Raw genomic sequence first — 288,358 nt, forward strand, 5'->3', positions numbered from 1 at the left:
ATTTATTTTTTTTTAAAGTGGTGGTGGTGGTGGTGGGACGCAGGGAGGAGACAGGAAGTAGAATGGTGGTTGCCAGGGGCGGAGGGGAGGAGGAGATGGGGAGTTACTATTTAGTGGGTACAGAGTTTCAGTTTGAGGAGATAATGAAGTTCTAGATGGATGATGGTAAGAGTTGCACAACAATGCGAATGTACTTAATGTCACTGAGCTATATACTTACAAACGGCTAAATAGTAAATTTATGTTGTGTATATTTTACCACAATTGAAAAAAAAAGTAAGAGACGTATTAAAGGGGAAGAAAGTACATAAATAAAGGCATCCCTTTCATGGGATGAACTTCAGTAGAATGGAGAGCACTATAGGAATGGGGAATTCTGGCATTGTTGGAGTACGGGCAGTAGGGATGTAAAGAAATTGATAGATGTGTGCAAGTGTGACATATATAAAATGAAGCGGGGGGGGGGGCAGAAAAACTGTGAATGCTGTCCTTGGTCCTGAACCAATAGTGCCTGTTGGCAAATGGTTATCTGACCTACTCTGAGGCACTGGTAACTCCTCTTTTCGGGCTTACAGTTCAATATTTAATTTTTTATAGAAGAACGAAGATTTTACTGTCTCAGAACAAATAAAATCCCGAATTATTATCATTTTACCTAGCTTATTCCTTGTATTTTGACCGTCGTATCAGGTTACCACTTGTAAGAATTTTCTCCTTTTTCCCATTAGAAAGAAAAAGCAGTACATGCCCCCTTTCCCTCTCCATCCTAATCATAAGCTTATGCATTGGAAGGTCAGTTGAGGTGAAGTATCACTAGGACTTGTCAAGTGACTGTGTAAGAGGGCTGAAGGGAAAGATGGAATTAAAGATGGCTGGCAGGTTTTTGCTCAAATGACACCCCTCAAAGAGGCGTCAGAGACTGCTCTATTTAGTGTGGCTCCTCTTTCCAGTCATTACCTATCCAATTACCATGTTGTATTTTCTCCATAGCCCTTGCTGATCCCTCTGCCTTTGCTTCTCTAAAATCTTTGCATGACCCCCTTCTTTTACTTCACTTAGGTCTCACAAGCTTTTTAAAAATTCATGCCCCCCTCATTCCTTATCACATTTAACTTTTATTTTTCTTCAAACATGTATGCCTCACAACTAAAAAATAGGCAAATGATTTGAAAAGACATTTCAATGGCCAGAAAGCACATTAAAAGATTCCCAACATCATTAGTTATTAGAGAAATGCAAATCAAAACCACAATGAGATACTACTTCACAGCCACTAGGATAGCTATAATCAAAAAGATGAATAATCCTAGGTTGCAAGGATGTTTCAACATATGCAAATCAATAAATATAATACACTACATTAAAAGAATGAAAGACAAAAATCATATGATCATCTTAATAGATACAGAAAAAGTACTTGACAAAATTCTACATAATTTTATGATAAATACTCTTAATAAATTGAGTATAGAAGAAATATACTTCAACATTATAAAGGCCACATATGACAAATTCACAGGTATTCATACTCAGTGGTGAAAAGTTGAAAGCTTTTTCTCCAAGATCAAGAACAAGACAAAGGTGCCCACTCTCACCACTCCAATTCAACATAGTACTGGAAATCCTAGACAGAGCAGTTAGGCAAGAAAAAGAAACAAAAGGCATCCAAGTTGGAAAGGAAGAAGTTAAATTGTGTGTTTGATGATGACATAATCTTGTATATAGAACATCCTAAAGACTCTACCAAAAACACTGTTAGACCTAATAAACAAATTCAGTAAAGTTACAAGATATAAAACCAACACACAAAAATCAGCTGCATTTCTACACACGAACAATGAACTATCTGAAAAATAAAGAGAACATCCTGTTTACTATAGCATCGAAAACAAAATACTTAGGAATAAATTTCACCAAGGAAGTTGATGAGCTATACATGAAACACTATAAGACATTGATGAAAGAAATTGAAGAAAAATAAGTGGAAAAATGTCCTGTGTTCATTATTCAGAAGAATATTATTAATATTAATTTGTCCATACTACCCAAAGCCGTTTATAGATTCAATGCAATGCAATTCAATGCAATGGCATTTTTCACAGAAATAGAAAAAACAATACCAAAATTTGCATGGAACCACAAAAGACCTCAACTAGTCAAAGCAATCCTGAGAAGAACAAAGCTTGAGGCATAACCATTCTTTATTTAACACTATAATAAAAAGTTATAGTAATAAAAACAGTATGGTAGTGGTATAAAAACAGACACACAGTCCAAGGAAACAGAATCGAAAGCCCATAAAAACTCTCACATATACGGTCGACTAGTATTTGACAAGGGAGCCCAAGAATACTCAGTGGGAAAAGGTCCCTTCAATAAACTGTTTTGAGAAAACTAGATAACCACATGCAGAAGGATAAAACTGGACCCTTATCTTACACCACTCACAAAAATTAGCTTGAAATGGATTAAAGACCTAAACATAAGACCTGAAGCCATACAACTGCTAGAAGAAAACATAAGAGGAAAGCTCCTAGACACTGGTTGTAGCAATGATTTTTTGGTATGACATCAAAAGCATAAGCAATAAACACAAAAATTAATAAGTGAGACTACATCAAACTAAAAGGCTTCTGCACAGCAAAAGAAACAATCAACAAACTAAAAGGGCAACCTATGGAATGGGAGAAAATATTTGCAAATCATATCTTTGATAAGGCGTTAATACCCAAAGTATATAAAGAACTCATACAACTCAATAGCAAAAACCAATCTGAATAAAAAATAGAGGAACTAATATATATTTTTCCAAAAAAGACACATAAATGGCCAATAGGTACATGAAAAAGTGCTCAGAATCACTAATCATCAGGGAAATGCAAATCAAAACCATAATGAGAGAATCACCTGTTAGAATGGCTATCATCAAGAGAATGAGAGATACCAAGTGTTGGTAAGGATATAGAGAAAAGGGAACCTTTGTGCACTGTTGGTGGGAATGTAAATTGGTGCAACCACTATGAAAACAGTATGGAAGTCCCTCAAAAAATTAAAAATAGAACTACCATTTGATCCAGCAATCCCACTTCTGGGTATATATCCAAAGGAAATGAAAACAGGATCTCAAAGAGAAATTTGCATTCATATTTATTGCAGCATTATTCACAATAGCCAAGAAATGGGGAAAAAAAATATATATATGCCATTAAAAAACAGAAGGGGGGGCCTCCCTGGTGGCGCAGTGGTTGAGAGTCCGCCTGCCGATGCAGGGGATACGGGTTCGTGCCCCGGTCTGGGAGGATCCCACGTGCCGCGGAGCGGCTGGGCCCGTGAGCCATGGCCGCTGGGCCTGCGCGTCCGGAGCCTGTGCTCCGCAACGGGGGAGGCCACAACAGTGAGAGGCCCGCATACCGCAAAAAAAAAAAAAAAGAAAAGAAAAGAAAACCCAGAAGGGAATCCTGCCATTTGTGACAGCATGGATGGACTTTGAGGGCATTATGCTAAGTAAAATAATTCACACAAAGACAAATACAGTATGATCTCATATGTGGAATCTAAAAACATCAAACTCATAGAAATAAAGTAGAATGGTGGCTGCCGGGGCTGAGGAGTAGGGTAAAAAGGGAGATGTTGGTCAAAGGGTACAAACTTTCAATTATAAGATGAATAAGTTTTGGGGATCCAATGTACAGCATGGTGACTATAGTTAACAACACTGTGTTGTAAATTTAAAAGTTGATATGAGAGTAAAGCTTTGACGTTCTCACCCTAACAACGACAGCAACAACAAAATGGTAATTATTTGAGGTAAAGTATGTATGGACTAACCTTGTCATGGTAAACATGTTGCAATATAGCTGTTCATCAAATCGTCACATTGTACATCTTAAACTTACACAAAGTTATATGTCAATTATATCTCAATAAAGCAGGGGAGAAAAATGGAAAATAACAAGTGTTGGTGAGGATGTGGAGAAATTGAAACACTCCTAAGTGAGTGGTGGCAATGTAAAATGATGTGGCCACTTTATACCTAGGAGTAGAATTGTTGGGTGATATGGTAACTTGATGTTTAACTTTGTGAAGAATTTCCAAACTGTTCCTCAAAAAAGGTAAACATAGAGTTACCATATCACCAACCAATTCCACCCCTAGGTATGTACCAATGATAAGTGAACATATATATCCACACAAAAACTTGGACACAAATGTTCATAGCACTATTACTCATAATAGCCAAAGGAAGAAACAACCTAAATGTCCATCAACTGATTAGTGGGCAAACAAAATGTGGTACATCCATACAATGGAATATTATCCAGCAATAAAAAGGAATGATTTATGCTACAACATGGATGAAACATGAAAACATTACGCTAAGTGAAAGAAGCCAGTAAACAATATTTGATCCTGTTCACAAGACATGCTCAGAACAGACAAATCCATAGAGACAGAAAGTGGATTCATGGTTGCCAGGGACTGCAGGGAGGAAAGAATGAGGAGTGACTACTAATGAGAAAGGGGCTCCTTTTTGGGGGAGATGAAACTATTCTGGAATTAGATAATGGTGACAGTTTCACAACTTAAGTATGAAAACCTTGCTCTTTATACTTAAAAATATTAAATAAAAATTTTTCTTTAAATGAATAAACACAGGTAACCACTTATCTTTTTTAAAAAAATCTTTATTGGAGTATAATTGCTTAACATTGTTGTGTTAGTTGTTGCTGTATAACAAAGTGAATCAGTTATATGTATACATATATCCCCATATCCCCTCCCTCTTGCGTCTCTCTCCCACCCTCCCTATCCCACCCCTCTAGGTGGACAAAGAGCATGAGCTGATCTCCCTGTGCTATGTGGCTGCTTCCCACTAGCTATCTATTTTACATTCGGTAGTGTATATACGTCCATGCCACTCTCTCACTTCATCTCAACTTACACTTCCCCCTCCCCATGTCCTCAAGTCCATTCTCTATGGCTGCATCTTTATTCCAGTCCTGCCCCTAGGTTCTTCAGAACCTTTTTTTTTTTTTTTTAGATTCCATATATATGTGTTAGCATACGGTTTTTGTTTTTCTCTCTTTTTTCTTTTTTTAACATCTTATTGGAGTATAATTGCTTTACACTGGTGTGTTAGTTTCCGCTTTATGACAAAGTGAATCAGCTACACATATATCCACCCCTCTAGGTGGTCACAAAGCACCGAGCTGATCTCCCAGTGCAATGTGGTTGCTTCCCACTAGCGATCTGTTTTACATTTGGTAGTATATATATGTCCATGCCACTCTCTCACTTTGTCCCATCTTACCCTTCCCCCTCCCCGTGTCCTCAAGTCCATTCTCTTCATCTGTGTCTTTATTCCTGTCCTGCCCCTAGGTTCATCAGAACCATTTTTTTTCCATATATATGTGTTAGCATACGGAATTTGTTTTTCTCTTTCTGGCATACTTCACTCTGTATGACAGACCCTAGGTCCATCCACCTCACTACAAATAACTCAATTTTGTTTCTTTCTATGGCTGGGGAATATTCCATTGTATATATGTGCCACATCTTCATTATCCATTCATCTGTTGATGGACACTTAGGTTGCTTCCATGTCCTGGCTATTGTAAATAGAGCTGCACTGACCATTGTGGTACATGACTCTTTTTGAATTATGGTTTTCTCAGGGTATATGCCCAATAGTGGGATTGCTGGGTCGTATGGTAGTTCTATTTTTAGCTTTTTAAGGAACCTCCATACTGTTCTCCATAGTGGCTGTATCAATTTACATTCCCACCAACAGTGCAAGAGAGTTCCCTTTTCTCCACACCCTCTCCAGCATTTATTGTTTGTAGATTTCTTGTTGATGGCCATTCTGACTGGTGTGAGGTGATAACTCATTGTAGTTTTGATTTGCATTTCTCTAATGAGTAGTGATGTTGAGCATTCTTTCATGTGTTTTCTGGCGATCTGTACATCTTCTTTGGAGAAATGTCTATTTAGGTCTTCTGCCCATTTTTGGATTGGGTTGTTTGTTTTATTGATATTGAGCTGCATGAGCTGCTTGTAAATTTTGGAGATTAATCCTTTGTCAGTTGCTTTATTGGCAAATATTTTCTCCCATTCTGAGGGTTCTCTTTTTGTCTTGTTTATGGTTTCCTTTGCTGTGCAAGAGCTTTTAAGTTTCATTCGGTCCCATTTGTTTATTTTTGTTTTCATTTCCATTTCTCTAGGAGGTGGGTCAAAAAGGATCTTGCTGTGATTTATGTCATAGAGTGTTATGCCTATGTTTTCCTCTAAGAGTTTTATAGCGTCTGGCCTTACATTTAGGTCTTTAATCCATTTTGAGTTTATCTTTGTGTATGGTGTTAGGGAGTGTTCTAATTTCATTCTTTTACATGTATTTGTCCAGTTTTCCCAGAACCACTTATTGAAGAGGCTGTCTTTTCTCCATTGTATATTCTTGCCTCCTTTATCAAAGATAAGGTGACCATATGTGTGTGGGTTTATCTCTGGACTTTCTATCCTGTTCCATTGATCTATATTTCTGTTTTTGTGCCAGTACAATACTGTCTTGATTACCATAGCTTTGTAGTATAGTCTGAAGTCAGGGAGCCTGATTTCTCCAGCTCTGTTTTTCTTTCTCAAGATTGCTTTGGCTATTTGGGGTCTTTTGTGTTTCCATACAAATTGTGAAATTTTTTGTTCTAGTTCTGTGAAAAATGCCACTGGTAGTTTGATAGGGATTGCATTGAATCTGTAGATTGCTTTGGGTAGTAGAGTCATTTTCACAATGTTGATTCTTCCAATCCAAGAACATGGTATATCACTCCATCTGTTTGTATCATCTTTAATTTCTTTCATCGGTGTCTTATAGTTTTCTGCATACAGGTCTTTTATCTCCTTAGGTAGGTTTATTCCTAGGTATTTTATTCTTTTTGTCCCAATGGGAAATGGGAGTGTTCCTCAATTTCTCTTTCAGATTTTTATCATTAATGTATAGTTATGCAAGAGATTTCTGTGCAGTAATTTTGTATCCTGCTGCTTTACCAAATTCGTTGAGAACTGCTGTCAGCTTTCTGCTTCAGCACTAGCCTTTGTCCCCGTGGTTTCAGCTGCTTGCCTTGCAAGCGACCCAGTTAACCCAGCTAGCTCGTATGGGATAACCACTTACCTTTTACCAGAATGTAAACTTTATATCAGTCATCCTCACAGAACAGAATGAAAACATTACAAACAAGATAAAATTTATTAGTAAAGGACTCAACTATGTTTACGCTAGTGAAAAGTTAAATACCAGTGTGTTTTCAAGTCAAATGAGTAAGTAATTGGGAGGAAAAAAGCTCAGAGAGTAGCCTGGAAATTTCCATTTATTTCCATAAAATAAATGAGAGTCATCCATTTTAGAATTTAACACAACAGAGGTAATATGGGTATTACTACCGCCGGCTGCGTGGCAGATAGTAAGTGTTTAATAGCCGCTGGAGACTTATCCTTCTGTTTTCTGACCTCCCTTCTTTTATCACAGAAGGGAGATGGGAGGCAGGTCAGAGGAGAGCATTGTCGTGTCTTAACTTCCCCAGGCCCAGGGACTCAGTCTGAGTCTCATGGAGAGAAAGGGCAGAGGGAGAAGCAGGAGGAGCTGCTTTGTGGCTGAGTCCTGGTGAGACACTTAACACAGGCTGCACTGCTTGGGCACCCTGGAGGCTACGTGGAAAATGAGGCACCAGAAGAGAAGGCTCCCTCCCAGGTCTGCATGGACCACAGCATGGCCTCAGCACCATGAAGACTGCAGGGACCTTACCCTGATGCGTTTCTGTGAAGTATTCAATTCAACTGGATCATTTAAATCAGTGGTTCGTAACTAGGGACAATCTCTCCCCCACCTTCCTTGGGGGGACATTTGGCAATGTCTAGAGAGAGACGTTTATGGTTGTCACAACTGGGGGAGTGGGTGCTACTGGCATCTGCTGGGTAGACAGCAAGGATGTTGCTAAACATCCTGCAATGCATAGGACAGCCCCTTGCAATAACTATCCAGTCCCAAATGTCAATAGTGCCAAAGTTGAGAACTCTTGGTTTAAATGAAAGCCCTTAGCACAGTGCCTGGCACTTGTTAAAAGCTCAATAAATGTTGATTCACTGTTATGGGCTGGTCTTCTCCTGGTGTTCAGAATGTTTCAAATAATTGGCAATTCCCTAAACTCACCATATATATACTACAGTTTTTTCACTGTAAGACACACTTTAAAAAAAATCACTGTTTTAGTTTTTTGACTTGGCATGAGATGTGATCATTTATATATTTTCTCCCTAAGTAGCTGTTATCAAATCTTGGTGGATGTCAGTTAATTGCCTCTTGAACTTCTGAAAAAGCAGTCTACTGTGTACTCTTCTAGGTTTCTATTTCCTGTGTTAGATCACGAGTTCCTGAAATAGTGCCTGGAGACATGAAAAAGTAACCTATTCATATGTGAGCTGATTTATTATCACCAAGATAGAGTCACTAATTGACTTTTCTCCTACTGCTGCTGACAAATACTGCTGTCAAATTCTGCACATGCTAATCTTTTTCTGATGAATACTCAGAACAGCAAAAAGCTGCAAAACATTAGCTTTGGTAGGGGCCCTGGGAAGTCTTTCGATTCCTTTCTATTAGAGATGAGAAACTAGAGATCTCTGAAGGCTTGTTGACTTTCCCAACTCCATTCAGCTAGACCGTCACGGAGCCAACCCTACAAGTCAGTGCTCCAGAATTCCAGTTCAGGGCTAGCCCTTGAACACAAATACATTTTCTTTATTCAAGATGAGCTCAGCAAGAGGTTACGACTTTTTATCCATCTTGTGAGACTTAGTGACCTTCTCTATGGAATATAATTTTTTTCCTCAGACGATATTGCTATATTCATGTTATAAACATTATTAAGCACACAGTACTATGAACCATGTAATATTTTAGATAAAAATATAAATATAAGTAAAAACGAGTACAAGGGTAGAAAACTCACCTACCTTCTAGGCCCAAGCAGATGACAAAAATTAGTGAAACAGGTTAGACTGTAGGGTTACCAGATACAATACAGGGTACCCTAACTGAATTGCACGAATTACATGGGACATACACTGAAAACAATAAAATATAATAAAATCGCTGTTTATCTGAACTGTAAGTGGGACATCGTACATTTTAATTTTCTAGCCCAACAGGAATTGCAGAGAACTGGAAAGTGCCTGCCCCCCTCACCTAAAGGGGACAGCTGCCACTCAGTCTCAAATTGTTGCCGTGAGGAAGGCAGCCCTGGTGTCACCGAATCATTGAAATTATCATGATAAGCTGGAAATCCAGACGTTTAGTTAAACTCTTCCACATTTTAAAAGTTGTAAACTGATTTGGAAATATTCACAGACTATTTGGAAAATAAAATCATGTGTATGGATTGTGATGGTGTTTAAGGGAGCCCCCAAATAAGACCTCTCTTTCTCACCCAAATGGAGAAGCAGTTGAGCCCTACAGGTTTCAGACAGATGGAGGTCGAAATGCCAGCCTTGATTCCACTGATGCTGTAACAATAAAGGATTTGGCTTAAGTACTAAGTATATAACCAAACAGGCTTGCTAGCAGGCTTCTAAATTGAACTAACCCTGTTCTCACCTAATCCAGCCTTTCACTCCAGCAAAGCAGAGTTTACCCTACAACTAAGAGAGCAAACTAGAATACTCCCTCTTTGCAGATGGACAGATTTGAAGAGAGAGGAGCCGGGGCAGAGGTGGACATGAGTGTGCCCTGCCTTTCTTCCCGACTCTCCTACAACTCTGTGATACCCCCGCCTCCACCCCGCGACAAGGAAAGTAAAAGGGGAGAGAAGAGGGATGTTTTAATTACTAAAAAAACGCTATTTTGAGTTAGAGGTGACTGGGAGACATTTTATTGTCATTGAAAGAACAGATAAGGCATGGGGCTTCCCACTCCTCCTTGCATCCCACCCAGATTTCATACAGAGACAGAGGAAGAAGTAGTCCTCTGGGTGAGTTTGAATGGGCAGGAGAAGAAAAGAATTAACTTGTCTTCTAATTGCACCCTATGAATCTTGCTTTTTTGTTAACATAAATGCTGCCGATATTTTTAGCTTGTATAACTGAAAACACATCTCAAACTGGCTTGTATAACAGATGTGGGCACCACGTGATCAAGGCCACAGCTCTGTTTCCCAGGGGCTCTCTCGGCTGTGCCTTCCTTCATGCTATAGCTTCTCCCTCTGACTGGCACCCTTCTTGTTACAAGATGGCAGCCGGCAGTAGATGTAACTCCATGTGCCTTGTTCACTTCTGAAGGCGAGAGCATCACTTCCTGCAACCAAGGATCAAAGATCCTCAGTTTCCTGCTGAGTAGAACACCTGTGAAGAAATCCCTATGACCAGGGAAATGTCATGTTCTGGCAGGATTAAGCTTGTATTAACTAATCCAGTCAATGGAACATAATTAAACTGCCCAGGATCCTCCACAGACACTAGAGAAAAGGTAACCAAAATGCCCAGTAAGATGGAAATGGCATGGATGCCGGTGAGGTGGGGGAAAAAAATGTACACCCAGGAGATCAGGAAGGACTGAAGAGAAGACATGGCTGTTGAGCCATCACCTCTAAACAGGAAAGGGGATTGGGACTGGGTAAAGGCCAGGGAGGAGAGTGGGTTGTAAAGGGTTTGGACGTGGAGTGTGTAAGGGCACTGCAGATGGATGAAGTCATCTGACAATCCTGGAGTGCTAAGCAGCATATTATGTAGCATGGAAACTGTAAGTAGTTGGTTTGTTGGAGCGCAGGGTACCTGGGAGGTGAGGGAGGGATGAGAGTTTCAACCTGAGGAATTTGGACATAGTATGAGTAGACTCTGTCAGGAGCCAGATGCCACTCTCAGGGGAATTGAGGAGAGTTTAATAAAGGGACTGTTTACAATGTGGCAGGATTAGGGGAAACAACTGAGATATGCTGTGCTATGGGGGTAATAACAGCACAAAGCCATTTCCATCCCTAGGTCTGAAGCAAGAACATGGAGAGCCAACACCGAGGGACCAGATATCTCAGAGTCTGCATGACAGGAGCTGTGGGCTTCGCTATAAGGGTACTGTCTTCTCTTAGCAACCTGGCTGGGAGGGGCCAGGGGAAATAATACCCCAGACCTCAATGCTGGTGACTTCCATTGGTTAAAATAAACTGGAAGTTAGTGGGCAAGGGAAGCAATGGAGGCAGTCTTTACATGTCAGCCTCCAGGGGCCCAGAGCAGAGCGGAAAGTGGTGGAGAGTAGACCCAAAGGGACAAACAGAAAACATTCAGCACAGAAGAAGTGACAAACAGCTGGAGGAATCAACAAAATCCCAGAAAGCATCCCGTTGGTCTCAGGACATCACTGAAGATTTCAAAGTTGGAGCACCACTGGCCTCTAGAGGGCGCTCAAGGATTTCTCTCCTTAACACTCAATCGCGCCAGAGAAGAAACATTAATAGAGGCTAAGGACAAAAAAAGATTCCACAAAATGAGCCCTTCGCTAGGGGATGGAACTCAGAAGTGGAAAGGGATTGTTCCCAGAAATGGAAATTTCCCCTCTGCACTTAGATTTTCTACATTTGGATTGATTTGTAATAATACCAATTAAATAAATCAAAGCTAACACTAAGTATTCTTCACTGTGTGCCAAGTTTTAGCACAACATTTAGTACAACTCTTCGAGGTAAACACCATTTAAAATCCCATTTTACAGATTAGGAGGCTGAGAGCACCCGGATTTAGACCCACATTACACTGGATTATTCTGCTCTTTTTTTCTCCCAGGTTGCTGGTTTAGTCCACTAGGTCAAAGCTTGCCCTTCCTTAGAAGCTTAATAAAATCAGGGTAGGGTCCAGTGAAAAGGAGGCTTGAAAAGAGAGGAAACTTTCTATGTTAGGATTTATTTTCATTTAACAATTTTAAGCACATATTTAATGATTGAACACTGACTACCTGCCAGGCTTTGGGCGGGGTGCCAGGGATACCCAGGTGAACAAGGTGAGAGCCACCACAGTGTAACACCTAAGAGATTTCAGAGCCTGATGAACAGACGTGAATCCTGAGTCTACCACATGCTACCCATGTGACCAGGGTCAGTCACGTAAATCACTTAACACTCTGTTTCCTCACTCTCTAAAATATAATAGATAAATACACTTAGAACAACGCCAGGCATGTTGTTAATACTACAAAGGTATGAACTGCTATCCTTACAACATACTGTCAGGCTCTGAAGCTTTTTCAATAGATGGAGAGACACAGAGAGAGACAAGGTCAGGTTCTGGGCCGGGTGCAAAAGAGCCATAAAGGCCATGTCATCTGCCACTTTGTCAGGACTGGGGTTATAAGGGCAAAAGGGGTTCTGAAGGCTCTACTTGGTCCAGTTCAGCTATTGGGTTTGGGGTCAAAGCTCTAGTTCCGCCGTGGCAGACAAGTTCCTGTCTGACATTCCGAGTCTGACCAGTTGATATTGGCTGCCTGGACCACTAGGAAGAGGGATTCTCAGACTGCATGTAGAATTAATGAGAAAGAATGCCATGAGCTGTAAAGGCTTTCTGCCATTGACAGAGTATTGCGAGGAGATGGCTCTTGGTTCTAGAATAGTTCTTTGCCTGGAATGTCCCTTTAGCAGGGAGATCTGGGGAGGCCTCAGAGGTCCTGACTAAAGTCACAGATGAAGGTAACCAGTCACCCCAGTTTGTCTAGGACTGTCCCAGTTTCAGCTCTGAAGGAATCATCCTGCATCTGAGGAAGCCCCTCGATCTTAGACACAACCCAATTAACGTCACAGGCTTTTTCTACCTGACAACACTTAAAAAAAACAACAACTATAAACTCTGACCAGTAGGAATTTCTGTTTTTCAGCCTGTGAAAAGGCATGTCTTCTGGCCTGCTGTAATATGCTGGCCTGTATATCCCTAAATTTCCCTTCACCTCACAACAGCCAATGGTATAGCTCTCTCATTTCTCGGCTATTTTCCCTGCTCTATCCATTGAAGTCTTAGCAGGAAACAGATGGCACCCTCAAAGGGGTTTAACTGAAAAGCATTTCACGCAGGGATTATTTACAGAGGCGTGGGCAGGGTTCACGGAACCAGCAAGATCTGGGGAGACAGCCAGGGATTAGCCCTCAGCCCCAGAGAGGGGTGCTGCTCCCGGCCTGCGGAGAGCTGAGCTGTGCAGAGCGGCCCCGGAGCCTCAGCCGGGAGGAGCGGGCGGGCAGGAGGAGGAACCCCCGACCTGGCCCCCCGCCTGCCCTCCAGCCTCTTGCCGGTGCCTCCCGATCAGAGGGCAAGGGAAGCACAGCAGGCGGCAGCAGGTGTGGTGGAGCCTCCCAAGCCCCAGCGTCTGGCCAGAAAAGAGCTAAGAATAACCAGGCCAGGCCATCCTGTTGTCACTCAGCTTCCGTTCTAGTCCTTTCCTCGGCTGAAGAAACTCAGGCCCCCAACGACGAGGACACTCAACATCTCATCGCCGAGGGGTGACAGAGCTCAGTCCTGCTCCTTCCTGGAAACTAAAGGCAGCAGGGTGCAAGGCAACCAGGAAAGCGAGACAAAGAAACAATGACCGCAACATGGAGTGGCTCCAGCCCTGCGTCTGAGTGGAGCTAATGTGACAATCCTGACTTCCTTCTTCCACCGTTCAGTCCATGACGCCCTTACTCTCGACAGCACCTTGGCAGTGAAGGTGTTCTCACCTGAAGGGATGAACCAAACCTTCAGCCTCACAGGACCCAGGTGCTTAATGGCTCCGTCTTTATCAAGTTGCTGTGGTCTCCCACTGACCATGACTATTGAACAGGGAGTGCAATACATCCCATGGGCTCCAGACATAGCGTTGTCCCCATTTTGTAGCAACAATCCAATTTCTCCCTGAGAAGCAGAATCAATCACACTGGCCCATTACAGGCACCCAATTCTCTGCCCTTAATTAGTGGCAGGCACAGCCTGAGATGGCCAGGGGGCAGTTTCAGTGTTGTCCAGTGGAAATATTCCTCCCTGTTTGGCACAAGGACCTCAAACTCACTAGATACAATGTTTCAGGGACAGGAAGATAATCTTCTTGAAGTGGGTTATTAAGGGTAACATTGAGAGAAGCCACTGCCACCTCCACCCCTGGGTTCTCAGGGCCATATACTCAATACCTTGTATTGACTACTGACCTGACCACTCGACAAACAACACCCCAGCCTCACAAGATGTTGTCTCCCCCGGCTCCATGAACTGAGCCTTCAATAAGTCAGACAAAGACAAATGTCATATGACATCACTTATACGGGGAATCTAAAAAACGGATACAAATGAATCTAAAAAAATGATACAACTGAACTTATTTACAAAATAGAAACAGACTCACAGACTTAGAAAACAAACTTTATGGCTACCAAAAGGGAAAGGTAGGGGGAGGGATAAATCAGAAGTTTGGGATTAACATACACACACTACTATACGTAAAATAGATAATCAACAAGGACCTACTGTATAGCACAGGGAACTCTACTCAATATTCTTTAATAATCTATGTGGGAAAAGAATCTGAAAATGAATGGATATATGTATGTGGATAACTGAACTGTACACCTGAAACTAACACAACACTGTAAATCCACTATATTCTAATATAAAATAAAAACTGAATTGAAAAAAACCCTGAGCCTTCAACATGACATTCCATCACGCCAGGTGCTTCTAGGTGATGTAAGATCAATGGTTTCTTGATGTCAGCTCTCAATACCACAGTTATTTCACTGTAAATGAGTTCCGCGGTCAGAGGCAATGATGTGTGTGATACCATGGGGGTGAATAGGCAGCCTATCAACCACATACGGTGGTGCTGGCAGAGGCATCACCGGTAGCAAAGGGGAGTCACTCTCCAGAATGTGCAATTATTTCCATACAGTCACATCACTGCCCCTTCCAAGATGGAGTGGTCCAAAGTAATTGACCTGAGTGGCAGGTGCTCCCAGGAAACGGTGCCAAGTAAGGGCTCAGTATTAGATGCCGGTTTAGAAAGTTGGACACTCAGCAGCAGCAGAGGCCAGCTCAGCTGTGGTGAGAGGACGTGCCTGTCTTCATTCCCATACATTGTGTCTATTTCTTCCCACAACCACTTGGTACTTGGGCCATTTAGGCAAGCACAGAGATGGCTGGGGAAGGGGCTCACTGACAAACAAGGCATAGGTCGTCTTGACCTCCTCCTTACTTAGCCTTCCATGAAATGGATGTCCTCTGGGGGGCATTTACATGGGGCTCAAATGGCTTTGAACACTGTAGCCATTCTTAGGGATCCATGACGTAATTTCGCTACAGGTGATCTTGGCCCCAGTCTTCCAATATGTTTAAAAATTGCTAAGTCCCTGATAAGTTGACCAACATGGTTGGTCATTGCCCATGAATCAGTGTACTTCAGGGAAACTCAGGTTATCTCTTTTTTCATGTCAAGTGACCAACTAGATGTAGTGCCCAAAGTTCTATCTACTGGGAGATTTCCCTCTGAGTTGCAGAGCCACCCTAGACAGATACCTCCTTGAATCAGGCCAGCATCCCCTTGTCTTCTGATTGTTTGGTCAGAGGGAATTCCCTGGGGCCAGAGGTAGGGTTTGAGGGAGAGGCAGGAAACAGTAGGAAATCTGAGTCGTCTGGTTCTGCAGGGAAGAGAAGGGCTGAGAATAGAATTGGGGATGTGAAGGGATACAGGATAACAGCTCACCCACATATGTGCAAGTTCTTTACCCTTAAATTTAAATGGAGCTTCAGTAAGTTTCTTCTTACTTTATATGAGAAAATTCTTACAGACGAAACAGCATCAACATTCAAGCCAAGAAGGCAATAAAGGAATAATAACTTAGCACTTGACATATATTTCTGACGAATAATGTATTTCATGGTCCATCCTAAATGTACCTGAGGTAAAAGGAGATGCACCCAACATCTAAGCTTAATTGATTTTTGCCAGAAAGTCTATTTTGAAATGTGAGCTTCTGATACATTCCTTATATTTGTGCTTTTTAAAACAAGTTTCATTTTTATATTTTCTTTGTCAGCAGGGGAAAACTCAGATCAATACAAGCATTATTGAAACTGTTGATGGAGTCTTTAAAATAAATGTGCTTAAACTAACCTATGATGTCAGAAGTCAGGAAAGGTAACACAAGGGGGCATCTAGCGGCTGATAATGTTGTGTTTCCTCCTCGGGGCACTGGTTACACGGGAAACTTCATTTCGTGAACTTACGACAAGCAGTGCGCTTACGATAGACGTGCTATTGTATATGTCTGTTACACCTCAACTTGAAGGGAAAAATGGCATGTGTTTCATAGAATCATGACACTCTTGCAAACGTTTTCATGAACTAGAAACTAGATTAGACAATTTCACAAAATGCTGCGCAACTCATGCATTCTTCCAGCTAACCAGCCCATCAAAATCATTTATTGAAGGTGTAGCATGCAGGGCATTGCATTAAATATTGTCTGTACACTTGCGGGGAAGGCAACATATCTACATTAAAGACAATTAATCACAAGACAAGTATTTATTGAGTACCTGCTAAGTAGCGGGCACTAGTCTAGACCCCTGAGCTTACATGAGTGAGCAAAACAGGCAGAATTCTTATCCTTGTGGAACTGATGCCTAGTGAGAGAAGACAGCCAATGAACAACAAACAATAAGTAAATTGCATGATCTGTCAGATGGTGATAAGGGATGTTCAAGAAAATTGAGCAGGGTAAGAGAGATGGGGAGTGTTGTAGGGGAAGTTTGCAATTTCAAATAAGATGTTCAGGTGGGCATCACTAAGGAGGTGATACTTAAGCAAAGATGTAAAAAAGATGTTACCCATGTGTAGAGCTGGAGAAAGAGAATCCAGGCAGAGGACACAATGAGTCAGAAAAGGACGTGATGAGTTCAAGCCAAAGAAACCAGTGTGATTAGGATAAGATGAGCTAAGGGGAAAGGAGTAGGTGTGAGGTCAGGGAATTAATGAGAGGAAAGATAATTGTAAACTGTTGTATGATTCTGGTTTTTACTTTCAATGAAATGGGACACCATTGCAAGAACTTGAGTTAAGGGAGTGGCATGAGCTGACTTACATTTTGAAAGTATCTAGTTGCTATTTTGTGAATAGACTACAAAGGAGGAAGAGTAGTAGAAAGAGGAAACCTCCTACACTGTTGGCGGGAATGTAAATTGGTGCAGCCGCTATGGAGAACAGTATGGAGGTTCCTTTAAAAACCAAAAATAGAGCTACCATATGATCCAGAAATCCAACTCCTGGGCATATATCCAGAAAAGACAAAAACTCTAATTCAAAAAGATGCATGCACCCCAATGTTCATAGCAGCACTATTTACAATAGCCAAGACATGGAAGCAATGTAAATGTCCATCAACAGATAAACAGATAAAGAAGATGTGATAGATACACACACACACACACACCACACACACAATGGAATATTACTCAGCCATAAAAAGAGTGAAATAATGCCATTTGCAACATCAATGGACCTAGAGATTGTCATACTAAGTGGAGTAAGTCAGATAGAAAAAGACAAATAATATACGATATCACTTACATGTAGAATCTAAAAAAAATGATACAGATGAACTCATTTACAAAACAGAAATCGACTCACAGACATAGAAAACAAACTTATGGCTACCAAAGGGGAAAAGGGTGGAGGGATAAATTAGGAATTTGGGATTAACAGGTACACAATACTAATATAAAATAGATAAACAACAAGGACCTACGGTACAGCACAGGGAACTATATTCAATATCTTTTAATAACCTAATGGAAAGGAATCTGAAAAAGATTTTATATATAATATCTTAAAATATATATTACATATAACTAAATCACTTTGCTGTACACCTGAAACATTGTAAATCAACTATACTTCAATTTTAAAATATTGACAAAAAAGAAAAGACTAGTAACAGGGAGACCAGTCAGGAGGCTGTTGCAATAATCCAGGTGAAAAAGGATGGTGACCTGGACCAGGCTGGTAGCAGCAGACACATAAATAATTGTCAGAGTTTGGATATATTTTGAAGATTGAACCAACAGGATTTGTTGAAGGATTGGATATGAGATTTGAGAAAAGAGAGGAGTCAAGCATGGTTTTGAGATTTCAGGGCTGAACAAAGGTGAAGTTGTCATCAACTCAGATGAGGAAGACAGTGGGTAGAGCGGGGCTGAGGAGGAACATGGCAAGTTCCGCGGTGGGCACAGTAAGTTGGGGATGTCTCTCAGACATCCTAACAGAAAAGTCAAGTAGGTAGTAAAGTATGTATGAGTTTAGAGTCCAAAATAAATGTGTGAATGTGAATGTAAATTTCAGGTTAATAGGCATAGAGATTATATTTATAAGATTAGATGAGATAACCAGGAAGAGAACATAAAATAGAGGAGAGAACCAAAGACTAAGCCCTGGAGCAGTCCGAGAGAAGCACCCAGCAACAGAGAAAGAACAGCCAGTTCTGTCCTAGGGTATTCCAAGCCTGTGACAGGACTGGTTGACTTACCACTTACCACTGTAATAATTACCTCCCAGGAAAAGAAGTCCAAGGACATTTTACCAGTTTCTATGCCAAGCTATGATCATGAGTAATCACACAGTACCTGGCATATAGTAGCAAGAGCTTCTGAATTATTGCAAATTGTTGAATGAATTATTTCAAGACTCTGCAGACAGGCCAAAATCTCTTGAGGCTTTAGCTCTTGTTATTAGAGAGACCTGGTATTCTAAATACATTTAGACTCCCTCCCCTTCGTACCCTCTGGGCACACTGGGGACCAGATGGGTCAATGTGGTTCCTACTTGGGACTGAGCTGAAAGCCTATAGGCTGCTTCACTCAAAACCTCTGTTCTGGGGCTTCCCTGGTGGCGCAGTTGTTGAGAATCTGCCTGCTCATGCAGGGGACATGGGTTCAAGCCCTGGTCTGGGAGGATCCCACATGCCGCGGAGCAACTAGGCCCGTGAGCCACAACTACTGAGCCTCCGCAACAAAAGAGGCCACCATAGTGAGAGGCCCGTGCACCGCGATGAAGAGTGGCCCCTGCTTGCCACAACTAGAGAAAGCCCTCGCACAGAAACGAAGACACAACACAGCAAAAATAAATTAATTAATGAATAAACTCCTACCCCCAACATCTTAAAAGAACAAAAAAACCACATCTGTTCTTTCCCCTGATCAACACTCTCTGATCAATTCTTTTTGGCCCTGAAATATCCACCTGCTGTAACCAAGCATTCTTCTACCCCAGAGCCTCTGTCTCGCTGGTCCCTCAGTCTGGCCCATCTCCCCTTTGAACAGCTTACTGCCTCTCTTCACTGAAGCCTCTGCTTAATGTCATCTCTTCAGAGAAGCCTATTAGCATCATTTGATCTCAAACTGCGCTAGTCTTTTCCACTTTCTTTTTATACCACTCACTACTACCTGCCATTACATTTATTTGTTTGGTGATTGGTGATATGGTCTGAGTTGTATCCTCTGAAAATTTGTATGCTGAAGCCCTTCCCTTCGGCATGCTAAATGTAGATTGAGAAGTAATTGAGTCTAAATGAGGTCTTAAGAGTGGAGCCCTGATCCAATAGGATTAGTGTCCTTATAAGAAGGGACACCAGAGATTCAGCTCTCTCTGCCGTGTAAGGACACAGTGAGAAAGTGGCCATGTGCAAGCCAGAAAGTGCCCTCACTAGGAACCGAATTAGCCAGCTCTGTGATCTTGGACTTCTAGCCTCCAGAACCACGAGAAATAAATTTCCGTTGTTTAAGCCACCCAATCTATGGTATTTTGTTATGGCAGCCCGAGCTGACTGAGACCATTGGTTACCTTCTTTCTGCCTCCTCCACTAAGAGTCTCTTTAAAGCAGGATTTATTTGGGTTTTTTCCTATTCCAGTGTATGGAACTAGAACAAAGTTTCACCCATAGCAAGCTACTCATTAAATGTTGATGAATGAATCAATTCTCAGATCTGGTCAAGATGTCACTTAGTTAAATAGTTTCATGGATGACCCCCATGTGGAAGGTTCTGGCTGAGCAAGAGAAAAAGTAAAGAACACGTGGTCCCTGGCCCACGAAAAGCCTGAAATCTGGTCGTTCTGGGTTAGGTTGCTCTGTTAGGCTGATAGCAATTCAATTCCCCAAACTCCAAATTCTGTTTCCTGCCAGGCTCCAGAGAGGAGGGACAGTGCTTTGGGTAATAACAACCCTCATTTTAGCAGAGGCTCCAGGGTGTTTTCCACGAGAGTCATCTCGGGCAAACAGAGCAGGTTTTCAAAGTAAATTTAGCATCTCATTTGGGATGAATAGTCTGTGTTTTTGTCTTATAAATCATACCCAGCAATCCTTTTCTCAACCTTGGCCCTTGAAGAGTAGAGGATATGGCATTTCTGACCAAACCAGTTACAGGACGGGAGTACATTATAGAGATACTTGTAGGAAAGGGTTTGGAGAAAACCCATGTCTCTCTTGTCAGGAGACCCCCAATTCAGGATCTTATATCCTTGACTGAACTCTGACTTTGAAAATTTCCCAAAGTATATACACACGCGCACGCATGCGCGCACACACACACCCCATAATTAATATATTCAGGCTGAAACCAGCTAACACAGTGGCGCATTGTGTAGAGGCTGATATTTATAGTGACCTGACTACATGGACTATGTGGACATGAGAGCCAAAACTAGCTAATTGTGTGGGAAAAAGTAATACTATTATGGATCCACAAGGCTGTGAAAGATAAAAAAGAAGATAAGCAATAAGAAAAGCTTTCAGAGTCTCACAGCTCAGTCCTCTATTTGGAGGTAGAAGGGTTTTATTTCTGTCTCAAGCGTAGGCTTAGGCAAACCCAAGCCTTGCTCTTTGTGGTGGGCTTATAAGCAGGGTAAATGGAAAAAGGGAAATTCCTGGCAAGCCCTGGCTTGGAGATGGTACAAAAAATCCTCAGTAAGTATAGTGTATTTCCTTCTTTTCTGAATCCATACTAACTTGCCCAGTAAAACTTTCTTTAGTCCTTTACTGATTCCAAAACTTATTTTAATTCTTGCCTTTCGCTTCTTATTTCCTTTCCCACAGATGGTGGGTAAAATATAAGCCTGTAAAAGTAAAGCTTAAAAGACTTACGTTTCTTTTTTTGGCTTTCAAGTGTTTCACACGACTACGTGATAGTCCCACCTCATCCACCCACACTTACATTTTTCCTCTTCCTAGCATTAAGAGGCTTAAATGTTTGGTTAGGCAGGAAATTTAGAATAGGGAACTTCATCCACCATTCTCTTGCCTCTTGAAGGAGTTTTTAAAAATACTGAAGAGATTCGATTCTAGGTACAATAGAGTGAGCACATTCATTCATTCCACCCTGTTCCTCCTATGAAACCTGCACACAACACATGGAGCATCTGAGGGTCCTGAAGGTAAATAGTAGCAGGCAGATTGGAGAAGATGACCAAAATGGTGATTTTATCACTTTTTCCCCTCTGGTATCTCTTGAAATTCAAGTCTGTCCAACAATATGTAAAAACAATAATATACAATGCCAAGTGGAATTTACCCTACAAATGCAAGACTGGTTCCACATTGAATATCAGTCAATGCAATTCACCATATCAACAGTCTAAAGAGTAAAAAACAAAAACAAACAAGAAACAAAAAACAAACAAAAACACCAAAAGCATGAAACATAAAAGAAGAAATTGATAAATTGACTTCATCAAATTTTTGCTCTACAAAAGACATTAAGAGCATGAAAAGACAAGCTACAAACTGGGAGAAAATATTTGCAAGTAATATTTCTAAAAAAGAACTTTTATCCGGAATACGTAAAGAACCCTCTAATATCAACAATAAGAAAAAAATTCAACTCTGACATAAATCGTATCAATGTTTACTTAGGTCAGTCTCCCAAGGCAATAGAAAGAAAAGCAAAAGTAAACAAATGAGTCTTAAGCAAACTTATAAGCTTTTGTACAGCAAAGGAAACCATAAATGAAATGAAAAGACAACCTATGTATTAGGAGAAAATATTTGCAAACAATGTGGCTGACAAGGGCTTAATTTCCAAAACATACAAACAGCACTATTTACAATAGTCAAGACATGGAAGCAACCTAAGTGTCCGTCGACAGATGAATGGATAAAGAAGATGTGGTACACATATGCAATGGAATACTACTCAGCCATAAAGTGAATGAAATAATGCCATTTCCAGCAACATGGATGGACCTAGAGATGATCATACTGAGTGAAGTAAGTCAGAAAGAGAAAGACAAATACCGTATGATATCACCTATATGTGAAATCTAAAATATGACACAAATGAACTTATTTATGAAACAGAAAGAGACTCACAGATGTAGAAAACAAACTGATTGTTACCAAAGGGGAAAGGGGGTGGGGAGGGATAAATTAGGAGTTCGGGATTGGCAAATACAAACTACTATATATAAAATAGATAAACAACAAGGTCCTACTGTATAGCACAGGGAACTGTGTTCAATATCCTGTAATAAACCATAATGCAGAAGAATATGAAAAAGAATATACATACATGTGTATAACTGAATCACTTTGCTGTATACCAGAAACTAACACAAGGTTGTAAATCAACTATACTTCAATAAAAAAAAATTTTAAAAAAACAACCCAATATTAAAATGGACAAAAGACCTGAATAGATACTTTACCAAGGAGAATGTAAAGATGGCAAATAAGCCCATGAAAAGATGTTCGATATCATTAGCCATTAAGGAAATACAAATTATAGCTACAATGACACATCTATTACCATGGCTAAAATAAAAATTACCAACATACCAAGTGGTAGCAAGGATGCAGAGCAACTATAATTCTCATACTTTGTTGGTGGGGATATAAAAGGGTACAAGCCCTCTGGAAAAAGTTTGGAAGTTTGTTTGTTTAAATTTTTATTAGCATATAGTTCATTTACAATGTTGTGTCAGTTTCTGCTGTACAGCAAAGTGTATAAGATATACATATACATATATCCACTCTTTTTTTTTTTTTGCGGTACACGGGCCTCTCACCGTTGTGGCCTCTCCCGTTGCAGAGCACAGGCTCCGGACACTCAGGCTCAGCGACCATGGCTCACGGGCCCAGCCGCTCCATGGCCTGTGGGATCTTCCCGGACCAGGGCATAAACCCGTGTCCCCTGCATCGGCAGGCGGACTCTCAACCACTGCGCCACCAGGGAAGCCCCTATATCCACTCTTTTTTAGATTATTTTCCCATATAAGTCATTACAGAGTCTAGAGAAGAGTTTCCTGTGCTATACAGTAGGTCCTTATGACTTATCTATTATATATATAGAAGTGTGAACTTGTCAATCCCAGTCTCCAAATTTATCCCCCTCACCTTTTCCTCCTGGTAACCATAAGTTTGTTTTCTACATTTGTGACTGTATTTCTGTTTTGTAAATAAGTTCATTTGTACAATTTTTTTAGATTCCATATATAAGCGATTATCATACGATATTTGTCTTTCTCTGTCTGACTTATTTCATTCACACTCACCATATCCAGCAATCCTATTCCTGGTTATTTATCATAGAGAAATAAATACATTTACAAAAACAAACAAGCAAGCTTTGTACATAATTGTTTATATAGTGGCTCTAGTCATAATCACCAAAAATTGGAAACAACCCAAATGTCCTTCAATTAGTGCATAGATAAACAAACCGTGGTAAATCTGAATAATGGAATACTACTCAGCAATATAATGAAACCAACTTCGAATCAGTCTATAACTTGGATGAATCTCAAAGGCATTAAGCTGAGTGAAAGTAACCAGTCTCAGAAGGTTACCTACTCAATGATTCCATTTATATGAAAGTCTTTAAAGGACAAAGTCATAGTGATGGAGAACAGATTAGGGGCTGGGGAGAGAGTATGATGGCAAAGGGATAACATGAGGGCATTTCAGGCAGAGTAGAACTGTTCTGTATCTTGATCCTGGTGATGGTTACATGAATTTATATACTTGTTAAAACTTATAGGACAGTACATACAAAAAGGTCAATTTTACTGTATGTTAATTTAAAAAATGAGACTGGAAAAAACACAGAAGATTGCACAGATATATAAAACAGGCGGAAAATCGTCATTTTTCTCAGTTTTCCTTTTCCATTTATCTAGGATAGAAAACTATTTAGGCAAAGTACTTTCAGATTTAATATTCTACATGTGTGTTCATTCCCAATTTCCATCAAAGCATCCATGCAACTTGAGTCACCGAGTGCAGATCTGGAACAGATAGCTGGGGGGAAAGGACAGGCTATCAGAAAGTTAATGACTTGGCCTGATGCCATGTTTAAAGGAACAAGGAGGACATTCAAACCTTAATGGAAGTATTCAGTCCATGAGACAAGGAGACAAGCTTTAGCTTTAATCAGCTTTTCCTGCAATATGTTCCATGAGTTTGCTGGGTCACCAAATGACCAGCTTCAAGTTCTTAAGCTCACAAGAAGGCGAAACAATTGCTTTTCTGTGATCCTCAAAACAAAGCTCTATACACAACAGAACTGTGCCACCAGGCCCAAAATAAGACTACAAATTTGTTGATTTATTATTTTTTTTTAGACTGAAGCTCCCTGAGAACTTACCTGCCTTATGCACAGTTGCTCCCAATACCCAGCATGTAACAGATATTCACTTAGTGTTTACTGGATTGCGCTGAATATTAGAAAGTGGCTTTAACTTACTAGGATTATTTTAGGATCTCTAGTTTGGACTAGGTTAGCACTCGTAGTAAAAATAAGAGGAAAGTGCCTGATAGAAAGGAGGGTGAAATATTTTTCATGGTTTGAACATCAATCAGAACAGGGAGGCATCATCTAGAACCCCATTGATGGAAGTCAGGAGATTTGACCTTGACACCAGGCTGGGTTCTCTCTTTCCAGCACTCACAGAGCAGACAGCCACAAGGATAGCGTAGCCAGGGGAGGTGGTGACCTCCCTGTGCCATGTGGAGTAGAAGGCAGTATCTTTTGAAAATATCAAGAGCGACCTGGACTTCCCTGGTGGTGCAGTGGTTACGAATCTGCCTGCCAATGCAGGGGACACAGGTTCGATCCCTGGTCCGGGAAGATCCCACATGCCTGCTGCAGAGCAACTAAGCCCGTGCGCCACAACTACTGAGCCTGTGTTCTAGAGCCCCCAAGCCACAACTACTGAGCCTGCTTGCTGCAACTACTGAAGCCTGTGCACCTTGAGCTCATGCTCTGCAACAGGAGAAGCCACCGCAATGAGAAGCCCGCGCACTGCAACAAAGAGTAGCCTCCGCTCGTCGCAACTAGAGAAAGCCCGCGCACAGCAATGTAGACCCAACGCAGCCAGAAAAAAAAGAGTGAACTTGCTTCAACTTGGCTTGGTTAGTTCTCAGGTTACCTCAGGAAAAGTGAGGGCTGCTTGCAGGAATCCACATGCATTACTTCTGTAAACAGCTCAGGAACTCAGGCAGCATCAGCCTAGACCAGCACTGTCTCAGCCTATCTGCTACGTTCAGCTGTTTGCTCCATTTTCCTCTCTCTACCTACTGAGTCCTCTGCTTATGCATTGACTCCTGTTCCCACTACTAACAGGGAGATCTCTTAGAATTTCCAGAATTTTACTGGGCCACAGTAATGTCACAGCCTAGCCAATGGATGGGCTGCCCTTGGGTCATAAATGCCTATATAAATGAGGCCACAGAAAGTTGGGGTCAGGGCTGGAGCAGTTCCCTTCACAAGGGCTGTGAAAGGACAGAAGCTGAAATTCAAGGACAGAGCTTCCTCTGGAGTTGGGGGCTGAGGTTGATGGCATTTGGCTGACACTCTTCTGACCCACTGATATTACACAACAGGTGGAGGGGTGAGTGAGGGTGGCGGCTCTTTGTAGGCTGGAAGGACAAACTCACAAAGACAGACTGTGGCACACAGCTCCTGTTGCTGGCGGGCCACCCTCAGGCCCCACACAGAGCTGGAATGCTGCTCTCGGGGCACTGGAGGTGCCCTGTGCTGCATGGGTCTTTTGGGGAGACTGTGTGTGTGTTGCCTAAGAACATGAGTGTAGAGTGTCTTGGGTTCCAATCCCAGCATGGTCACTTGCTTTGTGATTTTGAATAAATAACCTTGCCCTCTGAACTTCAGTTTTCTTAGTTATAAAGTGGGGCTAACTCCCCCTTAAATTGTTTAAAACAAAATCCAGATCAGGTTATTCTACTACCTAAAATCCTACATGACTCCCCCTTGCTCCGTATCACATCCCAAATCCTTACAATGGCTGGCGATGCCCAGGACATCTGTAGCCTCCTCATCCCCAGGCCCTCTCCCCTGTCTTACTCTGCTGCAGGCACACCAGCCTCCTGGCTATTCCTTGTACACTCCAGACCTGTTCCTACCTTAGGCCCCTTGCACTAGCCGTACCTTCTGCCTAGAAAAATCTTCACCCAGGCGGCTTCAAGAGTCTCTGTGATCAACTTCCAGTCTGTCCCACCCTCTGGCCTGTATTCTACATTCCCCTTGTCCTGCTCTACTTTTGCATAGTACAGATCCCTTTCTAACACAGTACATAATTAATTATTGATCATGCTTATTTTGACTCTCCCGCAGTAGAACATAAACCCCAGAGAACGGGAACTTTGTCTGTTTTCCTCACTAATTGGTCTTCAGCACCAAGAACAGAGTAGGCACAGAACAGGCACAAGAAATAGCTTTGAGTGAATGAGCAAGTGGGTATCAGTTGCCTTCTAGCTTCATTTCCTTCCATTGCAACCTCAGCTCCTGATGATTACCTGAGTCACACCCCCACCCTCCATTCATTCATTTATTCATTTGTTTGCTCAACAATTATTTATGTGTCTGTTCTGTACCAGACATTGGAGATAGAGCAGTGAACAAAACCAAGTCACTGCCTCCTTACTTGCCAGGAAGACAGGCAATAAATACATAAACAAACTAAAATGTACTCTAATGTTAGGTGCTGTAGGATACCAGAATATGTCACCCCAAAATATGCCTCTTTTGCATAAGGATTATTTTAAGCTGATTATTTTGAAAAATAGCAGACACAGGTGAAGCTCTGAAATCAGAGTAGAAGTTACTCTTTTGTAAGGAAAATTCGCATTTATAAAAGAAATCTCCATTTGTAAGGATGTCTCCCACTCTGTAACAGGGAGAAGACAACTCTAAATCACAGAAACCTCTTAGCCATAGAGAAGGCACGGACCTAACTCTGCATAACAAAACTTACTCTTGTTTTCCTGGTCACTTTCCCAGAACTTGCCTCCCCACACCTTTCTTCTTTTGTTGTAGCTGAAGATGGTGTTTAGGCCCAAATTCTAAGTCACCTCTGAGTTACTGTTCCCCGAGTTTATCCCATGTATATGAGATATACCTGTTAATAAACTTCCGTTTGCTTTTTTCTTTTTAATCTGTCTTTTGTTACAGGGGCCCCAGCTGAGAACCTTGAAGGGTAGAGGTAGGATTTTTTCCCCCCTACAGTGCCGCTGCGAGCTAATGAAGACATCAAGCAGGGCGAGGTAGAGTGTTACTCTCAGGAGGGTGGCCAGGGAGGCATCCCAGTAGAAGTGACACTGGAGGAAAAGTCGGAGTGAAGTGAGGGCAGGAGCCACGTGGCCACGGGCAAAAGGTGTAGCCGGCAAGAGAACAGTAAAAGCAAAGGCCCAGCAGCAGTGGCTACAGGGTTGGCGTGTTGATGCCCTCACCCAGCCATCACCACCCTATACGTGATCAGTTGGACGTACTCACGGCACTGAGCAGACAGTGGCGCTGTAGATTTATTGCTTCAACTCTCAGATGGGTTCTCAGCACTGCTCCTCTTGTTCTTAGTTCTCTCTCCTGAGACAGGAGGGAAGTGGGCAGGGGACAACCATTAAAAGAAGGACATAGCCGTTGAGGATACGACATAAACTGGTTAGAACCCACTAGGTCCAAGATGGCGGAAGATTCGACTTCCAGTGGACCTTGAGCCTCATTATAGGCTCATTGTAATATATTAGCATATGCTAAATGACACACCCACAGGCGCCATGGCAGTTCAAAGGCTGACCATAAAAGGCCAAAAAGTGGGCGGTGGCCCAATTTCTGGAAATCCCTGCCCCTTCCCCCAAATAGTTGGAATACTCCTCCCACTCACTAGCCTATGAAATTACCCAGACCCGAAAACCTAACCATCCCCACCCCTGAGGGCTGCTCTCAGAGCCTTTTGAGATGGACCTGCATTCTGCCTATGGAGTGTGTATCTCTGCTTTCACCTTACTCCGGCTCACTCTTGAATGCTTTCCTGCGAGAAGCCGAGGACCCTCACTTGGCGGCCCGTCCCAGGAACTCCCCCACGACCTGGGACGTGACCATCTTCTTGAGCCCCATGCTCCTGCAACCTCTTTACAAAGGGTATGAATAAATCTCCTTCTTACCTATCACTTTGCCTCTCGCTGAATTCCTTCTGGGCCGAGACATAAAGAACCTGAGCTTCATTAAGTCCGAGACGAGTTGTTTGGTTTCAGTTGTAAGACTGTGGAATCGCGTTCCATCTGAGAAGTGTGGTTTCATGCCCACTCGCCATGGCAGCTCTTCCAAACATGCACACTTCCCTGAACCAAAAATAAAGTTAAGAACAACAGCAACTAACCTTTCCTCACAGTTTCGATGGCTCAGGCAACATGTTAGGTTTTTTTTCTCATAAATTTATCTCATTTAGTCTTCAGACATATAGGTTAGGTACTGTTATTTTATAGATGAGAAAACGGAAGCTTAGGGATGTTAAACTTGACCAAGGACTTCACTAGTAACTGGTGGAACTAAGAGTAAATTCAGAGCCGGGGCTGGACTGACCTCATCCAAATTCCAACCCCATCCCTATTGGCAAATGACCTCACCTCATCTCTTACTTCACCTGCTCAGAAAATGAAGAGCATGGAGGTGGTCAAACAACTACTGATACAATTAGCTGCCAAATTTCATCAAATCTAAGAGACTATTGATTATGAGAAGCACCATTATGTCATATAACACTAAATACTGCTGCAGTAAATTATGAAACAATGTTAAGACAATTCCTATACAAGCGATGTTTTAAGAAAAAAAATTTGTCTTTAAAAAATGGATGATTTTTAAGTATGGTACATCCACACCCATCAAAACCTCTTTCTTTCCTGTGTTGAAAGATGAGACATCCCTCCTCAAAACTAAAACCCTCTTCCTATGTGCTTTACTCTTTCTCCTCCTTGACCCTTTTCCATTGATTTTTTTTTCTTCCTTTCTCTCCAGTGTTTTCAACTTCACCTTCCTCAGACTAAAAACATCTTCAGGTTTCTTTCATGCTGAAAGTCATCAGCTTGATACACACAGTGACATCCTCTAGTTATTACTATTCCATATTTCTCTTTTCCTTCTTATTTCTTCTTCCTTCCTGTCTTCTATTTATGTTGAGACTCACAAAGACTATCTCAGAGACATCAGATATTTGGGTCCTAATTATAAAGCCTAATATTTGTTTGCAGCATCTTCATTTTGGGCATGTTATTGCGGTTGTTCTTTCCCCAGAAAACCTTCCATTGGGGAACCAATCTTCCCTCACACCGACCCTTAGAAACATTGTTCAGGAGAACTGACTCCCCCAGTTCCTTCCGCCAGGAATGCTCACAGGATCTAGGCCCAGACAGAATACTACATCCAGGTGGGCACCGGCCTTAGGTTAAAACAAGGATGGGTACAATCATCTAAGCCAGGCCAATCAGAATTCTGCATTGAATTTTTCTCTTGGAGCGTTCCTGAAAGATGTACTCTTTCTGTCAAGATTCTTCTTACGCTGCTGGTGGCCGTTTGGTCCATGATGTGGAAATAGCCTGTCTAAGAGGTGCAGAAAGATATGGATCCCTTATGTCATTCCTTGATTTCATAGATACAAAGATGCCTAACACCAGGATATTCCTAGACTTTTCAGGTACATGAGTTAATAAATTTCCTTTTTGTTCATGATGTGTGATTTGTGTTTTTGTTACTTACAATCAAAAGTGTTCTTCTGTGTTCTTTTATGCGATGGTCAGTCAAGTGCAGCCACAAGAAGAGATGCAGGAGAGGCACAAGAAAACAAATTTTATTATAGTCACAGGTCTAGAGAGGGGAGTGACAGCTTGCCATACAGGGTTACAGGGAAAGCACCAGAATTTGGGTTTTATCTTCAAGCAGAAAACAAGAAAAAGGGGAAAGCTGAAGCTAGAACCTTTTTGCAGTTTCTGTGGGAAAGACAAGGCAGCTCAGGGTAAACAGTCTAGGATTGGCTGGTTTGAATAATTTCCATGGGCTCTAAACTAGAAGGGTGTCTCTAGTCACCTGACACCTGGCCTAGGATGATTAAGGCAGAGGGATATTGTCTGCTGGGGTGTAGGGCTGATAGAGGAGCTATAGCTTTGGATTTGTTAGTTTGTATATCAAAGCCATGCTCCCAGATGAGTCCTTGGCTATCTCTTAAGTTTGCTAGTCTCAGGAACTATCTTTCTCCAGCCAGCAAGGCTTTTTTTAAAAAAGGTGTCAAACATCAAATAAACAGAAAATAAAAATATATACAATACCTAAAGTTATACAGTTTTCAAAGAGCTTTGACATACATTGTTTTACTTGATCCTATGGTTTTTGGGGGGCAGGATATGTTTGTCCTGCTCATGAGTAAATTTCTGGGACTCAGCGCATGCCAGGCATATAACAGGTGCTCCAAAGTATTTGCTGAATTAAGTGAGAAGTATATGTGTTATTACTTACCCCATTTTATAAAACGGGGTACTGAGATCAGAGAGTTAGTTAGGTCCTAGAGTTGGGTTAGAATGGTCTTGGTTAGACTAAGGTAGGAGGCTATGGTGAAAACCCAAACTGGGAGTGGGTAGTGTAGGATGGACTTGGATTACAATACAGGTGACAGATCAATCTTAGTCTTTTTTTCTGGAGTTCTACAGCAGCTCTTCACCATCTCCCATCAATTTTTGCTCATCTACAGTCACTACGTCCACTCAACAGCCAGAGTGATCTCGTTAAGGTATCAGATCAGATCCTACTACTCTTCTGCTTTAAGCCCTTCAATAGTTTACCTTTACTTGCAGGGATAAGAGCTCCAATCTCCAACAAATCATACAAGGTCCTTAGGATCTTGCTGGCCCTGCCCATCCCTTAGCTTCATTTCCTCCTATCTTTGTCTGTATTCTTGCTGCTCCAAACAGAACAACCTTTTTTCCATTCTAGAAAAATACAGCTCTCTCCCAACTCAAGGCCTTTGCCCAGAACACTCTCTCTCCTTCACTCTTTATCTAGTTAATTCCTCCTCGACGTTAAGGTTTCAGTTCTAACATCATTTCCTCCAGAGCCTTCCGAGCTCTCCTTCTCCACTCTCATTCCAGATCGCATCTTTTGCTATCCATTCTTGTTCCTGGGTTTTGATTTCATAGCCCCTATCAGTTTAATGATTATTGAGTATAGACTCCCCAAAAGACCACCGGTATAACCTGTCAATCAACTAAAACTTAAAAATGTCTCAGAGGGGGAAGTCAGGAGCTGATATTTATAGGTTTTTGAGGTCTAGACTCAAGTGGTTTTAAGGGGATCCGACTGAGATCAGGCAAAGTTCTTTACTGAATCATTTCAGATTGGTAAATTTAGAGTGAGCTGGGGGTCTTGCAGCAAATCTTGATAAGTAAACAGTTGTTGGTTGAGCAAGGAGTTTGCCAGTTAAGTGTTCTGTTATCCTGAGAAACTGACTGAGCAGCTAAAGTTCAGATAAATTGATTTTTAGAAAGTCCTTATAGCAAACGATAAAGATATTTACTGGGATATAGCCTCAGCTCCCTGGGCAAGAATTACTGGAACAAATCAAGCAGTCATGTTGGTGTAGGTGACCTTAGTTCTGAGGCCCCAGTTACAGTATATATGGAGGCAAGCAGTCTCAGCTATCATGACATGCCTGTGTTTATGTCACCCCTTCCCAATAGCACTCGTGGCAATTGTACCTTTACATCTCACATCCATCTCTACCATAGACTGTATGCTCGGTGAGGGGAGGTTCCATATCTGTTGTGCTCACGACTTTATTCCCCGTACTGGTCATAGCACCTGGAACATAAAAGGTGTTCACCTAATATTTGCCGAATGACTGAGACCTTTGACAAGAGCCTGCATGGGAGGATGGGGTAAGAAATCAGAGCTCACTTTGTCTTCAGTCCTGGGTTTGAGTGGTTCTAGAAGCGCCAAGATGGGTGCTGGGAGAACACATTAGAAGGGGAAGATGAGAGTTCCACTTTGGGAAACTGAGTTTCATTTCTGACAGGAAATACACATCTCAAATTCAGGAAAGATAAAAGCCAGGACAATATATGCAAATTTTATCTATTCAGAATGTCTGAAAAACAAAGTAATGTGAAGCTGTCAGATGACTATCGTTGCTATAAATCTGACTTTATCAGAAAAACCCCTCCTTAAAAGTCCATTTAGATTGAAAGTCCTCCTCAGTCTGGCAAGGGCAAGACTAATTAAAATGTACTAGCTTGTAATACATACATAGCACCTTCTGTGTGCCCTTTCTAAGTGCTTAACCTCCATTAACTCATTAAACCCCATAATAACTCTATGAGGTAAGTGCTAGAATCATCTCCATTTACAGATAAGAGACATAAAGAACTGAGAAAAACTGCAACTGTATGAAATAGGACTGGCTACATGAACTTAACTTTCTATTCTGGGAAGTTCTTGCCCAAGAAGATAAAGCTTGCAAAATATTTGTCTCAAGGACATCCTGAAAATTCACTTATCTGGAGACTAGACAGTTCACCTGGGAAAACCAGACTGATTATCAAAGGGTTACTTACTCATCAAGAGTCACTTCAAAACCTACACCTTGCTGAGTTCACGGATCTTAAACCATTGTGTCACACACTTGGCCTAGCCACAAGCATGTCCCCACGCTGAAAATCTCACCTAAACCTAATAAATACCCATCCTTGTTGTCTCCCTCTGAGACACACTAAGACGATGTCAAGACAGTGCTGTCCTTCCTTGCAATAAGCTATAAACTTGGATTTGCTTGACCAATAGGTTAATTTGGTGGTCTCTTCAGGAAGTCAGCAGTTAATAGAACAATAAGATTAATGCCTTGTGCCCAGTGCTTTGCTAACGTGTTCACTAATTTTGTGTGGAGAAGGAAGTAAGGCCAGAATTTATTATCCAAATGAATGTCCACCTCACTTGGGTAAAGAAAGTTAAGTTTTGAGAAAATTAAGGGCAAAATTCTTTGTATCTGTTATAGAGCTCAGCATAGCTTTAAACTGAATTAAATATAATCATAGACTAACAGACAGAAGCAAGATACTTAAATGAATATAGCCGAAAACATCATCAAAACCAGAGAAGGACCGTTAGAATGGGGAAGGTCCCAGGTACAGTCAGGCACAGAGATTAAAAGCACCGACTTTGGGTTCGGAAATGAGTTTAAGTTCTGGCTTCACCATTTACCAGCAGTTTGACTTTGGGCAATTAACTTCCCTGAAACCTCAGTAGCTCGCCTGTAAATTAGAAATAATGTTCGTACCTGCATCATAGAGTTAATATGAGAACTGAATGGACAGCGTATGCCAAGAGTTGGCCACGGTATAATTGGTGGTATTTATTGTTATTATTACAATTCACTGCAGGATTTTAGGGCTTGGGAAAGAGGAAAGATAAAATCAGTGTCATACTTGAAGGAAACTGGAGGATTCAAAGAGAGGAAACAAACAAACTGTCTTACAAGTTTGGGAATTCAGGATTGGATTTTTCTGTAGTAGTCTGGTATTTTTCCAGGAAGACTGGTTACCAAGGCCAGAGGGGTAGCTCCCCAGCTGAACCTTCTCTCCATTTGACATGAAAGCACTGTTTACCTCCCAAAAGGCAAAGTTTAGGACGGTAGCAGAAGCTTGATCTTAAACGTTTAAGAACTTAGAACCCTGAGGGAGTGATGAAATCTGTCAAAGAAAAATACCTAAGCGCTTCTGTGGGGCTATGCAGGAGGTGAGCACTGGTGTTTTCTAGATGTTACCACTGCTAATGCAGAGGAACAGGAGCTCACTGAGCCCAAACTTGTTCTTTTCCAAACTGGCTTATTTACCAACCAAGCAAGTCTTGCCCAGAAGTACAGATAGGAGGTGTTGGGTGGCCCCAGTGCTTATTGCATCCACACCAGCTTTTTGTCTGGCCTCCAAAGATGAATAATCTTGGAAAGGGAAGCCATTTTCTCATTATTTGGAGAACTGTAGAGCCAATGTTTATTTTGTATTTATCATGAGCCTCTAGGGGCTGCTGTTTTGCATGCATTACTTTATTTAATCTTTCTCACAAATCTTTCTAGGTATTATCACCAGCATCATTGAACTCCTACTTGATTTACTTGTGTTTTCTTATTCAGTACTCACGGCTTTGTGAAAGAGCCCCTGGGGTCAGGAAAATTCAATGGTCTGTAAGCAGACAGGAGAGATGTGGTGTGGTGTTCCACTGAATGTGGGAACAGAAAAGAGCCTAGAGGATCAACAATAACGAGTTCAAAGTAGAAGTAACAGGATGGAAAGACGGCAGGTTGAAAAAGAAGATAGGCTGATGACCCCTATTTTAACAGCATGGCCTTGAATAGTAACTATACATGCTGGGAAGTGTCTCTAAATATAAAGACAGAAGTTTTGAGGGTTGATCTTAAGATTATCAGACTGGAAAGGGTGAACTACTTTCTGATTCTAATGTCCCACTTGGAAAATTGGGTGGTTTTCCAGATGCCAAATGAATTCTTGGAATAAGGTTAAAAGGTGTGAAACAGAATATTGTATGTAATTTTTGAACTCACCTTCAATTTTATCCTGTATGAATTGATTTTAAGTTAATACCATGTCAAGATATAGTCCACATGGGTTTTAATAATTTTAACTCCATCTCTTATTGCTTTATAAGAGATAGGAGAGTGATTCACTCCTGTGTGAGTTAATACCAACCTTTTCTCAGAAACAGTCAAAACAAATCAAAGTTCTTCAAAAGTAACCCAAGGGCCATGGAGCCGTGCCAGTGCTGTGAGGTAGACATAAGTCCTTTCGCAAATGTTCTACCTTGTTGAACTGTGTATTTCCAAATTTCAAGCTTCAAGAATCCATTAAGCAAGCTTAAAAGAAGAAATGCCGTCCCAGAAAAAATGAGATTTGCCAAACTCTTCAAAGCTCCTTCGATAACAACTTAGCGAACATTCCTGAGCATCTTCTGTGGGCGATGGTCTGTGCACGTTTCTATAGGGATGCAGAGATGAGTGAGCATGATGCTGGACAAAAGCTACAGCACAGAGTAGGAAATGGGACAGCACCAAGTCTCACAGAGTTTAAAGAAATCGGGGACAGGGGAGATTGTTCAATGGAAGACCTTAGGAAGTAGGTGGGGTTTGAATTTTTTCTTGGGTGGGTAAGTGGGGTGAGGTGGGGTGGCAAGGAATGGGAGTTTGGAGTAAGTAGAATGGCTAATAGCCTATTTTGATTGAAGTGGGAATTATGGAAATTAGGGTCCGGATGATAGGTCTGATGCGATAAACTTGCTGGTTTGTTTTTAAAGGGAGCTATTAAATACTAGGTAGAAGAGTGCTTTCCTTAAGTCGTGTGAAAAGTATCAGTGCCGATATCCCTCTGCCCCCGAGACACACGCTCTACCTTTCTCCTTCCATCCTCTTCCCCGGCAGGCAGGCCTACAGACGCCATAGCACAAGGGTCTCCCTTACGTCCTGGTTCAGCCATGGAGTGACTTGCAAGTGATCCAAGGGAGGGAAGGAAGTGATGCGAGGGAATCTATTTTCCAGGCTCCCTCCTTTCAGGGTCATCTTGGGCTGCTGCAGCCCACAGAGGAATTGCACAGTTCTTCTGGGCCCTGGGGTTCTGATAACCACTCTTTATCCTTCTCTGGGTGGGTCCAGGGGTGGGAACAGCCCGGCTTGAGTAATACCTTCTTCCTGTTCCCTACAACCTGCTCACCTTTGTAAGTAGTCCTTTTCTTACAATTTCCTCAAGTTATCCTAAGATGAGTATACTCTCTTTTCCCCACTGAGACCTCCATCAGACCTGAGGTGGAGATGCACAGAGCATCTGCTCACCCTGATCCCAGGAGGGCCACCAAGGGTCTGTGTTCCTGCTATGGGGTCCCCCACTCCAGGCCAAAGTTTATTCGAAAAATGTTTGGACACATCACCCAAATTAGGCCAATCAGATATCCTTCCGGGGAGTCTGCATTAAGGAATTCTCCATATGGGCTGAAGAGGAGGAGAACTCAGGGGTTGTGCTGTTACATTTTCACCCACCGGGTGGACTGGCAAGTAAAGGAAGTTGGTCCGTAGAGAAACTCACTCACTGAAGTTGCCTGAGTTCTGACCGGTTTTGCAGTTCCAGGTTCTAGTCCCTCCTGAGGATCAGGTAGATTCTAGTCCTCAGGTCCCATGAGATAACTCTATTTTCTTATAATAAACATCACACTCACCACCCAGACACAGACACACACACACAAGCACACAATTCTTTGTCGGTTTAAGTATATTGGAGTTACTTTCTGTTACCTGCAGACAGAGACTTAATAGAAGACCCAATACATGCAACCCATTTACCACTTATGGAGCACTTAGTGTGTGCCAGACTTTACATGACTTAGCTTGTTTAATCCTCTCAACTCCCTGAGAAGTAGTTTTCTTGTGACTCAGCTCTTTCTTGGGTTAAAAGTTTCCTCCAATATTCCACAATTTTTTTCTGGGTGTCCCTCAAAGGGTGCCTCATTAAAGGGGCTCTGGTCACCAGTTTCCAATGGGGGAGGGGCTTCCTCCTACCACCAACAAGCAGTTCTTGAACAGCCGCTGGATGTCCTGCCATTCAGCTCAATTTGGACACTATCCACCCTGAGACGGCATCAGATTCCACAGGTAAAGGGCTCAGTCCCACAAGACCACCCTCCACTTCAGATGTCAATCTCAAACCCAGGTTACCTGTTACCTGTACTTCTGACTGACTGGGTATAAATCAGAGGTTCCCAGGACTCCCTCCCTCAGTTTGACTAATTTGGTAGAGTGGCTCACAGAACTCAGAAAACCCATTTACTCACCAGATAACCAATTTATTACAAAGGATACAACTCAGGAACAGCCAGATGGAAGAGATGGCTAAAGGCAAGGCACGAGAAAAGTGCACCAAGCTTCTGTGCCCTCTGCGAGGGCACTACTCTGCCCACATCTGCACGTGTTCACCAACGCAGACGCTCTCTGAACCCCATCATTTTGGGTGTTATGGAGGCTTCGTTACATAGGCATGATTGACTACATCATTAGCTGTTGGTGACTGAATGCAATCAGCAGCCCCCGCGCTCCCTGGAGGCTGGACGGTAGAACTGAAAGTTCCAATGCCTTAATCACGCTCGGTTCCCTTGGCAGCCAGCCTCCATTCTCGGTGCTTACCAAAGTCACACATTAACATAAACTCAGCTGTAGTGGAAAGGGTCTTGTTATGAATGAATAAAAAGGCATCCGTTCCACCTTTACGATTCTGAAGTGATTTCAGGGACTGAGGACAAAGATCAGATATTAAGACAAGAGATGCTCCCATTGCTTATTGCCCAGGAAGTCCCAAGGGTTGTGAAAGCTGTGAGCCAGGAACCTGGGACAAAGACCAAATATATATGAAAACTATATTTTAGTCATCTGAATGACCAAATATGTATTTCTTATAAATCACAATATCTCCCTTATGGTTTCTTATAAACCAGTCTGTCAGCCTCAAGTCACCACACAGTCTGTTCTGTTCTTTTTCTTCACGCACAGATGTCCCTGTGAAATGACAGTATCTACATCCAAGATCTCAGCTGCAGATGCTACCGAATGTTCTGGTACTTGGGGTGCTCAAACATCTCTGAGTTGAATGAAGAGATAGGGAGAATGTCTCATCTCCCTCTGTGTCACCTCATGCCTTTAGCAGCTTTTCACGTGGCCAGAAGCTCGTCAAATCTCCTGATGAGATCTATGAGCTAATGGCAGAGCTTCCCAACAGTACACTGGCGCAGCAATGAACCACAGAGGTTACAGGGGACACTGGTCCCCTTGGCCCCTGGGGCAGCCTGGTGGGGACTGAGTGACCCGAGCCCTAACACACTCATCTAACCTTGAGCAGTCTCTTTCATCAACCCCAGTGTGGCCTATACATACTATCATTTCTGTAAATATTAATACTATGACATGAACCTAGCCATCCACATAAACCCGACCACACAAACCTGTGCCAACCACAAAAGGGGTACGAATCCAGTCTGGACTAGCTCAACAACAGACACTGTGCCATTGCTGGCCTGCTTGCCTTTCCTGTTTTCTAGTTTCTCTTCTTTATCAGGAAACAAAACTTGCATGCAAAGGAAGAGGCAGATTGTGGTGTATGTATGAGTGTGTGGGTGTGTGTATGTACATATTATTAGATATAGTATTGTCCATACAGATCTTTCTCGACTTACATTGGGGTTATATCCCAATAAACCCATCGCAAGTTCAAAATACCATAAGCAAAAACGTGTTTATAATACACCTAACATACCAAGCATCAGAGCTTAGCCTAACCTACCTTAAAAGTTCTCAGAGCACTTACATCAGACAACAGTTGGGCAAAATCATCTAACACAAAGCCTAATTTATAATAAAGTATTGCATATCTCCTGTAATTTATTGAATACTGTACTGGAAGGAAAAGAATAGTTGCGAGTGTATTGATCACTTCCACTTGTGATCTTGGGGCTGACTGGGAGCTGAGCTCACAGGCTCTGCCCTGCGTCATGAGACCGTATCGTACTACATATGGACAGCCTGGGGAAAGATCAAAATTCAAAATTTGAAGTACAGTTTCTACAGGATGTGTATCGCTTGCATACCATCATAAAAGTTGAAAAATCATGAGTTAAACCGTGATCAGTCAGGGACCGTGTGAGCTCTCATTAGCCAGCCCCAAATGTCCTTTTAAATCCATCCCGCTCTGACCACTGAGGAGAGTCTTGGAGAGTCAGGCCACCTACCTGAGGTCACACACTAAGTGACAGCTGAGATTCTAATCCAGGTCTGTCTGGCTCCAGGGACATGTGCCTGATTCCTCACGAGTGCCGCACCCTTTCTTCCTGATGTTCCACTGATACGGATGAGACCTTTAAATCTCCATTTAGAGCCGAAGCTCGGGGGCAGCCATGGAGGCACACCTCTCAGAACTCTCTTCAAGAGGGAACTTCAGGACTTCCCTGGTGGCGCAGTGGTTGAGAGTCCGCCTGCCGATGCAGGGGACGCAGGCTTGTGCCCCGGTCCGGGAAGATCCCACATGCCGCAGAGCGGCTGGGTCCGTGAGCCATGGCCGCTGAGCCTGCGCGTCCGGAGCCTGTGCTCTGCAACGGGAGAGGCCACAGCAGTGAGAGGCCCGCGTACCGCAAAAAAAAAAAAAAAAAGAGAGAGAGAACTTCATAAGGAGCTGAGTCAGGCGACAGCTTCTAGCAGCAACAACTTTGGGGTCTCACCTTGTTGCGTCCTGCTCCCTCATCCCTTTACTTTCCATAGGCATCACCCCCAGTAGATCTCCTGCCCTCCTAACTCTGTCTTGGTGTTTGTTCCTTGACACAAGCTCCTGGAGAGACGGGCCCTCCCACATAATTCTATTTATCCTCCACCAGCACTTAGTACAATGCTTTGCACATTGTCCCTAGTACTTCTTTTCATGAAATACATTATATTTAAGTTGCTTACTTTATGTATCCTTTTCACTCACTCACCTGAACATGCTTTGGGAGTGAAGTCCATTTCTTTTTATCTCCTCATTCCAATGCCTACTCCAGGATAGAATACGGTAGGAGATCAATTAATGGGATGGATGGAAAGAAGGAAGGATCGGAGGATGGTAGCAGGGGTGAACTCAAGGTGACCAGACACCACCTTGGGACAGCTTCATTTCACTTTACTTCCCACATTCATATCCAATACCACATTAGCTTAAAAATAAATGGTTATGTCAGAGAAATATATATGTATATATTTATCTTCTTTGTGCTTTCAATGTATTTAAATCTACTTTAAATGAATTAAAATATTTATAAGAACATTTTAAAAAGTAAAATAAAAGAAATTTTTCTAATCAAGATGAAAATTTATATTATAGGAGGCAGTGTGATATAGCAGGCTTTGGAATCAATTACTCTGAGGTTAAATCCCACTTTGTGACTTACTGGTTATGTAGCTTCAGTATCATCATACGTAAAATGGGATCCATAATATTTATGTCATAACAGTTATATAAACCCAAGCCAAGTCCCTGACACATAGTAAGGACTCAACAAACAGTAATTACCTTCTTCCTCTTTGGCCAAAACTTAATAGAATCCTTGTACTTGGAGATCAGACCCATGCTGTCACTTTTTAAAAATTGCTAAATGCATTTACGTAGATCAGATGTTCAGTAAGTACATGTTAGATGGATGAGAAAATTGTTTCATTGCTCCTAGCTTATTCCAAATTCTAATTTTAGTTCACTTCAGTGTTAAGAAATGAATTTAAAAACATATTGACATGGCTCAAAAGATCAAGATTTTCTCTCCAGAAATCTAGATTTAAATCTTCAGCAGTTGACTTCTGAGCAGAGTGCAAATGTTGGTATTATCTTCTTTATTAGCAATTTGTAAAGAGCTGAGATCTCACACAGCTGTGTGCAGCTCAAAGATGTACAAAGCAAAGAATAAATTTCCTGCCCACGCAAACTCAAGGCAAAAAACCACAAGCTGTCTTATATTATTCTGACAGCCCCCGCAAGGTTTCTTCTTTTTCTCATAAAGAAACTTGACACAATTACAAGAATCTTCCACTATGTAGATTTTTTACCTTATGGGATTGTTAAAGCTGATGATATATTTGTTTTAGCAGAGACCAAAGACTCAGAGTTACAGAAATTTACAGATCCACTCTAGCAATTCAGTGAACAAAAATTCCTCTTTGAAGCCTCAAAGTGACTAGTGCTATGATCTGAACTGGGTCCACTCACACTCCTTGCCAAGTTGCATTCCAAAAGGTACTAGTACTTTGTCTTCACCGTAGTAGTGTACCCAAACTTATAGCCCAGGTCAAAGTGGGTCAGGCCTCCTTGAAACTGCTGGAGCCCAATTCTTATTTAAAATGGACAGCAAAGGGAAAAGGGGACTCAACAGAGGTGCTGCTCACAGGTCCATTTATTGGACTCCAGTAGAAAGCACAGACAGGGCTGTAGACATCTAATAGTCTCAGTAAAGCTCAGGACTAGGCAAAGACCAAGGAAACTCATCTACTGGGCATTCATTCTGTAAGAGGCACTTAACATTATTAAGTATTTGTATATTTATTTTACTTATACCCTCTTTCCAGAAGGAAAATAAAGCTGCATGTAAGACAACACATAGGATGAGTGGAACACTATACAATAGGAAATGAAGATGAAGCCAGAAGCCAGGGGTATATATTGTGCACTAGTCCTAGTCCACCTGCCAGCAGTGGCCTGCTAACTCAGCTTGGAAATTCCTACCAGCCAATGAAAGATCACTCTGTGTGGTTTCAGTGACCAAAAGGCAAAAGCAAAAGATCTGTTGCTCTGAAACACAGAACAATTCTTAGTACTAAGACTCCAGGGAGGGCGGGGGAGGGGGGCTTCAAGATGGCAGAGGAGTAAGACGTGCAGATCACCTTCATCCACACAAATACGTCAAAAATGCATCTACATGTGGAACAACCCCTACAGAACACCTACTGAACGCTGGAAAAAGACCTCAGACCCCCCAAAAGGCAAGAAACTCCCCACGTACCTGGGTAGGGCACAAGAAAAGAGAAAAAACAGAGACAAAAGAATAGGGACGGGACCTGCACCAGTGGGAGGGAGCCGTGAAGGAGGAAAGGTTTCCACATACTAGGAAGCCCCTTCAAGGGCAGAAACAGGGGATGGATGGTGGGGAAGCTTCGGAGCCATGGAGGAGAGTGCAGCAACAGGGGTGCGGAGGGCAAAGCGGAGAGATACCTGCACAGAGGATCGCTGCCGACCAGCACTCACCAGCCCGAGGGGCTTGTCTGCTCACCTGCCGGGATGCGTTGGGGCTGGGAGCTGAGGCTCCAGCTTCAGGTCGGATCCCAGGGAGAGGACTGGGGTTGGCTGTGTGAACACAGCGTGAAGGGGCTAGTGCGCCATGGCTAGCCGGGAGGGAGTCCGGGAAAAAGTCTGGACCTGCCTAAGAGGCAAGAGACCATTGTTTCTGGGTGCACGATGAGAGGGAATTCAGAGCACCACCTAATCGAGCTCCAGAGACGGGCGCGAGCTGCGGCTAACAGCTTGGACCCCAGAGACGAGCATGAAACACTAAGGCTGCTGCCGCTGCCACCAAGAATCCTGTGTGCAAGCACAGGTCACTGTCCACACCTCCCCTCCCGGGAGGCTGTGCAGCCCGCCACTGACAGGGTCCCGTGATCCAGGGACAACTTCCCTGGGAGAACTCATGGTGTGCTTCAGGCAGTTCCGGCCTCGGCCACCACAGGCTCGCCCCGCATTCCAATTATGACTACATTACCCTCCCTCTCCCCGGCCTGAGAGAGCAAGAGAGCCCTAATCAGCTGCTGCTTTAACCTGTCTGGGTGGGGAACAGACACCTGAGGGCAACCTACATGCAGAGGTGGGGCCAAAACCAAAGCTGAACCCCAGAAGCTGTGCGAACAAAGAAGAGAAAGGGAAATTTCTGAGTGTAGCCTCAGGAGCAGGGGATTAAATCCCTGCAGTCAACTTGATGAACTCTGCATCTGTGGAATATCTGAATAGACAACAAATGTTCCCAAAATTGAGGTAGTGGATTTTGGGAGTAAATGTAGACTTGGAGTTTGGTGTCTGTGACTGATTTTATGTTTATCTTAGTCTAGTTTTTAGTGCTTGTTATCACTGGTGGATTTGTTTATTGGTTTGGTTGCTCTCTTCTTTTTTTTTTTTTTAATTTAATTTTATTATTATTTTATTTTATTTTTTCTTCCTTTTTTCCCTCCCTTTTCTTCTGAGCCATGTAGCTGACAGGGTCTCGGTGCTCTGATGAGGTGTCAGGCCTGAGCCTCCAAGACGGGAGAGTCAAGTCCAGGATATTGAACCACCAGAACCCTCCCAACCTCATGTAATATCAATCGGTGAGAGCTCTCCCAGAGATCTCCGTCTTAACTCTAAGACCCAGCTCCACCAAATGGCCAGCAAGCTCCAGTGCTGGATGCCCCATGATAAAAAAATTGTAAGACAGGAACACAACCTCACCCATTAGCAGAGAGGATGCCTAAAATCATAATAAGTTCACAGACACCCCAAAACACACCACTGGATGTGGCCCTGCCCACCAGAAAGACAAGATCCAGTCGCACCCATCAGAACATAGGCACCAATAGCCTCCACCAGGAAGCCTGCACAAGACAGTGAACCAACCTCACTGACTGGGGGCAGTCACCAAAAACAACGGGAACTACGTACCTGCAGCCTGCAAAAATGAGACCCCAAAAACAGTGAGTTAAGCAAAATGAGAAGACACAGAAATATGCAGCAGATGAAGGAGCAAGGTAAAAACCCACCAGACCAAAAAAATTAAGAGGAAATAGGCAGTCTACCTGAAAAATAATTCAGAATAATGACAGTAAAGATGATCCAAAATCTTGGAAATAAATACAGAAAATACAAGAAACATTTAACAAGTACCTAGAAGAACTAAAGAGCAAACAAACAATGATGAACAACACAATAAATGAAATTAAAAATTCTCTAGAAGGAAGCAATAGCAGAATAACTGAGGCAGAAGAACAGATAAGTGATCTGGAAGGTAAAATAGTGGAAATAACTACTGCAGAGCAGAATAAAGAAAAAAGAATGAAAAGAACTGAGGACAGTCTCAGAGACCTCTGGGACAACATTAAACACACCAACATTCAAATTATAGGGGTCTCAGAAGAAGAAGAGAAAAAGAAAGGGAATGAGAAAATATTTGGAGAGATTACAGTTGAAAACTTCCCTAATATGGTAAAGGAAATAGTCAACCAAGTCCAGGAAGTGCAGAGAGTCCCATACAGGATAAATCCAAGGAGAAGCATGCCAAGACATATATTAATCAAACTATCAAAAATTAAATACAAAGAAAAAATATTAAAAGCAGCAAGGGGAAAACAAAAAATAACATACAAGGGAATCCCCATAAGGTTAACAGCTGATCTTTCAGCAGAAACTCTGCAAGCCAGAAGGGAGTGGCAGGACATATTTAAAGGGATGAATGGGAAAAACCTACAACCAAGATTACTTTACCCAGCAAGGATCTCATTCACATTCGATGAAGAAATTAAAACCTTTACAGACAAGCAAAAGCTAAGAGAATTCAGCACCACTAAAGCAGCTTTACAACAAATGCTAAAGGAACTTCTTTAGGCAGGAAGCACAAGAGAAGGAAAAGACCTACAAAAAGAAACCCAAAACAATTAAGAAAATGGTAGTAGGAACATACATATCGATAACTACCTTAAATGTAAATGGATTAAATGCTCCTACCAAAAGACATAGACTGGCTGAATGGATACAAAAACAAGACCCATCTATATGCTGTCTACAAGAGACACATTTCAGACCTAGGGACACATATAGACTGAAAGTGAGGGAATGGAAAAAGGTATTCCATGCAAATGGAAATCAAAAGAAAGCTGGAGTAGCAATTCTCATATCAGACAAAATAGACTTTAAAATAAAGACTATTACAAGAGACAAAGAAGGACAGTACATAATGATCAAGGGATCAATCCAAGAGAAAGATATAACAATTGTATCTATTTATGCACCCAACATAGGAGCAGCTCAATACATAAGGCAAATGCTAACACCCATAAAACGGGAAATTGACAATAACACAATAGTAGTAGGGGACTTTAACACCCCACTTTCACCAATGGATAGATCATCCAAAATGAAAATAAAGAAAGAAACACAAGCTTTAAATGATACATTACACAAGATGGACTTAATTGATATTTATAGGACAATCCAACCAAAAACAAGAGAATACACTTTCTTCTCCAGTGTTCATGGAACATTCTCCAGGATAGATCATATATATCTTAGGTCACAAATCAAGCCTTGGTAAATTTAAGAAAATTGAAATTTTATCAAGCATCTTTTCTGACCACAGCACTATGAGACTAGATATCAATTACAGGAAAAAATCTGTAAAAAATACAAACACATGGAGGCTAAACAATACACTGCTAAATAACCAAGAGATCACAGAAGAAATAAAAGAGGAAATCAAAAAATAGCTTGAGGGCTTCCCTGGTGGTGCAGTGGTTGAGAGTCCGCCTGCCGATGCAGGGGACACGGGTTCGTGCCCCGGTCCGGGAGGATCCCATATGCCGTGGAGCGGCTGGGCCCGTGGGCCATGGCCGCTGGGCCTGCGCGTCTGGAGCCTGTGCTCTGCGGCGGGAGAGGCCACAGCGGTGAGAGGCCCGCGTACCGCAAAAAAAAAAAAGCTTGAAACAACTGACAATGAAAACACGACGACCAAAAACCTATGGGATGCAGCAAAAGCAGTTCAAAGAGGGAAGTTTATAGCAATACAATCCTACCTTAAGAAACAAGAAACATCTCAAATAAACAACCTAACCTTATACCTAAAGCAATTAGAGAAAGAAGAATAAAAAACCCCCAAAGTTAGCAGAAGGAAAGAAATCATAAAGAGCAGATCAGAAATAAATGAAAAAGAAATGAAGGAAACAATAGCAAAGATCAATAAAACTAAAGCCTGGTTCTTTGACAAGATAAACTAAATTGATAAATCATTAGCCAGACTCATGAAGAAAAAAAGGGAGAAGTCTCAACTCAATAGCATTAGAACTGAAAAAGGAGAAGTAACAACTGACACTGCAGAAATACAAAGGATCATGGGAGATTACTACAGCAACTATATGCCAATAAAATGGACAACCTGGAAGAAATGGACAAATTCTTAGAAAAGTACAACCTTTCGAGACTGAACCAGGAAGAAATAGAAAATATAAACAGACCAATCACAAGCACTGAAATTGAAACTGTGATTAAAAATCTTCCAACAAACAAAAGCCCAGGACCAGATGGCTTCACAGGTGAATTCTATCAAGCATTTAGAGAAGAGCTAACACCTATCCTTCTCAAACTCTTCCAAAATATAGCAGAGGGAGGAACACTCCCAAACTCATTCTACGAGGCCACCATCACCCTGATACCAAAACCAGACAAAGATGTCACAAAGAAAGAAAACTACAGGCCAATATCACTGATGAACATAGATGCAAAAATCCTCAACGAAATACTAGCCAACAGAATCCAACAGCACATTAAAAGAATCATACATCATGATTAAGTGGCGTTTATCCTATGAATGCAAGGATTCTTCAGTATATGCGAATCAGTCAATGTGATACACCATATTAACAAATCGAAGGAGAAAAACCATATGATCATCTCAATAGATGCAGAGAAAGCTTTCGACAAAATTAAACACCAATTTATGATAAAAACCCCTCCAGAAAGTGGGCATAGAGGGAACCTACCTCAACATAATAAAGACCATATATGACAAACCCACAGCCAACATCATTCTCAATAGTGAAAAACTGAAACCATTGGGCTTCCCTGGTGGTGCAGTGGTTGAGAGTGCGCCTGCCGATGCAGGGGACATGGGTTCATGCCCCGGTCTGGGAAGGTCCCACATGCCGTGGAGTGGCTGGGCCCATGAGCCATGGACGCTGAGTCTGCGCGTCCGGAGCCTGTGCTCTGCAACGGGAGAGGCCACAACAGTGAGAAGCCCACGTACCACAAAACAAACAAACAAACAAACAAACAAACAAAAAACCCTGAAACCATTTCCTCTAAGATCAGGAACAAAACAAGGTTGCCCACTCTCACCACTATTTTTCAACATAGTTTTGGAAGTTTTAGCCACGGCTATCAGAGAAGAAAAAGAAATAAAAGGAATCCAAATCAGAAAAGAAGAAGTAAAACTGTCACTATTTGCAGATGACATGACACTGTACATAGAGAATCCTAAAGATGTTACCAGAAAACTACTAGAGCTAATCAATGAATTTGGTAAAGTAGCAGGACACAAAATTAATGCACAGAAATCCCTTGCATTCCTATACACTAACAACAAAAGATCAGAAAGAGAAGTTAAGGAAACAATCCCATTCACTATTGCAACAAAAAGAATAAAATACCTAGGAATAAACCTACCTAAGGAGACAAAAGACCTGTATGCAGAAAACCACAAGACACTCAGGAAAGAAATTAAAAACGATACAAACAGATGGAGAGATACACCATGTTCTTGGATTGGAAGAATCAACATTGTGAAAATGACTATACTACCCAAAGCAATCTACAGATTCAGTGCAATCACTATCAAACTACCAATGGCATTTTTCACAGAACTAGAAGAAAAAATTTCACAATTTGTATGGAAACACAAAAGACCCCGAATAGCCACAGCAATCTTGAGAAAGAAAAATGGAGCTGGAAGAATCAGGCTCCCTGACTTCAGACTATACTACAAAGCTACAGTAATCAAGACAGTATGGTACTGGCACAAAAACAGAAATATAGATCAATGGAACAGGGTAGAAAGCCCAGAGATAAACCCACACACATATTTCACCTTATGTTAGATAATGGAGGCAAGAATATACAATGGAGAAAAGACAGCTTCTTCAATAAGTGGTGCTGGGAAAACTGGACAGCTACTTGTAAAAGAATGAAATGTTCTTATTTCATTCTTTTACTCCCTAATTCCATACACAAAAATAAGCTCAAAATTGATTAAAGACCTAAATGTAAGGCCAGACACTATAAGACTCTTAGAGGAAAACATAGGCAAAATACTCTATGACATAAATCACTGCAAGATCCTTTTTGACCCACTTGCTAGAGAAATGGAAATAAAAACAAAAATAAACAAATGGGACCTAATGAAACTTAAAAACTTTTGCACAGCAAAGGAAACCATAAATAAGATGAAAAGACAACCCTCAGAAAGAGAGAAAATATTTTCAAACGAAGGAACTGACAAGGATTAATCTCAAAAATTGACATGTAGCTCATGCAGTTCAATATCAAAAAAACAGTCCAATCCAAAAATGGGGAGAAGATGTAAATAGACATTTCTCCAAAGAATATATACAGATTGCCAACAAACACATGAAAGGATGCTCAACATCCCTAATCATTAGAGAAGTGCAAATCAAAACCACAATGAGGTATCATCTCACACAGGTCAAAATGGCCATCATCAAAAAATCTACAAACAGTAAATGCTGGAGAGTGTGTGGAGAAAAGGGAACCCTCTTGCACTGTTGGTGGGAATGTAAATTGATACAGCCACTATGGAGAACAGTATGGAGGTTCCTTAAAAACCTAAAAATAGAACTACCATACGACCCAGCAATCCCACTACTGGGCATATACCCTGAGAAAACTATAATTCAAAAAGAGTCATGTACCACAATGTTCATTGCAGCTCTATTTACAATAGCCAGGACATGGAAGCAACCTAAGTGTTCATCAATAGATGAATGGATAAAGAAGATGTGGCACATATATACAATGGAATATTCCCCAGCCATAGAAAGAAACAAAACTGAGTTATTTGTAGTGAGGTGGATGGACCTAGAGTCTGTCATACAGAGTGAAGTAAGCCAGAAAGAGACAAACAAATTCCGTATGCTAACACATATATATGGAATCTAAAAAACATGGTTCTGAAGGATCTAGGGGCCAGACAGGAATAAAGACACAGACGAAGAGAATGGACTTGAGGACACGGGGAGGGGGAAGGGGAAGCTGGGACGAAGTGAGGGAGTGGCATGGACATATATACACTACCAGATGTAAAATAGATAGCTAGTGGGAAGTGGCTGCATAGCACAGGAAGATCAACTCGGTGCTTTGTAACCACCTAAAGAGGTGGGATAGGGAGGGTGGGAGGGAGATGTAAGAGGGAGGGGATATGGGGATATGTATACATATAGCTGATTCACTTTGTTATACAGCAGAAACTAGCACAACATTGTAAGGCAATTATACTCCAATAAAGATGTTAAGGAAAAAAAAAAAAGACACCAGGGAGATATATTCCTCTACATTGTAAAGGGTGAGGATTTTTCATTTTTTATACAACCACTCAGATATGCTGGGATCCTACCTTCTCAATACGTACTGTCTTGGAGCTCATTCTTCAGGACCCTGTATACACAGAGAATAATAGCAGAATGGGAATCATATTTCTGCTTGATTAATAGATGCTCAACCACTCACTATTTTCCCAAGCCAAGGTTGCCTGGTAATAATCACCTTTGGCATGAGGTTAAGGCTTGAAGCAGAAGTCAGATCTCCTGTCTCCTTCTGGAAATGCACATGTAGGTGTGCCTGTAAAGGGGGATCGGGTCCCTCCCCAATTTTCTGAGTCTGCTTGCCTCTTCTGCTACATGGAGAAGGAGAAAGAACAGGGCATAACTAACCCAGGAAGGAGGATGATGTCATCTGTGTAACAAAGCACCCCAACCTTAGTGGCATAAACAGTCACAGTCTCTTATGACCATTGTCTCCCATGGTTCTGAGGGAGACGCAGCTCACCTAGGCATTCTCATTCACAGCATCTCACACAGGTGCAGTCAGGTGGTGGCTGGCGCTGAGATCCTGTCAGAGGCGTCCTCACACTTCTGTCTGGTGCTCAATGTTGGCCAGCATTTGAAACTGTCCCTAGGACTGTCGGCTGGAACGTCTGCACCAGGTGCTTCCATGTACACTAGATGTTCTCAAGGCTTGGCACCTGGAATGAAGAGCAAGGGGGGTGAGGGTAGGGAGACAGAGAGAGAGAAAAGGAAAAAGAGGCCTAGATGAGGCTATATTGCCTCTTTACTTTTATTTTTTAAATATTTATTTATTTATTTATTTATTTATTTATTTATTTATTGCCTGTGTTGGGTCTTCGTTGCTGCACGTGGGCTTTCTCTAGGTGCGGTGAGCGGGGGCTACTCTTCAATGCAGTGCATGGGCTTCTCATTGCGGTGGCTTCCCTTGTTGTGGAGCACGGGCTCCAGGTGGGCGGGCTTCAGTAGTTGCAGCACATGGCTTCAGTAGTTGCGGCACGCAGGCTCCAGAGTGCAGGGTCAGTAGTTGTGGTGCACAGGCTTAGTTGCTCCGAGCATGTGGGATCTTCCAGGAGTGGGGATCAAACCCTTGTCCCCTGCATTGGCAGGCGGATTCTTAACCACTGCACCACCAGGGAAGTCCTGCCTCTTTATTTTTAAATAAAATTTATTTCAGAATAATTTAAGACTTACACAAAAGTTGCACACAGAGTACAGAGTTTCTGTACATCCCTAACCCAGGTTCAGTTTCTGCTGTTAACCATCTTCCCTCATGGTACATTTGTCAAAATTAAGACATTAACATTCACTCATAACTATTCATTAAACTCTCTTTATTAGGATTTCATTAGTTTTTTAATGTCCTCTTGGTTTTCTGTTCCAGGATCTAATCCATGATCCCACTTTGCATTTATTTTCATGTCTCCTTAGTTTACTCGGGTCTATGACAGTTTTGAGGGGTACTAGTCAGTTACTTTGTAGAATGCCCCTCAAGTTGGATTCATCTGATGTTTTTCTCATAACTAGACTGAGGGGATGGATTTTTGGAAAGAATACCACAAAGGGAAGTGCCTTTCCCACGTGGAGGTACAAGATATCCATGTGATATCACTAGTGATATTAATTTTGATCACCTGGTTAAGGTCATTTTTGCCATGTTTTTCCACAGTAAAGTTGCTATTTTTCCCCCATATTCGATTCTTAGGAAGCAAGTCACTAAGTCTAACCCACGCTCAAAAGGGAGAGTGAGGCTAAACTCCATCTCCTGGAGGATAGTATCTACATGGATCATTTGGAATTCTTCTGTTTGGAATATCTGTCTCTCTTCCCTCACTTATTTATTTATAACAGTGTGAATTCACATATATTTATTTTATACTTTGGGTTATAACACTACAATACTACATTATTTTATTGCCCAAATTGTTCCAGCTTTGGGCCTTGGGGGGTCCTTTAGTTTGGCTCTTGTGTCCCTTTGACATGCTCCCATTCTTTAATTTTTTTTTTAGCACTTCTTTACATTCTAGTGCTATAAGATGTTTCCAGGGTCACTTGTATTTTCCCTACCATATACTCTAATTTCTATAAGAAACCTTGGTCCTTTCACTGGGGAATGGTATTGCATTGCCTTTTATGACTGAGCCTCAAGTCACATAAAATCTCTCTGCTGGCTGAGAGAGTCACAAAGTTTCATCCAGTTTCAAAGGGGAAGGAACATAGATGTCATATCTTGGGAGAGTGGAAAGGTGACATTGTAAAAAGAGTCTCAGCATGAGATATTGTTATGGCCGTATTTGGAAAATTCAAGCTGTTGCAGGTGGTCAGGGTATCACAGACTCAGAGGAGGTGAGGAAGTCAGCCCTGTGGCTATCTGTGGGAGGAGTGTTCCAGACAGAGGCAACAATTAATGCAAAGGCTTACAATGAGACCACACCCGGTATTTTGAAGGAACAGCAAAGGCCCATGGTAGCTTATGGAGGAGGGGTGATGAGGAGGGTCAGAGAGGCTGAGGCTGGAGAGGTAAAGGGAGGATGGAGAGGACAGATTATACAGGGCCTGGAGGATACTGTGGGGATGTGAGTAAGCAGCCATTGCAGGGTTCAGAGTGACAACATCATGTGACTCATATTTCAAACACTCACGACGGTTACTCCATCAAGAACTGACTTCAGGGGAAAAGGGCAGAGCAGTCAGGATGCTACTGCAGTGATCTATACAGAGGCGATGGTGTCAGGCTAGGGCAATAGCAGTGGAGGTGGTGTAAGGGCTCGGGTTCTGAACATCTTTCCAAGGTAAAGCTAACAGAACTTCCTGCTGGATTGGAGATGGGGCATAAGAGAAAGAGGAAAATCAAAAATGATTTCAAAGTTTGGCCTGAGAAACTGTAAAGATGAAGCTGCCATCAGTTGAGATGACTATGGATGGGGGACAGGTCAGGAGCTTTTTTGGGGAAATGTTGATTTCCGGATGTCTATTAGACATCCAAGTAGAGATGTCAAGTAAGCCTTGGGTACACAAACCTGGAGTTCAGGGAAGGAGTCTGGGCTGGAAATACACATTTGGATATGACTGCATATAGATTTGTATTTCAGGTCATAATGAGATCACCAAGGAAGTGAGTAAAGGTAGAGAATCAAGGACCGATCCCTGGGGCGGTCCAGCATTAAGATGAAGAAACCATTAAAAGAGACCGAGAGGGAGTAACCAGTAAAATACAATCAAAACCAAGAGTGTGTGGTGTCTGGGAAGCAAGTGAAGAAAGTGTGTCATGGAGGAAAAGAGTCATCAACTGTCAAATGATGTCACTTGGTTTAGTAAGATGAGGATCCAGGATCTGAACATGGGATTAAACAACATGGAGGACATTGAATTTTCACGGCAAGAGCAGCATGGACTCACGGGGCTGAAAGGCTGATACCTCTTGGAGAAATTTTGCTGTAAAAAGGAGTAAAAGAATAGTGTGGTGACTAGTATGGGGAAATGAGTTCAGGAGTCAGCTTACATGCCTGGGAATAGGCAGCAAAAAGTAAAAGGCTGATGAGACATGGCAAATTGCTGAGGCCATGTCCTTGTGCAGGTGAGGGATCTGGGGCCCATGGGGCTTAGGAGCACATAGAATTCCTCTGATGCCAGGCAGACGGTCGGAGTGTGTGGGTGCAGCATTTGGTAAGTCCATGTGGTATTGGGGCTCAATGGGATTCTCTTCTGGTTGGTTCAGTTTCCCAGTGAAGCGGGATGCAAGGTCATCAGCTGAGAGTGAGAATGTGGGAGGGTGAGTTAGAGGTTTAGGGAAAGAGGAAGCAGTGGAGAAGGGCCGAGGGCATGCAGCATGGATTCCTGGCAGCATTACGGGGCCACCTGAGGGCTGCTGTCTTAAATTCGCAGTGAGGTCCGTCACCATGGCTCTGTTTTCTCTAACCACCTTCAAGGGCAGGTGCTGAGTCGGCAGAGAGGTGGATTTAACCAGGGTATGATGAAAGGAGAGATGGTGATGGAGATGGGGGTGTAGGCAAGGAGTGAGGACAGTGACTGACTATGGAATTTAAGCTGAGGAGGGAGGATAGTGAGGACACGTCCAGGGGATGGAAGACAATGTAAATTGTAGGGTCTTCAGTCACCGAATTGAATGTTTTAGTGGCAACAAACAGAAGAGGGTCAGATCTGAGTGCTAATTTTTACACTGAGTTATCCTGGCCACTAATAAAATTCAGTTTTATGAATATACCAGTCAGATAATCAATTCTTACTTCCCTGAGCTGGAAAATTTCCTAGGGGAAAATGGACAAGTTTGGAGTGGGGAAAAAAGAAGGAACGTCCCTCCTTGTCAATAGTATTCACAAAAATTAGATGAGATAATAAATGTTCTTGGCGCAGCCAATGCAGTAATGAGTTTCATAGCATCTTTTTTCTTACAGCAGTCTTCACTGAAGGCTTCTGTCTTCATATGCCACAATGCTGACATGGAATACTATCCCGAGGTTGTCTCACGGAGGGTGGGATCAGCACCCCCTGCCTCCAAATTTGTTTGGATGTTAAGATGGATGATGCCACATGAACACCAAGAAACTATGAAGAGATTTATTACTCATACACTGAGGCTTTCTGGCGAGAACAGGGAAGTCACCCGAGGTGGGCTCAAAATGACTGGAGAGAAGGAAGGGGTGAGTGGCTTTTGCGTGTGTGATTAGTAGCTAGGGTTGGAGTGAAATGAACTTCCTCGCTGGCACAAAGAGAGGGAAGGTACCAGCTTCCATATAGGCTTGCCCAGATGTGGAGCACAAAAAAGAAGGGGGACCTAAAAGCTGCCAGCTGTCAAGCATTAACAGTGGAGTCAAGGGTCTTTATTACAAATACATGCCACAAATCTCTTAGGCGACAAGTATAGCATGGTGCTTAAAATCTTAAGCTTTGGAGTCAGGCTGGACTTTAAATCCTAACTCCCTAGCTGTGCGGGTATCATTAGCTCCTTGGCCTTAGGCAAGTTAGTTTCTCTGCTGCGTCTCAGTTTCCTCATCTGGAAAAGGGCCCCCAAAGTAGGTAACTCCTTGGTTGTTGTGAAGCTTAATAATGTTGGTAAACTGCTTTTGGCACAGCTTTGCAATTTAGTGTGTCACATACTCATTTCTGAAAATTCTGTGATTGATGTTTCTAGTTCAGACGCGTGTGATCTTCACGGTTGAGCCATGTCAGGCTGCCAATGGTTCCGAATATGTCATTTTTCAAATACTTTATTTCCTTTCATTTTGAAAGCGTTGTATATTCACTGCACAAAAATTAACTTTTACCTTTATGCTCTAAGCTCCCCTGAGAGTTTATAGTTACAAAACAAAACTCAACACTGGAAAAATCAGAGAAGGAATCTTGGGTGTGTCCGTTTGGAAATAAAAGAGTTCTTTCCATTTAGATGTTATTACTAATTTATCTTTGAAGTTTAATTTTCGTAGATTCTCTTAAATCATAGAATACATTTATTGCGTTTTGAGAAAGTAAAAGCATGACTTTTCAACACTGGTTACTGGTATCTCCCCTGTGCTTAACACGCATTCATTCATTCATCAAATAACTATTAAGCACCAACTTTGTTTGAAACCGGGACAGGCCCCGGGACATTATGCCGTGTGAACAAGCAGTTACAGACTCCACTCTCCTGGGAACTAGTAATCTAGTGGGTTTGACAGACAATCAAATAATCCCATTCTAACAGTCAGGGTTTTTATTTGCAAAAGACAGAAACCAACTGTGGTTACCATAAAGGGAAGAGGCAGTTTTGGAATGACGCTGCCGAAGCCACAGATACCGTAGGAAACCTGGAGAGCAATCCACATAGAAAATGGAACGTTGCTAAGGGAGGCTGGGCCCCTGAATCAGGTCAGAGCCCGGTCTGGCATCCCTGCTGCCCCTGATGGATGCTGCCGTGGAAATCACTGCCACCACGACCACTAGTGTAGCCACTGCCCTTGATTCTCCACAGCACATGCTTTATCTAAATCTAGGAACAGAAGCATCCAATTGGAGGCGCCACAGCTTTGCTGTCGGATTGAGGAGGTCAAAGGAGGACCTTTTGTTTTCTGTGCCAGGAGGCAGGAAATGCTGGGCAACCAACCAACCAACCAAATACAATTACATCCATCACAGGCGCAAAGAATCTACAACAATTGTTAAGTGCTTTGATGGGGCACCTGCAGCAAAAACACACAATATTTTTGTGCTTCCCAGTCTTCTCTAGGGTTTGAACTGCTGCTGGCACTGAGTGTTTCCCACACCTTGTCACTCCCATGCCTCCTTCCCCATGTGGCCATAGCTGTGCCCTGTCTACACTCACGTTTATAACTACTCTCTTACTTAAATACATCTATTCTATGTATCACTGCTGTAAATGGAGAGTCAGCATCATTTGTCATAAATAGACGGTAAAAGTAAGAATAAATACAATGAAAGGAGACAAAGCTACGAAGATCTAGCTACATACTTTACTGAAAGTTCTGAGGCTATGGCCCACGTACAGCAAACGTTAGGTACTGAAAACATAATGGCACCAATCAGAGACTGTATCTTTGACCTTATTAAAAAACTTAAAAGAGGACAGGAAAGGGTCAAATCTTCAAACTTTATATTTAGTGCTTTTTAAAGTGCTCTCTGGGTACCATTTAAAATTAACTTTCATATCATTAGTTAAATGTTCCATGCTTTGAGTGATAAATATTATAAAGAGTGTGGGCTTAGGGCTTCCTTGGTGGCGCAGTGGTTGAGAGTCCGCCTGCCGATGCTAGGGGACATGGGTTCGTGCCTCAGTCCGGGAAGATCCCACATGCCGCGGAGCGGCTAGGCCTGTGAGCCATGGCCGCTGAGCCTGCGCTCCGCAACGGGAGAGGCCACAACAGTGAGAGGCCCGCGTACCGAAAAAAAAAAAAGAGTGTGGGCTTAAAAATGGGCAAGATTTGAATTGTTTGAATTTTGGCTCCTACACTTATTAGCTCTGTGATCTCAGACACATTATTCAACCTCCCTGAGCCTCAGTATATTCATCTATAAAATAGATGCAATAATACCAGTTTTCCTGGTGTCTTAAATAGATCAGTGCTTCCCGAACTATACTGTACATATGAATCACCAGGAAGTCTTGTTAACTGTAGATTCTGATTCAGTAGGTCAGGGGTGAGGTCCGAGATTCCAATAAAATCCCATTCCCAATCCCAGGTAATGCTGGTGTGTGGACCACACTTTCAGTAGCAAGGTTTTAATTCTGTGCTGTCAGTGTGGAAGTCACCAGCCACATGTGGCTATCGAGCCCTTGAAATGTGGGCTAGTGCACCTGAGAAATGGAATACTTTAATTTCAATTAATTTTTAAAAACTGACACTTGGTTCAGTTATCGGAAAACAATTTTTAGTATGCTCGGAACAACTTGTGAATCTGTCATTTCAGCTGTTAATTTTATGAAATCGAAAATAACCAAACATCTTTTTCCAAGGGAAAGTGAATATCTGAATTGAGCTATGCTCTGAGTGTAAAATAAGCAACAGAAGACTCAGTCTGAAAAAGTAAAATATCTTGTTAATAAAGTTTCTAGTGATTGCATGTTGAAATGATAATATTTTAGATGTGTTGGGTTAAAATATACTATTAAAATTCACTTCATCTGCTTCTTTTTACTTTTTTTAACGTGGCTACTAGAAAATTTAAAATCACCCTTGTGGCTCACGTTGTACTCCCAGTGAAGAGTGCAGGCAAAGGCAGTGAGCACGGGGGCTGGTTCCGTCAGCTCCCTTCGTCCTGTCTGAATCGGGTGGGTGACCTCTGGCTGGAAAAAGGAAGTGAAGTGCTGCAAACAGACAAGGTTTCTTCCTTCCCGTCAGGAGGCTGTGGCAGAAAGCCAACGTTAGCGGCAAGTTCTTCGGCTCACAGACGATTTCTTCTGTGGTTATTTCCACCACATTCCAAAGGAGGGTCTGCTTTCTGGAGAGGTAAAACAGAAACATGTCAGCATTCCAAAGTAAGTTGCTTTAAGCTGGCTCTCCTAAGAAGATGCTCACTTTTCAAGAGCTAAGGGTCATGGCAAAGGGCCTACTCGACCCAGCCTCCTCTGTGACATTAAAGGGGAGTTAATTAAAACAGCCTGGGCTCCTGTAAATGTGCTGTATTATCTCCCGGTTGGCTCAGCTGTTCCAAAGGAGACTAAAAGTTTAATGAAGAGCAGTAATGAAGACATCTGCAAATTTGACAACAACCAAGAATTTAGCCAAAAGAAGTATGCAGAAACGAAAGTTAGTTTTCTCATAGGTTTTATTATGGTAACCTCACTTCCCCCACTCTTGTGGAAAAAGAGAATTTAACCCACTCAGGCAAATATTTACATGTAGAATCAGACCTGGCAGCAAATTCAAAGGCCAGCAAGAGCTGCTTCTGTATCAGAGGCTTGGAGACTCCAGATCTCCATTAACCTTTCTAAATAGGAACTGACAGCCTTGGATGGAAAATGTGGGGGGGAGATGAAAACGTTTTTGAAGAATGTTTGACTACAAAGTAAACAACCCAAATAGAAAATATTAAATCAGATGCTGCCTCCACATTCCAAAAAACTGAGTACACAGTAACATGTACTGTATACTTAAAAGGCTTGGATAAAAGAAATCATGAAACAATTTTAGCTTTGAGATGATTCAAATGTCATGGAATTAGTTATGTTGGCATAACACAGAGAATTTATTTTTTCTAATTATGTTAGATCTTGACATGAAGTTATACAATTGGCAGTGAAGGTATGACTTTAAAGATATTTATCTTTAAGCCTTCTTGTCCTTTCTGTCACCAAATCCAACCATGAGAAAATATTTAGTAGGTAAACTGTTCATTAAAGGGTAGACTGTCCTTCTGGTAACCAAAAAAAAAAAGCTCTTTTTTTTTTAAACACAAAATAGTACAGTAAATATTTATTATTCAGATTCAGGATTTATTTTGCTTTGGATGGAAGCAAAAAGAAGGTGAGTTTAGCAAATTCATAGCATAATCAAGATTGTAAGGGGAAAGGTTTAAATGCTGGGACAGAACACGTTAGAAGCACACAGTTATAAGCTATTCATTGTTAGTTTCCAAAATTCTTATTATCCAATGGTTATTGTCATCTGAATGCCTTTATGTATTTAAAAGCAATACAATCCCACATCTTCAAGAATCTAGTTAATCAAGATAAGCCTTTCCCATTAGCCTGTTCTAGAGAGATTTGTACTATATTATAAACATGTGTCATTCAATTAATCTTAAAGGGTAGTGGATTCAGAGCTATTGCTTACCTGATAAGCTCGTAGATCATGACGAAAACATCTCTGTCTCCCTGCTGCTCTGCATCAGCTGTTTTCTCTGTCTAGCCTGTCTCCATCTGTCTCCCTGGGCTGGCAGAGCCCCATCCATCTCTCAATTTCTTGCCCTGGGGATTTCTCTGATAAGCATTCTTTAACTCTGGATTCCATCCTTGTTGGAGCTAATCCTCCAACATGCCCTGTTTAGCATTTATTGCACTTATCACTTTATCATAATTGTTCCTCTATCAGTCTCAGATACTGGGGATTGTGTCTTTTTCGTTTTGGTATTCCTTCTGCCAAGGACAGTCCCTGCATAGGATAGACACCCAGTGTGGTTTCTGGACCAGAATTTAAAGCATCACATCGAGTGATGAGCATAACAAGACGGCTTATTTCTGTAAAGGCTCTCGTGCTCTGGTCTGCTCACCCATTATCTTTTGCTTGGGTCTTCCTCACTTGGTCCTTGGGACTATGGCCATTTGAACCTCTTCTTAGAAGCCTACCTTAATCTCCCTCTCTGACTGATGGAGAAATGGCTTCTCTGTGTACGTCCTCGCCTCCATTTATGAGGGCTCTGTAGGAGAGTGACTCAGGCTACTGGTAATAATGCTGTTTCACCCTACAGTCCTCTTGGAAGGCGGTCTTGACGGCATAGTTGCCAGGGCCTCTAACCACACAGCTCACAGCTCTTCTCCCTTTCGTGTCTTTCCTTCTCAGAAGCCTCATTGTGAGCCAAGCTCCTCTGCCCTCTTCCCCTCCGCTGGCCTGGTCACTAAGATTGATAAGACCATGACTTCAACCTTCATATATGTGGTTGGTTGGTTTGTTTGTTTTAGGTGTCCTTTGTCCCTACCAACAATGAGGATTACATTAGGCTATTCCTAAAATCCATCAAACTTTTTTTTTTTTTTTAAATATCCAGAACTCCCATTGTGGACAGTTCTGAAGACATGAGCTGTGGTATTAACTCACAGAACAAAAGCTTCTAAATATACACACCCATATTTTAAGTCTGTGCAATGGGGTTAAGGGTAGTTTTCCTTGTCATTAGATAACTTCCTTATTTAATAATGAGCATAGATTATTCTTATAATTAAATAATAATAATACTCTTTGAAATAAAAACCAAAGCTATTTATAATTGGGATTGTTTCATAACAAATATAATCCAAAATTTCCCATATAAAACTATCAAGTCCAATGATAAAAGGTAATGTTCCCAAAGGGAAAGCATAAAACACTGTTTTCTTAATGGAACTACTAGCTATAATTCTTTTGTTCTATCTTCAAATTAACTCAGTTAGTCGCATTATAAATTTCAAAAGAGCTTTATATTTTTTTATACATACTAATAAAGCCTCACTTATTTAGTATAGAGCCACTTGTGAATTACCCATGTCATCTGCTTTCCAACTCCTTTGGGCTGTTTCCCTTTCCAGAAACTGGAGAGGGGAAGAAAAAGAACATAAAAATAAAATAGTTTAATTCAGTTGTTTGTTATTTGTATTAAGTAATGTTTTGGAGAAACAACAAAACTACCTCCACATGCATGTTTCAAGGTTGCATGGCCTTCAAGGACAAGTTCTAACCAGGTTCCCAATTCTTGAAAAAAAGGAAAACCATTAATGCAAAATACAGTACTTTTCAAATGGTCTTTTAAAATTCGCTACAAGCATTACAACAAAACTAAAGCTTATTGAACTAAAAAGTTTCTTGACATTATAAGAAAATGCTAAAAATATGCATTTAAAATATGAATTACATATGTGTTTTGTAGAGGGAAGAGGTATTGGAGGGTTTGCATACTCTGAAGGGAATTAATTTACACTAATTTCCATTATATAAAAATTATGACAAAAATAACACTTTTAGAACTCTAATAAATATATAGAGAGACAACATTCTACATGTGATTCGGCCTCAAATTTGTTTCTAACTAAAACCTTGGGCATGTCACAATCTCTCACGGGTCTTAACTCACCTATAAAATGAAGAAAAGATGATTATCTGGTCCAAAGTGCTGGTGGTTTGTTATAGCTCTAGAATTTTATGAGAGGCTACAGGTTCCACACAAACACCTATGTGGTCAGGCAGGTAACATATATGAGGGAAAAAGACCAGAGTGAGAAGAATTTTTCTTGAGAGTAAACCATTATCAATCTTATATTATTCCACACTTGATAGCAATAAAAATATTCCACTTTCCTCTTAGTTTTACTCTGAGAGAAACAGTAATAAACGGTCACCAATACTGATAAATAACAGTGGTGTGGAGCTATAGGGAGTGGTGGAGACTGTGGCAAAGCAGAGAGGGTAAAGTACCAAGTTATTGTTACCATATGGGAATCAGGGTCTAATGTTGCTAGATGCCAACAGTTTGTATGTTTTTAGTGAAATCTAATTGTTAATGCAGGCAATCAATTAAGAACATTAAAAAAACAAAAACAACCCTTTTGGACCATTACCATTCTGGACAAATGAAACACACCGATGGATCAAATACAGCTCGCAGGCTACCAGTTTACACTATTGGATCTAATTTGCCTCCCTCATGGTACTGGAATCAGCACTTATTAAATAACTTGCTAATAATGCCCCTTTAATGAAAGCTCTTACTATCATAACCCACAGAGTATTTACTGAGATTGTTTTTTGAGCACAGGCTGTGCTCTGTGCTAGGACTTTCTGACATTTCATCTCCTTTGATCATCACAATAACCCTGAGAGATGTGTAGATATACTGTTACCCCAATTTTACAGGATGAAGTAAGTCTCACAGAGACTAAATAACATGTCCTAAGTCACACAACTCATTTTTTTTTAAGGAACTGAGTCTAAAGTATTGACACGTAATTATTTACAATATAATACAGAATGAAAAAAGCCAGCTATAAAAAGTATATGATTTTTTAAATTTCTTTTTTACGTTTTTAATGATTGCTTATGATTCTGTTATGAAGATGTGGTATAATATACATGAACAAGCCTTTGTTATTAAACACTTGAATTGCTAGTAAAATCATGCAGGGAAGTATTTTTTCAAAACCCTGACCTGACTTCATTCATTTGAAATTATTGATTGAGGGCCTATACATAAGTCACTTTATTATATGCTATCCTCAAAGAAATGTCTGATTTGTAATTGTATCTTTGGTAAGTATATATATATATATATATATATATATATATATATATATATATATATATATACATATAATTTTTAAGATATTTAAGCATTTGCCTCTGAAACACAGATCAGGCCAAATTATATCCTTGGTCTCTTGGGTGGAAGAAAGGTAGGTTTCACTCAGACAGCTCAGTGTAGAGAATTGCACAATGGATTACAGTGGTCTTCTCAGCTAGAAACTTTAGGAGATATATTGAGCCTTACCTACTGAACTTTGAGAGCTACCCCTACCAGCAGGATGTACTTGGGAGTTTCTTTGTCATCTATATAGATGACATAAAGTGGTTCCACATCTTTTCTCAATTTTCCACTTGTCAAAGCAGCAGAACCCCAAACTCCACAATCTCAAAATAATAGCTGCCAAACTGCAGACACAGAAGGATATAACCACATTGGAGGAAAGGGACCAAGATGATGAGGCAACTTGAAAACATATAATTTTGATCATTCAGTCTAGAACACTTGAGAGTAAAAGACAGGTGTTCTTCATAATCACATTGGGATGGTAGGTTTGTACACAAAGACTATCCCTGGTAACCTGGGACATACAGTCACCCTGCTATGAAGAACAGTTGTAGAAACTGGAGATGTTGAGCATGGAAAAAAGAAGATGGGGATGGAGTTTGGGGGGACATGCAAGCTGCCTTAGGTATCTGAAAACTCCATGAAGAACTGGTTTGATATGATCCTGATTCTAGCCCTTGGAGTGACTAGACTGAGCTGAAGAGGCTTTACCATCTGATGTAATGGTCATGAGTTTGGTTGTTGAACAGCTCTGGATTCAATTCCACATGATGCTGACTAGGTGTGTGGCCATAAGCAAGTCTTAAATTATTATAAAAGGGGAATAGAGTTGTAATGACATACTGAGGTAAAACAGAAAAGCAAGCCACCCAGAGTAGGGGCTCAATAAATGTTAAGTGGGTGCACTGTAACTGTTGCTGAAAATAGTCAAGCATAGGACAGACCACCAGTCGGGCAATGTTTTGGGGTCTTTTAGGGATTAACTAAATGGATGGTTGGAGCCAAACTTTTTTTGACTAATTTAATTTTTATTCTTAGAAATAGAAAAAAATCAATTAGTAATATTTTCCAGGTATAAGATAAAGTGGTTTTATTTCAAATCTTATTTGAAAGATGTATACTTTTAAATAATGTATTATAAATATTTATATATTTAACATTCATCATAAAATTACATTTGCTTGTCAAGCTGTACATGTTGCTTATTTTTAAGTATGCAAAAAAGTGTTAATATGCTAGAAAAAATTCTAAAATGGCATACTGCTTGATTTTGAGATTGCATCTGTAAATATAGACTAGAATTTAAAAAACAAGTAAAATTTCATGACCTGATATTTGAAATCCTCTCATTAAAACCAATTAGTTTATTTTAAAATTGGTCATAATTTGCTTTTCAAATAAGATAAAGAGGTTTTAACTTCTTACTAAAATATATTTTAGGTTACTTTTTAATCACAGTAAATTAAAAAAAAACCTAAATATAATCCTCTGTACAGTATATTTTCTCTTATTAACATTGATTTTTAAAGTACTAGAGAACCTGATGTTTTAAAAGCATTTTGTCCAAGGAAACAGGACTTCTGCTACTGAACATCTTGAAGGGCAAATTTACAAAATTATTACTTTTTATGCTCTTCATTGTATCTTCTTGCGTTTCAGCACTGTAGTTTTCAATGCTTCCCTCTGTTTAACCCAGTAGTTCCCAAACTGGCTGCATAACAGAATCACCTGGGAAGTTTGTAAAAATCCTGAAGCCCAGGCCACAATGCCTGGGGATGGGAACCTGGGGCCAGTATGTTTTAAAGTTCCCTGAGTAACTCCAATGTGCAGCAAAGTTTGGGAAATATGGACTTAACCCATGGTCCATTATGGAAATAGTCATGACTAGGATCAAAGAAGCCATTAAAACGAGGTAACAGTCCCAAACCATCAGTGGTGTTCCGCTAAATAATAACATAGTAAACAAAAAAGAAATTGAGTGGGTCACTGGCACAGTCATCCGATCCTCCAGATGTGCAAGAGGCAAGCAAGCTGCTTCTTTTTAAAAGGGAAAATGCTTCTGTGACTAAAAGCACAGAAAAAAGGAAATGGAAGCAAACACTATTATTTCTAGTGAGATGAATCTCGAGGGTACTCTTCACAAAGCCTTGGGTGTTTATAAACCAGTTGGGATTTAAGGGCACTTTTCAACTCTGAAAATTTCTATTTAAACCAAATTTATAGGGAGAGGCAGGAATAGCTCTTCACAGAATTGTTTCTGTTGCTACTGAGTCAAGAGTACCATCTTGCATTGCTCTTTGTAATTGTTAAAGTGCTTTCATGTTTCCAAGCTCATCTGAACATCCAAAACTGGTGAAGAATCGTAATAGTCACAATTCTGTTGAGGAAAATGAAGGCTCAAGGTATTAAAAGCTGGCACAAGGCAGAACTGGGACCAAACCCCAGGTCTGACTTCTAGGCAAATCCTCTTCTGACATCACATCACCTTTCCCTAAACCTCAAGAGATCTTTAAGCCTCAGCACCCTCTTCTGCAGAGGTGATTTCCCCCTAAAAAAGCACTCTTCACTATTTCTCCCTTATATATCTGAGGTGTTGAGGGTGGAGGGAGGTTGGGCAGTACATGCACCATGAAAAGGTATACGGTAAAAGCGGGGCCAAGAACGTGGAGCTTCAAGGAGGAATCCCCAGGGAAGGGAAGAGAACACGAACAGAAAATGTGGTCAGAGCAGTGGAAAGAGGGCAGGTGACATCCATGTGAGGCCAGAGTTGTTAGGATTAAATAAAGAGCCATCTAACATGTGTTCTTTTTAAAACTCCGGTATTTACCTATTTTTTGAGGAGAGGAGGGATGATGTGGGCAAAGTGGTGATTTAGGAAGATTTTGGGTTATGTGTCGGATTGATGATGGGAAAGAAAAGAGGACAGGGATGTGGACAACACAGTTAAGAAACCTAAGTGTGTGGGCTTAAGGCAAAGAGGGAATAGACAAGGGTAATAACAGTGAAAATCAAGAAACTGACAAAAGTACTTGAAACCAAGGAAGAAGTATTTGTAGCAAAACAGGAAATGTAGTTGACAGTATGTCAACAAGACATCTACTTTTGGATCTGATGGCTATTTTTGTGTAGGATGACAGAACATTTAATTAGGCGATCCCTAATTGGTCGAGTGACTGGATTAAAAGGGCATTAATATCAACCTGGTAGTGGTTTTGAAAAGTAAGGCAGGGCCTCCCTGGTGGCGCAGTGGTTGAGAGTCCGCCTGCCGATGCAGGGGATGCGGGTTCGTGCCCCGGTCTGGGAGGATCCCATATGCCGCGGAGCGGCTGGGCCCGTGAGCCGTGGCCGTTGGGCCTGCGCGTCCGGAGCCTGTGCTCCGCAACGGGGGAGGCCACAACAGTGAGAGGCCCGCATACCGAAAAAAAAAAAAAAAAAAAAAAAGAAAAGAAAGGCAAAGGGTTATTGGCAGATCCGTCTTATGTCTTTCAGTTTTGTTGTGAAACAGTGGTTTCCATAAAGGAGTAGAAGGAAAGCTAATCACTTGTCTTGGGCAGCATTAAGCCGAGAAGGGTTAAGAATAAACTAGATGATAAAATTAGGAGTCAAAGTGGTCTGAATGGACTAAAGCAACATAAAATCATGTTCTTTGGACCAAAAACCAGTAATAGAAGTATAAGGTGAGGCAGATGTCTGCTAAAATGTGTGAAAAAAATATACATTTAGTTGACAGTGAGAGGTAGAATAGGAAAGGTACGTTCTAGTCAGACAAACCACATCTTGAATCCTTGTCTTGAGAAAAATGTAAAAGGTTTGGAATGAATACAATGAGGAATGACCCTTAAAAGAATAAGGGACAAATTAAAGGTTGGTTTGAGCATCAGTGAGGAAAACCAGGAAATGAGTGTGAACTGTGGTCACCAGCAAGACTGTGAGTATACTCTGAAGCTGAGGACAGGAAGGAAGTACAGGTGGCTCAGGATTAGGAACCAAGCTGTGAAATGTCAAGGAGGTAAAGCCATCTTAGTCAATGACAGAGCAGGAGTGAGGCAGCCAACTGGAGTACCTTCATTAGGATGGAGCCAGGAAAATTAGTAGCTAAAAAAGACCGGGAGATGATGAAAGAATCAACAGACCAACAGCCAGACTTGGTATAAAAAATAAAATTAGCAGGTGCAAAGAGCTTTTACAAAAAAAAAAAAAAAAAGGATATTTTGCAGAAGGTGCACTTACAGTCTTAGAGACTGAACAGCTGAAAAATTACCATCTTCTATTTGGGACCATGTTGCTGAATGACACCGAGTAAAAACGTAGTACTGTGATTCATTTGGGAAACTGCATATAGGCTAAAGCAAATGAGGAAAGTTCTGCGAGTTGACTGTAAAAATGATGCCAGCCTTATGTCATCTGGATCGAGCATAAAGGTAAAACATATAAAGAAATAAGGGGTCCACAAGACTCTTTAGTAGCTTGAAGCTTCTAGAAGAAAGCTTTGGGGCTACAAAAGCAGCAGAAAAAGCTAAGCTGGAATGGAATGCATCTGAAAAAGGCAAAAGCTTCCTAACTGTTTTTTCTAACTTCCAACTTCTCGCTCTGTGTTAACAGCCAACGATCCTTTCAAAGGTCAGACTCATTGCCGCTCTGCTCAAAAACCTCCACTGGCTTCCCGTCTCAGTCAGCCTAAGAGCCAAAGTTCTTGCCAAGGCTTATAGGGTTGGGCAAAGCCCTCCATTGCATCTCTCAGCCTATATCCTACCACTCTCCCACTGGTTCACTCCACTCCAGCTACACTTGCTGTTCCTCAAAGTTGCCAAGCACCAGCTACTGGAACCTCTCGCTGGAAGGCTCTTCCAGACAACCAAGAAGTTGGCTCTTCCACTTCCTTCAGGTCTCTGCTCAAATGTCACCTCATTTGAGAGGGTTCCCTGACCACATTATGTATAACATAGCATCATCCCTTACCACCTCATATAGGTCTGTCTCTCCCACCCACTACAACTTAAACTCCCACACAGGAAGGACCTTGCTTGGTTTTCCCAAGTCTAGAACCGTATGAATTTCCCATGACAGGTACCAAATATCTGTTGAGTGAATGAAGAAATGGTAAGCAGGAGATGTAGATAAAGGGCAGGAAAGCAGTTATCAGACATTTTGGGGACCAGGAAAGGGGAGACAGACACTAGCGTAGTGCTCTTAAGCAGTTGAGTCCTGGACTCAGGAAATGTGGTGTGGCTTCACTGTCACAATTCACTCTCTCCACCACCACACTTCAGTCGTTGAGACCTACTTCTCACCCCAAGTCTGTAACAGTGAGAAAGTGAAAGATTTTAGTACTACAGACTACCCTTCTTGGAGGATTTGAAGCCAACTGAAAGAGCAGGCTTATGGTTAAAAGATTTAGAATCCTAGATAAATCAAAAACAGCCTAAATTTAAATTTCTAACTTTGGATAACACAGGTGTCCCTGAGTTCACGTTTTAAATATTTTTGCATTTGTCTCAAGCTACTCACTAAGGTATGCCTCAGACTAAATACTTATGATTTCAAAAGCTGCCTTACAAGAAAGAGTCTAAAAATATTTATCTTAAAGATTATAAAAATATTAATATTATAAATAATATTTATTAATATTAATTAAATAATTATAATAAAAATATATAATATTAAAGATTATAAAAATCAGCAAGGATCTTATTTTTACAGACGGGGAGGCTGGCTATTCACAAACCATAAACATTAATGTAAAATGGTATTAAAACAGTAGTGAAATAATGGCTGTAATTTTATTTTAAAAATTATTAAAGTCTAATGTGCAACAGGGTTACTCCCTTAGGCTAAATATTAAAACATTAAGAATTTTCACCAAGGGAAATACAGCTGGAGGACCAAATAATTCTTCAAGAAATATAAAACACCCTATTCTTTAGTTTCACAAATTTCAAGAAAAATGCTGTTATCTCTTTAGTGTGATAAATTTTCATTACAAATTATTTAAGAAATAAAGTGATGACTTTTTAGATTAATACTATGAAACTTTTTCCTGCTCATTTGGTATCTTCTGAACCTGACAGGTTTGTCAAATGAATGAATTAACTGGCTATTAGCATTAATACATACCCGTTCAAAATGCATCAACCTTATAAAAATTCCTTCTTTTTTGTAAAGAGCACTCCATGCATATACATATAACTCCTTTCATATACAAAGTCTAACTATGTGTCTAACATGAAATTGTAACAGTAGGTTTTCAGATAGCCTAACTTTACAATTATGAATATTAGAAAAGAGCTATTGCCATTTGAATTTTTAAGAAATGTTTGGAAAAAATTTAAGCAACGTTGTTTTCTGTTCAAAATTCAAAATCAGTTTTGTTATATCCACTTACAGTTTTTGAATTATGCAATTTTTGGATATTATAAATATAGATCTAGCACAAGAAAAAAGAAAAATAGGAAAATATTTACTTTTTAAAGTACAGTGACTTAATTTAATGTATAAAGCCAACAGAATAATTGTTACTTCTGCCAGATGGTATTTTACATTTTGATAAAAAGATATATTCTTAATCATATGTGTCAAGAAAAAGGGACCATAAGTTGTTAAACACTTACAATTTGTCATTTAACTTAAAAGGCACTACTGATATTGCCATAAATTTTTTTTGGTGATGTGGCCTAAGTATCCTTGGCGTCAATAAAATTTAATTTTCTCAAGTAAAAAAAAAACACTATGAAACTTTGAATAAACATACCTATCTTAAAAGTATTGAATAACGAAAACTTCTAACCAAAATATGCTATTAAAAACACCGTTCTGGGATTTCCCTGGAGGTCCAGTGGTTAAGACTCTGCACATCCACCGCAGGGGACGCGGGTTCGATCCCTGGTCAGGGAACTAAGATCTCACATGCTGCAGGGCAAAAAAAAAAATAAAAAACCTACTTAGTTTATCTTTCACTCTTCAGCTAGAGGAGGTCTGATTATAAGGAAAGCATGGATTATACATCTTAATCGGTGATTCTTTGCCTCACTCTCTTCATAACCCAGGAAGGTTATGAAGAATCTAAGATCATCTCTGATGCATTTGATGTCAGAAAAGAACAACAACAAAGGAACACTTAAAATTTAAGCTTTTTAGGCACTGGGCCCTGACTCAGGTTACAAGATGCTAGTACTGCAGGAGGAACCAATAGCTACCAGCTTGGGGTTCTTGAGAAAGTCAGCCTTGGTGTAAACTCCAGCTCACCATGTGACCGAGAGCAAGTTACTTAAACCCTCTGAGCTTCAGTCTCTCCCTATGTAAAATGGCAGCAGCAGTACAGAGGGTTGTTAGCAATATTTACATAATCCACATAAAGTGCTCGGCATATATCAGGTACTCCATAGATATTAACTTACGATATGACAAGGTTCCTTTTAATAGGTAAGGAGAGAGTGTCTGTATTTAATTATCTAAAAAAAGTAATTCGGAAGTTATGTGGTCCTTGTAACTCTGATTTAATTAAGAGAATTCTTAGGGAACTTACCGCATTGAACACCCCACCCAGATTTGGGTGGTACTGATTTGGAAACTAGTTTTCCTAGGACACAGTGCTGGTTAAGAAAGTTGTGCAAAGACTGATACCGTATAAACACATATTCATATTTCTTCCTTTAATTTCCTACTTTGGAACCATTAATATTATCGTGTTGAATAATGACACTGAATTCAGAGAATAGAGATTAAACATGCCTACATTTAGTATATTTATCTGCAAGCTGAAGTATTTTTCTAACAAATAGGGAAAATGTTAAAGAAGTAGTTAAGACAGGAAGTACAAAAATAAGCTATTGAGAGTTTAAGAGACAAAATCATCTATCTATTGAAAGGAAGTTACATTATAAGGATAAAGATCATTTCCTTTTTGACATGTACTGATAAGAGAAGTACAGGAATACAACCATGACTCCCATTACAGCATGAAACATTCTTTATGGTATTTTTATAATGCTTATTCTAAAATAAAGACAATTTTTCAAGGATCTTTCAAAGACTGTTTTTAGTTCGGTGGTATAATTATGCTATTAAAAGTTTTTTTTGGTCTACAGATGAGTGCAACACTAATTTTAAAAGATACAGGTTGATATGGGGTTTGGACGTCAGAGTCTTAAGAGTGGAGTACATTAAAAGAACAAAGGCAGCTGTAACATGACAGGAGCTCTCTAAAGACACAGGGAAGAAAAAATGTCAATAAGCAGAAACTTAGAGAAACTTCCCTTTCTTATTCAATTAATTTTACAAAGGGACTTAATTCAAAATTCAATCCTAATACATAATACATATATACAATCGAACTTGACAAAGTAGAAAACATCTCTCATGTCATAAATATGGTACTTGTATATACTCATTAACTGAATAATTTTTACTGGTGGAAAAATATGGTATTAATAATCATTTAAAGTTTTCTCAGTATTTCAACAAAGTTGCTAACTTATGTTAATAATTTATTATAAAAACCAGCTGAGGGCAATTTGATTAATTTTGTTACCATAACATTCAGGTAATTGCTATTGACAACTTTGCATTAGTTAATGAAAAAATAAGGTCTTACATTTAATGTGAAAAACTAATCTTTTTTAAAATCCAAACATTACTCTCCCCTGGACTGCAAAAATTATCTCTTGTGCTACAAAGATTGAAGACAGTGGGTAGGCGAGTAGGGACAATATACCCACTTTCACTCTAGGGGCAAGATCATGCATATTAGAACACAGCCAAACATTTCAAGTACATTACAGAATTTTCATCAATTAGGTTTTTAAAATTTCAAGTAGAAAAAAATAATTCCCAAATATGATGTTCAAATCAATTTAAATATTCAAAAAGTTCAGTCCCCATTCAGAAACAGATAAACAGTATATTTATTAAATGAGTTAAGACAAATAAACTTTACAAATAGACAAATAATAAAAGGCTCAGTGGCTAAAATAGATGGTAAGCATCATTGAAAGAAATCAACACCATCACGGTATCTCAGTTGGCTTACACGTGTAAAAAGAAATTTTCAAAGAGCAATTTCACAGAAATGAAGCCAGTTTTTTTTTTTTTTTGCTTATAAACAAATCACCATTTCTTGGTTCAAAACTGACATCTGTTATGAAAATTACCATATCACATATTTATAAGATGACAAGGAGTAACTCATCTTCAAAGTGCAAGTAAGTCTATTTACAACCACAAAAAAGGCAATGATGAGGAGAAAAAGATTTTTAAAAAATATACAAAGATTAAAAACATTTGGGAGGCAAAATTAAACAATTTTTTGGTTAGAGGATAAAAGAGAAAACGTGATTGAATTACAGATGCTGATTTCAGCTATACATACTATATAATGGGATCCAAGATCTTTAACAGCTTGTTTGCATTTTTTTCCACTTACATAATGCTCTGGAAATTTCTGGTAGAAATTACAGTGTCTCAAAGAGAGAAATACACACTAAGCATGTCTTGCTACTACTTCATGGATGTCATAAGACCCGTTTATGGATTAGAGTTGGTGTAAAAAGCCATTGCCTTGAGTTGAAAAATGAATACTGTAAAAGCTCAATACAAATCCTCCAAAGCACATGCATTTCTAAATCTTTTGGTAATTACATTCATATTTAAGCATAACCAAAATAAAAAAGAAAACTGAAAACATTTCCCTTTTCTCTATTCCCTATGCCTTGTAGGCTTCTCCAGTTGATAGGGTAAATTTTTAGAGCTGAAAGGGTTCTTCAAGATAGTCTAGTCCACCACCCTCATTTAGGGTAAATGATTTCCCCAAGATCATGCAGCACGTTAATGGCAAAATCAAGACTAGAAACCAGGTCCTGACTCCTAGCCTCGTATGCTTTCCAGCATATCATGCTACCTCTTTTTACAGTATGATTTGCTATAAATACCTGATGAATAATGTACAGTTAAAAATGCTGACAGAGCCAATGTTTTTCTAAGTCTTGCAGAGGCTAACTGCAAAGGACTGATGGAGAGAAAAAGGTTCTCCCCCATCCACCAAAAGTATCAAGCACCATCAACTAAATGTTTCTTTGCTGGGTCAGCACTCTCAGATGTTGTAGTAGTCCTCGTAAACTTTATGTCAGCCTGAGGATTGTATATCTGATGCAATCTGGGCCCTAACACAATGCCAGTTCCTAAAAGGTAAAGACAGAGGCAAAAAGGGGGAGAAGGTAGACAAAAGAAAAAAAGGCTTAAAGACTCCAGCTGGCTTAGAGATGGGCATTCCAGCATATGGTTAATTATTACATCTAAATATGTATATTTTTAGGATCTTTCCCACCTTTTCACATAATCTCATTTTACCTAATTTGTTATTTGGCCACTTAAGAATGAAAACAAATGTATCAAAGACAATGGTGGTCGTTATTTTTTTTAAACTGTGAGACTATTTTAGGCAAACTAAACTCTATGAAGAACATGTCAAACTGCAATGACTTCCTTAATTTGGTTCTGTTAGACTGCCACCAAGGAATTAAAGGGGGTACTTCATGGGGCTGTTACCATCTTGAAATTTATTCCAATTGTGGTTAAAGAGAACAGACCGATGCACCATATATGTAGAATTGAGTAAAGAAGCTGAAATTTCTTTTTAAAAAAACATCGCTGTGTATTTATTTAATAAAAGGGCATATTTATTTATGTTTACAAACAAGTTTCAAAAACAAAAGGAAAACATGTATGCTTCTACTTATTAACCTTTTTCAAAATGCCAACAGCCCTCATGCTGTATGAAGGTTTCTAAGGATTTATTAGAAAAATCAATACAGTTCACTCACAGTTCACCAAGACATCACTGAACTAACATGTTTAGACAAAAACAAAAAGGACTAAAGTTCTCTTGTAGTTTGATAGTTTGATTTAATTTGATTTGCCTGAAATAACAAAAGCATTTCAAGCATCTTTCATTATGTAGTTGATGTCCTGCATTAAACAATCTACTAAATTCTGAACAAAGGTTATTAGCAAGTTTCCAAAAATTTTAAAAATTAAACAGTTGTTTCAAAACCATTAAGTAGTAAATGTATTTAAGAAACTAATTAGGACAGATGCCATAACTTCATTAGAACACCACTGCTCATGTTTTTTTGTTTTGTTTTGTTTGTTTTTTGTTGTTTTTTTAAACAAAGCATTAGTGTTATCTATTTGGCTATTAGTATTAGCAATTTATCTACAATATTTAACAAGGTAAATTGTAGGCAAAAATTTAGTACAGTTTCAATAGAAACACCCCCCCCTTTTTTTTCCTGAAAATACAGCAGTATTTGAAGGACTAATTTTTCTCTGCATCAGTTATAAGGAAGCTTCCCATCTATGAACAGGAACAAAAAAAGTATCTACAAACCTTGTAAACAGATCTGTATCATTTATAAACATAAATAATCCAAATTATTAACAGCCAACAGCAGAAATTAAAGCATCAATTCAATGATCCAGGGCTCTTTGCTTGCTTGCCCAGCTTTACTCCTCCCTCTCTCCCATCAAGGATTGAGATAAACTAAAGCTTTGCTAATACACTGTTCAGGACCATTCTTAGGTTCTACTGATGATCCACAGGTCAACTTAAGCTGAGTTACTGTTTCTGTCAGTTCATTTCTCCCACCCCCCAAAAAGCACCCTCAGTCTGGCAGAAAGCTTTGCTTTTTTTTTTTTTAAAAAAATAAATCTACATTCGTACAAGTGTGTCTTCTGTTGAAGTCCAAAGACAAGAATACTATCTTGTCCGTCACAATATGTGAAAAGACCCAGTTTCAATTTGTTTCTTTACAATGCAGCTAGTGTGTTAACATTCAGCTTACAATCAGAGTGATGTTTCCAAACTATGTAGTGGGCTTCCTGGGGATGAAGAGGTAGCAGACTTGTTCATTTCTATTGTAAGGTAAATCCCGCTGTCAACAGCATTGTTATTTTTGTTGGGAGAGGGTGGAGGACTGGAGTTACGTTTTGTAGGAGCATCATCTTCAGCATCAGTGTCATCAATAAGGGGGATATGAGGCTCTGAATCTTCTATCCTAAACTCAGGATGTGTCATAAAGTTGTGAATTGAACTTCTTGATTCCGGTTTTTCTAACCCTTCATATAAAGAACTACGAAATGCATTCACCACTCGAATCTGTAAACATCAGAAAACACAGAAAGATATCAGTACGCCATTAGCTTAATTTAAAAATGGTTCATTTATGAGTTTGAATCCACAAACAGCTAGGTATGAGTGAATCATATTTGCATGTAATGCAGTGGAACTTGCAATACACTGTAAAAAAAAATGAATATTTTAGTAGGACACTACAGACCAACAAAACCACATACTCTAAGAATTAAGAGGTATAGAATTCAAAGTAATACTAAGAAAATCTCATTGTCACTGGCTAAGAATTTAATAGCCATTTTATAGGATTTTTTCCCTAAAAAAACCAAAATCAAACAGAAAACAAACATAAAATTAACCATACACAGCTTTAGCTAATTTTTTTAAATGAAAAAAATTATCTTTTGAAAACAAAATAAGTTAAACAAAGTCAAGCACAGAGGGTTACTATTAATCATGCTAGGAATTAGGGTGTCACCGACTATGAAAAAGCCAAGCAAATATAAGCTGAATGTCACAATGAACTCACATCTACCCCACTACGCCCTTAATTAAAAAATAAAAAGACAAAACCCAAATAAATATCTATAAAATGCCATTAAACAGCTATAAATATTTGAGTATATGCCATTTGTCAGTCAAGTGTTAGTGTTTTTCTCTATAATAATAAAACAAATAAATTTACATACTAAACTTCATTGGAAAGAACAGATTTAAAACAAAACAAAAAACCCTCTGGGATCCTTCTGTGAAAAATTTCCCCAGGAGAAGACACAAAGTCTTCTAGCATTTTCACCCTTAAACATATAGCTCAACAATTCACCTTCCTTCTCAGAAGTCTGCTGTATGGATGAAGAGAGGTTAATGAATAATTGACTCAAATACATTCCTGCACATACTGACATTAGGTCTCATTAACCCAGTGTCATAAAGAGTTAAAAAAAAAAAAGACAAAATCCAAATAGTTGAGCATCTAGTATACATCAATTCAAATAATGTTTGCCTTTGCTTTCTAATGAATCCTGTTTAGCAATGAAGACATCATTTACTCATAGTTAACAGAAGCAACTGATACTGATATTCCAAAAAAAAGATCACTAAAGTCATCTCATAAGTCACTAAATTCACCTCATAAGACAATGGCATTGAAAAAATTAATTTCTTCACAGGGATATTTGAATTTATTTTTTTGAAAATGTAGCAGTTTATGCCCACTTTTTACTGTATATATTTAAGGTATACAAGACTATTTGATATACATCTACACTATGAAATAATCATTACAATCAAGTTAATTAACATATCCACTACCTCACACAGTTATCATTTGTGTGTGTCGAGAACACTTGGGATTGTACCCTCCTAGCAAATTTCAAGTATACAATACAGTATAGTATTGTTACCTGTAGTCACCATGCTATACGTTAGATCTCCAGACTTATTCATCTTGTATAACTGAAACGTTGTACCCTTTGACCAACATCTCCCAATTCCCCCTCCCTCTAGGCCCTGGTATCCATCATTCTACTCTGCTTGTATGAGTCTGACTATTCCAGATCCCCACTTCTAAGAATTTATCCAAAGGAATTGAAATCAAGATCTTGGAGCGATTCCTGCACTCCTATGTTCACTGCTGTCAGTGGCCAGTAGGCATAGAGAATACAAACTGGAGGACCAGCCAGCAAGTCTGGTGAGTGATGAGAGCTGCTCAAGATGACGCTAAAGTTGTCGCTTATTTGACTTGGTTGCTGGTATTGCTAATGGAGCTAGAGAAGCAGTTGAGATGTTTTATTTTGACCAGTCTGGGTAGAGGGGAGTAATGAAGAATCAAGGGGAAAATAAAAATCAATTTTTGAAACATGTTAAATTTGGGGAGCTGCAGAACATCCAAGTGAAAATATCCAGAGCTCAGAAGAAAGGTATGGGTTTAAGTTAGAGATATGGGAGTTGGCAAGGCTCTAGGAGGGGCAGCGTAAAGAGTTATAAGCAGGTGAGTGCAGTTAGTATATTTGTATAAACGATTACACTCACACCTGTGGCAAGTGAAATTAGGTTCCTTTTTATGGAAGCTTTCCAATTTTGCTAAGATTTTTTTTCCTATCTGACAAAATGTATTAAGTTATCCTAGAACATCGAAGCTTGAAAGGATATTCGAGATAGTTTATTTCAACCACTTTACAAATAATGAAACTGAGCAACTGAGGACAGGTGGCTGCCTTGCTGGGTCACTACAAATTAGTGCCAGAATGTCTTAGAACCAAGCTTTCCGTACTGCCAACTCCAGGTTCTTTCAAGTCAATAAAAGAAGAGAACATATGGGCATCAGCTTTATAACTAACTTCAATAGATTAAGATACTTCCTAAGATTTAGGTCAGCACGTTACAAGGACAGCTTAGAAATGCTGCAAAGCAATACAATTTTCAATAAACAGTTCTCACATTAGGCACACACAATAACATCTAGATTAACTAGGGGCCACTGAGCCAGATTTGTTTTACTTTCTACTCATAAATAAGAAAGCACTCTCGATCTAAGGCGTGACACTGACCTAGTTTATATTTGCCCTCATCTCTGTTACCTTCTATAGGTAAAATTCTCACAGTACTGTAGTAATTCTGAGTAATTAAAAAGTGCCAACTGTGTGCATTATACTGTAGGTAGACAGAAAACTATTTTAATACCACTAAGAAATCAGTTTAAGCAGAAAATGATTACCCATCTTTGACAATCCAACCCTGTTTATCTAGTCTTTTAACTCAATTCTTTTAATAGCTATTAAGACCTACTATGCACAAAACTATAGCTCCTAAAATTATTAGAATTAAGAAAAATTCAACAATCCCTATGTCAAGAATTTTTTAAACAGTAAATTATTGAGGAAAAAAATCAGAGGCATGATGAGGCACATACGGCAAACAAAAAATTGAAATGATTATTATGATCAATAAAGTAACTTTAGGAAACTGAGTATGTAAGCATTACATTAAACTTTAAGTAACAAATCAAGTTAAGATCATGTACCCTGCTAAACCACCCATTTTCTTAAATATAATCCTAACTTTTGATAGTAGAAAAATATCACTGCCCAAAACACTGTATGTAAGGAGACGGCTCTAAACTATGAGGCTACTTAATCAGTAGCTGATATATCTTACCTTCTACAACAGACTGCCCATTTCTGAAATTTGTATTTATCATTACCTTTATTATGTGCACCATAAAGAATTTCAGTGGTAAAGTAAAAGATACTGTGCAACAGGGAATAAAATTCGAGGTTGCTTTTCAAAGCTGTGTACTTGCATATCAAATTTTCTCAAAGTGAGACTCACCTGTGTAATATGTAATGTTTTAATTACCTGGAATAGGGGTTGGAAAACATTTTCTGTAAAGGGCCAGACAGCAAATATTTTAGGTTTAGTGAGCCATACGGTCCCTGATGCAGCTACTCAACTCTGCCTTTGTAGTGTAAAACTACCAGACAGTAATTAAATGAATGAGCATGGCTATGTTCCAATTAAAAACAGGCAACAGGCCAGATATGGCCCATAGGCTATGGCTTGCCAATCATTTATCTGGAAGTCCAAATTTTCTCTCAATTTCTCCTTTCCAGGAAGGCGTAACTATTGATTTAGCAAAAGAATTTACTAACCGTGAAGACTGATATTAGAAGGATACACTTTATAAAGAAAAACTATAGAAAGTTTCCTCTTCAGATTTTTAGAAGATCTGACTAATAAGTGAGGAAAAAAAGATGCCCTCTCCAGAGATGTTACAAGCCTAGTATACGACAAAGTTGAAATGGATTATAATTTCTTCATTTAGCACAGCAAAGACTCCAGATGAGTCTCTGAGGTTAGTGGGGGAGGGGGGAGGGACAAATTAGGAGTTTGGGATTAACATATACACACAGCTACATATAAAATAGAAAACCATGAGGACCTACTGTATAGCACAGGGAACTCTATTCAATATCTTACACTAACCTATAATGGAAAAGAATATGAAAAAGAATACATATATGTATAACTGAATCACTTTGCTGTACACTTGAAGTTAACACAACATTGTAAATTAACTATACTTCACTAAAAAAAAAGAAGGTTAAAAAAAAAGTCAAAGAAGTTTGACAAACACAGATATTTCTAAGATTATTCTATATTAGGGCAGGAAACCAGTGAGGAATTTACACCTTTCATTAAATGTATTAACACCATTACCCTCAATACATGTGCCCAACAACTCACAGGTTTCATATATAGTTGTGCATCAGAAAAGAGCACAGAGCACATCACCTGAAGCAGGTGTGGGTGGCTATGTCTCCAAAGAGAGTTTGTGCTTGATTTGATATTTAATATAAAGCCTGGAATACAATTATACAGAGAAATACAATAAATATGATACACCTAAGGTCATGTGATACCACTCCAAGTGAAAGAAGTCAATTACTTAAAATTTTCTGAAGTAAAAATAAATGGAATATATACCACCTAGGAGATAAACTTGTCAAAAAAAGTTTAACATAAAGCTAATCAAGAGGAAACAACCAAATCCAGAATGCAGGACACTTTATAAGACAATTTGCCTAGATTTTTTTAAAAAGTCAATGTTACGAAACTTAAAGGTAGAGAAAATGGATCCAGGTTAAAGGAGACTGAAGAGTCATAACACACATTATTGAGTGTCTTTCCTTCGATCCTGGATCAAAAAAGCTATAAAGGACATTTTGGGGGCAACTGGAGAAATCTGAATATGGACTGTATATTAGATAAAATGGTATCAAAGATAGATTTCTTGGATGTGATTATATAGTATGATTATATAGGAGAGCACATAGTGAAGTATTTAGAGATGGCATTTACGATATCTGCTACTTACTTTCAAATGGCTCAAAAAAAGTATATATTAATACTATATAGATAAAGCAGACATCATAAAATATTAGGAAGTGGTAAATCCAGGTGAAGATTATTCATGTATTAATCTTTCAACTTGTCTGTCAGTTTGAAATTTTTCAAATTTAAAGTTTTGAGGGGAGGGATTAAGTCTCAGTTTGGCTCCTTCTTGTGGGATATAAACAGATGCTTACTTTCCATTCTAGCCTCATCAACTCCTTACATTCCATTACTCTTTTAGTATCAAACTATGTCAGTTGAGGTCTGCTTTCCTCAACTGACAAATTCTGTCAGGTCAGCTCGGGAATCATTTCCTTTTGGTAATTTTTCCTGACTTCTCAGGGTGGGTTAAGGACCCTGTTATAACATTCTCTGTTTCATCACCATGTAGAAATCCCCAACTCCTTGTTTGCTTCCCTTACTAGATGACAAGATCTGGAGGTTCTAGCAGCCTTGGCATATAGTAGGCCTTCCACTGTTTATGAAATACAACTAAATGAACACTAATAGTAGGAGATGAAGGGATGAGTGGTAATATGTCCTCGAAAGCCAGGAATAACGTGAAATCCATAGGAGGGAGGCATGCAACTGACATCAGCCATCCCAGGAGTAAGGCCAGGCAACTTGCATACACCATTTCATTCAGGTAGGTAGTACCACAGTAATTTCTAAAAGGAAGATTCCGATCTGTCCACGTATGTAAATTTAACATCCTGTCTAAATGTTACAGGGTCAGTTTGTCTTTACAGCACTTGTCTGCTCTTTGCTCTACATCATGTTGCCTCTGCTTATTAGCCATGGACAAGTCATTTAAACTCCAAGTCAGTTTTCACACCTATAAAATGGGCATAGTTCCTGTTCTGCCTGTTTTACAACATTGTCAAAAATAACAAATGAAAATTACTTAAGAGTGAACAGATAGGCTCTGCGTAAACAGCATTGTTTTCTCCCCTCAATTCATCCCCTCCCCAGCTTCCCAAGGTTCCTCTAGTCCTTAATTGGCTAAAGACCAAATGGAAAAGATAGGATTCTGGCCAAATCAGGTATCTTAGCTGACTTCAAGGGTAGGCATGAGGAATGGGGGGGTTTGTATCTTTAATGCCTCTAATATACTAAGAATCTACCATGGACTTAAGACACTAATTCAGAGTAAGAACGATATAGGTTATAAGACTTCTGGAGAGTTTACTAAAAACCTTTTACTAAAAGTCATTTACTAAAAACCTGAAAGAAAATCTGTCTTTCTAGTCAATTAATGAAAATTATGACCTGTGATAATTAATCAGTATAAATCACATGATCATCTTTCAACAGATGCAGAAAAGCACTTGACAAAATTCAACATCCATTTATGATAAAAGCTCTTAACAAAACAGGTATAGAGGGAACATACCTCAACATAATGAAGGGACACACCCAGAGCTCACATCACACTTAACAGCGAAAACATGAAAGCTTTTCCTCTAAGGTCAGGAACAAGACAAGGATGTTCACTCTTGTCACCTTTATTCAACATAGTACTGGAAGTCTTAACTAGAGCAATCAGGCAAGAAAAAGAAACAAAAGGCATCCAAATTGGAAAGGAAGACATAAACCTGTCACTGTCTGCAGATGATATTATATACAGAAAACCCTAAACACTCCATCAAAAAACTGTCAGAACTAATAAACGAATTCAGTAAAGTTGCAAGATACAAAATCAATATGCAAAAATCTGTTCTATTTCTTTACACTAATAACCTATTTGAAAGGGAAATTAAGAAAACGATCCCGGACTTCCCTGGTGGCACAGTGGTTAAGAACCCGCCTGCCAGTGCAGGGGACACAGGTTCAAGCCCTGGGCTGGGAAGATCCCACATGCTGTGGAGCAACTAAGCCCGTGTGCCACAACTACTGAACCTGCGCTCTAGAGCCTGCGAGCCACAACTACTGAGCCCACGTGCCACAACAACTGAAGCCCGCACGCCTAGAGGTCAAGCTCCGCAACAAGAAGCCCGTGCACCGCAAGGAAGAGTAGCCCCCGCTCACTGCAACCAGAGAAAAGCCCGTGCGCAGCAACGAAGACCCAATGCAGCCAAAAATAAATAAATTAAAAAAGAGAAAACAATCTCATTTACAACTGTATCAAAAAAATAATAAAATATCTAAGAATAAATTTAACCAAGGAGGTGAAAGACCTGTATATTGAAAACTACAAGACATTAATGAAAGAAACTAAAGATGACACAAATAAATGAAAAGATACTCCATGTTCACAGCCTGGAAGAATTCATATTGTTAAAATGCCCATATTACCCAAAGCAATACAGATTCAATGAAACCTCTATCAAAATTCCAGTGGCATTTTTCACAGAAATAGAACAAACAATCCTAAAATTTGTGTGGAACCACAAAAGACCCCAAATAGTCAAGGCAATCTTGAGAAATAAGAACAAAGCTGGAGGCTCCCTGATTTCAACTATATTACAAAGATATAGTAATTAAAACTGTATGGTACTGGTATGAGTTTACATAAAAATGGACATATAGATCAATGGAACAGAACAGAGACCCTAGAAATAAACCCATGCATATATGGTCAATTAATTGACAATAAAGGAGTCAAGAATATACAATGGGGAAAGACAGTCTCTTCAATAGATGGTGTTAGGAAAATTGGATAGCCACATGCAAAAGAATGAAACTGTACCACTATTATCTCACACCACACAAAAATGAACTCAGAATTGATTATAAAGACTTTAACATTAGACCTGAAACCATAAAACTCCTAGAAAAAAACACAGATGGTAAGTAAGCTCCTTGACATAGGGTGATGATGATTTTTTGAATCTGACACCAAAAGCAAGAAAAGCAAAATTAAACAAGTGGGATTACATCAAACTAAAAAGCTTCTACACATTAGAGAAAACTATGAACAAAATGAAAAGGCAACCTACAGAATGGGAGAAAATATTAGCAAATCATATATCTGATATAGGGCCAATATCCAAAATATACAAAAAACCTGTACAACTTGATAGCAAGAAAACCAAACAATCCAATTAAAATATGGTCAAAAGATCCAAACAGACATTTTTCCAAAAACTATCTACAAATGGCCAATAGGTACATGAAAAGATGCTCAATATCACTAATCATCAGGGAAATGCAAATCAAAACCCACAATGAGATATTACCTCACATCTGATAGAATGAAACAGAAACAACCTAAGTGTCCACTGATGAATGGATACATATGGTGTACACACACACACACACACACACACACACAGGAACATTATTTAACCATAAAAAAGGAAATCTTGATATTTGTGAAAACACAGATGAACCCTGTAGGCATTATCCTGAGTGAAATAAGTCAGACAGAGAAAGACAAATACCGTATGATCTCTCTTATATGTGGAATCCAAAAAAAAAATGAAACCCAAACCAAGCTCATAGATACAAAAAACAAATTGGTTGCTGTAAGAGGTGGGAGGTGGGCAGTGGTGTGAGAAATGAATAAACTTAAAAAAAAAAACTGAAAAAAAATTAAAAGAAACGCACTTTCCCTACTTCTTTGGAAAACTTAATAGAACATTTTCCTATCTAGGAAGCAATTCTAAATTAAATTGATTATATAAATGAAAAAAACCCACATAAATACCAAAGAACTTTGAAGCTTATACAGGGATGCACTCTTAAAACAAAACAAAATAAATTAAAAATTCACAGCAAGGCCACAAAGTCCAAGCTAAGAAGGCAAACACCTGGCTATATGCTCAGAACTTTTCCTCAGGGTACTAACTTACTTTACAAACTGAACAAGATACAAGTCAGAATGCTTAAGTTCATTTTTAGCTTTAAAAATGCAATTTCTTGGTTCTGTTAGATCAGTTTCAAATCACATGCTTTTGGGAATCATGCATTATGGAACATGTTTAAAGGCATATACTCAAAAATTTATAGTCGTTTCACAAATTCTAAGCTACAATTTTATTCCCCATATTAACTATCAGAGTTAGCATAGAGACAAGCTCACAGATTTCATGTCTGATCTTTGGTTGCAATTGTTCCACCTGTTATCTAACCCTCTAAGAAATAAAACAACCACAACGACAACACTTTGAGGTCTCAATCCACTTTACGAAAAGAAAGCTTTATGAAAAGCCTGAACAATGAATTTAAACATTAAGGAGAAAATGAGAAACGTTAGGTGTGTGAAGTAGGAAATGTTAATTTCATGCACTTAGGAACACACACTCACACCCCACAGTAGTAGAAGCAGTAGAAGAGGAAAACACTACATGTGTAGGGGTAGAAATATTTGTTACATCATGATGCTGGCTGGCGATGGAGGGTTGCCGCCTTAGAGCCCCCTGAATGGAACTTCCACTCTGGAAAGCATTCACTACATCCATCTGCAAGGAATCAGAGATTGTGACAGCTTGCTCAGCAAGAGAGAGAGAGAACAAGAGAAAGGACCATTCCATCTATCAACATATAAAAAGTAAAGAAAAAGGCACTTTTTACAGAGCAGATAAATAGGCAAGAGTAGCATTTGGAGATGAAGGGGGGGGAAAAAAGCTAGGAAAAAAGGAGCTTGGGGGCATATAGACACGTTCTTTCATGGTCAGTTAAAACTTTCACCCATTCCAGGCACCAGTACTATTTTTCAAAAGAATAAGTTTTGTGGGTTGGGGAGGCTGGAAAGGAAGCAAAGGAGCACATTCAAACCTCCTCCCCAGGCCCTCCAAGAAGCCCTCGGCTCCCGCTCCCATCGTCTCTCCTACCTCTCCACCAGACCCATACCTGCGTTTGGATTCTGTTCAGACCTCTAAACCACAAGATCTGGCCACGCCGTAACTCCCGCTCAGCGTGATCAATCTCTTCCACATCCTCTGCTAACTCCTCCTCAGGTATTTCTTCCTTTTGTGTTCCATGACCAGCTTCTTTTAGGAATTTTAAACGGCTAGTTGGAATTGTTGAAATAAGCTACAACACAGGGGAAAGAACTCAGAAACAAATCATATCAAACTACAATTAAACCGATCAACTTTAATACAAAAAAGGTATGGAAAGTTGCAAGGATAGCCAACTATCTTTACCAATGAAGCAATGAGATCCTGTCCATCAGAGGCTTTCTTTCTCAGAACAAAAAATATCCTTCTCTTAGCTACACAAAAGATTTAAGTTTGAAGGCTAAAAGGTTTTCCTGAATGGAAATAACCTGATTACATTTTCATATTTTATTTAGGGCATTCAAGACAGTAAATTATACAACCATGCTTTGATATATACATATTTCCTTAAACTCATATTAATGATATTTATTTCAAATAAAATGAAAATAGGTGATCTTATATGATGCAAAAGAAGTTTACATTTCATTAGTGCTTTAAGAATTCAATGAGAAAAAACATACCAAAATTCAGAAAATCTTCAAGGCTGAGCTGAAAATAGCTCTTGTTTATTGAATGTATTTATTTTTATAAAGTACAACTATTTAAAATTGGATTAATACTGATTGAGAATGACACCAAACAAGAACAGATGCCCGAGAAGACAATAAAAAATACCAAAATACCAATATGTATTAACTTATAGGTGTTCACAGCCATTCCTTAAAGAAGCTGGGAGAAACAGGCATGCAGTCAGAATCACAACTGCTCAGAGAACTTCTAGTCCAACCACCTCATGTTAGAGATGAAACAGGCTCAGAAGACACTGGAAGTGACTTGTTCATGGAGTGACTAAGACCCTAGGTTTCCTGACCAACAAAATCAGTGCTTTCTACCATCGCACACTTAAAATCAACAGACGACGTCAACCAAGGACAGTAACTGATGCCTGTTAGGCGTGTACACTGTACTGAATTTCCCCTTCCTGAAATTAGCCAGATTTTGGGGGAGGCTGTAGGGTTCGGTTTTGCCTGCGAGGGAACATTATAAAGTAACTAGGACGGTAATCAAAAAAAAAAACTGTGGGCCCAGTATGGATCCTGCTTAAAAGAAGATCTCAATGAAAGAGGTCTTTATAATGAGTAAGAAGAGAAACCTCAGAACCTAGAAACACAATTAAGAAAAAGGTGAGATAAAAGGCGCATAAAGACTGAGTTAAGGTTAAGTACAATCTGAATATTCAGTCTGACTGACTTGCAAAATGACAGTAAATTAGCTCACACCAGCTACACACCATAACATAGGCTAGTTTTCGTTTATGAAAATGTTGGTACAAATTCTCTATCAGTTTTATAGTGATGGTAATGGATTTAAAATGACACAACAGCCCACACACCGTTACCACTTATCTTTTAAAAAATAATGACATATATCTGCAAGTCAGCTATCCATAGTGAAGATTAAGGACATCTAATTTTTCAGGCATTGTATTTTATACATACACCGTTGAAGCCATTTGATCCAAATAATCTAAAATGTCATTCTGTGGCCTATTTTTCCAGATACCAGCATTTTTATAGAAACATTCTTCACATCAACTGAAACTCAAGATTTTTCCAATGCTACAGTTTTATTAAATTACCTAACAAAATGATAAAAAGTCTAAAGTATATAATATTTTTATTAAAATATTATATCTGAAAATGCAAAAGTAGGTCATAGAGCTAAAGATACAGATATTAGCATTTTAACCAGTTATAAATGCATCAGCTTAATACGAGTTGTAAAACTTGTTCTAAAAAACAGAATGAAAACTACTTAGAATCAAGTTATAGAACTGATTAAAGAATATACACACTAGAAATTTTTTTTAAAAATCACTGTAGTTTTGAACAAAAAATGATGAGATTTTTTTACCTGGCCCCAGAGTAACGTTCCCATTCCTAGGAATATTGACCATAGCCACTGTTCTATTGAAAGTTCTGAACAACTGAAAGGTTTTCCACCAAACTGCACAATTATTATCTAGAGGAATAATCAAGAATAAATTTATTTAGTGAAGTTGTTGACTTATACTCTGGCCCATGCTCCTTAACTCATTGTGGACTTGTAATGAACAGACCAGTAGCTGGTCCACAGACCACACTTAGAGTAGCACGAAGGCACTGAAGAATGACACCCTACATCAACTGTTTTGGGTATATCAACCTAATCGAGGAACTAAGTTTTATCAGACTTGCTTGATAGAGAGACAGGCAGTTACATTTTTGCAATCCCCATATATTAAAAACAGATAAAATAAACCTAACTTTAATAGTAAGTAAAAACTAAAATTTTAGCGTGTCATGAACAATGATTTTTTAATAAAATACTTCCAGAAACTACACAACAAGTAAGTAACACTTCCCCTAAAGTTTATAGAAGTTGAAAGCTAAAACAGAAACAGTCTGCACAGAAATAATTAAGTCTAGGGTTTTGGTTTTGGTATCCACAGTACACAAGGTATAGACTGAATAAACTTCAAAATTCTTAGGTCTTCATTTTGAAACTAGCATCATCCTGTTTGATTCTATTGTTGCAAAGCTCACCTTTTAAGTTTAAATCTTACTGTGTTTACTGACTTCCTGGTGCGATCATGCACCATTCACTTACCTGCTTTGATTCCAGATTCTGCTATTAACCACCATTTACACAGAGGAGTACCATAGAATCCAAGATGATATAAAAACATAGGTATAGTAATATAATTATATAAAATTTACCATATGTAAAGTGATGCTTAGTTTTGTCCTTAGAATGACCTTTATAAAAATGGGAAAATTCGGTCCTTTCTATTTCATCTCGACCCCACTTCTCACACCCATTCTCCCACTCCTCTTCTACCTTGTTTTGACAATATTACAAAATGGAAAACTGGCACATACCAAGTCTGGATGAGGCCATTCAGAATCACATGGATTTTAAAATATGCATCTCAAAACCTTTTATTTTTTAATAATGAACTCAACTGTACAAATACAACTACGATTAATTGCTAGAAGCAATTAAGAGATCACTCTAGCTGGACTAAAAAGTGGTTGACTATAAGACTGGCCTTAAATAATATAAAAACTGCAACAGTTTCCGTAATAACAATGTAGAATAATCAGAATCGCAGTGAGTGTGAAGTATCACAGCCACAGAACCAGCAGCGCAATTAAAGTAGTATTAGTTTAATGTACTCATTCACACGTAGAGTTTCAGGATGGGGCAAATTTTCACTCGAGTTCTTTTGATGTCCTCAAGGCAATACACAGAAGGCCCACACATTGCAGTCAAGTAATTTCTGGAACAAGCCACCTGTTCACCTAAGAGCTCCACATGATAATCATATTTGAAACTATCTTTTACAATTACCCACCTGTACCACAAATGTGCCTAAAACAATTGTGCAGAAGATGGCATTATTAAAGATTCCTTCAAACACATTTCTTTCACCATGAATTTTCCGAGCATTTATTTCGTTGAAAAGTTGCATCAGTACAAAGGTATTAAAAACAATAGTATAATGTTCCGATGGAGGAGCATGCAAAGGAGCATTTCTTCCACTATCAATATCAAAAAACTTTTCTCCTGAAAGAATGAAAAATTACCATTTTGTAATTATCATACAAAATAATTTAACATTTCAAGGAAGTATGCAATAAAACCTAGTCAGACCTTTCTTGGCTCTCAAACGGCAGCACAGAAAGAGCTGGAAGGGACCTGGGATTCTCTAGTACAACCCTCTTTTATTTTATACAGGAGGAAACGGAAGCCCCCAAAACTATGGTGACATGTTCAGGATCACATATTTAAGTTAGTGGTAAAGCCAAGGACAAGAAATTAGGACTCTTTTTACTCCCCCTACTGCCCCAATCTATCACACTGCCTCTCAAAATGTACTAATAAGGATCCACCGATAAACAGAAGAAGTTAAAGATAAATGGGGAGTCAGAAAGAAAATAACTTATGTTCTTGAAAAATCTGTAGCATTAAGACCATCTGGGATATTAGCTTGGAACAAAACAAATGAAACTTTATCAGGCATTAAATTCTTACCAGCAAACAAGAGTGTAAAGACTACTACAAGCTGATAGAATGCATGACCCAAAATATTCTTCATCATTGTGCGTGAGATGAGAGGCTTATTTCTACCATAAGGTTTCCGAAGCAGGAGAGACTCAGTGGGGGGTTCAGTTGCCAGAGCCAGGGAAGCGAGTGTATCCATTATGAGATTTACCCACAGCATCTGCACAGCCTTAAGCGGTGAATCCTAGAAAAGACAGGTTTCTTAATAGACATTTACAGCTATTCAGGGACTCCGCAATTCTCAGGAAGCCGTTTCTATTTAAAAACTTAACAGAACAGGATTACATTTTTATATTAATTAACATAAAGTACTAAGCTTCAACTTATTTAAATAGTTAAGTACTTTAAAAAGGCAGGTTATACACATCTTTGCTCTAAAATAAACAAGTTTTAATGAATAAATTGTCAACCTACTTGAGTAATACAGGCGCCCGTGAAAGCAACAATCACTGCTACTACATTAACAGTAAGCTGGAACTGAAGGAATTTTGAGATGCTATCATAGACATTTCGTCCCCACATAACTGCTTTAACAATGCTTGTAAAGTTGTCGTCTGTGAGAATAATATCAGATGCTTCTTTAGCTACGTCAGTTCCAGCGATACCCTATTAAAGAAAATTTCTGTGAATTAGACTGAATGTTTAAAATATAACCTTTAAATATTTGAAAGGATAATATATATTTTATAAACAAAAATTTACCATTATACTTAATAATTATTGACTTAAATTTACCGTAAAAGGGGGTAATATAGTTAGTCTAAGATATTGTACTATCTCTCAGAAAGACATTCTATCTCAGCAGAAATCGAACATAACGAACGAGGCATTGACAATGATGTTCAAATTGAGTTTAAAAAAACAAAAAGAGGAATGGACACAGGCACTACCCAAGTTCCTTCCAAAAGTCACACTAAAAGATTTTTTTTTAATTAAAAAATAAGAACTCACAAAGTCAAAAAGTGGGAAAAGAGACACTGCAAAAACATCTTAAGAGGCTGGAAAGCAGATAAACAAGTAGGAAGAAACTCAGCAGACCCCAGAAAGCTGAATCCTACATCAACAGTAGGAGAGCAGAATAGCAGCCGTTCTGCACTACAGGACTCTCCTATGTAAGGCTCAGGACTCGGCAGCACCAGGCAGCAATGGAGGTAGGGGTGAAGGCGCGAATAAGAACAGGAGGATTCTTAAAAGTCTACCGAAGACACTGAAGCAGTACTTAGAGGGCCCAAACTAAGAATAACAATGTCCCTCAACAGTGGAATGGGATGGATTAATAAGTTGTGGATTGATAAAAATGAGTGAACTACAGCTATGTACAATAACACAGATGAATCTCACATGAAAAATGATGAATAAAGGAAGATGGACTCAGAATAATACATGATATATGATTCTTATGTACGAAGTTCAAAAACAGACAAAAGGAATCTTCAGAATACTGGTTATCTCTGCAGAGAGAGATGGCAGTAATTAGAAGGGACTGTGGTTGAGGCATCTGGGGGCATAGGTCATATTCTATTTCTTGCCTTGCATAGAACAGGTCTGTCTACTTGTGATAATCTATTCAGTGTTTACTTATGACATAGACACTTTTCTCTATGTGTGTTGTATTTTAATAACAAAATTAAAAGAAAAGGCAGCTAGAGCCTCAGAGTCCCTTCCCACATCCATACAACCAGGAAGTTTGCCACTCCCTCTAACCTGGCAGAAGACCGCCTGCTAATTAACTAGAGAGGGTATAACAGAGAATGTTTAGACTGAACGATACCAAGTGCTGCTGAGTATAGGAGGTGCTATATTGAAAAAAAGGGGTTAAGAGTAACTCTGTTTCATGAATGTAGAGACCACTACCCTTCTTTTTTCTACTTGATTCCCAGAATACCAGTATTCAGGATTGTCCTCTAGGCAGCACATCTGAAAATTCTTTCCTGAAAATCTGACCATCATAGGAGAAGAGACCTAAAAATACTGAAAATTCAAGGTACCCTAAGGAAGTGAAATGGCCAAGCCAGATCACTTTACTGGGAAGCTTCTGGTCGATAAATCCCACTTAGAGGCCTAAGGCTTTCCAGCTTTTCAGCTTTCTACTGGTAAAATATGCAGAGACAACCAAGCATCACTTTGACCTCTGAAGAAAGCACTAACCTGAAAGACAGAGACTAAACCAAAAGGCATATGGAGACACAAACACTACACAGAGATAAAAGCTGATTTTTATTAAAAAAATCAAATCCTTAGAAAGGCAAAAGGTCAGCAATGAAACAAGAACAAGAACTCAGAGATCCAAAAACAACCCTAGGAAATTAAATATATGATCACAGAAATGAAAAAACAACAGAAGTTGAGGAAATATTCCTGCAAGATGACAAAGGTATGGTAGACAGGAAAAAAGAGACAAGATAATAAGGTAAGTCCAAGAGGTTCAAAAATCAGAGGGGACTATTCCACAAAGAAGAGACACTGGAGAAGACATAAGACGAGTATAAGAAAATTTCACAAAATTCAAGAAAATCAGTTTTCATAGTAAAAAGCTGCCCTAAGACAAACCATCACGACATTTCAGAGGACTGAGAACAAAGGAAAGACATATTCCTCCCAAAAGTGTGTGTGGTGGGGGTGGGGGAGAAGGAGGTTCAAAGTTCAACATGGTATGTAGTAACGATGGAGGTACAAATTCAAAATTCTGAGTGAAAATCATTGTCCACCTAGAGTTTTATACCAAGTCCGACTAAGTATCAAGGAGGATTCTTTGAGGAGAGAATAGAGATTTCAGTCATAAAAGTTATGAAAAAGTTTAACTCTCATGAACCCTTTTTCTCAGGGATCTATTGGGGGAGATGGCTTTACTACATGAGAGCGTAAACCACAAAAGACATCGGCATCAAATTCAGGAAATTCAAAATCCAACATAAGAGAGAGGAAAAGGAAATTCTTAGGTATGGAGAAAGAAGAGACAGCTGTGTAGCAGGCTTAGCAAACAGTCCAGATTGAAGCACATCAGAAGATCTGGGAGAGGTAGCTCTAAGAAGGCAAAACTGGTAAAAGTGCCTGATGTCTCTGATGTAATGAAAGGAGAATTTGGCGATGAATTAGTATTAAGTACATAAAAAACTAAGAAAATAAATAGATAAATAATTTATAAAGATTAAAAAGTGAATTGAAAAAAATGTATAGGGAATACAAAAAGTTGTGCAAGGAAGTAAAAGTAATTTTAACAGACCACATGGCTCAGCTTGGAACAGCATTTCTAATCACAATAAGGACGGTATATTGACTGATCTCTAACTCTGATGGAAGAATAACAGGATAGGAAGTGTGCGTGAATGCATACAGGTGTCTGTGTGTGTGTGTGCCTGTGAAAGTGCTAAATCCTTATCTTCCTTAATGGTCATTAACAAAGGCTTTATATTTAAAAAATTTAAAAAACTATGAATTGGGAGATTGGGATTGACATATATACACTATTGATACTATGTATAAAATAGATAACTAGTGAGAACCTACTGTATAGCACAGGGAACTCTACTCAGTGCTCTGTGGTGACCTAAATGGGAAGGAAATCCAAAAAAGAGTGGATATATGTATACATATAGCTGACTCACTTTGTTGTACAGTAGAAACTAACACAACATTGTAAAGCAACTATACTCCAATAAAGATTAATTAAAAAATACAAAAAAAAATTAAAACCCTTGTAATCATGCCATTTAGATACATGGAGGCAAACAACTAAGGAAAACAAACAGGGAAAATAACTGGTTTCCTTTAGTCAAAAATTAGCTGGAAGAAATGATATGTGGTAGGGGACACAGTTATTAAGTCTTATAGAACTGTTTGACTTATTAAATGCTATGCAATATTGTTTTGATAAACACAAAGTCCAAACCAAGCTTTTCTCAAAATACTCCATGAAGGAGCAATCTTAATTTAAAATTTTAGTCTCTAACTCCTAATCTGTATACTTTACTTTTTTTTTTTTCCTTTTTCCGGCTGCACTGCGCCACCGCTTATGGCATCTTAGTTCCCTGACCAGGGACTGAACCCGAGCCCTCGGCAGTGAAAGCGCGGAGTCCTAACCACTGGACCGCCAGGGAATACCAGGGAATCCCCTGTATATTTTTTAAATGTGCAACCTATTTAACACATCTAAACCCAACAGGTTTCCTTGCCTCTAATCATCCTCCATCTTTTGCAAATGCAAATCTCACACTCCCTTGTTCAAAATCTTTCAAAATTTAAAAAGCTACTTTAAGATGTTAATTGTGTCCAAATAAAAACTAGTTTCACAGTGAAACAAGTTTGGGAAACTCGCCATCAAAAAACGTTAAAACAGCTTTTTATAAGCTTCTTAGAGCTGTATGCTAGCATGCATTGTGAGTCTCCAAATTTGTTTTACTGCATCAGAAGTCTGCTTGGGAAGTGCTGATCTACAGGATACAAGAACAACTTCCTCATCTTCATATTCAAGGCCCTTCTGATCGTCACATTCCAGTACCCACCAACACCACACCCTCTTCTAGTGAAGTTAAACTACTTGTAATTCGGAGGGTCTCTTAGCAGTAGTTTTCTCCCTCTCTCCATTCAAATGGCACCTCTTGCAGAAAACTTGCCCCAGTCTCTACAGGCAGAGTCAAGGACTTCTTCCTTGAGGCACTCCCTGTGCAGTGTTTAGTTCTTCACTGGCTGCCACCGTGCTTCAGTGATTTACTTCCTTCTGTGCTGAACCTTTAGGAGGCAGCAACTACTCACCTGTAATGTTTCTGGACCAGAATATTGAAAACAGCTTCTTAATGTTTGGAGGAGAAACAAATTATTATTAACCCAAAGTCTAAAAACACTTTAAATTAAATGAAGATATTTTAATTACCTTAGCGAAGATTTTACTACCACAGATGCATATTTGGTTACAGAAGTACATCATGGCATTCAGTCTATGATGACAGAAATATCTGTACATGTGTGGTTAACTGAATTTTGGTAAGAATAATGCAATATAATTTTAAAAATAATGTAATCATATTTTAAACACAGCATGGAAGCTTGCTATCTAAAGGAATTCTGAAAGGAGTGGCTAAACGGGAAAATGCCAGGCCTCTTTGCAATGTACTCACATTAGAGTCCTTTTAATTTATTGTTGTAAATTTTATCTTAATGCTGAATTTACTAAATGTAAGTGTATATGTGTGTATACATACATACACACACCTATATATATAAAGAGAGAGAGAGAGAATACAGTGTCTTAAAATGCTATTTCTGCCTGAAAAATAAGAGACAGGTTTAAAAAGAACTAATCAATAGCAATTTTTTGGGCTTCCCTAGTGGTGCAGTGGTTAAGAATCCGCCTGCCAATGCAGGGGACACGGGTTCGAGCCCTGGTCCGGGAAGATCCCACATGCTGCGGAGCAACTAAGCCTGTGCGCCACAACTACTGAGCCTATGCTCTAGAGCCCACGAGCCACGACTACTGAGCTCGTGAGCCACAACTACTGAAGCCCACGCGCGTAGAGGCTGTGCTCCGCAACAAGAGAATCCACCGCAGTGAGAAGCACGCACACCACCACATCAAAGAGTAACCCCCCACTTGCTGCAACTAGAGAAAGCCCGCGGACAGCAATGAAGACCCAACACAGACAAAAATAAATAAAATAAAATAAATAATAAATTTAAAAAAGAGACACTTCATCACACACACACACACACACACACACACACACACACACACACACACAAGCAATTTCTTGTGGGTATCTAATAAAAGTCCAAGACACATAATTTCGTCTTTCAGTTTTAAAATATGAAATTGAAGAACTGAACAAATATACAAAGTAAATTCAAGCTTGAGCAGGAGTGCTTTCAAGTCCAAGCCACTATGCACTTATTTTTTCTCTGTGCATTTAAAATAAATTTAGATTTTTTTTTTGACGTTACCTTTAAAAAAAAAAAAGTGGTAAAATGTACCGAAAACTTTCAAGGCTTAAAAATCAAACAGAGCAGCTGCTGTACTGTGTTTTTGTCTGAATTCCTATATTTACCTGCATTTATTTAAAGCCCTTAGTATCTGCCTTAAACACCTAAGTTTTAGGAAGTAAGTTTTTGTTTTTGTTTTTTAAATATTAAAATGCATTGTATATAAATACCTTCCTGGTCAGCTGTCCAGATGAAAGCAGAAGTAAGAATCCTGCCAAATGCTCAAGAGCAGCAATGAGTGATCCCGTGTTTCTAAAATGAATGATCCTGTTTTGCTTACAGCCAAAGGAAAAGCCCTTAAATATTCCTTATCCCTTCAGCTTCTTCTCCCAGCTCTTCAGAAGTTCACACCAATGCACTGCTTACCATAATAAGTTTGGGATAGGGCAGGGTGGAAATCTTTGGGTTCACAGCTATTGGTTGAGAGTACTTTACCCATATCATTTCCTTCTTCCATCTCCCTCACTCCTGTTAAAAGGCAGCTACCATGGTGGTGGTTCTGCTAAACCCCTATTTTAGCAGCAAAATACCAGGGGGACAAATTATGCAAATAAACATTGGTACACATAAATATTCTCCTTTCTGAAACACTTGGGGGCACACTGTGTTTCAGAATTCAAAGTCTCTCATGCTTTAGAAAGATAATGAGGCACATACCTTCTATCACAAATTCTCCCAGATAGGGTTAGCATCCCATAAAAACACATTAATATCTCTACAATGACTATGAATGTTCATATTAAGTGGGACAAATAACATCCTCATATCATTCAGAATATTTTTTGCAATCAAATGATTCTGCTGCAAATTTAGAAAAAAATTTCAGTTTTCAGATTTTTGGATTTGAGAATTGTGATTATGAACCTGTATTTTCCAAAAATGAAATAAATCAAATTACAATTAAATAAAATACTTAAATTTTCTATGGCATTGAAAGTACAAAGATTCATTCCAACACTGAAAAATTAGAAGGACTGGATTCAAAGATGTAACAATCTAATTTCAATCATTAAACATTTATGTAGCATATGTATTTTATGATACCTATTTTATAGTAAACACTTCATCAGTATTATGGCTACAGTATAAAGAAAATAATAATGAAATGCTAAAATTTCCCAGCACTTTTAATAATCAAATATAAATTGAGAACTTGGGTGGGGTACAGTAGATCTTTTTTTCAGTCAAAAAAGATTACAAAAAAAAGATTACATCTATTATACATGAAATGATTACTAAAAAGTTACTCTTAAGACATTTTCAGTTGAGTGGAAGATTCTTAATCATATTCTTAATTTAAATACATATAACTGTTCTAAGCCTGTCTCCTATTTAAGAGGACTGCTGTAAGGTTTAGATGAGATGACAGACATTTATATATTTTACAGAGTACAAGGTAAATGTATGATATTATAACTGTTCAAAAGAAGTCACGTCATCTTCCAGCATCAAATAAAGGTATTAATTATATAAACTAATTAGACCTATAAACCAATATAGGCTTACATATTATCCCTCAAGCTACTCTTGAGGGACAGTGTTTAAAATCAACAGTAATTTAGTAACAAACAAACAAACCAAACAAACAGAAAACCCAACCAGTAAATTACACCTGAATATTTGAATTATGTTAAGTTCCTACCATTGCAAATCCAACATCAGCTTTCTTTAATGCTGGGCCATCATTTGTACCATCACCAGTTACAGCTACAACCTGGCGTTGTTCTGAGACAGTGCTGTCAATTATACCTGAAATAAAAGTAAGTATTTATGCTGTAAAAACAACCTGTTTAATTAATAAAGTAATTCTGCAGAATATGCTAGCTAGCCAGTTTTACAGACTCAAAGTTAAAAATAAGGGCTTCCCTGGTGGCGCAGTGGTTGAGAGTCCACCTGCCGATGCAGGGGACATGGGTTCGTGCCCCGGTCTGGGAAGATCCCACATGCCGCGGAGCGGCTAGGCCGTGAGCCATGGCCACTGAGCCTGTGCATCTGGAGCCTGTGCTCCGCAACGGGAGAGGCCACAACAGTGAGAGGCCCGCGTACCGCAAAAAAAAAAAAAAAAAAAAAGAAAAAGTTAAAAATAAATAATTAAACACAGAGAAATGGAAACTGCTGAGATGTTGGGCAAGGAACAACTACAGAAATTGTTGTATTAGGAATTATATCCTGTTTTAATCACTGAAGATAAACACAATTCACCTAAGGTATCAAAAGGAAATGTATTTAGATTTTATTGGAGAAGATGATATCCACGATTCAATCTAATATTCAGTATCTATTACTATTTTAGGAAGCAGAACGCATTTCTCTAAAGAAATTGCGGAGTAATTGTAAAATCTACTCACCTTTAACCAGTGTATGTTTGTCAGTAGGAGATGACCTTGCAAGCACTCGAAGCTTTGGCCAAATCTTGTCTATCCGCTCTTGCTCAATCTATAAATTTTTGTCAAAGTTAAAACGTGCCCAAGCCTAGTTTTCTAATTCCAAGTTAGTGACCTAGCATTTGTATCAGTGGTTCTCAAAGTGTGGTGGACAGACCAGTGGCATCAGCAACTCCTGAGAACTTGTCAGAAACAGAAATTGCTGAGCGAGACCCAAGGCCTATCTTATAAGACGCTCTGAGGTGGGGCCTAGTAATCAGCATTTTAAAAAGCTCTCTAGTCACTCTAATGCAGAACCGCTGTTATATATATCATTACAGGATCAAATTCTAACCACCTCCCACCGCCTATGAAAATGGAAACTCCTCAGCGTAAGCAGTGCAGGGTTTGGGGTCCCCTAAAATATGTCCCATGGCAAGCTTTCCAAACTCGTCTCCCATTACTCGCTTACACATATTGTACTTCTTGGGCCCAGACTGAAAAACTGAAGCGCTCACTCCCTTTAGGGCAAATTTCTTTATCACTTGTCCCCTTTATTTCCTAAAATGCTACTGTTTTGCTTCTTGGGGTGAGGGCTGCACTGATCCAGGAGCGATGCCTAACACGTAGTGCATATTCAGGATGTATCTGTCCAGTGAAATTCCTAATATACTAAAAATATATCAACTTAAAAAATAAAAAACGCTTACCTCTCCTTTTTCATTTCGTATTCTTCTGTTGAAATCTTTACCTTCTAGGCATAGGAAATCTTCCCCAGGATGTAAAATACCACATTTGGTAGCAATAGCCCGAGCAGTATTAATATTATCACCAGTGACCATCCTCACAGTAATTCCAGCCCTCTGACATTTCTTTATTGCATCTGGCACCTGGTTAATGTGGAAAAAAATTCACATGATGAAAGAAAATTAGTATTTCCAGGGTGGGGAAAAATCCCACCGAACAAATACACATTGCCTCACAGTCCCACAAATGACAACTTTAATTATATCTCAAGATATTATTTCTTGAAGTAGTCCCAATAATCTCTTCTTTCCCCTTCCACTGCCACAGTCCTAGTTCAGGCTTCACTTTCAGTTATCATCTGACTTAATTTGCTTACATTATTTATTTGCCAAAGGCTTTTTAAAGTGCCTTTTCCCCCTAGCAACCATTAGGCAATTCTTTCCTGGTTGGCTTTCCACCGTTCTGGTTTTACTGCCCAGACCAGAGTAAAATGTTGGTGTTCTTTGTGGTTAAGGGAGGCTCACTTGTTTTTCCCCATTCTTGAGCTTTTAAGGGTTATCTTACCTATTCTGGAACCTCCAACTACTAGGTACATGCTAATAACTTTCAGACCTACATATTTTTCCCAGCTCATTGTGAGAGCTGGATTCCTAGTTCCATCAGAAAAGTAGACATCAGAATTTGGGTGTCTAAAAGGGAAACCATGTTTTCTATCTAAGAGAAACCTAAATATTATCTGATACCTTCAATCTCCTTACCCTATACATTCTTAAGGGCCAGTGAGTCCTGCGATTCTACCTCAAACCTTCCCTGTACCTTGTCTCCAATGTTTGTTGCCTGAGCTACTGCAATAGCTTTTTTAAATTGGCATCCCTGTGTTTATGTTCGTTTCCCCTTTAAAACATCTGATATACCCGAAAATACAGTTCTTTTTTTAATACACTTTCTCAAAAATATGATCCCTCAACTGTTATACTATAAACCACAAAGTTCTCAGTATAACAGAGTATCACACTTGAGCTTCAGAATAGTTCCCTAGTAGATAAAAAACAAGGATTTACTATATAGCACAGGGAACTATATTCAATATCTTGTAATAACCTATAATGGAAAATAATAAAAAAAGAAAAATATATGTATAACCAAATCACTTTGTTGTACACCTGAAACTAACACAATATTGTAAATTGACTATACTTCAATTTAAAAAATACAAGATGACCAAATATTGCACTATTGAGCACCCTTACACTAAAAAAAAAGATTCGTTGTTTAGGTGAAATGCAAATTTAATTGGGTGTCCTGTATTTTATCTGGAAACCCTACTCTAGATCTAACTACCAGTTCACAGGAAATAGAAGGAATGCAATTGGCAAAATCTATTATAGAATGTAGAATACTCTCCAGGACACATGTCCTTCTACAAATAATTTCCAAAGAAACAATAGTTTACTTGCTAATTGAAAGAAAAAAACAATTTGTTCGTTGACAGAGAAATTGCAAGAATGGAAAAGGGAGGAAACCTATAGATCCTTTAGATTAAAAGAGACTTGAGAGTCATGGCAATAAATTTAATGTGTGGATTTGGGATCCCGATTTGAATAAACATTTGTGACACAATTTAAGAAATTTTAAAAATAGTGAATATTTAGGAATTATTGTTAAAAGTTTTAAGTATCATGGTTGTGTTTCACAGAAGAATTAAAAAAAAGAGCAGTTTCCTAGATTTATCTAAATTTTTTTCTACTATACACAGCTTGATAGATGAATAATCAATGTATTATTTTTGTGCCTCTGCTTCTGTAATTCTCTTTGCCTAGAAAATCCTTTCCTGCTCTTCTCTAACCAGAAAATCCATGTCGATCCTACTAGAACAGAGGTCGCAAATGCAAATACCCACAGGGCCATGCAGGTAACAGAAATGAGGAAAAAACACTGCAAGTGACAAATCCAAGACAATCCTACTAGAAGAGCACTCAGCTCTAGTCTGTTTTTCTTTTAATCACAGTGGAAATGTTGACAGAATCTATAATTTCAAGAGAAAGCAGAAACCCAGATTTGTGTGTACTTTCTCAAACCTGATGTTTTAAACACACACACACACACACACACACACACACACAGATCACTTGATTGAAGGCTAACTTTGGCCTATACGCTGTTTGTGACTTCTACTGTAAACAGTGTAAATGTAACATCTCTGGGAGCTTTCATGGCCTAGCTAGACAGAACTGTGCTTTCATATTATACATCCCTCTATTGTTTAAAAAAGTCAATATTTGATTTTGAAAACACTGGTCTGCTGTATAAATGTATTTCTCACTTCTCATTTGAGATAGAAAGTAACCCAGATTTGTCCATCTTAGCACTCACTGGGTGGTACCCTGAGATCATTTGGAATAGGAAACAATGAATAAGAGGCAGAAACTGGTCTTGGTTAAAGCTATGTGGCAAATAATATTTAAGAAAGTAAAATAAATTTATTAATAGTCCACTAACCACCAAATACTTCCACTTAAAACTTAAAAACTACCTCCACTTTTACAGATAAACTGAAGAGAAGCCAAGCATCTTGTTTAAGTATCTATGCATATGCAATAAAGCTGGATTTATTCTAGATATCTAATTAATCAAGATTCTCTACATCAGAACTGTACAATCCAGAAGATCCACTTGGGAAAGCTACGTCCTATTAGATTGTCTCATTTTAGTATGAAAGCACTCATTTTGTGATACTGAAGAAATTAATTGCCACTTACATGTTTAAAAAAAGATAAAACTGTCCATCAACCTCAGTGCTAAGAACACAAAATGAGCAATACATTTCCCAAAGGACAAAAGTTGAAAACATCCTGATTTCAATATATTTAGATAAGATTTAAGCCATAAATCAATGTATAAAAGTTCGAATGGTTTTCCTTTGACCAAAGGTTGGCAAACATGATCCACCTGGATGTTTCACAAGCATTTGAAACTCCAGAACCCCAAACTTGATCTCGAAATAGGCAGCTTCCTCTGACTCTCTTATTACACATTGGTAATACCGTCTACCAGCCACTCAGTTATGCAAGTTGGAGACTGATTCCCCACTCCTCCAGAAGAGATCTAATTGTAGAGATATCTCAGTCCTAAGCTTACTGCTCTAGCTACACACTTCCCTCAAGAGATCTCCTTTAGCCTCATATGTGAATTCTCCAGCCTACTTCAGTTTCAGGCTTCTAGGTTCAAGTGCCTGCTTGACATATAATTGGATGTTTCAGAGATCTCAACAATGTCAAAAAGAGTATATCCAAACCCAACATATTCATTCCTATTGGTTCTACCTCTATGTACTTTAAAATCATACCTTTCTTTCCATCTTCCCTGCCACAACTGTAGTTCTAAGCCATGGTCATCTCTTGTCTGGGATCACTGCAATAATCTCATTGGGTTCCCTGCTTCTACTCCTCTCTTTAATTCATTTTTTTACATAGTACCCCAAATACTATTTTAACAACATGAATCATGTCACTTCCCAGCCTGAATTTCTTCAATGACTTCCCACTGAATTTCAGAATAAAATTCAGAGCCCTGACTGCCTAGTAAGGCCAAAGATAACCTCGTCTGCCCTTTCTCGTCCAAACTTATAGCCTCGCTGGCCTCCCTTCCACCTCTGAAAATCTAAATACTTTCTCGCCTCAAGGGTCCTGTATTTTTTGTGCCATTTTTCTGGAATACTGTTCTTGTGGCTATTTACATGGCTGGCTCACTTTTAGCCATCAGACCTCAACTCAAATGTTACATCTTCAGAGATCCTTAATGTGGTTTCTGTTATCTTTATTTTATCACCCTGTGCATATCCTTTACAGCCCTTATCACACTTGTAATAGTCATATCTGATGCTCCCCTGCTACCCCCCGTCAATTAGAATATAAGGCTTATGACGGCAGGGACCAAGTCTTATTCCTCACAGGATGTGTCTTCACTTGGCATACTGTCTATGTACCTATCACTTTATAGGTTTATCTGTTGCGTTACCTCTCTAGAGTGTAAGTTGCATAATTATTTTGTTTAGTGCAGTATTTCCAGTTCCTAGAAGAGTGCCTGGCACTACACACTGGATGCTGAATCAATTAGTTGATGACAGCCACTGAACAAAAGCTGGTTTTGCCTTTGTGCTTTTATTCATGTTGCTTCTTTGCTCACAATGTGCTTACCGCTCACTCTCTTGGTCTAGCCAATACCTCCTTCATCCTTTGAGACTCAAAACAGGTAATTAACCTCTAGGAAGTCTTACTTGACCCCTCTCTCATGGTTAACATAACACAGTGTGGTCTTTTAAGCACGTGTATTTTATAGAGAGCTGGGTTTGAACACACTAGCTCTAATGTCTAGAGCTAACCTCTATACATCTCATTTTTTTTTCATCTTTCAAATAAGTAATAATACTTATAACTCAGAGGTGACTATTAAATGAAATAATACATGTAAAGCACTTGGCATATGTGGCACACAGTAAGAATGCAATAAAAAGATATAATTACTTTAGAAGGTTGGGGGCTCATGTTCTGTGCTCAGATAACATGTTTTGCGTATGTATCTAACTATGTACTAACATCCTGGTTATAATTATGTGTTTGTCCATCCCTGCCCAGGACAGTGACTTCTTTGAGGCCAGGAACCAGATCTCAAAAATCTTTATGTCTCCAGTATCTTAGCATAGTTGCTGGCACACAGCAGTTGCTCATTAAACTTAAGGAAAAAAAAAAGATTTAAAGAAGAAAAGCAAAGTCTAGAGCTGCAGACTGTCGAGTATGGTAGCAAGATGTTTAAATATAAATTGGAAATAATATTTTTAATTCAGTTTTTCAGTTGCAGTAGCTGCACCCCCGAATCTCAGTAGTCACATGTGGCTAGTAGCTACGATATGGAACAACACAGAACAATTCTATGGTTGCAGAAAGTCCTACTGGACAGTGCTGGACTACAGACCATGAAAACAAATAACTTAATGGCATTCACTATGTAACTTAATATAAATATCAGTTGAAAAAACCTACCCAGTTCAAGGCACTGGTTATGCTATGAACATACAGGATCCCAAAGGGAAGTTATCCAATTAAAAACCATAAACAGGTAGCACATGCATCACAAGCACTATTGTTTCACTTATCTTGGATTCACACAGGACAGAAATAAAATCACAAACACTAAGAGGTTTACTAGAAAACTGGTTACAGTTAGGGCCTTCTGCACATGCAGAACACAGAATGTTTCACCACCTCAGGTCTCACAGGATCTTCAATCCCCACAACAGCAATGCATGTAAGGCCGGTGACAATATCATTTTCATTATCCCATTCTGGTTCTGGTTCTCCTGCTGGGAAATCTCTGAATGCAAGACATATGGTTCTCAAGCCTTCTGATGCCATCGGTTCAATCACAGTTTTTACAATATCATCACGGTCCCTTGGTCTGAATACTTTTGCCTCACCATTAGCACTCAAGATTTTGAAACACCTATAAGGAAACGTTGAATCCAAACATCAATAATTAACAAAAATAATGGTTAATGCCATTTAAGTGAACTGGAAGGGCTAGAATCATGGAATCTGATTATCTGGAATTCAGAGAATTACATATGTTGTGTTTTTACAGACTTAAATCATATTCACTTTTCACCCTCCCCTTTACAAAATACAGTTCTCTTTTCATGGTTCTCACTTGACCATTCTCCATTCAAGTTACTTTAGACACTTCTCTTTTGGAAATGCAGGGCTTCTAAATTTTCACAAAAAACCCTAGTGGCAGAGAAGAATAAACTCTATGCCTGTGCATTTTGGTACAGAATTAGACATTAACTTTAATTAACACAAAATTTCCAGATATTTCCTTCTGTTAAAGTAAAAAGCCACGTTCAACCAACCCTTACCTGAGATGCTGTTTCATCACCTATATTGTTTTAACCATGAAAGAAAAAAAAACCTTACTGTTAAAATAAGCACTCTATTAGAATGAGAGAGATAATGCCAAAATAGTTTTAGTTTCAGTGAACTGTGTAGTAAATAAAAGTTACACTGTATACTTCCCTATTTAAAGTTTATTTCTTCACACTGCCTCTTTATGTTCCTCTCCCTTGGTGATGCCACTGCCTCCTGCTTCTAGGCAGGTGATTCCCGAATCCCCATCTTCTGTTTTGATCGTTTTCCAAAGCTTTCCACTCTGACAGTCTACTCAGATGTCGTACCGTACCTTAAATTTACTGCATGCAAGACTAAAGGCTGTCTCCTCACTGTCCATTGAACAGACATCAACATTACTCCCAATAATTTCAATGTTAAGTCTAAACCCTCACCTGAATACTTCCTTTCTCCTCATCATCTATATGGTATTAGCTCCTAAGTCCTATGTATCTGTCCTCTGAACAGTTTTCTGAATGTTTCCTCTCCTTTCCATTCCCCCTGCTACTCTACTGCCTTCTTCTGGCTCTTACTTCAAGCCAGAGCTACTGTAATAGGCTTTTAAATGATATCGGTCTCCAGTCCATCCTTCCCCACCACCAACCCACCTTATTCCCTGATGCACGAATTATCCTCAGTCTCACAGCTATGCTCATTCTGCTACCTGATGAAAAGAATTCTTCAGCTGCATTATCTGGCCTACTTAACTGTTTTAACTGCTCAGGCTAACATTTAAGAGACTCCACAACAAAAGTAAATCTCACTGTGGAAAGAGTTATTGTGTACTTAATATACTCCATGCTGGATGTTTTACATGCATTATTTTATCTCAGTGTCTTAGAATTGGTGGTCATCATCCTCTTTTTCAGTGAAGGAAAATGGAAGCCAAAGGAAGAATCTTCCCAGCATCCCAAAACTACTTAGTTGCAGAAGAGCCAAAGCCTGATTTGGTTTTGATTGAAAAATCTCCCCCATACCATCTACCTGCTTCCCAGCAAGCCACGGATGCAAGATTTCTAACATTTCACAGAAATCAGATAACCAAGCACATGTAAAGGGAAGAAAGATGTCCTGTGTGCCACAAAAGCCCATCACCACTCAGCTGAACTGTATGACTATTAGCTATTCCCCCAATATGGTCTGCATATTCCTTCCTTCCCTCCAGTGTGGCTTCCTTCAACTTGATCTTACTTCATACCGAAACCTATCTTAAATGCTACACCCTTCATTGTATGACCTCTCATCTTAAAACTTTGTGTACATCTGTCATATTCTGCATTTTCATTTATATGTATTTTCTCTTAAACCTGTTAGATTATAATCTGACAAGTGTTTATTAAGATAACACTGGATTATAATCCACATATAAGCTAATTAAAATTGGAAATATTTTAAATATTACAATTTCAAGTGAGTTCTAATTTTCCAAAAATGCTCTTAATTAAAAAAAAAGTTTTCTACTTCTCTACTGGAATTTAAAAAAAAATCAAAATAATTTCAACACCTGTAATAAAAAATAAGCATTAGGGAAATTATACATAAACATGTGATGTCAAAATTGAGGTGACTGGTGTGTATAAGGACAGTACGAAAGAAAAGATTACCATTCAAAATGACAGCAGATATTTAAATACGACGCTGCAGCAGCATAAATATGATAAAACCTCACTCTGATATAAAAGGATTCTCAAGATCTAGTTTTAATGCTTTGCTGTTCTAAAAACTAATATATAATTCATTCATCACTATCTACAATGCAGTGTTGAAGACATAAACGGCAGTTTTTCTTCCCAGAAGGCTTTTATTTTTCATGATCCTACATAACAATGGAGCCAACATGTTTCAGAACAAATATCAATGTTCACTTCATTAAACCTACCAGATTGAATGTAATGGGCTTATTTTCCCTGTAGCAAAATACTAAGAAATAAAAGAAGCTGGAGTATGAAAATGACAGAATACCCTGGGCAAAAGAGCGATACCATTAAAATATACTAAAAAACGCCAACGTCCTAGCAAATGCCTGATATTCACAAAAAGAAAATAGCAACAATATTAACATAGTAGATATTCCATAAAGCAACTATAGTTAGCAAATTATTCATCTCAGCATTTTCCTCTTACTTTTTCAGAATTATCTCCGATGCGCCCTTGCTGAATATTCGGTAACCTCCATCTGGATTTTTCAGGACAGTACTCATGGACTTTCTAACAGAGTTGAAGGTGTAGACCTTGTACAGTGCTTCTTCTGGTATTTCATTTCTAACATCCTGATAATCCCGTTTCAAATCCAAAAGAAGTCCCAACAAGGCACATTCAGTTTTATTACCAACATGACGCGGTAATCCACCCTCTTTCTCTGGTGGCTATAAGAAAAAAGGGTTTAGAAACTAGTATCATCTTGTTTCTCTACGACAGTTTAATTTATAATGTAAAACAGAACGAGACATTCTAAAACAAAATTATACAGAAATTATACAGAAAACTTCTATTAGTTTTAGCATTTCAAAGAGGGACATAGAAACAGTAAGGTAGAAAGAAGCTCTGGAGCAAAGATGACATGGATTCCAATCTCAGTCCTGCCAGTTACTAGCTATGTGAACTTTTGGCAAATTACCCAACTGCTGTGGTCCTTGGCTTCAGCATCTGGAAAATAGGAGCTCTTATGACCCAAGAATTAAATAAGAAATGTAACTTTTAAAGTTGGTTCCTGACACATATGGGACTTAAGAAATTTTAATTCCTTTCCTTTTCTCTTGTTTTCACTGAATGTTTACATTAAATAATTCAAAATTAAATCTACTTTACCAAAGTTTATAGCTTAAAATAAAAGTATAAGCATTAAAATGAAGCACTGTTGACTTAAATATATATAAAGACTTTATTTCCTTCATAGTATCTTCACAAATACCTTCTTATGTAATAATCATCACAACAGTATTAAGGGCAGATGTAACTATCTTTACTTAACAATTGAAGAAAGCAGAAACTAACACACCACTGTAAAGCAATTATACTCCAGTTAAGATGTTAAAAAAAAAAACAATTGAAGAAAGTAAAGCTCAGACTTTCAGCTAAGGCAAAGCTAGACCTAGAATCAAGATCTCATAACTTTCCAGTCCAATAATCCAATTCATGAAATACTAATTTTGTTTATGGTCTTCACCCACAAATCACTAGAACACGTATCAGCCAAACAATTTCATGCTTTATGTTACAAATAAGACTTTTAAAACTTGCAAAGTTAAAAATATTTTATTCTAAGGTAGTACAAGTCTAGAATTACTTTATTCCGTTAGTCCCAAAAGGTTTAAGGATCACCTTATAGGTAGGATCTACTGAGAAACCAAACAGAGCATATAGCAAGCACATATAAAACGTATTATTTTAAGTTGAAATCTAGTTTCAAAATCTTCTCTAGTAACTTGAGTTAACTTTCTATAGTAAGATAGACTAGTCTTTCACAAAATGAGCAAAGTAAAAATTTAAAATTAAGGACTTATTCTGGTTGTTAGGCTCAAGAGTTTCTAAACACAGGAAATTCAAAATACAAATAAACAGAATGTATATGTTGATCAACAGACCTTACTAGTAACACAAATTGTATCAAAAGAAAATTAAATACAGTATGTGGATATATGCCTTTAAAAAACAACACAATTCATGTCTTCAATTTATAAACAGTAATGATAGAGCTTAAAAGCTACATATAGTCAAATCATCACAAATTGAAAAATTAATTTTCATATATAAATTATTAAAGAAAGCTTACCAATATTTTTGATGTATAAGCACAATTCACAGAAATTCCTGTTACAAGGTAGGACAAAATATTTGGTGGGATAGCTTCTGGTTCAGGAATCTTTTTATAATGTTTTTCATTTATGTAAGCTTGAACAACTGTCATTCTGTTCATTGTCAATGTTCCTGTTTTATCTGAACAAATAGCTGTAGCATTTCCCATGGTTTCACAAGCATCCAGATGCCTCACTAAATTATTATCTTTCATCATTTTCTACAGTGACCAAAAAAAAGTAGTTAAGCTACATATAAAACCAATGACCTCATTATATTAAAATGATTATAAACTGCTTTAAAATCAGAACTAAAACTCCCAACTTTACATGGACACATAGTATAAAGCACCGATTTAATACTGGAAGAATTTAGTATATTTGACCTATTCAAATAAGCTAAATAGAGTACTAGCTTTCAGTGGTTTCAATCATTTCCCCACTACGTAACATAATCTAGTAAATGAATACAGATACCTGCACCCATATGCAAATCATGTTGACTATATGCTTCCAACACTTCTGTGAAGTGTCCTCAAATTACAAGAGCTATAATAATTTGTACTCTAAGTACAGAGGTACTTACAGCCATCTAAGAGTATATAACATGTAAGGATTAAGTCTCCTTATTAAGTGGAAAACAAAAGATTCTAGTATCAGTCACCAAGGAAAAAGTAGCTTATCAGTTAAATATAGAATTTGTGGGCATGTAGCTGCCTGATTTATTTTTTTTTTCTTTTGACTCTGATAGATGGAGGTAACATAACAAAACCAGAAAGGATCATTTTTATCTTTTCCATATGTTGGTACACTTGGTCTTCTCATCCTCAGGATCATCCCTTCCTCTTATTTACAACACAAAGATAGTTTCTAAAAAAAACAAAGAGTTTCACTGTAGCTCCAAAAAGCATTTAGGTTAAAATGCTTGATAATTGATACTTAAAACATACCTGGAATGGGTTAAAACCTGTAAACAGTTATTTTACAAAGTATGCTCTGTGACTACTAATATGCAAGATACTGCAAGAAGCTGATTCCTTGAAGAAATAAATATGGGGAAGGAAGATTACTGTGATTTACATTAATACTGAACGTTAAAAGAAGGAAGTTCTGCAGTAAAGAAAATGTGTTCAGTTTTGCCAAACACTAACAGAGGAGCCATAAGGACCACACCTCAATGAAAAGAAAAGTGGCTGGTAACATTTGGGCTAAAATAAACATTTAATAAAAACTTACAGAGAAGTGCTCTTATTTATTTTCTATGAAAGGACTTCAAATCAATCCTGCCTATACCTTTTGGATCAATTGAAAAATTAATATCATAATGACTATTCAAAGTGAACTAATGACAGTATTGATAAAATGACTGATTTTACCCATGTGTCTAAAACTTATATTTACCCCAATTATTTCTAATTATTTTAAAACATCAAATAGATGATTACACTGTATTTTATTACTTTGACACATTTACCATTTTACTTTTGAAACAAAAGATGTGAAATGCCTGAAAATAAAGTCAAACAGTAAGCAAAAAATATTATCATGACACATCTGTTGAAAATTCTTGGGAACACTTAAGATAAGAGTGCTGGAGCGGGCCTCCCTGGTGGCGCAGTGGTTGAGAGTCCGCCTGCCGATGCAGGGGATACGGGTTCGTGCCCCGGTCTGGGAGGATCCCATATGCCGCGGAGCGGCTGGGCCCGTGAGCCATGGCCGCTGGGCCTGCGCATCCGGAGCCTGTGCTCCACAACGGGAGAGGCCACAACAGTGAGAGGCCCACATACCGCAAAAAGAAAAAAAAAAAAAAAAAAAAGAGTGCTGGAGCAGAAACTATGACCAATTACTTTGTATTGCTCTCTGTCAGCAATATTACTTAAGGAGAAATATTAATTAATATTAGAAAATTGATAAGAGCAGCATTCTTTCATCAGGTATAATTTTACACGTGAAGCCACCTTTTCCATATAAGATATAAAATTGATTAAGAAGTAGATTAATAATCTTCAAACAGAATATTCCTTTAGGTAACCAGCAGCTAGCAAAGCCACTGAAGCTCATTTTTTCCGACATTCTACTAAGAGAACAAGGAGTAGTTAGCTACTGTAAATGGAGTGGTCAGAGAAGGTGATATGTGAAGAGACCTGAGTAAAGTTAGAGAGCTGATGATTCAAAGGAAGGAACACAAGGGTCCTGAAGTGAGAACAGGGTTGGGGTATTTGAGAAACAGCAGGAAGGCTGGTGAGGCTGGACCAGAGGGGGAGAGAGAGGTGGGAGATGAACACTAGAGGAAAGCAAAGGCCAGATGGGGCAGGGCCCTGCAGGCCATACCAAGGAGCCTTGGATTTCATTCTGACACGAAGCCACTGGAGGGTTTTATAAAAGGAAACAAGATGATCTGAATTATTTTTTAGAAACATGAGTCTACCATGTGAAGGCAGGACCGTGGGGTCATGAGGGTCCAAGTGTGGAAACAAGGAGGCCTTAGACGGTTGGATTCAAGTAAACCTCTCTGCTCTTATACCACAGGCAAATGATAAACATGCTTACTTCAATGTTACAGATTGGAAACAGGAGGGGACAGGACAACATAACTATCATATGAGGAAAATTAAGCTAGAACCTTCCCCAGCAGAGTTATGCTTAGCTTTGTGTCAAGTCTGCAATCCCAGGAATGTATAGGTCTCGATGCAGAGATCTTCAACTGGGGGGAGGAGAAGGGAATCAATGACAGCGCTAAAGAAAACAGTGTAAATTTATGGAAATCCCCTAGTTCCAGAGCCCAAGAGAAAAGAGCAACCAGCTGTACATTTTCTACACCAGCTGAGACTTTCTTTTCACTTACCTTGACTGAATAAGCCAGTGAGATAGTGACTGCGAGCGGAAGGCCTTCTGGCACTGCCACCACTAAAACCGTAACTCCAATAATGAAGAACTTCACAAAATACTGTATGTAAATCGGTGTGCACTCTGCAAGCCACGGTCTCTTCTGAACCCAGAATGTATCAATTACAAAATATAATACGAGAATGATAACTGTGATGGCAGACATCAACAAACCTACATGAAAAGAAGGAAAATGTAATTATTAAATATTCTAGACACGATTCATTGTCAGTTACATATTAGCCACTGGAAGAATTATAACTACTTTGGTGATATTTATTTTAATTTCGCTGAGAAACCGTTACATCCTTTTTTGTGCTTAGCTCATCGCTTGACATTATCAGATTTAATTTCTGCCTCCAAGTATAGTCCCGAAACCCAGGAGAAGTGGGAAAAAAGTGTTTATGATTCTTTTCTAGACTTAATTGTATCTTCAGTCTTCTACTAAAGCCGAGACAAAATAATAAGCAATGACGGGGAAATACCAAAAGCTTAGTATAAGCTGGTGCCCTACACGTTGGCAAGCTGCTTTCATGACAAAAGAGAAGTTGATAAGAACCTGATCAATGGGGAGACCTGGAATTAAATACCGAACCCCATGTTTTTTATGAAAAAAAACCACAAATTACTAAAATTACTTAATTTTTTCATCTATCCTTACTGCTTTATTAACTTAGCAAACCAACAGTTAATCACATATTACAAATCACTTACACCTTTCTGTTTTGTGGGATATTTAGCCCCTTATAAATGAGTATTACAAAATAAGGCATGTCCACCTATCTGGGTCTAATAATCCAATTCAGTGTCTACTAAAATACCATCACCATCTTAAAGCCACCCTTTTCCCCAACACTGTATGAGTCAGTATTACCATTTGGCTACATAATATCAAAAGCAAATATTTGCTATTAGATAATAAGCTTTTTGAGGACAGAAGCAAAAATTAACTTTTTCCAACATAGTCCTAGGAAGTAACAGAATGATGCAATGTAAGTGACTTTAATAGTGTAGTCTGATTTAGCCCACACGTGTTCTTTCATAAAGATGATACTGTTGAAGGGCATGCTATGTTTTTAGCTAAAGCTCTGTTTTATTTCCTCTGAAGAGGAGTTCTGTTAACAGGTGTTTTCTAGTGATGGTTGTAATTTATAACTTCAGCCTCACCAGGATGATCCATTCTAACTCTAACTAATCCATTCAATTTAAGTTAACTGTAACTTTCAGAAAAACACACACCTAATTTTTTTTTCATAGTCAGAAAAAAGGTAAGAAAATGTGTGGTGAAATTTCTTTTTATTAAAATATAGCTGGGTAATCTTTACGGAGTAACCTCACTGCTAAGCCCTCTCTCTATTGCTCCCAGAAATTGAGAGAGAAGCGTGGGGGCTTGTGAATTGGGCAGCCTTAGGCGCTAATCCTAACCTGACCACTTATTTATTAGCTGGTTGACAGAGGACACTCCCTCTGCATAAAATGAGGATAACAGTTCCCAAGATGCAAAATATTATGGGGATCCACAGTAACTCAAAGGCCTGGTACATTGTAGATAAAACTGAAAATATTTTTAACTCCTCTTCCACTCACAAAGCAATGATTTCCAGTCTTAAGTGTGTCAAAGATGATTTTTAAATAGAAAGGCAGCATATTTTAAAACAAAACATCTTATTTTCTCGAATATATCATACCTGCTTTGCCAATCTGAACAGCCAGCTTTGTTAGTTTCCCTTGTAAAACAGATTTTTCCTTTTTTGGCAAATTCGCTTTCTTTTTGTCTTTTTCATCACCATCTCCACCTTCTTCGCTCTTCAAAGGCTGCATTTCCATGGCTGCACCATCCTGGGCTTTTGCTACATTGAAGAGCAAATATAACTTCACTACATTTTAAAGGCACATGTAACTGTTAACATTTTCAAGCAATTTTTTGGGAAAAAATCAATTTCTTATAGAAACACAAAAATTTAAACATTTAGCTTCCTGTTCTGTGCCTACCCAGAGAAAATAAGACAATTAGTGACACTAGGTTTTGAAACTCTGTACCAGATTTGAGAATGTTGAGCTAGGAAATAGGGATGAGGCACAAGAAGAGATACAGGGTCCTGAAAGAGCTAAATACCAAGTCATTTTTCTTTCTGTGTGTTGTGTTAGATAATGAGACTCATTCCAAACACCATAAATCCCTCCCATATAAGTTATGACCATAATGTAGAACATTATGTAGGACCACACATATAGAGAAATGCACATATGCTTACAGACTATTAAATGGCTGCAAAAAATTTACATTTTATATTTTGTTTCTTATGCATTTTTGCTAGCAATCATATTGTAACCAATGATAAAATACTGAAATGCTTAAGTTTAAAGTTACCTACATCTGGACCTTTCTAAGCTTACTACCACAGGTCATAATTAAAGTCTTATTAACATTGTAAAGGCAGCATGAGTCAGGCACTGACAAAAGAGACATTCACCCAAGTAATACAGATTGTTAATTTTCCATATATATCCTACTGTTGGATGAATACAGCACACAAGAGATATATTTGGGGATATAATGAGAACAAGCTAAGTGTACTTTGATCCTCCTGAATTTACCTTTGTTGCGATTCTCAATAGCTCCGTCTTGTTTCTTATCTGTAGGAACAAAATGGGAATTAAAGCTTTCCAAAAGAAATGAATACAGCCATGTTAAATTATGCAAAGGTAGCTCACATTTCTATAACAGAACTGTTACACAATGGTGTGTGTGTGTGTGCGCGTCTGTATACAGATTAGAAAGCATTTGGCCCATCATGACCTTCTGGCTCAATCACTCCCTGGGTCTTAACCATGGGGGGGACACTCCAAAATAATTTGGGGCATCTATACTTGGTTGATTTCTCCGTAAGACTTTACTCTTTTTTATGCTGCAATACTCCCAAATATGGTACCAGAGGTTTTCAAACTAAATACAGATAGAAGCCTAAGAATGTGGAAACGGGGAGGGGTAGCGGGAGGAAGGGCTGTCATAGGCAGACAGCAGGCACACAGGGGAACTCCGACGGGGGTGAGAGCCAGCCTGGTACGTATAGAAGATGGGGAGGCAAGCAAGCACGACTAGAATATGAAGGTACAACGTAAGACGGTAAAACCATTAGTGAAGGGAATCCCTCAATTCACTTAGACCTGGAGGAAACAAAGATGAGAACGTCTAACGTAAAAGGTAATGAAGGAGGGAATGGGTCTACTGTTTGGAGTAGGGAGTATAATATTAAAAATGACGAAGAGAACCACTCAGCCTATTCTTTCAACTTCTCTATCAAGGAGACCTACCTTCAAACTGGAAAACGTGGAACAAATGTGGTCAAAGAGGAACAGATGCTCAAGACAGGTGAGGAGACAGAATACCTAGGTACTTTGAATGAGCCCAACTTTGGAAAGAGACCAAACATTCACGTTCCAGATTATGAAGGCAACTGAGACAGATTACCCTGGATTTATTAATACATAATATCAATTTATTCAAGGGAATGGTAAAAGAGATGGAAGTCCACAGATGGAAAAATGGTGTCTCCCATTACACACACACACACTCTTTCTCTCTCTCTCTCTCTCACACCAAGAATCAAAAACAGCAGTCAGTTAGATGTTAATTCCTGGGAATACTCTTGACTGGATTAATAAAAATAGGTATATAAGGTCTTAGAAAAAAAAAGGTGCTTGTTGGAAAAGAAACTGTAGGGTCAACAGGAACAAGGTCATCATGTGAACTTCCCTTTCTTTTTTTAACAGGGCCTGTTGACTTTAGTCTCCTGTAAATTAGGATGCAACACAATATATGGTGAAGAGCACACACTTTTGAGTCAGACAAGTGGGTCTGATCTGCCACTAATTAGATCTTCGGCTTGGAGCAAGTTATGCAACCTCCATAAGCCTCAGTTTACTTGTCAGCAAAAAGATAAATAGCTTTTTCTGTATGGTTGTAAGGATTATTGAGATACCGCACATAAAGCGGTCCAGAAATGGTATCAGCACTACGCACTGGCCCCTTAGGGCGGCACATGGAGGGCTGCCGTGAGGAGTGGGACAGGAAAAACCTACAGCGTGGGGCCTGCCTCCCTTGCCGGCAGCCAGAACTCTTCAAACATAGTTCTTTTTGAAATCAAGATTTCACAGCTCAAGACAAAACCCAAAAACCGAACCAAAACACCTAAATATTAAAAACACTGCTGTAGATATAGCAAGCCAAGACTTTTAGTAAGGCATTTATTTTATAAGATCTCAAAATACTTATGTGTGTGAGAGGAATATGGGCTTACTAGCCCAAGTAAAATTAAATAAATCTAAGCGGTTAAACCACAGTAAAGTGCTATTGCCCTAAAGAGAAAAACTCTGGAGTAAAGGGTGAGGCGGGCCTTTTTAAAAAGGGGACATACTCCCCAGCTAAGTGATCCTGAGCTATTTCCCTATGTATAACAGCTTCTTATAAGATCCTTGTGGATAAACTATGGTTATCAAGTTTGCTGATAATAGATCCCCTTGGAGGGACAGCAGATACAATGGATCAAGATTAAAATTTTAAAACCTTGATATCTAATGATGGGCTGAATATAACAAGGCAAACACATGAGGTGTCAAGGTGAAGTCTTGATCTTATGTCTAAAAACCAAGTACATAAGTACAGACTGGGAAATGTGAGTAGTAGAAAACTTGAAAAAGATGAAAAGCTCAATGAGGCCAAAAAGTGATATGGTTGACAAGGAAAGCTACTACTGAAGTAGCAAAAAAATAAGCAAAGGAAGTGGGAGTTTAATTCATTTTGCTGATCAAATGACAGGGAGATTTTAAAGTATGCAAGGAGATGCTGAATACATCTGGCTATGGTAAAGCAGGACTGATATCTTCCTTCATAAAGCCCTCCTCAGACTACTAAGTCTTAAAAAAAAAATTCCCCCTCCATCAATTCTACCACTTGAAAGTACTATGTTGGGTAACTAATTTTTTTGTAGAACTCTTCATTTCAAAATCTGATGAAACAGTGTATTTTCTGGATGAGTTCTTACAATCTAGCTGCCGTATTTCCAAATACCAATTCTTATAGCATATAGCTATCCTTACTTTTCTTTTCCTTTTTCTTCTCATCTTTCTTCTCTTCCTCTTCACCTCCAGCTCCAAGTAAGGTAAAGATAATTCCAGTTTGAGAATTTATACCCACAGCAGTAACTACCATTCTTCCAGAGCCTTCCATTACATGAGTACCTACAACAGAAAATGTGTTTTTAAAATTCAACAACACATTAAATAAAACCAAAATTCTTGTGCTTAAGGTTTTATGTCTGTAATAAGTCATCTGAGTTCAAAGCTCACTCTACTACTCATTTATCATGTGATACCGGGCAAACTGTAACATCTCAATTACTAGTCCATAAACATGGATAACAGTACCTACACTTTTTAAAAATGAGACGCAAATTAAGTCTGTAAGTGTAAAGTGTTTGGCACATTGCTTGGAATTTTAGGGGTTCAACGAATGTTCAATATTTAAATTATAACTATTATTATTATTAGGGGCACTTCACTTATAAAGAAATGTGCTTACAACAAAAAGGATCACACAGCAACAACTGACATATTCCCAAGCCAACCCTACCACCTTTCCCTAACCCAGGCTTTCCTGCCAGCCCACCTAGATCACTACAACAGCAAGCAGCCTAGCTAGTTTCTGTTTTTCCAGTTCATCCTGAAATAAGTTTACCCTTCCTAAGATGTGATTTTATCATAAGCCTCTCATGGCTCCAAAACTTCTGACCCTCACTGACTACTGAATAAAGTTCAAAGTCTTCACATGGAGACCAAACAACACTCCAAACTTTTTCATCCATTAGCCTAACATAAAACTCCATTACAAAAAGCTGGGGAGCAGAGATGGGAACACTGACTGAATTCTGACTCTGTCCCTCACAACAGTCTTGCAAGCAGCAGGCATTATTATTCTTACTTCCTAGAAACTTGCCCAAGGTTACCCAACTATTAAGTGACAAGGCAGATTCAATCCCGCTCTGTCAGAGCACAGAGGGTATATTCTTCTTATGATATAATGTCACTAAGGTTGCTCACAACTCTCCAACCTGTACGACCACACCTCTGCATCTTTCCCTCACTCATTAAAAGGCTTCCCACCTCTCTAATATTTTTGTGAATTTTAAGTAACTTTCAAAACTTAACTCTTTTTAATATACTCAATAAAGTCTTTATAGTTATCACTTATTTATTTGATCTCCTAGTTTACTACCACCTGGAGGGCAGGGTCTGTAGCACATACTATACAATCCTGTGTACCAAAACAATGTTCAATGGTTATTTGCAAAGTAAGATCGTAAAGCATACGTACTTACTCCAGTACTTAAACATTTATATTTGGCTATTAATTACTAAGTAATTTATCCAATACGAATTTTTAGGCCTTTGATTTTCTTGCTTTAAAAAATCTATATTCTGACTATTTCACTAATTATTAGCTTCTTTGCCAGTAAAAATGCAAGGGAAACAAGAAATTAAGGACAGTGAAACAATATTTATTGAGCAAGGACTAAATGTAAAAGACAGTTTATTTCTTTTAACAATTCTAGCTTTCAGCAAATTTCAGTTTTTTATGTTCTGTTCTTCTTGACCACAGGTAATCAAATGGTTGGCAGCTAATATGCTCAGGCAAAGTAAGCAGCTTTTGTTCTGGTCATATCCCTACCGCTAACTGAATAACTGCTTTTAAACATCTAAATTTAAAAAGCCAAGAACAGCAGTGAGAGATGGCATCATGAGAATAAATTTAAAAATAAATGCATTTCATGTTTTCAGTACATTTTTGGAAGAGGGAAATAAATGCAGAAAAACTTTCCCACCCGTACTGTGATAAGGGACTCCAGAAAGTTATTTCAGTCTTTTCTTAAACATGGAAAATTTATAGAGTCCTCTTGGTATACGTGGTGTGTCGGGAACCTGAGTCTACAAAAACTTACCAGCCATGTCTGTTAAAACAGAAAAGGACCAAGATTCCGTTAAAGGATGTCACTCTGAAGAGCTAAGCACTGTGTGAATAAGCTAGATGTACATCAAAGCCCATGAAGTATACATGGCAAAAAGGCAAGAGGAGACTACCCCAGTTCACCAAATACTGTGGCCTGGTCAGTCTGTGGCAGTTAGGTATGACCAGCTAGCTTCCCTCTCCCTTGGAAAAATCATAGATTTTACTTGGCTAACATTAACCAACAGTTTCTTAGAAGTATGGCAAGGAATAAGTAAAATAAGTATACATTAAACTTAAATACATTATATATCCAAGATATTTCTATTTGGAATGAATTTCAAGCAGAGCAATATAAAGAAAAATTCAAATTGAGCAGGAATGTTCTTAGTAGTGCAGGATATTGAAGGTATACAAATCCCAAGATTTTTTCAAAGAAACAAAACTCTATATTAAAATGAAACTTTCCCCCTATTTATAATGCTGTTTATAAACGTATATACATGAAATTACTCTGATTTTTAGTGGTGGGACGTTTTACAATAAGCCTTTTGGCACATATTTACAAATCTTAAAAAGGTAATAGCTAAACTTAGGTATGTGCCCCGAAGTTGTGATTCTAATTTAACTGACCCTTGTCACACGTTTGACTTTGGTTTCAGTAAAACCATGCCCAACCAATTAGAATATTAAGTTCACAGAGAAGAAGTGAAAAGTATAGCTGCCAAGTTATTAAATATTTAAATAAGCAGAATCTCCTTACAATGTAGGAAATGTTAGCATTCCATTAACATCTGAAAATAATAATTAAAGACAAATAGGCAACATTTTTCTTACTCCAAATGCTAGTACAACTCAATCTAAAAATATATTTAAACCAAATGTCTTAAAAGCAATTTTGTAAATTCTATAAAGAACACTAGAAAATTAAGAGTAGGAAACTGAAAATAAAAAGCTAAGGAACTGGTATAATTTTGGAGACAAGTTGTGGTACTCTGGTTTCCTTTCATGTAGCATCTTAGAAGGCAGCTTGTAATTTTTTTCATCATCCCTTCCATTTCATTTCCAGTTAACCTTAGGTCTAGCTATCAACAGTTAAGCCGTTGTAAAAACCTCCTAAGTATACACGTACCTCCCCTTTTCAGACAGCACCCTCACCTACACAAAGCCTTAGATTTTCAGAACATGTCTTAACCGTGTGCAAATTCAGTTCTGCCTAGTAGATGTGGTACTACTCCTGGACCTATTTATTATTAATCATATTACCTTAGATAAATAATTGATGTCTCAGACTCACTCCTCAGTAGTTAAATGAGGGAGCGACATTAGGTTAACTTTAAGGATTTTATGAGTTGTTTTTTTTTTAATCCTGTCCTTTGTAGACCATCATAGAAAATTCACTAATTTGCTTTAAACACACAATCATTCTTTAATTTTATATTACAACAGCCCTTAAGAATAAATGTAAAACAGCTCCATTTAACAGAGATCATTAGGCTTATACTTTAGTTTTATCATTATACTAACATTAACTAACACCGACTCTCAAATCTCTTCATTTTTTTGGACTCCGGTTCCTCATTTGTAAAAATACAGTTCTGGATTTAAAGATCTCTAATGTCTCTGCTGACTTACAAAAGAAAGTCTCTAAAGTTTATAAGGGTAGAAGCTAACATAAAATACAGAATCCTCTTCACATTACTGGCTCTTCGGGGAACTGTTTGCTGACAGTGGTATATAGTTGTGGAGGAGGAAAAAGTTCAGTTATAAAAGAAATTCATACCTGATAAAAGTAAGGGATCCTTATCTAAAGACTTCTTAACATGATCAGATTCACCAGTCAATGAGCTTTCATCAATTTTAAGATCATTGCCTTGAATAAGTATGCCATCAGCGGGAAGAAGATCACCTAAAACAAAATAAAGGTATGCTCAACTGTGAACAAGATTACAATAACATCACATCATGTGTAAGATGCACTGCCCTTTTTTACTTACCATATTTCACTTGAGCAATATCTCCAACTGTAATGTCAGCTACAGGTATCTGAATGACCTGACCACCCCTGATGACTGTGAACTTCTGTTCTTGTTCAATTCGACTCTGCAAACCTCTGAACTGTTTTTCCTTACTCCAGTCATTGAAAGCTGTTACTAATACTACACACACTACTGACAAGAGGATCGCAGCTCCTTCAATCCAACCAGTTTCACCTTCACCTTCTTCCTCTCCAACAGAAACGTCTCCACAAACTATTTGGAAAGAAAGAAAATGCTTATCAAAAAAGATTCTGAATTGATGGCAACAGATATGTAATTATAATGTTTATATGCCCCGTTAACTCTGCTTACAGCTCTAAACACTTTATTGACTCAAAGCATTCCATAATGATGATGATTAATTTCAAGTTAATTTCAAGTTCCCTGCCTCTGAGGATTCTCATCTTTAGGGTAGGGAGGCAGTCTAGGGTACCTGTTAAGAGTGAGGACACTGGGGAAGATTAAATCTCGACCTTAAGGCAAGTTACTTATTTTTGAGACTCAGTTTCTTCATCTGTCAAATTAGGAGACCACCACTTACTGCAGAGTTGCTGAGAGAATTAAATGCGAAGACACTTGTAAAGAAGGTAGAGCAATGGCTGAGACATCCTTCACACTCAACCAATAGTTAATGCTATTACTACATATAGTAGGCAAGTCATACATGGAAAGTTAAGTATTATGTGTTTACCCATGAACCATGCTTATTTACCATATCAGTTTCACTGGAGTATGATAAAAGCTTGACTTTCATAACATAAAAATTTAAGCCAAGTGCTACTCATTCATTCAACTATTTGAGCACCTACTTTAGGTGCCAACACTGTTTTCAAAGCTAAGGATGTAATAGTGAATAAGACACATAACCTCCTTCTCCTCAGGGAACCTATACTCAGACTGGTAGGTGTGAATGGGATAAGAAAAAATCAGATAATAAAACACAAATAATTAATTTCAGATATCGTAAGTGCCATGAAGAAAATAAAATATGGTGATGTGCTAGCAAATGAAAAAAGAGGGCTAACTGTGGTTGGGTGAAGAGAGAAGGCCCCTCTGAGGTGTCCATGACATTTGAGCTAGGAGCCAAATGATATGAGGGAACTAGCCATATAGATTTAAGGGAAGAGGATTCCAGAGAGAGATTAAAGTCAGCACAGAGGCTTTATGGCAGAAAAGACTTTAGAAAAAGACAGAGGCGGGCACAAAGGAAACCTCAAAACTGTAGGGCCAGTAATGGTGAAGAAAGAACAAGGACGGTGCTTTTTGAACCTTGGGCTGTTATCTATTTGTGAGTCTAAAATCAATTCAGACCTTCAAGATGGCAGAGGAGTAGGCCGTGGCGATCACCTTCCTCCCCACAGATACATCAGAAATACATCTACATGTGGAACAACTCCTACAGAACACCCACTGAACGCTGGCAGAAGACCTCAGACCTCCCAAAAGGCAAGAAACTCCCCACATACCAGGGTTGGGCAAAAGAAAAAAGAATAAACAGAGACAAAAGGATAGGGACAGGACCTGCACCAGTGGGAGGGAGCCGTGAAGGAGAAAAGGTTTCCACACACTAGGCAGCCCCTTCGCGGGCGGAGACTGCGGGTGGCGGAGGGGGGAAGCTTCGGAGTAGCAGAGGAGAGCACAGCAACAGGGGTGCGGAGGGCAAATCGGAGGGATTCCCGCACAGAGGGTCGGTGCCGACCAGCACTCACCAGCCCGAGAGACCTGTCTGCTCACCTGCTGGGGCGGGCGGGGCTGGGAGCTGAGGCTCGGGCTTCGGTCAGAGCGCAGGGAGAGGACTGGGGTTGGCGGCGTAAACACAGCCTGAAGGGGCTAGTGCGCCACAGCTAGCCGGGAGGGAGTCCGGGAAAGGGTCTGGACCTGCCCAAGAGGTGAGAGACCACTGTTTCTGGGTGCGTGAGGATAGGGGGATTCAGAGCACCACCTAAACGAGCTCCAGAGACGGGCGCGAGCCGCGGCTATCAGCGTGGACCCCAGATATGGGCATGAGACGCTAAGGCTGCTGCTGTAACCACCAAGAAGCCTGTGTGCAAGCACAGGTCATTTATCTACACCTCCCCTCCCGGGAGCCTGTGCAGCCCGCCACTGCCAGGGTCCCGTGATCCAGGGACAACTTCCCCAGGAGAACACACACACACCTCAGACTGTTGCAACGTCATGCCAGCCACTGCCGCCACAGGCTCACCCTGCATTCCACATTCTGTACCCTTCCCTCCTCACAGCCTGAGTGAGCCAGAGCCCCTTAATGAGCTGCTACTTTAAACCAGTCCCGTCTAGGTGGGGAACAGACGCCCTCGCGCAGAGGCGGGGCCAAATCCAAAGCTGAACCCCAGGAGCTGTGCGAACAAAGAGAAAGGGAAATAGCTACCAGCAGCCTCAGGAGCAGCCGATTAAATCTCCACAATCAACTTGACGTACCCTGCATCTGTGGAATACCTGAATAGACAACAAAACATCCCCAAATTGAGGAGGTGGAGTTGGTGTGATTTTGTCTGTATAGCTTTGATTTAACCATTTGTCCTAGGGTTCTGTCTGTCCGTTTTTTTTTTTTTTTTTAGGATCGTTTTTAGCGCTTGTTATCATTGGTGGATTTGTTTTTTGGTTTGGTTGCTCTCTTCTTTCTTTCTTCCTTTTTAAAGTACTTTTTAATTACTTTTGAACTTTAAATAATTTTTTTATTTTTTATTTTAATAACTTTATTTTATTTTTCTCTTTCTTTTTTTCTCCCTTTTCTTCTGAGCCGTGTGGTTGACAGGGTCTTGGTGCTCCAGCAGGGTGTCAGGGCTGAGCCTCTGAGGTGGGAGAGCCAAGTTCAGGACACTGGTGCACCAGAGACCTCCCCGCTCCACCTAATGTCAAACGGCGAAAGCTCTCCCAGAGATCTCGATCTCAACGATAAGACCCAGCTCCACTCAACGACCAGCAAGCTACAGTGCAGGCCACCCTACGCCAAACAACTAACAGGACAGGAACACAACCCCACCCATTAGCAGAGAGGCTGCCTAATATCACAGTAAGGTCACAGACACCCCAAAACACACCACTGGATGCAGTCCCCCCACCAGAAAGGCAAGATCCGGCCTCATCCACCAAAACACAGGCATAAGTCCCCTCCACTAGGAAGCCTACACAACCCACTGAACCAACGTTAGCCACTGGGGGCAGACTCCAAAAACAACGGGAACTATGAACCTGCAGCCTGTGAAAAGGAGACCCCAAACACAGTAAGTTAAGCAAATAAGAAGACAGAGAAACACACAGCAGTTGAGGGAGCAAGGTAAAAATCCAACACCAAACAAATGAAGAGGAAATAAGCAGTCTACCTGAAAAGGAGTTCAGAGTAATGATAGTAAAGATGATCCAAAATCTTGGAAATAGAAAGGAGAAAATAAAAGAAATGTTTAACAAGGACCTAGAAGAACGAAAGAGAAAACAAACAATGATGAACAACACAATAAATGAAATTAAAAATTCTCCAGAAGGAATCAATAGTAGAATATCTGATACAGAAGAACGGATAAGTGACCTGGAAGATAAAATAGTGGAAATAACTACCACAGAGCAGAATAAAGAAAAAAGAATGAAAAGAATTGAGGACAGTCTCAGAGACCTCTGGGACAACATTAAATGCACCAACATTCGAATTACAGGGGTACCAGAAGAAAAAGAGAAAAAAGAAAGGGAATGAGAAAATATTTGAAGAGATTATTGCTGAAAAATTCCCTAATGTGGGAAAGGAAATAGTCAATCAAGTCCAGGAAGCACCCAGAGGCCCATACAGGATAAATCCAAGGAGAAACATGCCAAGACACATATTAATCAAACTATCAAAAATTAAATACAAAGAATATTAAAAGCAGCAAGGGAAAAACAAAAATTAACATACAAAGGAATCCCCATAAGGTTAACAGCTGATCTTTCAGCAGAAACTCTGCAAGCCAGAAAGGAGTGGCAGGACAGATTTAAAGGGATGAAAGGGAAAAACCTACAACCAGGATTACTCTACCCAGCAAGGATCACATTCAGATTGGATGGAGAAATTAAAAGCTTCACAGACAAGCAAAAGCTAAAAGAATTCAGCACCACCAAACCAGCTTTACAACAAATGCTAAAGGAACTTCTCTAGGCAGGAAACACAAGAGAAGGAGAAGACCTACAATAATAAGCCCAAAACAATTAAGAAAATGGTAATAGAAACATACATATCGATAACTACCTTAAACATAAATGGAGTAAATGCTCCCACCAAAAGACACAGACTGGCTGAATGGATACAAAAACAAGACCCATGTATATGCTGTCTACAAGAGATCCACTTCAGACCTAGGGACACATACAGACTGAAAGTGAGGGGATGGAAAACGATATTCCATGCAAATGGAAATTAAAGGAAGCTGGAGTAGCAATTCTCATATCAAACAAAATAGACTTTAAAATAGACTATTACAAGAGACAAAGAAGGACACTACATAATGATCAAAGGATCAATCCAAGAGAATGATATGACAATTGTACATATTTATGCACCAAACATAGGAGCAGCTCAGTACATAAGGCAAATGCTAACACCCATAAAAGGGGAAATTGACAGTAACACAATCCTAGTAGAGGACTTCAACACCCCACTTTCTCCAATGGACAGATCATCCAAAATGAACTAAAAAAGGAAACACAAGCTTTAAATGATACATTAAACAAGATGTACTTAATTGATATATAGAGGACATTCCATTCAAAAAGAACAGAATACACTTTCTTCTCAAGTGCTCATGGAACATTCTCCAGGATACATCATTATCTTGGGTCACAAATCAAGCCTTGGTAAATTTAAGAAAATAGAAATCGTATCAAGTATCTTTTCCAACCACAACGCTATGAGACTAGATATCAATTACAGGAAAAAATCTGTAAAACATACAAACACATGGAGGCTAAACAATACACTACTAAATAACCAAGAGATCACTGAAGAAATCAAAGAGGAAATCAAAAAATACCTAGAAACAAATGACAATGAAAACACGACGACCCAAAACCTATGGGATGAAGCAAAAGCAGTTCAAAGAGGGAAGTTTATAGCAACAGAATCCTACCTCAAGAAACATGAAACATCTCAAATAAACAACCTAACCTTACACCTAAAGCAATTACAGAAAGAAGACAAAAACCCCCCAAAGTTAGCAGAATGAAAGAAATCATAAAGATCAGATCAGAAATAAATGAAAAAGAAATGAAGGAAACAATAGCAAAGATCAGTAAAACTAACAGCTGGTTCTTTGACAAGATAAACATAATTGATAAACCATTAGCCAGACTCATCAAGAAAAAAAGGGAGAAGACTCAACTCAATAGAATTAGAAATGAAAAAAGAGAACAACTGACACTGCAGAAACACAAAGGATCATGAGAGATTACTACAAGCAACTCTATGCCAATAAAATGGACAAGCTGGAAGAAATGGAAAAATTCTTAGAAAAGCACAACCTTCTGAGACAAACAGGAAGAAATAGAAAATATAAACAGACCAATCCCAAGCACTGAAATTGACACTGTGATTAAAAATCTTCCAACAAACAAAAGCCCAGGACCAGATGGCTTCACAGGCAAATTCTATCAACCATTTAGAGAAGAGCTAACACCTATCCTTCTCAAACTCTTCCAAAATACAGCAGAGGGAGGAACACCTCCAAACTCATTCTACAAGGCCACCATCACCCTGATACCCAAACCAGACAAAGATGTCACAAAGAAAGAAAAGTACAAGCCAATATCACTGATGAACACAGATGCAAAAATCCTCAAAAAAATACTAGCAAACAGAATCCAACAGCATATCAAAAGGATCATACACCACGATCAAGTGGGATTTATCCCAGGAATGCAAGGATTCTTCAATATAAGCAAATCAATCAATGTGATAAGCCATATTAACAAACTGAAGGAGAAAAACCATATGATCATCTCAACAGATGCAGAAAAAGCTTTTGACAAAATTCAACACCCATTTATGATAAAAACCCTGCAGAAAGTAGGCATAGAGGGAAGTTTCCTCAACATAATAAAGGCCATATATGACAAACCCACAGCCAACATCGTCCTCAGTGGTGAAAAACTGAAAGCATTTCCACTAAGATCAGGAACAAGACAAGGTTGCCCACTCTCACCACTTTTTTTTTTTTTTGTGGTACGCGGGCCTCTCACTGTTGTGGCCTCTCCCGTTGCAGAGCACAGGCTCCAGACGCGCAGGCTCAACGGCCATGGCCCACGGGCCCAGCCGCTCTGCGGCATGTGGGATCCTCCCAGACCGGGGCACGAACCCGTGTCTCCTGCATCGGCAGGCGGACTCTCAACCACTGCACCACCAGGGAAGCCCTCACCACTCTTATTCAACATAGTTTTGGAAGTTTTAGCCACAGCAATCAGAAAAGGAAAGGAAATAAAAGGAATCCAAATCGGAAAAGAAGAAGTAAAGCTGTCACTGTTTGCAGATGATATCATACTATACATAGAGAATCCTAAAGATGCTACCAGAAAACTACTAGAGCTTATCAATGAATTTGGTAAAGTAGCAGGATACAAAATTAATGCACAGAAATCTCTGGCATTCCTATACACTAATGATGAAAAATCTGAAAGTGAAATCAAAAAAACACTCCCATTTACCAATGCAACAAAAAGAATAAAATATCGGGGGCTTCCCTGGTGGCGCAGTGGTTGGGAATCCGCCTGCCGACGTGGGGGGCATGGGTTCGTGCCCTGGTCCGGGAGGATCCTGCGTGCCGCGGAGCAGCTGGGCCCGCGGGCCGTGGCCACTGGGCCTGCGCGTCCGGAGCCTGTGCTCCGCAATGGGAGAGGCCACAGCAGTGAGAGGCCCGCGTACCGAGAAAAAAAAAAAAAAAAAAAGAATAAAATATCTAGGAATAAACCTACCTAAGGAGACAAAAGACCTGTATGCAGAAAATTTTAAGACACTGATGAAAGAAATTAAAGATGATACAAATAGATAGAGAGATATACCATGTTCTTGGATTGGAAGAATCAACATTGTGAAAATGACTCTACTACCCAAAGCAATCTACAGATTCAATGCAATCCCTATCAAACTACCACTGGCATTTTTCACAGAACTAGAACAAAAAATTTCACAATTTGTATGGAAACACAAAAGACCCCGAATAGCCAAAGCAATCTTGAGAACAAAAAACGGAGCTGGAGGAATCAGGCTCCCTGACTTCAGACTATACTACAGAGCTACAGTAATCACGACAGTATGGTACTGGCACAAAAACAGAAAGATAGATCAATGGAACAGGATAGAAAGCCCAGAGATAAACCCATGCACATATGGTCACCTTATCTTTGATAAAGGAGGCAGGAATGTACAGTGGAGAAAGGACAGCCTCTTCAATAAGTGGTGCTGGGAAAACTGGACAGGGACATGTAAAAGTATGAGATTAGATCACTCTCTAACACCATACACAAAAATACACTCAAAATGGATTAAAGACCTAAATGTAAGACCAGAAACTATCAAACTCTTAGAGGAAAACATAGGCAGAACACTCTATGTCATAAATCACAGCAAGATCTTTTTTGACCCACCTCCTAGAGAAATGGAAATAAAAACAAAAATAAACAAATGGGACCTAATGAAACTTCAAAGCTTTTGCACAGCAAAGGAAACCATAAACAAGACCAAAAGACAACCCTCAGAGTGGGAGAAAATATTTGCAAATGAAGCAACTGACAAAGGATTAATCTCCAAAATTTATAAGCAGCTCATGCAGCTCAATAACAAAAAAACAAACAACCCAATCCAAAAATGGGCAGAAGACCTAAATAGGCATTTCTCCAAAGAAGATATACAGATTGCCAACAAACATATGAAAGAATGCTCAACATCATTAATCATTAGAGAAATGCAAATCAAAAATACAATGAGATATCATCTCACACCAGTCAGAATGGCCATCAGCAAAAAATCTAGAAACAATAAATGCTGGAGAGGGTGTGGAGAAAAGGGAACACTCTTGCACTGCTGGTGGGAATGTGAATTGGTACAGCCACTATGGAGAACAGTATGGAGGTTCCTTAAAAAACTAAAAATAGAACTACCATATGACCCAGCAATCCCACTACTGGGCATATACCCTGAGAAAACCATAATTCAAAAAGAGTCATGTACCAAAATGTTCATTGCAGCTCTATTTACAATAGACTGGAGATGGAAACAACCTAAGTTTCCATCATCAGATGAAGGGATAAAGATGTGGCACATATATACAATGGAATATTATTCAGCTATAAAAAGATACGAAATTGAGCTATTTGTAATGAGATGGATAGACCTACTAGAGTCTGTCATACAGAGTGAAGTAAGTCAGAGAGAGAAAGACAAATACCGTATGCTAACACATATATATGGAATCTAAAAAAATGGTTCTGAATGACCTAGGGGCAGGACAGGAATAAAGACGCAGATGTAGAGAATGGACTTGAGGATATGGGAAGGGGAAGGGTAAACTGTGACAAAGCAAGAGAGAGGCATGGACATATATACACTACCAAACGTAAAGCTAGTGGGAAGCAGCCGCATAGCACAGGGAGATCAGTTCGGTGCTTTGTGACCGCCTGGAGGGGTGGGATAGGGAGGGTGGGAGGGAGGTGCAAGAGGGAGGAGATATGGGGATATATGTATATGTACAGCTGATTCACTTCGTTATAAAGCAGAAACTAACACACCACTGTAAAGCAATTATACTCCCATAATGTTTTTTTTTTTTTTTTTTGCGGTACGCAGGCCTCTCACTGTTGTGGCCTCACCCATTGCGGAGCACAGGCTCCGGACGCGCACGCCCAGCGGCCATGGCTCACGGGCCCAGCCGCTCCGCGGCATGTGGGATCTTCCCGGACCGGGGCACGAACCCGCGTCCCCTGCATCGGCAGGCGGACTCTCAACCACTGCGCCACCAGGGAAGCCCCTCCCATAATGTTTTTAAAATAAAAAAATAAATATAAAATAAAATCAATTCAGTGGCTCATGACCAGGATTTTGAAAAATGAAAGAGAACAAAATAGAAAAGGATATACATGTAGTAAAGGTGAACTGTTTTTTGAAAGCTTACTTTGGTTATTTTTAAATTCACATGAAGGAGTATGTTCTTCTTTGTTCCTACGTAAAGTTCTTTCTTACTGAGCATTGAGCTAAAATCTCTGAAAGTCAATGGTTCTCTTAGGAAATGCAGAACAGGAAATGGATTATTCACAAGAAACTAATGAGTAAACCAATGATACTAGAAATGATTAAAGTATATTCCAGAATAGTGAGCATGAACTGAAGAGAGGACTTGAGGTGCAAGGGTGCTGCATAAAGATGAATCAGGGGGCTTCCCTGGTGGCGCAGTGGTTGAGAGTCTGCCTGCCGATGCAGGGGACGCGGGTTCGTGCCCCTGTCCGGGAGGATCCCACATGCCGCGGAGCGGCTGGGCCCGTGAGCCATGGCCGCTGGGCCTGCGCGTCCAGAGCCTGTGCTCCGCAACGGGAGAGGCCACAACAGTGAGAGGCCCGCGTAATGCAAAAAAAAAAAAAAAAAAAAAAAAAAGATGAATCAGGGAGAGGTATGAGGGACAGATAAAGGGAGAGAAGACAGAAGCTGGAGAAAAATCAATTTGCGTGAGATGGAACAATCACCATCCCCATCAAATGGGCATGATGTGAACAATCACAAAAAATATCCCTGTGAAGATCAGCAGGATTCAGCCACCAATGGGTATAAAGCATGTTCTCCAAAGGAGATGGCTAGATGATCTACTGAGAGTGCTGGCCCCGCCATCCAAATACTAAAACTTCTATTTTATTTGTTTTCAAGCTGAAGAAATAACTATGTATCATTGCATACAATAACCAGTTAAGTGAATCTGTGGTTTACATTATTTTAAATAGTAGAAGCTGTAAAGACAGCTTCCCCTTACCTTTCCCCCTGCCCAGAATATCAGAGATTTGCTCTCTGAATTACATAAAGCAAGTCTGACCTCAAGAACTCAAGATGAAGGTTGAAATACTATACTGACCACTTTCACCAACCTTGAGGCAGTGCTAAAATATTATCTTCCAAATAAAGCTCTACAGTGGTCTTACTGGTTAAAAATATAAAAATGCAATACTTGGGACTTCCCTGGTGGTTCAGTGGTTAAGACTCTGCACTTTCACTGCAGGGGGTGTGGGTTTGATCCCTGGTCAGGGAACTAAGATCCCGCATGCTTGCACCGTATGGCCAAAAAATAAAATAAAATACAATTAAAAATATATTAAATTAAATTAAAATCAAGTGATGGCAGGGCATTCCCTTGCTGCAGATTGAAAAAAAAAAGCAATACTTTTTAATAGTGTGTAAGAATGACAGACTCATATCAGAAGATGAAATTTAGTCGTATTTCAAGAAAAACTTTTACATAACTGGTGGGTGGAAGTGAAAATAAGTATCATGATTTAGTGAGTACACTAAAATCTTCCACTTGGATTTACCTAATGTTGAGTTTTTTCCAGCTATGAGAGATATTAAAACCAAGTTCTGAAAGAAAATAGACTTAGACCCAAATCAGGCTAAATCAAAATTATAAAATATAATAATGTATATTCAGTCATGCTATTAATAATGATGTTTTTATTTTATTTTATTTTATTTTATTTATTTATTTTTGGCTGTGTTGGGTCTTCGTTTCTGTGCAAGGGCTTTCTCTAGTTGCAGCAAGCGGGGACCACTCTTCATCGCGGTGCTCGGGCCTTTCACTGCCGCAGCCTCTCTTGTTGCAGGGCACAGGCTCCAGACGTGCAGGCTCAGTAGTCGTGGCTCATGGGCCTAGTTCTCCTCAGCATGTGGGATCTTCCCAGACCAGGGCTCGAACCCGTGTCCCCTGCCTGCATTGGCAGGCAGATTCTCAACCACTGCGCCACCAGGGAAGCCCAATAATGATGTTTTAAGGCTACTAAAAATCAAAAATTTAAACGTTCACCTTTTTAATCTTTAATTTCTATTTGTGTATATGTTTTAAAATGCTCACAGTATCAATAACTTTAAATATATATAATTCATAAATGCATAAATGCATCATTTGGAGACATGTGCTCATATCTTTTCTTTATAGAGTAAATAACCAAAAAAGTTTAAAGACAATGCAACAGAGGTTAAGGGAAAGGAATTGTGAGATGATTATTGAATTTTCAGCTTTAAATCTCATATGCATATGTATTTATAACTAAACTATTGAATATTTCAAAAGAGAGTGTGAAACAAGTTAGTGACATATTTCATTTCATATATAGTTCTACTTTATATTACACAGATGAAGTTAGAATGATCTTGAAATAGACAGTACTAAAGTATTTCTAGAAACTGAATCTTTTTCCTACTGATGACCATTACAAATTTTTAAGGGAGCTGCAGGGAAAAAAGAAAGTAATATCAAAATCAAACTTAGGAAAGGACTGTAGTTTACCAGTTACACATAGGAAAAAAAAAGTATTTTAATAATGTTTTCAGTGAAGTCCAAGTGTAAATACAATAATAAAAATCGATTTTTACTAAAGGTGCTCCCTTGTAAATATATTCGCCTGAGAGGTACACACCATCTAAATTCAGCCTATGCTCTCTACCACAGGGCAAATATGCCATTCTAAAATCCCCTACGTGATTCTTGGGTGGTATATCAAGTGTATATATTAATAGCATAAAAAAGCGGTTCTCAAAGTGTTGTTTAGGAACTCCAGGGGGATCCTCGAGGCCAAAACTATTTTTAGAACAACACTAAGATGCTACTTTGCCTCATATTTCATGAATGTATAGTGAAACTTTCCAAAGACTACATTACATTTGCTAAATACAACAAAATGAATGCAGAAGCAGATGAGAATCCAGTTATCTTCAATTAAGCCAGACCTCAATGAGATACAATGACGTTACAAACACCACTACTCTTCATTATTTCATTTCAAACTTCATTAATAATTATAGTAATTATAATTATATATTATAATATTTATTATTTTTAAATGCACTGATGAATATTTTTAAATTTCTCAGTTTTAATTTAGAATACAGTAAATACCTACAGATATAACTCACATAATCAAAACCTCTTTTGAGTTCTCAATACTTAGAGAGTGTAAAAGGGTTCTGAGACCAAAGAGTTTGAGAACCACTAGTTGCATACAGTGACTACAGATTTATGTGGGTTATAGTGCTCATTTTCACACTAAACAGTACTAGTAAGAAATTTTGATAATTTGGATTTCTATGACTATAGATTTACAATTAATGGATTTCCTTTTAAGCAAGTATCCACTTCTTAGTGTTAAACATAACATGATGAAAAGATACATGAAATATACTAAAAAGTGTTTTTTAAAAAAGTGCAAACACTAAACTTTTACCATGGAGCAAAAATACCTTTATATGGTTTATTAACACCTTCTGGTAGATTTTGAGTCTCTTTAAAGGGCCTTAAGACACCAACAACTCTAGTTATCTTCTCAGTTGGATCTAATACCAGTTATCTCCTTAAGCAAATATGAAAAAGGGCCTGTCACTATACCCTACAAATGAAGCAGTCTAAATTCCAAGATTTGCCCAGATCCCTTTAGTAAAAAAAACCTACTCCCACTGAAAATATTTTTCTTCAGTTTTCTTATAGTCTTGGGAAAAAATGTTAAAAGTAAAAAGTTTTTGGGCCTCCCTGGTGGCGCAGTGGTTGAGAGTCCGCCTGCCGATGCAGGGGATACGGGTTCGTGCCCCGGTCTGGGAGGATCCCATATACCGCGGAGCAGCTGGGCCCGTGAGCCATGGCCGCTGGGCCTGCGCATCCGGAGCCTGTGCTCCGCAACGGGAGAGGCCACAACAGTGAGAGGCCCGCATACCGCAAAAAAAAAAAAAAAAAAAAAAAAAAAAAAAAAAAGTAAAAAGTTTTTAATCATCTGCTAACGCACTCAAGTCTAGAACACCAATTCCCAGTATTCTATAATGACAGTTGGATAAACCAAGCAGTAAAGAATTTAACTGCATGTTGCTAAACATGATATCACTTCCCTTTCCAGATGAAAAGACACACACACTTAACACTTACACATCCTCACACCTACCCACTTGTGCACACATACATATACATGAGCACCACAGACACATACACAAAAACATTTTTAAAATCTGAGGATATATATCAAAATGATAATCTCTAAAAAGTGGGATTTTCAGTAAATATGATTTCCTTTGAATTGTCATTTTCCCCCCTAATTTTTCAACAGCAAAACATGTACCGTTTATTTAATAAATAAAAGTTTAAAAATAATTTGGCTCAATACTGATAAGAATATTGCCTAAATCCTTTCTTATCTACATCAGTGATCCTCAACTGCAGGCAATTTTGCCCCCCCCCACCCCCGCCAATAGGGTACCTGGCTACCACTGGAGATACTCTTGGTTGCCAAGGTGACAATGAATGTTCCAGTGAAAAATGTCAACAGTGCCCCTCTGAGAAATCCTGATCTCCACAGACTTCAGCCTCAGATCCACTCGCTTATGCTGTGACCCACTACCTCCTCCCGCCTGCCCCCACCAAAAGTTCTCTCTCACATGAGTTCTAGGCATACCTTTGAAAGAATTACTTTAAATGATTACCTAAGCCAACTTTTAGAGTTAGCAAATATTTATTAAACTCTTAATAACTTGAAAGGCAGAAGAATGAAGCTTTCACAAACAAAAATATTTTGGTGAATCACTCTTCTGATATATAAAATACTAATGGTTCCCTCTATAGCTATTTAAATATAGTGACCAAAACCCAAGCTTGATCTCCAGGCAGTTATAGAATGTAATGTTGGAAATAACCATTTTAAATAATTTGTTTTAAGGGAAAAGAAGAAGAAATTTAAAAGAGAAATGAAGGAGTACTTCCCTGGTGGCACAGTGGTTAAGAATCCGCCTGCCAATGCAGGGGACATGGGTTCAATCCCTGGTCCAGGAAGATCCCACATACCCCGGAGCAACTAAGCCGGTGCGCCACAACTACTGAGCCTGCGCTCTAGAGCCCGCGTGCCACAACTACTGAAGTCCGCGCACCCTAGAGCCCATGCTCCGCAACAAGAGAAGCCACCACAATGAGAAGCCTGCGCACCACAACAAAGAGCAGCCCCTGCTTGATGCAACTAGAGAAAGCCCGCACGCAGCACGAAGACCCAACGCAGCAAAAGAAAAAAAAAAAAAGAGAGAAATGAAGGACATAGAAAGATGAGAGAAAAACAAAATCATGTGCAGTTACAGGTTAAAGCAGAGTTACCATTCTATATTCTTCCACTGGTCAGAATACTCTGCAGCATAAACATTTCTAAGATGGCAAGGAAATTATCCAAATCATGTATATAAGAAAAATATATATAACATTTTAAGAACTTCAAAAGTAATGGATTAGGGAAAAGAATAAATTTTTGCTTTCATAATGATTTTCCAAAAGATTAAAAAAAAACCCAAATTAAAAATTAATTACTTCACAATAGTGTTCTAAAGAACTTAAAAATCATGGTGACACATAACACATCATATATATGGCTTAGTGCTTTGCCAGAAACAGCAATATGCATACTTGGGTAGGTTACTTAACCTCTGTGTCTCACTTGTAAAATGGAGGTGACACTGTCTATCTTACAGGGTTACTGGGAAAATTACCTGAGGTAATATATTTAAAGAACTATTAAAAGCACTATTAGAATGATATCCAGTACAAAGCAGTTAATAAAAGGTGGCCTGCTATTGGTATTATGTATGAAGCAAGCAAATGCACTGAACTTAACATCACACATAAGAGTCTTCCCTCCCCCCGCCCAATTTACTTACGTGCATTATCCCCTTCTGGAGGTTGATAAAAAGAAAGGCCCAATGATACTATGGCTGCAATTTCTAATATAATTAAAGTGACATCTTGTAATGCTTCCCATACTAATTGAAGAAAGGTTTTTGGCTTTTTAGGAGGTATAAAATTCTTTCCAAATACAGCTTCTCTTCTCTCTATATCTGCAGGGTTTCCACTTAAACCTAATAAAAAGAAATAAATTTAAGTGAACAGTTTTACTACTTACAAATGAAAATATTTTATTCAAAACACATACATTCTCTACACTTTAGATTAGTTACATTTAGACACAATTCATAAGACCCTATCAAAATGGTTTATTCTCATGAGTTAGACTAAGTGTACATAATTTAAATCACCAAAAAACATGTGCAATGCTTTAAGAGAACATTTTAAGTAGATGACTTAAGGTTGAACTAAGAATTTCCACTTTTCCAAACTGCTGGTTTTTGATCATACTGTCTTACACCATCTTATAGACTGCTAGAGACCAGAAATGATATATGAGTTTGATGGTTTTATATTGGAATTAAACATTTCCCTGACCTTTACTTATGATATTTTTCTTCCAAAAGCGGGGAAGTATATAAAGATATTTATTTGATTTACTTATTGCATCTTGGTTAACTTAATAAGTGAAAGTCTTTTATTTTCATTCTTATTTGCTGAAGAACAATGAAAAGTTCATCCACTATAAGCTCTAAAACTTCTATTATAAAAGGTCTGTTATAGGGAATTCCCTGGCGGTCCAGTGGTTAGGACTTTCACTGCCAGGGCTCAGGTTCAATCTCTGGTTGGGGAACTAAGATCCTGTAAGGCGTGGCATGGTCCAAAAAACAAAAACAAACAAACAAAAAAACAGGTCTATTATACTTCAATTGATAAAAGATTTGCAAGTCACAAAACAACAGGAGACTTAGGATGACCTTTCCTTCAAGTTTACTTTTTAGGATTTATTTCCAGTTAAAGAAACAGGTAGTGCTATTGACTGACTGTCACTATAAAGGAAAAGGTACCTTGTAGGACATATTATTTATTGCCTGGAGCATGGAATTAGACAGCCGTGAAGCAAAAGGTTAAGAGAGAGCTGGATGATCAAATTTGCCTTTCCTTCACCCTACCAAGCAAGTCCTTCTCTAATTTAATCCTGCTGATCCTGTCGAGCCTAGATATATCCCAACTAGCTAATGCAAAGTATGTACATATTTACATTATTGTGGGAGTATGAAAACACAGGCAGCAGTGACAAATGACATTTTCCCTTAGTTTAAGAACACTGAAGAGACTTCCCTGGTGGCGCGGTGGTTAAGAATCTGCCTGCCAATGCAGGGGACACAGGTTCGAGCCGTGGTCCGGGAAGATCCCACATGCCACGAAGCAGCCAAGCCTGTGCACCACAACTACTGAGCCTGCACTCTAGAGCCCACGGGCCACAACTACTGAGCCCGCATGCCACAGCTACTGAGCCCACGTGCCACAACTACTGAAGCCTGTGTGCCTAGAGCCCGTGCCCTGCAACAGGAGAAGCCACCGCAGTGAGAAGCCCGCGCACCACAACAAAGAGCAGTCCCCACACGCCACAACTAGAGAAAAGCCTGCGTGGAGCAGCAAAGACCCAACGCAGCCAAAAATAAATAAATAAATATTTTTTAAAAAGGAAAAGAACACTGAAGAAGAGGACAGAGATACCAGGATGACATGACTTTTAATTTATCATTATAAATTTAAATTTATAATCAATTTAACCTCAACTCTTTATTTTTTGGCAAGAATTCATTCTAAGGAAAAAGACAGGAAAACAGCAGATCACTGTAAGGCTCTCGGCTTTAAGTGTTTTAGCTATTACTCTAGATGCAGAGGTGGGCAAAGAGTAGAAGAGAGAAAACAAAGGAAGTTTATTAGAACAAACAATGAGAGATGAATATACAGATCTTAAAGTAATTATTTACTTTGTTTTTTTATTTATTAGTTACTTATTTACTTGTTAAAGACACCAAAAAGCTTCCAGAGAATGTTTTCACAAGCAACTGCAGCACAGTCGGGTCCACACTAGGCAGTTCAAAAAGCATCTTAGATTTCTGATGACAAAAGTCATCAACTGAAAGCTTCCACAGAGCTCTAGGCTTTGAGTCAGAGTCAATGGATAGAAAGGCAGTGAGGGACTGCACTGACTGCGACGAGCGGGAAAGACAGTATGAGAGAGGAAACTTGCAAATTGTAACTTAGAATCCACACACTGTTTCTTCAGGCAAGAGCAGTGCCCCTCATCAATCCTGGCTGCAAACAGTTAACAACGGTCTGTGGTTTAATCGGGGGATAAGGGAATCGATGTAGTGAGGTTTTCCACAAAACAGAATGTATTTGTTTTAAAGAACTATAATTTAAGATGTTCTGAAATTATGTGCTTACTGCTTTTCAAATAAAACACCCTTTCTTTTATGAAAGGATGATATTAGACAGTGGGTAGGTTTGTTCTGTCTTATATTTTAATGCCCTTACAGCAAAAATAAAAGATTGCTATCCCTCCCTGCGTCAGTCTCCAATTCTTTCTAAGAAATATGTTTGAAGATACTGGTTCTATCAGTTTAACTCGCCCTTAATAGAGTCCACCATTAACTACATATAACACCTCAGTTTTAAATATCACCACTGCAACTATAAAAATAGTTGATTAAATCTTAACTTATACTGGTTATAACAGGGGCCAATATTTTGTTAATGCTGAAAAGAACAGCCATAAAGCTAAAGATCGCTTAAAAATGTATCTTGGAGGGAATAAGGAAAAAAGCAGCCGATCCAAAGGTTATCGTAATTCTTCCTATGCTCCCACCACATATACAAGCACACACCTAGGTCACTGCACCACTGAAGCTGTCTGGTTTAGGAATTAGAAAACCTAGGCTCCAATTCACCTACTGAAATCTTGTGCAAGTCACTTAACCCCTTTGGGGTTGGGGGGGCATTAATATTTATTGGTATAACTCAGATAGTTGGGAAGGACCAAAGGAGAAGGTACAAAGTTTATAAACCATAAACTACAGGGCAACAGTTAGTTAAGGTAAGTAAGGAGAAAGACAAGTCACAAACTAAACACTATAGGTTTTAACTCCATTTTGGGGACAGCTGATTTCTACTCATGTAAAATAATAAACTCACATAATCTAAATATAATGAAGTTCAGAGTTCTGCAGCAGTCTGTCCCCCCTCCCCCGACTCCTGATACTTACTGAATATCTGCTACTTCCAGGTACTGTTCTACTTGCTAAAAAGCCAGTGTGAACAAAACAAGTCTTACATTCAGCAAGATTATACTGGAGGAAGACAAATAAAGAGACAATTAAAATAGTATGAAGAGGGCTTCCCTGGTGGCGCAGTGGTTCGAGAGTCCACCTGCCGATGCAGAGGACACGGGTTCATGCCCTGGTCCGGGAGGATCCCGCGTGCGGCAGAGTGGCTGGACCCGTGAGCCATGGCCGCTGGGCCTGCGCGTCCGGAGCCTGTGCTCCACAATGGGAGAGGCCACAACAGTGAGAGGCCCGCGTACCGCAAAAGAGAAAGGAAAAAAAAAAAAAATAGTATGAAGAGAGGACTGGCATTCATTCTAAGTGCAATGGAAACCACTAGAAGGCTTTATAGCAGGGTAGTGATAACTAATTTCATTTAAATTGTCTGAAGGAGAAACTGAAGAGTTAGAGAGTGGAGGAAAAGACCAGCTGGGAGGCCGCTGCAGTACAAAGTAAGAGATGGTGGTAGCTTGCATCTGGGTTCAGAAATGGAGGCAGAGGACTTCCCTGGTGGCGCAGTGGTTAAGAATCCGCCTGCCAATGCAGGGGCACAGGTTCAAGCCCTGGCCCGGGAAGATCCCAATGTGCCACAGAGCAACTAAGCCCGTGCGCCCCAGCTGCTGAGCCTGCGCTCTAGAGCCCGCATGCCACAACTATTGAAGCCCATGCGCCTAGAGCCCATGCTCCACAAGAGAAGCCACTGCAATGAGAAGCTCGCGCACCGCAACGAAGAGTAGCCCGCGCGCAGCAATAAAGACCCAAAGCAGCCAAATAAATAAATTAATTAATTTAAAAAAAACAAAGAAAGAAAGAAGTGGAGGCAGAGTCACTGAATATGCCAGGTATCTTGTAAGGAGATCAGACAGAACTTGCTGAAGGACTGGATGTGGATGAAAGAAGAAAAGAAGGATAAAGAATGATACCTAGATTCTTTTTTGTCCATGCACTCAAGTGGATGGATGATAGAGACATTTACCAAGATAGGGCAGGCTTTGGGAACCGTAGACTTGGGTGGAAAAAGGGAGGCAGGAGTTAATGGTTCTGCTTTATCGATTTAAACATGAGATGCCCATTAAAAAGCGGGAATGTCTAGTAGACAGCCGGTTAGCCATATTCAGAACTCACAGAGAGATCTGAGCCAGAGAGTCCTCAATATACAGATGATTCTGGAGCCATGGGTCTAATGAGAGCTTCTAGAAAGCTGAAGTAAGTTGACAAGAAGCAAGCAGGGCTGAGGCGAGAGCCTTGGAGCACTCCAACATTTGATTTGAAGATCAGCTAGGGTTCTTAAAACACCAAAGGAAACTGAGAAGAAAAGGGGATACACATACACATGCACTTACAAATAGATTCATGCCGTACTACGGAAAGGGAGTTTTAAAAAAGATGATGTGGCTGATTATATCAAATGGTGTTACAAAAGTGGAGTAAAATGAAGACAGAGAATGGATAACTGGCTTTCACTAGATGGAGGCCGATGGCCTTGATAAGGAATCTTCCAGTGGAGGTATGGAAGAAAGTCTGATTATAAAGAATTAGACAGATAATGGGAATTAGTTAAGTGGAAACAATGAGTACAGAAACTTCTTCTAGGAGTGTGATGCAATGGAGAGAAACAAAGCAGTAAAAGTAAAATAAAGCAGTAAAGGTGAATTAAAATGGGTAAATAAAACCCGTTTTGCTTTTTAAAGATGAGTGACAGATATTAGGGCAAGTTATTTAGCAATGGAAATGACCAACTAGAGAAGACCACACTGGTGATACAGGAGAGACAGGCTAGTTAATCTAGAGCAAAGCCTTTGAAGCCAGAGTAAATGGAATCCAGGGAGTGGGTGTTAGTCTATTATAGGTGTAGGAAGAGGCTCCACTGTGAGGGGGGAGAAAGCAAAGTTTGTGGGGAAGAGAAAGGTAAGCAGTTGGAACTGGTAATGAGGCTACATGGTCCTAGTTTTAAAAGGAGAGGAGATATGATATCAAATCATTTAGAATAACTTATGAATAAATATACTGAGAATCTTCTGCCTAGTCCTGTTGGCTCCACTGATTGTAGTGTAGCAGCAACAAGGCCAAGGGCACTGATCTCATTACGGCCCAGTTAGCCTGACAAAGAGAAGAAACAAAACCAGCCCAGAATATATGCTTTTGGGGTCTGGATCTACCATTCTATGAATAGATAATGGCTCAAGAATACTGTCTTTATATGTGAAAGGGATACATAACGGAATAAAATGCAAATTCTATCAACAGCTTGATGTTTTACCAAAAGAAAAAACAATGTAGCATTTCAACTGCTGGGGCTAATAAAAACATGTCTCAATTTTAGAAAATGAAGAGGGGAGAGTAATGGGATATAGAAAGCAGGTGGATTTAACTGAAAATCATGGCTATTACATAGCACATTCCTGTGCCACAGGAAAACACACAGATCAAGAAAGTACGTGAAAATTTGTGTTTGTGTTCATTCTTCTTGAGAAACAGACTAATACCCTCATCATATTTTCAATTTCAAAAGAAAAGGAGACTGCCCTCAAATTTAAGTGAATCACTGTCTAAATTCAAACTTAGGCTTAGTTCCTGAATGCCACCATGGGCCGGATACTGTGATGGGCACAAACATACAAAGGGAAATGAGTCAGACAGGATGCCTTTCTCTGGCACTTGCCTTCAAGGAACTCACAGTTTGGTGGGGCAGACCTGACAAGTAATCAGTTAATCACAAGCCAGTGTGTTACATATTATGGCGGTGGTGAGGCTGTTAATGGAAGCCGGCAAAGGGAACTGGAATCCAAATTTATGGGGTTGGGGTGGACAAGGGAGTTCTAAGATACCGAACTTGAGATCCCAGGAACGATTAAGAGAGACAGTCACAGGAAGGGTGAGGTACAGTGTTTTAGGTGAAAAGATCAGCATGTAACAGGACCAGAAACAAGAGTGAGCTTGTCACAACAGTATTTAAGAAAACTGAAAATTTTGCTATGCCTCAAATACTGAGGAGGAGAGTTGGAAAAAAGAGATGAGATGAGGTAAACAGGAGTTAGACCCCAAAGAAATTTGTTAACCTAAGTGAGAAGTCTGAACTTCCTTCTAAGGGCAGTGCAAAACCACTGCCAGCTTTCAGCAGGAAAGTTGACGGGCAGCGTGAAGGGAGACAGGAAAAGACACCAGTTAGTATGTTGTTACCTGAATTATGCAAGAGAAAGACAGCAGCCTCAAGCAGGGTGGTGGGGAGGTGGAGAAGCAGACACCCTTGAGTTAAGAGACAGGAGTTAGAATTTCCACGTCTGGTCGACCCAGTGAGTGAGAACAAGTGAAAGACTCCTATCAAAGTCAAGTCTATCTAGCAAGGTGGATGACAGTTTCACTGCAAAGGGGGAAAGAGGAAATATGCTTTCAGAAGGGAAAGTTTGGAGAGGCTAAGAAAATGAAGATGTCTAAAAGCAACTGAGCTTTCAAAAGGCCCAAAGCCTGGGAGAAAAGCCTGGACTGGAGCCACAGATGTCGGAGTCAGACGTGAAGTCTTAGAAGTGGAGAGCATCACCCAGGGAGAATGCAGAGTGCACCGTGAACAGAAACACAAGGCCTGCCAACACTGAAAGGAAAGCACGGGAGGCGGATGAAACGGGCCAGAAAGGAAGAAAGCAAACCTTGAGAGTATAGTGTTATGAAAGCAGAAGAGAATGCTTTGGGAAGGAAATATGTCTATTGTACTCAGAAAACTGAACTTGAAAAAACTAACAAAGCGATGTTACTTCAAGGCTCTATCAAGTACAACTATAAAAAATAATATATATGCTACAAGGTTTGAGAAGTAGTCAGTGTTACAATTATCTTCAAAAAATTCATAAGCAATGAAAACTGGTAATCTGAGCAGGATTTAAATTAAATGTCTAATTCTCTATTTCTAAAAAAATTTTATTGGGGTATATAATTCTCTATTATAGCAGGAATAAATTTCTAGGACAAGGTCACACAGGATCATCAATAGAAAACCCTCACTGATAACTGTATACAAGTATTAAAACATACGTGGCTGGCACACCACGGCCATGCAAATCCTTGTCGAATGCCTAAAACCAACCTGTATGACCAAACACATACATCAGGGAATCACAGTGTTCTTGTAGTAGCCTGTAAGTCAGTAATGATTTATCCTGGGCAAAAGGCTGATTTCTTTCAAGAGTTAAAATATATTTCCATGTGTGAATGTCAATTTTATTGTCTTACATCATGAAGACATGGTCAAAGCACACCATTACCAACAACCTTACTACTAGCAAGTGCAAATATAAACTGCCATCTGAAACATTATGGAAACATTAGTCAGCCAGGGACAATTGCTGTTGACTCTACCCTGCTTCCTACCACACACTACTTTTGCTTCTCTCTACCACTGTTTCGTTATTTCCTTTGTTTTTTTGTTCTCGTCTACCTAATTTTAGCAACTACCACTTAAAAAGCTTGGTGTCTCATTTGCTTTCCTGCCCTTTACAAATCCATAAAGTCATGCCTCTTACAGAGTACCATTCAGTACCTATCTTTAATTTTTATGAATTCATTTTTATCCTTTGCTTGATACAGTACTATGAATAATAAATGATACCAAGGGCTGAGATTTGCATTCTGTAAATCTTATTAGAGAGTCTATTCTACCATCCAATATAAAATATAATATAGATAACATAGGAACACATTAAAATGGGAAAGATACCAAAAGCTAGGGTAACAATAAAAAGATCAAGAAATATGGTTTAGAACAGGACTATGAAGGTTAATGTAGGGAAACAATGATACAGAAGAACAAAACTGTAATGGCAGTTTTATACAGTTAGGATATTAGAAGATTATTCTGCCATGAAAGTACATTCTTGGATTCTGAGGACTATAAGATAGGTGCTTGCTAACACATAAAACCAAAAATATGAAGCAATAAATCTCATTCCAGTTAACCTTGAAATTTACAGTTCTAGTTCTTTAAAGAGTAAAAATAATTAATCAGAACCACTAGGAAGTTTTTAATATGAAAATTACATCTGGCTCAAAACACTTCCTATTGATCAGTACACGTACAGTATGCTTAACATCAAGTTAAAGCACTGCTCTGCCAGAAAACAAGCAATAAATTAGCAGGCCAAATGAGGAAGCACACAAGTACAACTTCCTGAGGAGGGCATATTTTAAAGACCAACTAATAAACAGAATCTTAAATCCCCATTTTTTTTTTCATCATGTAATTCCTGCCATCAAAACAATACTATTGTGGGCTTCCCTGGTGGTGCAGTGTTTGAGAGTCTGCCTGCCAATGCAGGGGACACGTGTTCGTGCCCCGGTCCGGGAAGATCCCACATGCCACGGAGCGGCTGGGCCCGTGAGCCATGGCCGCTGAGCCTGCGCGTCTGAAGCCTGTGCTCCACAACGGGAGAGGCCACAACAGTGAGAGGCCCGCGTGACGAGAGAATACAGGTACTTCTTTCTCAGTCTCTCAACTCTTTTGCAAGCTGAATGAGATGAACTTTTATAACACGAAGTACACTACGGTAGTTAAAAGCATATCCTCTGTCTAGGTTTGAATCCCTCCTCTGGACTTATGAGCTGTGAGACTTCAACTAAGTTGCTTAACCTTTTTGTGCTGTGGGTTCTTTGGCTGTAAAACAGGATAAGGTTGTTGTGAGGATAAAGTAAGTTGATATAAATTTATAAGTACTAACTACCAATTTGGCACAAAAAGCGTTATCTAAGCTTTACTTATTATTGTTGTTGTTGTTAAGAAACATCTTTAATTGTTCATCCAGACTTTAGAGCAATCTAATATCTACATCCCAAATATTTCTGATTTCCCTTCTCCACTCATTTTTCTCTTAGGCATATATCACTAACACACTACACATCTCATATGTCTTGTGAACTTGTCTTCCCCATGTAAAAATAAGGAAGGCAGTTTTGTTTTATTCATGGATGTATGCCCAGAGCCTAGGTAAGTGCCAACAAGATAGGAGATACCCAATAAACACAATATCTCAGTAATTCTAAAACACACACATTCTTACATTTTATTAACATCTCTGAAATTGGGATGTAATTTAATTATACACTTACGATTATCTTACAGTTAAAACTAACACATTCTTTTTTTTAGGGGGTATATAAAACATATGACTATCATTAACCTAGACCTGATGAAAGACTGTGTCAATGAATGAATGAATGAAAGAACTAAAGTGACAGATAAACTTCAGTTTTACCTAACCAAAATTCCTGTACTTTAAAGAATCATTGTTATCTCACTTTCCCTGACTATAAGCAGATTATACTTAAAAAAAGGCTACTTATTGTCTAGATCATTTTACTTGGGCATAAAAACTCCTAGCTGATTATTCCCAGGGATGAGTCATTTGTTACCATTTGCCTAGTTAATCAGTGACAAAATATTCATTAGCTTCTGAGTGAATTATTTCTAAATTAAACTAGAACTATTCCTTTGGAAATAACATTTTTGTGAAAGCTGCTATTGTTTTTATCTATTCTTATGACGACTGTAAACACAAATATAATGCTTACAATGGCTTTTTCACATTCTTTAAAAGAATATTTCAAAATGACAAACTATATATATATAAACAGTGAGACAAAAGTTTGTACAAATTTTGACAAAAATTAAATTCACAATACTAGGAAGAAGACGAGCAAGAATCTTCTAAGAATAAAAGATGGGGAAAATGGCATACACTTGTTTAATAGCACAAAGCAGCAACAATACACACAAAATTTTGAGTGTTGAGTGAATATTTCTAGAGATTGTCCACAACTTCCACCATGTCGTAAAAGAGGTACATAACCATCCCCTGCCTAAATCTTAAAAACTACTGTACTAGGTACAAAGTTTCCGTTAATTTAATAAACTTCACTAATTAAACCAAAATCAATATAAGGAGAACTGCCCAAAATAACAACACAAAAGAAACTGCAGTGCAAACTAAAGAGAAATAATGTCCATTAAAAATGAACAAATAATGTCCATTAAAAATGAAATGGAAGGGTTTTTAGTTAATCAGAAGTTTTGTCTTCTCATAACTAACAGCAGGGAAACACAAAGACATGGTTGAGGGAAGCGCAGATATGTGCAGATTTCAAAGTGAAGTTCAATATCGGGTTTTTTAAAATTAATTAATTAATTATTTATTTTTGCTGCGTTGGGTCTTTGTTGCTGCGCGCGGGCTTTCTATAGTTGTGGTGGGCGGGGGCTACTCTTTGTTGAGGCATGCGGGCTTCTCATTGCGGTGGCTTCTCTTGTTGCGGAGCACGGGCTCTAGGCACGCGGGCTTCAGTAGTTGCAGCATGAGGGCTCAGTAGTTGCGGCGCACGGGCTTAGTTGCTCCCTGGCATGTGGGATATTCCCGGACCAGGGCTCAAACCCGTGTCCCCTGCATGGGCAGGCGGGTTCTTAACCACTGCACCGCCAGGGAAGCCCCAATATCGATTTTATGAACAAACGATGTTGTTATAAATATTGAGGGTTTTTAATGTTAACATATCCTATCAATTTGGTGATAATGAAACATCCAAAATTAGGTTTTAGATTAAATGTAGTATGTACATATGGTTGAATTAATGAATCTACCAATTGAGAATAGCAACTTAATGTACAAATCGCTAAAGTTATATGAAGTTAGCTAACATTTTAAAGTAGATTTGCATACTGAACAAACTCCAAAGTTTGTCAAATTACATCTATTAAAAGCTCCATGGGTCTGTTCCTGATTCACTCAATTTAAGCAGCAGGGGTCCAGCTCTTAAAATGGTGCAGCATATTTAATGTATAACTGAGAAGTCCATGTTTCTAGTGGTTCTGACTTGAGGAAAAGATCCAGACAATCTGGAAGACTTTACAGGAAAAAGAATATACTCCAACTGATCTGAGGAAGCCCTTTTAGGATATATGTGAATACTGACATTAGCTTCCTCAAGACCATGCTACCTCAGAAAAATTAAAGTAACTACCTACCATTAAAACAATGAGCAATTCACATAGAATTACATAAAGGTTTTAAAGAATCTTTTAGTGTGATTTAAAATTCTTTAACAACTTTGGAAATAACTTTTTGCTATTACTTTAAAATTTATCACAAGTAGTGGCATGGCATAAGATGTTTCAGGAAAAATGTTAAGAAAAACACTGAAGCACAATTTTTCTAGAATTGGCTTTGGAATATATACTAATATCTTTTAAAATTTAGCAGTAATAATTTCCCTTCCTTACTAAAATAAATTGTAATCACCAAACATTCATCCTCATGTATCCTTCCCCCCTCCTTTGCAATTGGAAATCCCTTTTGGAAACTTCCTAACCTTACTTTTATATTCAACATGATCAATGTATAAAATAAAAGATTATCCCTTCAAACTATTTCAAAGACCATAACGCAATGAAGTCATAATGAACGTTTCTGTTTTTCACAAAGAAATTTACTACAGATCAAGAATTATGAAACCAAAGATTTCTTTGAACACAGGGAAACTGAATATAATTCGAAGATTGAAAACTATTTTTAATCAAAGGAAATGTCCACTAAATTAAAAATTGCCATCTAATCTACTCCATTTGCTCTGGTACCTTCTGAACTAATTGTTAAAGTTTAGGTTAAGAAAAAAAAAAAAAAACTTGGTCAGCTACTGGCAGTGAAAGCTATTTTAAGCCGCCTGGCAAAATGAAGGATAGTGAGCAGGGTTTAGTTCCACTGAATCCCCTGGGAACTACCAAGCCTGATTCCAGCTCAAGTGGAAAGACAATCATGCTATCGTAAACAAGCAGCAATATGTGCGACAGTACAAAATACTTCCTCCCACCAACTTAAAATATGTAAATTAATTTGCAACACTTTTTTTGATCTAAAGTTACTTTATACCAATCTTTAATGCCACGAAAAATATGGCATAATCAAACAACAGCCAAGACAATCTAAGCATGCTTATTTATGAGCCAATTACAGAACTCGCCAAAGTACTAAAAACGAATGTAATGAAACTCACCTTCATTGGGAGATGTTTTTAACCTGGCGCAAATTCCATAGACATCTCCATAGCTTTCCTGTATTTTTCGTAATGCATCTGTAGACCTGAGCTCCATGAGAGCCCGCAGCTCTGCGGGTGTAATTCCAAAGTCTCCATCATGATTAGCTTCCTTCAAGGAGTTTTTTACGCCACCATATGCAACCGAGTTGTTTGCCATGTCGCCCATTACAAGTATAATTTAACAGGAGGAAAATGTTTCCCAAAAGACTCTAATTTTCACTTGATATATATCCAAGATGAAAATCTTTTAAATATGAAAATCTTTCTTAAAACAAACACTCATTGTATGACTTTGTAAAGGAGCATCAGCAGCATTTCCCAGAGAAGTATCTTGACCTTTGGCCCATGACTAGTTTCTTCCTATCAGTCATGAGACGTACACATCTGTAAGAAGAAAATATTTAAAATTAGTAAAATCCACGAGAGTATTATGCATATAAGCATACTTTCTAAGTGTCAACAGGTAGCTAATCAAAGTATATCATTTAATTGCAAAAATATTTTTTACTGTAGTTTCATGCCCTTAAAATATTTCGTATGATAAAAAGTGAAAGTATAACTTCTAAATAAACTTGTATATCAAGAGACATTAACTTTCACCATTATTAAATGAAACTGTATTTCACATAACTGTTAGGGATTATTAATAGTTATCATTAAGCACTACGTTAGTTGCTTTAAACTCATTCTCTCATTTAATCATCACAATTTAATCCCATGAGGTGTTATTGCTCCTTACTCTATGGAGAATAAGCCTCAGAGAAATTGAGGGGTTTCTACACAGCTCACAGATGCCTGATATGAATGAGTTGGGATGCCTCTAAGCCCATGTTCCTTCAAATACACTACCCTGTCTCTCCAAACCTTTCATATGGGAGAGTCCCCAAAAGGGCAAAAAGCACAATGAACTTCTCATATGTTCTCCTGCAACTCTCCTTGGCCACTCTGTGATGTCAGCAACTTTTGGCTTCCTGAAACTATCTTTCACATGTTTCACATTTTTCAACTGATTTCTGTCACATGTCACCGTCTCAGGTCTTCGTTGACTCTCCATCTAAAGAAATTCTCTACCCCTTAGTCACTCTTTACTGTTACTCTATTTTATTTTCTTTGCTGGCCCTCAGTATTATCTGAAATTATCTTGCTCATTTATTTACTTATTTGTTGTCTCCCTCCACCTACAATACTAGTTCTGCATACAGGGCATGGGTTGGTCCATTTCTATATCCTGAGAACCCAGAACTGTGCCAGACCCATGGTAGACATTCAATAAGCATTTCAAGAATGAATGAATGCATTATTTTAATTTTCTTCACAATTCTTGGTTGAATCTGCAAACGTGGAACCCACAGATAGAGGGCCGACAGTAAGGGACGTGAGCATCCGCAGATTTTGGTATCCTGTAGGGGCTTGGGTGGGTGGGGGGTTTTGTCCTAGAACCAATCTCCTGTCAATACCAAGGGACAAATGTACTTTTAAGTTCTCCTCTTACTCTAAACCACCTAAAAATGAGCTCTCAACTCTTCCTTCTCAATATATGTCCTTTAAAGTATGACCTCAAAGTTAACATGCCCAACAATGGATGCATCTTATTCCCTAATTAGAAAGTTCCTTTCCCAACTACCATTATCTTAATCATCTGGGCTTGAGATCTTAAAAAATCTTTGATTCTGTCCACCCCAGCTTTCAGTGAACTGAGTTCAATTAACTCTTCCTTTGAAAAGCCTCTTCTACAGATCCCCTTTTCTTCCTGATCTTCGAGTCTCCCTACACAAATTATAATCACTACCCCCTAGAGTTTCTCTCTCATTCTATTATCTCCTACAACAAATCCCTTCTACATTTCGCTGCTACAGTTAGTCTTTTAAACAGTTATCATGCCCCTATATCTAAACCTATAGGATGAAAACACAGTTTTATTGTTCATATCTGTTTGGCATTCAAGCCTAAGCTCTATTTTACCTATTCAACCTCTCTCACTCCCCAAAATATCCCATATTTAATAAATGCTTAATGATGAGGAACTAGAAAAGATTACTTGCAAGTACAATTAATATCCAGCTATGAAACTGTTATGGGGATGTTTGCAAATCATGGTATGTGGTTAAATATCCATCAAAATTGCCTAGAGGACTTGTTAAAATACAAATTGCTGGGCCCCACTTCCAGGGTTTCAGTAGGATAAGGGTGGGCTCCAGATTTTGCTTTCCTAACAAATTCTCAGGTGATACTGATGTTATAGTTCAGAGAGTACAATGTGAGAACCACTGAACAGGAGAACAGGCTAAAAACTGAATTTATACCAGCTGGTTGAGGATGGCTAGGGGAGGGAAAGTTTGCTTGCCTTGGCTTAAATTTACAAGGATGTGATAGTTATGAACTCTGTAAGACATTTTCTTTCATTGCCTGCTTCCTCCACTTCACAAATCCTTCTGCTTGCCCAATTATTACTAATTTTACTCATCTCCTAGGCAAAGTGGGTTCCTACTCACACATCAATTATTATAATAACCCAACTTCAAAAACTGAAGAGGGTGGTTATTTGATACTCTCTGAGTTTTCATACCCCAAATTTCTTGGTATCTGTACATCACACCAACCCTAAAATAAATTATTATTATTTACTGAAGAGATAAAATAATTAAGATTCATTAGTCTATGTGTTGGAGGCATGTATGTCATCATTCCTCTGGTTTCCACAAAGAGGAATTTTCCTCAACAGTTTCTGACCTCCTACCCCACCCATTACCACTGAAGTGAAATGAGCTGCTTGACAGATTTTCGGAGAACAACTAGACATACATAGCTTCCTCACCTCCCTGTGTCCTTTGTGAGCCCGATGTCTGCAGAACTCATCCATTCTGGTCTGAGTTATTAGGGGCAGACCCCCAGGTAAAAAAGCCTATTGTTCAAAGTGCCAGGGGGTGGGGCACGGATAAATAACTGTTTAGTTCTGGATTCAATATTAGAACTTCACTGTTGTCACACAAAAACTTTCATTTCAGCTTTTGTCAGTAATAAAACTAATGTTTTTATTCCTATGTGCCAATATTTGTCTTTTCTCTTCACAGAATTCAAGCAGGAGAGAAGCGTGTTATTTATCGGGTGCCCTTACATTTCTCAACAATAAGGATACATAACAGAGCTAGGACCTGAAATCTCTGTTTGCAACTCAAAAGCCACGCTTCTTCTACTATAGTGTCTCTACTTTAAGTCTTCATGTTTATTAGGTTGAAATGGAAATTTTTGTAGGTTAAAAAAGAAACACCACCAAATGTACCAACTTATATAATAAAAACAGAATTCAATAGACATTATAGTGGATATTTGTTATCTGCCACATCAGCTCGTCCTTCTCCCCCATTTCTCAGCAATGGCCTCACTTTTTGTTTGGGGATCTGCCCTTCCCCAACTCTCAATGTGGTCCATCCCCATATCCAGACATTCCCCCGACCATAAGGATGATGGGTTCAGTAATGTGCATGTGACTCAACAAAGACCAATACATAGGTGACAACAAGGCATCTGCTGTGACTCTGGAACAGAGACGTGTTTCTTGTTACTGAACTTAAATCTGAGATGTGGAAAGCCTCTGAGAAAGGATCTAAAAGGGAGGGAGGGAGGGAGGGCATACGTCTGTCAGTGCTAGATCATTGGAGCCCCTTGGTCGATCAATGCCTGAAGTCTGTCCTATCCATGATCTTTTCATTAATTTTTCAATAAATTCCTTTTGGGGATTTTCTATGACTTTGCAACCCATAAGGCTTTGATAACCATGATTACCAACCATGTTCAGTCCCCCCACTGTTTAAAGAAAGAGAGGTCCAGGGAAAACCACCAAATGCAAACGAGCCGCTTTCCAGAAGTGGACTGCTTGAATTACTGATTACCTACAAATGATAAAGTGGGCTGTTGTCTCTTTCTAGATCATCTATAGCCTCTCCCCCTATTTTCCTCTCTGCCAACTCTTCACTCTTTTACCCACCTAACTAGTGAACTGACAAAAATGCCAAAGACAACAAACAAAAAAGTTTTGCTTTTCGTTTGTTAGCTACAACATGACAATCAAGAGACATGCTATTTGGGATTGAGGGACAACACAGTAGAACACCTACTTTGCTTCTCATCGTTCACTAAAAGATTCTGACCTTCCATTTGAAAAGTTAAAGAAGAAATGTTAAGTGGAAGCTCAGGCTCAACAAGAGGGAGATTTTAAGGAAAACACATACCTAACCTACACAGGCCTACATAATTTATCCCAGAATCCCGAGATGACGCCTCTGACCCAACCACTATTGATAATCTTTGAGGGAATACATAAAAAGACAGAGGTGGTCTAAGACTAGAGTGGGCCTAGGGGTAAGACAGGAATAAAGACACAGACCTACTAGAGAATAGACTTGAGGATATGGGGAGGGGGAAGGGTAAGCTGTGACAAAGCAAGAGAGAGGCATGGACATATATACACTACCAAATGTAAGGTAGATAGCTAGTGGGAAACAGCCGCATAACACAGGGAGATCAGCTCGGTGCTTTGTGACCGCCTGGAGGGGTGGGATAGGGAGGGTGGGAGGGAGGGAGACGCAAGAAGGAAGAGATATGGGAACGTATGTATATGTATAACTGATTCACTTTGTTATAAAGCAGAAACCAACACACCATTGTAAAGCAATTATACTCCAATAAAGATGTAAAAAAAAGACTAGAGTGGGGCAAAAATAGTTACAGTCTTCAAAAAGAAGAATAAGATGGATTCCAACCGACACATAAGCTTTACTGTGAATGGGCAGGCCCCCAAAAGAAAACAAAAGGATGACTATGGGGTCTTAGTACTGAGTGAAGCTCATAAAGAGACAGTTTTGTTAATATTACAATTCAATCCCTTCTTTCACAAGGTCACTTGACTTACAGATTGTGGAATGGTTGTATAGATATTATTTAGACTCAACAATGATAACAAAAATATCACACATTAGGAAAACTACAAGAAATATAGTAGAAGAGTTAAGTAAATTTGGGGATGAAATATGGAGTTGGATGAAATATGGAGCTCTAAAAATGATTATTAGGGACTTCCCTGGTGGCACGTAGTTAAGAATCCACCTACCAATGCAGGGGACACGGGTTCAAGCCTTGGTCCAGGAAGATCTCACAGGCCACGGAGCAACTAAGCCTGTGCTCCACAACTACTGAGCCTGCGCTCTACAGCCCACAAGCCACAACTACTGAGCCCGCGTGCCTCAACTACTGAAGCCTGTGCACCTAGAGTCCGTGCTCTGCAACAAGAGAAGCCACCACAATGAGAAGCCCGCGCACCGCAATGAAGACCCAACGCAGCCAAAAATAAATAAATAAATTAATTAATTTTAAAAATACAAATAAAAATGATTATTAATATTATATAGTAACACAAGATTCCTGCAGGCAAGAAAATATATGCTACTATAACTAAGTGTATTAGAATAAGAGGAACAACCTGAAAGATGTTTTTAAATGCATTACTGGGTTCCTAATTCCTGACTGTTCTTAACTTTTTAGTGATGTGAAAATATAGAAGTTATGTTTCTCCAATCTGTAGATGACTTGAAGCTAGGTAAGTCAGCAAGTATGTTAGATGACAGAATCGGAATCAGAGACAGGTGGGAATGGGAAGCTAACTTTAATTGGTATGAAAGTATAGTCTCCTACATTTAATTCCAAAAACATAACTGTACAAACACGACATACAAGAAATACAACAGTATATATTCAAAGACAAAGGTTCAGTTTACTCAAAGCTCTGAATGCCTTAGCTTGATGTTAATTAATGTAAGTGCTTTCCCCTCCCAAGCTGTCTTAGGCAGCAATGACAGAAGTGTAACAACTAACAAAGGGAGTTTAATAGACTGATTCTACTTTGCCTTGGACAAACACATCTAAATGTTACAGGATAATCTGTAAAACACAGACATGATAACAAATAACACACCTCCCTAAATGTCTGAATATATGTAAAACAGTGTGAAATTAGCCTGACACACAGTAAATCGTAAATACATGTTAGCTATTTTTACTATATTTCTAAACCTAGAGGAAAAGAGAATCCTGGTAACAGTCTAATATAAGTGAAGCTCTGCTATACAGATAAAGCACTGATGACTGAATACATCAAAAAGACTGGTGAACAAAAGAGAGGCACCAACTTTTATTTGTATTATAGACAACAGGCCTACCAGATTTCACATTCCTCAGGTCTAAATTACCATGAGAAACATAGTGTAAAAAATAATAAAGAGGGCTTCCCTGGTGGTGCAGTGGTTGAGAGTCCGCCTGCCGATGCAGGGGATACGGGTTCATGCCCCGGTCCGGGAAGATCCCACATGCTGCGGAGCGGCTGGGCCCATGAGACATGGCCACTGAGCCTGCGAGCCATGGCCGCTGAGCCTGCGCGTCCGGAGCCTGTGCTCCGCAACGGGAGAGGCCACAACAGTGACAGGCCCGCGTACCGCAAAATAAATAAATAAATAAATAAATAAAATAATAATAATAATAAAGAGAATGTTGAAGATGTCAGAAAATCAGTCAACAGAAGTAGTGGAAGAAATTCAGTCTAGGGGATGAATATTCCATGATAGCTATTTTCAAACATTTGAAATTAAAAAAAAATTTCATTGAAGTATTGTTGATTTATAGTGTTGTGTTAATTTCTGCTGTATAGCAAAATGATTCAGTTATACATATATTCTTTTTCATATTCGTTTCCATTATGGTTTATCACAGGATACTGAATATAGTTCCCTGTCCTATACAGTAGGACCTTGTTGTTTACCCATACTATATATAATAGTTTGCATCTGCTAATCCCAAACTTCCCATCCTTCCCTCCCCCACCCCCCTCCCCCTTGGCAACCACAAGCCTGTTCGCTATGTCTGTGAGTCTGTCTGCTTCATAGATAAGTTCATTTGTGTTGTATTTTAATTCCACATATAAGTGATAGCATAAAACGTTTGAAATTTTAGTGTAGAATAGTGACTAGATATATTCTGTGGAGTAGTGGAGGGCACAACTAGAATGAAATGAAAGAAAGTTACAGAGAGGCAGATTTTTGGCTGAGGCAGAACTCAGTAACAAGTTATCCCAAACTGGAATGGATCTATAACAGTTAATTTTATGTCCACGTGACTAGATCACAAGATGCTCAGACGTTTGGCTGAACATTATTTCTGGGTGTGCTTACAGGGGTGTTTCTGGATGACATTAGCATCTGAATGAGTAGACTAAGTCAAGCAGATTGCCCTTCACAATGTGGGTGGGCATCATCGAATCCACTGAGGGTCCAAACAAAACAAAGAGAAGAAATGGTAAGTCGTACCCACCCCTCCCTGCCTAACTGTCCAGTCTTCCTCTGCCCTCAGACTGGGAATTACCCACTGACTTCCCTGGTTCTCAGGACTTCAGACTGATCTAAAACACCAGCTTTCCTGGGTCTTTAGGTTGTAGATGGCAGACAGTGGGACTTCTCAGTCTCTGTAATTGCCTGAGCAAATTCCTCATAATAAATCACTATATGGATAGATTTCTTATTGGTTCTTTTTCTCTGGAGAACCCTGACCAATAAAGGGTCCCTCGGTCAGTTAGACTCCCTACGCTTGGAGTTGACAGAGCTATACTAAAAGAATGTATGGAAGAGAGTTCAATACTTGAAGACAGCCCATGCCCTTTTGGTGATGACTCTAGTCTTTAAAAATCCATTCCTGATTCAAAAGGTAACACCATAAGTCCTGATGCAATAAGCATGCTTTATACATGTACACAACTTCCTGTCCAGCACTCCATTCCCCATTGATCTTAAACTGTTCAGCTTTTAAAAATCAAGATTCCTTTTAGGCAAGATTACTTCAAAGAGAATATACCCCAGACAAGAAAACTTATCCTTTTTTTTTTTTTAATATAGTGTATGAAACATACCATCTAATTTGAAGATCTGTTAATTGTGTTCATAAGCTTAGGAAAGACATTTGATTAATTTCAACCCTGAATTTACACAAACTGGTTATAAATAAAAAGTAATTTACGTGTTAGAAACCAATCCTTTCATTTAAACTTTAATTAATCTCTTAAAGTGTCCTTTGAGTCAACTAAAGATTCCTAAGTAATCTTGACTTTTTTCAAATCACTCCCAATTTGGGATGAAATTTCAAAACTAGCAGAAAAAGTTATAGTCCTAAACCTTACTCTTTAATTTTCTAATGTTTATAGATTCGGTAACTACTTCAGTACATTAAGTTACTTCTGATTTCATACATTCTTTCCCAAGAAAATTCAAACAGTTCTCTTAAGGTAAAATAAAATATCTTCAAATTTTCATTCATATATTGAAATAATTTAAGTGTTAAGTCAAATTTCTATTTACTAGGCCTATTACGTGTCTCAGTAAATGTTTAAAAATAAAAAAATAGTATTTACAAAGGTTCTTAGTCCATGACTGGTTCTATGGGAACACAAATTATGGATCTGGGGTTTGGGGGGGAATCCTCTGAAGATAAAGGCAGCTTATTTTCATTCACTTAGAAAAATTGTAAAAGTTTCTAAATCAAAGTAAAATACCAACAATATACAAATTTTAAAAAGCCAGCATTCTGCTAAAAAATGATTACAAAGGAAAAAATCATAGACTTTGACAGCTAAAAGGGATATTGAAGATCAAATCCAATTGTTCATTTTACACCAGTTGAAACCAAACACTCATCATCATCTACTTCTGAAAAGAATAAAAGAAAGCAAGCATTAAATGCTCACAATAATCATTAAAAAGAAGAGTAAAAGATCAAAATTTAAATCATGGGATAAATCGTAACAACATACAGGTTTTAAGGAGGCTACTATGGGGAGATAACTAGCATTGTACTTCAAAATGGGTACTGACACCCTAGCTATTAGACACACCATTCGATTGACAAAAGGGTAAACGTTTTTGACTGCAGCCTTTCAAAAAAGAACACTCACAAAATCTCCACTTAGCTTTTTTTTAAACATAAAAGTTAATTCAAATTCCTCTGTAGACAAGTAGCTGTGAGAAGAGGGATAACATCTTTATAGCTGTTTCTCACTGTAGCTGCTATTGGCATGTTACTGACAGTGAGCACTAGCTCATACATTAAGAAATCCAGCCTCACCCAGCCCCACCAGATACTAGCAGTAACTCTCAGTCAGTGAAAAACCTGAAACTTGCCACCTTAAGTGTTCCCTGAGGGAGTCTGGACTGTATAACTATGCCTAAATTTAGGCCTGTTATACTGAACATTTATTTAAAGACAAAAACCATGCCTTATTTATCTCTGATCTTCATATCTTAAACAAGAGGTACTATGCTCTTTCAAACTTCCTTGCAGTCACCTTCTGCAGGAAAAAAAAATCTTATACCTAACTCATACCCTAAAATTTAGTCTTTAAAAACTTAAAGCAATTTTAATAAGAAATGACAAAAATGTACTGTAAATTACTGAATATATAAGTACTAGCATGTAATATCTGACTGTAACGGAGGAAAGAGCAGATGGTCTAATATCACACATAGCAAAGAGTAGACACCTCAAGATTGTGAGTGGTGGGAAGTTTCTTTTACCAAATTTTGTTATATTCAAATTATTCCATTAAAACACTCTGAAGAACCAAGGGATTACTTAATTTTAATGTTACTCTGAACTCGCATTAATCAAGTTTTAAGGGGTTTAAAGAAAACATACACGCTTGGCTTGCATAAAAGAGCGTAAAAAGCTTGTTTAGAAAAGTAATTTACATCAGGTGAGTAAAGAATGATACATTTACATAAGATTAAATTCACCAAACAGGATTTGTTTTCAAAGAACGGATAAGCAGGAAAATAAGCACAGACTACAACACCTGATTTATTAGTCTCAAAAAAATTCACGAATACCATGGCTGTGTCTGTGTTGACAAAAATTAGTCCCACTCCCCTCAGTAAGTTACTTATCCACTAGATTCTTTCAGAGACAGAGACTAAGTACAATACTTTCAAGGGCAAGTTACAGATGCTGCCAGTGATAAATTCAGAATGACCACTTTAGCAAATCTCTCAGGGTGGGAAGCAAGTAGATTAGAATAATGGAGGAACTAACTTGTTCTTCTATTACAGCTTTTTGGTTTTTTAACATCTTTATTGGAGTATAATTGCTTTACAGTGTTGTTAGTTGCTGCTGTACAACAAAGTGAATCAGCTATATGTATACATATATCCCCATATCTCCTCCCTCTTGCTTCTCCCTCCCACCCTCCCTATCCCACCCCTCTAGGCGGTTGCAAAGCACCAAGCTGATTTCCCTGCGCTATGCGGCTGCTTCCCACTAGTTATTTTACATTTGGTAGTACTTATAAGTCCATGCCACACTCTCACTTCATCCCAGCTTACCCTTCCCTCTCCCCGTGTCCTCAAGTCCATTCTATACGTCTGTGTCTTTATTCCTGTCCTGCCCCTAGGCTCATCAGAACTATTTTTTTTTAGATTCCATATATATGTGTTAGCATACAGTATTTGTTTTTCTCTTTCTGACTTACTTCACTCTGCATGAGACCCTAGGTCCATCCACCTCACTACAAATAACTCAATTTCGTTAACACACAGCTGCAATGATCTGTTTACCTCTCTGTCTTCCCCAATGAACTGTGAACTCAAGGCAGGATTTGTGCCATTTATTTTTAACCCCAGCACTGTCAGGAATATAGCAGGTGCTCAATGTTTATTGAATGGAAACATTACTGTTTGAACCTTAGCTAAAAATCAATTTGAAAAACAGGTTTTACATTAGTAATCAATGACAATTCAAACAGCAGAGCAAAACATAACTCCTAATGCTATGTTTAAAATAATATGCTAGGGGCTTCCCTGGTGGCGCAGTGGTTGCGAGTCCGCCTGCCGATGCAGGGGACGCGGGTTCGTGCCCCGGTCTGGGAGGATCCCACATGCCGCGGAGCGGCTGGGCCCGTGAGCCATGGCCGCTGAGCCTGCGCATCCGGAGCCTGTGCTCCGCAACGGGAGAGGCCACGGCAGTGAGAGGCCCGCGTACCGCAAAAAAAAAAAATAAAATAATATGCTAGGTGTTTAGTTTGTTAAGAGAAAGTCATAGCCTTCAAGGAGTTTTCAAACCACGTTGGTATGCAAATATACAAACTTTCCTTTAAATTCTTTCAGACAATGTAAGTTAAAGGTAATTCAGATTTCCAAATAAATTATATAATGACTGCAACATGGCAGTGGTTCTTAACTGGGTCCTAGACTCTCAAGACTATGCAAAGTAACAATGCTGAGTTTCAATACTTCATAAAGCCTAGAAGAAATGATATATTTATTTGAGAAATAATTTGTTAGGATTGCTCATGTTAAATTAAAATTATGCCAAATCAATATGGTAATAAAGTTAGCAATTAGATCTAAAGAATTAAGAGATAAAAATCTTACCTGTAAAGGCAGATTGATAAGAAAATCCTCCATCCCACATCTAGCTATCACCCTCTCTTAAATTTGCCATTTCTATTTTATCTCCTACTCACAGATCACCCCATTTCAAACCAGCGGCTTCTGTGCTGCACCAAAACTACTCTTCAAGGTGACCACTGACCTCTTTTGTTCCTAAATCTAATAGACACATTTAGTCCCTCTTACCTGACCTACTGGCAACCTTTGTTACTGTTAATCACTACCTCACTCTTGAAATGTACTGTTGCCTTTATTTCTCTTGATGTTGACTCTTGTTCCCACCACAGTGCCACCTCTGGTTGCTTGTTCTCCTTTTTCACTGCTTCTTCTTCATCTTGAAATTGTCAAGGGAGTCAGTGGAGAGGGACTGGGTGGCACTGTAATCCTGACCATAACTCTTTCCATCTGTTTTTAGTTAGTGAGCATGATATCAGTTTATTTGCATGTGCATTTACAAGGTTCATTTTTTTTTTGTTTCTCTCCTATCTCATAATTTCACTATTCAATTAAAATGATGAAACCACATGATAGCAGTCTGGCTTAGTAAAAGTGTGAAAAAAACACCCAGTTTCCTTATCCTAGCCCCCAGTGCAGCTCCTTTTCCTCCACAGTCTTTAGTTTATAAAGAAATATGTCAGCCCAAAGCAGAACAGTTTCTGTAAACTGGTGATCCATCCCCCTCCCTGGGGCTGTAAGACAATTACTCTTTTGGTAACTGTCATTTCCAGCACAGATTATTTGTTTATGCCAGAGTACTTAATTAAGCATAAGATATGACAAAATTTTAATGTGAATGATCTCAAACACAGATTATTTGAAGTTCACTATAGACATTTTTGCTTTATGGTCAAATCAGTTGGACTCATCTTGTTCCCAACATTGATGGTGCCCGTGTCTCTGGAAAGGTTGTCCTAACTAGGAATGAGTGGTTCTCAAACCTTAGCCTGCATGAGAATCACCTGAAGGGCTCTTTAATACACAGACTGCTGGTGATCTCTGATCCCCAGCAATTCAGTGGATGCAGGGCAGAATGCAAGAATTTACATTTCGAAAAACTTCTCAGGCGATGGTGATACTGATGTTGCTGGTCTGGAGAACCACTATTACAGATAATAAGTATGCCCTGAAATCTGACTAAGGAACAAACTGTTGGATTATCACCTTAATCCAAAATTTCCCAACAATAATATAAGCAAATTACTCATGGTTCTTTGTTATGCTATTCTTAATTTGCATGAATAACTGAAAGCACACCATATTCTAAAAATATGCTGTTACTTTGTTTTTCTTTTTAATACCAAGTATATTGATGTATTATACAAATACTGCAAATAATTTCCTTCATTCAAAGAAACGTGAAGACACATTGCTTTATTTTGAACATATGCAGAATGATTTTAAACACCTAAAAATCTTAAATTTTAACAAATTTAACAGAGAACTAACAATTCAGATATCTACCTTTCTCCTGCTCTCTCCCAGAAATAAACTGTCCTTTGTTTTCTCCTATCCTATTGTTCTACGTAGGCGTTTCAAGAACTTTCATCCTAACAATAATCATTTCCACGCGAAGGAAAGGCCTTTGAAAAGCTCAGAAGTAATTTTATATAATCCAGTGCCGCTTACCAACAAATATAAGAACATATTCTATCTACAGTTAAATATGAGAACGAAATGTTCTCTCATTTTCTAGTCTCAGTGGTTCTGAGAATTTCAGCTATAGTCAAGAAAGATTTCTAAATTAAAACAGTGTTTTTTTCCTTCTGTTCAGGAGCTAGGAGGCAATATGAACACTTGAATGTCACACCAGCTGCTCTATCAGCCTACTCAATTCTTAAGAGCCTCTATCCTGTCAGTTCACGAGAACCTACACTTAAACGCTTAAGGAAACAGGATGCTCATTATGTCACTGAACAAGCTCACAAAAATAAAGTTGGCAATATTTAGAGAAGCATAACTCTTATCTATAAATTTAACATGAGCTTTCTGTCTTCTTAATTAAAAACTCTAGATTTCAAGGACTATTTATTCCAATATTTAAACTGAACGAACACAGAACTAAGGGCAGAAGACCCTTTTCCATTCCTTTCTCTCCTTTTTCTTTACACCGTTTGATTAGTTGATGGTCTTTTGCAATTTCCAGCCGTGGTTACTAAAGAACAGCCCAGTAAATCAATACTCACTTTTGCAACACATTCAAAAAATCTGGTTGAAAAACAAGGTAAGCTATATTTTAAGAGGATGTTAGGCAAGAACCTGATTTACAGTTAACTCACCAAAGGGCAAAGAATATGGACATGAGGGGATGGGTTGAGCCGTAACCACTCCATCACATCATGTTGATGATCCTTCAAACTCTCTGGTTTCACACAGTTCCTGACCTTCATTCCAAGACTTTGATTTGTACTCTGTGACTGCTATTCAAGGGAAGAGCTATACATTAACGGTCATCATCACTTGGAATTGTTCTGTTTTCAAGACTTCCTCTCTGGTGCAACTTCTATTTCTCTTCACCTATAAAGAATCTTGTATATCTATCCTGACCTCCAGGCTCAAAGGCAGTCAAGACCCTTTCTGATCACACTTGCCTCCCTAAGAAAGCTAACTTCCCAATGGTCAGAGGCTCCAGTTTTGCTCTTCTGCCTTCCCTTGCTCTTTTATCCTCCTACGACACTCATCTGGTTAATTAGCTACCCCTGAAGAGACGTACCATCTGGCTGAGCGATGCGCCGGTTAAGATGTTAAATTCCGTTAGACACTTGTGTTTCTCAGTAACATACGATCCACTGACACATCTCTAACTCCCTCGCATGTCCCTCTTTCTAGTTGGAGTCTCCTAAATTACTCCAACTCTTGCCTCTCCAGGCTACTCAAGTCGACTGCAAGACCATACTTCCTTAGTTCCTTGACAGCCACTGCAAGCCATGGCAACTACTTTGTACTCGTTCCTTCATCTTCAATATTCAGATACATTCGACCCCACAAAAGACCATTCTCTCCTCCTCCCACCCGAAACAGTCATCTCCTGGATTTTGTTAGGCAAACAACATTTCCTTTTTTCCCTTCCTTTTACCAACTCATAAGGTCTATCCTCAATGCTTCTTCCTGATCACCTGCTCTCACCTTGATCCATCCTCCCACTCCCCGGTTGGCTGCTTGTGGTGACGAATAATCTCAGGCTTCTTCTCAGTCCTCAGCCTCCTATATATTTTGTGTCATTTGACAGTACTCTTCCCCCCTATCCATTATATTTCTTACTTAGTTCTCCCAGGTCTCGCGCGATACTCCTCAGCCCACATATTTCCTGGCTTTTTAAATCTTTACCATACCCTAAATGAGGTTATCACCCAGGGATCATCTATCCACAGGCCTCTCAGAGCAGCTGATATCACATAATGACCTATATCTAAGGACTTGATCAAGCTCCAGGCCCATGTTTTCGACTGTTAACAGACATGAACATTTGAGTATCTTGCAGCAAATCTAACTCAATCACCAATATTATTACACTTATCTCCCCATATCTGTTGTTTTCTCTGAAGTTCCTATCAGTTCCAAACATATCTGAGTAAGCCCTACATCCAAGTCTCTTTCTTCAAGGAGTCTGCGGCCTAAATGAGGAAGACAGACAAGTATACAAGCAAACACAATTAAGTGTTGTAGAGAGCATCAGGAAAGGCTGGGTGAGCACACAAAGCGACGAGTGTTAATGGGGATATGGCTTTGAGAAAGGCTTCACTGTCTAGGACATACCTGGATTGAGGCAGGGTTGGGGAGAGGTGACGAAAGGCTGAAAACAGATGTGTGAGTGATAGTTTGACATGCACAGGAAAGAGATGACACCACGATACAAACACTGTCTACTTATACCCGTGGAAGGTTTCTGAAAAGTTTATCTTCTCTTCTTAGATACAACTGAAGCTTTCTGAGGGAGTAGCAACATGTGTTCCTGTCATAGCTCTTACAGAGGCTAATAAATGGTTTAACTGTTCCCTAGAAGAAAAATGGATGAGTCCATCTAAGATCAATGCAATTAGAATCCTCAAGCTCCCCTCACAGAATATTTTAAAAATCAGGCACACACATTAAAAACAAACAAACAACCCCCCAAAAAACTTCAGGTTAATATTAATATAGCACTTGGGAGAAAACAGGCAGATTTCAAAAGCTCCTGACTTCCCATTTCTTTATGATAATTTCTTAATACAAATGATTTATAAATCATCTTATAAAACTCTTATAAATCATCTTCTAAAACTAATGAGAGACTTGCATCACCCTTTGAAAAGGTCAGAACACTTTCACAGCACTTGCAAAAAGTAAAATGAAGGAACCAGGAAGGAGATCAAAAGGAAGGAGTACTTTTAAGACGGTGATAAGACACTGGGCAGCATCTAGCCTGTAAACATCTCCGCTCTGTAGAGGTCTTCAGTAGAAGAAAGGTGGATACTGACGGCTTCAGCACAGTGTCATGTACCAAATCAGCACCACTCCTCTCATCCATTTGTTTCAGTATCATTCTCAGGTTCCCCACCTCTTTTTCTTTGGACAAGTTTCAAATAATCTCTTAGCGTCATTTTTCCTAATGAAAGCTGGCCTATTCCCTTTGCCTTTCTACTAACTTCTCCTTCAAGGAACAGTTAACATGCCCTCCCTTCTTCGACACCATGACATGGAATTACTAGTCTACTTCTCTCTGCTTCTGTAGTTTTTGAGCCACTGTAACATTCAATATGTACTACAATTACTTCTGTACATGACTTTCTTCCTGATTAATAGGTAAGCTCTGAGGACAGGTTGGTCTTGCTCATTTCTGAATCTCCTAGTGACCACCTACAGCTACAACACCTTCCCACAGAAATGGCTCAATACAGGGTAGTTGAACGGAACTGGAAAACATGTGGCAATGCATTGAAGATACTGGTCCTTTAAGTAAGGCCTGTCTCAGGTGCTGGCAAATGAAACTGTCAGTTCCAGAGAAGCAGAGATTATTTCAGCACTCAAGAGGATGCCTGGCCCACCAGGGAATCATGACTACGGTGATGGTAGGTCCCCAACTTCTTAGATTTCATTTCAGCACTTTTCTGTACTTGCTGGGTGACCTTCAGCAATTTACCCGGTGTTTTAGCTTCCTCATTTGTGAAATGGGGATAACACCATTTACTTCATAATTTTGAAGAGGTTTTAATGAATTAATACATGAAATATCTTAGAACTCATCCCAATGTCTTAGAGCCTGGCACTTAATAGTAAGTACTTAATAAACCATAGCTATTTAATTGTTATAATTAGCAGTAACATTTTTAGTTTCCAATAAACTGTCATGTGCAGTAAACACTGTATAATACTTAAGTCAGTCTACTGATATAGAAGGCACATAATACATACTTGTTAAGTAAGTGAAAACATTAAATTCAATATTTGAATGTGATGTCCTTATATATAATGACACCTAACAGCATTTAAGAATTAAAAAGCAAGAGGCCTGGATCACATCCAGAATTTTCTAACAGTTGATCTACAAACTAGATTGATCTACTTTAGAAAAGAACAGTAGAGTGACACCCCAGAGGCAGAAAAAAGGTTTTCTTCCCACAATTAAAATTAGATGATTAACTGTTGAAGGTTCTTCAAAACTTAAAAATAATGATTAAGAAAACTAAACACCAACCTGGAAAACTCTTTGTGGTACAATATTCAGGGCGGAAATACAGAGCCATATCTATCCAACGATTATAACCATTTAGAATTCACATATTGTAAATGGACAAGAACCAGAAAACCCTAGGGGGAATTAGCTAATTTGTCAGAGTAGCCTACAGATTATTTTCTTTCCTAAATCCTGTGGATGTTAGTTGAGCATTATAAAAGTGACGTATTTGCCTTCAATTATCAGACATTCTGACTTTGATCTATCAGCATTACATTGAAATTCTAGTGCAATGGAAGAATTTGCCAACTTTGGTACTGACTCACAGTATCCTTACCAAAACTGAACTTTTTTTTTTTTTTTTTGGCGGTACGCGGGCCTCTCACTGTTGTGGTCTCTCCTGTTGCAGAGCACAGGCTCCAGACGCGCAGGCTCAGCGGCCATGGCTCACGGGCCCAGCCGCTCCGCGGCATGTGGGATCCTCCCGGACCCGGGCACGAACCCGTGTCCCCTGCATCGGCAGGCAGACTCTCAACCACTGCGCCACCAGGGAAGCCCCAAAACTGTGAACATTTTAAAGTTAATGGCCATGATCTAGGATATCATACACAGAATGTACAATGAGCAGCAAACACTGATTTAATAACTTAAATAGAAAATGCACCATGTAAACTACCAGTCAAGGAATTAACGAATAATCCTTCATATGTTCAATGCTGGCCTGAGCAAATAAGAGAGTAAATGTAAAGAGAAGAGGAAAAATAGTATACTAGGGCTTCCCTGCTGGCGCAGCAGTTAAGAATCCGCCTGCCAATGCAGGGACATGGGTTCGAGCCCTGGTCTGGGAAGATCCCACATGCCGCGGGGCAACTAAGCCCGTGCGCCACAACTACTGAGCCTGCGCTCTAGAGCCCACAAGCCACAACTATTGAGCCCGTGTGCCACAACTACTGAAGCCCAAGCACCTAGAACCCATGTTCCACAACAAAGAGAAGCCACCGCAATGAGAAGCCCAGGCACCACAAAGAAGAGCAGACCCTGCTCAACGCAACCAGAGAAAGCCCGCGCACAGCAACGAAGACCCAATGCAGCCAAAAATAATTAATTTTTTTTTAAAAAAAGGAAAAAGAAAAATATTATACTACACAAAGGACACAAGCAGACATACAACAGAAGAGCCTTCTCAGAACCTGATCACAGGAAGAGAAGTATAAGGGTACAGCTCTTTGCATTTAAAGGAAAGTCTTCTGAACTCATCAACAGACTTAGCTTCTCTGGGACCACCTGGAAGGAAATAAATTTTAAAATCAGTATATTAGATTAAGCCATATGACACTGCCATTTTTCTATGTGAAAACCAGTAGAATATCAGCAATTTCATATGGTTCAACCTAATATAATTGATTGAGCAGAGTATCCACATCAAGCATACTAAAAAGATTAAAATGGATTCCAGTTCTCAAGATCAGACATTAGCTAGACTGAATGAGTTAATTTAAATTAACTGGGGGGGGGCATTTAACAATCAGAAATGGCTGGCCAACCATGAAAGAACAGGCAGAAGACAGCTGTTAGAACAGCAAAAGAAAACCTGGCCTTTCTCATTCAAGCAGTGTTTAGCGGAGTATTCTAAGCCCCGATGAGGTTCCAGTAGTATTTGTATCCTAACTGGGAAGAACTATAACACTGATGGGATACCTGTTCCAGGTACTGTGCTAAACAATACACAGTATACTCTACCTAATCCTTCCAACACCCTGTGAACAAGGTATTGTACTATTATTACCCCAACTGCCAGATGAGGTAACTGGTCTTTGAGAGGGTAAGAAAAGCCTGACTCCATTACACATTCCAAACCTTATACCACTTGTTCTGCTGACATACTAAGCAACCTTCTAATTATAATATGGCGTCTCATGTGGCAAAATCTATGGGGAAGAGAATGTGTCAGCCAGGACTTGAGAATCTGTTTCCCAAGGCGGTTACTTTTTTTTTCCACTGTAAATTAATAAACTGACATTCTGATTTTTATATCAATCTCATGAGGCTTTGATAATTATAGTCTGATCCAAAAAATCGATTATTAGAGTGTAGATGAACTGAGTTTCAGAGCCTGCAGGTCTCAGAATCTTTATCATGGTAAACCTACTAAGGGCTGTAATCCCTATCCTGTGAGGGCCCTTTGGGGGACAGCCAATCCTCATCCTCCCAAGAGAGGAGATAACCTCAACATTATCATTAGCAGTCTCTTCCTTTTGACATCTCTAGAGTACAAAGAGGTAACAGAAGCGACCAGATTCTAATCCTGACTCTGCTGTGCTAACATTTAATCCTGAGCAAATCACTCTCCTTCCCTGCTCTCAGTTTTTCACGGGTAAAATGGAGGAGTTGGGCCCAAGGACCTGAGACCCCTTTCTTATCTACACCAATGGCTGCCTATCCGGTGAAACACTCCTCCCTCGCGTTCCACGTGCACCTTCTAGTTTTATATCTCTCTCTCTTGGCATCCCTTCCTGTTTCTCTGACTGGCTCCCCTAACCACCTTCTGCCTCCACACCCACCCCAGTAAAGTCTGGGGTCCTCCACTCTTAGCTCACCAGCACGCAACAGTTCTAACTCTAGACTTGTACTTAACAAACACTATCTGTACTCCCCGTTATCTGCCTCCTGTGGATTCTACAGAGTCAGCATGATCTCTGCATATATGTGAGGTATTGAAAAGCTGTGCCTTTATCTGAAGGACCCAGGTGCACTTCAATAGTCTTGGGTTCAGGATTTCAACTGGTTATTAGTATTTTCTTTTCCAGTTTTGTCTCTTGCTTCCATGTAATTTACCTACAAAACTATACTTTCAGACCTCATTTCACACTCACCTCAAAAATCCTGACGGTCATTTAATTTTTAGTTTTAACCTCAAGCTAAAACCTCAAAATCCATTCCTATTACCAATCCCCAAATTCCTCTAGACCAGTTTTCCAAACTGGTGTCCTAGAGAAGGCTAATTCACAATATGTTAACAGCTATGACGTGAAAAGGTCAGCATAGCAAATAGGTTTCTTTAGTCAGACTTTGCACAGCCATGCAATTTTGTGAATCTACAAGAGGGAGATATTATATGTAGCATTTCCTGAACTTATTTTTAACTACTGTTTCTCCCCCACCACCCCCGCCAATGGAGCACCTATTAATATCTCTAGGAACCAGTGTTTCACAGAATATTTTAGGAAACACGGTTCTATCCTTTCCTATTTCAGTCAAAGTATCGACCACTTAAGCTCAAAAGCGCCTCTGATGTCTCACTCTCTCCCCAATAGCCAATCAGTAGCTAAATTCCTTTTCCTTCTCAATCTAATCATTTCCATCCTTTCTATTCCCTCCGAAACACTGAATTTCAGACCCTGTCATAAGAGTGATAGATCATGTCTACAAAACAAATATTAGATATGTTGCTATCAACCCCTCAAGGCTGTCATGAGGATTAAAAGAGAATGAATATGACATCTTGTATAATGTGTCTTTCCGAAGCATCCAACATTTCTCCCTGAGGATTAGATGGAATTTGTTCTTTATTATGGCAAATTTTAACTTGAAGCTTAAGGATATCCATCTTCTTAATAAGGGCAGTACTGGCCTTATACATATCAGCCATTATTGGAGACTTTTAAATGAAGCAAATGAGAAATGTGGATAACATGAATATGGCATGAGTAACAACAGTGGCAGAGTGAATGTCATACCCAGCACTGGGTCGCCATCCCCTTCAAAATATTTACAATCAGGAGGTATAGAATAGGTAACAGCATACAGCTAGTTTTCTCATTGATTCAAGCGTTGAAAGTTGGGTTTTTCTAACTCTGTAAACTGTGTACCTCCTCAACTAGCCTACCATGTTTCAGAAGAGGTGAAGATCTTCATTCATGTACACTTACTTGTAATCTCTTACTGACATTAGCATGAAAAGAACAAGCATGCAAACATTTTCCTCATTCAAGGTGCATTTGAGTGCTAGGTATTGGGGACACGGAGGGAAACAAAACAGAATCATCTCTGTCTCCACAGAGCTTATATTCTTCTGGAGAAGATATGTGTGTGTGTGTGTGTGTGTGTGTGTGTGTGTATATGAAACTACTAATTATACAATTATTTAACTACAACTGTAGTAAGTATACACTGGTTGATTCTTTTTTAAACCTTTAGTTATTCACAGATGTGGAAGAAGGAAAAAAGTGGGCATTAAGCTCATACAGGGTTTAAAACAGTATGTCTCATTAGAGCCTTTCCGAATTAGCCAGAAAATACAAAATGCACATGGGATATTCGGGGGAACACAGGGATGGCTAAGTGGGGAAAGCTTTGGCCACAAGGTAGCATTAAAAGCAGATTCTTTGAAATTGTGCCCATGACGGCGAAAACACCTCTGAGACCTCTGAGTACTACCTCTTTGGCTTGTTGCCAAATGTATAGGGAAAACCAACCAATTTTAAGTGTTTACTATATAGAGAGCATTGTGCTATGAGTTTTACACGAAGTTGAATGATTATGATGATGATGATGCTAGCAATAATAACTAACTTTTCCATAGTGTTTTATGGAACACGATGGCACAGTGAGATTGGTACTATTACTTTCCTCTCCCTCTGAGGAAACTGAAGTGAAGCAGGTTAAGTAATCTGTCCAAGGTCACAAAGCTGTTAAGGACAGAGCTAGGATTCACACCCGAGCAGTGTGGTTTGCTCCTCCCCGCTCTGCTCTGCCTTTGCATATATGCTCACATATATATTGAAGCATGATATTAGACCCCTCTGAGACGTTCATCTATTTGGAAATTCGGCATGTCACTAAAATTCTATGGGAACTTTAATTCTGAATGATCATATGTTGAAGAGATCAGGAATTTTCATTACCATCAATATTTACTGAAGCTCATTATGTGAAAAGCGTCACACTACATATGAAAATACAGGGATTTCCCTGGCGGTCCAGTGGCTGAGACTCCACGCGTCCAATGCAGGAGGCGCACGTTCCATCCCTGGCTGGGGAACTAAGGTCCCGCGTGCCCTGCGGCGCAGCCAAAAAATACAAAGAGGCTAAAAAAAAGGAAAAGGTTTATAGACCAAGAAGAGAATTCTTCATTAAAAACAGACAAGAAAACCTCCATTTGTGCTACCAATTAAGCTTATGTTCACGATTTTCACAATTAAGACATACATGTAACAGTACATAGGGAATCGTATTATATAAACATCAACATATCTCTTTCAGAGCCAAAATACTCGTCTATTATAAAGGATGACATACTTGTACCTGAAAGCAGCATTACTATTCATTCTTTTAAAGATATTATGCTGAACTTTGAGAATATCTGTGTTCTTCCTTTATTAACAATAAGACGAAGGAGCACATCTTTTACCCGTAGAGTGGAGTATGTGGTCTGGCACAAGGTAGGCACTTGAACGTTTACTAAATGAACAAATGGTACTATTTAACTATAATGCTAGAAAAACCATGCAAATATAAAATTTGTACCCTCCCCAATATTGCTGTTATGTAACTTAAAACTGAAGCAATGAAGTTTTTACTACATGCTAGAAAAGTGGCCCTCACAACTCAAGATCATCATCATGAAAATATTTCACATGATTCCACCATTAGTTACCACTATAATAAAACAGGTAAGAAAAAGGGTCCTCTCCAGGTTGCCCCAGAATCCATTTCTTCTAGTGGTAGATGTGCTGCTGTTTTTTTTTTTGTTTTTTTTTTTGTGGTACGTGGGCCTCTCACTGTTGGGGCCCCTCCCATTGCAGAGCACAGGCTCCGGACGCGCAGGCTCAGCGGCCATGGCTCACACGGCCCAGCCGCTCCGCGGCATGTGGGATCCTCCCGGACCGGGACACGAACCCGTGTCCCCTGCATCGGCAGGTGGACTCTCAACCACTGCACCACCAGGGAAGCCCCGCTGCTGCTTTTTTAACTTAAAGCCCTAACTAACCAGAACTCATTTTTAGGTATAATTATTTCAGAAAAAAAAATGATAAAAGGTCTTGGAAAACACTGCTACTTAAAGAATACTTAAATCTATTTAGGCCAGAAAATTGTTTTTACAACCTCAGAGACCTATTGTCATCAAAATATTTCCTCCATGGAGGGAGAGGGTAATTAGTAGAGAGGTGTTAGCTTTGAAGGCAGCTGAACCTGTCGTCTGCAGGTGACCAGTATGTGAAACACAAACTGGAAGCTGGGGGTGGGCATTGTGATAGGGAAAGAAGTCCATGTAGGGAGAACCTTCCAATTTCCTCTCCCACTGCAGGTTCTGCAAAGACAAATTAAAGGGCTAAAACCCAAGGTTTTCGATTTACTCTCAACAATAAATATTTCCTGATTTCACCTTGGATGTACAGAACCATATAAGGCACTGCTAAAGAATTACAGGCACGGTTTATACAGCTGATGGTTGGCAGAATTACTGACGATAGATCTTGTAAGACCTTGTGGGCAGCATCAGATTTAAGTGCAGCTAAAAATTACAATGTCCTCCTTGAACAAACGTATGGACACCAAGGGGGGGAAGTGGCGGGGGGGGTGGTGGGGTGGGGGGTGAATTGGGAGATTGGGATTGACATGTGTAACTGATGTGTATAAAATAGATAACTAATAAGAATCTGCTGTATAAAAAAATAAATAAAATAAAATTCAAAAAAATATAAAATAAAGATTATAATGTTCTCCTAGAAAAGATCTGAAAAATAATAAGCATTTACTATATTTCAATTTTTAAATGAGAAGAGTGTTTCTACTATTGCTGTTTTTGTAGATATTATTTACATTAAAAGGATAACAAAGTGGTACGCAAAGTCTGGGGAATACTAAGTCTCCACTAGTGAAGACACCACTTTTACTTATCTGAGGGCACAAAAACTGCAAGTAGATGCAGCTTATTCATTTGATAGCTGTTGCCACCTCACAAAAAACAAAATTTTCCAGCTCCCACAGTTTTACAAGATAATTACCCTTCTAAATACACATTTTTTTTTTTTTTTTTTTTTTTTTTTTTTTTCTTTTTGCGGTATGCGGGCCTCTCACTGTTGTGGCCTCTCCCGTTGCGGAGCACAGGCTCCGGATGCGCAGGCCCAGCGGCCATGGCTCACGGGCCCAGCCGCTCCGCGGCATATGGGATCCTCCCAGACCGGGGCACGAACCCGTATCCCCTGCATCGGCAGGCGGACTCTCAACCACTGCGCCACCAGGGAGGCCCTAAATACACATTTTAAAAACAATTACAATTCCCAGATTTACAAAGCAGCCATTAATTATTATTACTATTGATATTACTACAGAACACAAACAAAAGAAAAAGTATCCTTTTTTACAGTTTCAAATCACTGTTCTCTCCTTAGAAGAAAAAGTCTGTAGGAAACAGTAGCCACTATGGATCAAAAAAATTTTAAGTCTTTCTCAAAAACAAAAAACAACAACCACCCCTCCAAAAAACCAATCACAGTGCTAGTCTGTAAAGTACTTCACAATTTTGACTATTAACAATACCTCTTATAACCAACAGTGCCAGGAAAGCAACACAAGGAACAGCAGACGCTTTCTTTATCACTGCCAAATGATACTGAATACAGACCCTGCAGGATATTAAACACCTTGTATTTTTCATGCATCCAGGGTCCAGCTTTTGAGGTACTCCTATGCAAAGCCCAGCTGTTTTGAGTGATTTATCCACAGGAGTTTAATTTCAATTGTGCGCTGGTAAGTGGGAGGCAGTGATTATACCCTCCCCAAACCTTTCTAGTACACTAACGAACATTTTAAGAAATAGTTTCCGACGGAGATTAATTTGTCCTTCAAATATTCTCCTCCTAACTCACTAATGGCAATATCTGATTCACCACCTTTTAAATGCAAGAACACAGGACCCAGCTTATAATGATGCTTGTGCTTTATTCATTTGAAGACCGAAAATGACACAGAGCAAGTGTGCTCTCTTGTGTGTCCTCCCCTACCATCTTCAAAGGAAAACTGTACTGGAAGTAAAACCAGTTACACTTCCTTGAAAACACATCGCCAGGTTCCTTCACCTCTTTTTGCTTTTGCTTATTTCTCCTGGTACCAAACCGCACCAGTGTTCATTCCTTCTCCTCTATAGTACCAGAAAATCAGGTGTGGCTATTCCTAAACTCACCAGTAGTAGCCTATCAATTAAATTATAGGTTCATCCTGTCCAATGTTTTTCATCAAAAACCTAAAGGTAGACATAAAAGACATACAATTTTCAAATGCCACAACTAGAGGAGATCTCCTATAGCAGATGGCAGGTTACATGTTTAATAAGTGGGACAAAAAAGGAATAAGATGAAATATTATCAATACTAACCCCTGCATTGAGATTTTCTAATGGGGGCGGGGGAAGCCATAAGTACAGAATGAAGAAGTCTTCAAAAAAATGAGTAGGAGTTTTAGTTTGCTACAACCAAAGCCTGCCTGCATTAACATTATACTAAATCAGAAGGGAAGGCACCAGTGATCTTCAAAGTCTTCTGAAAATTTCCCTGAATAGGTCTTTGATACTGCGGAAACTTGGCCAGTTAGTTTAAAAGCACTTGATTATATGTTCATGGGGTTTGGGGTGGGGGGGTGAGTGTAAGACTTGAAAGCACAAAGAGAATCTGAGCTCCCTTTCTGTGTGGGTCAACAGTTAAGGCAACTCCAGGGTGAAGTCACTTCCACAGAAATCTCAATTCAGTTGCCTTTATGGGAAAGCACACAAATCACCCTCTTATTTAAAAAACAAAGATGAAACCTCCCTCCTGGTACTCTGGTGATCAAATAAAAGTCCAAGTACTGCAACTCTTCATTACTGAATTCACGGAACTGAACAGCGAACATTTAGTTTAAAGAGGTAACTGATTACAGACAGCTTTCCAAGATACACTGTTATGTGCTTATCCTTGATGCTGAAAGGTTTCTCCCTTAAAAGAACTTTACTCTTAAAACCCATGGATCAAACAGTCGGAGCAGGTAAGAGGCAACCCCTGCATTTCCAAGCTCAGCTGAATCAGTCCTTAACTCCCACCAAGAGGAGTGGAGTTGGGTGGGGGAATTACAACATTGTTCATATTTTACCAACAATGAAAGAGAATAATAATTGAAATAAAAACCATACACACTGGCAAAAACTTCCACCGATTCCTCAAAATATGTCTATTGTGTGCTAGGCAATACTTCAGGGACCCAGGACTCAGTGGTGAATATGACCATGTTCCTGCCCTAATGAACCTTGAATTCTACTAATTATGTGTCTCCTCCAACTATTTTCTAAGAGTGATAAATACATGAAAGAAGGACAGCATGCAAGGAAGGGGCACTACTTCAGAGAGGATGAAGAGGAGTATTTGACAGTGTCCTCAACAATGACAAGGAAGCAGCCTTAAGGAGATGTGAAGGAAGCAGCATTCCTGGTGGAGAAAACAGGAAGGGCCTAAAGTAGAAACAAGGTTGAAAGGTTCTATCCAAAGGGATAGAAAGAAGGCCATGTAGCTACTGCACAGTGCATGATGAGGCGGGGTGATGAGCTGGGAGAAGCCAGATATCGAGGGACTTTAGGCCATGGCAAGGAGTCTGAACATTAATTACAAGGTGATATGGTCTGATTTGTACTTTAAGATTATTCTGGCTTCTATGAAAAATGGACCATGGCGCCAGGAAAGGGTATGGAACTGTAACTCCATTTGTCTATTTTTCTTATGAGGCAAGGAAGTGAAAATCATACCATCTCCAAAAGCGTGGAGGAGTCAAGGACACTGCATCAAGCAAAATCACTAACCTACTAACTGCCCCTCCCCCTCCCGAAGAGTCTGTATGAAAGACTTCTAAACACTGACTGCAGCAGTGAATAATGAAGATAAACAGGAGGACTTGTCACCAAAAAATAAAGGTGACTAACAAAGTGCCTTTTTTTTTTTTTTAAACCCCATGCCTTCAAACCATAGTGATTCCATAACAGAAATCAATCTCTTCATGGACTACAGAAGATGCAACTATGTGACTCTCAAAGCTTAAAAGGACTTTTTTGGGTTTTTTTTTAAGTGGCCATTTGACCTCCATTTCATGTTTTCTTATAGTAAGTGGAGAGAGAAGAACCTGTCAGCAGATGGCATTCAGAGACGGCTAAAGATTAATAACCACGAGCCTGCTAAATTAATAAGCTTTACTCCTTCTCACCTCTATAGTACTGTTATTCATGTTACTTCACCTTCCAAAATGGTCTCTGCTCCTCACATGAGACTTAGGTTGTAAAGCCTGTTTAAAACTACTGCTGGGGAATCAGAAGTGGCAAGGATGGTGATCTACACAGGAAGATTTCATGCACCTTCTCCAATACATTTAAACAACAGAATAACAGCTTTAAGAACATGCCCTGTGGCCATGGGAAATAGGAAGCTATTTCACATCTGTCTTACTAACACAAATCAAGAGTTGCCTTAAGAAGGAATTGAACCTGTATATGGTGAGAGCTCAGTATCAGCTGTGCAAAAAGTCAAAATAGGGGCTTCCCTGGTGGTGCAGTGGTTGAGAGTCCGCCTGCCAATGCAGGGGAAACGGGTTCGTGCCCTGGTTTGGGAGGATCCCACATGCGGCGGAGCGGCTGGGCCCGTGAGCCATGGCCGCTGAGCCTGCGCGTCCGGAGCCTGTGCTCCGCAATGGGAGAGGCCACAACAATGAGAGGCCCGCGTACCGCAAGAAAAAAAAAAAAAAAGTCAAAATAAATTTGGTATAAGTTCTTAAAATTTAGACAACTCTAGAGGGATATTTGCAACCCCAAGGGCTCCTCATTTGCATATCTTTACACACTGTGCTGGCCAATATGCTAGGCATCCATCAAAGTGCAATATTTTGTGAAATCAGGTAGTTTACAAGGAATCATATAAAGTACTTTTGTTCTTGAAGCAGCTAACCAGTAACACCTACATTTCCATTTTCCATTTCATACTGTTACTTCCATGCTTTCTGGCTTATACCTCAACCCATCTCTTGGTTTATACACCTGAGAAGATCCAAAGCTGCTTAAGGCACTGAAAACATTCCTTGTTCCAGGCTCTCAGAAAAAAGTAAACATTAGCAAACACTAGTTAGTAAACACTAGCTTTCAAGCCAAGTTCAGAAAAAGGCATTTGAATGTCAGGCATTAGCCAAAATTGCCTATACCCTGTTTTTGCAAGGCCTAAAGCTAAGAATAATTTTTAAAATAGTTTTACAGGGTTAAAAAAAAAAAAAAGAAAAAGAATATGCTGCAAAGACTGTACGGGTTCTTGAAAGCCTAAAATAATTATTAATATCTGGCCCTTTTCAGAAAAAGTTTGCTAGTCCCTGGTCTAAGGCAAGCAGTTCCCCAACTAGCTCTGTATCCAAACAATCTACAGAGCTTTAAAAAAACATATGAAGTCCTAGGCTTCACTCCACACCAACAGAATCAGAGTCTCCAGGGCTAGCATTTAAGAATCTTAAGCTCCTCTGGAACTTCTGAGTCAGGAGTATAATGGTAACAGCCTGAATCCCAATCTCTCTCTCCTCAAAATACATAAAATCACAGAAAGTGCAAATAAAACCACACATGACCTCCAATATTACTAGGAGACAGAACACCACAAATTTCGAAGTACCTGCAAGTGGAGAAATCAACACCAAAATCCAAGAGAGCTCCCACTGCCTTTGCAAACCTATGGTAGCCTGACACAGGAGAAGGGACACTTAAAGAGAAGGGACCAGAGAACACAGATAAAGCACAGACAAAATCACCCACAGAAGAGGGAAGTCCAACATCAAATGTCAAAATACTCAACACTGGAATTTGGTAGTTGACATCATCAGTGACACAGAAAGAGACTGAAAGACAAGAGCAACAAAAACGCAACCTCAAACAAGCAGCACTTCTGGGGAAGAAGCAGATTAATAGAAAAGAGAGGTGTCCCTTAGAGGGACAGAAGTGAAGAAAGAAAATATAAGGATCCTGAAGAAACCAAAGAGAAAAAGACAAATTCCTGCCCAATTCCCTTCACTACTGCCATCATTCATTAAAAAAATGTCCTTTGCTATTTTGATGGAAGGCATTTATGAACTAAGAACCTTGTCCACAAAATGCCTAGGAATAGGTGGGAAAAACCAAACTAATTCCATAAAGAGCTATTGGAGGAAGAAAACAGAAAATGTAAATCACATTCCAGCTAATGAACACTCTCCCCATAAAACACCACCACACACCAAAAACCATGAAACATGAGAAAACTGTGAAGCAATATTTCAAATTGAATTAAATAGCCTCAAGCCAAGTATCTGAAGACATTAAAGACAAAACCAAAAATCACCTAGAACAAAACATTCAAAAGCTAAAAGCAGAAATGAACAAAATTCTAGGAAGAAATGCAACAGGAATTGATCAATCTCAAAGAAGAAATCAAAGAGAAAAGGATAAAACCATTTCTGAAATTAAGAATAAATTACAAAATGCTCAGGAGCGATTGGATTTGAGTGAAAATCTAGTAAGAGACATTGAAGGCAGGGAAATAAGAGAATGAAAATAAGAAAGGAGTAAAAAGAGACAGAAGAGAGTGTATGAAATATAAGACATGCAAGAGATCCAACACTGTATAATTAGAGGCCTTTAAGAAAAGAAAAATGGAACAGAATATTTAAAACTACTGTTCAGGAAAGTTTTCCAGAAATAAGAGAAAATCTAAACCAGCACCTTGAAAGGGTCCACAGTATACCTGGGAAAGCCGACCTGGAACAATCTACTTCAAGACACATCTTAGTAGAAACACCAAAACAAACAAACAAAACCCATGAAAGACAATAGTGGAGCAGGGCAGCATTTTCAAGAAATTTAAGAATGTGGGAGCCAAGCTTTCCTTCAAATATTAAGTCTACCAAAGAAAACAGTTGTGAAGACACAAAAACCCAGAAATACAATGTGCACATGCCCTTCCTGAAAAATTTACTGAAGATGAACTTCATTCAACTAAGGGATCCTTGGGGAATCTTCAGCAAAAAGTTTAAGGGTGAGCATTTCATACATGTAACTACAGAACTAAGACAAAGGTGGGGACATGGTTAAAAGAACAGAATGTACATGTTATACATGCTGACAAAGTAGACAGAATGCACAAATACACTAAAATAAAATTACAGAAGAAGAAATAACTATGCAGAGGAAACTTCAAAAAATAGATTGAAGACCTCTAGGTAAATAGATCTTAAAACCAAATGAATGGATAATTTCTTAAGAAAATACGGCTTACCAAAACTGACCACAGCAAAGATAAACAGAAAACATTACCAAAGAAAAACCTCCACAAAAGAGCACCAGGTTCAGAGGGTTTCACAGAGCAATTCTACCAAAAGTTTGAAGACCAGAGTCCCAGTGCTACATAAATTGCTTCAGGGAATAGTAAATAAAAGAAAACTTTCAAGTTCCTTATGAAGCAAATATAACATTGATATCTAAACCTAATATAGAATAAAACTGTAGACTAGTATCACTTATGAAAATCGATGCTAATATTTTATTTAGGATTTCTGCAGACTCCAACACCACATTAAGGAAAAAATACACCACAATAAAGTGATATTTATACCAGGAATGCAATACTCCAGTATTAGAAAATCTATTAGTTAGCAGGAATAAACAAATACTTAATAAATTTTGTCTGTCTATATCTCAGTCTTAAAGTCAGTCAATTAATGGGGAAATACTAGAGGCATTCAATATAAGGTCAAAAACAAGGAAAAAATGCTGTCATGTCCACTACTATTTAACATCATTCTGAAAGTATCAGCCAATGGATTAGAAAAAAGAAAACAACTGGAGCTATAAGAATCGGAAAAGAAAAACAATCTCTTTACATGCCATGATAATATACCTGGAAGATCCTAAACTTCAGAACTAAGAGAATCAATGAAAACTAACTCAATAATAAAACAACTGAGTAAGGCACAAGGGTTAAAATTAACATGCAAAAATCAATGGCCTTTTCATATACAGCTAATAACCAATTAGAAGATTTAATGGAAAACTTCATTACAATAGCAACCAACAAGATTAAAAATAACTTAGGAATAAACTTAACAAATGCTCAAAATCTATATTAAAAAAAACCCTGACACTCCTGAAAGACACAAATGCAGACTTGACCAAATGCAGACATTCTTTCTTCATGATTAGGACATCTCAACATCATCAAGATGTCCATTTTCCCTAAGTCAATTTGTAAATGTAATGCAATCCAAATAAAAACAATGAGCTTTTTTCTGGAACTAGACAAGTTGAATGCTAAGGTTTATATGGAAAAATAAACACACAAGAATAGCCAGGAAGCCACAGCAAAGGAAGAGCTATGATGGGGAGATTAGCCTTACCAGATATTAAAATGTACTGGAAAGTCCCTATGAATAAAAGAGTGTGGTACTGGTACATAAATAGGCCAATGGACTAGAATACAAAGTTCAGAAATAGACCCAAATATATATTAAAAGTAGTATGTGATAATGGTGGTAACTCAACTTACTTGAGAGTAATGAGAAGCAAAGATGGGCTTTTTCATGAATTGTATTGGGACAACTGACTATTTAGACATAGGTAAAATCATATCTAAGCATTCCTTATACCACATAAGAATAAATTCACTAAAATATAAAAATAGTCCTTAAAAACAGGGAAAGGGGCTTCCCTGGTGGCGCAGTGGTTGAGAGTCCGCCTGCCGATGCAGGGGACACGGGTTCGTGCCCCGGTCTGGGAAGATCCCACATGCCACGGAGTGGCTGGGCCCGTGAGCCATGGCCGCTGAGCCTGCGCGTCCGGAGCCTGTGCTCCACAACGGGAGAGGCCACAACAGTGAGAGGCCCACATACCGCAAAAAAAAAAAAACAAAAAAAAAAACAGGGAAAGATGTTCAATGTCACTTATAAGAAAAATGCAAATTAAATCTATGGTGAAATACCACCTCTCACCATACACAGTAACAAAAATTCAAAAGCTGGAATATGTACTGTTTAGTGAGGCTTTGAGGAAACCATCAATGCACCAGCAATGTATGCAAAATGTCAAGCAGCAGTTGTAACACATAGTTGTAAATTTTTTGACATTACTCCCATGAAGAGGTGAAGTTCATGCCCCTACCCTTGAATCTGGACAGACTTGTGACTACCTCCCCCAACAGAGTACCACAGAAGCAATACTATGGGACTGGAAGCTAGGTCATAAAAGGTCATGTAGCTTCTGTCTGTTTGTCTTGGAATGCTCACTCTCCTGATACGTATGCCTTCTCAGAACCCAGGCTGCCAATTCTGTCAAGAAGCCCAAGCTCACTGAGAGACCATGTGTACATATTCTGGTTGACAGTCTGAACTCAGCCCAATTTCAGCATCTCAGTCCAGGCACCAGATATAAGTAAAGAAGCTGCCATGGAATTCTAGTCCCCTAACTTTTCTAGTCACCTCCCAGCTATCTGAGACTTCAAGCTCGAGACAAGCCACTCTCATGTCCCCTACCTGTATTTCTGACCTAGAATCTAGAAGCATGATAAAAGAATTGTTACACGATTAAGCAGCAACAGATAACCAGAGCATGGCATATCCCTAACCTGACAATAGCTAATAAAACTACTATTAATTGACCCTTCCCATCAGCAATCTCACAGGAATTTACTTTGCAGATATATCTTAACAATATGAAAATACACATGCACATTTGTTGCAGCATTATTTATAACTTCAAAATGCTGAAAACTACCTAAAATGTCCAAACATAGGAGAGTGGTTGCAGAGCACATACAGCAGAAAACCACAAAGTTATGAAAACAAAACAAAACAAAACAAAAAAAAAAAGAAAAAAGAGGAAGCCATGTATAAGCCAATATGGAGAGATGTGCAGGGTATACGGAATAGGGGAAAAAGCAGAGTGCATACACCCCATTTTGTGTAAGAAAAGAGAAATAAGAAATGATACACAAGTCTGTTTATTTTTGAGAAAAGAAACATAGAAAGAATAAACCAGAAAACAAAACAATTAGCTACTTGCAAAAAGAACAGGGATGAGAGGGTACAAGGGAAAAGGAAAAGGACCAAGGATTTTGATTATACAGGTTTTATGTGTAGTTTTGACTTTTGGAAGCACATTAGTGTGCTACATATTCACATATAAAATTGAAACAAAACGGGTCGGGGCGAGAAGTTAGCAGAGAATACAACGTAAGTAAATGAACCCAACTGTATTTCAAATGAGTAAAAGGACAACTCTGAAAGTGAATGGGGTGGGGGGGGGCAATGCAAGTTAACTTTCAGACACAGTATTATTTTTACTACATTGCCTTCGCCTAGAGGAAAAGGGACTGTAAACAAGTCTTAAATTTCTCTTAGTACCTCTGTCTGTCAGCGTGGCATGGATGTAGACGTTCTCAAAGAAAGTGTTAATGTGGGGAGCTACAGTTTTCACGGCGGAAGTAGAGAGAGACCAAAAAAATGGAATGGGGGACAAAGAAGAGCCCTGTGGGCTGGACAAGCATGGGAGCTATCAGTATGAATTCACAATTTCATATATTTTTTATGTATATGAAACATATATACACACATATACATGTCTATACACATCTTAAAATACAAGAATTTCTAAGGATGAGGGGAAAAAGTGACTTAGGGCTATTTCAATACCCAGCTAAAATCAGCTACACCACGAGCAGTGTTTTATAAGAAAAATTGGGTTATTTTGGAGCATTTAACACAGAGCTTTATGTTCACACTGTAAAATTTAATCTCTCTTGGTCCATCTGAGACTGGGTGAGGAAAGGGAATTTGGCCTCTCTCCCTCTTGCCTGCTACTCCATATTAAGTGGGGACTCCCAGGTCTCAGGCTAGTAGAGTACTAGTGATTTCACTTCATTTTTGGATTTTGTTGACCAACTGTTTATAGTTCTATTTCTATGAGAAAATTTGTTTCAAGTTCTAAATCAACAAAAATGAACTTCTGAAGTACAACCCAATTTTATTCACTGCCTACACTTCAACCCAAAAGTCTGTTTAAACTAAATAAACATTAAATTCTAACCATCAGGCACCACTCTACCTAATTTGTATTTTTCACTATAGCACCTGCTTTTGCCCTCTTTTCTTGGGATAGTCTTTAAATTCACAGATGCAATTTAATAGGATGATCAGGGAATGCCTCACCAAGAGGGGGACATTTCAGCAAAGATTTGAAGGATGTGATAAATATTCTGGGAATTAAATTCCTTAATAACCAAGTCTAGAGTCAATTTTCCTCCCATAACAGACAACAGAAGTGCTTGCTTTCAACATCCAATCAAATGTCTCTTTAACTTACTGAGAACAAACATGATAGCCAGTGAGCAGACCAATATTTCCTCGACATTCCCAGTACATCTTCTATTTCCCACTGCAGTCCATCTCATCACTCCCTTCCCCAAGGAGAGAGTTCCTTGGGGGACTCTCAGGGGCATTCTTCAGCAACTTCTCTCAACTCAAATGGGAAATACAACATCAGTGATTCTCAAAGCATGGTCTGCAGACCAGCAGCTTCAGCATACCTTGGAGCTTGTTGGAAATGCAAATTCTCAGACCCACTCCAGACCTATTAAATCAGAAACTCTGTGGGTGGGACCCAGCAATGTGTTTTTAACAAGGCTCCAGGTGATTCTGATGCATGCTAAAATTTGAGAACCATGTTCTAGTTGACTAAAATTACACTTTAGAGAGTGAATTTCTTTGCTTTCCCTATTATGGACTGAACTGTATCTCCTCAGAATTCTTATGTGGAAGCCCTAACCCAAAAGGTGACTGCCTTTGGAGACAGGGCTTTTTAAAGAGGTAATTAGGGTTAAATGAGATCATAAAGATGGGACCCAATCCAATAGGATTGGTGTCCTTATAAGAGGAAGAGAAGCCAAAGGTGCACAAAAGAGAAAAAGCCAGATAAGGACACAGCAAGGCAGCCATCTACAAGCCTAGAAAAGAGGCCTCAGGAGAAAACTAAACTTGCCAACACCTCGATCTGTGAGCCCTCCAGCATGCAGAACTGTGAGAAAAATTAACTTCTGCTGTTTAAGCCAAGCAGCCTGTGGTTATTTTGTTACGGTGGTCCTAGAAGACTAATACATTCCCTTTTACCTCAAGCAATATGTAATTTTGATATTTTTCTTTAGATATCAATGAAAATACTGGCCACTGTTAAAAGAAAACTGTCTGAAGTTCCCTTAGGCAACTGTAAAACTCGTTCTTCGAGTCAGTATTTCACGCTTTTTAGATGATAAAAGAAGGGTTATCTTATACCCCACTTCCCTGGGAAGATAAACCAGAAGCATATGCAGCTTAACCTGTTAGAAGTCTATTTCCAAGTACAAAATGGTGCTGCTTCCAATATCTACAATCTATCCTAATTTGACTTTGGTCTACTCTTGTCTAAGCAAAGACTAGATACCTTTCTCAAATTCTTGTCCCCTATTTTCCCCTACTACAAGAAAGCCAGATAACTAATATGCTTTTTTTTTTTTTTTTTTTTGCGGTACGCGGGCCTCTCACTGTTGTGGCCTCTCCCGTTGCGGAGCACAGGCTCCGGACGCGCAGGCTCTGGCCATGGCTCACGGGCCCAGCTGCTCCGCGGCATGTGGGATCTTCCCAGACCGGGGCAAGAACCCGTGTCCCCTGCATCGGGGGACCACTGCGCCACCAGGGAAGCCCCTAATATGCTTTTGAGCACACTCATTTTCAGTTCAGTTCGTAGTTAAGGATGTTAAAATCGCAACTGTATGTCCCCCTTTATCCAGTCTACACTGAATAAAATGTGATAATGCAGCACACCACTAACCCTTCCAAAAAACCTAAAAGGAAATTTTAGCAAAAATAGTGCCACACTGAGTACACTCTTCATTAAGAAATACTAACATGTAATAAATATTAGCCAACCAATCATACTCATCAACAGCCTAACCAGCCTGAGAGCATCCTCTAGACACAGGTTATTTCCACATGCTTCACTATGCCTACATCAGGGCACAGCATATTTATGTTCAATCTCAACACAAAACTACATGATTGGGAAGAGTGTCATATTTCAAGTGGTGTGTGTGTGCATGCACAGACACACACAGCAAATATGCTTAGCGAAACTGACAGTTAAGTGGCCACATACACACTAAGAGAAAACAACTGGGTATTAATCCAAATAAATATAGGACCCTGTCTCTACCATATATCCATAATTAACATATTACCCTTATGGAGTTACTTATGTTTTCTAAAAATACAAATGATTAGCCTCTCCCAACTTCTTAGGCAGTAAGGTCAAGAAAGTGGCCAATCTAACCACCTAGTCCCTTCCCCATTTAAATAACAATGACAGTATCATTCTCCCATGAAGACGCTACCACACAAAATACCTTTAAAAGATGTAACTAATTAGAATTTACCCTGAATAGTTATTGATTAGAAAAATTTTGTTCCAAGTTAAAGAGTCAGTCAAGTTTATAAGTGAGATCCATCTTTAAAACATTCTAAAAATATCCTTGGGAAAGTATAAATTTGGATCATTCTTCCTCTTACTGTACATCATCTGATGAAGAACTGATGGTAAAAATTCTAAAACTGGGGCATCTGAATAAAAGAAACATTAAGTTTTAACCATATTTGCTGAGAAAGAAAAACACTAATTTGGGGGGATAAGTTCAACAAGGGATTCGAATAAAAGTTACTCAGCCGGTGATTTTAGTTGCTAGATTTTAAAAGTTAGAATAACATCTGCATTTTCAATGTTTAAATCAAACCAAATATGCTTCACATATCTAAAAACCAGTGAAAGATGTCAAAATAAGAAGGCAAACTCATACAGTACATGCAAGATCATCTTTTCCATCAATTCAGTCATATGCAGAATACTAACTCAGATGTTTAAAAAAAGAAAAAAGCCCAAGAACATACAAGAACACCCTCCACCAAGTGAGAAGAGGAAAACCAGGACCATAGTGCTGACCAACTGAGAACTCCTTATAAGCACCCAAAGGCATCTATCTCACAAATGAGACATCCTTCCAGAATAAGGTCGTTGGTAGGCATCTAACCCAAGATGATGTTGGGGCCTTCAGCCAAGATTTTTGTCTGTTCAGTCTACCAGGGGATGAATTTATAACACTTCCTTTCATACAAACACTGAGGTCTCATCGGTATTACTCTTCATTATTGAGGGTAACTGAGTGAACTGTAAAGGAACAGTTAACACTTATCAGTTGCATAGATGTTTTGGTTATAAAATATCTGGACATACTAGTTTTTGCACAACTATTACAAATTGCAGAACAGGGGAGTAAACTTCAGGCATCAGGCATCAGAGTTCTAGCTCTAGATTACACATTAATGAAGCCATTTTATCCTAAACCTTGCTCACTGAGCACCCACTGCTTGCAATAAATAAATGGAAATACAATAAATTTCCATTTATACAGGACAGAGACTACCTGCTTTAACCAAAATTATCTGGCACCTAGAATAGTACCTGAAGCTATACCAGAGACAACATAAAGCTGGCACTCAAATATTTCGCTGAAGGGATATTATGTCTGTCAAAGTTCAAGAGAGCTAAACACCTAACAGTGGAATGGACACTAATATGGGATTCTGATCTGGTTTTTCATCCTCCCTGTGCAATCTTGGGCAAGTTGTGGGGTCCCCAGATCTCAGTTTTCTCATCTAAAAAAGAGAGGGTTGGACCAAGTTCTCTAAGATCTTTTCTAGCTCTTAAATTCTTTGCCCTCAAAATGCTGGCCCTCATTACCTCTCCCAGTCCAAGTGCAAAAACATCAGTGGTTCCCTTCCATGGATTTAAGACTCCTCGTATCTTTTGCTTATAGTCTCTTCTACCAGAAAAAACATGAGAAGCCTGAAGGTGAGCCACAATGTAGAGTCAGTTTTAAGTTCACTTTAATGGTTCAGAACCTTGGTTCACTATATTGACTTCAGTTGTTTCCATCCAGAATCTAAAAACCTCCTCTATTGTGATTGGCAATGAACAGATGCTCTTCAAACTTTTTCAATATTGGCATCCTTTTAAAAACCTATGTATGATCTATATTTCAACTTCCTGTTTTCCAACTTAGAGAAAAGATTCACATTCTGTTACTGCCTGTCTTGTCAGGTTCTAACAGGGCTGCTGAGTAAAATATAGAACACCCACTTAAATCTAAATTTCAGACAACCAATAAATAATTTTTAGTATAAGTACATCCCATCCATTACTTGGAATACACTTATACTAAAGAATTATTCAACTGAAATTAAATTTAACCAAGTGCCCTGTATTTCTACTTGCAAAAACTCTAGTACTGATTTAATATTACCAGTTTACAAACAAATGTTTAAAAGTAGTCTAAACACTGAATATACTTAATTTTTCTGACTCAGAAGGAAGTTGGGTCTTCCAATAGCTAAGCTTCACCTCACTCTGGTCTCCCAACTTACAACACTTACAAAACACTGGAAATGAACTGTAAAATAGCCTCTACCATATGACCTGCCTTCCTGGCCCCAGACTAATAATAGAACTAATAATCTTCATGCTTCTAAGATGAAACTTAAGAACACAAATTCGTATCTGCAGCTCAGAGGCTGCCTTATTCCAAATGGCCTATATTCAGTATTTTTTAAATTGAGATATAATTGACAGGTAACATTATATTAGTTTCAGGTGTAAACATGATTCAATACTTGTATATATTGCACAATGACCACCATGATGAGTCTAGTTAATATCCATCACCACACACAGTTACAACCTTTTTTCCTGTGATGAGAACTTTTAAAAATCTACTCTTAGCAACTTTCAACTATACAATACAGTATGATTAACTACAGTCCCCAGGCTATATATACTACATCCCCAGGGTGTGTACCTTTTGACCACCTTCACCCATTTGCCTCCCGCCAAAACCCCTGCAAATCACCAATCTGTTTGTGCTGGTTTGTTTTTTAGATTCCACATATAAGTGAAATCATACAGTATCTGTCTTCCTCTGTCTGACTTATTTAGCATAATGCCCTCAAAGTTCATCCATGCTGTCATAAATAGCAAGATGTCTTTCTTTTTTTATGGTTGAATAATATTCCATTGCGTATACATACACACGTTTTATATAAACCATCAATATGGCTTCTTAATCCTCGTCTATTCTTTAATTTGCTATATAAATACATATATTCATCTATCGTACCCAATATATCATAAACCAATTAGGGAGATACTTCTTTTGTATCCTCACCTTCATCTCCTATCCTACACCATACACATGGTACACACTCTGTTATGTATACAGAAGTTTAGCAAGTGTTTTCTAAATATTAAATGTCATTGTAGAAGAGTACAAATACAGAAGTTGTAATGGTCTGCACTGAATTCATACTGATCCCATGACAAACCTGGAACTCACTTTTTGAATTAAATTCATATTGACTGCTTAACTCACTTTTTGAATTAAATTCATATTGACATACTGACTCTTAAAATATAGAAATGCCAGTTGTGAACTTTCTGGATAGTTGGATTCTTTCCAGTAAGCATTTACTAAGCATCTAGTAAATCTAGACTCTATCCTAGATGCTTACTATGACTATGTAGTGTGACTATAAAGAAATAATTGAGGTATCAAAATATATAACCTAACAATATCTATTTTTACACTAAGAATTAATTATGTTAGCTCATCCTAGTAAGGCTGTCATTGCTAAAAACATTTCAAGCACTCCTATTTTGAAATTTCCTTTAGAGTCTGGGGCACTTTTAAAAGGAAATATCCTCAATGATAGCAAATCTTCCTTTTCTAGAAGACACATCAACAAGAGTAATTTTGAAGAGATATGGGGATATATGTATATGTATAACTGATTCACTTTGTTATGAAGCAGAAACTAACACACCATTGTAAAGCAATTTTATTCTAATAAAGATGTTAAAAAAAACAAGAGTAATTTTGTAGATAAGTTTCATTAACAAGTGAATAGTTCACATACTGTATGTTATAGGGACATTGGTTTAAAACATAATTATAACACAGAACCTGTTGTTTATCAGAGGCAAGTGTCTATAAAAGGCAATATTTCATAACACAGAATCTCAATCAATTCAGAATCTCAACATCCTAAACCCAAATGAATTGTTCAGTCTTGTGGAATGAATTCAACAGAATTATGCTTTTTAAAAATTAATAAACATGTGTCTTGCCAATTATTATTTATCACTTATTAATTTTGACATGAATGCTTCCTTGAATCTCCAATGTTATGTTTTTCTATTACAGACCTTAACTTTTTCCCCAGATATCATCAGACATACCGCACTTCATTAACAATTACTATTTCCTAATATCTTTGCTAACATAAATTCTCCTTTTAAGATTAAGATAATATCAAGTCTTCATTGTCACTTTAAATGTGTGGCACAAACTTCCTACAACCTAAGCAGAACTAGATTTAAATTTGGCTTTTTGTAGTCAATATATAGAGTCAATCAGAATAAGCCAAATCTCTAGCCTCCTGTACATTTTTCATCAAGCCTTAGGTAAACAAGTAAGCATGTCAAAAATCATCCAAGAACACTTTAATTCCAAGAAAGAAAAAGAAAAAAAAAATCTAGCCCTTGACATTACTTTCAAACTTCTGGTAACATGTGAGAGGCTCAACAGTATATAGCAGAAAGAGCAGCAGAGTGGGGAGTTAGAGAACTGGGGCCACAGGCCTTCTCTGCCACTGAGCATCTGGGCAGGTGAACTGACTCATTTCTCTATCTCCAGAGAAAGAAGCCATCATCTTACCTGGAGGGCTGCTATGCAGAATAAATATGATAGTAACTGTTACATGCAACATGTTTCTGACACAATCAACCTTCTTCTAACTATCGAAGAAAATCAGATTCTTTATCCTCATGACCTCAAATATTATAGCCAGTATGCCAAATCTATTTTCTTTAACTAAAGCAGTGGTCTGAAGTCTGTGACTGTTACCAGTATAATACTCAAACTCTTCATGTCAAAAGCACTTATTTATGGAGCAAAATCGGGTTGTGAAATATTTGCCGTAAGCTGAAGTTTATCCTTATAAAGAAAGAAAGTTTAATATTTTTACACAAAAATCTTTCAACAACATACCACAAAACTTTCTTGGACAATTTGAAAAAGTCAAACATGATTAAACCAGCAAGTAACCACTGAGGATTACTGCTCTTTTTTTTTTTTTTTTTTTTTTAAAGACCTACAATGTGCCAGGTGTTATGCTAGGTCCCGGGGATAGAGACAAGTACCAACTTAGACCTCACCCTTGAAGAACTCTGTTTATCTAGGAGTGTGAACGTGACAGATAAATATAAGATAATAAAAGATATTTTAGAAATACTGTATTTCTCTGGCTTAAATATATTTCAGAAATCATTCTTTCCACTTCCCAGCATTTTTAACCCATAAAATAGGAAATTCCACACTTGTTGAGTTGATGGGAATTTGAATCCCCAATTTTTGCTTAAAATATCTTTAGAAATTTATAATTAAGAAGTAACACTGAAACCAAAAGCTAGTTTATACAGAGATTGTTTGTCACATGCCAGGCAAAACAATTAAAGGGAACAGAATTTGCCACCTCTCAGAAAAACCACAGAATTATCAAACTAAGAAAGGGCAGTGTTTCCTTTTTATGCATTAGCACTCAGTTACTATTAAAGACAAAAAAATTAAAACACACAAAGACAATTAAAAAAAAAAACACCTTGGGGCTTCCCTGGTGGCGCAGTGGTTGAGAGTCCGCCTACAGATGCAGGGGACACGGGTTCGTGCCCCAGTCCGGGAGGATCCCACATGCCACGGAGCGGCTGGGCCCGTGAGCCATGGCCGCTGAGCCTGCGCGTCTGGAGCCTGTGCTCCGCAATGGGAGAAGCCACAACAGTGAGAGGCCCACGTACCGCAAACAAAAACAAAAACAAAAAAAACCCTTGAGTTTAAACCAATAAGAAATGCAGACAAAACCTATATATAAGTTTCAAAGTTACAGGTCAATTGTAAAGTTGTTGATAGTTAAGATCACAGAACATAGGTTATAAAAAGCAACATGTTACCATGCTGTGATTCTTAATCAAATGGCTAAAATGATTTAGATGACTTAAAGCTCAGGAGAGGCTTGGACTCAGATTTTCCTATACCGGAGAAAGTGGAATATGCCTGTAACATGCCTCTGCCAGTTAGCTGAAGTATTTCTGTATGTAAATTTAATTTCTACTTTTACCTCCCACAACTATTATTAAATCAGTAATTTATTTTCTAGTGAATGTTTCAGAACCAAGGAAACACTGACAATGCAAAGCAATGGCGACAAAGACGTGGAAATGACTCTGCCTAGGGAAGGTGGGGGAACGTCTCATCAAAGAACTGGCTGTTAAAGCGTGTCCTGAAGAGAGAGCAGTATTTTGTAATACGAGGAACTGAGACAAAGTATGACGTACAACGTATTGCTAGGTCAGAGAATAAAGAGCAGGCTGGGCATGTCTGTACCACAGTTAAGAACTCGTGGTATGACTTGAGGTGATCACTGTGACGGCAGAGATGGGGTCCTACGGGGGGCTCAGAGTCTAACTGGACAACCTGAGAATTCAGTAAGCGCCAAGAGAGAGCATCCAATTTTCTGGAGAGGCTGGGAGGGCTTCACGAAGCAGTTTCATGATGAGTCCTACAAGATGACTAGTCCAGATGAGGAGAGCAGCACAGAGCTACTGTTTTTGAACCAAATTTTCCATGGCTATTAAGTTTTGTGAATTCCAATTTTTAATTTTAAAAACCTTTTTCACGACGTCAATTTTTTTTTTGTAATACTTGTGCCTGCTTCTGAACAACATTTCCAGTTCCTCCAAATCTGCTCTCATCTGCAGTGTGCTGCTGCAAAACCAGTTATCAAGATGCTATAGAAATTTATTTAAAATACTAGTAAACAAACTAAATACCTAAAGTGGAGCGAGGCACTGAGAGATCTGATGCATGGACTCCTGGCTTCTAAGAGGGCCTGTCTGCCAATTTCCTGGTTTTCTACATGTTTTATATGGTTCAGGAAACTAGATAAATAATAGCCTTCAGGCTAGGAGAGAAACTATCCCACATCTCTCCCCATTCTTCTGGTCTCCTTCCTCTTTCATTCCTTTCCCTTTCAGAGGCATCTCGGATGGCAATTAATCCACTAAATTGCATTCCACGACAAGACCACCATTATTCACTGACTTCAACATTAGAGGAATGTCATGATAATTTTATCCTTTTACACCTTTAACTTTTCTAAGTAATTAAGAGGCAGTACTTAAGAGAAAAAAACCTGCTTTGAATATTCAAACATATACGTTGATGTCTAACTACTAACTAAATGTAAAAAGTTACATTCAACCAACTACATAATCTGTCCTATTCTCCCTCCTCTTGTCACATCCCACTTCTGCAGCTGTCATCTTTAAAGTCCTCAACACTGCTATAATTTAGTGACTTTTGATGACTCTCATCTCTTAGCGTACGTTTGCAGCTTTAAGTTAAACTATAATCTCTCTAGATCCCACAAACCACTCAAAAATTCTTCCTTTCAACTCCTTGCAGCACCTGCCTTATGGGGCTACCTAGTATTGAATATACTGGAGGGGCACAGCCAAAGAAACCCCTCAAAGGAGGCGTTTTCCTTCCTTTCAGCACAAAGACCTTCACCTTCAATGCAGCCTCAGCTTGGGGAAACATTCAACTTGAATCTACAAGAAAGGAGACAGGGGACTTCCCTGGTGGCTCAGTGGTTAACAATCCACCTGCCAATGCAGGGGACACGGGTTCAAGCCTTGGTCCGGGAAGATCCCACATGCCACGGAGTACCTAAGCCCATGCGCCACAACTACTGAGTGACCCAACGCAGCCAAAAATACATAAATAAATTTATTTAAAAAAAAAAAAGAAGGAAGGAGACGGTAGGGGCAAGTCCAAGATTACGAGGCAACTCAGACCTGACAGTCTGGCTCTCCACCTTGGTTGTATGTGGAATGTAAGCAGAGCTCAGTGCAACTTAAAGAAACAAACAAAAAGCCCCACAAAACAAACAAACAAAAAAACTTCCAACGTAATAGTGACAGAAGGAGAGAGATCACCACCGAGAGTCCTAAGAATAGGAAACGATGGTAGCAAAACTACTACCACATGAAGGTTTGACAGCTGACTCCAAAATGTCTTTTCTTCTTTGTATAAGAATAGCTGGAGGAACTTCCCTGGTGGCGCAGTGGTTAAGAATCCACCTGCCAATGCCGGGGACACGGGTTCGGTCCCTGGTCTGGGAAGATCCCACATGCTGCGGAGCACCTAAGCCCATACGCCACAACTACTGAGCCTGCGTTCTAGAGTCCGCGAGCCACAACTACTGAAGCCCATGTGCCTAGAGCCGGTGCTCCTCAACGAGAGAAGCCACCGCACTGAGAAGCTCACGCACCGCAACGAAGACCCAATGCAGCCAAAAATACATAATTAAAAATAAATAAAAATTTTAAAAAAAGAATATGTCATTCTCTTTAAAAATAAAAAAAGAAGAGCTGGAAACAATATATCCCTATTCATTATAGGAAGAGATCAAAGACTAGGAAGGAGACATGTGCATACACTTAACACTGGTTCCTTGGAAGCATACAGCACCTGATGAATCACCGCACAAAAAAGGAAACCAAGAAGGAACGCTGGACATACCAAGTGAGACAGACTGAAAGCTCTGCATAACAGACTCTCTTTCTTGGCAGGTCACAGTTATTACTCTCTAGCACAGTGATCACATAACTATTTTTTGAAGGAATTTATTTATCCAAAATCTTAAGTTTTCCACTCAAAGTTTGAGCACTAAGAAAAAGTCAGATACAATGTCATAGGAAGAGCCTGCTAGGACACCTTCCTAAACCTAAGGTTTTATTCCATATACAAATACAGAACCTCCACTTTTTTGGATTAATTCAACATACACTTGCACTTAAAAGCTTAATGTCAAACTTTTGTAGAATTTTCTCCTCTGTTAAAAAAAAGATGTATTAATCTGTAAGAAGCATTTTAGAAAACTTTATCAGCATTTTGAAATAACGAATAATAAAAGTAACATCCATTTCTAAGGGCTTCTTCTTAGTATTCTATTTCACTTAGTAAAGTTTATCTTACCCTTTAAAAGCAGGGATGGTGGAACTGTTTCAGAAAGAATTAAACTTATATAACACAGTTATAACAAAATATTTCTCATCTTCAACAGTATGATTCAGCTGACATATTTTCAGTTTAAGTTAAAAGAAAAGGTGCCTTGTGATAAAGTCTCACCACAAGCATATTACAGTTTCTAAAGAGAGACAGGGACTTTCCTGGCGATCCAGTGGTTGGGACTTCGCCTTCCAATGCGGGGGGTGTGGGTTCAGTCCCTGGTCAGAGAGCTAGGATCCCACATGCCTTGGGGCCAAGAAACCAAAACATAAAGCAGAAGCAATATTGTAACAAATTCCATAAAGACTTAAAAAAAATAAAATAAAGAGAGACAAAACAAGCATTTTACTGGAGTCTGAAGTCAGTGGACTCAAGCTCAAGACCAGACACAAGAGGCTCATTCAAGAGTCATTAAGAACATCACAGGTAAAAGTCACGTGCCAGAGGCTAGGAACAGAAAGATAAACAGTCCCTGCTCTCAAACTGAACGTCTCGTGGAGGTGTCAAACATGTAAACAAAAACAAATTATGAATTTTTAAGAGGGCCATGAGAATTTGAGAAAGTAAAGCGAAGACCCAGAAGTTGAGTTGCACCAACCGTACACAAAGCAGGAAAAGACAAAGAATCCTAAACACTTAACTAGCCTCTCAGCAACGAGGCTGGCAAAAACTGTTAACCAAAAGATAGCAAACTACCGAAATCCTGTAAACCCAGAAATTACAAAGGAAACAATCATAAAGGAAGATAAAGTCTACCCAAAAAAGTTGTTCACTAGACGATTATTTAACATAAGAGAAAAACTTAAAACCCAAACATCCACTAACAAGGGACTAGCCATGGGATGGAATATCACACTTATTAAAATGATGTTGATGAAAAAAATCTGATGACAGGAGAAAAATAATACAAAGGTTTTAAAATCACACAATTATACCTACATTATCTCAAGCACGTTAATAGATGTACAAATTTTTTTAAGCTCAAAAATAAATCAAAATGTTAAAGCTGGCTATTTCGCAGAGATAGTGATTTTGTTTCATTTTTACACTGTTCTATATTTTCCAAAAATTATACAATCAGTATTGTTACATTTTAAATTGGTAGAAAAGTTATGTAAGTCACTGTATTCCAGGATTCCCTTTTAAAACCATTAATAACCCCTTTCATCTTCTTCGGTAGAGAATCTCTCTCCCCCAAAATTCCACAGAACCCACTCATTTAAACAGGTTAATATCTGTAAATTCCTTGAAACAGTATCTGGCAGGTAGAAAGCAGCTACACCAGTGTTCATTTTATTAAATATTTTAAAATTCCCTTTCTCTAGTCAAAGTAATTAGTGTGTTTTATAGCTGGTCTATTTTTCATGCCAGTTTGACAAAAAAAACCCATAGGTTTTTGTTTTCCTTTTCTGAATTCCAGCATCTTAAGGGACGACTACTGTCTCCCTCTGAGATTCTTCCTTCAAAGAAAGAGCAGGAGGAAGAAATTCTGTCAAATATCAAACTCTTCAAAGGGAAGACAGGAAATTAGTGAAGGGGGTGGAATTTTACAATACGGTTAATTGTTAAGACGCACCTACAGAAGGGTACTCCTTAACATATTAAAGAGTCTCTCACAAACCAACGTTTCATGGGATTAAATGCTATACTTACCCAGATGAAGAAATAAAGAAATCATATACCAAACTCTTAGCTACGGACAGGACTATATGTAACTATTTAGAAAAAAATGTCTTCATGTTTTTATGAGCTGCTTGGAGTGCGTGTGGAGTAGTGGTGATGGTGAGGGACAATCCAAGGGAAACTAAGAAACCAAAGAAGGCAAGCAACTGTTCTACATAATAAAGGAGGGAGAAATTTGAACTTGCAAAGTGGAGGAAGACTTGAGGGAGAGATCAAGGAACTTAAGTGGACTGCCTCCCCTAAGTAAGTTTTCAGTCAAGTCCACATTGCTCACTTATGCTTTAGTAAAAATGGCTTCTTTTATTCAAAGTAATACTGAATTCTGCATCTCAGTTGCACAAGACTGCACGCAGACACAAGAACGGAACAGGGGACATATCTGGCTTACCCACAGATATAAACTTATTCCACTCATGTATTCATTTTTCATTTTGACACACTTATACATGCATGAAGTTTGTTTACAGAAACAGGTCTATAAGACTTTTAAAAAATATCAGCAGTTTTTTTAGTCCCCTTATCCCAGTTTCCATTCACAGGCAACAAGGAACAGGTACCTTTCATTTTAGTACCTAACTCCATTTCTACAAATAATACTTGCGGTGCTCCTGCTTGCTTTTTCACTTTTAGGTGTTAGATACATAAATCTCTTTAAACACCATTCCTCCTCCCACCCCCAGCACAAGCACAAATGCTTCCCAAAGTACTTTTATTTAGAGGATATAAAGAAACGACAACTCAATAATAAGACAAACAACCTAATGAAAAAGTGGACAAAAGATCTGAACAGACACCATAAGTTACTGGAACCCAAAAGGCTATCATCAATGGGTAAATGGATAAACAAACTGTGGTATATCCATGCAATGAAATCTTTACGAGCAATAATAAGAACTGAACTATTAATATATGCAGCATGGATGAATTTACAATAATTATGCTGAATGAAAGCCAGACCAAAAAAGAACACATACCTTATGACTCCATGTATATAGACTTTAGAAAGTTCAAATTAATCTATAATGACAGAAAGCAGATTAGTGGTTCCTTTCCCTTGAGCTAGTCAGAGTTCTCAGAGAAGACACTTCAACTCTGGCCAGCATCCTGAAAGCAAAGTGAGGGAAGGTGACTGCGGATCTTAACAAATACCGTAAACTCACACTCACTCTCATTTTAGCAAACTTTGACAGGGAGTAGGTGTCAAATGCCACTGATATGCCACTTCTTTAATGGAAGTCTTAGATAAATAGATTTATTGAAAAGCTAAACTGTCTTCATGAATGAAACAGCATATCATCGATGAAACACCAAATGATAAATTAAAGGCAAAATTAGATAGTAAACCTAAAAAATAAATTCAACAGTTGAAAATTTGGGACAAGGTGGAGGGAGAAGAAGACCTACTGTGGACGTATTGTTTTAAAAGTCAAAACTTCCAAGAAAGACAATAAAATTCTCTGATTTTATATTTTGTACTTTTGTGGGAGGTAACAAAGAAACCAAGTGATTTACCCATGGTCACTTGGCTTTTTAGTGGCAACAATAAAACTCAAATTTAAATCTGGAGAGATCTTAAGACAGCATCACAGAGTTAAAAACCCAAATCAGAAGTTTTAGGTCTAGTCACACATAGGAATACCATGCAGATACACAGACTCAAGGACCTACTTGTCCAGCACAGGGAACTATACTCAATATTTTGTAATAACCTATAAGGGAAAAGAATCTGAAATCCAATCATATACACACCTGAATCACTGAGCTTTACACCTGAAACTAACATGACATTGTAAATCAACTATACTTCAATAAAATACAGGTATACAGTCTCTGAGAAAAGTGGGCATTGCTGGCAAAAGGAACGATGTAGCAAGAGCATCCAGAGGCAAAAGAGAATCAGGTAAGTTCCAGTGTTCAATATATATATTAAAAAAGTGGAGTTTAAGCTTAAAGGCAGGTGAATTTAAATTTTATCCTAAATCCACTCTTCATGCAAAAAAGGGCTGATTGGTGTTTGTTTTTCTGATACCTGACATTCAGAGGGTCTGATGCTGGAGGATATCCTTTTCCTGGACTTCGCCATCCTCTCTTTCCCATTTCACTGACTGACCTTCCTTGTTTTCAGCTCCCTATATTTGCCCTTTAACTCAATAGTTCTCCACCATAGTACTAGTTGTCAGGAGTGTGCAAAGTAAAGTACCTGAAGTTTGTGATTCACTTTTTAAACAAACAAAAAAGGGTAGTTAAAGCATCACTCACTTGATTTGGGGCATAAGTAGAGAAAAAAAGGACAGAATTATAGCAAAGGAACTGAAAATTTCGCGTAACTCTAAGTATAAGCAAGGCAGCGTGGAGTATATGCCAATGCCATCCACGTCTGTCCCAAGAGGAAAGATCAAAATCCAGTAGGAAAAGATCATACTCTAACCCATTTCACTTTTGCTGATTCCACTGACGTCTGCCTTCACAGCTTTCTTTTTATTTTTTTCACTACTAAAACCATTCTACACTCCTCTTTTGATCAACGATTAATTCCTTCCATAATATCTTACCAAGAGTTAGGTCTATAAAATGTAAAAGGGATGGGAGAACACTCAAGATCAGTACACCTGTACAGTTTCAGCGGTGCTAAACACTGGAAAGTGAATAACCTATGGAGAGCAACTTTTTTCAAGCATTTAAAACTACAACAGCTTACGTGCCAAATCTATATAAATCATTAATTGCTTAAATGTTTGAAATTATGACTCCACGTACTACATGAGCATTCAACAGAAATGATGAAGTCAGGTACAGGCTTTCCTGACGTAAGGAAGGCAGAAGAATAACCACGTTGCTATGCTTTAAACTTTAACTGAGACCAGATATCTACACATCTTCCTGATGCCTGCAGTGATCATGCACCAAGTCACAGGTCAACAGTTCACTCTCAATGCATGAAGAAGAACTCTCTCAGAAAATCAGAACCTGCAGCAAACAGACATTTAAAAACCTGGCTCCAAGAGTACTCCTATCGATAAACAGTAACTACAAGGGTATCATACTGTAAATTTTAGACCATAATATATGCTTCAAATTACGGCATTTTACAACATGCAATATGCTAATGGATTACAGATACAACAAGCACATCTTAAGAACATCAATGCTGATGAAAGGAAAAGATGTCATGAGCTAAAAGAAAAGTGAAACTGGTCATTTTAAGACATAAATTTTAGCTACTGTAATTTGTCTAAAATGGACAAATTACTACACTGTAGTTAAGAAATGGAAATGACTTTCTATGGAGAAGCTAAATTCTATTGTCCTAGCAACAGTCTATGAAATGCGGCTGCCCTCCAGAAGTAAAACAGGTTGTCCTATGAATCCATCTGAGCAAAGCTAAAATTTCAAAGGTAAAAAAGTCTTTAGAAATTCTCCAAGAAAAATTCCTCCACTTTATCCACTTTACCTTCACGCAAGCTACACAATGTCTAAGTCCTAAATCAATCTGCCAGAAAAATACTGATTGAATGTTTATGGGATAAAACTCTATATATCCTCAAGAACTCATGCTCTTATCTGAATGAAATTACTAAGACCAAAAGGATATATAACAGATGGGAACTGTGTGACCCTGACTACAAATGTACAGCAATTCAGACAAGAAAGTTAATGAGTGATGACTGCAAAAGGTAGATGAATGCTGAGTTTTGAAGAATGGGAACATTTAGACAGACAAGATCAAGGGTCCCATCAAGTGAGAGGAAAATCATAATGATGTCACAGCAAAAGGAATGAGAGGGTGTACGCAGGAGACTGCCTGACTTGACTGTCCCACAGTGGGGAGTCAGCAGTATAGTACTGCAGCTCTGCTCTCAACTCCAGAAACGTGATTCACGTTGCGAACAGCACCCCCCGGAGGTGTGCAAAGTGGTGATCCTGGTTAAGTAATACAGAAGAGCAACAAGTGGGTGCTCCACTAAAAGGGATTCTGTGAAACAAGGGAGCTTTTAAAACACTAAACACATTTAGATAGATTCAGTCCATATTACCATAGCAAAATATGGGAGAAGTCCCAAATGGGAAACTGCATAAACCAGCCTATCTCGGATTTGGGTTTTGCCCCTCTCCCTCCATAAAACCCCTATTAATATTTCTTAGAATCGGTGTTCTAAAATGCGCTTTAGAATACTGAGCTATTTTATAAAAGGTCTTCAGAGTCAAGCTGCATCTTGATAAAGAGAAAAATGAGGAACCACTGAGCGTTTTAGTCAAGAAACGACAGCAGCAAAACTACTTAAAAACAAGAAAATTCTGGCACAAATATCAAAGGTAGATTAGAACAGCAGATCTGAGAATTTTGAGAGTAAAAGATTGCTTAGAATCCTTCTGGGAGCAAACCAACTCACTGAGTTAATACAATGAACAATAAATCCACATTGTTAATAATCAAGTTATTTAAAAAGCATCTTTTAAACAGACAAATCCTTTTTTATGATCTACTTTTCAGAACACACAGCTTTTAGTCCTAAATTTGTCAAGTCTTTATAATAGTCATACTAGTTTACAGTTAGGGAGTATCATCTCAGATTTCACAATGTAAGCAAGCACTGGTCCATTCAAAACTATCCTTGTTTTTTCCTCCAGAGGCCGAAGTGACAAAAATATTAATACAAATCCAGGTATTCTGGGTTTTGAGACACCACATTGTTGGAAGTTATCGTACTTAGAAATACCAAATAATATTCCTACCAAAGAGGTAACTAAAAACACTGCATACTGTTTAGAATAATTAACAAAGTTATTTAGGAAAATTTTAATGAAAAATAGCTTTAAAAAATATGGTGAAAGGTTTACCCACAGTTTATCTGGATCTCTCTGCCAGAAATCTTTATGAGCTTAGATTTCCACAACCATTAGTAAATTATAACCCATGATTCCTAAATATATTCTAAAGTGCAGCGAACAAGCCTAAGGTTTTGTAACAAATGATCAAAAATTGTTCAGCACAGTCTTGAGATGGACCTGCTTTGAAATTAATTTCATTATAAAATGTATTTTAAAAACAGATGCGGGCTACTTATTATAGTGTCATAAATGAAGCAAAAACAATTACATTTTAAATCTGGTCTTAAACAGAAAGTAATCCATATAGGGTAGATAAAATGGTTAAAGTCAGATCAGTTTACATCAAATGGCTCTTACAGTAGACTGCTGAACTATATAATCTGTTCTTTAACATTAAGTAAAACAGCAGTAACTTTTCGTGCACAAAATGGTAAATTATCAATTAGTCTTATTACTATTCTTGAAAGATCATTAAGGACTAACGTGCTGTTTCGGACGGAACAGCTACTTGTTAACTGAAATTAATAAGGACCACTACTTATCCACCAATTTAGGTCCTTTTAGTTTGAAAGAACATCCGAAGTCTTTCCTTCTAACATAAAATAAGAGCTAGACTAAAGCATATCATATGTATATGTATATAAATATACAGTACTGTACTGACACAGCATGCATTATTTTTACATAAGCCCCCATGTTCAAGGCATTTGGAAATGGCAGACACTGGGGCATGAAAACAAACAGAAAAGAACATTTTCCATCTAGGACTTTCACAGTGCTTAATAAGTAACTCAATAACCGTAGATGGATCTTCTGAAAGAAGACAGTGCACACAGATAAAAAAATATTTTCAATTTACCAGTCTTACAATTGTCACAAAAACCACCAAGTCCACAAATCAAACCTGGCTACAATAGTCAAAACTACTTGAAAGCACTATGCTCATAGTCAAATAAATCAATGATGTCTTTCTAATTTATAAAGGCATCTCAACTACGTAATATAATTTTAAGCGAAATGCAAACTCAATGTGAGTGTTTCTCAAAATGCTGACTACTGGGCCCCACTCACATCTGCTGAATGAATCAGATTTGCAGGGGCAATGCCAGGGAGTCTGCACTTTCAGTAACTCCGCCAGGTGACCCTCCTGCACACTTTCTGCAGAACCACCACCTTCCCTGTGAGCTTTATAGCAAGGTTTTGGATATGGAGAACTAAAATCTCATTTGGGACCTTTTAAAACTAAATTTCATTACATACCGAATTAATATTAAAAAGACTTAAGTAACAAGCTGTGGCAGAAAAAAACCAAGTACATGAAAAAATGACAGCAGAAATTAAAAAAAGAAACTTTTAGTACAGGCCATTTTATTTTTAACTCAAGATTTAAGACACCCCTAATCATTTCAGGGACTAACCAGTCTTTGTAAACATAATTCCTAACTTAAAAATAATCCTATCCACAATATTAAAAATATAGTATTTCAAATATGTTCAAATTCATTTACTCAGCTGTTAAGCAAATCAGGGTATGAACTGCTTATATTATACCAAATACAAGCAACGATTAAATTTATAAGTTAAACCGAAACAAATCTGTTTATATTCCACTATTAAATTTACTGTGGTCAGAACCTGATTTTCATAAACTTATATAACTTTCACAAACTTACGGAGACATGTATAATGGAAAGAGCAATGAAGCAAAAACTAGAAGGCATCTAGAGTCCAGTTCTGGCTAATCTAGCTGCTGGCTATATTATATGACCTTAGGGCCTAGAGAAATCATTTTACCTACCTAAAAAACAAGGAAGGTGCAGCTATCTACTAATTTCACAGATTTATTGTGAGAATCAAAAGGGATACTATGTAATACACTCTGAAATACTGTAAAGCATTTTATAAATCAAAGGCATTATCATTAAGAGTAAAATTTGAAAGACACTATCTTTAGGTGCCTGCTGTAAAACAGACTATTACAGAAACAAACATAAAAATTGACCTTTCAGATTCAACTAGATGTTGTACATTATTGTATACATCCTATAAATTATAAATATAAAACATAAGAATTTAATACAGTCATCTGTCTTATGCCCCCATTTATAATAGATCTATTTCTTGTGTAAAAACAGAAATGAAATTAGATGCACCATGAATTGATAACTGTCAAAACTGGTCACTAAGTATAATATTCTACTTTCATATGCTGGACAATTTCCATAATAAAAAATTTTAACAAGACCACAATGTATATGTGTGTGTGTATAAAATATCTGTAAAGGCTAAAAACCAAATCTTTTAAAGTTTTTTTTTGCAAATTATCCCCATACTTATTGTATCATTGTCCTTCAATGTTACCTCAGATTCTATACATTCCAAAAGAAGCTGCTCTCACGTACCCTTCTATATATATCATGACACCTATTAGAAAATAACTATTCCTCTCCAACGCAGTGAGTAAATACTCTTACCCAAGCTGCAAAAACTTAATTTTCTGCTCCCTAATCCTTATTCCTTTAATTTTCTCATTCATTACAAAATTCCAGACGTAAAAAGTGAAATGACCAGTTTCAACTGCATGTATGTGTAAAAACATAAGGAAAAAAAAGGGGGGCAAATACACTTTTTTGTTAGTATTGCAAAAGACCAATAGTTGTAATTGGCCATTCCTCTTAAAACCTGTTGACCCATACAACTCAATTCACATGGTAAGAGAATGCTGCACCCAAAATGAAGTTAACATATCTGTCAGACAAAGGAAACTGGTAAATTTAACCCCCAAATCAAGGATTTTATCAAGATATGCATAACAATGTATAATTACTCTGCATACATCAACCTAATTGCTCAAATGATGCCCTTTAACCTGGGCACATATTCCAGACTGAAAAGCGTAAACTACCTTTCATCACAAGCAGATTTTTTAACTTAATAAAACTATTTGTAGCTCAATAGCTTATGCTTTACAGTAGTCTATGAAGAAACTACAAGTGGTGAATTAAAAATTAAATGCAGATAGAAATGGTAACGATCCTGTGGTTTGCAATTAAAACTATATTTAGTAATATCCACACATTTACTTATTCATTACTTGAAAGCTGAATTTTTTTTATTTTACATCTGCAGTCACAATCATCAGAAAATATCCTGTGTCTAAAGAGATAGTGTACCTCAAGTTTTTGATTTGTGAGGGAGGGGGACAAGAGGGACCAAGTGGTCAGGGAAGGAAATCTCACCCATTTAGCTGTCACTACAGCACTTGTTTTCTAAGCATTAAAAACTCCATTCGTTTTTATATAAGATATTGATACACTTGACAAGAGCCATGCACAGAAACCACTTTTTCCAATATGGTCTTCAATAACTTTGAGGGTAAGTACTCCTGCTGGAAGTCCTCATTTGTATTATTTTAAAACAATTAATTGTAAAATCTGCAGTCAAACCATAAAAGGCAAGCTGTTGGAAGATGAAAAACAAAAAAAATTACTATACCTTATTCAAACAAGGTTAATAATTTTGCATGTTTACTTTAGAATCTCTTTATAGCACAGAAGCTAAAAAAATTTATAAAACCACGATCATGCTGGTGGGTACCCTTATTTGGTGGCAACCGCTAGTTTTAAATATCTATTTACGATGAAGCTATTACTTTCCTTATTTCTTTTCCTAAGTAGATCCAGACTATTATTGCCCCTATTATTTTATCATAAGCACAAATCAAATCTAGTTTCTCACTTCATCTCAGAGTTCTACACTAAATCCCAAGCTTCAATTAAAAAACCATGATTTCCCATACAATTGCAGAAACACCCCTAAAAGAGTGAGGAATTGCAGAATACGGGAAAATGAAGACAATTTCACCTTACACATCTAAATGGGGATGCCAGTAATGACAACTGTAACAAAAATCAAGAGGGTGTTCCCTGAATTTTCACCATTTTAATAAAAGAAAATGCTGAAATTTTAAATTAAAGGTGGCGCTCTGTCCTCAACTCACCCGACTGTGACTCACTTTTGCAGACTATATGGTAGGAAATAACTTACTTTTCAAAGATCTTTGCAGTTAGTTACACCCAAGCCAAAATCAGGACAGAGATCCACCCTTAATTACAGCAATTCATGCAAAGCACAGAAACTAAAACGGCCCCCTGAAATCATGGCTAAAGAAGCCCATTTCATATACTAGTTCTCAAAGTCTCCCTTTAAGGAATATGTTCCTATTTACTTCAAATTTGAACTCACCAGGACAAAAAAGAAAAAAAGAGGGGGAGGGGGACCCAGATGAAACGCTCAAGTACAAAAAGCAGATTCTCCTCCAATCCCTCTAATTCCCCCAATCCGCCTCTGCCACACACAAGGACAGGGAGTCTGGGGAAGGCTGGCGGCAGGACAAGCGGTGAAGGCCCTTCATTCACTCACGTGGGCCACTATCCAAAGGGTTACACACCCTCTGCCCGAGGAGAGCTTCATACAAAGCAGATCCTTACAAGTACTTTTATTACAAAATACACCCACACTGAACAAGAGCTTTATTTTAAAATAAGACTGTCCTCAGATGGGGGGAGGTGAAACACAACAAAGGCTTCCATGTTGAAAGGCAGACAGTCCAGATATAAGCATATACCTACAAGCGTATGAAAAAAAATCTATATAACTAATTTATCATGAACAGCAATCGATACCAACAGGAGCCATTAGATTATTAATAAACCCAGAAAAGTGGCATGCATAGCGGCCAAAGGTGGCTGCCTGCTGCGCTCTAACCCCAGGAAAGGCAAAATTACGCGTGCAGAGGAGGGTCGAGCCCTGCGCAGGTTTAAAGACCCCCCGAGCACCTCTTGCCCTCCCCTCCGCGCCAAGCGCCACTGCACTACACAGGATTCGAGCACTCCCAGCGCTGCGAGTCCGGCAGAAAACTGGTGAAGAAAATGCGCACAGACACCAACCTGGCCAGTGACCGCGGCGCAGAACCAGGGGTCGCTAAGTCGCTAAGCCACAGGATTCTCCAGCAGGATGGAATAAAGGGAGCACACCCCCCCACCTCCGCAACTGGAATGCGGCTCTTACTGACCCTTCCAAAAAGGGGGTGGAGGACGCAGGATTTTTTCTTTCTTTCTTTTAAACTAAGTCTAAGAACGCGAATCGGAAGCAACCGAGAACATCCTGGGGGGCCAGACGACAGACGCCGGGATAAAGACGAGACTGTTCTCCAACTCCCGGGGAATCGCCGTCCGGTGTGACACGCATCAATCAACTAGCCCCAGCCGGGGGCCGACCCTGGCCCCGCTCTCCGCCCGCGGAGCGCCAGTGGGGCTGAAGCCGGGGATTAGAGGGGTGACCCTCCCGGGGCGCCGGGAAAGAGTGCCGGGCACCGTTGCCCTCAAGGTCACCAGGCGCTGAGGCGGGGGCGGCCGGCCGCAGGATGGGCTATGGCGTGGCGGAGGCGGCTCGGAGAACTGAAGAGCTGAGGGGTTAGACGCCAAGTCCCACCGAGCCCCGTCCCTGGAGCCCTGGGCGGGGACTCCCGGCCGGACCCGGCGCTGAGGCGCACACCGAGGAAGCCGCTCACCTTTACGATCTGCCGGGGCGAGCGCGGCGGGAGACAACCTGCGAGGGGGCGCCGGAACGCCCCCGCCAACTTCTCCCGAATCCGCGCAGTCCACGGAGCACCCAGCTGTCAGGAGCCCCGCCGCGACGCCCCCACCTCCGTGTTCCGCCCGACCTCCCCCGCAGGTGACCTGTCCCGCCGCCCCCGCCGCGGACGGGCGGCGGCCGCCACTCACCTCGCCCAGCAGCAGGAACCATTTTCCGAAGGGGAAAGGAAGGGGAGGCTGCAGGAGGGTCGGGGGAGGGGGCGGTGAGGACAGCGGGAAACGCAGAGAACGGGGGCTCGGTCCTCAGCCCGTCCGCAGGCGGCTCGCAAGACTCGGAGCGCCACGCGGAGGTTCGGCTGCACCTCGAGGATGAGGTGGCCACGGAGCCGAGAGGTTCGGCGTCCACCAGCCGGGGCTCCCTACTCACGCTGCACTGCGAGGAGGCGGCGGCGGCGGCGGAGGAGGAGGCGGCGCCCGGCCGGCCCCCGCCCAGAGCCCGGCAGCCGCCGAGTGGCCGCCCGCGTCCCCGCAGGACCCGCCTCCTGAGCTCCGCAGAGCCGCACTCAGGGCGCGCCGCGCTCAGCACGGGCAGCTCTGCCGGCCTCACGCCGCCGTCCGCAAAGGCAGCGGCGGGCGGGGTGCAGCCCCCTCCTTGAGCACCGCAGCCCGACCCGCTCGGGGCGGGGCCCGCGGCCCCCTGAGAGCGGACAGCGGAGCACGAGGGGGCTGCGCGAAGCTTCGGGCAGGGGCGCCGCTTGCACCGGGTGGCCCGCAAGATTGCAGGGGGAGGCAAGGGGAGGTGAACACTCACCCGTTCCGGTCTGGCGCTCCCTTCTCTCCACACCCTCTCGCCTCCCGCTCCACGCTGGCGGCGCAGCTGCTGCCACTGCCGCCGCCGCCGCCGCCGCCGCCGCCGCCGCCGCCGCCGCCGAAGCTCGCGTTGCCGCCGCTGCCGCCTTGGCTAGGCGCGGTCACGTGACGCGGCCCGCGGGGAGCCTGGGGGCGGGCAGGCGCGCGCGCGGGAGGAAGCGCGACTTGGACGGAGACTGGGAGCTGAGAGGAGCGGAGAGGGCGTTTAAGGGGAGGACCCGGAGAGCGCGCCCCCGGGCGGCGAGCGCGCGCCCGGTGATTAGCACTTGCCGCGCGGTGGGGAAAGGGTGGCCGGAATGAGGGGCGGGGGACTCGCGCCTCCACGCGCCCCTCCCTCTCTTCCTCCGCTGAGCGCCTCGGCCGGCCGCTGCCCCCGCCCCCTCCCGTTCGCCCCTTTCCTCCTGTCGCTGCCAGCGATTGGCTGAAAGGTTCTGACGTCCTTGTTTCCATGACGTATCGGGGCGGGGGGCGGAGGGGGAGGAGGGGGTGGGTCGGGCAACCGGGGCGGTGACGCCGTCAGTCACAGCTGCTGTTTCGGAGCGGGTCCGGGTGGCTCCGGCAACTGTGGAGGCAGGAGAGCGATGTCTGCCGCAGGCTGACTTGGGCGCCCTTTACTTGAGGTCCCGCCCGAGGCAACCCCGGGTCTGCGCTCCTCCGAGCTCGGGAGCCGGGCTGGCGGGCGGGCTAGGGCGAGCCCTCCAGGCGAGGACAGGTTAACGCAGACCCCCGCGTCCGCGGACATTTGAGCGGCTCCTCGCCACGTCTCTGCTCCACTCCGTACCGGACTCGGTTCCTGTCCCGGGCCGTGACGCACGCGCCGGACGACAAAAGTGCCGCCTAGCTCGCTCCCTCCTTGGGGAAGGACAGCCCGCACCCCCCACGGGCGAGGGGCGCCCCATCTCTGTTTCTGCCGGTCGGGCCCGTAGACTCCCGGGATACCCGCTGCAGCGCTCAAAGAGTTAACGCAGGCGTTCGGCCGGTGCGAACAGGCCCATCAGGATCTGCGCTCAGAATCCCCGTGTCTTCCTTTGGGGCTTGCTTTTACTACCTATGCCAAGCCTTTGGCTCTTCAGCTCACTTGTAGCATCTCGGGGTGGGGGAGGGATTGAGATGCTGAAAGGTAACATGCTTTGCCACAACCTTCAAGAGATTTTGCATGTTAATAGAAAAGAAACCACCGTAGTGACATTTTCAGATATAAAACGGGTTTTCTTTCCTACACACACATACACACGTGTTCAAAGATTTGTGTCTTACCTAAGACATCGTGCTCCATCTTCGTCTAATCGCCTCTGTTTGAACTGTCGCCACTGCTTTAGAGACCTTATCCGTGTTATTTTCAATACCACTTAATCAGAACAAAAAGATAAATTCTGCAGAGGCTCCTCCTTTCTCTTAACTCCAGGACTGGAAAAATTAACGTCTGTAACGTCTTCCTAAAAGCAAACAGTCGATGCGAAGGACTTTATTATGTATGTTCACTCTGGTAGTGTTTACATTAAAATAGTTTTGAAGGATTTAAAAACTAAATATGTGAAAAGTTTAAAAAGCAAAAAAAACCCAGTTAATCCTGTTGAAAATTTTTTTTATCAACTTACGTATCTTACCAGGTCAAACAGTACCAACCTTTTGAGCTGTGCCCTTGACATGCAAAACAAGCACTGGGCAGGATGACCCCGTTTTTTCCTCTCTTTAATCACTGTTAAGAAATTGGTTGGTGGGTACAACAGCCCTTCCTGACACTATTTCAAAACTTCTTAACAGAAGAACAGATTAACTTTTCAAAACGGCTTAGAGACATTTAAGACTCATTGGCCTTTGTCCAACTTTTCCTCCAAGGAAGTCGCAATAGAAAATTGAATTATGTATTCTACTTTAATCAAGAATTTGACATTAAAGTAATATATGATTCATTGCTATAGTGCACTAGCAAAATGGATAATAGATTAAACTAGAATCTGTTCACTTTGTGGGTTTGTTGCAGTTCCAAATAACAAACGGTATGCTCGTACAGTGTTGTGGTCATGAAAAATTACTCAGCATCTTCATTTTAGAACATGATTTCAATAGAGTTTTCATTTATGGAGATTATATACATATATATCCCAGAACATATTTATGTGCATTTTAATGAAATGTGAGTCACATACAATAGTATATTTTTACTGTCATAGTCAAGATGATTGCACTGTGTAGTTTGGTTTTTATATTTTCATTCTTCAAATAGAAAGCAATATATAACTGTACACATTATATATAGAAAATTCATCTTTTTCCCAAAGGTTTAGCACTGAAACCTTCTTAATGGCATATTTTTCATTGTAAAAATCAAGAAAATATTTGATTACTTAATTAGCATTTCCTTAAAAAATGGAACTACTTAAATTCAAGAATGCCACTGTATATGATATAACCATATTCTTTTAATCTTAGACCTCACTTATTCTATGGATTCAATTGATCCACAGATATATTGGTGTATAATAAGAGCAATATAATGCAATTTATTGTTGAAATACTTAATCTTCTAAACCACTTTTAATATGCTTTAAATATTTTTTTTAGTTACAATGAAAATTTTATAAAGGTATTTAAATCTTATGGCAAGTTACTATTTGGGATGTTAACATTGCTTGAAGACAGGCTGTGTATTCAAAATAATGTATTTTGCAAACTGTTAAAGTATGTTTCATTTAGTGGCATAAATCTCAACTATTGACATCTTTTCTAATAAGTTGATCAATTCAATATGAACTAATCTTGTATAAACTTATGGAGACAGTTTTCTAAAATCCTCAATGTAATTAAGTGTAAAGGGAAACATTAGGATCTTTATTCCCTCAAGAATTCTGTCACATTCATCTATCGAGGGGACAAAATAAAGGCATACCAACAGCAGCATATTTTTAAAACCATATCATTTCCCAATGTACACTTTTATACGTATGTGAATGTGTCAGTGCTAATCATTGCAGAATACTAAAGAGAACTGACAAGTGTAGGGAGGCAAAAGAGGAAAAATATTCAACGCTTCGTAAAAAGTAGTTGTGTATGTTCTCAAATTTCCATTAACCTGGATCATCAGAGAGAGATATGAAGTGAAACATTACTTAGCTGAAAGCCGCAGAGAACTGTTATCTATTAGTAACAAACTAATTACATTTGCTGAATTAAATGAAGTATGATTATAGGTAAGCCTAGAATAAGAATTTTCAAGTCACATAATGGAAAATTTTTATAGGTGAAAAATGTGAAATGGTTAGATGTCATAATTTGATGGGAATTATTTAACATCCTGCACCCTTCGGTATAAGGCATTTTTTTTCTACCCCATATGTAGTATCTAGGTCATAGGGTGTGGCCCTAAATCTAAATTCCAGAGACTCAAAAAAAATGGAAAGCTCTTACTTAAATGTTGTTGAGGAAGATTTCCTGAATGAGGATTTGGACTTGACTGGTGCCACGAAATATATAGGAGATTTAAATTAATGCAAAAGAAGATGGGCAATAGAAATGCCAGGAAATGTACCTGAGAATTAGCAAGTTTACCACATCCATTTTCCTATCCTTTCTTTATCTATGAAACATAGATTTACTACCTTTGTTATCTTTCACCTGCATACATAACTCATTTATTTTCCCATTAATAATGGTGAGTTATGGTGTATCACAGGGTTGTTGTGAAGTTTTGGTGAAATGTTTACATTAAGCTCTTGACAGAAAAATTGGCGTATACTAAATGCTTGGGAGCTGTTGTCATTATTTTTCATAAGCATGCATTCTTTATCCCTTATTACAAAGTAAATGTGCTGCAAACAAGAATATACATTTTTACTTGACTTACTTTAATGAATAGGGGCTTATTCTCACATTAGAAGTTCAGAGGTAGGTGATAGTATGATTGATTCAGTTGCTGAACACAGAATCAAGGATCCAGGCTAACAGCTTTCTGCTCCACCCACCCTGGTGTGTGCTTCAGTATTTTTTATGCCCCAAACAGGAAAATCAGAAGGATTTTTCTCACATTTGTGGTGCATCTTACGTTTTTCCGATTATTTAGTGCTTACAGTTTTACATAATTTTTCGTTATCGCCCTCCTTTCCTTTGAAACCCCTCCTTTGTTCTCAAGATATTAGAATGTGCGGAAGAATCACCTGTGTGAGCTTAGCGAGGCAGATTCTTGGGGCCATAGTGGCAGAGCTTCTGACCCCGACTGTTTGGAGTGGAGCCAGAGAATAGACATTTTTGATGGTTCCTTTAGGTGACTTTGATGCACTTCACAGTCTCTGTTTCCCTCCTTTGTCCTGACATTCTCTTGTTGTGTTCTTCATTAGTTCTTCATTCTCTTTCCCTGGCTATTTCTGATATTAAGTGCTTATACTTGAGCATTTCCTTCTATCCTAACTTTCATAAAGTTCACCCATTTTCAAGACTTCAGCCCATTGAGGATAAGGATAATGTTACTCATTAATTTATTCATTAATCATTTGTTGATCTTGACAATTATCCTCTCAGTTTACTAAGGAAGGAAAACATGGAAGATGCCTAATATTTAGGAGGCATTAGCATCAAGGTAGTAATTCATCTATTCTTTTATACAAAGAAAGTTTCATTAAACATTTATTACATGCCAGACCAAATAAGATCTGGCACATAATAGGTGATTAAAATAAAATTAGTTTGAAATGAATAAACAAATGAACTATCACCTCTCCAATGATAAATTCTAAATTTTTATCCACTGCCTTGTTCTTTTATTCTGGTGACCCGAGGGAACACCTTCAGGGTCATTTTTTTTCTTCCAGGTAGAAATAAAGTTGAGCCTTGAACGACACAGGGGTTGGGGCACCCACCTCCCAGCAGTTGAAAATCTGCCTATAATTTTACAGTCAGAACCCTCAGAATGGGACAAAATATTTGCAAATGAAGCAACTGACAAAGGATTAATCTCCAAAATATACAAGCAGCTCATGCAGCTCAATATCGAAAAACAAACAGCCCAATCCAAAAATGGGCAGAAGACCTAAATAGACATTTCTCCAAAGAAGATATACAGATGGCCAACAAACACATGAAAGGATGCTCAACATCACTAATCATTAGAGAAATGCAAATCAAAACTACAATGAGGTATCACCTCACACCAGTCAGAATGGCCATCAGCAAAAAACCTACAAACAATAAATGCTGGAGAGGGTGTGGAGAAAAGGGAACACTCTTGCACTGTTGGTGGGAATGTAAATTGATACAGCCACTATGGAGAACAGTATGGAGGTTCCTTAAAAAACTAAAAATAGAACTACCATATGACCCAGCAATCCCACTACTGGGCATATACCCTAAGAAAACCATAATTCAAAGAGTCATGTACCAAAATGTTCATTGCAGCTCTATTTACAATTGCCAGGACATGGAAGCAACCTAAGTGTCCATCGACAGATGAATGGATAAAGAAGATGTGGCACATATATATAATGGAATATTACTCAGCCATAAAAAGAAACGAAATTGAGTTATTTGCAGTGAGGTGGATAGACCTAGAGACTGTCATACAGAGTGAAGTAAGTCAGAAAGAGAAAAACAAATACTGTATGCTAACACATATATATGGAATCCAAAAAAAAAAAAAAAAAGGTTCTGAAGAACCTAGGGGCAAGACAGGAATAAAAACACAGATGTAGAGAATGGACTTGAGGACACGGGGAGGGGGAAGGGTAAGCTGGCACAAAGTGAGAGAGTGGCATGGACATATATACACTACCAAATGTAAAACAGATAGCTAGTGGGAAGCAGCCGCATGGCACAGGGAGATCAGCTCGGTGCTTTGTGACCACCTAGAGGGGTGGGATAGGGAGGGTGGGAGGGAGGGAGACACAAGAGGGAAGAGATATGGGAACATATGTATACGTATAACTGATTCACTTTGTTATAAAGCACAAACTAACACACCATTGTAAGGCAATTATACTCCAATAAAGATGTTTAAAAAAAAAAGAAAAAAAAACTTTACAGTCAGCCCTCCCTCTGCACCAGAGGTTCTGAATCCTCGGATTCAACCAACTGTGAATGGTATAGTACTATAGTTTGTATTTACTGAAAAAAATCCACATGTAAGTGGACCCAAACCTGTGTTTTTCAAGGGTCAGCTGTGCTGGAAGAAAAAAGCCAATTTACCAGTCATCAAAAGCCAGGTCACTGAAAGTCAATTTTTTGACTTATATGTTTTTGATGGCAGAGAAAGGGGTCAAGGGAGGAAAGCTGAAAATGCTGGGGAGTGTGCAGCTCAGAATAAGGTAGGATCTAAAACAGAGGGGATTCACCTTGGAAAGAAAAAGGAACATCTCTTTCTCTGATGCAGAAGAAAAAGGCAAAAAAAAAAAAAAGTGTCAAAAAAGTAAAAATTGAAGTTTAGAGGAAAGATGACATAGGCACACAAATGTCATCTTAATATTCCTTATATAATAATAGGTGCTTTTGGTCATCAGCCAGAATTGAGTAAGGCTAAGTAAGGAGTGGATTGGGCTGATTAAAGAAACTAAAGGATGAGCAAAGGATAAAATGTTATCCAAGGCCCAGGCACATTTAGAGTACAATTTTATAGCAATATAGGTTTGCACAATATCCTCTGGTGCCTCTGAGTTGGGGTTTCTCATTGTGGTTACAGTTGTTAAGAATTCAAGAGAGCCTGGTGCAGTTCTTCTCAGTGGGGTTTGTCATAGACACTGATAATTGGACTGTATTAGTCTGCTAGGGCTGCCATAATCACACACCACAGGCTGGGTGGCTTAAGGAACTGAAGTTTATTTTCTTACAGTTCCACAGGCTAGAAGTCCAAGATCTGACTATTTGCTTTGCCTTTCTCTTTTGGAATCTATGGCCTCCAGGTTCTCACTCTTTGCCGGTAACTGTGCTACCAGTAACTACTCTTTTCAGTAGCTCTTTGAACTCCAGTAACCATGTCCTCATGATCTTCTGCTTGCCTCCCCTGTTTCTGACCCAATGATTAGACTTACTGCTCACATCTATTTATACTCACTTCTGCTTACTTGTTGCTTAGTTTCTGACCTCACTGGTTCATCTTGAACTTTAATTATGCCTGTTTCTTAAAACAATGTCCTGATGGCGGATTCCCTTGCCTTGTCAAGATTCTCACCTCCTCTGCATTTCTGGTTTTCCCCGTTCCACATTCTAGCCGCTTTTTAATGCTCTGCTACAGTCACACACAATCCCCGCATTGAGTTAAGTGTGTCTGGCCACTGTCATTTCATTTCTTATTATAGTCACCTGAAGTTTTAATTTTAATTTTTAAAATATTTCTTAAATTCCTTCAATACTGTAAGCTACTGAAGCCACTTCACCACTGAACAAAGAGTATATCACAGCAAAATTACTTTTCCAAGTAATAGTGCCTTGTTTATAGGACTACAAGAACACTTCTACACTAAATAATCTACCAAAAAGGATGAAAATTTTATCGTTTTGGTTTGGTTGTGTTAAATTCTCTTTGAGCTATCATTATTCTACTGATATCATAGCATCATATATGGTCTTCTCTAGTCCTGGGGACGATTTCTGAGGTAGTCCTATTCTAACTAAAGATCTCTTTAATCATACCCTGACATAACCAGTGTAAAAGGTGGTATAATTTGTCCAAAGTAGTTCTTGCTGTGGGGCATAAAAGGAAGTAAAGCATACAGTGTCTGGACCTAGGGAATATATACATCTAGTAGCCTCGACAAGTCATGAAATATCAAGAAAAATAATTCCAAAGAAATATATAAATATGTGACAGTATAGTACACATTGCATAAATTCGTGCCAAGAGAACTAAGAGTCATTGGAAAGATTATTATGCGAAAGATGAATCTTAAACTTGGCTTAGAGGGGGAGGCAATATGACATTTAGAAAGAGCCTTAGCTTTGATGGAAGGCAGGCCTGGATTTGAATCCCAGTTTTGAAGTTTGCTAGCTGTGTGACTTTGAACAAGTGCCTTAACTGCTCTGATTCTTTAGTTCTCCCCTATGTAAATGGAGACAGTCTTCTAGTATGGCTATGAGGATAAAATTAGATCATGTAGTTTTTCCTAGTAGACACTAGATGAATAGGTATTTATATTCTTCTTTTAAGAATATTTATTTATTTATTTAGGCCATGCCGGGTCTTAGTTGCAGCACGCGGGACCTTCATTGAGGCATGCTGACTCTTAGCTGCGGCATGCACGCGGGATCTAGCTCCCTGACTAAGGATGGAACCCAGGCCCCCTGTACTGGGAGCGCAGAGTCTTACCCACTGGACCACCAGGGAAGTCCCAGTATTTATATTCTTCAACTCCCGCTTAAGCTGCCACATTTTATATTGTCTTCACATTTTCTACTGTATATGAAAATAATACAATTTACTGGAAAATGTAGAAAATATAGTTAAACTGTATACAGCTTCAAAAGGATTTTTTAAATTTTATGATCTATATTCATCATTAAAAAGGAGATTTTAAAAGTTTAATGAAGGCTTCCCTGGTGGCGCAGTGGTTGAGAGTCTGCCTGCCAACGTAGGGGACTACGGGTTCGTGCCCCCGTCCGGGAAGATCCCACATGCCAAGATCCCACATGCCGCGGAGTGGCTGGGCCCATGAGCCACGGCCGCTGAGCCTGCGCATCCGGAGCCTGTGCTCCGCAACGGGCGAGGCCACAACAGTGAGAGGCCCGCGTACCGCAAAAAAAAAAAAAAAAAAGTTTAATGAATTTTGAAATAGTAAAGTACTTGAGATTTAGGTTCTGTGTGACTTATATACTAGTTAAACTAGTAACTCAGACAATTTTTTGATCCCACAGGCTTCCTCTGTCTAGAAGATTGCCAGCACTTGTTATGTATGTCTAGAAGATTGCCAGCATTTGTTATGTTAAGGTCAAATCAATGGCTATACAGTCACGACAAGATTACTAGTGTTTCTGAGTAAGGATTAAGCAGGAGAGTGTATGGTCTTCCCTGAAAACAAAGACAAGCAATTCTTTAAGAAAGCTTGAAATGACCACTGAACTATGAACCAGAGCCCAAATAATGAAAACCAAGCTACCTCCTCAACAAGAAATGCTATCCCAGCAGTGCAGCTGTGAGCTAATTAAACAGCCTAGATGGCTGTGCTGAACTTTAGTACTGCGTTTACAGAATTAATCCAGAGGACATGTTATTAAAGTCTTGGGTTTATCAGAAGAAGGCAGCCTCTTTTTTTGAGCAGCATTTAAAAAATTAACATACTGGATAAGCAGCTTATTGTAGATGGAGCCTATGAGATCCTCCATATAGATGCAAAAACCAAGCAATGAATTTCTAACCAAAATAATGAGGCTCTTGCACTCTGACAGTAAAATCCAAAAATAGTGCTTTAGATACCCAGAGAGCATGTTCAAAAATAAATTTTTATTCTATTATTCTTTATTTATTATTATTTATTCTATTATTATTTTTAAGATTCTAAAAGACATATTGATGACCACTAATACATTAGAATCTAACAACTAGATATATATCCAAAATATGTAGCAATTCTCAACTTAGCATAAATCAGTAATAATTGGAATGTGTAAGGCAAGGATAATTTAAATTAATGTGGAGTATAATACTTTCCCTCTTAATTAATCTTAATAACTAGTAATAAGATTACTAGTAAGTGTTTTAAAATTTAAAGGCTTTAAAATTTATATCTAGAAATATAAATAATAAATAAAAATTATACTTTATAAGTAAATTCTGAGAACTGTCCTTATTTAAGTTATTATACATGGGCAGTAAGGGTAGAAGGAAGACACCGAGATAGTTAATGATGAAACTTTTTGGAGGCCATAAAGTGTTACCATTTCAGGCACCTTGATGTAGTGACCCAGAAAGACACAGAGCAAGGGAGTGAACCCTTTACAACCCTATCCACCCATCTTCTAAAATGGAGAGAGCAGCACTTATCCTACATTTCTTCCAGTGCTGTACAAAAATAAAACAATAGCTTTTGAAGAGTTGAGTAGTTTTGGTACTTATGTTGTAACAGGTAAAAATCATTCTGAAAAAAACAACACGAGCCTAGGTAGAGACTTCATACTGACAAACAGACAAACCTCACATACAGTATATACTCCTATTTATAACTTTAATAGATGTGTAAAGATTTAAGTAAAGCAACGCGGCAATGCGAGGGAAATTTTCTACATAGCTTTTAAAAGTTATTTTTAGTTTTCATTTTGAAAATTTTAAACATATTGTTAAGTATAGAAAATAGTATCATAGATATCTATGTGCCATACCTACTTTCAAACTGGGAAGGCACAGAAAATCTGATGGTAATTTTGTTAACAGGGTTGACTTTTTTTAAAGGCAGGTACACATATCTGTTCTTATTGTTCCATACGGACTTACTCCTCCATCTAGAAAATCCTAGGAGTGCCATATTTTGGTTAAGTAGTTGATTTCCTCTCTAAATCCTCCAAACACCTTCCTAAATAATTCTAAGTAGGAATGAAATACTTTTGCAAGGACTGGTCTTTCAAAGCTAATTAAACAACAACAAAAAGAAAGTTTATTAGCTTGGTAGATTTCCCAGCAGTCTTAACTTTTTTGACCTAAGACACAGAATTTTACAAATATCCTCTCTAGCCCATCAAAGTCAGACACTCCCTGGATAAGACCATGGTAAGCTCCTGCCCAACCATTACTGTAACTGTTTGACTTAAATATCTTGTCACATTTAGGGTGTAGCTTGAAAAAAGGCTCTGAGGCAAAGATTAGATGACTTGATAAAATGAGATATTAGCAATTTTTTTCTTGGAGGGGATAGCTTTAGGAATAAGAGATTACAGAGGAAGTGAATTATTCAGAAGGTATGTAGCTTTACTCTTAGGAAATGACTTGGATAGATTTTAGATGGTATGTTAAGAATTTTTGGAAGGAGAGGTTCAGAAAGCAAGATGAGGTTACATAGGAAATCTGTTCAAAAAGAGTTTGTGGTCACCAAGGCAAAGATGATCAGGCTGTGGATTAAAGGAGATGTTGAGAATAAGAAGATAAATTTAGACAAAATATTAGGGCTATTATCTGGAAAAGGGAATAGACCTATGCAGAGGTAATTTTTTGTTTAACAGAAACAATCTCTCATGCTCATTCAAAACTTAGTACCTAGCTATATTTCAGGTCCTGTAATAGTACTATATTTACTGGAGATACAAGACTCACAATCTAATGGGAAAAACAAAGAAAAAAACAATTCTAATTCAGTGTGATAAGTGCCAGGTATGCATGTGTGTTATGGGAGCTTCACAGGGAGAAACAATACCTAAAGTGAATTTTGAAAAATTAGCTTGGCCATAAGATGGTAGAGGAGGAGATTTTTCAGGTAGAAGGAACCACACATACAAAGACAGGGAGGTGTGCGGAAATGCTAGTTCTTTACAAATTATAGGTAATTCACAATGCCTGGAGTATAGGATGTAACTGAGGTTAGATATAGGAATGAGGTTGGAGAGAAAGAATGAGGTTGGCTGGGACCAAAGTCTTTAATAGGATGTCAAGAAGTCTGGTTTTAAGCAGCAGGTGACAGGATCAGATGTGTGTTTTAAAAAGTTACTCTGATAGCATCATGAATTAATGGTTGCAAGGGGTGTGGACAACTCTTTGGGAAGGCTGGGCTATTTTAGTAATGCAGTTGGAAGTGATGAAGATGTAAAATGGGCAAGTGGTGATGGGGATAGAGATGAGGGAAAATATTAAGGAGTTGGACTCTATAGGACTCTGAGATCAATTGAATCGGACGGGTAGAAGGATAATAGAGAGGAAGGATTCAAACTCATCCGGAGTTAGGCTTGGAATGTTATGCTCACAAAGAAGCCTTCCAGCAAAATCTGCATTTTTAACTGTCAGACACTTTTGCATTGAATACAGGCTTGGAATCCTGTGATCTCTAACCTTTATAACGCTAAGAAAAGTCCTATTTACATTCGTATTACTAGGAAGATAAACTATCAGAGAATCATGTTAAATGAACAACTTCTCTAGAGTTGAAATCTATAGGTTTTCCTGTATTTCTTCAGTAACGTACACAGGTCTATAATGATTTCCCAGCAATCATGTAGATAATTCCTCATCTAGACCAGAGTAATCATCTAGACAGGGTGTCTTAAGATATTAAGTTAAAGCTCAAAATGTGCATATACATGTCTTTGTCTCTTCCTGTCTCTGTATATCTAACATATCTCTAGGTAGATAGGTAGATGATAGATAGATAGATAGATAGATAGAGATACCATATATTTTTGAAAGTTCTGTACATACAGAAGTTTCTATGGCACATACATGTGGTTCCTATAATCATTCTATCTGAACCAAACTCCAAAGATTTAGGTAAAAATATATTTTGGATTTGATACAAATCTCTCCATATTAAGTCACTTATTCCATCTGAAGCTGCAAGTTGTCACAATCAATAGTCATTAATGGTGATTAGAAAGGAACTGATCAGGAAAGGAGTCAAATGGCAAAATTACTTTCCAAAAAGAAACAAAGCCTTCATAATAAATACAAAAAACACAACTCAGTAGGTGGCAAAAATAATTGAGGCCAAAATGGCCAATTCAGTGAGTAGGATAAAAGGATAGAAAATATCACTCTTTTTCCCTTTGACCCAAATTCTTGGACAAATAGTAGGAAGAGCTGTTAGAGCTGCCTTTCCATTCCCCTGTGCTGCCCTCTCTGTGTCTTCTTTTGAACACAAAGCATTTCCCTGCTGCCCAGACTCCTTCCTGGTGCTCCACCCTGGTCTCATACCAACAGACCTAGGGTCTTCCTTTCCATCTATAGACCTAAAGTGATAAAGGATGGTGTGAATTTGAGACATCTCAATAAACGGGACACATATTTTTGGTTAGAAAATAGTTATCCCTTTGGGTCAGTCTCAAATTGAAGAATACCCAAGGAGCTGCCCACTTTTATATGTGTAATACTTTCTTTCTAAAGAAAGAAAAAATAAAAAAATAAAAATATTTTTATTTTTTATGGTTCGTATTCTTTTTTTTTTTTTTTTTTTTTTTTGCGGTACGCGGGCCTCTCACCGTTGTGGCCTCTCCCGTTGCGGAGCACAGGCTCCGGACACGCAGGCTCAGCGGCCATGGCTCAAGGGCCCAGCTGCTCCGCGGCATGTGGGATCTTCCCGGACCGGGGCACGAACCCGTGTGCCCTGCATCGTCAGGCAGACTCTCAACCACTGCGCCACCAGGGAAGCCCTATGGTTCGTATTCTTGCCACAAGGATGACTCAAGACATTGATAAGCATGTGTCTTTCATACTTTCCCCCCGTCACTTTTCCACTGCATCTCGTTTTACGTGTGTGCTAATCACAAAAATCCTAAGTGCAATAATTCGTAAAATTTGCCATGACTATAAAGAAACATAGAGTTTTATAGAGTTTGAATACCATCCATGATAAAATGTCCACTTCCTTTTGATTTTTATTTTGTTTGGCTTCCAAACTTGGTGATAGTAACTTAATAGGCAAAGAGTAGACCATTATCCCTTTAGTTGATCTCCACTGGTTAATTCATAGGAGGCTTTTAGAATACACTTATTACACAATTGACAGAGATTTGTGCCTCCTTTAAGTTGTTGGTCATAAAAGGCTTTGTTTAATAATTCTCCATCACTTATTCGATTGCTGTGTCAATAGCCCAGTCTCCTGCTCAGAGACTGCTTTCTCAAAGTCTAGGCAGTCTCCTTGATCTTCCATATTTCTCTTCAGGTTCTCTCTGACATCTGTTCTCTTCCAAATCCCAGTGCTTCTGCTGGTCTCCTCATTTGTAAAAAAAAAGCTTCGTAATTTTCACGAAGATTGGAATAATCAGACTTTGTTTCCCTGCCCGTTTCTCTTCTGTAATTAACATATCCTATTGCTTTAGAGTAATCCTCCTACTCTAAGATTCATACTCTGATTTGATAACTTAGGTCATTATAAAATATATTCCATGGAACAATTCTGGTCTTCAAATGAGGTGCTTGTAAATATAGCATTATTAGAACTCAAGAGTGTTTCCATCTTTTGTATTTGTCATGTATTTGTATACGCCTCAAAGCTGAAATATTCTGCACTTGACTTGCAGCTACTTTCTCCTCCTCCCTCTTCTAATAGTTAGTTACAAGCTTTTTCCTTAGGTCATCGCAAACTGTCCTGGTTCCTCCCTAATCTAATGGTGCGCTTATGTTCAGTATACTTGGGCTGCCTGTTTGCTCTTGAGTTTATTTCTCTTCCTTTTTCAGAGAGTACAGAATTTGAGCATGGTGAATACAATTGATATTCTCCGTTATTTGTCAGGCAAGTAGCTAATTTAAGACCTAAAATAGTAGTGTACATTATTATAAATAACAATTATAAGTGACCAAGTACCAATCTTGTGCTTTCAGCTGTAGAAAAGGAAATTTTCTTACAAAACCATGACTAAATACTATCGGTAATAAAATGTTCATGCTAATCATAGTGGTAAGATTTTGAAAGTTAGAAATGCTGATATTCTAATATCACCATTTCTCCCCGTGATACTTAGTAGAATGTGGAACTAGATACTAAATCTAGAGCATTTTTCTTTACAATATTATTTTACAGCTCATTCTAATTCTAACTAAAAAGAAAGTCTTTTCTAAAACTACTTCTATTACCAATGAAAAATTGTGTTGACAGCCCCCTACTACTTTGTCAGTGGTAACCTTGCTTTTGCTAGAACTGATTCTATTGTCCATACTAGATAGGGCAGAAACTGAACTGGTGAAGGGAGATAGATAAATCTAAATTTCTGGGATCTTCCCTGGTGGTCCAGTGGTAAAGAATCCACCTTACAATGCAGGGGACACAGATTCGATCCCTAGCCAGGGAACTAAGATCCCACGTGCCGTGGAGCAACTAAGCCCGTGCAGCACAACTACTAAGCTCATGCGCCTCAACTAGAGCCCACGTGCTGCAAACTACAGAGCCCATGTGCCCTGGAGCCTGCCCACCACAACTAGAGAAGAGAAAACTCGCACACCACAATTAAAGAGGAGTCTGCGCAACGAAGAGCCCGTGCTCCACAACGGAAGATCCCTCTTGCCACAACTAAGACCCGATGCAGCCAAAAATAAATAAAATAAATAAATAAATAAATAAATAAATAAATAATCTTTAAAAAGAATTTCTGGAGCATCTTTTTTTTTTCCTTTCAGTATAAATATTTAATCATGCCAGGAGAAATTCTGAAAAAATTGTGACACAGTGGGATTGATTTTCCCTATTAGTAGGGCAACTCATTGTGTAACTGAGAAAGGAACTAACACTTTTTAAGTCTTTCTAAGTGATGGCTCTATTCTAGGCACTTTAAAATATTCACTTTCATCTTTGCTGTATCCTGCAAACCAGGTACTATCATCCCTATTTTACAGATGAGTAATTAAGACATAACTTGCCCACAGTTGTACAGTTACTACTAGGAAGAGCCAGGTTTATGACAAAAAGCTGATTCTAAAGCTCACGTTCTTTTCACTTTCTTTAAATAGGCCCTTCCTGCTCATTCTTAAGGGGAAATATCAGCCTTGCAGTGTATTATGATGCTTACCTTGAGAGCGCTATAGTGTTTGATGGATAAGAATGTGGTCTCTGGAGTTGAACTAGTTGGGTTCCTACCACTCACTATATTTTGTAATCTTAAGCAATTACTTGATGTCTCTTTGCCTCAGTTTCTTCATCTGTAAAAAGGGAGCGATTACAATAATATCCACTCAAATGAGAGAACACATATAAAGTACTCACTAGAGTGGCCGACACACAGAGAGTGTTTAATAGATCTTATTTTCTAGGAGTTTGTTTCTTTATAAAAATTTGTCTTTCTGTGGGTAGAGAAAAGAAATATGGGTTGTAATTAATTTTTTCTTGGCTTCTTATGTCTGGCTCTAGCGATCAGTGTTTTGTTTTTGATCCCTACCCAATTTTGCATATTCATTGTTTTTCTTCATGCAGTATGGAAGATGAAAACATGACCATCAGTTTAATTCTTTGCTAATCCTCCCTTTGAGAGATGGAGTCTAATTCTCCTTCTGTTGAATACAGGCTAGACTTGGTGACCTGCTTGATGAATAGAATATGATAGAGTGGGACTTGTGAAGCTAATTAATAGGAAGTATTGAATCTTCTGCCTACACCTTTTGAATGCTCACTTTGGGAGGTCTCAACCACCAAGGAAGAAACCTGATTGCCTTGAGAACTCCATCTTGGACAGTCATGTGTAGGCCCTCTGATCATCAGGCCCAGCTAAGCCCAGCCTTCTAGTTATCCCTGCCAAGGAATCAGAAATGTGAGTAAAGCTGTCTTGGATCCTCCAGACTGGCCCATCCACCAGATGAATATCACTGAAGGTCCTCAGTTGCCAGAAGACTCTCTCAGCTGACACTTGCCCTAATTCCTGACCCACAAAAGTATGAGATATAATAAAATGGTGGTTGTTTTAAGCCACTACATTTTGGGATAATTTATTACATAGCAAGATATAACTGAAACATGCATTTATTTATTTAAAAAGAAAATATTCTGCTAGCAGCTGTTGTAGACACTGGGGGATGCATCTGTGAATAACCCAGGCAAGGCCACTGTTCTCAGGAAGGCTACACCCCACTGAAGGAGACAGACAATAAAAAAATAGACAGTATTTAGTACATTCATAATTTTGGATATACATAAATACTGTAGAGAAAAAAATAAAGCAAATAAAAACACGGAGACTGACAGGGGTAGGTGAGTGGATATTTAGGTCAGCTGATGGGGAAAGACTTCTTTGAGGCATTTGAGCAGAAATTCAATTACACATTCACTTACTCACTCACTCATTAATCCACCTACCTATTCAATGAACAAGCAATTATTAACCACTGCTCTGTGTCAGGCACTGTGCTAAGTGCAGAATAAGATAATGATAATGTCTTGTGAGCTAAACAGACATGTAGAGATAATAACAACATTATATGAATATGCTATCAAAGAGACATGCATGTAGAGCTTTGGAAGCACAATAAAGAGGCATTAGGCCCAACCATGAGGAAGTTAGGAAGATCTAATACTTCTTTAAGTAATATGCCTTTCAAAGGAGTCAACTGGGGGAACTGAATATTTATTCGAATGATGCTTATTCAAATGCTATGGCTCAAAACACATCAGCAGCTTCCTTTTTGCTACTGTGCACATAGAGCACAGTGCCTAGCCCATACACACTGCAGAAATATTAATTGACTTAAAATTGCTTTAAGATTCAGTTATAAGTCATCTAAGAAAATTTCTTGCTATTGCTATTCCTCTTTTTTGAACCAAAATGATCTTATATAATATAATCATTCATTCCTCTTATTCATCAGACTTAGCCCTGAAGTTTTTTTCCTCCCCCCACCAAATTTATCCTAAACAATGAAGATTTGCCATCACTGAGGATATTCAAAAGAATACCCTTTTCACTTTTTAAAGGATGGCTCCAAAAAAAAGTGTTGAAAGTATTTTCAGTAGTAGTAGCAGCAGAGACAGCATGAATGCAGGGCCTCCTGCAGTGACTCGGTTGAAAGAAGCATCATTCTTTGGGATGTTTAAGTGATGCTGGATTTGCTTTGAAGAAGCAGTTGTTACTTTATAATCATGCCATGTTTTTGCAGATGAGCTTAGCTTATTCTCATTTAGACTCCTGTTTTCAACTATCTTCTATGCTCCATGGATTCCCTCAAATGTCTTCCACTTCAAACTTCTGATTTCTTATCACCTATACCCAAAAGTTTCCCCAAACCCTAAAATTCTGTTTCTCCTAACTTTCTTGGCTGCCCAAACATTTACTTCTCTTTTAATCCCTTCTTTTTTTTTTTTTTTTTCGGTACGCGGGCCTCTCATTGTTGTGGCCTCTCCCGTTGCGGAGCACAGGCTCCGGACGCGCAGGCTCAGCGGCCATGTTTCATGGGCCCAGCCGCTCCATGGCATGTGGGATCTTCCCGGACCGGGGCATGAACCCATGTCCCCTGCATCGGCAGGCGGATTCCCAACCACCGCGCCACCAGGGAAGCCCTAATCCTTTCTTAATAAATGATGTTATCACCACCGTGGTTGCCTCAGGTAAAAATGTGGACGTCATTTTGGACACCTGCTTCCGCAACATTCACAACCAATCTCAACACATCTTGCTGATTCTACTTTCAAAATATATCTGAGTTTCCCATCACCCTCTCCCACTACAATTACCTCGATACAGGATTTTACTAGTCTTTTGCTACTATTGTCCCCTTTGCATGAAATGCTCTTACCCATCTTCACTACCTGGTGAACACATTTTTCAAGACATGGGTTAAACTCACCTGTTCTATATCCTGTAGCATCCTTGTAGCCTTAGCCACCTCATAGTGTTAATCATTTATGTTAGGTCTGTCTTCAATTTTCTTTTTTCACAGCTTACATGACATTCCACTAATTCATTTAGTCAACAAGTATATATTAAACATGGGGCAGGCAGTCTGCTAGATGCTGTTGTACAAAACAGACATTATCTTAGACCTTGTGGAGCATATAATATAGTGAGGAAGATGGAAAATAAAAGAAATAATTACAGTAGAGAACAATGAACATAATGATAGGTGGATGAGAGCCATGAAAAAATATAATGTAATTATATGGGGTTAGAAAAAGGTTTTTCCTGAGGCAATGACATTTAATCTGAGACCTGAAAGATGAGTTAGGGTCAGCCAGATTGAGAAATGGGAAGGTGGGACAAGGAAGGAGAGTATTTCATTCAGAGGAAATAGCATATGGAAACACTCAGAGGTCACAAAGAGAGGGAAAGGGTGGAATAAAATACTATAAGCCTTTCAGTAAACATCTATTGAATGAATATAAGGTCTGGGGACATGGGTCCATTTATGCTGAGCTTTCTGAAGAACCTAAAACTCTTTTTGGTTTAATTACACAACAAACTTTAACAATAGTTTGTTGACTTCCCTGCATTCTTAAACAGAAACCATGTAATTTCAGTTTTATTTGACAATTCAAGATGGTCAATAACAATTTCAGTAATTGTACTGATATGACTGTCATTGTTAGCTGCCTTCATTCATATCCACTCCAACCTCTCTTTTCCCTTGTTAAGAAAACCTGACCTAAAATGACTTCATATGTAAAAATAACCTCTTTTATAGGCACAGTGGCTCCTCCATAGCAGTATTGGGTAGCACTGGTGTAAACTCCACACCTCCTACAGTGGCAATCTTGTACTTTTTTTGGTAATATCAATACTTATTTTCATTTTATACGAGCCCATGCTCCAATGTTATGGCAGAAAAGATCCCAAGATATTCAGAAGAATTTAAAGGTACCATTAAAACTATTTCATTCACATTTTGAGCTTCTGTGTATATATGAATTCAGAAGGCTTTCAGCTGCAAGTAACAGAAAAATACAGTGACTTAATCATCAGGATATTTATTGTTTTCCTAACAAAAAATCTGGAGAAAAATGGCAGTGCAGTGATTCAGTGAGGATCCTAGCTCTTTCCATCCTGCCATTCCGCCACTCTCAGCTGTTGGCTTTTGTTTTCCAACTTAGAGCCTCATGAGGACAAGATGGCTGCCACAGCTTCAAGCATCATGTCCTCAAACAAGTGTTCAAAGGAAAAAGAGAGGGAAGGGTTCGAAAGACTTTCTTCTTATACCCCCTCTCTTTTATCATGAAAGAAATTCTTTATCAGAAACCTCTTAACTGACTTCCTCTTACTTCATACTCAGCAGAAGTAGGTGACCTACCTATGACTAGATCAATAACTGGCAAAAAGAATTGGAGTTGCTATGATTGCCTTAGACCAGGGGTTGATAAAGTATGGTCCTGGGTCAAGCCCAGCCCGACGCTTGTTTTTGTGAATAAAGTTTTATTGGAACACAGCCACACCCATTCATACACATATTGTCTTTGCTGGTTTTGTGCTATAATGGTAAAGCTGATGGGTTGTGACATAGATCATATGATCTGAAAAGCCTAATATATTTATTACCTGGCTTTTTATGAAAAAAGTTTGACTTCCTCTGGTGTAGACTATGATTAATTCCCTAAAGCTGGCCATAAAACCAGGATTCTTTAAACAAAAAGAAGAAAGAATGGCTCTTGGAAAGGCAACTAATCGTGACTGTCCCCCACCATCATTCATAACATCATTTACATGGTAAGTAATGCAGATTTCAACAAATGGCTAAGCAGATACACTTCTTGAAAACATTTTTACCAAATTGTTGGTTTGGACCCTTTACTTTTTGTTCTTTTGCCATCCCACCCAATTCTTAATAACATCCCTAATCTCTAATCTCCTCTTTCAAAACTCTTGCAGTCTTTAGAAATTAAGACAAATTCTTCAGCATCAAAGGCCCTGGAGGGAGTGTGATGTGGAATTCAATTACTGAGTAAAACCAAATTTCAATTTTTTTTCATCCTGCAACACATGATAAGGTACCACTCTGCTTCATGTTACTCTGGTATCTGATTTCCTTCCCTGGAAGGACACCGTGGGCCTAGTTCGTGTTTTCCCCCAAGTGTAAGCTGCTCTTCTCAAAACTAAGGGAGAAACACTAGAAAAAAGTGTCTTAGAGATATTGGTAAGCAATTAGAAGATGCACCACTAAATGCTAAGTAAGAAGATGTGTCAATCTTTAAGTTTGAAGTAGATGAAAGAAAGAGACGCTGGATGAATTTTCTGATGTGTGTTTTCATGGTGTGCAGGTTCCAAGTCTTCGTGTGCTGCTTGTGAGCTTGGGCTGAGGCTAATTGAAGGAGATTATGAGAGTCAATACATTTTTCTATCACCACATAGTCTCCTACTCTTTTACACCCCAAATCCTACAGCTTTTCATCTAGGAGTCACAAAGAAGCTTTTAAAAATAGAGGCACTGGATGAGGAACAAGGGTCTGGGACATGAAGGAGACCGTATCACTTTGTTCAACAGCCATCAGAAGTCAGTTTCAACTTTTTAGCTCTAATCGTATGGAGAGGTTTAACCCACAGTTTGATGAAAAAAATCAACCAGTGTGAAATTTCAGAATACAGAATATCTATAAGTTAGGATGCACAGACCTTCTATGACCCATTTTATGGCTGAAACTTCAATTCAAAGAAGAGACAATTCAATTGAGTTGATCTACTTGTGCTTCCGCTTTCCTTGGAACAACAGCCCTGTAGGGCAGGAGGGATAAAAAAGGGCTTCTAGGGTTCCACCTATTTAAGCCGCTGGACCTCTCAGCCTCTCCACATCTCCTTGTTCAGGCCCTCTCCACAGTGGCCATTAAGAATTCGATCCTGTTGCCAACTCTCATTCTCCACCTGCTACTGGCTCTGGTCCATCCACCTGTCTGCTCACTACAGCTGTCACCCCTTCCTTTCTCTCAGAGGTGTGTAGCGGATCCCTCCTCACCACTGCTCTGCTCACAGTTCTGTTCTATGATCCCAGTGTTAGCCTGACTGTTATTTACAGGCACTTCTGCCAAAGAATCTGGAGCATTTCCTAGGGCCTGGGAGGGAGTAAATTTGAGTGATGTAATCCTTTTTCTTTTTCTTTTTTTTTTTTGCGGTACGCGGGCCTCTCACTGCTGCGGCCTCTCCCGTCGTGGAGCACAGGCTCCGGACATGCAGGCTCAGCGGCCATGGCTCATGGGCCCAGCCGCTCCGCGGCATGTGGGATCTTCCCAGACCGGGGCACGAACCCGCGTCCCCTGCATCGGCAGGCTTATTTATTTTATACATAGTGGTTTGTACCTCTTAATCCCCTACTTCTACCTTGTCCCTCCCCCCTTTGCTTTCCCCACTGGTAACCTCTAGTTTGTTCTCTATGTCTGTGAGTCTGTTTCTTTTTTGTTATATGCACTACTTTGTTTTATTTTTTAGGTTCCCCATATAAGTGAGATCATACAGTATTTGTCTTTCTCTGTCTCACTTAATTCACTTAGCATAATACCCTTCAAGTCCATCCATGTTGCTGCAAATGACAAAATTTCATTTTTATTGGCTGAGTAATATTCCATTGCATATATACACCACATCTTCTTTATCCGTTCATCTGTTGATGGACACTTAGGTTGCTTCCATATCTTGGCAATTATAAATAATGCTGTTATGAACACTGGGGTGCATGTACCTTTTTGAATTAGTGTTTGTGTTTTTTTCAGATATATACCCAGGAGTGGAATTTCTGGGTCATATGGTAGTTCTATTTTCAGTTTTTTGAGGAACCTCCATTCTGTTTTCCATAGTGGCTGCACTAATTTACGTTCTCACCAACCGTGTATGAAGTTTCCCTTTTCTTTTTTTTTTTTAATTAAAAAAAAATTTTTTTTTTTGTAATTTATTTTTGGGTGTGTTGGGTCTTCGTTTCTGTGCAAGGGCTTTCTCTAGTTGCGGCGAGTGGGGGCCACTCTTCATTGCGGTGCGCGGGCCTCTCACTGTCACGGCCTCTCTTGTTGCGGAGCACAGGCTCCAGACGTGCAGGCTCAGTAGTTGTGGCTCACGGGCCCAGTTGCTCTGTGGCATGTGGGATCTTCCCAGACCAGGGCTCGAACCCGTGTCCCCTGCACTGGCAGGCAGATTCTCAACCACTGCGCTACCAGGGAAGCCCTTTTTTTAAATTTTTAAAAATATTTATTTATTTTATTTATTTATTTTTGGCTGCGTTGGGTCTTCATTGCTGCGCACAGGCTTTCTCTAGTTGTGGCGAGCAGGGGCTACTCTTCGTTGTGGCGCACGGGCTTCTCATTGTGGTGTCTCCTCTTGCTGCAGAGCACAGGCTATAGGCACGCACACTTCAGTAGCTGTGGCACGTGGGCTCAGTAGTTGTGGCATGCGGGCTTAGTTGCTCTGTGGCATGTGGGATCTTCCTGGACCAGGGATCGAACCCGTGTCCCCTGCATTGGCAGGTGGATTCTTAACCACTGCACCCCCAGGGAAGCCCCAAGTTTCCCTTTCCTCCACATCCCCACCAACATCTGTTATTTGTGTAATGACCACATGACTTTGAAAAATATATGAGCGAACAAAAAAAAGATCTTTGCCTCTATGGAGCTTATAATCTAGCAGGGAGAGATAGACCATGTATAGTTAAATGACTCCTATGTTGGAAGGTGATAAGTACTATAGGCACAAAAAGAAGAACAGAGTAAGGAGAGATTAGGCATCCTGAGCTGGGTTGCTATTTTACACTGGATTGTCAGCCTAGGCTCTTCTAAGGAGGTGACTTGAGCAGAGACATGGAGATGAGGGAATTAACCCCATGAATACCTAGGGAACAGCCAGTGCAAAAGTTCGAAGGTGGGAGCATGCCTGGCATGTTGAAAGGACCCCAAGGGGGCCAGGGTGGCTGGGTCAAAGTGAGTGGGCAGAAGTAGGGGAAGAGTAGCAGGAGTTGTGGTCGTGGACATAAGGGGGCGTCAGATCATACAGATTCTTGAGATCACTTGAAGGAGTTTGGAGTTTTACTCAGAGAGAAATGGGAACCACTGCAAGTTTGTCAGGAGACGAATGGCATGATATGACACAGTGTAAGAGGCGAACTCTACATAGATAACATAGGGGCATGAGAAGAAGCATGAGACCCATCAGCAGACTGCTGAATTCATCTCTGGGTGAGAGATGCTGGTGGTGTGAACCAGGGTAGTAGCACTGGAGGTGGAAGGAAGTGGTTAGATTTTAAAATTTAGTTTAAAGTTAGAGCCAACAGAATTCTCCGAAACAGTGGAAGTGAGTGGAGAAGAGTCAGGGATGACTCCAATATTTTTGACCTGAGTACCTGGATAGATGGCATGCCAATATGGGAGACGCTCTAAGTGAGCAGTTTTTTGGGTTTTTTTTTTTTTTTGGAGGGGAGGGGGGAGTTTGAGAGGGAGACCAGGAGTTCAGTTTTGAATGCATTGAGTTAGCTCTGTTATCAGTGCAATTCATTTTTTAAAAGTTGCACAAGTGAGGGCCATGGAAAGCATAAGTCAGTGATATAGCATCTGTCACATGGTATTAGCTCAGAGTAGGAGTGTCCTTTTAGATGTGGAAGAAAAAAGAGGATGCAGGATTGTAAGAACTCCATGACTGACTCATGCTTTTCATGAACCTCATTTGTGCAATTTGAAACGGTTAACTGTAGTGATAAGAGAGCTAACATTTATGGAGCTCTTACTATGTACTTGACACATGACATGGAACTCATGCCTAGGTGTATAATTGGAGGAAATGTTAAATTTCACTTAGAGGCTACTGAATGCAAAGGTGTAACTTTTCCCCCATCCAAATTCATGGCACCCTGTCTTCTATCTTTGGACTCCAGGTTAACAACCCTTGAGTGATTTATAGTTTACAAACACCCCTTCACATACATGATACATCTTTAGAGCAATCTTATGGGGGGATCAGTGAGGTCATCCTTTTCATGCTCAGAGGGCTAGAGTGGCTTGCCCGAGATAGAAACACCAGTTTGAGGTTCTAGGTCCTCTGACTTCAAGGTCAACAATTTCCTAATACCACCTGCTGCCCAACTTTTTCTTTAGAATGCTTTAAACCTGTGAACATTTTATAATAGTACAACAAACACCTATTCACCAACTGATATTTTGCCACATTTATGTCTTTACACACACACACATATACACACACACTGTTTTTTGGTGACCTATTTGAAAGTAAGCTGCAGACAACCTGTCACATCAAGTATATTTAGCCTGCATCTCTTAAGAATAAGGACATTCTCCTACATAATAAATCTTTTCACACCTAAAAAAACGAATAATAATGATCTAATAATAATGATTCAACGACATCACCTAATATAGCATCTGTATTTACATTTCTATAACTGTCCCCCATTTTTCATAGCTCTATTTTTTTTCTATCTAGGAACCAATCTAGGATCATGCATAACATTTGAGTAGTCTTTTATATTTTTTCACAGAACAGTTTCCCCATTTTTGTCTTTCATGCTATTACCTTTTGTGAAAAGTCAGGTCACTTGTCATGCAGAGTGTCCTAAGTTCTGTATTTGTTTGATTGTTTCCTTGCAGTTCGCTTTAGGTTAAAATGTTTTGGGCAGGAATAGTACAGAGGTGAATGTCAGGTTGCTCCCCTGTTGGTGGTGTTTAGTTTGATTACTCGATTAAGATGGTGACTGCCAGATTTCTCCTTTTTAAAGATAAACTTTCCCCTTTTTAATTAATCAGTCAGTTGTGGAGTAATGCTTTGAGACCAAGGTTTTAGCATCCATTGATGATACTTGCCTAAATCACTTACTACACTGGTAGCTACAAAATTCCCATGATCTTTCTATGCTACCTATAGACCAGCACTTTTCTTCTAAAGCTTTACTTCCAGTACTGAGACCACTGTGTTAGTATATTCCTCTGTGGACATGGGCCATGCACTGAGGGAAGGAGCAGGAAGTGAGCCATGGGACAGCAGATCAGATAGCAGATAGGGTGATCTCTGTGTTTCAGAAATGCCAGGCAGGGCATATTATTGTGAAGCAAAAGGGCTACTTAGTGACAGAAAAGTTTCAGTTCTGTAATTCTTGGGTGGTTACAGTTAGTGTTTTATATAATTTAGCCATCTTTTCCTTCAAAATAGTTTTTCTGGGGGGGAAGGAAAAAGGCTCAAGGCGTATTATATTAGATATAAATCTATTTTTAACCCCTTTACTATTGTGTTCTGTCCTCTTCGCCTTTTTTTCTTCCTTCTTATTGTTTATTCTTTTCTTCTCTCTCTAGAGGACTTTCTTCTTTTTAAAATCTTAAAATTTCTTTCTGATTTTTCTATTTTTTCAATTTACCTCTTCCAATTGACCCGTCTTTACATGTTTCTTCTAGTTGATCGGTCCCTCCTGCCCTTCTACATAAAAACAGGGCTTTAGAAATTATACGGCAATTTAAAATCATGGCATACGATGTTCAACTCTTCTTATAATAAAATCCTGATTTTAGAAGATTTAAAAAATATATTACAATATATTCTCAAACAACCACGGATAGACTTAGTTGTCTCAACAGTACTTTTGTTATTTTAAAATAAACTATTTTGTTAACCACACCCTTTCTCCTATAAAGCTGAAAAATAATAAACTTTCTTTTCCTTTCATTTTTTTCTTGGTAGTGTCTAACCACATTTTTACTGTGGTTTCATGTAAGCACTTGCTGATAATCAACTGACAAGTGTTGTTATATTCAGAAGTCATGCTTATGAAGTATGAAAATGAGTGAAACAACATTTGAGAAAAATGTGTATTTAACTCTCAAAACATTAGGTTACTATGACAAGAAAAACAAATGAATTTTCTCTAATGTGCTCACCTGTTCCACAAACAGCCCTTGGGTTGTTCAAAGATAATTGTCACGATCCACTCTGTAATTTAAAATAAAGGTTTAAAACTTTTTTTTTTTGCCTCAATGTACTTTATTTAAAAAATTCCACAGGCTCTAGCAATTCTCTCCTAATTTACAACTCAAAATAATAATAACAATACTATAGCATATGGCATAGTTTTAAATCGGTAAACATAATTTTGACTGATATGATTTAGAATTCAACTCTGAACCAGAGCTAGGGATGGATGAAGCTCAGGCACATGGACTGGAGAAGGCCTTCTGTGTGGGCAGTGCACGAACCTGCTTGTCAGTCTCTTTCAGCAGTTTGGAAAGAAAGAGCTGCCCCCAGGACATCCTTGGCCCTACCCCTGCCAAACAAGGAATGCTATTTTCTTCCAGATGTTAACCCAAGCCTTACATAAAACTTCTGAGGCTAGAAATGAGGACAAATAGAGTAAATTATATTTCAGAAGAAAGATTGCCTGAAGATCAGCTTTGAATCCTGTTTAAGATTAAGCAAGAGTTTCCTAAACTTTGTTGAATTTAGAAATTATCCTTCTTATTGAATAAAACAAAACAACAAAATGTGTATTTAAAAAAATGGTGGCACTTGCATTCTGTGGAATTCACTTTGGAAATTAAAGTTTAATGACTCTTTACTGAAAGTTAAGGCCTAAACCAGATAGCTTTTGAAGGTTCTTTCAATCCCTATAACAATAAAATTCCAGTATAATGTGTTAACAAGATCTCATTTTCAACCTAACGTGTTAACAAAATACTATAGATTTTATAAATCTATAAAAAAATGTGTAAAGTAAAAAAAAATTTGTTTACTAATGTAAATGCAATTTTAAGGGGAATTAAAACAATGAGTTTTGGTTACATGACTTTTTTTTTTTTTTTTTTTTTTTTTTTTTTTTTTGCGGTACGCAGGCCTCTCACTGTTGTGGCCTCTCCAGTTGCGGAGCACAGGCTCCAGACGCGCAGGCTCAGTGGCCATGGCTCACAGGCCTAGCCACTCCGTGGCATGTGGGATCTTCCTGGACTGGGGCACGAACCCGTGTCCCCTGCATCGGCAGGCGGACTCTCAACCACTGCGCCACCAGGGAAGCCCACATGGCTTTTTCTGATGGTTAAAAATGCATTGTTTTAAATTGAAAGATTTAATATTTTATTATAATCTAAATATTAACAGGCTTATGACTCAGATGTTTTGATTATAACTTTAAAAAACATTCTCTTGTAATCTTTTAAAATTCAAAACCAAGTAAAGGTCAAAACCTGCCAATGCAGATTTTCTGATGTCTAGGTCTTTACCTTTGAAATCTGTGGTACCATTTAGAAATAACCTAAAAATTAACTTGCAGGTAGTTTTATCTAATTCTTTTCTATGCCTCAGTTCACACGTTTACAAGTTACCAAATCACAGGGAAAATAACAAATCTGCTTTGTCTACGATAGGTAAATATCTGTAGTAAAATGGAATTTATGTGAGGGAACCAATAATGTTTAAGAACGTGCTGATGAAAGATGATATTGAGTAAAATGGTAGAGTCCTGTCTTAAAGTGGTAATGGCTCTGATTCTTTAATGACACAGGTTCTTTATTAGTTGTTTATTTAGGACAGGCTCAAGTAGAGACACAATCTTGTAACTACTGCTACTTTCTACCCATTCTCAACCTACTCTTCAGGACATGTACTAGTATTCACTGGGTTAGACCTCATCAATAACTGATTTTCATCAGGGTGAGTAGACTGCTTATGTTTTCTAATCTGGGAGTATGGTACCCAAGGCTCTAGACCAGAGACTGGGCAAATTACAACCCTCAGGCCAAATCCATCTGACTATCTTATTTTGAAAATACAGTTTGATTGGAACACAGTACATCCATTCATTTACTTACTGTTTATGGCTCTTTTCATGTTGCAACAGCAGAGTTGAACGGTTGTGACAGAGACTATACGGCCCACAAAGCCTAAAATATTTACTATGTGGCCTTTTACAGGGTAAGTTTGCCAATTCCTGATCTAGATGGCTGTGTGAGGGGGGAAAAAGGTGTTTCTTTTTTCTTTTTTTTAGTTTTTATTTTTTAAATTAAGTCCACCAGGGACAGACTTTTTAATCTTTAGAGTAAAAAATAATTCCCACGTTACTAATGACCTGGACAAGACATTTCTGAAATGGAACACATGGTTTAGAATGTTTCGTTGAACTCAGTTTTTCTTATTTACAGCTGCTTGTAATTAGTAGTTATTTTGCTCTTATAATTACTTTTTTCTATTGCAAATAGCTAGTTACAGAACTGAAAAATGGAAGGTCGTCCAGAGGCATCATGAGTTTGGAGTATTTTTGACCTGATGTTTCTTGAAGACAGGAAGATACCTGTGCTCACCGTCAGTGGCTTTATTTCCTAAGAGGAAATCACCTACAGCACATAATAGCAGGCTCAGTATATCCTTGATGCTTGACTAGTTGATTAAAAGAACCGAAATAATGAAGAAAAGTGTTTCTATTTTGGAAATGAATTAAAACATTTTTAATGATATGACCTTAGAAATTTACCTCATCTCTCTGAGCTTCAGTGACTTTCTCTATAAAATGGAGATGATAAAAGTACACATCTGATAGTGTTATGAAGATTAAACAACATGGTCCATTTAAAGCATTTGACAGGGACTTCCCTGCTGGCGCAGTGGTTCAGAATCCGCCTGCCAGTGCAGGGGACATGGTTCGATCCCTGCTCCAGGGAGATCCCACATGCCGCAGAGCAACTAAGCCTGTGCGTCACAACTACTGAGCCTGTGAGCCACAACTACTGAGCCTGTGTGCTGCAACTACTGAAGCCCACGCACCTAGAGCCCGTGCTCTTCAACAAGAGAAGTCACCGCGATGAGAAGCCCGTGCACTGCAAGGAAGAGTAGCTCCCACTCGCTGCAGGTAGAGAAAGCCCGCGTGCAGCGCCAAAGACCCAACACAGCCAAAACTAAATAAACGAATGAATGAATAAATAAATAAAGTGTTTGACAGAGTCTCTTGCATATAATTAAGGCATAACACATTTGTGTTGTTATTATTATTGATGTCTCTTAGCTTCATACCCTTATTCCCCTGACATATGTTAGCTACACATACCATCATTCATTTATCCATTTTGTTTATTGATGCTTACTGTATTAGTCTGGGTCCTATAGAAAAACAGAACTCAAGACACACAACACACACACACACACTCATGCATGAACATACACATGTATACATGCATAGTATAAGAAATTGGCTTACATGGTTATGGAGGCTAAGAGGTTCCCAAGACCTGCAGTCAGTAAGCTGGAGACCCAGGAGACACTGTGGTATAGTTCCAGTTCAAGTCCAAAGGCAGGAGAAGACTGACGTCCTAGCTCAAAGACACTGTGGCAGAGAAAGCAAATCTCCATCATTTCACCTTTCTGTATGACGACTGGAAGTAAAGGGCCTAGAGGCCAGGCAATTGGATGGTTATCTACAGGTCTGGTGACTTTATCAAGAATGATGACAATGATGGCAACAGAGAAAGAGTTGGCGAGTCTGTGCTAAATATTCCATGAAGTTCTCACTCTTCTATGAGAGTGCCATGATTTTCTTATTTCTGAGACTTGGACACACACTATTTCTGTTTGGAATACTCTTTCTCTTTTTCTCTGTCTGGAAAATTCCATTCATTCTTCCACTTTAGATGCCACTTTCTCTGAAAAGCTTGTACTGACATTGTCCATGTAGACTGCTTTTCCCTGGTGATCACATGGTACCTCATAATACTTCTGTCAGGACGCTTACCAAACTGAAGAGGAAGTTCTGTTTATAAATCTGCCTCTTCATGTACGCTGTGATATCCCAGAATGCAACGATGACACCTTATGTATCTTTGTTCCATTCAATAAATATTTGTCAAGTGAATGCTTTCCTATTAAAATATGATCAAATTAAGGGCATTATTGTATCCCCAGTGCATATCACAGTGTCCAGCAATAGTAGAGGCCCAATAAATATTAAGTTCAAGTATCAATTTTCACAGAAAAAAAAGAAAGCAAAGATTCATTGACAAGAATTATTTTCAAATGTCCATAGTAGGCAAATACTTCGTAGCATGAGCAACCCAGTTAACATTTGATTACAATAAATATGGATCATAAGTGAGCTTTTCTATCTATAAATCTTTAAACCATTCTAGCTGACTAATACAGGCATGGAAAGTTGAACCAAAGTGAACAGTTACAGTTAAACTTTAGGAGAGACTTGGGGGGATTTAGATTCAAAGGTTGGGTTGGTTTGCATTGGAAGTATGCTTGGAATTTATCGCAGCTGCTGAAAGTGGGATAGCCTGCAGGGGTACAGATTGTGGAAACTACAGCTGTTCTGTGGAATTGAGGTAACTCTTTTGAGAAGTGGTCAAAGTCTCCTTATCAGGAAACACTTTTGTTTTTAAGTTTGCATGGCAATATCCTAACTAATTCCTCTCAGAGAAAGGTGACTGAAGAACTATTTATGTATTGCTTATATCAGAAATCTCAACCTTGCTGGTGCATTTGAGTCATTTGTGGAGCTTTCTTTCAGACAAAGAAGCCCAGGCTGCACCTTCAGAGGTCCTGACTCAGCAGGTGTTTTTATAAAGCTTTTCAGGTGATTCTGATGCATGGCCAAGGTTGAGGACCACTGAAATGCAGAGTCAAATTCCACTGAAGGACTTGACTATGAGTTAGTTCTAAATCCAACATTAATGGAAATCTTTTGTGCTTATTAAATGGATTTAAAATTGCATGTTTAAAAAGAGTCAAGCTCTTTTGTGGGAAGGTCCCTATTATGTTATGATTCATCCATTAGAAAGAAACATTTTGTTTTCTGTTATAGTGCACAGGTTAAACATGTTCATTTATATGGACAATTCCCTGGGTTTCACTTCCTGAACTTCATGACTAAGCTGTGAGTTGATGATCGTTCTGTACTGAGACAGATGCTGAAGAACAGCATGTCTACTGAGGTAGAAAGGGAAAACACAGCATTTGACACTCTTGGATGGAAAAACATCACACCTAATTTCTAAATAATATGGAAAATATTAAATTTCAGATTTAAAATATCTTATCACAATCTTTTTTTTTTTAATCTCAGAGAGTACTCCTAATGTTATCACAGAATATGAGAGAATTTTTGGACTCTGTGTTAACACATGATATATTAAAAAAAACAATGTTATGCACTCTGGCTGTATCTTTCCTTTATATGTTTTTTAGCATATATTTATCCAGCTTATACTGTATTATTTTGCCTTAACGTTATTCCTATTTTCTATTATGTTTTTACTCTTTAAAGATAGTGGTGTCCTTTCCTATCCTATCTTGTACCTTCCTTCTCCTCTCCTTTTCTCTTTTTTTTTTTTTTCCTTTTTTTCGGTACACGGGCCTCTCACCGCTGTGGCCTCTCCCATTGCGGAGCACAGCTTCCGGACGCGCAGGCTCAGTGGCCATGGCTCACGGGCCCAGCCGCTCCGCGGCACGTGGGATCCTCCCGGACCGGGGCACGAACCTGTGTCCCCTGCATCGGCAGGCGGACTCTCAACCACTGCACCACCAGGGAAGCCCTCTCCTTTTCTCTTTCATCAGGACACTCTAAAGCAGATCCTTCTTTTTTTCATGATGTATTTAGAGAAGAACCATACCCTTTTGCTGCACACCAAATTTAAAGCAGAAGACCCAGCAGTGAATCCACACTCTGCCATCACACTACGACCTGACCCAGCCTCTTTTGGGCTCCATTTCCACACCACCATTAACATCTCTATTGATGGTGATTATAACAGGGCCTTCCCAGAGCTGTGCGAAGGAAGATAAATGCAGATGCTCCCCACACATAATGCCTGTGCATATTAGGTCCCTGATATCTGAGTTTCTTTTCTTCTTTCCTTTGTAAAGGATCTTTAGAAATAGAGTTCCATCCACGGCAACTGGATTCTTGGTCTTTTTCCAATAACCTCCAAACCATTGCCATTTGGAAATTTTAAAACTTTCAAAATATGCCCCAGGGTTGTATCTTAAGGATATAGTGGGGAGTAAGATGTTTTGTAAAAGATTCGAACTGATCACCTCAATCATTCCTTTGTCTCCAATTTAAAGAAACAACCTTGAATTATCACATAGACTGTTTTCAGTCAAGAGGAAGCCATTTTACAAACATTATCCACTGCACTCCCTGCTACCTTCAAATATACTCAAACTACAAACTAGCTTTCCTATTTAGTCATCGGCACCATCATCATGCAGCTAACTTTAATTCCTGGGATTGCCTCTGTCCTTTGCTCTTTGCATTTAACACATATTGGCCACCATAAAACAGTCGTTGGTTTCTTTAATGACTCAGCGCTATTCCTGATATAAGGCTTCATCAGGCCTACATTTTTTTTTTTTTTTTTTTTTTTTTTTTTTTTTTTTTTTGCGGTAGGCGGGCCTCTCACTGCTGTGGCCTCTCCCCCTGCGGAGCACAGGCTCCGGACGCGCAGGCCCAGCGGCCATGGCTCACGGGCCCAGCCGCTCCGCGGCATGTGGGATCCTCCCAGACCGGGGCACGAACCCGTGTCCCCTGCATCGGCAGGCGGACTCTCAACCACTGCGCCACCAGGGAAGCCCAGGCCTACATTATTTTGATGGCCCTTCCAATTCATCTCACACCATGCTGCTGGGTTATCTTTTCCTTTACTGCAGCTCTGTGTGGTTTGCTGAATCCAGGCCAAATATTTTGCCTGACATAAAGCTCTCTACCTTTTAGTCTGCTTTGCCTATTACCATCACCTGCTACTAGTCTCCAGTGTGAACCTCCCACCCCCATGGCATGCTGGACTGGTCAGTATCTCACTGCTCCCATGCAGTTACCTAATTCTAGTATTTTACCTGTTGATCAAAGGTACAATCAGGCTTTTCCTCATCTGCCTCTACACATTTTAGGAAAACATACATGAAGGTCCAACATTGGAACATATAAAGTTCTAACTCTTCTAGGAAGCTTTTCCTTTCCCACCAAAAATGGCCATAAGGATTTTCTTACTCTCTAACTTGATGAATGTCCGTTGTCTTTTCATTTGGGCCACTATGTCTCATTTACTGTCTGCCTCGTTTCAAGCGGTTTTAAGGCAACATTTCTATGAAACTTTGCCACAGCAGTGAGTCTGTAGGCCATTTAAAAGTGGAAAATATGTGGGGTTTTTTTTTGAGATAGAAGACCAAGGTTTGGGTCTCAGCTCTGCAACTTACTAGCCAAAGACTCTGGGCAAATTATTTATTTATTTAATTTTTTGCTTGGTTGGTTCATTCTGATTTTTATACCCAAAAACAAGGATGATAATATTGGCTCTATTCAAACTAGCACACAGGGTTATTATGTATGACAAATAAAATGTTTTCATTGAAAATGCTTTGTAAATACCTATACTCACTTAAAATATCTTTGTTTTTTCTGCCTTGTATCTGCCAAAGTTTTAGAACAATGGTAACCACTATAAACTCACAGAATTTAGATTAAAGTAATATTAGTTGGTGTTTTTGATACACTAACAAAAACACGTGCAATTATAGCATACTCATTCTTAGTATTAGGGTTTATTTTACTGGAGGGACACAAAGGAATGAATATTAGACACTATTTAAAATTCACTGAAGCATTCATAATAACATGGTGTACTTCCACTAGTCTTGCATTATGAAGTAGACATTCAAGTTCCTACTCTAATAGCATAGGTCCTTATTTGAACTGGTACTGGGAATCTAAATTCCTTTGACTGTCCAAAGGACAGTGAAAAAGTGAAAGTATAAATGGATTCATCTTTCCTCTGATGATTTAGTCACTTCCATGACCCTTTCCTCTGCATGATATAATTTTTTACATAAGGACTCACTATAGACTCATAAGTTTTTTATATGTTTGCAACTAGCATGTACAGAGAGTCAGATTAAAATCCTAGGTGAAGTTCTCAGTGGAGTCCCAGCCTTTGATCATGACACCAATGCTTTAGTTTTAAAAGTGTGACAGGCTGATTAGAGCGTTTTAAGATTTTGGTACCAGGCACAATACAGAGTTGACAGCTGCCTTGAAGTTGGCAACTTAGGCAGAATACTCACCTACGAGGCACTGACAAAGAAGTAGAATGTTAAATAAGGAAGTTGAAAGTTAAACCAGGAAGAATAAAGGGTATCTGGAATGCTGTCAAACATATTATGGACTTTATTAGACACAAGACCTTGACACAAATTAGGAAATAGTGAAAACTGAAGGCCTAGATTTAATAGAGGTCCCATATATAACTTCAAGTAGTTTTATAATTATTCTCCCCCCATATTTAATTTTAAATGTGGGCTTCTCGTGTCCCTTGCTCCCCAGTGACTGTCCACTGTAGCACTACCTTGATGGAGATCTACCGTGTCCAGTAGTCAAATACACCTGCTCAGTGTCTCCATTTCCCTGCAGGTCTACTAGGTGACTAGTTACCAGTTTTCAGACTCTACATGGGCTATTGAATTAATGTGTCGGTACTACTCTTCCACCCTTTATATCATTTGCTTTTCAGTGGGATCTTCTTATTGCATGATAAAAATAAAATAACAACAACAATAATAATAATAGCTAATTTAATGGCACTTACTACATGGAAAGCATTAGTCTAAGCACTTAACACACATTTGCATTTAATGCTTATACCAACTCTATGAGTTATACACTATTTTTATATCTGTTTTACACATCATGGACCTGGAGGGTAGAGATGCCAAGGAGGTCATAAACTGAGAAGTGGTTTTGAAACACCTGTAACAGTTTAACTCCACCATCCCTACTCTGCACCCCTAAGCTATCCTGCTTACACATGGCACTGGGGGGATATATAGTGGATAATGGGAAACATTTGTGCATTGGAGTCAGAAATACCTATTCAAATCCTGACTCTGCCCCTTACTGGTGTGTAGCTTGTGTAAGATATTTAATTTCTCTGAATTTAATTTTCTAAAATGTAGAATAGTGACAATAGTACTTATATCAGAAGTTTATTGTGGAATTAAATAAATTAATGCACAGAAAGTACCTACCACCAAAGTATAAAGCATTCTTCACATTTGATTGTATGACTGAATAGAAATGGGGAAGGTTTTTTGTGCAAAGGGATTTTGTGGAAGCACTCAGCTGCTCTTCCCAGCTTGTGGGAACAGCAGCATCAGAGGGGTCAGCCCAGGACTCACAGTCAGAATTGGGAGAAGATCAAGGGCAATATGAATCCAAGAGGCAGAGGTGATAGTCACTGTACCTACAGACCAGAGGAGACCCAATTACAGTGTCATGTGACTTTCCAATTGACATGCATTGTGGGTAGCCAACTTTCAGAAGGAGATGATAAATGTATCAAGCTGAGGTTCACTAAAGGAGGTGATGTCCTAAAATACAAGTATATGTGATATACTTACTTCCCACGTATAAATATAAAATTTACTCTTAAATAGAATATAGAAACTACTGTAAATGTTTTAAATTGTCTTTATATTTGACATAGGTAGAAAGTGAATTTTAATTTTTTGTACTTTCTCCATACATTACTTAAAATACAAAATTTGAGTTCTGTTTTACCTTTGTGTAATTCTTTTTAACTCTACACGCTAACAGAAACATCTGTCAAGCAGCTCTTTTCATTTTGTTTCTTCTAATTTTGTAAATAGCAGGAAGGCATTACATGTCAAGATTCACATTAGCCAATGAGGTTATAAAGGCTGCATTCAGAGAAAACAGTAACTTCCCAAGTACTGATTACTGAGCTAATAATTAAAATATTTGTCTTTCAAAACCAAACTCTAATAGACAAAACGAGTCTTGTTATTTTAAAGATTATTTGGAGGGAGTTAGCATGAAGAACATTTTGCACCTGATACATGTCATTAATAGTTTACATTAGCTTCCCCTATAAGGGAAGATACTATCCTACTTTATAAATAGGTCTTGTGGGAAAATTGCTTCTTCCTTGAGGTTAAACAATCTGATATACATTTTTAATGTAGGGATAGTTTAAGTCAATTTGAAAGCTAACCCATGTTAGGTTGTAATATGCCAAACCTCTAAAATAAAAAAGACTTCATCAGTCATGGTGTTCTAAAGATTCATTAAGTTTGGCCTCCATACTTTATGGAATATATAGAGAAGCTAGAAAATGTACTAAAAAAGATGAAATAATATTTCTCAAGAGTTAAAAAGCAGACAATAGCTAAGTGGGATAAAATGACACGTAGGAGAGAATGTTTAGGTATTAATAAATCCTAATAAAGTTAAACATATGAAAATTATAAGAGGCAGGTGACAGTGATTACCAGGTCCTTTCCTAATTCATTAAGGAGGGAAAAGGGAGAGGTTTGAAATTGCAGTAGGAGAGATTTAGGGTAGATATCAGAAAGAACCTCCTAACTATGAAGGGTGCTGATCACTGAATAAAGGATATATCACATCCTGAAAGAGCTCCTTGGAGACATTTAAGAATGAGATATAAACTGTTTCCCCAGGGGTGGTGTAAAAGCAGTCCCACCCAATCACAGTGACATTAAGATTGTATTCTGAAGTCTTTTAGATCCATTAGTGAAAGCTGGTCTTCGTGTGTGTGTGTGTGTGTGTGTGTGTGTTTAAAGGTGAATAGATGTAACTCATGGTCACAAAATAAAGCAATGGATTCCACAGCACAGTGACAGAGTTTAGTGGCATAATAAAAGTCAGATACCTTGTGAAGATGCTGTTGATAAAAGAGGGTCAGAAATCCTCAGTTTATGAAAACTAAGTATTGACTTTGAGGTTATTTTAAATAAAGCAGTGCATTGATAGAACCATCAGTTTTTATGAAAATCGGAGAAAACTCCCGTCTTCGCCCTGCCTTGAGAATATTTTAAAAACAGCAACTTTGTAAATAAAACAGAAAATTAGAATAGTTCTTAAAATAAAAAGTCAGAGTGCAAAGTATATCAGTTAGAGTTTAGCTCTTCCACTTCCCTTGCATCCAGATAAGGAAACAAAAGCTTAGGAAAGCTGAATGGACGGTTCAGGGTCACTTGCTCGTGGCAAAGACAGGGCCAGAACCTTGGTGGCTGTGGCACACTGCCCAGACGCCTCCCCCACCTGCCCCGCTTTTATGGGCTCATTCTGCCTGTCAACAGCTGGGAGTGTTGGTTGTTGAGACAGAGAGTTGGTTTCCTCTCCAGGAATTCCCTCCTTCTCTGGGCATTGTCCTCTGCCAAAGGGAAGCTGCCTTGCCCATGTCTATACCTCTCTCCAGGGACAGCCTGCATGCCATAACTGACTGGTGTTGGGCTTAGGGGAAATGCAAAGGACCATCTCTCTGTCTCAATTCAGGACAATTCAGGACCCTTTGAAGTGGCCATTCAAGCTCCACTCCTGCCCCCCAAGCATCAGCTGAGGCCTTTGGTTCAACTGCATCACAGTTAGTTTCTCCATCCGTCCTGTCCTGCTTCCTATACTTCACTTAGGAAAGACAACAGGAGTTTTCCAGAATGCTTATGTTTCTTTCTGTGCTGTCACTACTACAGAAGAAGATAGAGGAGGGAAGCAGTTAGTTGAAGGGTTAAAGTTGGAAGTGAAGTGGAAGAATAAATGGAGAAGGCAAAAAGAGGAAGTGAAATCAAACTACTTCCTTCTTCCTCCATCTCATGTTCCACTTGTACACAGAGACTGAGGGGAGCAGATGGACCCACACTTCTTCCTGATTAGAAGCTGAACGTGTGTCTCTGGTGTCCCCCATTTCATTTTCTTACCTCCTAACTCATTTCCTTTTCTCTGCTCATCCTTCAGATTTAGTTAAACTAATGGATAATGTAAGCATATTCAATAGTTAGCTTTGAATTTTAAAATGAAGAGTTAGACTTCCTAGTTCTAAGGGGATCATGACCTCAGCTTTTGTTCTAATCTACTCCTACTTTTGGAGAGATCCTATGAACACATCCTCTGTACTCACTGCCCCAGCAATACCCAGAGCATCTGTACTTCAGGGCTGACATCCTGATCACTGACCATCTTGGATACGATAGCAGCTGTGCTAGTCCAGAGAGGCATCTACCAGCCACATGTGGCCATCTGCTTTTAATTAAAATTCAAGTTGTTAACTAATTAATAAGATGAAATTAATCAAAATTTAAAAACCGGTTCCTTAGTTGCACTAGCCACACTTCAAGGGCTCAATAGCCACGTGTGGTTAGTATCTATCATACTGGACAGTTCCAATACAGAACATTTCCTTCACTGTAGAAAGTTCTGTTGGACAACTCTGTTAAATTAGAAGTCTTCAGAGTATGGTCCTTACTATATTTTGCCCTAAGTGGACAGAACTGATTTAGGGTGACACATGTGGAGTGAAGTTCTGGATTGAGCCAGGTTTTAGGCTGTACCAACTTCCTAAACAACTAAGCTTCAGTGATCAGTGTCAGAAAGTCTGGAGACATTTTCTGCATCCTAATCATATTACCTTCAAAATGACCTTTGTCCCTCCTCTTTCCATTCTCATTGTCACCATTCTCAATAATCATGATAATGATGACAGTTAAAAGTTACTGAGTGCTTTCTATGTGCCAGATGCTTTGTGCTTCTTAGATAGCGTCTCATTTAATTCTCATGACAATTTTGTGAGGCAGATAATATTATTATCTCCATTTTACAGATGAGAAAATTGAGTCAAAGTAATCAAGTGTCTTGCCCAAAGGCAAATAGCTGGTAAGTGAAAAAGCCAGAATTTCAGCCAATATTTGTCTGACCCCAGAGCCAGTCAACTGTTTGATTACATTGCCTTTATCATTACAGACTTAGATGGCTGGAAGGCATCTGGCTCTTTACTGGTCCTTATTTTCTTCCACTTACAGTTAAGATTGGGTACTGCTGTCAGACTAATTTTTCTTAAATTTCACTTTCCTCCTTAAAAATTTTAACGTCTCTACTTTGCTCTGCATCTACTTCATGACCTGGCCTTTTTAAAAATGAGTTTTATTGATTTAATTTTGTAATTTATAGAAGTGTATAATTTATTTCAAAATGCATAAGCCGATGACTTTTACTGTTCAGGATTTTTTTAATAAAAACATTCATTTTATTGTTATTCTTGTATATGACTGATTGCGGCCAGGCTTTTTCCATCCTCTATATATTTCTGCATACAACCAATTTGAACTGACTGCCCATTTTCTTTAAAGAGTGTTTTCTACTTCTAATCAGAACAGTCTCCTTAGATTTCAGGAACATGATTGCTTTCAGAGTACAGTCTGGGCTCCACATTTTTCCATTTAATCACATACTCCCTTGAGTTGCCTACTGACATTTTGTATTTATTAATGGGTTTAATAAACACCTACTGGTTGACTGAAATCATATGAAAATAAATTTAAAATTATGTTTCTAAATCCTAGTAACAAGAAAGGAGGCTAGAAATATTATTATCTAGGAAATATGAAGTGACCAGTCCTGTCTCAAATGAATGTTGAATATTTCAGTATCAAAATGCTAAGTACATCTTTTTTTTTTTAACATCTTTATTGGAGTATAATTGCTTTACAATGGTGTGTTAGTTTCTCCTTTATAACAAAGTGAATCAGCTATACATATATGTATATCCCCATATCTGCTCCCTCTTGTGTCTCCCTCCCACCCTCCCTATCCCACCCCTCTAGGTGGTCACAAAGCACCAAGCTGATCTCCCTGTGTTATGCGGATGCTTCCCTCTTCAGAACCATTTTTTTTTTTAGATTCCATATATATGTGTTAGCATGCGGTATTTATTTTTCTCTTTCTGACTTACTTCACTCTGTATGACAGTCTCTAGGTCCATTCACCTCACTACAAATAACTCATTTTCGTTTCTTTTTATGGCTGAGTAATATTCCATTGTATATAGGTGCCACAGCTTCTTTATCCATTCATCTGTCGATGGACACTTAGGTTGTTTCCATGTCCTGGCCGTTGTAGATAGTGCTGCAGTGAACATTGTGGTACATGACTCTCTTTGAATTATGTTTTTCTCAGGGTATATGCCCAGTAGCGTGATTGCTGGGTTGTATGGTAGTTCTATTTTTAGTTTTGTAAGGAACCTCCATACTGTTCTCCATAGTGGCTGTATCAATTTACATTCCCACCAACAGTGCAAGAGGGTTCCCTTTTCTCCACACCCTCTCCAGCATTTATTGTTTGTAGATTTTTTGACGATGGCCATTCTGACTGGTGTGAGGTGATACGTCATTGTGGCTTTGATTTGCATTTCTCTAATGATTAGTGATGTTGAGCATCTTTTCATGTGTTTGTTGGCCATCTGTATATCTTCTTTGGAGAAATGTCTGTTTAGGTCTTCTGCCCATTTTTGGATTGGGTTGTTTGTTTTTTTGATATTGAGCTGCATCAGCTGCTTGTAAATTTTGGAGTACATCTTTTGAGAAGAATTGTGAGATAACCTACATGTACCATGACATGAACTGCTTTTATTGCTCAACCCATCTTTATAGCTCTAGCTGAAAGTAACCAATTGTTGGCAAATAATACTTTCAATGGTATAAGTCTTAGAAGAAATTACATCAAAATCAGTCGAAATACGACTAAACTTTGGCTTCTTTGTGGAAGTTCTGGAAAATGCATTAATTCCTCAAGAATATCAGCTTTAAATATAGTTAATGGAAGTGTGCATTTACATGTGGGTGAGGAGGGAGGAACGATGCAAGAGAAAAAAAAATGCTGAGTTGCCTTTCAGAAAAAAAATTGTCCGTTGAAAGAACACTGAGTTCGGTTTGGAGTAAAACAATTTGGGAATTTGAGTCTATTCTTTGTTGCTTACTGTGTGCCCTTTGCAAGTCTTTTATCCTCTTTGATCTTCATTATTCTTATCTGTAAAATGTGGATAATGATAACGGTGGGAGGAAAATTAATGAACCACCCCCCCGTCCCGAAGATGTCCATGTCTTAATCCCTGGAACTTGTGAATGTGTTATGTTACATGATAAAAGGGGCTTTGCAGATGTGATTAAAGATATGCACCCTGAGATGGGGAGTTATCCTGGAGTATTCAAGTGGGCCCAATCTGGTCACACAGACACTTAAAACTGGGAAACTTTTCGTGGCTGAAATCAGAAACATGTCATGAAAAATGAGGCAGGAGAGATGTGAAAAATGAATGGGATTCACCCTAATGTTGCTGGCTTTGATGGAGGGAAGAGGCCATGAGCTGAGGAATGGGGCAGACTCTAGGAGCTGGAATGGCTCTCACTTTACAGCCAGCAAGGAAATGGGCACCTTAGACCTGCAACTGCAAGGAACTAAATTCTGTCCACAACCTGAATAAGCAAGGAAAACAATTGTCCCCTAAAGCCCCCAGAAGGAAACACAGCTCTGCCGACACTGTAATTTTAGCCTGATGAGACCCTTGTTGGAATTCTGACCTGCAGAACAGTAAAATAATAAATTTGTGTTGTTTAATTCAGTAAATTTGTGGCAATGTGTTATGCAGCAATAAAAAACTAATACAATAACACTATCAATCTACCTCACAGGGTTGTTGTGTGATAATGTGTATAAAAATGCATCAGAAATTGTAAAGCAGCATACACAAACTAATTGGTATCATTGATGTTCTCAGCATTATCAGGCTCTATCTTACTCTTGAATTGCCAGCTATTAAAATGCCAGTCTTAGAAAATAATAGCTACCAGTTTTCTGAGCATCTATTCTGTGCAAGATATTGAACATACGCAATATAACTTCATCTGTACCATGATTATGTGAGCTAGAAAGCATTATGCCATTTTACATATGTGGGACCTGACAAGAGATTTAACCCTATTGGATTTTATCAGATTTATAATATCTTTTAAACACTTTTTAAAATTTAAAATATATTTAAATTATTTTAAAAATTGAATTATAACTGCATATAACATTATGTTAGGTTCAGGTAAGATTTATATTGTTAAGGGTTTATCTGCCTTTAGGCAACAGGGTGGGAAAAGTTTAGAAATGTAGTTCCAAAGTACTAGGAGAAAGTTGTTGTAAGTTTTTCTTTGTTCCTTTTTGATCACTAAAGAAGAAAATTAAAATAGAACTTATCAGAAAGAGATGCAGCACTTGAAGTGATAAAATATAAGCCATTATCCAGAGTGTGTTTACCTTGAGATCTTGGTTGGAAGATCCCTCCTGCTGAACTGTGGGCTCTGATCAGACAGGTCCCAGGGAGGTGTCTACTATGTGCACACTCTGTGTGATGAGAAAAATTAAAGAAGATGCTCAGTTTGAAAATGAGGCTTAAGGTACAATGCTTTGCATCCTGAAATCCCAAACATATCTTTATGGAAGGAAATATTCTTTGAAAAATTAATTGAAGATGTTCAGCCCCACACTTGGAGATATTCTTCCAAACAGCTGCAGACTTCAGTGATGCTCTTTCATGAGGTCAGAACAAAACTTTGTTTTTGGCAGAGAGAGAATGCTGGAAATGGCAGGTCATAGGAAGGTAAGCAAATGGGGAAGATAAGCAAATATCCTGGATTATTTAATGATTTTGATGCTTTTCCCCACATTTAAAGGCATGTGTTCTGGCGATTCTAGTTGTTATCTGAATTTCTGCACCCTTGATCTTCAACTCACATTCTGATAAAAGGTGTTTGTCGAAGTTTGGGGATGTAGACTGTAGCATTGGAAAAAAATGTCTTGACTGGACAAAGTTAAAGAAAACACACCCATACACTCATGACATTTAGTTTTAGGGCCAGTCCTATGGAAAGCTGTGAAGTAGGGAGATTTTCTTTTTCCTAAAACTTTGCACTTCCTTATTTTCTGTGCTTTCTTCCATTTCAAAATCTTCCACTTCCAGATCCAAAAATACTCTTATGTTATCCTCATCCTTCACAATATTTAATAAACTGATTTACCCTTCTGCATTATTGACATACCTTAAGGGTATCTGCATTTTAATGGAGACCTTGGTAGGTATGGTTATTTCAAAGGAAAGGATATTTAATGGTAACACTGAAGGATCTATGGGTTCTTGAAGCATCTCAAAACAACATTAATTAGTAACCAGTTGCCTATTTCACCTCAGTATCATTCCCTTCTCAGCCCAGTAGCTGAGTGTGGGTGCAGCTAATCTTCTTGGCACTAGTTGCTGGCTGTTCAATAGAATCCACCATTATTCAGGTATTTTAGTTTTAACCAACATCTCACTAGGACTCTAAGTAATAAAAACAGATATCACTCATAGTCATCAAGCATTAAATCCATATTAACATTCAGTCCCAGAAAACTTACACTACTATGAGAAATACGGCAGAAAAGCTATATCCTTAAGTCTCTATTTCCTGCAAAGTGTGGGTTATACCTACCCATAAATCTGACCCAGATTAAAGGCTAATGCTAATGGTAAGTGTTCAGTACATGCTTGTTGAATAGGCCATGCCTTAAACAACTGGGCTTTGTGCCCTGGAATAGGACACATAGGATGGTCAGAGAAATGGGGCTAATTTCTCATATTGGTGACTATTTGAGATTGATGGAAGCCTATAAGACATATGATTTTCTATCTCAACTTTGTGCCAAACAAAGTGTTTTACGTGAGCGTAGAAGGGTTTGAAATGCTCTCTCTTACAACTTGCTTCCCCAGTCAGTTGCAGGGAACCACTCTGCCACAGGTCTGAGTTACTTTTGCATTCTAAATGTTCTTCTAATGCTTTGAAAGAGCCCTAATCAGCTCTGTATCCCAAGGAAGACTGGCGAAGAGGAACTGATTTGCCAGGGGCATTCTTTCACCCCTTGCTGGGTAAATCCACAATTGCTTGCTTTTCCTGGGGAAAGAATTAAACTCTTATTACTATTGATGATGTGGATATTTAGGATCTTGTTTTGAATCTACTAATATTTGACTGTGTCAATTAGATAGAAAAATAACAAATTATAGAAATAGATATTTGAATTTTATCCAGGGCACATTTCATGTATCATTCAGACAACTTACTAATTCACACTAAGAGTACCAAAATGATGACATCTGCACTATGTGGTGGTCAAAACCATATGCCTCATGTTCACTGTAAACCCCTCCCACATAATTCATCACTTAAATCTGATCCATTTTACCTCCTACATAGTTCTTGTATATGTCCCTTTCTCTTTAGCCCCACTGCTACTGCACCAGTTCAAGTTCTCCTCACTTTTATCTTTACCTTTATTTTGACATAATTTCCTACTTAAAGAAAAATTGCAAAAATAGTAAAAGAACTTTTATATACACTTCACCCAAATTCCCCAAATGTTAATGTTTTATAATATTTTCTTTCTTTTCTTTCTCTCTATGCATTTTTTCCCTGAACTGTTTGAAAGTAGACATGAGGCATCTTTACCCCCCAATACCTCATTATGTATTTTTTAAAAACAAGGGCTTTTGGGCTTCCCTGGTGGTACAGTGGTTGAGAGTCCGCCTGCCGATGCAGGGGACACGGGTTCGTGCCCCGGTCCGGGAGGACCCTGCGTGCCGTGGAGCGGCTGGGCCCGTGAGCCATGGCCACTGAGCCTGTGCGTCCGGAGCCTGTGCTCCGCAACGGGAGAGGCCACAACGGTGAGAGGCCCGTGTACCGCAAAAAAAAAACCAAAAAAAAAAAAACCAACAAGGGCTTTTTATTACATAACTGCAGTACAAGAATCAAAATCAGGAAATTAACATCTCTATAACACTATTATCTAATTTACAGACCTAATTCAGATTTCACAGTTTGTCCTGTAATGCCCTTGCATCAGGAGAAAACACTGTGTCGTGTGCTGCATTCAGCTCTCATGTCTCTTTAGTCTCCTTTCACCAGGAACAATTGTTCAGTCTTTCTTTGCCTTTCATGACATTGACATTTTTGAAGGGGATGGGCTAATTATTCTGTACACTGTTCCTCAGTCTGGGTTTGCCTGATGATTCTTCATGATCAGACTCAAGTATGGATTTCTTCTCAGGGAATCATATAGGGAAACACAAGACATCAGTTTGACCCATTCCTGGTGATGCCAACTTGATCATCTAGTCAAGGTGGAGTCTGCTAGTTTCTTTTATGTAAAGTTACTATTTTTCCTTTGTTATGGGTAAGTATCTCATGGGAAGAACCTCATCATTTTTCACCAGGATTATACTATAGCCTGTGCTGGATAACTTTTATTAGCTTTGTCGTGTCCCCATCCCAACTTTCTGCATCCTTCTTTGTGGCCTACAACATTGACCTGTGTGGACTGAGTTACCCTGGTCCTCTGGCTTCTGGGTGGGTTTGGTCAATGGGGAGTCCTGCAGGAGATCTGAAGAGAGTAGAGAGTGTGTCCAGAGATATGTCCCCTGGGTTTCTTCTCCATAGGTTCCCCCCTCATTTTCTCCCAAGGCAGATGATGTTCCTCATTTGAAGGTTGGGGCATTTCTCAGCCTGCAGTTCTGGGTTTTATAACTGCCCCCTCCCCTTGTTGTCCCGAGTCTAGGGGTGGAGCACATCCCTTGCAGTTTCTCTACATTTCCTACATTCTTCCCAGACCTTTGTAGACTCTCCTTACATTTCCCAATTTGAACACGTCATCCATTTCTTGCAAGGACCGTTAACAGTCTCCGATGGCATTGGTACTTCCTTTCTTTCCCATTTTCTCAGTTGCAGATACTCTGGTCTTCACCAGTCTCATTTCTGACTTGTTCTTATGTCAGCCCTGACGCAGGCAGAAGGTACATTCGGTGCCAGAGGCATCAGTGAGGTAGATCTAGGATGAGCTTTTCTGCTCTGGAGCCAGTCCTCCAGCATGCTTGGGGCCTTTCCCTCACTCCCACATCTCTGGCATAACTTGTGCCAGCTGACTTCTGCCTTGGTTTGCTGCTTAGCATCTGACTTCCTATGTGGGTGGAGTCCTCCTCTGACCCGGTTTCTTTTTTTGATGAGGGCTCTAATATTCTGCTTCGCTCTGTTGGCCCCTTTCTCCGGATGCTGGCCCCTCATCCCCAGACTCCCACACATTTTGGGGGATCCTGTTTATGTCACCGTTTTTCTGTTTGCCCTGCCAGACTCCTTTCCACCCTTTTCCACCTTGTTTTCTCCCTCCCTTCTGCAGACTGATCCATACGAACCTAGCAACCCTTGCCTTCTGGCTCCAGCTGGGTCTGGCCAACGGGGGAGCCCTGGCGGGAGATTCCAGGGAGTGACCTGAGTGAGGTCAGAGTATTTGTATTTCCAGCTTCTTCCCTCTGGGGTTACCGTGAGCTGCCCACTTCCTCCCAAAGAAGGTCAGAGCTCTGCCCCAGGTGGTCCTCTGCTTCCAGATTCTAGGAATTGCCTTCACTCCCCACCCCTTCTAGCTAGGGATGGTTACGGCCTAGCTAGGGATTGGGGCATTGTGTTTTCCCTTGTGATGTCATCCTACAACTTTAGAAATAGTCCCTTAATTGAACTTTCTTGAACTTTCCTAACCTGAGTGTGACGATGCTTCCTTCTAGGACCCTGACTGATACAGATTTCTGTGGTGACAACCGCATCTGTCTTGGCAGATCACCTGCTGCCTGAAACCTCATTTTGCCAAACTGTACTTGCTCAGTGGATCTCAGATACTGAAGACTGCTGCAACCAAGCTGGAGGATCACTGTGCCCTTTTGGACTGGTCATTTGACGGTAGACTACCTCCTTGGGCACCAGCCCTATAGCTGGGTCAGTTTCTCCCAGCTTTGTCCCTGCCCAGTCCTGGCCTCATTTCCCTCATTACTTAGGCTGCTGAAGTATTAGCATGCCGTGTAGCAGAAGCAACACCTGTCCAGGTGAAAATAGGAGTCTCCTTGTCTGTAAGCTACATGAGACAGACTTTTAGTCTGGACTTGCCCCTTATGATGATGGATGGACCCCAGAAAAGTAGCCTTCTAATCCAGTTGTCCTATGGATGCAAAGAAGTAGCTAAAATATTTATATATGAACCACCAAGGACATGCTTATCAATATGATTGCATAATGTAGTTTGCTAATTTAAATTTGTAGTTATTTTAGATATTGAAAAATGAGTATAAATTGGCTTCATTCTACAAGAATTTACTGTCAAGAAAATTCTGTACCTACTTGATAACCCTATAAATCTCTCCATTTATGGAGATATTTGAAAGTGTTTTAAAAATTGAGCCAGTAGATTACTAGTCATGTTTTAGTATTTTTTAGCATACTGTTTTTAGGATAATAAAAATTTCACCATAACCCAGAAATGCATCTTTTTATATTAAATCGTGCCAGGTATGAAGGATAATTTGTAGCAAAATGTCCTAAACTACAATATGTTACTTTGAAGCATTTCTGGTTCAGATTGCATCATGAAATCATTATATTTAGAGTTTTCTAGTAAGTTATTTTAGTAGTATATTAATTTGTTTGTTGGTCTTGTGTAAACTTTACACCTTTATACCTTTTAATGGGATATTACCTACTGTAACATTTCGGAATTGCTATTTTGTACTCAGTTTTGAGTTGGTAGGTTCATCATTTGATAGGCTTTGCTATTTGTCTTATGCTACATGATTAATGGTCTCAGTCCAGTTCCTAATGGGCTTGTGTTTATTTCTGTTGAGGTTGGCATTAATAGGTCTTCTCAGCAAAGATGCCAAGGACTGACCTGGAACAGTCTCTAAATTAATTCTCAGCTTTGAAGATGTTCCTTCCAGGTCAGGCTTGAGGCCAACTAGTAGCACAATGCACTGGGGCAGAATTGTTACTGCTGTGTTTCTTCTATTCCATGAACGGGAGGAGGGGCATCAACACTAGTCAATGATGTTAAATAAATTCATTAGTTAGAAGGCAAGCAATCCTAGAGAGGATCTCACCTGAAATGTTTTAAGGCCTAATCCACTTACAGTAAAGATAGATATAGGAGGAATTTTCAGTAAATTTCATAAGCAGTTGTGTGAAATCCTGATAGTAGCCAGAGCTTTAATATTGAGAGATTAGCTGTTTTGTCCCCCACCCGCAAATTTATTGAGTAATTGTCAAATATAATTGTATATATTTAGTGTACAACATGATGATTTGATACACATATACATTGCAGAATGAATACTAACATCAATATAATGAACATGTCCATCACCTCACGTAATCTTTTTGTGTGTGTGTGTGGTGAGAAAGGTGAAGATCTACTCTCAGCAACTTCCAAGTATACAATACCACATTATTAACTGTAGTCACCATGTTGTACATTAGAGTTTTAGAACTTATTCTACCTATAACTGAAAGTTTGTATCCTCTGACCTACATCTTTGTTGTCTATGCCGCCTATTTGACCCTTCTTTTCTATTTGTGCAGTTACCAAAAAATAAGCAGGAAGAAGAAAAAAAAATTTAGGAAAAGAAGAGCCCAAAATAAATTGGTAAAATTAGGTTTTAGTATTATCAGTTACATTATATTAGATATACTAATTTCACCCCAGTTAATTCAAGAGCTGTCTGCATCCCTTTGCCATTTGAAATAGAAGCATAGAATACTAGTGCTTGGAGGGACACTAGAAATGATTGGTTCAACTCTTGATTTATCAATTAGGAAAGTGCTTGGACATGTCACAGCTAGGTCTCAATTTGCTAATAATATTATCCTATTTTTTAAAAAAAATGGCTGTGATAAAACGATATAATAATTTTGCTTGCAGACTTTTTTTAAATTGTTGGGCACGGTAGTCTAAAATGTTATTAATTGTTGTTTTACTTGACCAAGCTCATGGTAATGAAGCAGAGGATAATTGTACAACTATCAGAAGCCTGAAGGAGGTACAGCTAATTAACACATAGGATTTCCTACCCCTGCTCCCTGGATCTTATTAAAATGTCTGCTTCTCCACTGCTTGACCTCTTATAGACTTGGTCTAGTCTATTGCTAGCCCTCGACCTGGGAATCTATGCTATTTAACTTTGTTGTGTTATACAATATAGAAGGTGAGTGGAAAAATAAAAAGGAGCCTCGTGGTAAATGAGATTTGGACTCCCCCAGACATCTTTATCTAGCAGTGCAAACCAACCTGCTAATGGAAACACCCAAAGTCCCGTGCCCATATCTTAGCTTCCAGATATACTGTGGCTGTGAAGTGGCAGAGGTAGGGAAAAGTATCAGTTCATTTATGGAAACCTTTCTTGCTATTTTGATATCTGAAAGCTGAAAGCTGAAATTTTACCCACGGGCGATGAGACTGCTGTCACGATGTTCATGTTCAAGCAGGTTCCATTCTATCAGTCATGTTCTCATAGGGCTATACCCCTTCATCCCATGAGGACCAGACAAACATAAGATGATGCTATCACTTTCTGGAAAATAACTTCTCCCAGATTGAATACTTAGGTGACAAAGTGATGATATATTCATTCATGGACAAGGTAACCTAGTAGGCCCTTTTGATAACTGAATTGAGAAACTACATTACTCCTCTAATTGGGTTGCTCCTTAAGTAGGTTAATAGTTTACCTTAAGGTTAAAATCAGTTTAAGTAAACATGAGAAAAGTTGCTGAAATGCCTCCCCACTCCTAACAGTGACTTAAACTTACTAAGGTAGCTGAGCCCCAGGTGTTTGCACGCTGCCTCATTTTTCTTATCAACCAGCCTACAGGCTTTAAACACACAACAGTTGAAACACTGTAATATTGAGGTCAGAGGAAAACTGGTCCCCAGCTAAAGCTGAGTATCACTGGCCGGCTGCTGATACCATCCTGAGGCACCAACTGACTGACCTCAGCTTTACAAAACACTGAATAATTTTCAGGCCTAAGGACAGGCCACATGGTTCGGGCTTTTGAACTTGATGTTTTTATGTCAAAATTAGCTTTGGGATATATACGAACTGCCATAACTAATTGTCTTCGTTTCTGAAAATGTGGCTTTAAGCAGGGGAATATCAGTTACTAGTTAAGTAAAATTATATCACAAATGCCTTGCATTTACAAAATGCTTTCACATACACTGTCTTCTCTGATTCTCCTAACAATCCAGCGGGGCAGGCCAGAAGATAGTTTTATTCTATTTTACAGATAAAAAAACGGAGAGTTATAAAGGCTGAGCGATGTTCCCAGGGACACTACAGAACTGATATCTGATCTTCTGGCTCCTAGCCCAGTGCCTTTCCATTGTGCCACATGGGCTGTCTGAGAGAGACAGACCTGCATTCAGCCAGCCAGCTGATCAGCTAAAATGGACTGACCATGTACTAGTAATTGTATCCAAGTTATATATAGTTTTTTTCTTTGTAAATCTAAAATGACTAGGTAAATAATTTCACTTCTTTGGTATTCATGTTGATTAAAGAGTATGCAATATAGCAAATTCATAAATTATCTCAAAAAATTTGGATAAGGGCCTCCCTGGTGGCGCGGTGGTTGAGAGTCCGCCTGCCGATGCAGGGGATACGGGTTCGTGCCCCGGTCTGGGAGGATCCCATGTGCCGCGGAGCGGCTGGGCCCGTGAGCCATGGCCGCTGAGCCTGCGCATCCGGAGCCTGTGCTCCGCAACGGGAGAGGCCACAACAGTGAGAGGCCCGCGTACGGAAAAAAAAAAAAAAAAAAAAAAAAAAAAAAAATTTGGATAAGAAATCACATTCCATATGTACAGAGGCAATAGTTTAAAAGTATCTTTGCTGGGATTTTCACTTTGGTTTCCCTGAAAGTCTATACTCAATATCGTGTGGTCCAGGTTTCTGCATTTATACAAAAAAAAGTTTCCATTTAGTGTTCAGAAAGGCAATCCATTTTGGGGGCCCATAGAGTCAAGGAAAGGGAAACATGAACAAACCTAGAAAGATTCAAATCAACAAATTATTATCTAATCCTACATCATAGAAAAGAAGGAAGAGAAAGGAAGGAAGGAAGGAAGGGAAAGAAACTGGACAGATAATAAAAGTCTGAAACAAAAGGTTTTGTCAAATATTATTCTGTAATTTTACATGTCTGCTAACATACAGACATTTTAACTCTGCTATTCCTAGACATCTGAAGCATATTCTAGCTCCGTCTTCTGTGGTTTCTATATTCTGGTGCATTTTTGCTCCCTGAAAGCTTCCCTTTTCTTTTCCATAAACGTGGTTTCACATCTAGTATGGCATTTGCTTTACCCGTGCTTCACTCATCCTACCAGACATTCCACAATATTTATGAATAATCTTAGTCTTACTCTGTCCTCTTGCTTCCTCTGACAAAAACTCTAACTTCAAAGATCAGAGAGCAGAGATTCAGAGTTGAAAAAGTAAGCACAGACATCCCCTGATTCCGGTGGGTCCAATTAATATATAACTTTCATGCCTATGTCACCAAGATATGAATACTGGAGAATGACCACCGTAAAAATGGCAAATCTTCTGGTGAAGATTTTTGTGGTCATACCTTTTTGGTGTTCTTAAGAAACTTAAAGAAACACAGAGATCATTTATCTTAGGAGATTTTCGTTAGCACATGGTGTTTACTACACAATGGAGTCAGACACTAACCTAGATTAAGCCTGATTCTAAGGCAAATTTTTATATAGATTTTGAATTTATGCTTCCACTGTAGCCAAAGGAGATGTGTGATTGGCACCTCCAACTAAAACTCTGCATGTGGAGATAGGCTGGTATTACTACCACAGTTCAGGGATATTATCAACTAAGGCGATTTTCGTGGGATGCTACAAGGACCTGACCATCAGTTAAAACACTGACACATCACAAAAAGGTAACATTAGCAGCTTCTCATGGACCCCATGCTGACAGAAGCATAGAGACTAAACTGTGGAAGGGGTGAAACACTGTCGTGGTAATGGTCTGGAATTTAAGTCAAAGGCAAATCAGAGGGGGAGGAAGTAGAGACGAACATTAGGCCTGAATCCTAGATTTCAGAACGAGACAGGGGCTGGGGCAAACTCACTTGGATTCCAGGCCCAGTTGCGGAGTGTTCAAGAAAAATGTGTCTTTTCATGTGAACAACCTAAGTGTCCACCAACAGAGGGAATGGATAAAGAAGATGTATGTATCTGTACACACACACACACACACACACACACACACACACACACACACACACTGGAATATTACTCAGCCATAAAAAGGAATGAAATAATGCCATTTGCAGCAACATGGATGGACCCAGAGATGATCATACTAAGTGAAGTAAGTCAGACAGAGAAGGACAAATATTATATGATATCACTTATATGTGGAATCTAAAAAATAATAACAAATGAATTTATTTACAAAACAGAAACAGGCTCAGATATAGAGAACAAACTTATGATTACCAAAGGGGAAAGGGGGGGATAAATTAGGAGTATAGGATTAACAGATACAGACTACTGTATAAAAAGTAGATAAACCACAAGGATTTATTTTATAGCACAGGGAACTATATTCAGTATCTTGTAATAACCTATAATGGAAAAGAATCTGAAAAAAAATACTGAATCACTTTGCTGTACACCAGAAACTAACATAATGTTGTAAATCAACTATAGTTCAATTAAAATAAAATAAAGCAAAATAAAGTCAGTCTGACTTGGGGGAAATAGAGAAGCTAGTAAAGGGATACAAACTTGCAGTTATAATATGAATAAGATCTGAGGATCTAATGTGTAATATGGTGAATATACATTGAATTATACAATTAAAATTTGCTAAGAGAGTAGAACTTAAAATGTTCTCACCAAAAAATAAAATAATTGATAAAAAATTGTATCTTTTGGGCATACTTTCAGAAATAACATGACAGGAATTCCAATCAATTGGGTGGAGCACATTGGAGGATACTATGGTTGATTAAAACTCTTCCTCTATTTATTTGCTTGTTTGTTTATTTAATTTTTGTAGCTGTAGGTCATAGGATTCTTGGCTTACTTACAGGAACATGGAAACTCTGTCTAGAACAAGATTTTGTTAGCCACATGACATTCATCATGTCACGGGAGTCAGATAAGGTCCTAGTTCAAGCTAACATAAAACTTTTACAAGTATTTTAAAGGTCTGATATTGTACTCTTCTCCAACCTTCTAAGTCTACCCCTCTCCTGCTTATCAGGGTAGCCCATTTAACAAGGGGAACAATTTTGTCCAAGAGCTTTGAATTATTCTTTGTTATTTACAGACTCTCAATGTCATGGGATCCTGAGTTATTGGAAGTTTATATATTGGTTTCATCAGAGACAGCTGGAGATAGCAGAAATGTTCAAAAGTGACTAGTTGGGGCAACAGAAACAATCAAAGGAACACAATAAAAGTTACTATCTGTCCATTCTTGGTTCCCTGCCTTGGTGTCACAGAAAACTCCTAGCGGAGAATTGGAGGAGCGCAGTAGGTTCTATACCTCTTTTGAATATTAGAAGTTCAATCTCTGTAAACTCAGATGTATGAAACCTTAATTTAGCAATATCACTCAATACTGAGAAGGTCTTAAATCAATCTATGGGCAGTGGGTCCTGGGCAACTGCTCTGGATTTTAGCCTCAAAATGTGTGGGTTCAACTCAAGACTCATCTGGAGGTTTGTAGGCAGTCATATATGTAATTGCATAGAAATGTATAGTTTTGGAATTGATAAAGTTACAGACATTGCCTAGAAGCTGATGAGAATTCACTTTTCTACAATTACTGAAGTGCATTTGTGGTGGCAGAAAGCAAGAATGTCTGATGGGCCCTGTGAGTCTAAGGAACCCTGCTTGTATCTCACCTCTCAGGGTTATCTGTGTGACCTCTCTGGTTCCTGTCAAGTAAGGAGGTGTATCACTGTTTCCCAGCTTTTTTTTTTTTTTGACTCGATCACCTTTCAATGAAATAAATAATCTATCCAAGGTCCCTAGGAGTTAAAAATAATTATTATTATCTGTGTGAAATATAAGTGGTTTGAAAGGCAAGTAAAATTTTCAAATCAATATGTCTTCAAAGATTACTATACACATTTTTATTCTTTTTCTTAATATTGTTTTATATACATTGAGCATTAGTCACTATATATTTAAATATATCATTCAGGGGCTTCCCTGGTGGCGCAGTGGTTGAGAGTCCACCTGCCGATGCAGGGGACGCGGGTTCGTGCCCCGGTCTGGGAAAATCCCACATGCCGCGGAGCGACTGGGCCCCGTGAGCCATGGCCACTGAGCCTGTGCGTCCGGAGCCTATGCTCTGCAACGGGAGAGGCCACAACAGTGAGAGGCCCGCATACCGCAAAAAATATATATATATATATCATTCAGCTTTAGAAAATATTTAATTTTCTTTTATAAATTGAGGTATAACTGACATACATTATATTAGTTTCAGGTGTACAACATCATGATTTGACATTTGTATATATTGCAAAGTGATCACCACAACAAGAGTAGTTAACATCCATAACCATACATAGTTAACAGAATGTTTTTTCTTGTGATGTGAACTTTTAAGATCAATTCTCTCAGCAACTTACAAATGTGCAATACAGTATTATTAACTATAGTTGCCATGCTATACATTACATCGCTCTGAGTTATTAAGAAAAAGCTTAATTTTCTTTAATTTTCCTGAATTTTATTTTATGAGAAAAAGCATAATTTGTTGATGAATTAATTAAAAATAATATTACACCATGTTTCTTTTGGGATTAAATACGTATTAAAATATATACTAAAATTTAACTGCCTATTATGTATCAAACCTTGAAAAACCACTTTTGTAGCTATACTTAGAATTTTAACATTTAAAACAATTTTGCTTTAAAAAGGAGCTAGCTTATTCTCGTATTTTTGTCTTTTGTTTCTAAATGGTAAGATAAAAGAGAAGGCTTCAAGCTGCTATTCCCAAGCACTTATCCACAAATAACACATTGAGAGTTTAGAAGGTTTTTATTCCTAACAAATTATAAGTAAAATTGGATAAAATCTTATTATATTTTCCCTATTCAGCAGTGATTTTTAAAGTACTAGACATACATTGATATCCTGTATAAAATTTTTTTGAATTTATGAATTCAGTGATGATCATCTTGAAAGAAATGTTCAGAATTGTCATTTTTATGCTTCTTATCAGGATTGTATGTTGCAAACCATAGAACCTATTCTTGAAAACTCAAGCAAAAAGTGAATTATTGACTGGAAGGCCATGGGTGACTCACACATCAAAGGAAGCTGAAGGGCCACATTAGAAACAGCAAGAACCTGGAAAGCGTTTGGGTTTTGTGAGCAGTGGGTAATTGAATAGTCCTCTCAAAGTGTCGTCACAGAGATGAATCAGCCCTGTCTTTCTTTCCTGTCTCAGGAAAGGGAATTGGGTTGGCTTGCTCTGGGTCACATGCTCACTGTGTGGCTATGGGAGAGAGGGACATCTTGACTGACAGTTCCACTTATATGGTACCCACCAGGAAAAAGGTGCTGATGCTTTCCCATAAGAAAATTGTGGCAGTGTCATCAGAAAGTGCTGGGTGAACATGAAAAACACATGTCAATACGTATGTCTTTCTGGCTCCAAACAGTGGTCCCTTATAGGTGTTAAATTATACAATATATAACTAAGAATAAAAATTATTTTAAGCTGAAGAGCAAATAAAACACTAAACTAGTAGTATTAACCTGGATAGTAAACTGACTAAATGATTGTCTTGAGAATATACCTCTCATCTCCACTGGATGCCATGAATGGTCATTTGATAAATTCTTGGAGGCTCTAAGATGCATCTAATTTAAAGGAAAACATCTGAACAATTATTTTACTTATCAATTTTAAAACACTTCCCCTCCCCTATGCATAGCAGAAATTTGCTGTTTTAGGCTTCTTGGTATTCATTGCACTTTCCTGTAGCAATAGTATCTTAGTTTTCCATTTGTCTCATGAGCAAACAACTTCATCCTTAGCTCTAGTAATGGGCCCTGATTGACTGAAGCCCAGTCCATTCTCTTGACCACAAGGATTAGGTCCCATAAAACAACCTGGGCTAAGAAAAACCAGAATATATTTTCCAGGGATTTCTGGAAAAAGAGAATCCTTATTTTTCTTCAGTATTTATCTGGAGAGACACTTTCTCTTTCTCTGGATGATATGGGATGCAGATGTGAGGCCTGATACTGCTGCAGCCATTTTGCTACAATGAGGAATATCAAGTTTGAAGTCAAAGTTGATATAAGGAAGAGAGTAAAACCAAGAGAATTGTAGAGAAATGGAGTTGGGGCAAACTCCAACAGAAATTGTCATTAGCTGTGGACTGAAAATGAGGGAGCCTAAAATGTATTTGATCATTTATGCTAGTTGGGAGTTGGAGTTACTGTTATTTTCACGTGAAACAATTTAAACTGCTACATTGCCAGAAAACTTTTGTAAGCCCTCAGGTCCATGAATTACTGGTTGCAAAATGCTGGATTACATGATATCTAAAGTCATCTCTAGCAAAGATTTTTGCCTTTAGTGTAATTAAAGACAAGTTGGAGAAATGTATGTTAGTTAATTGGACATGCATTCTGCAATGGATCTCAGCCTTATCGTTGAAGCACATTTACTATCTAGTTAGCTATTTTTAACTCAGAAAGAAGAAATTTCATAATACATTTTTCTTTTTGTGTTCTGTGTGATTGAATAATTGTGGCTCTTACAACTTTTTCTTTTAATGCATCATCTTTCTGCAGTTTCAAATTTTATTAATAATCTCATTTTCAGTCTTTTGTTAGACACAGGAAATTCCAAAGCATGGTAGGTATTGAATAATTGCATGTTTAATTAAAGTTATGATTTTATAGATAGTTTATTCCTAAACCAGTGGTTCTTAAACTTGGCTGCACATCAGAGTCACCTGGGTAGTTTTAAAATAGTGGTTCTTAAAGTTCAGTGTACATCAAATCACCTGGTAGGCTTGTTAAAACACAGATTTCTTGTGCCAACCTCAAGAAGTTTCTGACTCAGTAGTTCTAGGGTTGGGGGGGACCCACATTTTGCATTTTTAACTAGTTCTTAGGTAATACTGATGCCACTGGTCTGGGGACCACTACTCTAAAAATTATTCATCTTAGGCTATTTAAATCAGAATCTCCTTGGTGGGGGTGATTTTTAAGACTCCCCATACTATTCTGATGGATAACCAGGTTGACAACCATTGTCCCAAACAGAGGAGGATGGCTGGCTTTTGACTCCTAGTTAAGCACTTACAGAGTCCTTTTATTATCCCAATAAAAAATTCTCTTTCATATGTCAAATGACATCCTTGATTCACACACAGTATCTCACTAGGAAAAGTTAATAAACTTAGATTTTAAAAAAAAGGCAATCACTAAAGTTGATTACTTAGAAGAATCACAGACCAAGTACAAACTATCTCTTGCCCCAAGAAAAAAACTGTAGATCAACTCAAAAGAATTACTGCAATAATTTTATGAGTCAGAGTCCAATCAGGAAAACAGAAATCATCATGCATGAGATTAGCAATTGCTGGAGAAACCGAGGGAGGAGGTGATCTTATAGAGCCTAGTGGTCGGGGTTACCTAAAGGAAGCTGGAACCAGGATGGGCTTTTTTTAGTGGTAGCTGGGTCAAAGAGGAGATATATCTGCTGCCAGAAATGATCCCCAAGGCAGAGAGGGAGAAATAACCTCCCTTTTCTCTTCCTTTACCATCCTCTGATCAGCACTTCTCATTGGACATCTCATTGACTACATCCAGCAGAAGAACCGTTGACAAAGGAGTCTGGGAGAAACAGCCTGTGGGTTAGCCCCTCTGCACACAGAGCGCAGCAGAAGGGCTGAAGAGGGGAAGGGTGATGGATGAATCTGAGGGCAAACATGCTAAGGACCAACACGCTGTTCTTACTTCTGGGATAATTCAATCTCTTATTGATGAAACTGATAGAATGTGCATATCACTTCACTTCTAATAACATTTGGAATCTTTGGCTAATTATATTGGAATTTTAACCTAGCCTTAAAAATGTGTTTTTATGTATGTGATATATATATTTGCTGTGTATCTGTACAGTCTCCTTTGGCCAATTGGCAACCTACTCCAAATACTATAGTCACCCTTTAAAGTAAAAATCTCAGAAGGAGTCTCCTAGTGTCTGGTATATCAGCCTTCCTAACCCCTCCCTTTATCATGGAAAGTAAGGAGTTGTCTAGGATTGGGATGATCACTACTGTGGGCTTTAGGATACAAAAAAAATTTTGAATCTGTTTTTTTGAACATGGAGTGACCCCATATGCTTCCCTGATGGCCGGGATTTAAACTCTTCAACTTCCCCTAACCAGGACCCTTCCTTCACTTTTTTACAAACTAAGCTCCTATTTTGCATAAGAAAGAGCCTCAAGTATACTAAGATCCAGTTAAAGAAGATCTCTTGAATTCCAAGGCATGAGTCCTTAAAAGCCATTGCGAGTTGGCCTGAATCTATCATTTGAATGGTATAGAGGGTTAAAATTTCCACTTAATTTGCCTTTCTGCCCTGTCTCCATAATCTCATCAATGGATTTTTCCTGTCCAGATTGTCTGATACTGTTTGGTCCATGCATACTTAATTATCATGTCATTCAATCTCCAGAAAAAGTCATAATATGATACATAGTCATATATAAATGTATAGTTTTATTAGCTATTACTAATCACTGATTTCTCATTAAATGCTAGGCCTTCTGAGAGGATCAGTTTTAAGAGTTCTCCTAATGGAATTAACAACTGTCCTAGCTTTAGTTCAGACCTGGGTGGGTGGCTGATCCCATCTGGGGCCTGTTAGTGAATTAGCAGCTATAGCATTATATATTCCTTGTAAAATTACTGCTCTTTGGCTCACCCAACTCCATTCCAACCTTTGGGTCATGCATTATTGAAAAAAAGAGGCTGGAAAGTCAAAGCCTACATTTCCCAGTTTCCCTTATATTTGGGATTTCCCCAGATGTCCATGTGTGACATTTTGGAAGTCAGAAATGAGGTGGCTGTGCTTCGGTTGTTGCTTTGGGCAAGTTTGGTTGTGAAGTGTTTGGTTATGAAGCATTTTTTTTTCTGCAGTAAGTACGGCTGTTCCTAACTTCTTGGACATTGAGAAGTAGGACATAGGACATCCATTTTGCTGGTGTGGATTCTGGCTAGGATGGTGTGTTCCTGGAATGAGCAATTGCATGTTTCCTATTTTCTAAATTTCTGATGGAGAAACAGTAGTTCCCACATAGGTTCATTGTTGTACCTGGGAATCATTTCGGGAAGCTAAGACTAGATCTAGCTCCTTGAACTTTGTGTGTACCCGTTTCTCTGTATTATGTTTCTGGCTAGATAAGCTGGAGTGGTTCTGCATCTTCATTAAAATCTAATTAACTACTAAACGTTAAAAATACAAATGGCAATATTTCCCTTGATTTCCAGAAACATGATTCATACTAATTAAAAATCCTATGCTAGAAGGTGGCAAGAAAATGAACTAGGTTACAAGATTGACCTGCTAAATTTGCTCATGGGTTTTATGTTATTTTAAAATTTTAATTGTTTATTTTTTATTGGTGCTATACACATATATATGGTTTAAAAAGCCATTTTTTAATATTAGGCTTATAACACAAAAACAGCTGTTACCTGTGTGTACCTTTCTGCACCCCAGATTCTTATTCCTCATAGATATTATAGCAATTTCTTCTATTTATTTATTTCTAAATAGCATGCCTATGTTGTTATTTCTTGAGATTTTGCACTTTTACTTATTATTTTTGACTTCCTTCTACGAAAGATGAAAATTTATCTCTTCTCCATTCTTCCCTCACTAATAAATACCTTCATACATTGCCTTTCTCATCATTTTCTGATACAGATATTGAAGTTTTAATAAAGGATTTTGTGTCTATATTATTATGACTATGTCAACATTATTTACAGCTGAACAATGTAGTATATAAGGCTCACATTTCCTTTCTCATACATTAAAAAAAATTTCCTCCCTGAGGTAATAATTATCTTACTTTTCTTTTTGCTTGGTTTTCTATGTACCTCTTCAATAATTTACCGAAAAATTCTCCGCCAGAAGCACTGGGAATATAAATTTTCCTCAAGATATTAAAACATATCAGATTACTTTTAAATTTCTTTGTCTCTTTTATTTCCCATCCTTCACCCCTGAGGCATCCTTTCTTGAGCCCACATACCTTGTGCTCCAGTCTGGAACAGGCCTGCTGCACAGCTGTGGAGTCTATAGCTCTCGTCTATGTTGGATCCTTAGTTTCCTGGATCTTACATTTTCAGTTTTCTTGATTTATTTCCCCATTTGGTGGAACACTTTCTCTAATAGCTTTTGAGATAAACATATTTGGGGGTGACCTCACATTTCTTTGCTCTATACTTTCATTTGAGTGATAATTTAGCTGGGTGTCAAACTCTAATTTCACATTGGGTTAATAGATTTTTATTTAATTCCTTGTATTCAGTGTGATATCCTAGTCCTCAGAGGTACCTGGTGTCCCCCCCAAAACTAGAGGTCTTCTGATTATGCTGTCTAGAGAGTAAAACTCTAGTCCTCTTTTGGACTCAGAGAGGGGTGGTTTTATGGATGCTTGGAGTTGGGGAGAAAATAAGGTTTTTATGTAGATTTTTTTTTTTTTCTTTTTGCTGTATGCGGGCCTCTCACTGTTGTGGCCTCTCCCGTTGCGGAGCACAGGCTCCGGACGCGCAGGCCCAGCGGCCATGGCTCACGGGCCCAGCCGCTCCGCGGCATATGGGATCCTCCCAGACCGGGGCACGAACCCGTATCCCCTGCATCGGCAGGCGGACTCTCAACCACTGCGCCACCAGGGAGGCCCTATGTAGATTTTTAATCAATTATTTTTTCAGCCCCAGCTATATCCTCTCAGAGAGACCAGGACGCAGTTTCTGAGTCCTTCTGGGGTCCTACAATATGTATTGCTAGATTTTTCTGGCCCCTAATCAATAACTACTTGTCCATTGCTTCAGCTATTAAAATTTTATTGTTGCAATCCTGCCCTCTTTGTTTTTATGGGTTTATGCCCTTTTAATCCCTTCACTCTTATTTTTAGAAATGTTTGGGGAGTGGGAAAGAGGTAAATACATGCATATAACTTGCCATATTTAATTGGAAGTTTTTTGACCATTGGTTTTAACATCCTCTATTTACAATAGACCTGGACTGTAAATAATTGACTCCTTCACACTTAAGGATTTTGGCCCTTCTAACAAATGGAGAAACATAACACAGATGTAAAGACAGACCAGTTTCACAGATTTTAGTTAATCTCAGGAGGATTTTTTAAAAAAAGAGTTGCCTGATCATCCTATAATAAATTGTTCCTCTTAATTTTAATTTGGCTAACTAGTAAAGACTAGCCTATGCCATAATGTGCTAATTTGCCCTCTTCTCTATTTAATATTTGCCCTCTTCTCTATTTCATAGTTTTTAGATGACTGCTCTGATTTTCTCAGTCTCTCTTGATATTTGTACTTTTAGGTACTTGTTAGTTCACATAGGCATCACAGGACATTTCTATGATAGAATTAGTAATACTTTTGTTAAACTCTCATCTACGAAACATCTGAACTTGGAAGATGGTTTTCCTCTGGGGCATTACTTCAAAGATGCTGAATGAATCTAAGAAGAAAAATATAACTCCTCATAATGTAATATCATCAGATGCCAGTCAAAGGGACACCTGGTGAGGAGGAGGGACTTAACCAACATTTTTTTTTTTTTTTGCGGTACGCTGGCCTCTCACTGTTGTGGCCTCTCCTATGGTGGAGCACAGGCTCCGGACACGCAGGCTCAGCGGCCATGGCTCATGGACCCAGCCGCTCCGAGGCATGCGGGATCCTCCCGGACCGGGGCACGAACCCGTGTCCCCTGCATCAGCAGGCGGACTCTCAACCACTGCGCCACCAGGGAAACCCTTAACCGACATTTTTAATCAAGAGGCCAGCATTTATTTTTTTAAGTGCCTACTTCTTGTGCTTATTGAAGTAACTTGTGATATTTGTAGAAAATTAAATTGAAGAAAAGTATAAAGAACAAAGCAAAATTTACCACTAATTTCACAATTCAGAGATATCATCTATTGTTAATCACTATTAATTGTTTTAGGTTTATTTTACTCAGTCTTGTTTCATGTATTAATGTGCATTAAAAAACTTTATTATAGAAAATTTCAAACATGCATAAAAGTAGATAGAAGAGTATAATGAATCTCTATGTACCTATTGTTTATCTTCCATAATTTTTAGCATTTTGCCAGTCACGTTTCACTTATTCCTCACTCTGAGACTATTCCACATTTGTTTTTGCTACAGTATTTTAAAACAAATCTCAAACAACATATAGCTTTACCATAAATATGCTGGTATACACTTTTAAAATATAAAAGGTTTCCTTTTGTTTTCAACACATCACAATGCTATTATAAGCCTTATTAAAATTAAAACAGCAATTCTTTATTACCGTCTAGTATTAATCCATATTGAAATATTCCTAATTATTTCAAAGATTACTTTTTTTTGGTTTTTTTTTGCTGTACGCGGGCCTCTTACTGTTGTGGCCTCTCCCGTTGTGGAGCACAGGCTCCGGATGCGCAGGCTCAGCGGCCATGGCTCACGGGCCCAGCCGCTCCGTGGCATATGGGATCTTCCCAGACCAGGGCACGAACCTGTGTCCCCTGCATCGGCAGGCAGACTCTCAACCACTGCGCCTCCAGGGAAGCCCCAAAGATTACTTTTATGATGAAGTTTGTTAATCAGGATCGAAGCAAAATCCATACATTGCAATTAGTTGATATGTCATTTGTCTTTTTATTCCATAATAATTTCCCCCCCTCTCTTAAAAAATGCCATTTGTTTGAGGGAAAACCTGTTATTTGTTTTGTAGACTATTTCACCATCTGAATTTGACTGATTGGTTCCTCGTGATATCATTTAATATGTTCTTTTTTCCCCATATTTTCTTATAATTGGTAGTTGGATCTAGATTCCTGACTGGATTTAGGTCCAATTTTGTTCATTGTTATTATTTATTTTTTGGCAGGAATATTATTGTATATTTCATGAGGCACATGTCTGACTGTCCCACAGTTAATGATGCTGGGCTTGATCTGTTGTTTTGTTGTGGTGTTAGCCTGACCCACCCATTTTTAAAGTTCCCTGAAGGGTTTCAACATCCATTCATTATGATCTCTTTTTCTCATTTCTTTTGTTTTCTTTTTTCTTTCTTTTCCTTTTTCTTCTCTTTTTTTCTTCCTTCCTTCCCTCCCTCACTTCCTCCCTTCTCTTTGTTTGTTTCTTTCTATTTTCTTTCTTTCTGTTGCAAAATGGGGATTTTCTGTTTCTAATGTTCCTTTTGCATTTGTTAGCTAGAATTCTTCTACAAAGAACTTTACTTCATCAATATTTAGCTATTGAAAAATACATCTTGTATAGCAAATGCAGGAAAATGGGAAAAATGCATTTTCCTTTACTAATTCTCAGAATCATGAACTGGTTAACCAACAACCTCCATACATAACTTTTTTTACACTGTTTTGTGAAAACGTTCTCATTTCACATAAAATTTCCAGGCAATTATTAAATTTAATGGGTATATAATACTTATTGGCAGGAATATATCACAATTTACTTAAGCATTTCCTTGTTTAGATTGCTGATATATTTTTTGTTACATATAATGCCAAAATGGACAACTTTACATACATTTATGGCCAAATTTCTGATGATGTACTTAGAAGAAATTCTGAAAAGTAGAATTATAGTCAATGAATTTTAAGACCTTTGGTACATATTGACAGGGTCAATACTATTATTTAATAAATAATTCTTTAATTATCTTCAGTTTTGAGAGAGAAAACTTATCTAAAGTTAGTGGCCATTTTCCTTTATTTTTCTTTCTGTAATAGAAATATTGCTAAATATATATCTACTCATAATTTGCATGATAAGATCTGGGGGACTGAGAAAGCAGAGATGGCAAGAGGGTCTTGTGATGAGTAATTTTTTGTAGAAAGAAGTAATACTCTACTTACAGCAATTTGGGGTAGAGTATTCTCTGCTAAGCAAGCACTATGAAATAATAGTCAGGAGTCCTGGCTGCCTCATGGTTTACTGGGATCGTCCATCATAACTCTCAAAAGATATGATGTGAGAAAATAAAGTTCTGTGGTGTAAGCCACCAGCCTGTGGTATTTGGTTATGGCAGTCCAAGCAGACTAACACACATAGACACTTGAATATTTTTATTAAAAAAAAAGCAGGGCTTCCCTGGTGGCGCAGTGGTTGAGAGTCTGCCTGCCAATGCAGGGGACACGGGTTCGAGCCCTGGTCTGGGAAGATCCCACGTGCCGCGGAGCAACTGGGCCCATGAGCCACAACTGCTGAGCCTGCGCGTCTGGAGCTTGTGCTCCGCAGCAAGAAAGGCCGAGATGGTGAGAGGCCCATGCATCGCGATGAGGAGTGGCCCCCACTCGCCGCAACTAGAGAAAGCCCTCGCACAGAAATGAAGACCCAACACAGCCAAAAATAAATAAGTAAATAAATTAAAAAAAAAAAAGCAGTTTGTTATTTAGTTTGATTCTCTTAGTCAGACTATGTATTGAGATGAAATTTACATACCTTAAAACTCAGTCATTTTAAGTGTAGCATTCAATGAGTTTTAGTGTTTACAGCTTTGAAACCATCACCAAAATCCAGTTTTAGAACAAATACATCATTTATCTAGTTTTTAAAAAGGAATATAGTAAATATCAATGATGACCTCAGGTTTGATACAGCTGTTAATGAATATTAATGAATATAAATTCTGGGTCTTAAGAAACCAGAGAATGAGGTAACAGTAATTATGGGGGCACACATATTTATTGATGACTCACAATAATTGCTCACAAACTGACAGTTGTACTATGAAAGTTATGCTAGCATCATAAAATGAAGTGGGTCTAGAGTTTTCTATGATTTGAAACAGCTTATATAGCATGGGGATAGCTTTTTCTTAAAAAAAAAAAAAAAAAAGCAAAACTCAATGGAAAAATCAATTGTTCCTGAAGCATTTTCTTTCTTTTCCTTCTAGCTGAGATTTCTGCATGAACTTGGGTTGATCTTGGAATTGATATTTTTCAAGAAAATAATTCACTTTGTCAAGATTTTACAAATAGCTAGTATAGAGTTGTACACTGTATACCATAGTTTGAAAATTCTCTATGATTATAATAATATCTCCTTTGCATTCTAATTTTGTCCATTTGTGTACCTCTTTTATTATATTCATGAGAAATTAGTCTATTATTTTTCTAAGAATGTTGAATTTATCATTGATTTATTTTTTCTTATTTCTATGTTCTAATATCTTGAATTTAATGATATTTTTAATTTTTTTACTAAATAATAAATTACAGTAATATATTTGCCTCTATGTGTCATCTTGAGAAGCATTTTATAAGTTTGGATATGATCTTTTCATTATTTACTAAGTGTCTATTTTTTAAATCATGGGTTATTTCTTGGTCTAATCTTTTTTTTTTTAAATAAGAGAGGTTTAAAACTTAATCTAAATGATGATAGTTTAGAAAAGTAGATTTTATAAAATACATGATATAGTAAATAAAGTCAAAGAAATCCTGAGCGAGATTTTCTGGATCCTCTCACAAATTTTGTCTAAGTAACTTTGTTATGTATTATAAAAAGTTCTGATAAAGCAGAGAATGACTAAGCAAACAAAGAACATTCTGCATAAATACTGTTAACTTAGGGCTACATATGTTAAGAAATTTTCTTATGTACTCACATACACACATATATTTTTAAATGAAGGTATGAAATCATATATGCATAATATTTTATGTACATATTTATACTTGAATAAATATAGATCTATATGTTCTTTTAAAGTATTTAATACATGAATATATTATAATTTATTTAACTACATCTTTCTTTTTTTTTTTTTTTTTTTTTTTTTTGCAGTATGTGGGCCTCTCGCTGTTGTGGCCTCTCCCATGCGGAGCACAGGCTCCGGACGCTCAGGCTCAGCGGCCATGGCTCACGGGCCCAGCTGCTCCGCGGCATGTGGGATCTTCCCAGACTGAGGCACGAACCCGTGTCCCCTGCATCCGCAGGTGGACTCTCAACCACTGTGCCACCAGGGAAGCCCTAACTACATCTTTCTTGATGAATATTTAGGTTGACTTAGGTATTTTGGTTTTATAAACAATAATACTAGATCTTTGGATATATATTTGTAACTTGTCCAATATTTTTAGGATAAACACATGGATAATTGGATGCCAGTACAGTTTCTATTAATAATTATTTTTGATATTTGCTTTTACTTTTATGCAATGGTGATTATAATAATTATCTCAATAATTCCATTTTTAATTGGTTTTGATGCTCATTGCTATCCCTCACCCTCTGTTTCTTTAATGTGGTTTCTCTATTTTCTTATTTTCCTCAGTATTACCTCAGTCCTTGGCTGATACAAGCTTTGGTTCTTAAAACTTTAGAAATACCACACTGTTGTCTTAAGATACTTAATATTGCAGAGAACTCTGAAGCCAGAATTCTTTTATTCCACATAAAACTGAATTTTTTCTACATGAATACTTATAGGAATTTATTCATCTTTTTAATAAAAATTTGCTACAAAGTGTTTTTTTATGGCTCTCTTTCCATTATTTTTATAGAACAAAGCAAATCCTTTAATTTGAAGACTTAGGTCTTCATTTCAGTCAGTAAAGTTTTCTTCTATTATATTTTCAATTTTAATTTTGCTATTTTGGTTCAGGGTTCTTCAATAATACTAATTTATCTATTTATTAAATCTCTATTCTCTGGACTTTATTATCTTCACTTTTGTAAATTTTTCGTTTCATTTTTGGAGAAGACTTCTAAATTTTGACCTTAGTCACTAATCCAATATTTTTTTGTCTCAGTTTTGCTAATGATTAAGTTTTACTACAGCCTTCTATTTTAATTCAGCTTTTTCATTTCTAATATCATTTAAATATTACCTGATTCCAATTGTGTTTTTACATTTTTTATTATGTCACCCTTTTTGAATTCTATTCCTAATTCAAATGTTTCTTATCTTCTGTTATCTTACTGAAAACACTGAGAAGTTTTCTCTTTCTTTTATTGTGGTAAGAATTTCCCTTGTGCCAAAGAATTTGTAATAAGCCACTTCCAGTTGGGGAGCAGATTGATGTTCACAAGTCCTAGACTATTTAAATGCTGCACGTTGGCTGGATTGAGATGGATTCTATGCCACTCAAAATATCTGCTGATACTTTGAACCAAGGGAGTAAAAGTAAAACTAGAGTCCCCATGGTTAACTAACAGATTGTCCTTATTTTCATTTTTGCCCATAGTACCTTACTTGTTGAATCTATGATTCCAAGCGTGCAGTATATCTATTGTCACCACCACCTCTTCCTCCTCTTCCTACACACACACACACACACACACACACACACACACACACACACACACTCCACACTTGCTTTTTGTGTTTTGGGCGTCTCATTTTCCAAAGAAAGGAAGGTAGTAATGAGGGCCAAATTGGGGTATAGTATGCTGTCTCCCTCCAAAGGTTATTTTTGTCCTGGAAGGGCTCCCTTGCTTGGTGTTCTGGCTAGTACTGATCTTGCATCTTTGATCTGCATGATATACAGTGAAGAATAAATGAAAGCTCTTTCTATATTCTTTTATGTTGTCAATTTTCTCTATTTAAAGTGACTGCTATTATAACTTACAATTCACCTCCCTAGTTCCTGCAGTTAATGGAATTTTCTCTGTTTCTGGTGGTTTCTGTTTCTGTTTCTGGTGGTTTCTGTTTCTGTTTCAGTTTTAGTTTTTGTTGCCATCAAGTTTTGTCTTTCCTTTGCCTTCATAGGTATTTTTGCAAGCTGTTGGGATCATCTGCAGCCTGGACTGCTAATCAAGTGTCAATTTTTGAAATATATTCTTGAATTACAATTTTAAACATTGGTATATAGGTCACATCCTGGCATCTCTTAGTCATTTATCTGAATATCACCCTGATAAACTGAGTTCCTGTCTTAGCAGACAGGAAGACCAGTATCCTCCTGTATTCTAGTGGCATAGTTTTATTCTTATTTAGGACTAAGAATAAGAACTAACTGAAATTAGTGGCTAATTACTGTCAGAAAGTGCAATTTGGTATCAACTGTGACACAATTGAATCAAGTTTTTTCAACAGCTATTCTTCAGGATTTAGACTGACCAGACTAATTAACTATTCAACAGGTCAGTTCTTATAGTTATCATATTACAGTTATCAGTTCTTATAATATATTTGTAACTAATTCATCTTTACTGGGCAAAAAGGATTTAATGTCACTCAAAATTGTATTTGGCTGGAAACAAGGTATTTAATGTTTAGATCAGCTATGTACTTATACCTACCTTGAAATTCTAGTTCTGTATTATCTATACTGATACATGATGAGCAGTTGGCCTTAGCTAAGTATTCATGGAGATATTCAACATGACGAAATGCTGCTTCTATAGAAATTTTTAGCTCTATAGAGTTCCAGTAGGAAATGGAATAATTGGCACTGTCCCCAAGTGAGACTACAAACTGTTCTTCTTTTGGCAGACTCCTTCTCTGAATGTGTATGGGAGAGTTGAGCACATGTAGAAGGAATTTGCTTTATGGGAGAATATCAGTTATTTATTGCTGCATAACAAACTACCCCAACAGTTAGTAGCTTTAAACAATAATGATTTATTGAGCTCATAATTCTATAGGCTAGCAGTCTGGGCTAGGCTCAGCTAGGCAGTTATTTTGATCTCTGTGGCAATTGCTCATTTGTCTGCAGTCAGCTGCTGGCAGGTCAATTGAGAGTTGGCTGGCCTAAGATGACTTAACTCACAGGTCCAGCTGATGGTTCACTGTCAGGTTGGACCATGGAGGACACCTGGGTCCATTGTCTCTTGCATCCAGTAGGCTAGACCAGGCTTATTCACATGGAAATACAGAGAGTTCCAGGTGAGAGGAAGAAAGCATGCAAGCTCTCCTGAGACCTAGACTAGGAGCTGACAGAATGTTGCTTCTGCAGCATTCTACTGGCCAAAGCAACAGATAGTGTAGAGAAACCAACTATACCTCTTAAAGAGAGCATCTGCTAATTCACATGGCAAAGGGATAGGGATACAGAGAGGAGTGGATATTGTGACTAGTTTTGCAAGTTATCAGAGAATTATATCGAATATGGAGGTGGCTTGATAAATAAGTGTATTAGTTTCCTAAGGCTGCTATAACATATTAGCACAACTCAGTTACTTAAAAATGACACACATTTACTCTTGTACAGTTCTGGAAGCCAGATATCTGAAATCAATTTCACTGGCTGAATCAATGTGTCAGCTTTCACCTAAAATTATATAAGAAAATGTCATCTTTGTCATGTGCAAATTTGGCACTAACAGAATATGGGTCTTCGTTCAATCTAAGACATGGAACACTTATAGTCCACACATTCAACATTCACTCATTCATTCCATTCATTTATGAGCACCCAAAGAGCCAGGCATTATTATGCTAATCTAGGTTCTAGAGATATAGCAGTGAACTACAGTTTACATTTTTTTCTTTTAAAATCTTTTCTTGGGGTTTCCCTGGTGGCGCAGTGGTTGAGAGCCTGCCTGCCGATGCAGGGGACACGGGTTTGTGCCCCGGTCCAGGAAGATCCCACATGCCGCGGAGCGGCTGGGCCCGTGAGCCATGGCCGCTGAGCCTGCGCGTGCGGAGCCTGTGCCCCGCAACAGGAGAAGCCATCTTTTCTTTTTTTTTTTTTTAAATTAATTTATTTATTTTTGGCTGCGTTGGGTCTTCGTTGCTGCACGCGGGCTTTCTCTAGTTGCGGCGAGTGGGGGCTACTCTTTACTGTGGTGCACAGGCTTCTCAATGGGGTGGCTTCTCTTGTTGCGGAGCACTGACTCTAGGCACACGGGCTTCAGTAGCTGTGGCACATAGGCTCAGTAGCTGTGGTTCACAGGCTCTAGAGTGCAGGCTCAGTAGTTGTGGTGCATGGCCTTAGTTGCTCCACGGCATGTGGGATCTTCCCGGACCAGGGCTTGAACCCGTGTCCCCTGCAATGGCAGGTGGATTCTTAACCTCTACACCACCAGGGAAGCCCTAGAGTTTACATTTTAAGTTGTACTGTCCAAGATGGTAACCAACAGCCACATGAAGCTATTGAACATTTGAATGTGGCTATTGGGTACCTGAAATGTGGCTCATTTGAATTTCAGTGTGTTGCCAGTGTAAAACAAACCCTGGATTTTGAATACTTAGCATGAAAAAAGGGATGTTAAATATCTCATTAAATTTTTTAATTGGCTTCTATTGAAAGGGTAATATTTGAGGTATATTGAGTTAAATAAAACATATTACTAAAATTAATTTTTAAAATTAAAATTTCTTTTTACATGTTTTTAGTGAGGCAACTAGACAGTTTAAAATTACAAGTGTGAACTAGTAAGAAACTGCTGTATAAAAATATAAATAAAATAAAATTCAAAAATTCAAAAAAAAATTACAAGTGTGGCTTGCATTTATGATTCACATTATATTTCTATTAGCACAATTCTAGAGGCTGGGAGAAGAGAATAAATGAAATAACAATAAACAGACTGAAAATAAAATCTAGTGATGCATGAGAGAGTATCTAAGTAGGCTTCTCTAGATTGGGTGGCCAAGGAGGAACTTGTTTGTCTCTTTTGCTGAGACCTGAATTATATGAAAACATCAGTCACATAAAGGTTTTTGGGAAACATTCTCTAGGTAGAGGTAATAGAAAAAATATTTTCTAGGTAGAGGGTTTTTTCAAGTGTAGAACCCTAATGTGGGGAACAAGTTTGGTTGGTTAGAACAAGTTTGGTAGGTTATTTCTTTTTTTTTTTTTTTTTTTGGTACGCGGGCCTCTCACTGTTGTGGCCTCTCCCATTGTGGAGCACAGGCTCTGGACGCGCAGGCTCAGTGGCCATGGCTCACAGGCCTAGCCGCTCCACGGCATGTGGGATCTTCCCGGACCGGGGCACGAACCCGTGTCCCCTGCATCGGCAGGCGGACTCTCAACCACTGTGCCACCAGGGAAGCCCTGGTAGGTTATTTCTTTATGAAAATTCAGTGAGCAAGAAGAATAGTAGAGTAGCATAACATTGGAAAGGTAGGAGTGGCCCAACTCATTTTAAAGTTGATAGAAAGCTCAAACCCCCAAATTTTGTTATTCAACTGCTTTTAAAATTCTGAATGAGATCATTAATATTTGAGAGAGAAAAAATGTAAGGGAGTGTTACCAATGTAGCTGTGTGAACTGGGCAAGTTATTCACTTCTTTGCCTCAGTTTTCTCATCTGTAAAATGGGAATGGTAATAATTGTACTAACCACATAAAGTTTTTGTGAAGATTAAATGAGACAATGCATGTACACACATTCTAAGTGATACATGCTGGCTGTGACCAGATTTGATTCCATATCAAGTCAGAGCATCAGAGAGATGGGTATATATTATTTGACTTACTTATAGAAATGCCTTCATAGGAATATAATGAAATATGCTCTCAGTTTCATCGCTGGTAGCTCTATGTATAATATTTCTGCGTTTTCTATTAAACCATCTTTGCCTAATAGTCTATTAAACATTCCTTGTATAAGAGTCCATGTAGGGCTTCCCTGGTGGCGCAGTGGTTGAGAATCTGCCTGCTAATGCAGGGGACACGGGTTCGAGCCCTGGTCTGGGAAGATCCCACGTGCCGCAGAGCAGCTGGGCCTGTGAGCCACAACTACTGAGCCTGCGCTTCTGGAGCCTGTGCTCCGCAACAAGAGAGGCTGTGATGGTGAGAGGCCCACGTGCTGCGATGAAGGGTGGCCCCCGCTTGCCACAATTAGAGAAAGCCCTTGCACAGAAACGAAGACCCAACACAACCAAAAATAAAGATAAATTAAAAGAAGGCTCAACATTAAAAAAAAAAAAAGGAGTCCATGTAAAAAATTTCTTCTGAGAATTTAGTACAAAGAAAATGTGTCTCCTGATGAATTAGTATATATCATTTTATTAGACATTAAGAAGTAAAAAAAGAGGTTAAGAAAGTAAAAAAGAAAAAAAATCCTCATTATTTTCTCCCTTTCATATTGTATTGGCTGACAAGATTCTCATATTTATTTCTACTTGGTTTTGGGTTACTGTAGGTTTATGAGATTTATGATATAATTACTTTCCATAGGCCAAATATATTGCTATAGACCTTCTTTCATTACTCTAATAGCTTATGACATGTGCATTTTATTATATACTACTTTAAATCATTCTAAAATAATTTAAGTCTAAATTTAATAAAATATATAAAACATTGTTTCTATGAGAAAATGCATTCCAAGTTTCACAGAACCAAGTTATAAAAGAATGTTTGGAACATAGCCCATTTACAAGTTCAGGAGTTCTTCATATATTTGGGGGGTATTCTAAAATATCTTATTAGATGTTTTCTCTAGAAGATGTAGTTCCTAAAAACAGAAGCAAAATTTAAGATCCTGTTTTTTGGATGATACATGGTAAGCTTCAAAACAAAGAAGCTATGTGAATTTATCTTTGTATAAAAATTATTATTTATTGAAGATAAACAAAAGCCACATAACATTTTTTAAAATCTAAGGACATCTTTCCCAGAATTCATTCATTCATTCATTCATTCATTCAATAGATGCCTGTCAAAGGCCTATTTTGTACTAGGGTTGTAAATACAGAGATTAACTAATGTGTCTGTGAGATGCCAGATAATGAAGGACCTTGTATGGCAGACATGTTATAGAGTTAAAATTTCATCCTGGAGGCAATGGGGAGCCATTGAAGCATTTTAGGCACAAAAATGACATGATCAGATTTGGTTTTTAGAATGGCCTTTGACAGCTGTTTTAGAGATGAATTAAGTGGTGATGGGGAAATGGGGGCAGGTGACAGGTGGACCAAATAAGGAGATTTTTCATAACAACCAGGAGAAATATTTTGAGAGTGGCAGTGAGCATGGGAAAAAATGGGCCAAACAGAAGAAACATTTAGAAAGCAGAATTGAAAGGATTTGGCAGAATTGTCTGGAATGACTAAAGTTTCCAACTTCGGCAACAGAACAGATAATACAGGTATTCATGGCGACAGGGAGTCAATGATGTGAACCTTGGTGGGATTGAATACAATGCAATTGATTTGGGACATGCTGAAATTGCAGGACTGCTGAAGCATTTGTGGATTTATTGATGGAGACCAAGATTTGGGAGACATTAAATCACTGATAGTCAATGAAGGCACAGGAGTAGATAAGACTTCTTAAAAGAGTGTGTAGATAGAAAAGCTTGTTGACAATGGAACCTTGGGGAATAACAGCATGTAAGAGGGAGTTGTTCTAAGTGAGAATGAGTAAGTGGGGAAATCCAGGGAACGTGGCCTTCCAAGGAGAGAGTTTTAAGGAAGGAGTTTATAATGTCAAATGCCAGAGAGAGGTCAAGTAAGATAAGGAATAAAAAGAATACTTTTGAAATTGAAATTAGTAGATGGTATAGGAAACTGGCAGGAACAAGTTTAGCAGAATAGAGGGCATGAAAACTGAGTCACAGTATGAAAAATGAATGAGGAATGAAGAATTGGAGACAACGAGTATAGACTTTAGGTTCTGAAAGGAAGGAAAGAGAGCGGTAGTTACAGGGGGATGCAGGGAGGAGCCAGGATTGTTTTAATATTGGGACTGATGACCGTAATTTTATGTTGAGTAAACATACAAGTGAAGAGGGGGTATTTGATGGCAAAAAGCCCCCAATGTGGGAGGAGGGATGGGATTCAGAGTGCAGGTGGAGGAACGGTACTTTTCCATTTTAATTCCATTGAAACTTTATACAGCTCCACAACAATAGGGTAACTTATATGTGTCCTTCATCAATTAGTAATCTTCATTTATAACAAATGGGAACTTCAAGAAATGATTAATTTTCATTACACTCTCAAAAAGAATAATATCTACAGTCACAACCCTCATAAAGTCTCCAGAGTTCTGTTTTTCCTCTATTCATTCTTCAGATTTTATGTCTCATTAGGACTTTTCTCCACTAACTCAACCAAAATTATGCTTGGTGTCAGGGATATGATGATGAATGAATGCAGTGCTGGCTTTTGAGACCCTCCAGATGCACACAGGCCCCAGCTAGGAGTTACTCTCAAGGTGCTTGTGATTGCTGCTGGCAATGATGGTGATATACTGCAACATGATGGTGATATACTGATGATAATGATATGGTCCTTGGTCCATTTGTTCATTTAGTATGATTGTGACAAAATAAAGTATCCACTTCTACTTTGCACATGCTGTTAGTAGAAGTTCCACAAAATAGTCCTATAGAATTCCTCTTAGGAGAAGAAAATGAAATAGTTCTAATAAAGCACAAATCAAATCTTCACACAAAAATGCTTTCAAGAGCATCAGTTTCTTTCTTTCTTTTTTTTTTTTTCACTATAATTGGATATCTTCAGGGTAAGGATGTTGTCTAAGACTTTCCTTTCAAGATATGCTACACTGGGAAATGCAGTGTTTAGGATTCATGGCACCTGGGGTCAACTAGTAATCAGCTGTGCAATTTACTAGCTGAGAGACCTTGAGTACATCATTTAATGGCATCTAGAAAATGAAGATAAGACCTGTCCTGCCTACCTCTTTATCTATCTATCTATCTATCTATCTATCTATCTATCTCTTATCCATCTAACAATCCAATAAATGAGAAGATTCTTTGTAACTTAAAAGTGCTGTGCAGATAGTTTGGGAGGGTTCATGCCTAAAGATTTTCATTTAGGAAAGATAATAATTTCCCAGTTTGGCCTAAACAAATTTGAGTTGGGTTTCTATCCTTTGTAACAGAAAGAATCCTGAATTATGCAGTTGTTTCCTTCAGAATTCATACACCTGCATCATCAGACAGTTCATCTGAACCATTGTGCAAGGGGCACAATGAAACCAACACAAAGAGAACACCTTCTGGGAGCAAGCACAGAGCCAGGTGCTTCCCCCAGGACTGTCTCTCCAAGTGCAAGGGTGGCAGTGTGTACCACACGTGATACTGGCTGTGGAAGCTGAGAAAAAAATTTTAACCATACCCTGCATGCATATGCTCAAACTGAATCTCTGATTGGGGAAGGACCAGATCTTCTGCCCACTGCAGTAACACTGATGTGTTCTTGTTATTGGTAGAAAGAAATGCTCCTCACATTTATAAGGTTCAAGATTATTATTTGAGGAAATAAATATGTGTATTAACTTGTAAAGTCAGGAATTTTGGTTGGTTTGGGGGAGCAGAATAGAAGTCAGAAGGAAATGCAATCAGGTTTCGTTGTAGTAAATTAGCAGTTACAATCTTGTCCATGGTCAGTTGAGAAGGAATCATCCACGAGGGATGGCTCTCTTAAGAAACTAAATACCTTTGCTACTCAAGCCACTCTTTCAGCGGGCATTAATGATTGACAGTACATGTAGAATGACCTGAGTTATACATCCTTCTGTAATTAAAGTTTTCTTTTGCCCTCTCTTGGCTTCTGTGACTTGATACATATTGCTCAACCTTACCTTGTCTGCATTTTTGGGTCCAGGAATTGGGAATAATATCAACAGCTTCTGTATTTTGAAAGAGCCTAGATCCTAGATATTAAGTCATCGGGCATTAGCTTTTGTTAAGCACCTGGCAAAACATACCCACACAGATGCTTTTGGCGTTCATATACACCAAGTAATATGTACTTTAATTGACCTACCCGTACCTATGCTGCTTCCTACTTTGGAAGCTTCATCTCTTTCCATATCACTTAAATAAGAAAATATAAATATTTACAAAGAAAAGATAATTTCCCCACAAAAAACGGTTCCTATGGAATTAGACGATGATTATGCATCAATACGTCAGGACTTGCTGCCTGTCTTTCTTCAGACATGCCTGTTTTTTAATGCCTTGCCTAGTTTCGTGGTTCATATAAATATTTACCAAGCAGCTACAGCTCTTAGATGGCTGTGTGCTTTTATCCTTCTGTGAAAGTCAGGTTCACCTCTGCATGTGTTGTCTTATGTTCAACAGAGAGTGGGGCTGTTTTGATCATCTTATCTCCGTGAGCACGTACAGCAGTGGTGGTTAAGAGTGAAGACTCTGGAATCCTACAGAGCAGGATCCAGACACCAGCTCTGCTTTATTCTGACTTTGAACCTGGGCAAGTCGCTTCAACCCTTTTAGCCTCAATTTCTTCATCTGTAAAACACTTGAACCTCTTCACTGTTGTAGGATTAAAGAAATTAATACAGGCAAATAGTTTAGCAGAGTGCCTTCTACAGAGTAATCACAGATAACTACTGCTGGTTATCATTTGTGCTTCAGGGATACAAAACGCTATGGCTTTTTCAGAATATAGTGGGATTTTGTCTTGAAGTTAAATCAGTGGTTCTCAACTGGGGGACAATTTTGCCCCCCCAAACCCCATCCCCACCCGGGGACATTTGGTAATGTCTGCGGACGTTTTTGGTCATCTCACCTCCTGGGGGTGTCGTGGGGAGGCTGCTACTGGCATCCATGGGTAGACTAGAGGGATGTTTGGTTTCTAAACATTCTACCGTGCACAGGCAGACCCCGTCCCTCACCCTCCACCTTTCAGCAAGGAATCATCTGGTTCAAAATGTCAACAGTGCTGAGGTTGAGAAGCCCTGAAGTAAACGGAAAGGAATCCTTCCATAGGTGAGTCATGAATAAATCCTAATCTCGAAACCAGTCTATCAACAAGTGTTTGTTGCTCTGCTGCTTCAGGTATAATATCATCACCTTCCAGCAGTGGAGCTTTTTACAGTTTATGTAACATCTTTGCATATATTAATCTACTAATTCTGACAAAAATCCTAAAAAAACCCAAGCAGGACTGGCATTAACCACTCCCGCCCTTATTTATTTATTTATTTTTCTTTTGCGGATGAGGAGTTAGGCTGAGAGGTTGACTTTCTCACCAAAACACAGATGGTAATTAAACCCAGAGTTTCAAATACAGTGCTTCTGCCACTCTCACATGCCCAGCACTGCATTTCCGTGGGGAAGGCAGGAGATATTTTAGACATGGGTCCTCCCCTAAGATTCTTCCTCAATCGTTAAGAGATTTATACCCGTGAACACTTATGTATTCATACCTATTGGGCTATAATAAATGCACGTTCCCACCCCTATCCCCACCCCCCTTCAGTGTTAGAGAACACTGCAAAGCAGCTAACCTGAAAGCAGTGTTTTCTTCCTCCCGAATCTTAGAGGGCTCTTTTGCAACATAAATGTAGCTACTTGTCTGCAAAATCAGGGTGCTACCGTGCTACCCTTCTTTACAGTCTGTACTTTTATAGCATATGCCATCATGTTCCTTTTTCCCCAGCAGTCCTCCTACATAGCCCAGATGGTGCCTGGCCTGCTCCTGCAAACTTCTGATTGCCTCTGTTTCTTTTTCATGCTCATCCTCTTCTGAGTGTGAGAAGCTGAGGTTTACCCATATGCATCCAACTTGATGCCCAGATGTTAGAATATTCCAAAATGCAACCAGTTTTGACATGTTAACTTTGTTCTTCTCAGCTCAGTGGCTATCAGCATGTCAGCACCTGCAGATTATTTCATGAAGTTTTGGAAAGCACTGATTTTTAATTCAGATTTTATGAAAGTTATAGGGATTTATTTTTGAAAAATGAGATAGGTAATGCCTAGTCCCTGCATAGCTGCCTGATATCTCTAAAGAACAATGTACCTTCTTCTTTGCACACGTTGGGTTTATGCTGTCTAATTAGCTTCAGATTATTTTGACAAATGAGTAAAATTGATTCTAGCTGACACTCAGCCACAGAGAAGTTTTAATACCTAAGCTATTAAAAAAAGGAGCTCAAACACCAGGTAATAATCCTTACAGCAGAGGGAATAAACAACTCATGATTAATTTAGTGCATATTTATTACCAAAAGTTATCAAAGATGCTGAGAAAACTTTTTATGAGAAGTTCTTTGATGATGATAATAAAATTTGTCCTTGCATTTCTTATTCATATATGTGTAGCCATTATCAACTGAACATTAGCAAATATTATATCAGTATATGACACTTCAACAGATAATATAAAGTTCAGAACTACCTGTACTGAAACGGAGGTTTTTGTTTGTTTGTTCCTATGTTTATTTTACTTTGGAAAATATACCTTAATGAAAATCATCGAAAGTTCAACGGTGCTTCAGACATATCCAAGATAAGTGACTTGGAAAGATATAGACCCTCAAGCTGGCTTTCTTCCTGCCTAAGGACATGCAGGGAAGTAAAGTGTAAACACAATCCTTCTTGATTTATTTTTACTTGGGTGGCTTTGGAGGTTACTCAAAACTTATGTGTTCCATAAAAGACAGAACTGAAAGTGTACAAGATGCAACTCAAGTGGAAACTACTGACTAGAAATATTTTCCAGACTCCGCCCCTGGCCCTTGTGCTGGGCTGTTAAGTCACTCTTAGAGCTGATCACATAAAGACATGTTAAGTTATGCCCGTGCTGGAAGAATGCACATGATACTTTTCTCTGAGCAGTCTTCCTTATGGCATCCCCCTGCTCAGAGCCCTTCCATAGCTTCCCATCGCTTTAAAGGCTTTAAGCCCTAACATGTCATACAGAGATCTTTCTACATCTAGTCTCTGAGTAGCTCTCCAGTCTCCGTTGACACCACCAAAACAGGCAGGTGTGTGCAGGAAACTGCTAGCAGTTGATTTATCAAATATGTGTGAAGTGCCTACTCGGTCACAGGCATGGGGTTCGGCACAGCTTGACAGCGTTAGAACATGAAGGAGGAAGCAGGGGACAGAGGCAACAGCACTGGGCAAGGCTCCGGAGGCCCGTTCTAGAGGCCTGGTGTGTCAGGCTAAGGATCTTGAACTGAATTTTATTGGGGACAGGCAGTCCCTAAAACATTTTAAAGTACTTTTATAGAGTGAATTGCTTTGCAAGGACGTAGCATTAGAGTTAAAAAAAAATGACATGTCAACATAAAGACACCTTCCTTTACGACCTCTTTTTGGGCATCAATTAATTTACTGAACCAATGTTTATTGAGAACTTACCAAAGGTCATAACACGGTATAGAATTAGACATTTTGATTCCTTTCCCATGGAGGTCAAATAAATAGGCAAATGACAAATTATGGTATGTGTTAAGAAAGACACAAACAAGATGCTCAAATGGGAACTAACAAGGAGGGTTTCCACTTGTGATAAATTACTGGGAAAGTCCTGACTGGGGAGATGACATTTAAGCCGAGTCCTGAGAGATAAGCAAGCAACCATTCAAGGAGAGGAAAGATGAGCATTCCAGGAAGAGGGAACAGCTAAGGGAGGGTTAGATATGGTTGCAGAGCTGAGAGATCAGTGTGGCTGGATTCTATAGGGTGAGGAGAAGTAAAGCATGAAATGAAATTGCAAAGACAAAAGCCAAAACATGCAGGGAGTTGCAAACTCTGCTAAAATTTTGGATATTGTTCTCATTTTCTCCTTCGGGACAGGATGCAGTGTCTTTTAAACATGGTTACACAGGCAATTTTACATGAATTATCACATATATATATATTTATTTATATTTCCATGAGTACTAAATCTTAAAAATGTTTAAAATAGATTGAGAATGATTGTAATTATTTCTTCTGTGAAAAAGAGTCTAAACTGTTTATAATTTTTAAATGATCTATTTTATCTTTTGGCTCATTGGATAAAAAAGGATAAATAACCACCATTTTAATTGGTCTTCTAGGAAAAACCTATTAACATCTTACTCTTCCAGCTAATCATTTGTTGCTGAGACTATAAAAGGGGATTTTACCTCCCAGAAGAGAATTTCTGAGAAAGGTTTTTGGTTATGCAATCTGAAGGTTACATCTTTCTCCTGTAAACTACCAATCAATTTCACTCTCCAGTGTATGTCATACTTGACAGAGAAGACAATTCAGTGGAGCTGATTCCTAAGTCAGGGCGGCTGATATCATTTACAACCCAGCCTCTTAGATAAGGTTTCATTCCCTTTGGTGCAGGAAGATGTTACGTCTAATGATGCTGCCTGGACCATTGTGATTTTGACCATGGCAGGATTCTAAATACAAGTTGTGGGTAGACTGTAGATTTCAAAGGGACTTGAGAAATATCTGTACAAGTCTTATTTTCTTAAATGTCACCCCTCCCCACACACATTAAAAATTATGTGTTGCCTTTTCTATTAACTGGATGACACTTACAATATAATGATTCTAATATTAAATAGTAACTGGAGCAAATCCTAAGGTTGTTTGAAAGCTAAAAGGCCACTTAGACAAATTAAAAACTCACTAACCGGGCTTCCCTCGTGGCGCAGTGGTTGAGAGTCCGCCTGCCGATGCAGGGGACGCGGGTTCGTGCCCCGGTCTGGGAGGATCCCACATGCCGTGGAGCGGCTGGGCCGGTGAGCCATGGCCGCTGAGCCTGAGTGTCCGGAGCCTGTGCTCCGCAACGGGAGAGGCCACAACAGTGAGAGGCCCGCGTACTGCAAAAAACCAAAAAACCAAAAAAAAAAACCCTCATTAACCTATGTCTGGCATGTATTTGATATAGAGTGAAGAAAAAAAGACTAATGATTCCAGCTTATCATCAAAGAGCTGAGTAAAAATTACCTGCCATTGGATATAAAGCTGTGTTAGTGTCCAGCTAAATTTATAACCAGGCTATTAAGTCATATGAAAAATGATAACATGTTTGATGCTCTTTTATTCCAAACTTTGACCCAGGATTCTTTTATTTCTCTTTGTTTCAAAAATGTTCTATCTTACACCGAGAGATCTTTATTCCATTGTTATTTCTCTATTAATGAGATTACAATTTAACAATATAGTCAAATTATAATAAAGAGTTGAGTTATTATAAGCTGTCCTGTATGTGAGTTACATAATATGCTGAGTAGATCCCTACAAAGCCATACTTATCTAATTATAATGAGACCAACTCCTTGAAGAACACATGTTTGTGTCTCATATAACTAATTAATGAAGACTGAAATAATTGATGGTGAATGTAACAGAAGCATACCAGTAGATACTGAAGTTTATCTCCTTTTTCACCATGGTTCTTTATTGGTAGTACTAATATTAATTAATTTGACAAAACTATAGCTTTGTTTACTTTCTATCCAAGTGGTGCAACATTCCTATAGGACACAATATATAATTAAAAATTTAAAAATAAATTTTGAATTGTGGATTACTGTAGAAAATTAAAATTAACATCAAATAGTCAGTTTTGAATCAGTTTCCTAAATTCCAAATCATAGTGGTCTGTTTTCATTGGTAAGTAAGTGGTCTAAGATTCCAAGCTCAGTTTATTCATTTTTAAGTGACTGGGGCTTTCATTTTCATTAAACATGGCACATAAAGACTGCACTGATTGATCCTTCCAGAAGGGAAACAACCCTCATCTCCATGTTTGAAATGTAAATAAATTCTAAAACCTCCCTTCTGTAGCAACACAATAGCATCAGTTGGTTAGCCAGGCCTATGGGTATCTTTGTAAATACAATGTTAGATGAATGAATTTTTAATAGTTAAGTGTAGGAGATAAAGATAAAAATAAGAAAAAATTATAAAGAATGATATGTTTCATGAGTTATGGACCCACCTATGGTAAATAATAAAGCTGAGTTAGCTGAGAGGCAAAATAGGATGCAGACCTCCATAGCTATATGGAAATTTTATAAGAATGACATTACAGTTTATGTTTTGAAAAGCAGTGAGAGATAAATGATGACCAATACCAGTACCCAGATCCCACATGAAACCATACACAGGTCAAGGGTTTTTGAATGAAATGAGCCTTTTTCTCTCTACATTTTAAATCTTTCCTTTCCCATTCAGTATTGGGATTCCTTTCCAAATACTTAGCTAATTGAGGTCAAAACCTTTTAGGCAAAGGTACAATTCTGTTACTGGAAAAATCTAAGAACATGTCCTCAAATAGTTACATATATGTCAAGGTTTTATCTCTTTAAATTATTGTGTTAGATGGAGTTTTCCAAATTTGCCCAATTCTTAGAAAAATCTTATTGGATTTATGCAGATATTTTCCCAAAAAAAGATAGTCCACTGTCCTTTTGTAGTGTAGTGTGTTGTTATAAGTAATAGGAATTTACCTTTTTCTCATTTTGAGCTACTGTGTATTTTTCCTTCTGAGGAAAATGGAACAGGCTATAGATATCAATCTTCTTGGTGTTTTTTTGTCTCTTTTTTGATGGGTGAAGGGAGAGCTATGTGAGTTTCTGTATATGTCTTTGGCTTACAGTACAAAGATAATGGATCACCTTTTCTGAGGGCCTGACTTCCACTTTTCAAAAGTGGCTGCAAAATAGTCAAGGAAGTTTTACATCAGTTATTCATTAAGATACATATGGCTGCATCAATACCTGCTTTACTGAAAGGGAGACCTTAATTCATCTCTTAAACTCTTATCAGAATGGCTGTGGCACTGGAGAAGATGATTATTGTCAAATACTCAATATTTAAACAGAAATACTTTCACAATAATATCAGGTAGAAATGAAAAACTTGAATGGTATATAGTTCTTAAAGGGAAACTAGTTTGTAAGCAATGCAAATTTTTAACTTAAATTTTCAGATTTTAATAAAAAAAATTAATAGGAAAATTTCAAAGTCACAAGGCATTGCCATTTTTTTTTCTGTTATTGACAGGTTAAAAAAAATGCAACACCGAAAACCTGACCTATTTACTTTACAATCTGAGAATTAGATAACAAGCTTCATGAACTTTTGATTCTCTGTTCTCAAATAAACTCCAATTTAATTACCAGTGTAATTACAATATTCACACATTCATGCTGAGTATGAATTATATAAGATTTCAAGAACTAAGTAAATGAACACAAGTACTGTGTACGATGTCATGGTAGGTAAACTGCCTGTTAATTTTTTTTTTTCCAGATCCGTTTACATAGGGTAACTATAGCTTTGTTTTATCTACCTTTAAACTCAATTCACCCAACAGTAAAGGATCTGAACTGGTAACACAGTCTAGACAGCAGATAAGATCATGTCACATGGTACAAATGGAGGCTTCCATTCTCTTTTTTTAAAGAAACCTCTTAGGACAGGCACTTGACTAAAAGACATTTTTGCACACCACAAACCTAAGGCACAGTTTGTGACCCACGGTGACAAAATCAAATTATTTCAGGCTGAGAAATATTTTCTCCTATAGGATAAAGACAATTTTATTTGTGGACAAAATGCCCTGTGGAGGGGATCTTATAATCACATCACCCGTTATCACAATCATCAAATGCATGCAACACCTAAGTCCAATTAGTGGAAGATGGGACCACATGGACGTCTGTTACAATGTCGTGGTAAGAATGCTTTGTGTCTTCAGTTCAAGTGCTTTAGAAGCATTAAGCTTCTCAGTACCTTTGTGAACTAGGTAAGCAATTTTCTATGCTCTCCTTTCCCTTTGTGCCTCAATATATCCAAGGTAAGGCTGCAGTTGCTGATTATCTTTGAATGTGTAATGTTAACTACGAATTTAAAATGTCTACTTAAGTTTCCTCAGGAGGGACCACAGCTAATTCTACGTTTTACGTGATGTCTTAATCAGGAAAAGAACCACATCCCTTCATCGTATCACTTCCACTGTGTTTGTTAAAATGGCCTCATTTACGAAGCAAATGCTCAGGCAAAGACAGCTTTTAGCACAAACATCCATGAGGATGGTTTCCGTATGCTCTCTGCTGAATGTGGG

At 38.9% G+C, this 288,358-nt stretch overlaps 1 protein-coding gene across 1 annotated transcript; it reads right to left on the reverse strand.

Moving 5' to 3' along the window:
* Window positions 1–70,665: 70,665 nt before the first annotated feature.
* ATP2B1 (ATPase plasma membrane Ca2+ transporting 1) lies at window positions 70,666–203,745 on the reverse strand. Its single transcript, XM_082636013.1, has 21 exons — window positions 203,497–203,745; window positions 145,761–146,186; window positions 133,437–133,634; window positions 118,496–118,750; window positions 118,282–118,407; window positions 114,596–114,736; window positions 112,094–112,132; window positions 111,184–111,345; window positions 109,455–109,669; window positions 106,588–106,830; window positions 104,940–105,181; window positions 102,138–102,375; window positions 96,840–97,019; window positions 96,115–96,202; window positions 95,409–95,515; window positions 88,208–88,399; window positions 87,764–87,977; window positions 87,084–87,295; window positions 85,601–85,708; window positions 83,595–83,777; window positions 70,666–73,931 (listed from the first exon to the last, which is right to left on the reverse strand). The coding sequence occupies exons 2-21, from the start codon at window positions 145,966–145,968 to the stop codon at window positions 73,620–73,622; spliced, it is 3,663 nt and encodes a 1,220-aa protein (XP_082492139.1). The 5' UTR covers window positions 145,969–146,186; window positions 203,497–203,745; the 3' UTR covers window positions 70,666–73,619.
* Window positions 203,746–288,358: the final 84,613 nt, after the last annotated feature.

The sequence above is a fragment of the Mesoplodon mirus genome (assembly GCF_964341445.2).
Source record: "Mesoplodon mirus genome assembly, chromosome: 11".
Classification (NCBI taxonomy): Eukaryota; Metazoa; Chordata; class Mammalia; order Artiodactyla; family Ziphiidae; genus Mesoplodon; species Mesoplodon mirus.

Excerpts from the sequence above, each read along its gene's own strand:
- ATP2B1 (XM_082636013.1), bottom strand. The coding sequence starts at position 145,968 with ATGGGCGACATGGCAAACAACTCGGTTGCATATGGTGGCGTAAAAAAC. Across the intron at positions 105,182-106,587 it reads CTTATACATCAAAAATATTG|CCACCAGAGAAAGAGGGTGG; the intron begins GTAAGCTTTCTT and ends TTTTTCTTATAG. Across the intron at positions 96,203-96,839 it reads TACGAAATGAAAAAGGAGAG|ATTGAGCAAGAGCGGATAGA; the intron begins GTAAGCGTTTTT and ends AAAAATTTATAG.